The sequence below is a fragment of the Siphateles boraxobius genome, unplaced genomic scaffold (genome assembly GCF_051911475.1).
Source record: "Siphateles boraxobius isolate OS27281-9 unplaced genomic scaffold, OSU_SipBor_1 12, whole genome shotgun sequence".
Lineage (NCBI taxonomy): Eukaryota > Metazoa > Chordata > Actinopteri > Cypriniformes > Leuciscidae > Siphateles > Siphateles boraxobius.
Window position 1 is genome coordinate 23,977,357 of NW_027508722.1, and position 267,787 is coordinate 24,245,143.

General features: G+C 38.2%; 18 protein-coding genes and 2 long non-coding RNA genes across 43 annotated transcripts in view; 13 read left to right on the forward strand and 7 right to left on the reverse strand.

Annotated features, from left to right (window-relative positions):
- Positions 1 to 6,579, forward strand: part of itga8 (integrin, alpha 8) — a 93,830-nt gene extending 87,251 nt beyond the window's left edge. The window contains exons 27-30 of the mRNA XM_077213974.1: positions 265 to 378; positions 1,960 to 2,061; positions 2,672 to 2,794; positions 4,943 to 6,579. Coding sequence (XP_077070089.1) covers positions 265 to 378; positions 1,960 to 2,061; positions 2,672 to 2,794; positions 4,943 to 5,032 — 429 coding nt within the window. The 3' untranslated portion in view covers positions 5,033 to 6,579. The remainder of the gene's footprint in view (positions 1 to 264; positions 379 to 1,959; positions 2,062 to 2,671; positions 2,795 to 4,942) is intronic.
- A 2,680-nt stretch (positions 6,580 to 9,259) lies between these two features.
- On the forward strand, positions 9,260 to 17,811 carry LOC143722484 (zinc-binding protein A33-like). Of its 3 annotated transcripts, XR_013196908.1 has the most exons (8): positions 9,363 to 9,840; positions 9,909 to 10,004; positions 10,096 to 10,326; positions 10,495 to 10,517; positions 10,602 to 10,723; positions 11,336 to 11,897; positions 12,288 to 12,346; positions 17,532 to 17,811. XR_013196908.1 is itself a non-coding variant. In XM_077213871.1 (6 exons), exons 1-6 carry the CDS (start codon positions 9,451 to 9,453, stop codon positions 11,893 to 11,895), a joined length of 1,422 nt encoding a protein of 473 aa, XP_077069986.1. In that variant the 5' UTR covers positions 9,260 to 9,450; the 3' UTR covers positions 11,896 to 12,240. The 3 variants fall into 3 exon arrangements, 2 of the variants coding, with proteins under 2 accessions (XP_077069986.1, XP_077069997.1); XM_077213871.1 differs by lacking the exons at positions 12,288 to 12,346; positions 17,532 to 17,811 and having other exon boundaries at positions 9,260 to 9,840; positions 11,336 to 12,240; XM_077213882.1 differs by lacking the exons at positions 9,909 to 10,004; positions 12,288 to 12,346; positions 17,532 to 17,811 and having other exon boundaries at positions 9,373 to 9,840; positions 11,336 to 12,240.
- Positions 17,812 to 25,798: 7,987 nt separating this feature from the next.
- Positions 25,799 to 65,349, forward strand: fam171a1 (family with sequence similarity 171 member A1). Of its 2 annotated transcripts, XR_013196920.1 has the most exons (9): positions 25,799 to 26,137; positions 46,173 to 46,400; positions 48,246 to 48,338; positions 51,829 to 51,987; positions 53,493 to 53,669; positions 59,450 to 59,566; positions 59,947 to 60,061; positions 60,291 to 62,310; positions 62,937 to 65,349. XR_013196920.1 is itself a non-coding variant. In XM_077213888.1 (8 exons), the coding sequence occupies exons 1-8, from the start codon at positions 26,029 to 26,031 to the stop codon at positions 61,966 to 61,968; spliced, it is 2,676 nt and encodes an 891-aa protein (XP_077070003.1). In that variant the 5' UTR covers positions 25,799 to 26,028; the 3' UTR covers positions 61,969 to 63,786. The 2 variants fall into 2 exon arrangements, 1 of the variants encoding a protein (XP_077070003.1); XM_077213888.1 differs by having other exon boundaries at positions 60,291 to 63,786.
- A 1,535-nt stretch (positions 65,350 to 66,884) lies between these two features.
- Positions 66,885 to 76,550, forward strand: nmt2 (N-myristoyltransferase 2). The gene is made up of 12 exons (XM_077213896.1): positions 66,885 to 67,070; positions 67,832 to 67,949; positions 68,045 to 68,189; positions 70,202 to 70,320; positions 70,454 to 70,545; positions 71,580 to 71,696; positions 71,827 to 71,997; positions 72,117 to 72,225; positions 72,376 to 72,546; positions 72,640 to 72,807; positions 72,968 to 73,105; positions 74,956 to 76,550. The coding sequence occupies exons 1-12, from the start codon at positions 66,958 to 66,960 to the stop codon at positions 74,974 to 74,976; spliced, it is 1,482 nt and encodes a 493-aa protein (XP_077070011.1). The 5' UTR covers positions 66,885 to 66,957; the 3' UTR covers positions 74,977 to 76,550.
- On the reverse strand, positions 75,833 to 77,722 carry rpp38 (ribonuclease P/MRP 38 subunit). 2 transcript variants are annotated; one of them, XM_077213906.1, is made up of 2 exons: positions 77,621 to 77,722; positions 75,833 to 77,496 (listed from the first exon to the last, which is right to left on the reverse strand). In XM_077213906.1, exon 2 carries the CDS (start codon positions 77,476 to 77,478, stop codon positions 76,645 to 76,647), a length of 834 nt encoding a protein of 277 aa, XP_077070021.1. In that variant the 5' UTR covers positions 77,479 to 77,496; positions 77,621 to 77,722; the 3' UTR covers positions 75,833 to 76,644. The 2 variants fall into 2 exon arrangements, with proteins under 2 accessions (XP_077070021.1, XP_077070029.1); XM_077213914.1 differs by having other exon boundaries at positions 75,833 to 77,491; positions 77,621 to 77,707.
- A 1,258-nt stretch (positions 77,723 to 78,980) lies between these two features.
- Positions 78,981 to 81,545, forward strand: acbd7 (acyl-CoA binding domain containing 7). The gene is made up of 4 exons (XM_077214166.1): positions 78,981 to 79,258; positions 79,893 to 80,010; positions 80,118 to 80,180; positions 81,217 to 81,545. The coding sequence occupies exons 1-4, from the start codon at positions 79,247 to 79,249 to the stop codon at positions 81,288 to 81,290; spliced, it is 267 nt and encodes an 88-aa protein (XP_077070281.1). The 5' UTR covers positions 78,981 to 79,246; the 3' UTR covers positions 81,291 to 81,545.
- A 188-nt stretch (positions 81,546 to 81,733) lies between these two features.
- Positions 81,734 to 97,902, forward strand: crot (carnitine O-octanoyltransferase). Of its 3 annotated transcripts, none has more exons than XM_077214101.1 (18): positions 82,356 to 82,420; positions 82,524 to 82,570; positions 82,857 to 82,994; positions 83,903 to 84,027; positions 84,163 to 84,344; positions 84,500 to 84,624; positions 84,713 to 84,821; positions 92,376 to 92,469; positions 92,596 to 92,721; positions 92,812 to 92,913; positions 93,596 to 93,679; positions 93,760 to 93,867; positions 94,022 to 94,152; positions 94,240 to 94,363; positions 95,641 to 95,719; positions 95,810 to 95,903; positions 95,982 to 96,101; positions 96,259 to 97,902. In XM_077214101.1, exons 3-18 carry the CDS (start codon positions 82,880 to 82,882, stop codon positions 96,377 to 96,379), a joined length of 1,839 nt encoding a protein of 612 aa, XP_077070216.1. In that variant the 5' UTR covers positions 82,356 to 82,420; positions 82,524 to 82,570; positions 82,857 to 82,879; the 3' UTR covers positions 96,380 to 97,902. The 3 variants fall into 3 exon arrangements, with proteins under 3 accessions (XP_077070208.1, XP_077070216.1, XP_077070228.1); XM_077214113.1 differs by having other exon boundaries at positions 82,414 to 82,435; XM_077214093.1 differs by having other exon boundaries at positions 81,734 to 82,570.
- On the reverse strand, positions 93,956 to 119,432 carry abcb4 (ATP-binding cassette, sub-family B (MDR/TAP), member 4). 4 transcript variants are annotated; one of them, XM_077213931.1, is made up of 29 exons: positions 119,318 to 119,432; positions 118,574 to 118,709; positions 118,193 to 118,256; positions 117,752 to 117,920; positions 117,597 to 117,648; positions 117,289 to 117,480; positions 117,037 to 117,208; positions 116,303 to 116,427; positions 115,835 to 116,006; positions 115,478 to 115,591; positions 113,730 to 113,840; positions 113,521 to 113,646; positions 113,225 to 113,428; positions 112,953 to 113,123; positions 112,702 to 112,863; positions 112,137 to 112,298; positions 111,638 to 111,781; positions 111,407 to 111,511; positions 109,969 to 110,046; positions 109,777 to 109,860; positions 109,251 to 109,454; positions 109,058 to 109,158; positions 108,813 to 108,953; positions 105,089 to 105,245; positions 104,579 to 104,776; positions 101,347 to 101,553; positions 100,210 to 100,356; positions 99,771 to 99,983; positions 93,956 to 94,372 (listed from the first exon to the last, which is right to left on the reverse strand). In XM_077213931.1, exons 2-28 carry the CDS (start codon positions 118,633 to 118,635, stop codon positions 99,786 to 99,788), a joined length of 3,822 nt encoding a protein of 1,273 aa, XP_077070046.1. In that variant the 5' UTR covers positions 118,636 to 118,709; positions 119,318 to 119,432; the 3' UTR covers positions 93,956 to 94,372; positions 99,771 to 99,785. The 4 variants fall into 4 exon arrangements, with proteins under 4 accessions (XP_077070046.1, XP_077070041.1, XP_077070050.1 ...); XM_077213926.1 differs by lacking the exon at positions 93,956 to 94,372 and having other exon boundaries at positions 98,620 to 99,983; XM_077213935.1 differs by lacking the exon at positions 93,956 to 94,372 and having other exon boundaries at positions 98,620 to 99,983; positions 118,193 to 118,253; positions 119,318 to 119,390.
- Positions 99,886 to 100,398, forward strand: LOC143722691 (uncharacterized). The gene is made up of 2 exons (XR_013196972.1): positions 99,886 to 100,016; positions 100,224 to 100,398. It is a non-coding gene; the product is annotated as an uncharacterized LOC143722691 (long non-coding RNA).
- Positions 119,433 to 120,993: 1,561 nt separating the features above from the next.
- Positions 120,994 to 150,820, reverse strand: adam15 (ADAM metallopeptidase domain 15). Of its 6 annotated transcripts, XM_077213985.1 has the most exons (26): positions 150,173 to 150,819; positions 148,182 to 148,273; positions 143,176 to 143,252; positions 143,024 to 143,102; positions 142,840 to 142,916; positions 141,610 to 141,814; positions 141,449 to 141,514; positions 141,055 to 141,126; positions 138,142 to 138,311; positions 137,961 to 138,045; positions 137,732 to 137,880; positions 137,468 to 137,645; positions 136,675 to 136,767; positions 136,390 to 136,585; positions 136,185 to 136,293; positions 135,755 to 135,950; positions 135,117 to 135,194; positions 134,912 to 135,023; positions 134,684 to 134,831; positions 134,142 to 134,192; positions 133,524 to 133,632; positions 124,888 to 124,953; positions 124,684 to 124,764; positions 122,619 to 122,687; positions 122,296 to 122,450; positions 120,994 to 122,182 (listed from the first exon to the last, which is right to left on the reverse strand). In XM_077213985.1, exons 1-26 carry the CDS (start codon positions 150,345 to 150,347, stop codon positions 122,113 to 122,115), a joined length of 2,958 nt encoding a protein of 985 aa, XP_077070100.1. In that variant the 5' UTR covers positions 150,348 to 150,819; the 3' UTR covers positions 120,994 to 122,112. The 6 variants fall into 6 exon arrangements, with proteins under 6 accessions (XP_077070100.1, XP_077070113.1, XP_077070121.1 ...); XM_077213998.1 differs by lacking the exon at positions 122,619 to 122,687 and having other exon boundaries at positions 150,173 to 150,820; XM_077214006.1 differs by lacking the exon at positions 124,684 to 124,764.
- A 741-nt stretch (positions 150,821 to 151,561) lies between these two features.
- dcst1 (DC-STAMP domain containing 1) lies at positions 151,562 to 166,110 on the reverse strand. 2 transcript variants are annotated; one of them, XM_077214055.1, is made up of 17 exons: positions 165,804 to 166,110; positions 165,359 to 165,438; positions 165,134 to 165,259; positions 160,788 to 160,862; positions 160,489 to 160,617; positions 160,224 to 160,363; positions 159,983 to 160,154; positions 159,747 to 159,890; positions 159,521 to 159,642; positions 158,983 to 159,062; positions 156,722 to 156,821; positions 156,557 to 156,649; positions 156,040 to 156,166; positions 155,779 to 155,895; positions 154,308 to 154,450; positions 152,807 to 152,917; positions 151,562 to 152,061 (listed from the first exon to the last, which is right to left on the reverse strand). In XM_077214055.1, the coding sequence occupies exons 2-17, from the start codon at positions 165,399 to 165,401 to the stop codon at positions 151,822 to 151,824; spliced, it is 1,962 nt and encodes a 653-aa protein (XP_077070170.1). In that variant the 5' UTR covers positions 165,402 to 165,438; positions 165,804 to 166,110; the 3' UTR covers positions 151,562 to 151,821. The 2 variants fall into 2 exon arrangements, with proteins under 2 accessions (XP_077070170.1, XP_077070160.1); XM_077214045.1 differs by having other exon boundaries at positions 158,983 to 159,137.
- Positions 165,514 to 178,999, forward strand: dcst2 (DC-STAMP domain containing 2). Of its 2 annotated transcripts, none has more exons than XR_013196951.1 (16): positions 165,514 to 165,697; positions 165,836 to 166,116; positions 168,210 to 168,380; positions 168,969 to 169,070; positions 169,177 to 169,371; positions 169,970 to 170,035; positions 170,189 to 170,402; positions 172,835 to 172,992; positions 173,948 to 174,112; positions 174,367 to 174,534; positions 176,633 to 176,733; positions 176,992 to 177,122; positions 178,122 to 178,252; positions 178,359 to 178,446; positions 178,631 to 178,760; positions 178,840 to 178,872. XR_013196951.1 is itself a non-coding variant. In XM_077214030.1 (16 exons), the coding sequence occupies exons 2-16, from the start codon at positions 165,837 to 165,839 to the stop codon at positions 178,895 to 178,897; spliced, it is 2,124 nt and encodes a 707-aa protein (XP_077070145.1). In that variant the 5' UTR covers positions 165,514 to 165,697; position 165,836; the 3' UTR covers positions 178,898 to 178,999. The 2 variants fall into 2 exon arrangements, 1 of the variants encoding a protein (XP_077070145.1); XM_077214030.1 differs by having other exon boundaries at positions 178,665 to 178,760; positions 178,840 to 178,999.
- Positions 179,000 to 179,164: 165 nt separating this feature from the next.
- s100v1 (S100 calcium binding protein V1) lies at positions 179,165 to 182,437 on the forward strand. The gene is given in 3 exon segments (XM_077219359.1): positions 179,165 to 179,171; positions 181,082 to 181,248; positions 181,654 to 182,437. Coding segments are annotated over 3 exon segments (348 nt in total). The 3' UTR covers positions 181,828 to 182,437.
- Positions 182,438 to 190,850: 8,413 nt separating this feature from the next.
- On the forward strand, positions 190,851 to 205,803 carry trim33l (tripartite motif containing 33, like). Of its 4 annotated transcripts, none has more exons than XM_077214447.1 (17): positions 190,851 to 191,212; positions 192,242 to 192,333; positions 192,671 to 192,809; positions 193,483 to 193,600; positions 194,948 to 195,064; positions 197,118 to 197,232; positions 198,082 to 198,225; positions 198,497 to 198,608; positions 198,702 to 200,815; positions 200,901 to 200,976; positions 201,058 to 201,091; positions 201,751 to 201,880; positions 201,989 to 202,194; positions 202,355 to 202,451; positions 202,623 to 202,691; positions 205,104 to 205,238; positions 205,397 to 205,803. In XM_077214447.1, the coding sequence occupies exons 1-17, from the start codon at positions 191,026 to 191,028 to the stop codon at positions 205,676 to 205,678; spliced, it is 4,167 nt and encodes a 1,388-aa protein (XP_077070562.1). In that variant the 5' UTR covers positions 190,851 to 191,025; the 3' UTR covers positions 205,679 to 205,803. The 4 variants fall into 4 exon arrangements, 3 of the variants coding, with proteins under 3 accessions (XP_077070562.1, XP_077070585.1, XP_077070571.1); XR_013197003.1 differs by having other exon boundaries at positions 190,877 to 191,212; positions 202,580 to 202,691; XM_077214470.1 differs by having other exon boundaries at positions 190,881 to 191,212; positions 194,958 to 195,064.
- Positions 205,804 to 206,692: 889 nt separating this feature from the next.
- LOC143723125 (ras-related and estrogen-regulated growth inhibitor-like protein) lies at positions 206,693 to 209,708 on the forward strand. Its single transcript, XM_077215112.1, has 4 exons — positions 206,693 to 206,888; positions 207,005 to 207,058; positions 207,159 to 207,235; positions 208,032 to 209,708. The coding sequence occupies exons 1-4, from the start codon at positions 206,774 to 206,776 to the stop codon at positions 208,440 to 208,442; spliced, it is 657 nt and encodes a 218-aa protein (XP_077071227.1). The 5' UTR covers positions 206,693 to 206,773; the 3' UTR covers positions 208,443 to 209,708.
- Positions 209,709 to 209,750: 42 nt separating this feature from the next.
- plin6 (perilipin 6) lies at positions 209,751 to 221,780 on the reverse strand. Of its 2 annotated transcripts, XM_077215028.1 has the most exons (9): positions 221,558 to 221,780; positions 220,850 to 220,900; positions 220,114 to 220,149; positions 219,308 to 219,506; positions 219,030 to 219,112; positions 217,852 to 218,089; positions 216,952 to 217,142; positions 213,011 to 213,277; positions 209,751 to 211,074 (listed from the first exon to the last, which is right to left on the reverse strand). In XM_077215028.1, exons 3-9 carry the CDS (start codon positions 220,135 to 220,137, stop codon positions 210,622 to 210,624), a joined length of 1,455 nt encoding a protein of 484 aa, XP_077071143.1. In that variant the 5' UTR covers positions 220,138 to 220,149; positions 220,850 to 220,900; positions 221,558 to 221,780; the 3' UTR covers positions 209,751 to 210,621. The 2 variants fall into 2 exon arrangements, with proteins under 2 accessions (XP_077071143.1, XP_077071152.1); XM_077215037.1 differs by lacking the exon at positions 221,558 to 221,780 and having other exon boundaries at positions 220,850 to 220,909.
- On the forward strand, positions 210,958 to 215,285 carry LOC143723139 (uncharacterized). The gene is made up of 2 exons (XR_013197050.1): positions 210,958 to 211,099; positions 213,014 to 215,285. It is a non-coding gene; the product is annotated as an uncharacterized LOC143723139 (long non-coding RNA).
- A 1,176-nt stretch (positions 221,781 to 222,956) lies between the features above and the next one.
- On the reverse strand, positions 222,957 to 234,567 carry syt11b (synaptotagmin XIb). Its single transcript, XM_077214204.1, has 4 exons — positions 233,149 to 234,567; positions 227,988 to 228,904; positions 226,493 to 226,613; positions 222,957 to 226,136 (listed from the first exon to the last, which is right to left on the reverse strand). The coding sequence occupies exons 1-4, from the start codon at positions 233,180 to 233,182 to the stop codon at positions 225,826 to 225,828; spliced, it is 1,383 nt and encodes a 460-aa protein (XP_077070319.1). The 5' UTR covers positions 233,183 to 234,567; the 3' UTR covers positions 222,957 to 225,825.
- A 1,064-nt stretch (positions 234,568 to 235,631) lies between these two features.
- smad10b (SMAD family member 10b) lies at positions 235,632 to 257,776 on the reverse strand. 2 transcript variants are annotated; one of them, XR_013196975.1, is made up of 12 exons: positions 257,685 to 257,776; positions 256,297 to 256,543; positions 252,557 to 252,731; positions 252,359 to 252,382; positions 251,899 to 252,090; positions 250,861 to 251,076; positions 243,431 to 243,535; positions 242,699 to 242,752; positions 242,439 to 242,609; positions 242,162 to 242,330; positions 240,217 to 240,355; positions 235,632 to 239,085 (listed from the first exon to the last, which is right to left on the reverse strand). XR_013196975.1 is itself a non-coding variant. In XM_077214185.1 (12 exons), exons 1-12 carry the CDS (start codon positions 257,762 to 257,764, stop codon positions 238,874 to 238,876), a joined length of 1,797 nt encoding a protein of 598 aa, XP_077070300.1. In that variant the 5' UTR covers positions 257,765 to 257,776; the 3' UTR covers positions 235,632 to 238,873. The 2 variants fall into 2 exon arrangements, 1 of the variants encoding a protein (XP_077070300.1); XM_077214185.1 differs by having other exon boundaries at positions 242,426 to 242,609.
- A 1,185-nt stretch (positions 257,777 to 258,961) lies between these two features.
- chtopb (chromatin target of PRMT1b) lies at positions 258,962 to 262,514 on the forward strand. Of its 3 annotated transcripts, none has more exons than XM_077214212.1 (7): positions 258,962 to 259,087; positions 259,298 to 259,413; positions 259,548 to 259,698; positions 259,794 to 259,938; positions 260,009 to 260,143; positions 261,099 to 261,143; positions 261,729 to 262,514. In XM_077214212.1, exons 2-7 carry the CDS (start codon positions 259,349 to 259,351, stop codon positions 261,914 to 261,916), a joined length of 729 nt encoding a protein of 242 aa, XP_077070327.1. In that variant the 5' UTR covers positions 258,962 to 259,087; positions 259,298 to 259,348; the 3' UTR covers positions 261,917 to 262,514. The 3 variants fall into 3 exon arrangements, with proteins under 3 accessions (XP_077070327.1, XP_077070333.1, XP_077070343.1); XM_077214218.1 differs by having other exon boundaries at positions 259,548 to 259,692; XM_077214228.1 differs by lacking the exon at positions 261,099 to 261,143.
- The last annotated feature ends 5,273 nt before the right edge of the window (positions 262,515 to 267,787 follow it).

Genomic DNA, 267,787 nt, shown 5'->3' on the forward strand with positions numbered 1-267,787 from the left:
CATGTATACTACATCATTTTGAGCCGTTACAGTGGTTTCGTGTGTACGCAGATATTTCTTGAGACTACGTTGTGTGTGAGGAATAGTTTTTTAGAACGAGGGGGAAAAAAGTTTGGATAGGAAAAGCTCTGGCTTCGTGTGGATGTGGCCTAAGTGTTTCAAAATTGTTTAGATGTTCTCAAACTTTTGAAGTCACTGTACATACTGCCTCCACAAACAGGAAAAGACTATTAATGTGAAAGACCTTCTCTACTTTTTCTCTAGAACTGCTCTAATATCAACTGCCTAATGGTGGAGTGTGTCGTGGATCGTTTGGATCGAGGGCGAAGCGCTGTGATCAAGTTCAGATCCCGTCTCTGGGCTCACACCTTCTTACAGGTACTTTTATCACACAAATATACTTTCATTTATTCTAGGTTACCATAGTTAAAGAAATAGTTCTCTCAAAAATTAAATTGAAAAACTTGACTTTCTTCTGTATGACATAAAAAAATATTTTGAGAAATATCATTTTTTTATACAGATAATTAGACACTGGGCTCTAATGTTTTTGCTTGCCAACATTCTTCGAAATATCTTCTTTTGTGTTCCGCAGAAGAAATGCATACAGGGTCGAACAATGAAAGTCAGTGGGTCCAAAACAACATTGAGCCCCATTAACTTTCAACGCATATTGACAAAAAAAAAAACCTTCAAAATATGTTATTTTCCGTTCGGAAGAAAAAAAAGGCATACAGCTTGGAATAGCATGAGGGGAAGTAAGTGATGACAGAATTTACATTTTTAGGTGAACTATCCCTTTAAGAAACCTGCTTGGAAAACCAGCATCCGAAAGCACAACATCTGCCGATCTTTTCAGCAGGGACACAGTGTATGTCATCACAGAGAAGGATGCAGCATGGAATCTACTGAAGTGTTTAAACATTCACAAACTGTCACAGTGTTTTTAGATGTTATCTTCACAGTATTCCTGTAAAGTCCAGCTGGTGATTTTCACTTCTTAAATCATTTTATGATCAAAGGCTCCTATTAAACTGTGTTTACACTGACTGTGATTTGCAGCAACAAACTGACCGGCAGTAATTCATTTTCAATGAGCGTTGGCTATTTGAGGTGACATGAGCGACCGTGGCTGATGCAAACGAGTTGAGCAGAGTTCAACTTTCATGCAAATGCACAATAACATAATTCGGCGACTACCAATGGGAGTGCAGACAGTGAAGTGTAAGAACAGTGTAGGGTTTTAACGGTACAGTTCACTCACCCTCATGTCATTCCAAACTTGCATGACTTACTTCTGTGAAATATAACAGACGGCTTTGTTTGTTTGTTTGTTTGTTAATACAATGAAAGTTTTTTCATTCCAAAGAAAGAAACTCATACAGGTTTGCAACCGCATGAGGATGAGTAAATGATGACAGAATGTTCATTTTCGGTGAACTATCCCTTTAACATGATGTTCATGGCCACCCTTCCTCTCTGAATACGACCAAATGTTTAACTCAACCTCAGATGTTCAGCTGGTGACACAGGAGATGACATCACCAGTCTAATTAGACACCTAAGTCATGTGACGCCATAAACCCTGACATCGTCAGAACAAAATGCTTTCATCTCATCTTCAGAGGAACATCCACAGAAACCAGACACGTGTACGAGAGCACGTACGCTGGTGTGTCTGCAGGACAGTAGTGCTCTTTGCATGTGTGTGAGTGATCCTAGTTTGAAGGAAGTGCTTTAAGTTTTGTTTTGCTGCTCTTTTGACCACTGCTTCTCGTAAAGCCTCATCCATGCTGAACCTATTACAACTCAGCGCCCTGTCAGACACCCTCCATGTGCGTTCTGTTAATGTTAATCTGACATTTTCCTCTTCGGCGAGGGGCCAGCCTCTGTCCCGCTCGCTCTGAGATGGTTCAATGTGTGTTGTATTTATGCTAATCCATTGCTTTCCTCTGGCAGAGACGGAATGACCACTACACGCTAAACTCCACAGTGTCCTTTCAAGTGACGGCCATGCCTTATCGGATCAAAGCTGATACACTGCCACACCAGAGCAAATCAGTGAGTAATCTAGAGTGTTTGTGTGGGTGTGGATTAAAGAAAGTAGAAAACAACAGAGGAAAAGGAGAAAGTGGATTAGTGCAAGAGAAGAAAAGGATTCTCACTAAATGCCTACAAGCTCAGTTTGTTTAGCTTTGATAAGGAAGGTGATGTTTGATAAGAAAGGAAGAGTAGCTTGAAGCATGGGAGTCTCTTGACATTTGTATTTTTGCCGTCTGACAGTTTTTCCTATTTCTAAGAATAACATGGGACATGTCAGAACTCTTCTAAGTATTTTTAAGTACCATATAATACTATGGTACTGAAAGTCTGAAACGGCTCTTTGTGTGTATAAACTGCATTAGTGCATCATAGCTGAGTGCTATAATCAAATCATAACACCCCTACTTTCTTCTCTTTGTAATGTATAAAACTGTTATAAAGAAATATAACTAAATATTAAGAATAAACAAAACATTCATAAGGAGCTTCTATTACATTTAGTGTAAAAAGAGAGAAAGAGATGGGAGATTATAAGCTGTCAACCTGATTTATGTGTGCTAATATCAAAGCTACATCAGTAGTAGTAAAATATTAATGACCTCTGTGTTTGTGCGCCTGTGTTTTTAAGATTGGCACATTTGTGGTTTGGGCCATTCCTGACGTTTCCTTTGCCATTCCCCTGTGGGTAATCATTTTGGCTATACTGCTGGGACTGCTGGTGCTGGCTATACTTAGCCTAGCAATGTGGAAGGTAGGTTAGCCATAACAAACACACATACACACACACACACAGAGAGAAAGAGAGAGAGAGAGAGAGAGAGAGAGAGAGAGAGAGAGAGAGAGAGAGAGAGAGAGAGAGAGAGAGAGAGAGAGAGAGAGAGAGAGAGAGAGAGAGAGAGAGACTTATATTCTGCTTCTTTGGCTCTACACATGATGCTGTTATAAATACTGTGATCATCAGTCACAAGATTTTTTGTTGTTGATGTTTTGAAAGAAATTAATACTTTTATTCAGCAAGGATATTAAATTGATCAAAAATGATGATAAAAACATCTATAATGTTAAAGATTTCTAATTCAAATAGAATTTTAAATGCTGTTCTTTTGAATTTTATTTTCATCAAAAATTCATGAAAAAACGCATCACTGTTTCAACAAAAATATTAAGCAGCACAAATGTTTTCAACAAATGTTTTTTGATCGTCAAATCGGCATATTAGAATGATTTCTGAAGGATCATGTGACACTGAAGACTGGAGTATTGATGCTGAAAATTCAGCTTTACAATCAAAGGAATAAATTACATTTAAAAAATATATTCAAATAGAAAACAGTTCTTTTAAATTATAATAACATCTCGCAATATTATTGTTTTTGCTGGGGTTTTTTAATCAAATAAATTCAGCCTTGGTGAGCATAACAGTATGGACATGTGTTCTTTCAAAAACAAAAAAATCTTATCAACCCCAAACTTTTGAATGGTAGTGTGAAACAGGCTTCTTTGTTGTGATTGTTTCATTTAGCTATAGCATTTCAATTAAGAACATATGACTGTATGTAACTGCACTTAGTTTTTTTTTCCTGTTAATCCTGGTTGACAGGAAATACATGCTCATGTTGGCATTAGTCTTCAAGTCTTCATGAACAGCAAAATCCGTCTGTTACTGCGTCTCTGCTTCAGTGAAATAGCAAAACAAAGGAACTACAGGGGGTAGAAAAAGAGATGGCTGTTAGAGATAGAGTGAGAGAAAGAGTGTGGAGGAAGTGGAAAAGGGGGTTAGAGGAAGTGATGTGAAAAGAGGTATGGGGAACATTGAAGAGCTTGATGAAAATTGGCAAATCAGATTAACAGATAAAGGAGAGGGAGGGGGGAATGCTGTTGCAGTTGGGGATTAATGAGCCATTTATGATTTTATCAGTGTTTTGTCTACAGGGCTGTTCTCAGGCACTTGATTGGGTCCCTATGGAGGAGACATGCCCTAATTGGCCAACATGCACAAACACACACACATGCATTAAACACGCTGAAGAGTGACGAGTGTGCGTGGCTGCACAAGAGGAAATGTCAATCGGATGCTGAGAGGTTTTTTTAGAGCAGCAGAGGCCATTTAACAGGCTATTATACATCTTATAATACAGATAGTGTCACTTATAATGGATTTGAAGAAAAATTAGATGCATCCTACTGAGATACAATGTAATTGCCCCCTCTTGTGGTGAAATTTGTTTTTGACAAAGTGTTAATGAAATTGATCAAAATCAACATTTTTAAATTAAAATGTATACGTACACTATATATATAAAATTATATAAATATGTATATATAAATATACATCCTTTAAATTAAATTGTCAGATTAACAGATAAAGGAGAGAAAGGGGGGAATGTTGTTGCAGTTGGGCATTGAGCCATTTGTGATTTTATCTATATATAGAAAATCACATAAAAAATTATATATCATATACTGTATACTGTATATATATAAGTGATAACATATTTTTCAAATTTAATGCAGTTTAATAGTACCGATCCCAAACTGTGGAACGTGTGTGTGTGCGACTGTGCGTGGTCAAAGCTTTGTCTACTTTTGTCTACTTATGATTACTGCCCTGCTGCTTATAACAAATTGTTTCTAATTTTAAAGGAAATGATATCGGTTTAATCAGCATATCCATAAATAGATCTATGTACTTGATCTCCACTGATTGCAGTCCTCTGAGTCTCTGGTCTTAAATGGGTCATTGTCCTTCAGCCTTAAGAGCACATCTGTGCAAGTGTTTTAGCAGACAAAACATTGGAAGAAAGGAATAATGACTGTTATCCCAGGGATCACATTCTCATCCTCTGTTCTTTTTTTTCTTTTCCCCACCCGCCTCATCCCACCTGCTCTGGTTCTTCAGTGTGGCTTTTTCGATCGGGCACGGCCACCCAAAGATGACGACGTGTCAGACCGCGAGCAGCTGACCGCAGAAAAATCCACAGATGCGTGAGAGCAGAGCAGATGAGAAGGATAAAGAGGCCATGGGATGATTCTCCATGAAGACAGTGGAGGAGCTGTGTTCGAAGGTTTCAGTATCTTTGTAGAAGACTACAGATCCAAGCCTCTAAATAAACTACAGCTGCCACACTGGACTGCGATCTGTGAGCTGGGCCACGGTACCACTTGGAAACTCTCATAAAGCTTTATTTAAAATGGCAGAAGATCAAGAACTCTTGATAGAGCTGCAATATCCACAGTATCCAAAGAGCCACATTGCCAGTTCTAGACTAGAGGCTGGCCAATACAATACCAAACATTAAGATCTCACTGTTTGATCAACTCCATCGACTTCCTGTTAGGTTACGATGAAACGCAGTGATTACTTCTGAGAAATCTTTTATTTAACATTATCAATGGAACTTCTCAGCACAAGATCTGGATCATTCCACAATACACTTCACATAGGCCACATACACACTGCAGCTAAATACAGATCCACCCTTCTTTTAAGTCATTTTCTGATATTTATTTTGTTTCATATTTAAATATATGACACCAAACAGTTTAAAGTGTTGGCATCCATGTTTCATGTTTACAGCAGAGAGATGCTAAAACTGTTTATGATTATTACTAGAGCAGTCTTGCAGTGTTTTAAATATGGCCATTTTTTACAGAATGTTTAAAGAAATTAAATGTCACATACAGTACTGTATACAAAGTTTATTGTACAGTATACAAATCATTTGTCACCAACAGTACAGTACATTGTGGATTGTCATTAAAAAGAAACAGGTAAGATAAGAATGCGGCTTATTGATAATGATAAAGGTGTAGTGGTAAAATCTGCGATCTGTGACTGACTAGAATCTTTATTCATATAGAGCTGGTGCATTGCATCGGCCCACAATGTAGATCCACAGCAAAGCCTCATATGTCTACACGCCTTGTCAATGATTGTACTGATTACATATTGAAGCTTGTAAAATAATTGCTCAGTAAGTACAAAGATGGGGAGGGGGAATTAATAGATATAAATTACATGTGCAATAATGGGACATTTTGAGTTGATCATTTGTGTGTACACTGGCTCCAAAATGTTTAAAACCTGAGGTTCAGGTTGTTTTGTATATAAAGTTAAAATACGTATTTGTCAGGCTGACATGAATATTTCTTTTTCAAACTAAAGGTCTCTAAATGCATATAGCTAGATAATGTTAGATGAAGAAGGCATTTATTTTATCTGTTGGAAATGCATGTTTTGTTTTTTTTACTGCTGCTCTAACATGTTGCATTCAGAGCATGTTAATGACAAAGTTTTATATGGATTTTATTATTATTATTTTATTTTTTTTAACCTCAAATCAGTGCCCACAAGTGTATTTCAATTCATATGGACTGATAATACAAGAACTGTATTATTAATCATGACAAAACCACATCTCGTTATGTTCTCTCCTGTGGAAGGATATGATCAATATTTCAGTCCATGAATAATGTATTGTGATGTGCACCTGTCTATTTTACACAGATCTGAAATTAAAATGAAATTTGAAACTATTCTTTATGTATTTAAATTGTTGCATTATTTGTTCTTTGGCAGTCATGGTAACAGAGTTGGACTGGTGACCCAAAGGTTGCTGGTTCGATTCCAGTACCAGCAGGAATATGACTGAGGTGTCCTTGAGCAAGGCACCTAACCCCCAATCGCTCCCCAGGCGCCACTCAAGGCTGCCCACTGCTCCGGGTGTGTGTATCCACGTTTACAGTGTGCAGTGTGTTCACCACTCACTACTCTGCCCCTAGTGTGTGCACTTACTTGGATGGGTCAAATGCAGAGGTCAAATTCCAAGTATGGGTTACCATACTTGGGCATCACCAATTAAACGTAGCACAATGGCCTCCATCATCACAATATACTGATGCCTATCTAGAGCAAGGGATTCATCAGTTTGCTGGTTGACACTCCAGGCACAGTCGTTTACTGACACATCTGTACGATTTGCTTCACAGGGCACAAGTGCTTTCCACTACGTACTATTTATCTACTAGTGTTTATTTTTTTTCCGACAGGGTTTAGCTCCAACCTTGGTCAAACTGCCTGTACCTTTCTAGTAAGCCTGCAAACTTTGATTAGCTCTGTCAGCAGTGTTTTATGGTTGGAGCAAAACTCTGCAGGAAAGTGGATCTCAATGGCCAGAGTTGAGAACCCCTGATGTTGCTTAAACATGCATTGAGGAAGATGTGATAATGTAGCCTACATCTCCCCCTCTTGATCACCACCCATTTACCATATCTTTTGGTTTCCTATCAGCTGGTTTTGGTGTTAGTGTCCCACTCATGTTTATAAAAGGAAAGGTAACTGTTGATCTGGGAAAAGGCTTTGACCCTACCACTCCCGCACACTGGTGCTTTTACAGCCTCGCCTTGTTACAGCTAAGTTTGTAAAAAGTAAAGTTTTAAACACTTAGCTAATTAACTTTGCCTGCTTTAAAGGCTTTGAGAATCTTTCCTTGACCGGCACTGATAAAGGTGAAAGCTAAAGTGTGTATGTAACTTTCATTATCTAGTGGTTTAGAAAGACATTTACCTTTAAAGAGTAAGAGGTCTTAACTCTCCCTGCCAGTGTTTTTTTTAAAGAATTTTCTTTTTTTTAAGAATTTTTTTTTTTATGCCAGAATATTTTTTTTTATGTGTATCTGAACATACAAGAAAGTACGGAGCCCCTAAAGGGAGAATGGATTTTCACATGCTCACGAGAAAATATACAAAATAAGAAAATATATAAAATAAAAATATACAGACTTTCACGTGCTCACTGCTCACGAGAAACTTTCTTGTGTGTATCAGGTTTAATGTTGATGATCACGTTATTTTGTATGCATCTGCTTCTTCATCACGTCTTTTGATCAGGATATTTAGATATTTCAGAAGATAGCGCCCCCTACCGTTGGAAACATGGAAAGACTGAAATGTCCGTCAATGGCGAGGAAAGAGTTAATTATTTTGGAGTCAGATAAATAGCTAAATTAATATGCGAGTCATCCTTAAACTGCTCTTTGTTCTTATAATTGGTTAAAAAAAATAGCAGAGCTTACAACCTTAGAAGGCAGACAATTCAGATGCGAAGTTGGAAATGTAACTAGAAACATTTAACTAGAGAGGAGTAATCTGACTGTTCTCTGTTTGATTCGTGTTCTTATTTTAGTCATTTTTGTTTATGGTCATATATGTTTCGGGTTTCTTCACTTCATATGTAAACATGGATTTCTCGGCGACGTCATCACTGCTTGCGCACGCAGCCAGGGGGCAGTGAAGAACTGTGGTCTTCGTACCGGAGTAAAGGGTTTCTGATGACAGATACATTTTGATAGACGTACTGCCATGCATTTGCAGTTAGCCGTAAGGATGTAAGCAAGGCCCTTATGGACATACACCCAGGCATCAGGCTTTAATGCCTTGCCTTTGACTAGGGAGCACATCTGACCTCAACACGCGAAAATCCGGTGCAGCATCAAAGTATTTGACGAGCTGCACATGACCACATAGCACGTAGTTGTATGCATCAAGGGATTTGTACGCTCTTATCATTTCTCTTGTATACACACTTGGTGTCTGAATTAGACAATTATATATATATATATATATATATATATATATATATATATATATATATATATATATATATATATATATATATATATATATATATATCAGGCCATACAATTGCTGGCCACTTCTTGTCATCCACAATCCAAAGATCGTCAGGTATTGCGTAGGGATCCGGCAAGATCTCACCATTGCTGAGAGTAAGTTTTTTAATATAATCGCCACGGTCGGAGGTAGCTACTACTTCCCACATAATCCATCGTCAAATCTTTGATTTACAGTAAAGTAACGTTATATGTGTGCAGTCATTATATGTTGCAGGTCGTAAAGTAAGTAACGTAAACAGGATTAACTTATATAAAAGCAAATTCGGGCTCTATACATTACTAACTTAGTCTAACATGATAATTCATTCATGCATCACAGTATTTCCGGATTTTGATTCGTAAACAGTTGGACGTTTTACATAATGTTATATTAATATGAAACACAAACAAACAGATCCAACTCTGAAATTGTAGTTTATTATTGAGTCAACAAGAAATTACAAACAATGCGAAATCTACGTTAATTACAATGTTCTTTTACAGAACTCGGCATATAGCGTTTTTTTGCCCCCTGGATGCGCGCGCATCCGGTATTGTTTGTATACAAGAAACCCGTGTATATTCTGTTGTACAATGATTGACATGGCCAACGAAATCTTTATTCGGTTTTGGGGCGGGGCATTTATTGGGGGGGGATAACTCCTTTTGGTTTTGAAGTTTGACGAAACGAAACAAAAACAAATGTTTATTTGCGTATTAGCGCATAGTGGCAGAGATGGCGTCGAAACGTCCCTTTATTGAAGAGGATTTTACGTGCCCTGTTTGTCGTGATATTTTCAAAGATCCCGTGTTGCTTCAGTGCGGCCACAGTCTGTGCAGAGACTGTACCCAACAGTACTGGACGACCAAAGGGTCAAGAGAATGTCCGATGTGCAGAAAAAGAACCACCAACAAGAACCCTCCCGTTAACCTGGCACTGAAAAACTTATGCCAAGCTTTCCTGGTTTACCGGGGCCTTCCAGAGGAGCTGTGCGAGATTCACCGGGAGAGACTGAGTCTGTTCTGTCTGCATGATGAACAGCTCGTGTGCTTGGTTTGCAGAGAGTCACTCGAACACAAAACACACACGTGCCGCCCTGTTAGCGAGCTCGCTGAGGAACGAAAGGTACATGTTTAGTAACCTTAATCCATTTTTGCCATGTAGTTTTCTGATAAACAATCTCTTAATTTTAGAGACCTTTTCGGAGAGAACTTAGTCTCTTGAATAGAAAACTGGAGATGATACAACATGCCAACTTTGAATATGCTCACCAGGCTGAGCACATATGTGTAAGTCTGATTTGTTAGTCTAATTTATTATGATTGTTACTGAGAATTCTATGACATATAACATGTTTTTGTATGTGTGTTTGGTGTTCAGCACCAGGTCTGCCACACAAAGGGTATCATGAGAGAGGACTTTGAGCGTCTTCACCAGCTTCTGTATGATGAAGAAATAGCCATGCTTGCTGCACTGAACGAGGAAAAAAAACAGAAAAAACAGCTCTTGGAAGACAAAATTGAGAAGAGGAATGCCGAAATATTATCTCTGTCCGGACTAATAAAAGATTTTAGAGGTAATTTGGACAGTGGGGACATCCAGTTCCTTCAGGTTTGTTCCTAATTATTTATTCTCTGCTTGTTTTGTATTGTTTACTCTGTTCTCCCACTGCATGATTTTAAAAGGTACAGCAGGACAATAACCTGAGAGAAAAATGGTAAAAACAATTTAGTGTATGCTGTCTTCATTAACTTTTTATATTTCCTACATTTTCAATAGAAATTCAAGGACATGATGAAGAGGTGAGCAGGCCTTCTTCTCCTTCACCTCTCCCAGTATTGTAGTTAAACAGTAGAGCTGAGTCTGACTTCTGAATGTGCTTCCAGAGCCCAGGACATGAACCAGGATCCAGACCCAGTTCAAGGAGGGCTGATTGATACCGCACAATACCTTGGCAATTTGAAGTTCACAGTGTGGTCAAAAATAAGACTTACTGAAATGAGTTACTGTGAGTTGATTTGTAAAACATTGACACTTTTTTCCATGAACAATATAAAGCTTTACTCCGGTGAAACTTGTCAACAAGAATTTATTTGCTACATCTTGGGGTTAATGGAAAAAAATAGTTTAAAACACGTTAGAAATGTACTCTTTGTATTATGTTGGTTTCTTATTTCATATTTCTCTTTTATATCATTTTTGGAAAAATGTAATTTGTCATGTGATGTAACAGTGAAAAATAATATATTTTCCTTACACCTTAAATCTTAATTGTTAAACGTTTTTAATACATTTTTCAAGAACAAAAAAATTGACAAAAATTAGTAGTTCATAAATATCATTAAATTTTGGGGAGTTATACATGACATTTTATAACATGACCTAAACTTGCGTTGTGTAAAAAGTCAAAAAAGAAAGAAAAAAGATTGACATTGACGCACAGTCATGAGGGTCAGTTGTATCATTTCCTGTTTGTTTTTGTTTTTTTCCTGTTGGACCACATGACTATGATTTGGCAGACAAGTTTTTTCAAATATTAATAATCAGTTGTGTTCATTTTTTCTCAAGTATCATTAAGTACATTAATAAAGCAACATCTTTGCAATAATCTATTTTTTAGCTCCTGTGGTGCTTGATCCCAACACCGCTAACTCTCAACTTATACTGTCTAAAGATTTGACAAGCTTGAGGGACGAAGATGAGTTTGAAGAGGAAGACGTGGCTGGTGTGCAGAGGAAGCAGCTTCCCACTAACCCGGAGAGATTTGATAGGTTTCCCTGTGTTCTGGGCTCTGTGGGCTATTCCTCAGGGACACACATTTGGGATGTGGATGTGGGAGACAGCACCTTCTGGATGCTGGGAGTCACTACAGAGTCTGTCCAGAGAAAAGGAGCCACCAGTCTGCCCAGCGAGGTCTGGTGCATCGGCTATGACGGCAACACGCTCAGTCTGAAGGCTCCTCAGAAGTCATGCATCCCTTTGCTTGGGTGTGTGAAAACAGAGCGAGTGAGAGTGAAGCTCGATTTGGATGAAGGATTGCTTTCATTCTCAGATCCTCTCAGCGATACTGTCTTTTACACATTCATGACTGATTTCATGGAGAAGGTCTTTCCATTCTTCTGCAATATGTGCAGCGTCTCTCCTCTGAGGATTGTGCCTGTGGTAAAGACCTGTAATTAAAGGTAATATAAAATTTGTTTGGAAGTTTGTTTTGGTATGGTTATCTTTTGGGATGCTGTCTAGTCAGTTTGCAGTCAGTCTTGTTTACTTTGTATATTGCAGACAGTAGGCAAACTGACTAGTGATTTATCTTAGCAAATGTTGACACTCGGTGTTCTTGTGTGTTCTGTCTTCAAGTAAACTTGAATGACATCCATTTAAATTTAGTTAAACTGTTCTATGCTGATCTGTAATGCTCAATCTTTTGGTAACTTAAGGTACAGTAAGAGTTTGAGAAGTTAATTTGGTTTCCTTTGAAAAAAGTGTCGATTGCTACATACAAATAAAGTATAGAGTTCACCATGAGCTTTATCATTGTTTAATGCATCTTGTCTCTCTTGTTTGCATGCTAGTGAGAGAAAGCAAATGGCTCCCAGAAAGACAACCGTTCTATACAGTTTGATTAAATATCGTACTTTGGCTGTGTTCACACTGCAGGCTGAAACGACCAAATTCCGATTTTTTTGGCCCTATGTGACCTGTATCTGATCTTTTCATGACAGTCTGAACGACACAGATCCGATCTTTTCAAATGCGACCCAGGCCACTTGTATGGCAAGCCGTTTTAGCTTAAATTGTACCCAGCCTTACTAATCGTAATTGCATTTTTACTGGTAAGAATTCAATTAGAGAGCTTTACAATTCAATTCTTACTAGTAGCAATTACAATTAGAGAGCTCTTTAATGAAATTATTACTAGTGAACACTGATTTAGAGAGCTCTCTAATTCAGTTCTTACTAGTAAGAATGCAATTGCAGAGCTCTTTAATTCAATTAGAGAGCTCTTTAATGCAATTCTTACTAGTAGGAATTCAGTTAGAGAGCTCTACAATTCAATTCTTACTAGTAGCAATTACAATTAGAGAGCTCTCTAATTCAATTCTTACTAGTGAAAATACAATTGGAGAGCTCTCTTATTAAATTATTACTAGTGAGAATTACAATTGCAGAGCTCTCTAATTCAATTCTTACTAGTAACAATTCCAATTAGAGAGCTCTACAAATGAATTTTTACTAGTCATATGTCTCCATAGTATGGCAAGCCGTTTTAGCTTAAATTGTACCCAGCATTACTCATCGTAACTATGGCAAGCCGTTTTAGCTTAATTGTACCCAGCCTTACTCATCGTAATTGCATTTTTACTGGTAAGAATTCAAATTAGAGAGCTTTACAATTCAATTCTTACTAGTAGCAATTACAATTAGAGAGCTCTTTAATATGGCAAGCCGTTTTAGCTTAAATTGTACACAGCCTTACTCGTCGTAATTACGTTTTTACTAGTAAGAATTCAATTAGAGAGCTCTACAATTCAATTCTTACTAGTAACAATTACAATTAGAGAACTCTCTAATTCAATTCTTACTAGTAACAATTACGATTAGAGAGCTCTCTAATTCGATTTTTACTAGTAAGAATGTAATTGCAGAGCTCTTTAATTCAATTACAGAGCTCTGCAATTGCATTCTTACTAGTAAGAATTCAATTAGAGAGCTCTCTAATGCAATTGTTACTAGTAAGAATTACAATTAGAGTATGGCAAGCCGTTTTAGCTTAAATTGTACACAGCCTTACTCGTCGTAATTACATTTTTACTAGTAAGAATTCAATTGGAGAGCTCTACAATTCAATTCTTACTAGTAACAATTACAATTAGAGAGCTCTCTAATTCAATTCTTACTAGTAAAAATACAATTGGAGAGCTCTCTAATTCAATTATTACTAGTAAGAATTACAATTGCAGAGCTCTCTAATTCAATTCTTACTAGTAACAATTACAATTAGAGAGCTCTACAAATGAATTTTTACTAGTCATATGTCTCCATTGACTTCCATTCATTTTTAATTACAGAGCTCTATAACTGAATTGTTACTAGTAAGAATTACAATTAGAGAGCTCTGTAATTGTATTCTTACTAGTAACAATTCGATTAGAGAGCTCTGTAATTGCATTCTTACTAGTAACAATTCGATTAGAGAGCTCTCTAATCTAGGGCTGCAACTAACGATTATTTTGATAATCGATTAATCGGACGATTATTTTTTCGATTAATAGATTAATCGGATAGAAATTAAATTCGATTTTTTTTTATTATGACTAAATAAAACCGTAAATCAGGGTATTTATGTGTAAAAGTGTACTTTAAAAAGTGCAAAAGCCACACATTGAGTTTTACTAATATCAATATTTGCATTGTTTTTAATGATAATTGCTGATGGCAAGTTGACAAACATGATTATTGTTAAAAAAATGATATCCAACATATTATGTTTTAACACAATTTTTGTTAAAACAAATTTACACAAACATGTTGTTCAGATGTGAATATCTGAACTAAAAACAAACTAAAAACATCTAAAATATATAATTCATTTAATTTTTATTTAAAATTAATTATATATAAGGAATATGAGGATAAAGAATATAATATATATTATATATAATATATAAAAGAATAATATAAGGATAAACTGATTAAATAAATATAGAAAGACTGAAAACAATTGTGTGAACGTAGAGCCGCAGTAGATCGCGTTTGAAAAACAATTAAAACTTAGTAGACAAATGCTATAAAAAGAGAACGGAATGGAGGTAACGTTACCCAGCAAGCTAACAGGCTTGAGTAAAGGACAGGAGAAATTATGCATTAGTGCACAAGCATTCGCTGAAAACCACTGAGTACAGTGACTAAAAAACAATATTTTACTGCTGCTGTTATTAACTGCCTTTATATTTAGTGCTTCGCTTTGTAAAGACCGTTTTAATTTAACCTATTTCTGCGGTACCGCTATTTTAATCCATCACTTACGTTGCGAGCGAACTGATTGCGCAACCTGATGCTCGAGACAAAATACAGACATCCCAAGATCCCGGAAGTCCGGGAGTCTCCCGCATATTGATTGCTGCTCCCTGATGCCCGCGAATTAGTTCAAACTCCCGAAATCTAGAGCGCGCAAGCAGCTCCAAACCTCCAAACCGTGTAGCGCGCGCGCTCGGCAGAGCGCCTGTTGGAGAGAGACCTTGCGTGTGTGTGCGTACCAGTAAACGCTCCCCGTGACGTAAGCAGACCAACTAATCGATAATGACATTCGTTGACAACGATTTTCATAATCGATTATAATCGATTTTATCGATTAGTTGTTGCAGCCCTACTCTAATCCAATTCTTACTAGTAAGAATTCCAATTAGAGAGCTCTCTAATTCAATTGTTACTAGTAAGAATGCAATTACAGAGCTCTCTAATTCAATTCTTCCTAGTAAAAAAACAAATTAAAGATATGTATAATTGCAGAGCTCTGTAATTAAATTAGAGAGCTCTGCAATTGCATTCTTACTAGTAACAATTCAATTAGAGAGCTCTCTAATTTAATTAAAGAGCTCTGCAATTGAGTTGTTACTAGTAAGAATTGGATTAGAGAGCTCTCTAATTGTAATTCTTACTAGTAACAATTGCATTAGAGAGCTCTCTAATTCAATTCTTACTAGTAAGAATGTGATTGCAGAGCTCTTTAATTCAATTAGAGAGCTCTACAATTGAATTGTTACTAGTAAGAATTACAATTAGAGAGCTCTCTAATTGCATTCTTACTAGTAAAAATTGAACTAGAGAGCTCTCTAATTGTAATTGTTACTAGTAACAATTCAATTGTAGAGCTCTCTAATTGTAATTCTTACTAGTAATAATTGGAAAAGAGAGCTCACTATTCAGTGCCATCTCATTATGATAATCGTGCCTCATGTTTATTCATCTGGCGTATATATTGATCTTGCGTATTTTGATATATTTATTAGGCTAATGGTACCAAAGATGTGTTGTGAATGTTACGTTTTGCTTATAGACATATTTGTGAATGTGATACATGCATGTGTGTAGGCCTACATCAAAGTGAAAATTAAGTGTATTTCCAACTCTGAACACTAATTTTGGTTCCCAAAAAACCTTTTAGTGAATCGTTCTAAAAAGAACCATTTTTTGAACATATTAATAATCTAAAGAACCTTTTTCCACTATAAATAAACTTTTGTTGAACAAAATGGTTCTTTATGGAGTCAATGATGGAGATAAAGAACCATTACATTAAATTTAACAGAATTATTAATTATCTTACACAAACCTTTCTCAAAGTTAATAAAAAATTTACTTTTGAATTTCTGAACTGACACTAGGTGGAATGATCGGCCAAATCATCTCAAAAAATGTTTTTTTTTAGAACGATTCACTAAAAGGTTTTTTGGGAACCAAAATGGTTCTTCTATGACCCCTATTTTGGAACCTTTATTTTTAAGAGTGAACTCAGTCCCCTAGTAAATTCGGTTATTAATTAAATAAACAAATAGCAAAACGAGTTGTGCGGTGTCCCCACCACTTTTCAAAGCAAAGTTACGCCACTGCTTATCCCATATAATTTGCGGGATAATTAGGGCCGGACTGGGCAACAGCATAGATTTCGGGTTTGTCCCGAATTTTTCGTGACGTCTGGTCACCCTAGTTACAGTCTTCATAATGTAACAGTAGCCGAATGCAATATATATATATATTACTATATTACTAGTAAGAATGCAATTGCAGAGCTCTGTAATTGAATTAAAGAGCTCCGCAATTACATTCTTACTAGTAAAAATCGAATTAGAGAGCTCTCTAATCGTAATTGTTACTAGTAAGAATTGAATTAGAGAGCTCTCTAATTGTAATTGTTACTAGTAAGAATTGAATTGTAGAGCTCTCTAATTGAATTCTTACTAGTAAAAACGTAATTACGACGAGTAAGGCTGTGTACAATTTAAGCTAAAACGGCTTGCCATATTTTACTAGTAACAATTCAATTAGAGAGCTCTGTAATTGCATTCTTACTAGTAAGAATTGAATTAGAGAGCTCTCTAATTGTAATTGTTTACTAGACATAATTGGATTAGAGAGCTCTCTAATTAAATTCTTACTAGTAACAATTCAATTAGAGAGCTCTCTAATTGTAATTCTTACTAGTAACAATTCAATTGTAGAGCTCTCTAATTGTAATTCTTACTAGTAGCATTCAATTAGAGAGCTCTGTAATTAAAAATGAATGGAAGTCAATGGAGACATATGACTAGTAAAAATTCATTTGTAGAGCTCTCTAATTGTAATTGTTACTAGTACGAATTGAATTAGAGAGCTGCAATTGTAATTCTTACTAGTAATCAATTAATTAGAGAGCTCTCTAATTGTATTTTACTAGTAAGAATTGAATTAGAGAGCTCTCTAATTGTAATTGCTACTAGTAAGAATTGAATTATAGAGCTCTCTAATTAAATTCTTACTAGTAAAAATGCAATTACGACGAGTAAAGCTGGGTACAATTTAAGCTAAAACGGCTTGCCATACACTTGGGTATGTGGTCCAAATCCGATATGTATCCGATCTTTTGAAATGCGACTTCAATCTGAACGGCCAGGTCACATGTATCCGACCCGCACGGCATTGATTTGCGACAAACGTCATAATTCTGCGTTGAAGTAGGCGAGAATGAGAAGATAAACAACAACTATGGCGGACGATGCTGAGACCAGTCAATGGAAGGGAAGCGGAATTGAGCATTAAGCCCCTGCAGTGTGAACGAGGCCTAAGTGTGGCGAGCAGGACGTGAGAGAATGGCGCGAGGCCGGTGGCGTGAGTGATAATGAACGTCACCTGTGAGACGCACCGGTCTCACATCTCTCACGGAGGAGTGGAAGCATAAAAGGAGGAGCGACGACGCTGAAGATCGAGAGAGGAACAGGCCTGATTTTATGTTGAGTTTTATTTCCCTTTTCCGTAGCCAGCAGTCGTCCATGAGGGGCTTCTGGCGGATCCTTTTGTTTTTGTATTTGTTTTATTTTAGTATTAAATTGTTTAAATGTTCGCCGGTTCCTACCTCCTTCTTCCTATAACATCTGAACCCTGTCACACTAAGATTTAGATGTTACAAGTAACAATTGCAATGCACATTAGTCTCTAATCTAATAAATAGTTCAAGTGTAAAATTGTTACTAACTTACTAGTAACTATTAGAATAGTTAGAGAATAAGTGCCGATATCTAATGAATAGTTTAAATGGTAAACAGGAACAGATAACACAATCCAGATATCATAGTAAAACTGGAACAGTTACCAGCAACAGCTCAAATAGATACTAGTCATATGCCAACAGTTGATATCTGAACCACAAATCGTCTCAGGTTACGACTGTAATCTATGTTCCCTGAGAACAGGGAACGAGACAATACGTCATCGACGTTATGGGGAACGCCTCAGGCGTGACAGGTGTCTGAAATCAAGTATCAACTCACAGCAATCATGTTGACCGGCGACAGCCGTGTTTCATCAGCTCGAATGATGAGCACGCAACCTGGATGTATAAAAAGGGCGCCTTGAGACCGTGACAACATCCTATCGTCGGAAGGGACTGTTGCAGGCAGGCCCCAAGGTATGGCAGGGAGACGTATTGTCTCGTTCCCTGTTCTCAGGGAACATAGGTTACAGTCGTAACCTAAGATGTTCCCTTTCGAAGGGAACTCAACAATACGTCATCGCCGTTATGTGGAACGAAATACCCACGCCGCCATACTGAGGGGAGTGCATGCCCAATGGCAGTGACAACTGTCAGAATCAAAAAGGACACTAAAACCACTCACCCTAGGTCACGTTGGGCTGTCAGTGACAGCACTCCCCACCGGTCATAGCCCAAGCTAATGAACCGAGAAAACTGCCAGAACATAGTTCATGGGAAGTATATCTGGGCCAGCTCAAAGGCTTAGGACCACAACTTCCTAATAGAAGGGGTCCCTTCTAGGGAGTGTGGCTAGGGGACTCAAGGACTCCCAGCCAGTCACTAATCAGGAGAGCATGCCTCCTGACATGCCACCAGGCTGGCCTGGTGATCTATACTAAGACGCACAGTCTGGCATTTGCCTGTCTGTCCAAGACAGAGCCTCTGGAAACTGCCTTGGAAAAGGCATCCAAAACTGAAGGCCTGCAAAGCTGGCAGAAACCATTCACTTCCGGATCACAGAGACGGGACCACCTGGAGAGTGTAACTCAACCTCAAGCAATGACGGAAGTTGTCCACTCAATCCATGGGTCTACCCAGTGCTCGTTCTGAACACTGAGGAAGTAATAGAGGGATCAAAACCAAGAAGGTCTGCTGAGGCCAAGACCTGATTACCCTCTATGTGGGGAGCTCCAGTACATGAGAGGTCATATCAGGAAGGCCGGTGAGGCCTGAAACCTGACGACCACAGCATCAGGAAACTCATACTCAGGAAGGCCTATGAGGCCTGTAACCTGGCGACCACAGTATGTGGGAGATATGACTCATATCAGGAAGGCCGGAAAAACCTGTAACCTGATATCCAGAATATGGGAGCTCATAACCAGGAAGGCCTGATAATGCCTGTAACCTGACAACCACACCACGTGGGGCTACATTAGAAAGTACATGAAACAAAAGTGCATGTACTTAGCCATTCTGAGTCCAGAAAAGGCCTGGATCAAAATGTGGAAGTTAGCTAGAAAGGCGTCGGTCGTAGCATACTTTGACGACAAGACGCATCTGGAGTGGGACCCGAGGTGAAAGACTTGGGTCTGGGCCACATAGAAAGGGACCGAAGCGTACAGCGCATGACCCTTACCATAAAAATTGATTTTAGAAAGTACACAAGATGTTCCATCATGTGACTTACCATAAGTATGGTTTTGACATGACCAGGAAGGCCAGACGAGGCCTGTAACCTGATAGTCAAAATGTGTGGGAGCTCTCATTCAGGAAGGCCTGATGAGGCCTGAAACCTGACATGTGAAAGCTCACAACCACACCCTAGCGACCACAGTGAGTGGGAGTTCACATTCAGGATGGCCTGGTGAGGCCTGAAACCTGACATGTGACAACTCATTACCAGGAATGCCAAGGAGGCCTGAAGCCTGGTGACCACTGAATGTGGGAGCTCACAAACTAGGAAGGCCGGCGAGGCCTGCAACCTGACGACCACAGAAGGAGGGAGCTCATATCAGGAAGGCCTGACAAGGCCTGTAACCTGACAACCACACCATGTGGGGGCTACTTCCAGAAAGGCCATAAATATGGATTTTAGAAAGTACATGAAACAAAAGTGCGTGTACTTAGTCATTCCGAATCCAGGAAGGCCTGGATCAGAAAAGGTGTCTGTCGTAGCAAATTTTGACGACAGGACATATCTAGAGTGGGACCCGAGGTGAAAGACCTGGGTCTGGGTTACATAAGAAGGGACCGAAGCATACAGCGCATGACCCTTACCATGAAAATGGCCACCAGTGGACGAGAAGACGCGAAGAGAACTAGTTACAGATCCATCAGAAAGAGAAAGAACCTCTTCAACATAATAATAATAATACATTTTATTTATAGGCGCCTTTCAGAACACTCAAGGTCACCGCACAAAACAAAATGAAACAGTACAGCATTAAATCGATAAAATTAACAACTATAATTACATCACATAAAATCATGGAACATAACAAGTGGAAATAAAAATTGAAAAAGAATGATCACGTGGGATATGCCAGTTTAAAGAGATGAGTTTTCAAACGGGATTTAAAAATGGAAAGCGTTTCACTGTTGCGGATGTCTGGTGGAAGCGAGTTCCAGAGACGAGGTGCTGAGCGGCTGAAAGCTCTGAACCCCATGGTGGCCAAACGAGCAGGAGGTACAGTGAGATGAATAGATGAAGAAGACCTAAGAGTACGGGTGGGTATGTTAATATAAAGGAGGTCAGCGAGGTACTGAGGAGCAAGATTATGAATGGCCTTAAAGGTAAGGAACAGAACCTTGAATTCTATGCGGTATTGAACTGGGAGCCAATGAAGATCCCGAAGGACAGGAGTAATATGATTAATAGAAGGGGTTCTGGTGATAATACGGGCAGCAGAGTTTTGAACCATTTGAAGTTTATGTACAGATTTAAGCGGAAGACCAACAAGAAGAGAATTACAATAATCAATGCGGGATGTTACCAGTGTGTGAACGAGAATGGCTGTACTAGTGGGTGAGAGAGATGGCCGGAGGCGATTGATGTTACGTAAATGAAAGTATGCAGATCGGGTGACGTTATTAATGTGAGCTTGAAATGAAAGTGTGCTATCGAGGATCACACCCAAACTCTTAACCTGAGGGGAGGGGGAAACTGTGGAGTTGTCGATGGTAAGAGAAAAACTATCAGATTTAGTCAAAGTGGATTTGGTTCCAATGAGAAGAACCTCGGTTTTATCACTGTTAAGTTTGAGAAAGTTGCAAGAAAACCATGATTTGATTTCCATTAGACAATCAGAGAGGGAAGTGGGTGGGAGAGATCCAGTAGGTTTGGTGGACAGGTAGAGCTGGGTGTCATCCGCATAGCAGTGGAAACAGATGTTAAATTTACGGAAGATATGACCAAGAGGAAGCAGATAAATGATGAACAGAATGAGCCCCAGGACAGAGCCCTGGGGTACACCTGTAGTGACAGGGGTTAGCTCGGATTTAAAATGTTTGAGCTGGATGAACTGAGTGCGGCCAGCGAGATATGATTTAAACCAGTCCAAGGATGAGCCAGTGAAACCAATAGAGACTAATCTGTCAATGAGGATGTTATGAGAAATGGTGTCAAAGGCTGCGCTTAGATCAAGGAGAATAAGAATAGTTAGCAGTCCCGAATCAGCTGCCACGAGAAGATCATTGGTTATTTTTACCAGAGCTGTTTCTGTACTATGGCAGGGACGGAAACCAGATTGAAATTGTTCATAGAGGTTATTGTCAGAGATGTGTGCATGGACCTGAGATGCAACTATCTTTTCAAGGATTTTAGAAAGAAAACGTAAGTTAGAGATAGGGCGGAGGTTATTCAAATTGTTGGGGTCTGCACCAGGCTTCTTAAGTATAGGAGTTATTGCAGCTGATTTTAGAGATGAGGGAACAATACCAGAGGTGAGAGAGGAATGGACAATGGCAGTTATTTGTGAAGAGAGAGAGAGTGAGCAGGCTTTTACTAAAATGGAAGGAAGAGGGTCTAGCTGACAAGTAGTTGGTTTCAAGTTTCTGATAATGTCCAATATTTCAGCAACAGAGGGAAGTGAGAAACTTGAAAATGAACGAGAAAAAGGTGTCAGAAGAACTGAGAGAGACAAACTGTGACAGGTATTAGTAGTCAATTGCTGGTGAATCTTGTGTACTTTGGAATTAAAAAATGACATTAAGGAGTTACAATAAGCAGAGGAATACAGATGAGGCGCAAGAGAGTCCGGTGGACGTGATATATTGTTGACCAAGGAGAACAGGGTTCTGGTGTTACCTTCACCTGCACTAATTATATCTGCATAATACGTGGATTTGGCTATAGAAAGAGTGTCCTTGTAGTGAAGTATGTGATTATTGAACATTTCTTGGTGCACAATGAGTCCAGTTTTTTTGTAAAGTCGTTCCAGGCGACGACCTTTTATTTTGAGCTGCCGCAGTTCTGATGTAAACCATGGGGCAGAATGGGTGAAAGAAACAGTCCGAGTTTTTAAAGGAGCCAGAGAATTTAAAATGTTTTGTAGGCCATCGTTGTAGTTAAAAACCAGTTCATCAGGGTTGGAGAAACAGTTTATACTGGGGAGGCAGTCAATTTCAGTAGAGAGAGAGTTTAGATTAATGTCCTTAATATTTCTGAATGAAATGATACGTGATGGTTTTATTTTGGACAATGTTAACTTGACATAAAAAGAGATTAACATGTGATCAGAAATGGGAAGGTCAGTCGCAATACAACCATGAGGAGTAACGCCAGAGCAGCAAACCAAGTCCAAAACATGACCTTTGGAGTGAGTGGGAAAGTGAATATATTGTGCCAATCCAAAACTGTCCAGGCAAGATGTAAATTCCCTTGTGTATGCAATAGTGGTATTGTCCATATGTATATTAAAATCCCCTAGTAGTATTACATTCGGGGATTGTGAGCTAATCAATGTAAGAAAAGCAGCAAATTCATTTATAAAGTCAGAGTTAAATTTGGGTGGACGATAAACAGTTGCCACTATAGTTGGATTAGGGCCGTTCAGTTGTAAGGCAATGGATTCAAATGAACCATAAGAAGGTACAGCGACAGGCGCGATTTTCAACTTCTCGCGGTATATTATGGCGAGACCCCCCCCTCTGCCTGAGTCACGGGGTTGACAGATGTAAACAAACCCAGGGGGGGTAGATTCATTAAGCTGCGAAAAGTCGTTATGCTGTTGCCATGTTTCAGTCAAACACAGAAAATCAAACTTACGATCAATTAAAAGATCCTGGAGGAAAGGACCCTTGTCCGTTAAAGAGCGGGTGTTGAATAGTCCAAAGCTGACGTTGCTGCAGTCCTGCTGGATGTTGACGTTAGCCGACCTGGCTAGTCTGGTAATGACACTGTGGTCAACTTTTCGTGTAGAGATCTTGGGGGGATGACGAGTAGAAGACCAGATGGATTGTATTGGTGTGGAGTCGTCGATGTAGAAACTCCGTCGGGATCCACGGTGGATATACTTCCGACGGGCATGACGAGCAGGATCCAGACAGCGATGCAGCACCGAGGGTGGATCAGACAGGTGGTAACAGAGCTGTAAGAGCTCATCTGCGGTGTACTGGAGTATCTCCGTCGTTGGAACCAGGATGAAAGACAGGGCAGTCCAAAAGAGCACAGACCACACAAACATCCTGTTGATCCGCATAGTTGTCAGTGCTGGTGTTAAGCCAAAACAGGTAAGCTAGTCCACGGAACTATACCAGATAGTCCAAGCTTTAACTTGATAGTAAGCTTTTCAACAGTCAGGTAAAGCAGCATGAGATCAGGCCAAAATACATCGGTTAAAATTCAAGAACATCAGTAAAAAAGTAACTAAAAACATTAAAAAGGGGGCCGGAGAGTAGCGGCAGCTAACCGCGCCAGCGTGCACTCAACCGGAAATTCTGTATCAACCTGTAACATCCGTAATATCCGTAATAACAACCTGTAACATCTGTAACACCTGTAATCAACCGATCAACATCGACCTGTAACTCACCCTTGTCAGCTGGCAGATCATCCGCAAGGTTAACGCCCCTCTCCAGACGACCTGCCAGCTCCATCTGAGAGCCCCACGAGCTCACGCGCCGCTGAGCCTCAGCCCGAGCGGGACCAACACCGCGGGGTTCAGATGCCGCGCCCACTTCTCTCGAGAAGTGGGACAGACGAGAACGGAGCGTTTTCAGAGAAAAACTCTCACAGTTTGCGCAGGAAGCTCCCTTGAGAACTTCCCGCGCGTGCTCTTCTCCCAGGCAGAAAACACACAGATTGTGTGAATCCTCCGGTGTCAAATATCTGGGAAACGGGTCGGCACACTTGCGGAAAGTATTCCGCACGCTTCATTTTTGTTGTTTCTTTTTCTCTTTTTACTACTCAAAAACAGACAAACAGTCCCTGAAGACGAAAAGGATGATGTCACGGTCTCAAGGCGCCCTTTTTATACATCCAGGTTGCGTGCTCATCATTCGAGCTGATGAAACACGGGCTGTCGCCGGTCAACATGATTGCTGTGAGTTGATACTTGATTTCAGACACCTGTCACGCCTGAAGCCCCGTTCACACTACAAGCGACTTTGTCGCTGCATGTCGCCAGTGGCTGGCGATGAGGTCGCTAGTGGGCTTTCCCACTACTGGTTGCCTTTATGAAGGACATCCAATGATGTGGAGAAGGATCATGCACCCTCCACTCCTATTGGTTGTCGCTCCCGAAAGTCGCTCTTCATTTGCATAAAGTTAAACAGATCTCAACTTTGTCGCGTCGCCAGACACGCCCCATCTGGTCGCCAACGGTCGCTGTCGCGCGTGTCTTCGGAAGTCGCCCGCTCACCATTGAAATGAATGGTATCGCGTCGCTTGGTCGCGTGTAGTGTGAACTGTGTTTGAGGCGTTCCCCATAACGTCGATGACGTATTGTTGAGTTCCCTTCGAAAGGGAACCCCATAGAAATCAAAAGCAAAAAACTAAAAATGGAATAGTTACTAGTAAACTTTCAGATACTGAATAGTAGCAAAGGATTCACCACTATTATGTATTATGGTCTATCCATCCATTCTACAAAATGTTTCCTTTATATAGTATTATAGTAAAAAGAAATGTATATTCTGTTTTTGTTTTAATTATTTAACTGAACTGTCACTATGCATATATTTATCGAATATTTGATATAGTATAATTAAAATCATTTAAAAAATAATATCAGATGTATTATATTATATTCAGAGGTATAATTCAATTATCATTTATATTACGCATAGTTTACATACTCTGCAAAAAATCATGACAGTTGGAATGTTAACCCAATATTATATTAAAATTAATTTAAAATATACTATTATAAAAAAAATATTTATAATAGAATATATAATATGAAATAAAATATATTATTATCTCCGCCTTTTTAAATGCTTTTTCCCCAGCAAATGTGTTGTCTAAATATTTGTGTGAACTTAAAAAGATTCAACAACTGAGACAAATTTCAAAGACATGTAGAAATGGAATAATGAGTCCCTGAACAGAGCGGGGGTTACTATCAAAAGTATCAGTCAGTATGTGGTGTGTCCACCAGCTGCTTTAAGTGCTTCAGTGCATCTCATTCTCATGGACTGAGACAGATTTGACAGTTCTTGCTGTGAGATGATACTCCACTATTCCACCAAGAATGGTGTGTAGGACAATGGGCCCCTGAGTTTGAGAACCGCTGTTGTGAGGTGATTGACCGTATAAGACAGCAGATGGCGGTCTAATCCTTCTTTCTGTAGGACAAGCGCAGCAGCACCACCTGGTCGTGGCGTGGAAAGGGTTAAACTGGCGGAGTTGAGTCCAGGGCAGGCTTTCTGTCTTCTCGAGTTGAGATGGGGGGAAAACAGCGGCAACACGGAGATGCTGAGCGGATGGTTGTTCTAATCGCCCGTCGGTGTTCAATGACATGATCAGATTTGCTAAAACACCAGATTATGTCTGGGAATCTCAGCTGCTACGAGTCTCTAGATACTCCTGTCGCATAGAAAAGCCACATTGTTGAGCAAAAGCCTTGTAACCGTGAGCAGCAATAATGCGAGGGGCGGACAGCAGCAGGTCTGCCGTGATTGTGCTCTTCCTGCTGGGATGCGATTTATGGACGGCGGCCGCTAAAACACTGCAGGAGAACAGAGATGCCAAAGGTAAGAGACACACCGTTAACGCCTCCGAATACATCACTTCTGTTTATGTTTATAACGATCTTGATGAGAATTTGGGAGCTTTGTTTTGACTTTCTGGATGGCATTCCCAGTGCTAACTGTTAGCAACCGTAGCATATTATAACGCAGAGTGTGTAACGGCTATAAAGCGAATACATATGTCTTATGAATTCAATACTTGTATTGTTTTAACGACGCAAATTGTGTTAAATGTTCGTAGTTCGATTGCTCTGGTGTTTTGTAAATCTCAAGCCATCTGTTTGAAATCGGATCTCATTTTTGTGATGTCTGTCGTTGCAACAAGCGATACTGCAGTTTCCAACGCACATGAACCGAGTACGGGCGAGTAGTTCTCATACCATATGTGTCATTTTCTTTAAGTCTTACATTTTTCATGCAATATTCACCTGCTACAACTAATAGTAGATTAGAAATCTACAACTTATCTATCGACTGTATAAATTTGGTATATCCCACTATTGTAAACTGTAAACATTGGCGTTTTACATTTTGTGCATGAATTTATTTAATACAAATTTGATTTATATATATGTAATAACATAGCAGACACGTATCAAACGTGTAATGTTTAGTCACCTTGGACAGTAAGTAGGCCACAATTGACACATTTTGTGCAGTATTGTCCAATAGAAGTTCATTGGAAAGTAGCTACAACTCTTTAAGTCAGTCATGATATTTCTTTTATTATTTTTAAATGTTGATCAAAAGCTTGTGTTGAAGTTACATGTCTGTTTGGCAGTGTAAACAGGAGAACCTGCTGCTTCAGATGAGACGAGATCTGTAATTTAACATTCATTATTAGCCACAAATAGCCAGTTATTAAGTACCTTTCTTGCCTAAACATTTTTGTTGTTGTTGTTGTTGTTGTTGTTGTTGTTGTTTTGTCCTGTAAATCCTTTATATTTGTGCACAGGGACCTACGACTCTCTATGGTGTCATTTAGTTCAGTACTAAAAGCTCACTGAAACCTAAATGGACCTGGTTTATTTATGCCGTGATGGTTTTATTATGAGATTATTTCTGGCTTCTGACTATTTCAGAATGATCTCGCTAATGTATGAAGTAATGCAATGTTAAGTGTCTGTGCATTAAGATATAAGTGTGCCGGCAAGGAAGGAAATTGAAAAAGCTGTTTTCATATCACAAGTTAATATTTGACATTTACATAGTCCAGATATCATCTCATACAGTGTTAAATACTTTTATGTGAGGCATGGATGTCAGATTGCAAAATCCTGTTTAAATGAAATGGTTGGCAAAGCTCACCTTTTGACAGCTGATTGATTTATCAGCTTATAGACTGGCAGTTTGGTTAAATCCTTCATCTCTGACCGTATAATATGAGGAATCCCCTTAAACCCCCTCCTCTCCCCTGATGGAGACTCGTCCTCCCCCCTCCGTCTCCTGTAGATGAGCAGCGGCAGCACAGATGGGTCTTTGCTGCTCTCTCTTCTTTAGAACAGTACACTGGCACAGTGTCAGCTTTGACTATGCAAAATAGGGCTTTCCTGCCTTTTGTCCAGTCTGTGCCACTTCCTCATCACTAGAATCTGAAAAGGGAATGCTGTGTGTGCGACCTTGACGCAGTTTAGTCAGGCTTGGAATTAGTTTTGCAATGCAGCTTTGAATCTCATTGACTGAATTTATTTTTTAATCTTCAGTCCTTAGTTGAAATTTAGTTTACGCAAAGCTTTGGATTTAGTTACTATAACTGTTATATTTGTATGCTTCACACTGTGTTTAAATGAGTTATAAGTTTGTCAAATGATTGTAGTTTATACTAATTATGCTACGTAATATTGTAAATCTCTGATAACAGACTTGAGGTGTGATGTGCACTTGGCTTTTTCTAATAGAAACAAATTGAATAGGTTCTTCATCTGCTTTTCACATGCAAATCTTTACTTTTATCAGCCTATATTTTATTCTGTGTTCTATAAGTGTTTCTGCTATCATTCAACAGGTTATTTCTTGAATGACGAACTGCTATCTTTATGAACAAGTATAGAGGCGTTATGAGTACCATTTATGTATTGTTTAAAATTTGTATTTATTTTACAGATATATTTGACAGTAATTTTTACTTAGTAAATGTTACTTGAATTAATTTAAAAGTGCATTTTTTAAAGGATAAAAAAATAGTAGTAGTGCACACTATTGTTCCAAACTTCATTCAGTAAGACTTCCATTCAGCAAGGATGCAATAAATTGATCAAAAGTGACAGTAAAGACATTTATATTGTTACAAAACATTTCCGTTTTAAATAGTGTTCTTTAACCTTTATTCATTCAATTAGAATTTTGAAAAAATGTATCAATTTCTACAAAAAATTAAGCATGATGACTGTTCAACACTGATAATAATAGTAAATTCTCTGATCTGAAGGATCATGTGACACCGAAACCTGATGTAAGGGCTGCTGAAAAATTCAGAATATATAAACGGATAAAAGGCACGCTGATAACAATATAGCCTGCTTATAGCCTGCTTGTACAACCAAGAAATGCATGCTGCAAACATGTTTTTTTGGTTTATTTGTGTATGTTTTAAAATGGCCCCTGTACTGCCAGTATTGCTCATGCCAACAGTCAGATATTTACTGTAAGCAGTTGCTTATCACACACACACAAAAACAGAGACTAAATGGACTCCTTAATAGTTTCCTACTATAATGCGTAAGGGCTTAGAACAATGGGGCTTAGGAAACCAGCTATGTTTTAGAGCTTGAGAGACTCATAAAAGCTGATAAAGAGAATAAGGCTGGTGTTTTCCACTCATTAATTATCAGTAATGGGGATTTCTGTGGTATATTCTCTGGATTTTGGACATTGCTGTAGTGCAGAAAAGGAAAGGTCTGTTTGCTTGCCCCCTAGCATTTCAAAACATTTTAAGCACACAGGAGACCCCTGTTGTGCTTAATTTTTTATGGGGTCATGTTTTCAACGAACACTCAGACATTTTCTCATCTCTGATTACCCAAACCAGACTATCTCCCTTGGGCAAGCCTGTCAGGCATCTCTCTCTTCTCTCTCTCTCTCTCTCTCTCTCTCTCTCTCTCTCTCTCTCTCTCTCTCTCTCTCTCTCTCTCTCTCTCTCTCTCTCTCTCTCTCTCTCTCTCTCTCTCTCTCTCTCTCTCTCTCTCTCTCTCTCTCTCTCTCTCTCTCTTTCTCTTTAGTTTAGAGTGTTATAGTGAACATCAGCTGCGCGCAACCCCAGTCTCAAGTTTCTCACGGAGAAGCTTTGGGAACGGTGTGGCACCACCAGCCTCCCTCCTTTTTCACAGCTCTTGGCCTCGTCCTGCTTGCCACACTAGTCAACAAATTGATTTGTAATTATATGAAAACATGTACTGTAACCGTACCTTTTCGTTGTCTGTTTTAAATCCGCATCTAAAGTATCCCGCTCTGTGCAGCATACTGTGCAGCGTCTTGCGTGTCAGAACAAACTCCATGAGGCATCAATGATTTCGCCTCTAGAGGCTGCTCTCGTACTTTATAATGACAGCGGACCCTTCTCAGTGAATACAATGGACGCAACCCAGGAAAAAAACCCAGAAAAAAAAAATCCATCGGTATGGATTTTTGCCGATATCTGATTGTTTCTGTGATTGATTATCTTGCATATTAATTGGCAAAACCGATCAATCAGTTGACCTCTACTGGTATTTAGATGCGTTTTGATCCATCGGGTCACAAGTGGACGATTCTAAATACAGGTATAAACTGCATCTAAAACATTGAGCTGTCCAATTTCTACCACTTCCAGAGGTAGTTGAAAACGCATTCAACCGAATTGCTTTCATAATGTAAACTCTCCTAGACGAATGCTTTCGACCAGCCACAAAAGTCCAGCCACTCTCCAACTGATCTAATGCGTAAACATCATGGGAAGCGCACTAGACAGACAGGATTTAAACTTTGTGGGCTCGGCTAAAAACCCAAGTTTGGTTTGAAGATGAAAAACGTAGCAAGCACAGTGTTTCTCTCACCATTCCTGATTTCTAACACGCACTCACTGCGTTTGATGTGGTCTCATAAGCTATCAGAGCAGAAACGAAAGCTGCTGCTCTCCGTATGTTTTTCCGTCATCACTGGTCGCATTTTCATATGGAAATTCTGTGAGCTTATTTTGTCCATTAGAAAGATCTGAAAAGGCTCATACATTTACCCACACATAAAAAAAGGAAAGAAGTGATAGAAAGTGGACAAAAGAAATGGATTAAAACACCAGGTGTAAACGGATATGTCTCCCTTGTTGTCTTGTGATCCGAATGACCAAAACGCATCTTACTACCAGGTGTGAACATGGACAAAATGTGCGTAGTTATTCTGAATCTTAAATTAGCTTGAGTTTTACATCTTAAATCTGTCATGAATATAGATACTACAGTACTTAAAGAGCAGTTTTTGTCTTAATAGCTCTAGGCCCACAAATGTATAGGGTTGTGTTTGATTGGTAACACTTGATAAGACCCCACATTAAAGACCCCTTGAAATCACCTGAAAATCACAATTTCTTGTCCTGTGTTGACATTCATTCTTTTGAAACAGGAAGTTTGGTTTTATAAGAGTTTTTAAAAGCATGTTTTTAGTTGTGAAGGTGTTTTGAGAGGAAAGGTAACCCCCCCCCCCCCCCCCCATCCAAATACTTTTGGATCTGATTAGAATTTTATGGGTAGAATTGTCTGTTTTCATGCCAGTGAAACATGATAAGCCTCCAACACAACAGCAGTCTTTTAACTTTAATCAAAGCCTGGACGTACTGAATGAGCGTGGAGCTCTCTCTCATTCACACACACAGTCTCTCACAGTGTGTCCTTTTATAGAGGGAGGGGGAGAGAGACAGCCTGTCTGCTGCACATCTGGATAAGTCATTTTCCCACAAAACGGAAAGACAAGCTTGTTTTATGTTTAGAAATATGTAAAAAAAAAATGTCTTGGATAATTTTACTTTTAGAAATAAAATAATCATTTAGGCTAGTAACATTTAAGAACTGTTTTATTTAATAGTCAAATAACTTTTGATCTAATAATAATGAGTCCATTATTTTGCTGATGGTCTTAAAGAACTAAAATGTTTGGAGAAGAGACACTTTGAGGAAGTCCTGGTTGTTTTTTTTTAATGTATTTATGTATTACTCTTATGTGTATGGCCAAAAATGACGGATTATTTTAAGTTGAAAAATGCAAGTGATCGCGCCGGTGCATGTCCTACAGTAACCGTACGTTCAGCGGCTTGAGCGGCAAAGAAGCTATGTACGCCCTGTCAAGGACGCTTGTCAAAAAGTAGGGGGAAGCTTGATGACGCTTTAGTCGCTCAGACGTAGCAGGGAGAAGAGAAGTGTCACAACATGAAATGACACATGAGATTGGTGTTTTTGCATTCCATTTCACTGCTTTTCTATTTAACTATGTAAACACGCGCTAGACTGTGTGCTCAAGCTTTGTGTCTTTTGCCGCGTCTCGCGCATGTCATAGCATTTTAAAAAACGCGTCATTCAAGTTAAAATAAGTTCAACTTTAAGAACAAAAATGTAAACTATCCCAGCTATTTTATCCCATTCCTCGTTCTTTTGTAACTGGTCCCTATAAGCAAACAGCGTATTATCATAAATGATAGGAAACCCAGCAACGGCGATTATTACCTTCTCCTCCATTTTATCTGAACTAATGTTTTGGTAGGAACGAAAGTTTACATTGTGTGTTTCTCCGGAATCAATCAGCGCGGAGGACGTCTATATTCCGATTGGTTGCTGGTAAGGCTGCAGCTATCAATTCTTTTTATAATCGATTAATCTAGCACTTAATCGATCGAGTAATCGGATTTTTTTTTTTGTGTGTGTTTTATGAACAGAATAGTTGTATTAAACTTGTGTCTATTTCAGTTAAAGCTGTTATATACTATAAGTTATATAGTATGCAAGTTATAAAGCTATCTCATATGTGAATTTCCCTTTAAGATGTTATAATATAACCACTCTAAGCATCTAAGCATATTTGTGTATTCTGGTAGTTTAACGCTGAAGAAGAGCTGTAACGTGACGTTGTTGAACACGCAGTAAAAGCTGACGCACTTTTTGTTCTGTGCGTTTTAACTGAAAAATGAGTACTCCGAATCTTTATTAAAAACCAACAGGCTGGGGACTTTAATTTTTTGTTGTTGTCTGTATTTGGCAGACATGAAATACAAACAAGGTCTCGCAAAGACTGCAATGCAATATTTGTTCCTCCATCACGTCCCGGTGTGCACAGTGAATGCATGCTGAAATGATTGTTGCGTGGCTACATAAAAGTTTAAGCATATGTGATGCATTGCTGCAATTGGTCTGACTGGCGCGTGTGTGAGTGAAGGGGTTCTTTTTTTAGGCTATACTCTTGCAATTGAACGTGATAGTTACGTTTACTACTTAATGTCATCAGAGCTAAAAATCATATCTAGTCAAACTGCATCACGACATCGCTACAAATACAGTATGGGATTAAAATCAGCGCCATCGCGCCAACTATTTCTTCCTGAACAGGTCCGTGTGAATAAACGGTCAGTGTGAAACCATCAAATCCCTGCGCCGCGCGTATACTGTAGTGCGCGTCATAGGAATTTAACGAGGCTTTGAGGCAGAGTTTTTGCCTCGAGAAATTTTTGTAATCGAGTAACTCGAGGAATCGTTTCAGCCCTAGTTGCTGGCTTTTGCCGCTGCTTGCCGCTGAACCGCGTCATAGCTCATTACCATAAAGTTGAGCTACTTTCAACTTTCTGATTGACGCTCAAAATGCCCAAAACGCGACGCCTATGGATTTGACGCTCCTTGCAGCTGAGAGAAGCCAGCTTCCATTGAAAATGAATGACTTCCGGTAGCTTTGGAAGCTCAAGTCGGCAGCGGTGTGAACGTAGAGTAAGGTTGCTAATACTTTAGCTTCCACACTCCGCACAAACACTTGGATATGCGCCTAATAATAGCGCACATTTATGAAGGTTGACGTTATATCGAGCGGCCGTGTAAAGTTTCTACTACTTGCATGTTTCACATGATAAGCCATATTTGAGGTCGATGGATGGATCATCCATTTCCAAATGTTGTTTTTTCTGTTTAAAAGTTGTGATACTCCACTCGTACAAGTCCTTCTCAAAAAATTTGCATATTGTGATAGTTCATTATTTTCCATAATGTAATGATAAAAATTAAACTTTCATATATTTTAGATTCATTGTAGAGCCCGAACGATATGGATTTTGGGGGGCCGATACCGATTAAAAAAAGCCTGATACCGATATATCGGCCGATATTATTTATGTGTACAGTAGCAATATTATTTGTGTGTACTATAGTACAGTACCAGTCAAAAGTTTGGAAACACTTTCCTATTGGTGTGTAGAAACGTTTGATGGCTACTGTATATAGAATACACAGTATTTAAACAGGATAAATATATAAACGTTTTGCAATGATCACTCAAATGTGGTGATCAAACACTTGTGTGACAAAGATATGTAATGGAGGCAGGGGGAATGATAGAAGGAGAATGATACATTTGAGCTGTAACCACTAGTTTGCATTGCATGTTATATTATATTCTAAATACTGTTGCATAATCTTCACTAACGACTTTGTCTTTTAATTTAGTCACGTTATATAAAACAACTTGTATCAATAAATATATCAAAAGTGTCACTGACATTATCTTCTATTTTTAGTCTTAATTCCTCTAATCTCTACCAGTGGAGGAAGAACTCAGATCTTTTTACTAAAGTAAAATTTATAATATCATAATGAAAACGTTTTTAATTACATAATGTACAGACTTTTATACTATTTTAAATAAGTAGTAAGCAAAATGCACCAACTAAACGTGAAACTAGGCTACTCTTAATGCAAAATGGCCCTATATAAAGTGTTATAATTATATAAATTATTGGAATATTGCTTGATGTTGTAACGTAGCGTTATAGGCAGAATAAGCTTTAACACTGTGTCTACACCGGCCGCGGCCGTTATTGCTCGCGTGAGTCGCAACAGCTGTTTACCCGAGACGCGTAAAAGCACCCGTTACAGAGCAGAATGGGCCCTCTGTTTACTGTTGGAGATTTGTCGCTCGCGCCACACATTTTAATCAATGTTTAATCAATCAATTGCCTGGATTTAATAAAATGGACTGCATTTATATAGCAGACAATATAATCAGGACTTCTCAGCTGCGCGCTTGCAATAGTCACAAGCTCACACAATACGTGAAAGAGGCTGGCATATGGCGTTATTTTTTAGTCAAAAGTTATGAGCGTGTAAGACATGCTCACGAGCACATTATGTTATTTCACACGCGCAAAAATGAACCTTCAGCTGGCATGATAAAAGTACTCGCGCACAAATTCAACAACCTAGAGGTGTACAGGTAGCTGCGAGCGAGCGCCTGGCATACTCTCATAGGTTAACTCTGCTTGTACAGTGGAATCCTGGTCGCGCGCAGCGGGCTTCTGCTCGCGGAGTGCTGTTTTGCTCGCGCAGTGGATTCCTGCTCGCTCAGCTGATTTCTGCTCCCTCGAGTCTACATGACTTTTGACAATTTGGGGGCGGAACCAAGGAGGGCACTGACCCTCTTATGATTGGTCACTTTAATCGTAATCACAACCTCAGGGACATCTTTGTACTTTGATTGACAGCTCTCATTACAGGAAGCACGGAGTCAAAGTATCTGACGGAGTTTTTTTATTTTTATTGAAATATCAAGATTTACAGACAAACATGGCTGCATAACTTCCTTTTCTTTAGAATAGGATACAAGGACAATATAGTCAGAGGGAGCAGCTCTTAATACAACAAGAATATAAATGTAGTCTTAGTACAAAAATAAGGATATTTGTAAGCAAAATAAACATTTTAATAAATAAACGGTAAGGAATTATAATATAACATGACATAAGGGGAGAATTCAGTCTTTGTTCATCCATTTATCTTAGTTGGGAAGTGTTTTAGGGTATCATATATTTTTTGTGCTTTAGGACCTTTCAAAGTTTTTAAGGATTTTATATACAGTTTAAATTCATTTAAAACAAAAAACAAAAAAAAAAACTCCGTCAGATCCTTTGACTCTGACTTCCTGTAATGAGAGCTGTCCATCAAGGTACAAAGATGTCCCTGTGGTGGCGATTACGATGAAAGTGACCAATCATAAGAGGGTCAGTGCCCTCCTTGGTTTCCGCCCCCAAATTGTCAAAAGTCATGTAGACTCAAGGGAGCAGAAATCAGCTGAGCGAGCAGGAATCCACTGCGCGAGCAAAACAGCACTCCGCGAGCAGAAGCCCGCTGCGCGCGAGCAGGATTCCACTGTACAAGCAGAGTTAACCTATGAGAGTATGCCAGGCGCTTGCTCGCAGCTACCTGTACACCTCTTGGTTGTTGAATTTGTGCGCGAGTACCTTTATCATGCCAGCTGAAGGTTCATTTTTGCGCGTGTGAAATAACATAAGTGCTCGTGAGCATGTCTTACACGCTCATAACTTTTGACTAAAAAATAACGCCATACTGGCAGCAGAGAAATCAATTCAGTGAATTACACAGCGCAAATCAAAAGTAATAGTCTACTCCCCAGTGGATGAAGAAGGGTTGGCTCTCAACAGAACATATAATATTTATGTTATTTTATTTTTCGTGTTCGCATTTATGAGGAAAAAACGGACGTGGCAAGCTCCGAAAGGGGCACTAAAGTGCTTTAAAACTTTCTCAGAGACCTCGAACAGAAAGCACAAAGCCTTTCATTAAAGTCAATTTCGTTTTGTATTAATTATATCTTAATTTTAATCAATGTTTCATCAACCAAATGCCTAGATTTAATAAATAAGAAGTAAATATAACAGAAAATAGATAGGCCTAATCTCGAAACGGAGGCGCTGGCAAGTGAACTGAAACTCGTCTCATAAATGAACCCAAACTCAGCGTATAGACCTGAGAAATATATCTATTGAAATGTCTACTTTTAAACAGAACAAATCAAACATTGCTCTCTGGCGCATTCAAAGATCGCGAGTCCGCATCCTCAACTTCATCTTTGCAGCCCACAATGACTGAATACACTTGTTATTAATAAACAATTAAAATGTCTCCTTGCTATATTTGATGTATTCATAATATCGTTGCTTTTGCCAGTTCATTCTGACAGCTTTTAGGTGCTTTATTGGCAGCGCCACCCTTACATGAATCACCGCACGCCGCATTTTTTTAATATTAATTTATCGGCCATTATAAATGCCGATACCGATAGTTATGAAAATACCTAATATCGGCATCGCCAATATATCGGTCGGGCTCTGTATCTTTCAACATACTTTCTGATGTTCATTCGTGTTTATTTGCCGCTGTAACTAGTAGTAAAGAAAAAGAGATGATCAATTAACGTGCTGATTATGTCACGCCTAGAGCATTGTCCTCCAGAGAGATCGCCTTTCTTTCGCTCGCTCACACAGCGCCACTCACTCAGAACGCACGCAGTGACGCGCTGGTTAGGAAATATGTGAAATAAATTGGGCTGCCCGTGCACGACTAAAGTTTTTTTCTAGTTGACAAGTAGTAGTTCATTTAAGCATTAGTCTAATCGCATATTTATATTAATTTAATTACTTAAATATATATGGGAGAAAATACTAAACCATAATGAGCGTTATCGTAATATTGCATATTCTGCATATCAAGCGCGTGCATAAAGCTTGCCACAAAGAACCGGCAAAAGTAATGTTTAAGCAGCATGGTACATTTGAATTGTTTATTAATAAACTAGTGATTTCTGGCTGCAAAGATTCAGTTGGCGATGTTGACGCCATCTTCGCAGTAGTGAACGTGCCTATAGAGAAAAATGCACACCTCATACGGATTAGCCTATATAAGCAGAGAGTAGCCCATTTCTTATCGATTTGATTTTTTTTTTAAAGCATTTCAAGCTTTCTATTAGGGCTGAACGATTAATTGCATTTGCGATAATATAGCGATATGATGAAATGCGATTTTGTAACCGCAAAAGCTGCGATTACAGTGGTCACGTGACACGCGAGAGAAAAGCAGTCTGCAGATCAAGCATCAACTTGGCACACTATGCCTAGGTCTGGCATACAGGAAAGAACAGTTTATTTTTTATGTATGTGATATTGTGTTATTTATATATATATATTTATATTATATATATATATTTAAAGTATGTATATTTACACATCTAATTAAATACATATTTTAAGTGTTATTAAGATTAATTAATAAGAAAAAAATTAGATCGGATCATGAGCTGTCTAAAGATTCCCATCCCTACAATACAATGATTTATTGCTTGTCTTTGTCGACTTATACAGAAGGTAAAGAACTTAAAGTAATTGCATATTAAATCGCAATCGCAATATTGGTTAAAAAAATCGCAATTAGATTATTTTCCATAATCGTTCAGCCCTACTTTCTATATGTTACCAGGTCTGTGAGGCAAGTCATTTATACGCTGAGCTGATCGGTTCATTTATGAGACGCGCTCCAGTTCACGCGCTGGCGCCTTCGTATCCTGTATTGTCTGCTATATTTCGCTTCTTATTTATTAAATCCAGCCAATTGGTTGATGAAACATTGATTGAAATTAAGATACAATTTTTACAAAACGAAATTCACTTTCTACAGGCTTTCTACAAAACAAAACTTAATTAAGTGGTCAAAATCATGGCTGACCCACTCCAAATGTCTCATGATATATTGGGCATCTTATGATCCTATATTACTCATCTCATGCGGTTCCTTTTTCATATAATCAACATAAATGAAATTAAAAATGAACATTATTATATAAAACAAATATGAAATATTTACGTTTTTTAAGTTATATTTAAACGTCAGACCACTCCGCTTTTCTCGTGTGTGGCCTACATGCATGTGTGCGTACATAACGGGGAGGGGTGCGATTTTCGAATAATACCCAGCCATCTTCGAATATTATTTTTGTTTGAAATGCCCATCCCTTCTAATGAGTAGCATCAAACTACTCCAATTTGTTCTTTTAGGAGTTTAAATCATTTATTTATTTAATTTTTGTCCTGCTCAGACTTGTATTGGACAAGGTTTAAGTTACATCAGACTTCTCTATTTTAGGTGATTACATGTTTATGTTGTCTTCCAAAGTTTACTATTGGACAATGTTTAATTTAACCTTGTGTAGAGATGCTCCGATCAGCATTTTTGGGGCCGATCACCGATTACCAATCACCAAAATCATGATCTGCCGATCACTGCCGATCACAGAATGGCAGGGGAATGGGAATCTTTTATCTATAATCTAGCAGAGTTTGCACCATTTGTAGAAATGTGTTTATTTAATTGTATTTAGAAAATGAGATGTGTTAAGGCTACTGTAGGCCAGCTTTCCCAAATAAGAGTAACATTAAATTATTCCAAACAAAGAGGGGTCAGGCAGACCAACACACATCAGATCAGCCTAATGGGAGGGGATCAAGTTACACTTAGGCATATTTGGAAATTGTAGCCTCTTAATACACCGACTACATTTACTAATTGGCAACAAAATGAACAACTTGTTACACCAAAACTGGCTACTGATAAAAGGACAAAACTATGGCAAGTTTTTTTCTGTTATTATTATGAACGTCTGATGTAGTTGAGCAGAATGCTCTTTTATGAAGTTACTTCATTAAAGGACATATGATTAAAAAATCCAAAACCTTTTCAGGCATAATCTCATTAAATATGTTCATTTAAAAATATACATTGTATAAAATGAATTCTTGTTTATATTTGTTTTTTTTATTGTATTTATATGATATTTGTATTTTTATAATTGAATTTTTGCCATGAAAATAGCTTTGAATGCTGACATGGCATTAAATAAAATAATCTGAATCTGATGTAGTTGAGGAACCAACTACGTCAGATCAAAAAAAAAAAAATACCATCACCACTTTTGAAAAATCTCGCGGCACGAATGTACCAATACAAATTAATAAAAACATCTCCAGTTAACTCAGAGCATTCATTTTGTTCATTTGTTAAATAAGAGGCGATCTAGCGCTGAAATGTTTTTTTTTTTATTAAGTGATCAAAGTGCTCGTTGCCGCAGCGATCAGTGGCGCAGATACCGCGTTCTGTTGTGGCTCGCGCGGTGCACGGTCTTCACTCGGACGCGCGCTTCAATCTGTTGGGAAGACTCCCTATTCGTTCTGGTGAAGGAGAACTCATGTTGCCACTGCCAAGCTCCACTCTGCTGTTGTGTGCCCGTGCGCCACGCATGCAGGTGGGAAAAAGTCGCGCGAGTAATTTACGTCACGTGATCGGCTTTTTTGATCGGCGCTTTTGGGGTTCGCCGATCAATCTATTTTTAGCCAATATCGGCCGATCATGATCGGCGTCCGATCAATCGGAGCATCCCTAACCTTGTGGGCTGCATCAGACTGCTCCATTTTGTTTTTATTTATCTTTGTCTTATATTAAGTATATTAAGCATTGGGATCGGTATCGGCCGATCACCATGACAAGAAATCGGCTATCGGTATCGGCTGCAAAAATCCTGATCGGAGCATCCCTAGCTTGAGCATTTTTGAATCCATTCGCACGTCCAGAGCAAAAGTTTGAAGCTGGATGATGGCCGCTTTCAGCGGTACTTCCGCCTGTCCCGCGTCTAGTTTGATGACCTGTTGTCTCTTGCAAGTTACTGCAATTTCCACACCCTATTCATTACTGCACACATGTCTTTGTGATGTCATGTTTCATGGTTCTGACATTTTTGTTTGTTGAGTAAATTAGAGCCCTGGCTAATTTGTTTTTTAAACTGTAACATGAAAGTCTGAAAACAAAATACATACACAGACATGCATTTAGAAATGGAATAAAATATAAAACCTAAACTTCCTTAGAATATACGAGTAAATGTTATATGTCTGCATTCCCTCTCTTTCCGTTTGCCTCTTTCTATCCTCCACTGCAATGCAGCATCCTTAAAGGTTTCTATGCGCACACACCCTTCGAAATAGATCTCATTTATGATCCGATTGTAACCTGCCAACCAGCCGCTGTCAGTGTGAACTGTACCAAAGAGCTGACTGCGCGTGACCTGCCTTGTAGAGAAGCGGTGATGTCGTAGAGAGGCGGTGATGTCATAGATTCAGAGAGGGAGTCAGCAGTTCACAGCATGTGTGTATCATTCTGAGTGGAGGAGGGAGAGGGGAATTCCCAGAGAGAGCGGAAAGAAAGGAGCTGAGCTACAGAGAGTCCTGCAATCAAACAGTGGATAACCCTTTGAAAAAAACTCACAAATAAGATTGATCCTGTTAGGTCAAAAGTTAAATAGAGGTTTCCTGAGACCAAAAGGGTCTTTTTTTTTTTTTTGCTGTAATTATCTTATGCAGAGAATTCTCACGTGGCGTCTTAATCACGCTCTTTGAATCAAGCTTCATGATGATGAGGCCTTCTTACAGTGTGCCATTTATTCATGCAATTATGCTTTGGTTTGCTTGTTTAAGTTAAAACAGCTGGACTCGATTTGGTTCAAGTCGTCGTCAACCCCCCCCCCCCAAAATCTATTAACTCCTGAACTTCTTCAGATTTTAACTAATTAAAATGTTAATTGTAATTTAAAACAAAGTAAATGTTATATTTTAGTTAGTTTATTATTTTTATATTATATTTTATTATATTTGGTCAATTCAGTAAATTATATAATAGTATATAATGTAGTAATAATAATATACTGTATTATCTAATAATATAATATCTGAAGCTATCCATATTTGAGAAAATATATTTAATGCAAAGGCTAAACTGATTCTGTAGTTGTAGTAAAAAAAAAAAGACTAGAGATGCGTGTGAGAAAAAAGATGCGTGTGTGTGCTTGTTTGAGGAAAGGGCATTGCAATAGGAGCATGCGAGGTGAAAGGCTTGGAGAAGATATGGACATTAGAGTGTGTTGTGGAGCTTACTAGGGCTGCACTGCACAATATATCGAAATTATCGAAATATCGCAAATGTATATATCGCGGTATGCATATCGCCATAGCTTGCAATAACTGGGGTCATGAATAAAAGACGAAAAGAAAATCACTCACTGCTCTTGGCTGAATAACTTTTGTAGCTTTGATGGGAATCAGTATATAATTCATTCATACAGTGAAAACTAAGCAGTACTTTATTTTTACATTTGATTTATTCAGTTTCTGTTGTTAAATAAACCTAATGTACGATAACCTGAAACCCTAAACCCCGTGATTTACACTGATGTTAAAATAATACTTCTTATGCTACTGTAAAATACTGATTTTCACTTTCAGAAGTTGCAGGGATGTTTTCTTGTCAAAAAAAGAATGTGAAAGTTATATAATTTAACTATATTTTAAAGATAATTTTAAGTTTATTTTACACACTTTAAGCATTATCGTATCGCATATTGAATATCGCATTATTTAATGGGTTATCGCATATCGCACTTTTCTTCAATATCGTGCAGCGCTAGAGCTTACGGTGTTTGAAGAGATGGAGAGAAAATAAAGCATGCAGGATAACTGAAGACGTTGGACAGCTTTAAAGGGTTAGTTCACCCAAAAATGAAAATTCTGTCAGTTTTTACTCACCCTCATGTTGTTCCAACCCCGTAAGACCTTCGTTCATCTTCGGAACACGAATTAAGATATTTTTGATGAAATATGAGCGCTGGATCACTCCTCCATACTAGTCCATAGGCTTCTTGAGGGATTGAAACTTGCCGGCCTCGAAAAGTTATTAAAGACATCGTTAAAATAGTCCAAGTGACTACAGTGGCTCAATCTTAAGTTTATCAAGCGACGAGAATACTTTTTGTGCGCAAAAACAAACAAAAATAACGACTTTATTTCAACTATTCATTTCCTTCTCTGTTGGCCTCTAGTCAGTTAAACTAGTGTAATTGCGTAGAGCTACATCACACGTGGGCTCACTATTGGCCGACGCTGGTCATGTGTGTCGAGGCCCAGAGATAAGGAAATGAATAGTTGAAATAAAGTCGTTATTTTTGTTTTTTTTGCGCACAAAGTATTCTCGTCGTTTGATAAACTTAGGATTGGGCCACTGTAGTCACTTGGACTATTTTAATGATGTCTTTAATAACTTTTCGAGGCCGGCAAGTTCAATCCCTGAAGAAGCCTGTGGACTAGTATGGAGGACTGATCCAGCTCTCAGATTTCATCAAAAATATCTTAATTCGTGTTCCGAAGATGAACGAAGGTCTTATGGTGTTGGAACAACATGAGGGTGAGTAAATACTAACAGAATTTTCATTTTTGGGTGAACTAACCCTTTAATTGTCTCTGTGTATTTCAGCAATTCCCAGTAGAGCTTGAGGGCAAATGAAAGTTCTTACTATTCATCACAGTGCTATTTTTCAAGTCAAATATTTACCTAGTGTTGGATGACTGCGTTCCCTTCAGAGTGCCGGGTAACATTTCAAAAGCTGCTTACAGTACACACAGCAAAGAGTTCTGCGTTGACACTGACTGCACCTGTGCTTTGAAAAAAGACCACAGGTGGCTGCTTATTGTACGTGATTTTTTTGTGTTATAATATTTAATTAAATAATTTCTGTATTTTCCCCCATATGCCTAAAGTACTTTTCACATACATGGTAAACTCGCATCAAAATGGAAACTCTGCCGCCATATTGATATCACATGACCAGCTGAATACTGCACATTTATCGTGTTAAGCATTGGTCCCTTTTGTTTGCAGGATAAATTAAGTAGTGACCATGTGAAAATATTTGTAAAGCATAATGAAAAATACACATTTAAGTACCTGTTTGTGAAATCTGTTACATCAGTAAATAAATAAACATGCAGTGGCTCGCCCTGAAGAAACTAGTTTCAGAAAGGCTTACAAGGCACTTTAACGTCATGGCTATAGAGATAGCCAAGCAAATATTTGGTCTCTATTCTGCTTATTTCTTCGTAGAAATTGATTCATAGGTTGAAAAAATGAAAACAAAGAACATTTTGAGAATACATTTACTCCTTCCAGCTGCTTTTCAGAGAATTTTTTATTATTTCCACTAATGTGGATGAGAGTTAAATGCAAATAAAGCAGTCTGTGGTCACTGTTTGACTCACCCAATGTGTTTGTATTATTGCATCAATTATGTAAAGTGTTCTTTATGACTGACGTCCTGATTGGTCCATGGTTGTGTGACCTTCCAAATCGCTCATTGCTGCCTGGATTATACTGTAACCTCCTCACCCCTCTCTCTGTGAAATCAATACATCCCTCCCCCAGTCCATATATGTTTCCCTGTTTTAATCAAACATTTTACCTCAAATATTTGTTAATGACCGCTATTTGACTGTTGTTCCTGACACTGCTAGTTTAATGTCCATGCTCTTTTCCATCTCACGTAAGACACTTGTCTCAAATCAGTATTTCACATTTGTTTGTTTAATTGTTTGGAAAGCAGCTGTGTGATAAGCAGGATAACATGCAATCAGCCTATCATTATCACAAAATAAATTCCTTCAGGATGATTTAAGGCCTGATCGCCTTGTCAGGTGACTCTACATGATCCTTTGTTTAGCGTGTATTCATCTGAGCTCTGTAGGTTCTCAGGGTTTGCATACAGTATGTGCTCTTGAGGTGGGGTAAGTGACTGTACACGCAGCTGTCAGCCTTTCACTGATAAATCACTGGGGAGGGAAGTGATGTGACGTGACTAACAGCATTTTAACTTGTGTGTGCATTGTGCGTCAGTGTTTTGGTCTGTTTTCCTTTTGACTTTATGCTGGATTTCAAACGTTCAAGCTGTGTAGGAAATAATAGGTAGGTTGTTTTTACTCTTAATCCTTAAACTAAACTAAAGCAGGCTATAATCTGTGTTGATTGTATTAAATACACATTAATTAAGGACTCTTAAAGTTCATTATAAGTCATTCTGACACAAAATAGTTTTTTTTATTTAAATGTCTAGGTGCTCTTGACAGTTCAGAAGTAGGGATTTGTTAGGCTTGTGTGTGTGGTGTTCGTTTTTCTTATACATTACATTTTTCCTCATTGTTTCTGTGCCTTGGTAGATAAGTGATTACTGCAGGAAAGTAACATTGAATAAATTCGTTTTTTAAGTTTTCCTTTTGTTGTCTTCCCTTTATAATGGTTAGCCTTTGCATGTCTCTTACAAAGTCAAAGCAAACCAACTTCTTTGTTTGAATCCAAACGAAATCCAACTGAAAAATAGAAATAAATATCAGACTTGCAAAACAAACATGTTAATTAGGAGCACAGAAACTTTTCCCCATTTTTTTGTTTTCCACTATAGCAGTATTTACTTAAATTTGTCTGTCTCTGCCCAAGAACATTTTCCTCTCTTTGATTTGTTCATGTGGATCAGGTCAGTGGAATGTATCACTATAAAAAAGAAGTGTGTTTTTGCAGTGGCTTCCTTAAAAGAAGCCAAAGGATTTTAGAGGAAGGAAAAGCAGCCCATTGTTTGGGCACAGTTGTTTCCATTGGTCGATGTAAAGGATGTGGAGGGGGGTATTCTCTGTGTAATGATTGGTTCTTTTCCTTAAGTGCCCTTTGAGGATTTCTATGAAAACGAACAAGGAAACCTAAAGAAGAACATTTCTCAACGTCAACATTAGGGTGCACTTTATGTAATTAAAGCGGGTCACACGTAATACAATTACTCATTTTTATTGGCTGTTGCTTGTGGTCAATTCTGCCTATAATTCTGTGCTCTAATTTCTTATTGTCTTGCATAAAACGTAACCTCAATAAATTGTAAGCATAAAGGTTAATAATTTGATGCTTCGCAATTGCTTCTCTCCTTAGAGTGGTAAGTCATGATCCTTTATTTATGTTTGGTGCTCAACTCTTATGATTGAGTTAGTAAAAATTTACAAGAAGGTCTCATTCGTTAACATTAGTTAATGTATTAACAAACATATACCAACAATGAGCAATACATGTTACAGTATTTGTAAATGTTTAATAAAAATCCAGCTGTTCATTGTTTGAGCATGTTAGTTCATAGTGCATTAACTAATGCTAACAAATACAACTTTGATTTTGATACTGTATTAGCAAATGCTGAAATTAACATTTAACTAAGATTAATAAATGCTTTAAAAGTATTGTTCATTGTTAGTTCATGTTAACTAAAGTAGTTAACTAATGGTAACTAATTAAACCTTATTGTAAAATGTTACCATTGATTTTGTGTGTTTGCAGAAAGTGTTTTAATTGAGTTATAAAGAAATCTATGAAAAATGTCAATTACTAATCTAAAAAGAGCAGTACAGAATGGATAAACTACAGAAATTAAATGGTTTTTCCATACCAATTTCAAATATAAGCTGCTGGGACACGCGTATATATTTTTTAAATCATGGTAACACAAACCATTTATTATTTAGGGCATATCTCAAGATATATTATTTTCATACTACTTATACACTATTTTATGCTATTATTTTTTTAGTGCAAGTAGTGTGTTCACATTGAAAAAAATTCAAAAAGAGAAAGTGCACTTCAAATACCCATATGCTGCACTTAATTAACCGAAAAAACAAAGTGTGGAATGTTGGATACTTCATAAACTCAGTGGTTGCAGTTTTCCTTGCGTAGCCACCACCATAATATATTAAAAAATATATATGATACCATTATATTCATTCGTGTAAGTTGAACACTGGTTTGTTCATTCAAGTGGTCACAAAAGATGTATTTGAAACGTGTGATTATACCAATAATGTAACGGTAATGCGTCTTGGCTGGACACTTGTGATCGGTTCACGTTGGAAAGGAAAAAGGCTTTCTCTCCCGCTTGCTTGATTTCCGAGATATTGTATATAATTTTGAGACGCCAGGGAGCTGCTATCAATATGCAGGAGACTCCCAGACCTTCCAGCGAGAGGTGGGATGTTTGAGATTAGATGGTTAAGTGCACAGTGTAGAGTATGTCATTTGGGACACAACTAATGTGACCCAGTAATGCTGACAATTTTTTTTTTTTTTTTCAGAAGTGGCGCTGAAGGTTCATCTGAGTGACGCTAGCACTCACCAGCCTCTCTCTGGTGTCACTGTGGAGATCTTCACGAACCACACCCCTGTTGCCTCGGATATCTCTGGTGCCGATGGCAACGCCTTCATCAGGTTCACTTATCGCCTTGGCGACCTTCTTGTAGTCACTGCAAATAAGCGTGGCTACGTACCCAACTCCATTCCATGGCGACCAAGCAGGCTACCTGGTAATGACCTCATATTGGATAATTAGCCCATATTTGTTTGCTCATTTAAACTGTTTTTACATTTAGAAGACACTTTGCATCATCTAACATCCATTTGAACAAAGCCATATTTCTTTTCTTTGAAGATTGTGTTAATGGGATGGATTAACTCTAGGTTAGAGCCGGGACAGTTGAAACACTTTTCACTTCTAAGATAAGGTTACAGATAAGTTTTGTTTTGTGATCAACAACTCACATATGTGTTCTCTTAGTATCATGTGTTATTCGGTACAAATATAGAGTGATTTAAGTAAAAATTTACTTTGAACGGTAGTTGTGCAGTGCTTTGTTGTAATCGTCCCGCATGAGCAGGACGATTGAAACACAGGGGTGGGACGGATGAAACATAACAGTTTAAACAGTAACTTATTGATCTAATGCTTGTTTTTATGAACAATACCTGACAAGTAACTTATGTACATATTGTTAAAAACATATTTTATTTTTTATTTAACGGTTCATATTAACATTTATGTTCTGTTGCCCAATAAACAATAGGCGATCGGCCTATGCGCATTTTGTGTAATCTTTCTAATAGGCTATTTTGAGAATTAATTTTCTTACATTTCTTCTTTGAGTCATATTGAGTGTTTGCTAGTTGAATAGCCTGTTATTATAAAGAAAATTAGGTCAACCGGACGATAAAATGAAATTTATTGAAGATTGAACAATTGATGATTATTAAAGAGATAACATGGAACAGTAGGCCTATATGAATCTATGAAAAGTATAGGCTAAATAAACATTTATGAACAGTAGCCTATAGGCTAAATAACAAATATATAATATAATATATAAACTATATATATATATTATATATATATATATGCTATATATTGTTTATATATTTGTTATCATATATATTATATATAGGTATATATAATATAAACAAGTATATAAATAACAGGTTTAATACATGTCACAATGGTCACAGATATAATGCTCTGCACCATCGCTGACCAATTTACCTGGCAGGAGGGTTGCCGGTGTTTCAACCGTCCCGACAGCGCCTTCTGCCAGTTATACCTGTTTTGCTCTTAAACTAAAAAACTCTGATATTACACACTTAAGTGTGTGTTTTAGTACTAATACACCTTGTGTGTTTTAGTACTAATACACCTTCCGTATTATCATTACAATGGCACATGAAAACATGAATACAACTTGTCAGTCAAAAAAAAGTACCGCACGAAAGAATTCACTAACTGCACTCAAAAACAGTTTTCCGGCTCTAACTTTAAAACAGCATTACGTAAAGAAGAAATGTTTTCGCGGTTCTGTTCGGCATTGCGTGTTGTACGTGCTGACGAAATTTGACGTATCTTTTGTTATCTTTTCTTTTATCTTTTGTAAAAGGAAATCTCAATGTTTCATCCGCCCCGCGTTTCAATCGTCCCGGCTCTCCCCTATTGTAACTCTTGGTGACTGACACATCCTGTGGGTCACCCTATAAAGAGTCTTTGAACAGGAAATGAAAACTAGAGTGGAGCAGGAATGCAGAAAGCTGTAAGAAATAAATAGAATGTTATATTACAGCTAATGAGATTAACCTACTAACTAGCAGCAGACAAAAGAAAATACGCCTTCATGCCTAAGCACAGCTCAATCGTGCCGATGTTTCAGGGTGCTAAGTTTGTTTAGCAACATTTTGTGGAGCAGGAGGTAATACTCTTTCTCCCTGTGCAGATCAATAATAACAAGTGAAAGACCTTCGGAAGAGAGATGTTTAGATGTTGTGGACATGATTCTGAGCTTGCAGGCCTAATTGGGATCATCTTCCTAATTATGACTTTTTTTGTTTTCAAGTCTTCTCATCTCTTAGTCTGGACCTGCTTCCTGAGAGAGCTGCTACTCTGATGGTGTATGATGACGTGGTGCAGATTGTCTCTGGATATCAAGGTAACTGTCACTTGTGTTTAATGACGTAGCTACATCAGTAAGACATTTTAAACCTAACTCAGTTATGGTTTTTGTTAATTGTTACAAGTTGTGCAATTCTCATCTTGCTCCTTTAGTGCCAAATGTCCATTTATTTACGGTATAGAACAGATGCTGTGAGAAATCGTGTGTGTGTAAAAATGCAGCAGTGACTGTTTTTAAACTAGAACAGTGCGAAGATATCAGATAAATTAGCCCAGCAAGGACAAAGATTTTAACCTTTAATGGTGATGTACTTTTGTTGTTCACACATGACAACACGCATGCACACACTGATTCACTAGGGATTGAAAACGGTGTGCTAATGAACTGTCTCTAATGTGAAGGAGAGAGTGAGTGTATTTGGAGTCCGTCATTAAAATGGGCCGACAGATCCCTAGTGTCGTGTGTGTGTGTGTGTTTGTGTGTGTGTGTGTGTGTGTGTGTGTGTGTGTGTGTGTGTGTGTGTGTGTGTGTGTGTGTGTATACAGATCAGCATGTTTGTAATCATAACATTTTAGACATTTCATTTATCATTATGTTCATATATTATCACTTTATTGTGCTATGTAAACGCTACATAAACATTTACATTTTTAGTATTTGGTTATCTTTTCCAGATTAAAGAAAAAAAGTTGTACCTAAACTTTGTGGAGTTTATATTTAAAACCAGACAAAATATTGTGAATGGGTTTTAAAAAAAACATTTAAGATGCATTACTATTAAAAATTTGGGGGTCAGTTTTTTTTATTTTTATAAATTAATCAAATGTGATGGTAAAGCCATTTACATTGTTAAAAAATGCTGTTCTTTTAAACTTTCTCCTCAAAAAAAATGTATCATGGTTTCCAGACTTTCCACCATAATATTAAGTGGTCATTTCTTTCATTGAATGAACGAAATGACTCGAAAAAAGATTTGTTCATTTTGATAAACGAATTCGAACAGGAGAGTCATGAACGTGCATCACAGAACAGAGCAAGGCAAGCATTTGTGCTTATAAAACTTAAACTTTTTTTTTTTTTTTTTAAATGACCGATCGTTTCGCAAAATAAGACCCTTATGCATCGTCTGGTGTCGTTTAAAGCCATTTGAAGCTGCACTGAAACTGTCATTTGGACCTTGGACCGTTTGGTACCCAATGAAGTCCATTATATGGAGAAAAATCCTAGAATGTTTTCATCAAAAACCTTAATTTCTTTTCGACTGAAGAAAGAAAGACATGGACATCTTGGATGACTTGGGGGTGAGTAAATTATCAACAAAAGTTTTTTAAAAAGTGAACTACTCCTTTAATGGTCGAACTTCTTCGGGGCCGTCATCTTGTTCCGGGTCCGACTCAGTTTCAAATTGTTATGGCAACACTACAGATGTGTTCTCAGAGACTCCCGCTGCAATTCTTTCGCCAAAATATACCATCAACTGTTGTCAAGGCAACACTCCACCTGCCTTGTGTCAAAGACGCCCCAAAGAACAGAGGGGCGGAGTCAGCAAGCTCATTATCATTTAAAGGCATATACACTGAAACGGCGTGTTGAAAACAGAGCTGTTTTTGACCATGTAAAATTAGTGTTTTCTAAAATACTAATAAGAATTTTTAATAAAAGTATATTACAAAGTTTTCATTTAGACCCTAAAGATTCATATTAACTTGTACAAAAATGGCATTATATGACCCCTTTAAGGATATTTAGACTTTGTTTTCTAGAACACAAGACAAAATACTTTAAAAATAAATTTTAACATTGAATTGTCTTGGTAATTGTGTCATGTGGCAAGTATATTGAGAATCATTCTGTACTGTTGTCCACGTGGCTCATAGGGCTTCATGCTAATTGAAGCTCTCTGAGTGAGTGTGAAGCCACATTTAAATGAGAGGCTGTATACACACACACGCAAGAATGAGAGGAATTCACTTTTTAAACCAATCTTTCACTATCCTCCTTTTTTTGTCTCCCTGTTATCCACATGTCCCTGTTTCCCCTCTATCTTACACTGTTTTCCTTTACTCTTCCCCCTAGCAACCTCTTTTCTTTTGGTAACCTGTCCCTCGGTGTGTGATTTTTTGGGAGAGAGACATGTTTATTGGTCTCAGGGGAGTACTAACGCTGCACTCTCATTCAGAGCATCGCCCCAATCCAGTCCCCTTAAAACACTCAATCACCACACGCTCATAACAAAAGCAGAGGACACTGACAGACATACAAAGCCTCAGACTCACTGCTCAAACAAAGGCTTTTCTCCCACACTCGCTCCACAGATCTGCTATTATAATCCTCTACTTGGAGACTATTATCACACACTCTCACCTATCGCTCAAACTCTGCAACGTTTTCAGACAAAACACCGTTCGTATTTCACTACGTGCGTGTGTGTGTGTGTGATGTGCATGAAATCAGCTCTTCTGACGTGTAGCAAAGAAATAATGAAAAGGCCTAATTGAGAGCCAAGCACTTGACTTAAAAAAGAACGGAATAATTATTTTTCTGTCCAACAATCGATAAATAGCTCACATAAAACCTATATAGTGTTTTGCAAAATAAATTAAAACTAAAATCATATGTAAAGGCTACAAGTTCATTCAGTCATCACAACATTATAATGTACAGTATGACAAATGGATATTCGAATGGCTAAAGATTACAATTAACAGCATTATTGAATTGTTTATAAATATTGATTGATAATTGAACTATTTTTTTGTTTCTTTTAAAGAAATTGCTACTTTTATTCAGGAAGGATTCATTAAATTAATTAATAATGACAGTAAAGGCAATTATATTATAACAAAATATTTCTATTTCAAATAAATGCTGTTCTTTCTATAACTTTCTATCAATTAAAGATTTTTTTTTTAATTATCGTGGTTTTCACAATATAAGCAGCACAACTGTTTTCAATAAGTGTAACAAGAATAATAAGAAATGTATCCTGAGACCCAAATTATCATATTAGAATGATTTCTGAAGGATCATGTGATGCTGAAGACTGGACTAATGCCTGCTGAAAATTCAACTTTTCCATAAATGAAATGTTAAAATATATTAAAATAGAATAGAATAGAAGTTACCTTAAATTGCAGTCTTATTTCAAAATATATATTTTTTACTCTACCTTTAATCAAGTAAATGCAGACTTAGTGTGTATGAGAGACGACTTTTACAAACATCTTGACACCCTAAACTTTTGAACGGTATGAATTGCACACCCCTAGTCATTTGGGAGTTCTGTTTTTGTAGTTGGGTACTATGGTCCATTTGGGCTATAGCTTAGTCTCATGTCTATGGTATGTAAGATTTGCCAAAATGGAAACACAATGACATCACTCTCAAGAGACATGCGTCGCAGTACCAGCGCTCCATCAGCTACTGATCCACTTAATTTAGATAATGGCAGGGGTGTTCGATCATTAACCTAATGTATGCTCATTTCTGCCATCTTATTTTGGTGTGTGTGTGTTTGCATCTGTAGGTTCAAAGCTGCAGCCTTCAGTGCAGTTCCAGAGAAGAGCATTGAGTCTTCCTCCTAATGCAACCTACACCAACCTAACCGCCTTCCTCACTGTGAGCAGTTCAACACAAAACACGCAGTACTTCCCCTACCTACAGGGGCTTCATCCCAACTATACAGGTAACACATGAGAGAGCGGAGGACTACGGTTGACATGACACCAGATTTCAACAGTTAAAAATGTCATGACATGCTATTGATTGAAATATTGGTAAATGTCAGTAAAAAAAAAGATTTTCATACTAACAACATAAATAGACAGTGGCAGCTTTATTAAAAGATAAGTTCACTTTAAAATGAAAATTAGCCCATGATTTACTCACCCTCAAGCCATCCTAAGTGTATATGACTTTATGGTTTAACAATTTACAAAGTAAAATTCTAGCTTCCGGCAAAACGGCCATACGCCGTTTACTTATGCCTAAAGTTCAACTTATGACGTCGGAAGTAGCGTAGTGTGTAATGGCGTAGCGTAAATATCAGCAGTGCGTTGCATTACTCGCATAAGTTGCACTTCAGCCTTAAGTGGAATCCCATATGTTTGTTTGGCCAGAAGCTAATTATTTTACTTTATAAAGTTTTAAATATTACAATTTTTCTTACACAAACTCATCATTTGAGATATCAGATATGCATATACAATGCAAAGCCAAATGCACAGATCCTGTATTTTGACACAAATCAGATGTTTATTAAGTGATTGTGAGTTTGAGGCCAATATTTAATTTGCATTAGAAAGTGTTGTCAAGAGAAAAATTGCTTCAGTTTGTATTGTAATCTTGAAAAGTTATTTGAACTCTGAATTGATCAGTACTGTTTCAGAATAACCGCTCTCCAACACTGAATAATTAATTGTTAAGCCATTACAGAACAAGTTTCACCATCCATGATGATATATGCTTAATGAAACTTCATTTTTGCTGTGGGTGTAATAATAATGGATGGCTTATGTCTGTCTGATACCGTTTTAGATGACTCTCATTATTAATATATAATATAGGTCATCAAGAAACATTAAGTGTGGTTGCAACTAAGTATCAAAATGGTTACTCATACAGAAGTCCTTAAAATCAAACACTGAAATGTCTTAACATTACCATGAAATACATAAGCCAAATTAATACTTTCAATAAGGATGCACTAAATTGCTCAAGAGACAGTAAAGACATTTATATTGTTACAAAGTAATTCTATTTTAAATAATCTCTGTTCTTTTAAACTTTCTATTAATTTGATTTCTATTCAAATCTGATAATAATAGGAAATGTTTCTTTTGCAGAAAATTTGCATATTAGAACGATTTCTGAAAGATCCTGTAACACTGAAGACTGAACTAGTGGCAGCTAAAAATACAGCTTTGCATCACAGGAATAAATTACATTTTAAAATGTATTTAAAAAGAAGATAATTTTAAATTGTAATATTTCATAATATCACTGTTTTATACTGTAATCTTAATCGAATAACTGCAGTCTTGGTGAGCATAAGAGACTCAATAAAAAAATCTTACTGACCCCAAATCTTTGAACAATAGTGTCTATAATTTATTCTTTGATCTCTCTTTTTTCACATCTTTTTTTTATCACCTTTTGTTCATGCTCAGTGTACTTTTCTTTCTCTGACAGGCAGTGATCTAAAGTTAGAGTTGACTCCTATAGCTGCTATCAGTGTCCATCTTTTGGGCAGCGATGGGGCAGAGCTTCACGTCAGTGAGCCAATCAGTGTAAGCATTCCTCTTCCTGCAAACACTGGATTGAAAGAGAATGATCACATCCCCGCCTGGAGGTTTGACCCTAAACTGGGTGAGTTTATACACACATTCATTTCAGAGTAGATAATATCTCTGTAAATCACATGAACTGTTACTAACATATCACAACTAAAGGGTTATGCAATCATTTTTTACACCAAAGGTGCTGAAGGTGTTTCCTGCCTGAGGCGGGTTTACTTTATGTTTGTATGTGAGGTTGTGATCTCTTCAAAGCCTCCAGATTTCCTGTTTTCCTGGTTTCTGAGGCGAGTAAGTCCAAGGGAAGTGTTAAAACCTGAGCTGGGTCGGACTGTTTTTGAACCTTTAAGGAATTTTGATGGAGAGGTGTTCCTCGGGTCAAGAGCTGAATGGACCCATTTCCTAGTTTCACATTTCCAACTCTTGCACACATCTTTTTTTCATGACCAGATTTTTAAAACAAAAATAAGCACAATTAGTATTGTAAATGAGAGTAGGGAGAACATGACAAGGAAATCGCTGAAACATTTTTTTTCTTCACATTTACAGTAGGGTCACTATGAAAATATTTATAATTTAAATATAAGTGAAAAGACTTCCCAATAGCCTGTTAAAGTTGCTGTTTTTTGCTGTGATTTTTGTGAGATTATACAGATTTCAGTAGGCAAATCTCATAATCAAATAATACACAGACAGAATAATTCTGTTCCAAATCAAATCCAAGTCACAAGGGTTTTCACTCTGTGGCTTTTATTTCTTACCCCAGACTGAGGTGTAATTCACAGGATCTTGTGCCAACATGCTTTGAAATTTGTATGTATTGTAATGTATCATAAATGTATTGCTTTAAAATGTACAATAAATAACATCTATGGAGTTCCCCTGTGGTGAAAATCAAGTTTTTAATGTTGTTGTTTATATGTTTTACATTTAGTCATTTAGCAGACGCTTTTATCCAAAGCGACTTACATCTGAGGATTAAAGCAAGCGAGTCATCGTGAAGAGGGAAGAACGACGCAAGAAGTGCTCCAAATACAAAGTTCAGGCATTGCTCAGAGTAGCAAAAGCCAGACAGGGGAAGATTTAAAAGGGAAGGAAATATTTAAAAGAGAAGAATTATTATTTTTATGTCAAGTACTCACGGAAGAGATGAGTTTTCAGTTGTCTTTTGAATGCTGTCAGGGATTCAGCATTACGGACGAGGGTGGGGAGATCATTCCACCAGCATGGAACCGTGAATGAGAATGTTCTGGAGAGTGATTTAGTGCCTCGCTGTGATGGCACTACGAGCCGTCGCTCCTTGGCCGATCGTAAGTTTCTGGTAGGGACGTAGACTTTAGTAGGGAGTGAAAGTAGGACGGAGCTGAGTCTGTGGTAGATCTGTAAGCAAGCATCAAAGCTTTGAATTTGATGCGAGCAGTGAGTGGTAGCCAATGCAGTGAGATGAACAGAGGAGTGATGTGAGCCCTTTTGGGCTCGTTGAAGACAAGGCGGGCTGCAGCATTCTGGATCATTTGTAGAGGTAGTAACACATGATGGAAGTCCAGCTAGAAGAGCATTGCAGTAATCAAGCCTAGAAATAACCAGGGCCTGGACAAGAAGTTGTGTTGCATGCTCAATTAGGAAAGGCCTGATCTTCCTGATGTTATACATTACAAACCTGCATGATCGAGCTGTCTTTGTCATGTGGTCTGTGAAGGTCAGCTGGTCATCAAATATTACTTCAAGATTTCTGACCGACCTTGATGGGGTGATTGAGGATGACTCTGTTTTAATATGCTTTAAGACTAACCATGTGCAAATGCATAAGTTAACCCCATTGCTATTTATATACATATAGTATTTTATCCTTAAAACTGCAGTGAAAAAAAGACTGTCAAAATCGCGCTTTGAAATCACTGGTGTTTCTGACATTGGTTACCCTTGTAACCAATCACGTCAACGTGCGGTCACACTTTAGCATATCGTCTCAAGAGAAGCCAGGTTATCTCTGTATATTTTTTCTGCTGATATGAAAAATCGGGTATACATTTAGCTATATAGCGGGTGAATTGTATATATGATGTATATTATGGTGCTATGATGAACTATATGCCTTTCTCCACTGACGTCCAAAGTTGTTCGTAGCGTTTTTAAGGATGTTGATTTTTAGAAGGCAGCTGTCTGACTCAGAGATGAAGAACGGGAACATGGTTTGTGTAACGTTAGCAACACATTATTAGCTGTTTGATAATGTAGTCACGCCAAAGGCTAATCATATTAATTACTGTTATGTGTCCAACATTGTAAAGAGCAATACATAAAACGCATTACCAATCTGATACACCGACTTGAAGACGAACCTGTGTGAGTGAGTGGAGGCGGGGCTCATTTGCATTTTCTTGAATCCGTATATACTAAAATAAAATAGCTTGAATGTAACTACACCCTTGCTTTAAGGCATGAAAAAAATATTTTCATTCATAATTATTGACTAGAGGGGGACTCAAGGTGCTTGGAATTGATTGTGGCAGCCAGTTATAATAAACACTGTAAGAGGAGTGTGATGACGGGAGCTAAGCTGTTGTCATCACTGCCGTAGTCATTGCAAATTGTTTGTGGGCTTATGTTTCTTTACATTTGTTATTTAGGGTTTTGTGTTTCTGTTGACTATGGTGCAGTCCCTTAGCTTCATTATTTTATAATACTCATTTATAATAAGTTTAAGATATGCTGTTGGAGTTGATTGCAGATAGGTGCACATATCAGTGGTCTTCACAACATGTTATGTATACTATAGTTTCTTTTTGATTTTCTCATTAACCACACAGACAAGTTTTTAGTTATGCATTTTTGTTATTTATTATTTCAAATTTGTATTTATTCCCACATTGTAAACAGTTACCCCACATGCTGTCTACTCACCATTTCCTGTTCCTGTGACTCCTCAAAGGAGGGGGCGGGTCCACAGCTTTCCTTTTTCTTGGGTCGGGTTAAACCATTTCTACTAATAAGGAACTTAACCATTGGTAATGTAGGCATGGAGAAATGTCTTATGGTGTTTGCATTTAGTTTAAGTTGCTGAATGAGTTTATTTTATTTATTTTAGATTTTTGAAAGTTAATTGGATAATGGTCATATATTTAAGCTACAAAGGTTTTGTATTGATACCCCGGTAGTTGGTATGGTCTTGAGTGTAATGAGCCTGTTCTGGGCTATATAAGACAGTCTAAACTGAACCTTGGGAGGAAAGGAGGGGGTTATATTGCTGAATGTATCATGAAGATGTTTGCTGCCCGTAGCAATTTGTTTTTCTTTGGTTATTGTCATATCAAAGTTTGCACTGAGTCCAGTGTATGTTTATTTTTGTAAATATTTTTTTTTTGGTTTAATTTTGGAATTGTTTCCGTGACACTTCACTGAGAGTTTGTATACCCCTACTACTCCACTGGCCTTTAATAAATCCTCTTTGGGATGATATCTGAGTCCTGAGCCTATCTACCAACTCCCCTTGATCTCTACGGGACACGTTATGACAAGGAGGTCTGGACAATACTTTTTTTGGAATAGTTGTAAATTTCGATCTGAGTAGCGGTACTTCTTTGTAAATGAAAAGAAAAATCCTAATATTGATTTTGAGATTTTCTAAAGATAACATTTGACGGTGTATTAAATGATTATTGTTCTTAAAGATTAACTTTAAGCTAGCATTAAATGACAGCAAAGGATTTCTAAATGTAAAAATAGGGGTAATGAGCATGGAGTAAGGGAATATATGTCTGAAACTAAATCAGATCATGCAGAAGAACATAAGAAACACAGAAAGAAGGACATTGTGGTAAGTATTGAGGGAGAATCCTTTCCGAATTCATAAGTTCAGGCCCCGTCTCTGGGCTGCTCTGTTATCACTGGTGTCTCCTAGCAGCTGCTCATAAACAGAGCAGAGAACAAGGTGGAAAACTGCAGCTGCCGCTAACTTGATTTCCTTTCTTAGGGCAGAGATGTAAGCTACTTTGTTGTCTGAAGTGCACTGGGAGACGGGGATAAAGACTAGACTGAAAAGCCCCTGGCATCACACGGCATATAAATGACACTATTCCTCCCAGTGTTTTCTAATAGGAGCACTGCAATGAAAAATGGTCCCTGCAGCATAGTAAACAAAGTCACATGGTTTCATATTTGTGTGTTGAATGCATGTGTGTGGGTATGTGTACAAATTATAATCGCGGTCCTCACTTTTTGACACCCTTTTAAAGGGTGTTTATGGTTAGAATTAGGTTAAGTTTAGGGTCATCACTGGAATTAATTACATTTTAAAATATATTAAAATAAAAAACAGTTCATTTTAAATTGTAAAAGTAATAATTCACAATATTACTGTGTTTTAACCTTGGTGAGCATAAGACATTAAAAAACTGACCCCAAACTTTTGAATAATAAACACTATATTGATCTTCATGATCTGTTACTTTTTTTGCGGTTAACTCAACTGGATCAAAGCCGATGCATTAGTGTAAATGCATTGTAAAATGGCAAAGACACCATACCTAATGCCTAGCACAAGGCAGTTCAAACAAAGCTTTCTTTGCTTGGCAGATTGATATATTGCAGAGTTCTGCATGTGACTGTTTTGTGAGAGTGTGGGAAGATGTTCAGCGATATTCCTGTCCACAAAAAGTCACGTGTGGATGAAGGTAATTGTGTAAACAATGCTGAATCATTCTCCAGCCTCCCTCTTCTCTGTGTGCACATCAGCATTTCACTCCATACACTGTGTTTATGTGGCCTGTATAGTCACCAGTTCGGTGTGTGTGATAGCTTATATAGCACAGATCAATTCAATATGGTGCTCATGGAGAAAAAACAATGACACTTCTTATAACCTTACAACCACAAAATATGTATCCCCTCTCATTACGGTTGTCTACACCAGACAAACATAATGTTGTTCCTCTTTACCTAAATTAGTGGGGGTTTTTTTTTTTACCCACTCTTCCCTTCTTCGTTATTCGGTCTTCCATAATCATTCCATCAACAAACACTGCCGCCAAGTGGCCATTAAACAAATCACCCCATCCTCTGATTCAGGGCCATCAAACTCTGATAAATCGAAACTTCCAGGCAGGTGTTTTGGAGCTAAGCTCTGCAGGACAGTGGCCCTCCAGGAGTGGAGTTTGACACATGCTCGAATGTGTACCCTTTTATATTTCAACTTGATAAGTTCAACACGCACATTTATTTCAGAGTGTAAATTTAGTTTATACTCTTAATGGAAATACTTGAATTTGAATTATGAATCCTGTTCGAAATGTTCACCTTCATTGGGAATGCATGACAACCCAGATTCAGATCCTAATAGAGGCACTTACTGTGGTTTGTGTGGTTGTGCTTTGGCATGGCTTTAATCCCCGTCTGACCCCGTAAACCGTTGGCAAAGTATCCAGACAGAATAATGCTGTAGAAAGTATAATGAATCCACTGTATGTGATCAGTAGCGAAACCTGATAGGATGACAGAACAATGTGAGTGTTTTGAGTGTTATCTGCACTGCCTGGTCTCAACACTCAGCTCAAATCACTCGCTAACCGCAGACTTCCTCAAGATGGAGCGTTATATTTTCTTTGTGATTGATTAAATGATTGTATTTTAGTTGTGATAACAGCCAAAATGTAAACTTAAAAAGCCACACTCTACATTTACAGGTTAAGTAACAAAATATAATGTAAATATTATATAATTTCATTACATTTTATTTTTATTGTATTTTTTTAAAATGTTTTATTTTTTTATATACGGTAATCAAAAAAAAAATATTTGAATCACATTACATATATTTATTTTTTTATATATGTGTGTTTTGTGTGTCTGTGTTAGGGGCCTGGTTGAAGAGCAGTCTGGGATATATCCAGAGAGAGGGGAAACAGTTAACTCTCACATATATTGCCCCTCAGCTTGGCTATTGGGTCGCAGCCATGTCTCCTATAAACACAGGTATCAATTCCTGGACATTTTTCCAGATTTCTCATCTTTGTTCAGTTGACTCTGCATTCTTTGATCCTTTTGAATGGCCATTAATGCAGAGAGCAGCCTAACGGGCAGACGTACAAGTGCTTTGTGGCAGACAGAGTTATTGACTTCTGTAGTTGTTTGCGCATTCACTGTGCTATTCATATCCACCAGCTGAGAGAATCATGTCATTACGTTGGGTGGTCAGTTTATTGAACATTCAGCATGAAAATAATGGTTATAGGAAATCTCTACTGTTGAAAAGTGTTGTTGATGGATAGTAAACAGTAAAGTGGACAACAGTGAAAATGTGAGTAGGATGGATGGATTCCTCTATGCTGAACACCATGTATGTTCTGTTGTAGGTCCAGTGGTGGCAAAGGACATTAGTACTTATCACACAGTCTTCCTGCTGGCCATATTAGGAGGCATGGCCCTTATACTGCTCTTCCTGCTATGCCTGCTCCTCTACTATTGCAGGTGTGTCTTCTTTTGACTGAGTAAAAAATTAGAAACTTATCAGATAGAACAAATCTCAAAAAGTTGATGTATAGATGAAAAGTCAAGATTGTTTACAATGTATGAGTGTACAATGAGTGTGATTTGTTTAATAAGTGTGTTGATGTTTAGTGACCTCAGTAGTCAAGAGGAAAATTAAGATCCTAAGTTTTCGTATTTATGATTGTTCAACAAGTTTCTGTACTTTCAGGAGGAAGTGTGCGCGCTTACGGCCAGTCCACAGGAAGTTTACTCTGTCCTCAGCTTTGGATGGCTCTAAACGAGACCAGGCTACTTCCATGTCCCACCTGAACCTCATCAGTGAGACTCACCTAGACCAAAGTGGGGCAGAGCCGGACATGCACACGCCTATGCTTAAACCCACCCCCTATGACTCCTCCACCAATGAGCTTGTAGCTTCGCAAGGCGAGCTCCGTAGCCGGGGATCCAACCACTACAAACACTCAGTGGAGATATTTCCCCTCAAATCAGCTTGTTCAAACAATCCCTCCGAGGGTTACGATTCCTCAGCGGGACGCGGGGAGTATCGGCGAAGCTATACATCCATCACGACTTCATCTGTCCATCCCCTCCACATGTCCGTCTCGTCTTCATCCCCCCATCCGTTGCATCACACCACCTCTGCGGGACGTCTCTCTTCGGAGAGTAAATCAAGCCTGCGAGATCCTCGTCTCTCTCCTGTTTCAGCCACATCCACAAGTCCCGCCGGATCCCCAGAGCGGGAACAAGGAATCGAGCGGCGGGCTGCAGACTACATGCTGTCCCGGTCTGTAGACCACCTGGAGCGTCCCACCCCGCTTCCCCGACATGGAGCCCTGCTCTGCTGCACCTCCGAATTGCAAGTCAACCAAGGGGAAGAGATGTATCGCAAGGCTCGCCCCACTCTCGTTATTCCCGCCCACTACATGCGACTTCCTGGGATACACCCTCTGTCGGGCCAGGCGCTGCTTTTGCAGTCGGACGAACAGAGTGAATTGGAAAGCATTCAGGCGGAGCTCAGTGCGAGTCATCAGCCCCAGGGCCAAGTCCCGCACACATGGGTTAAAGGAGAGCAAGAAGGAGGGCCACAAAAGAAGGGGGACAACCTTGGCGGAGGACCGGAGGAGTGGACACTGCAGACGGCTGCTGTTCCCGGTGATCTCTCCATCCCCAACTCTCTCAGTCAAGCGGGCCTGGATGTAGTGCAGATGAATGGAGAAGATCAGCTTCTGGCTGAAAAGACTTTAATGGCGCTCAGGGGAGGAAAGCCACTCCCACACCCCAGAGCTTGGTTCGTGTCACTGGACGGCCGCTCCAACGCGCACATCCGCCATTCCTACATCGACTTGCAGAGGGCAGGATGCAACAGCAGTTGTGTCGGAAGCAATGATGCCAGTCTGGACTCTGGGGTTGATATGAGCGATGTCACACCGGGGCGGCGTGTTCGTGATAAAGTCAGGGTTAAAACTAAAGCTGCGCCTCAGCCCACGGTGCCTGTTGAATATACGCCACTTGTATTTGTAGAGGATTCAAATGTTAATGCAGAGAGCAGCGGAAGCCCCACACCAGTCTGCAGCCCAGAAGAACACTCTCTAGGGGGTTTATTGCAGGAAAAAGAGAGGGTGGAGGAAGACAAAGGGACTTTGTCACCCCCCACGCCTCCACCTGAGCTTCCTTCACCACCTCCTTTCCCTGATCCTGTGGTTGAGACCGCAGAGGAGACGGGTACAGATAGCGAGGTTTTTAGGACTGAGGAGACTCAAATGCACATGAGCAGCAGCCGCCCAGACAACCTGATGGTACCCGACGAAGGCGGTGAAGACGAGAACAAGAAAAGTCCGTGGCAAAAAAGAGAGGAGCGACCACTACTGGCCTTAAACCTAAAATGACACGTCTTTTAAAGGAACACGCCGACTTTTTGGGACTTTAGCTTATTCACCGTATCCCCCAGAGTTAGATAAGTCCATACATACCTTTTTCATCTCCGTGCGTGCTGTAACTCTGATTGACGTACCCACCGCTAGCCTAGCTTAGCACAAAGACTAGATGTAAATGGCTACAACTAGCATAATAATCCCAATAAGTGACAAAATAACGCAAACATTTTCCTATTTACATGTTGTGATATGTATAGTCACAGAGTGTACAAATAACAAGGTCATATGAGACACAGAAATCTTTTAACCGTATAACTGGGAACTATATTCTCAGAAGGCGAAGCACTGCTACTTGTGCGGAGTGATAACCGCAGCACCTGAGACGCACCATTGTTTCTTCCGTCAACAAAACCAACGTGACTAAGTTTACCTCTAGCTCCGCTCATTTATTACTGGGTCGATAGAGAGCGTTCGTGACAACACAATACTACCATTAGAGGGGATACATGGAGCCCGGACTAATGTTATATTAGCTCTAGCTAATGGCACTGTTACAGTAGGCTAGTCATCCAAAAACAAAACGGTACACTTACCGAAGCCACAGGTGATTCACTTTGTCCCATCTGTGCTATCGATGGGATGGCTGTATCCTTTAGCACACGTTTCATGGTCCGTGTGGCAAATTCCATTTTCTCAAAATAGTCATCCTCAGTGAAATGTACTGAGCAAACACGATGGTCCTTGATGATCTCTTTAGGTGTGTTTGGATCGATATCCAGAGCAAGTAGTTAGCCAGCGTTTTTGATTGGAATTCTATGAAACATCATGGTATTACCTGGTCTCCCTTGTTAATTGTCGCAGCTCTTTACAATACAGTGAACACCCATGATTGTAAACTATGTTTTTACTATCTAGTAATTGCTGACTCTATTACTCCAACTCTGAGCGAACTCTCGGCTCCTCACCACGATGCGTCTCAGGTGCTGCGGTTATCACTCCGCCCAAGTAGCAGTGCTTCGCCTTCTGAGAATATAGTTCCCAATATTTATACGGTTAAAAGATGTCTGTGTCTCATATCACCTTGTTATTTGTACAATCTGTGACTATACAAATCACAACATGTAAATAGGAAAATGTTTGTTATTTTGTCACTTATTGGGATTAGTATGCTAGCTGTAGCCATTTACATCCAGTCTTTGTGCTAAACTAGGTTAGCGGTGGGTGCGTCAAACAGAGTTACAGCATGCACGAAGATGAAAAAGGTATGTATGGACTTATCTAACTCTGGGGGATACGGTGAATAAGCTAAAGTCCCAAAAAGTCGGCGTGTTCCTTTAAAGGGATAGTTCACCCAAAAAAGAAAAGAATCATCATTTACTCAGGTTGTTCCAAACCCGTATGACTTTCTTTCTTCACAAACTTAAAGTCTGTTTGTCCGCAGAGTGAAAGTCAGTGAAAACAGTTGAAACATTATTCAAAATAGTGTATTTTCTCCTGCGGAATATAAAAAGTTAAATAGGTTCAAAATGATGAGGGTGAGTAAATGACAGAAGTTTCTTTTTTTTCTTCTTTTTTTCGTGAACTGTCCCTTAAAGTGCTTCCCCTGTGGTCCTTTGCTGGACTGTTGAATGGAGTTGCCTTATGAGTGCAGGTCTGTGTGTGGCTATTTGCCTGTGGCAATGAAGTTGGAGTTGCCTTATGAGTGCAGGTCTGTGTGTGGCTATTTGCCTGTGGCAATGAAAGCCAAAAAGCCATAGCACAAATAATTATTGGAGCTGCTCTGCCTCATGACTGAATGAGGAAGAACAAACTGAAGTTCCCAAGCAAAAACACCATTAAATATCACTAATCTAATGCAGAAATGCAATGGCTTCCCAGACATACGCGTTCAGCAAAAAATATTTCAAGCCATTGTATTGATGGGTTAAATGTTGTTTAAGCTTTATGAGATGCTGCTGTTTTTGAGCAATATGACATCTAGTGGCAACATATGTACACTGCAACTATACCACTAAGTGTTTCCCAGCACTTATTTTTGAACATTTTATGGGATGACCGGTGGAATGTCTACCACATTTTAATGGGTTAACACATAAAACCACTATAATGGGATCTACAATCTAAATCTCACCCGCTTTTATTTTTATTGGTATCATGCATTCATGAGTAGAATACAGCTGAAGATTTGCGAAACCAAATAAGTTTACATAATGCACCATTTGTTCCTGTTAATCAGTCATTTTGGCTTCGGTGTTGAGCACAGATTTTCAAATGTGTGTTTCTTTCGATTTTAGGATTACAGTAGAACTTTTGCCAACATTGCTAGTTGACTTCAGAGAAGCAGACCCACCTGTAAAAGAAAAAGAAACACTATGCATTGCTTTAAACTGAAGGATCGTGTAGCTTTAGATTCCTCTTTTTTTTATTTTAACCACTGTTTTAATTCCAATGTATGTTGTTTTGTTATAATTATTTTGGTTTTGACTTGCCTTATTGTGTGAGTGAAGTGGATGGCACATTCAGACGAGGGCTGGATTCAAACACACTCACTCACATAAACAGCCACCAGCTTTTCTTTCCTAAACTGTCTGTTTTCTCTAAGTGCCTTTTTAGTTTTCATCTATATCCATCATTGAGTTTCCTTTTCCTCTCAACCATTATCAGTTTGTCATATATATAATTTGATGTTTTTCACAATATATTGACCGTCCTTTCTCATTGTATGCGTGTAACATTAAAGTGTTTTAATGTTGTATCTGGATGTACAGTGGGGTCCAAAAGTCTGAAACCAAACTGAAGATTTTGTATTTAAAATTTAATATGTTGCTAATCAAATATGCAAATGCATTTTTGCAACTCGAATGCTGCTGTCATTGAAGCAAAAAGTGGAGACTCCAAAAAAAAAATTCAATACAACTTTACTCACCTTGTTATACTGACAGTATTTGTCATGAAAAAAATACTATACATTATTGCAATACCAATTTTTTTAATTATTATTATTTTTAATTAAAATTGTTTAATCATTTTCACTAGTAGTCTTGAACTGTTGGATCACACTGTGTTCAGTGCATTTTATGAATCTGCTCTCTCCTTTTTTTCTTGCCATGTATGTATGTACATATTCATTCACCCAGTTGATTATGCTCATATGAGTGTGTTGCTCTATTTCTGTGTGTTGTAGACATACTATGCGGTGTGTGTATGTACTGATAGGACTGAAAGCAATGTATCATTATTTGAAAGCTGTTGAAGGTCTGATATGTTGCCAAGGTAACCACTTGGTAAGAACCCTTGTGTCACTTGGCTCTTCAGCAATCTTCTTTGAATGTCTGGACTGGTTGCTTGTATTATAATTCAGGCCTATTATCCCAATAAAGCCAAAAAAACAAATACACACTAATTGAACATTATTTTTCAACATATCTAATTCTGATGGAATACAACAAAACGCTAGAACCATTTAGGTCACGTTATGATGAATCAAGTGGCCCAACAACACCTGTGGCAGATCCCAGACTGACTACACTGGATGATGTTAAAGATATATATATATATATATATATATATATGGGACTTTATATACATACACACACACACGCACAGAGTACCGGTCAAACGTTTGGAAACATTACAATTTCTCTTACACTCACCAAAGCTGCTATTTAATCATAAATATAGTAAAAACGGTAATAGTGTGAAACATTATTACAATTTAAAATAACTGTTTTCTATGTTGATATATTTAAACATAATTTATTCCTGTGATGGCAAAGCTGAACTTTCATCAGCCATTACTCCAGTCTTAAGTGTCACATGATCCTTTAGAAAGAATTTCAATAGGCTGATTTGCAGCTTTTTGTAGAAATGGTTATACTTTTTTGCAGGATTCTTTCATGAATAGAACGTTCAATGAACAGCATTTATTTACATAAATTAAATTTATTAAAGCATTATTTAAATGGAAATCTTTTGTAACATACATTTCCCTCACAACATTATACATTTCTTCAATGTTTTTATTTTTCCACAAATGTTTGTATGGTATGAGCAGCAATGTTTTCAACATTGATCATAACACGAAATGTTTCTTGAGCAGCAAATCTTCATCATATAATGATTTCTGAAAGATCATGTGACACTGAAGACTGGAGTGATGATGCTGAAAATTCAGCTTTTCCATGACAGGTACAAATTACATTTTGTAATTTATAAAAATATATAATTTATCACAAGATTACTGTTTTTACTGAATTTTAATTAAATAAATGCAGCATTTGTGCGCATAAGAGATTTCTTTCAAAAACATTTTTGAAGTTTCCAAACTTTTGACATGTACTGTGATATATGTATATATCGAGCCTGTATAGCTTCTAAGTTGTTAAATAAGTTACAGCATTGCAAAGAACCACAAACAAAATGTATATTTAACTCACATTGAGTTAAATGTATTTCTTTTTTCATTTATGGCACACACCATTTTTTTAAATGGCATATTTTATAAATTTTAATTACAAGCTGTTGTTTTACTTAGCATTTACTTATTTTTAATGATTACTTGCAAAAAAATTCCATGGAGAGCAAATACCGTTGTTTTTATATTATACATTTTGTCACATAAAGTTGATTTTGGGTTAGGATAAGCAATATTGTTAGCCTATCGTGTTACAATAAAATATACAATTTCGCAATAATGATGATGACATTCACGTTTTAATTGCACTATAATTCACTTGTCACGTTCTTTACAACTTCCTTTAGTCCAAGCAGTATTAATTTAAAAAATCATTCGTATGATTTATGAAATGAATATGATAATACAGTTTTAATACAATTAATGGACCCTAAACCGTGCATTTTAAAATGCATATTATCACGTTAGCTGTCCTTGTCTCCATTTCCACTCTCACGAGCTGTTAATGGCAGTAATCGGTAGACGGTGCTGTTTTCCGTGGTTTTTATTAAGTAGTTCTGTCGTGAGGATTTGCAGCAGATTCATCCATGATGGCGGAGGACAGCGAGTCCGCGGCCAGCCAGCAGAGCCTGGAGCTGGACGACCAGGACACCTGCGGCATCGACGGAGACAACGAGGAGGAAAATGAGCACATGCAGGGGTGAGCACGCGCTGGAGAGCTGCGAGGATTAGCCTCGGCAAGCCGTTACCGTTTAACTGCTACAGAGATGTAAACAAACGGCTAGCTTAGCAACCAGGTATCCAGGAGGAGAATTACTGTATTTCAAACCAGTCTGCTAGTAACATAATATCTCGTTAGTTGTGTAATGGATAGAGCTATATATAAACATTTAAAATAGCATAGATAAATGTCGATATTTACTTTATATAGAGTTTGAATCAAAGTAGTTAGCTCTAGCTAGCTAGATATTAATGTCAAGACAAGTCCTCCAGTATCTTCTTCAATATATTTCTGAACACATTTGTTAATATGTGTGGTTTTTAAGTCACCACTGTTGTTTATATTTACACAATGACAGTGGAAATCATGCGCCTGGTTTCATTGGTGTGTCTTCATCTCTGAACAATACGAACACGCTTGATCCTCTTTATGAGCTGAGCAGCAGCATTGCAGTCGAGCATCTTTGTCAGCTCAAGGACCGAGGGTGATGATAACGGTCTATTGTTGTCAGGCAGACTAACATCCTTCAGGAAGCCCCATAAAGTTTGACTTGCTTTCACGAACACACACTTGTGTTTAGGTGTTTTTTTTTCTCTCTCTCTCTCTGACAGTCACCCTCCAGGCTATTGTTATAGCACACGTGACACTTTCATCTGTCATGCTCATCTTTGAATCCTAGAAACGGTCGTATGCATGTTAGGAAGGTATATCTGGCATTTGAAAGGTGTTATTTTGTTAAGGAGTCCTGGGGGTGATCTTGGTGCAAAGAAGAAAAAGAAGAAACAGAAGAGAAAGAAGGAGAAGCCAAGCTCAGGAGGAACCAAGTCTGACTCTGCCTCTGATTCTCAGGAGATCAAGGTTTCTGCTTTGTATAATGCACTGACTTTGTAATGTTGTCAAAAGGTTGTTTTTATTAAAAATAAAAAGCTGATTTCACTCTATTCCGGTCATAGAACCCTGCCATTCCCATGCAAAAACTGCAGGACATTCAGAGAGCTATGGAGCTCCTGTCTACCTGTCAAGGTCCAGCCAAAAACATAGACGAGGCCACAAAGCACAAGTACCAGTTCTGGGACACTCAACCCGTGCCCAAACTCAGTGAGTCATACGTCACCTTTGCACGTGTTTGATTGCAACTGTAAGCAACTTTGCAAACTCAAAACAGAACAGAATCTTACATTTAGCCTTAAACAGTGTTGTATTCAATAAACAAATCAACTTGAACCTCAGCATCTTGAAAATGAAAGCACAAGATGTCTAGTTACACAGTTATTCAAAAGTTTGGGGTCGATAAGTTTGTTCTTCTTTTTTTTATAAGTCTCTTATGCTCACCGAGGCTGCTTTTATTTGATCAAAAATACAGGTTGTATTGTGAAATATTACAATTTAAAATAACTGTTTTCTATTTAAATATATTGTAAAAATGTATTTTTTTTCAGCATGATTACTCTAGTCTTCATTGTTACGTGATCTTTCAAAAATCATTATAATATGCTAATTTTCTACTCAAGAAACATGTTTTATTATCAATGTTGAAAACAGTTTTTGCTGCATAGTGTTTTTGTAGAAACGGTGATTTTAAGGATTTTTTTGTGAATAGAAGGTTTATTAATTTATTTGAAATAGAAATGTTTTATAATATTATATCGGATTAATATTTCCTTATTTAGGTGGTTGTGTTAAACCCCTGGTGTAATGATTCATTTAAAATTAAAATAATCAAACAAAAAACTTACTAATAAAAGATGAAATAATTTATTTGTTTACCTGCATGTCAGGTGACCATTAACCAACTTCACAGAACCATAAACGTGTGAATGTGTTTTTGAATTATTGAAATATTAACTTAAAAATCCCAGGGGGTACTTCAAGAAAATATTTTAGGTCAAAGGGTATTGCTGACAAAAAATTTGTGAATCCCTGCTTTATGTCATATATTATTTCTACATGGATAAACAACACTGAAAGACTTGGGCTGGATTTAAATTTGCACAAAAATCAGATTTTTTACTGTCATCTGAAACAGATTGGCATTTGATGCACACGTGTAAACAGGAAAATCTGGTACATATGCGATATCTGGACATCTGACCTACGTCTAAACACATATGTGACCCTGGACCACAAAACCAGGGTAAATTTTTTTTAAATTGAGATGTATACATCACACGGAAGCTGAAAAAATAAGCTTTCCATTGATGTATGATTTATTAGGATGGGACACTATTTGGCCGAGATACAACTATTTGAAAATCTAGAATCTGAGGGTGCAAAAAAATCGAAACCTTGAGAAAATCACCTTTAAAGTTGTCCATTTATGTTTGCGATTGTGCTGTATTTACTTAATAAAATAAATGTTTTATATATTTACGGTAAGTGTAAATGTACAAAATATCTTCATGGAACATGATCTTTACTTAATATTCTAATGATTTTTGGCATTAAAGAAAAATCGATAATTTTCACCCATACAATGTATTGTTGGCTATTGCCACAAATATGCCCGTGCTACTTATGACTGGTTTTGTGATCCAGGGTCACATATATCCGATTCCCCTTGGAAACCCCTTGACACCACAAGGCGAGGGCAACACATTGGGCCACAAAGATAGCTTTTTAATGCCGTATTACGAAGCAGGCGTGCCTGTATGCGCACACACTAAAACTCTCAGCTTTAAAGTTATTCAAATAAATAAATAAAAATCGTACAGCACTACTAAAATAACAAAATTACCCTTATTTTCTTGTCTATATCCATTCGGTCAGATTTCGCACTGCAAACATCCATGACAGCTTTTAGCTTATCCAGTCTGGCCAATAATCATGGCCTGAATTATAAAATTGTCCTGAACTATCAAAATTAATTATTTAAAATCTGAATTAAAAAATAATTTTAGGATTGCCATTTAACCATGTTGCATAGGAAGGCGATCACCAACAGAATAATTTTGGGCGGGTATTAATGTAAACACAGATATCGGATACCAGTGAGGTCTAAAGTGAATGTAAACAGGTGGGACAAAAAATCGGATATGGTCAAAAGATCAGATCTGTTCATTAAGACGTGCAGTGTAAACACAACCTTAAAGAGCTCCCTCTGTTTTTTGCAGATGAGGTGGTGACTACTCATGGACCAATCGAGCCAGATAAAGAAAATATCAGACAAGAGCCATATTCCCTCCCACAGGGCTTTATGTGGGACACACTGGACCTTAGCAATGCTGAAGTGGTACGTACATATGTGAAATGACTGACTGAATGTCAGTGTATAAAGTGTTTATACTGTGATTTTGCTCTTCACTGAGATATAAAATAGTCCTATGCATACACCATCATGATAATTTCTCTTTTCTGCCTTGTAGCTGAAGGAATTATACACTTTGCTGAATGAAAATTACGTTGAGGATGATGACAACATGTTTAGATTTGACTATTCTCCTAACTTCCTGAAATGGTAAGTGATTGTTTGATGGTTTGCATTAGGGCTGCACGATTTGGGGAAAATGTCATATTGCTATTATTGAGGTCAATATTGCGATTGCAATACAATAAACAAATGGTTACATGAGTCAACTTGCTTGGTTCTAAAGCAAAATGCACACACAGATTATTGATAATTCTGAAATGTGTAGCAATAACAACTAAATGATTGATAACACCTATAATGATCAATAAGCCATTGATGTCTGGATAAAAATGACTAGCCCCATTCCCCCCCCCCCCTTTTTTTTTTTTTTTTTTTTACCTGTGCCCTTCCTGTCTAACAGGTAGGACGTATACAGAAATTGAATAAAGTTATCAAACAGTCTGCGCTGCATAAATTATATATAGAATAATCCTTATTAAAGCTACAAGAGTTCTTTAATCAAGAGCAGTGAGTGCTTTTCTCTGTTCCCTTTGTTCATTGATTAACTTTACTGACAGAAAGCTTTATTGGCTGCTGGCCCTTTAAGAGCAGCCGCTGCTGACAGAGACGCGGATCTCACTCGCGCCTCATTCTCTCACAACTCTTTACGTCCCTCATAAGACTGCTCTTATGTTATGACGATACTCGACAAAATGACATTTTGGCATAATTGTGTGTGTTATTGTTGGTTCAAGCGCGAAAGAGAACTGTATTCTGGCGCGCGGTCTGTGCATGCGCATGATACTGGCGCGCATCTTTCTGTGAGGCACAGTCAGGACATTCACAGGCAGCGTGCTCTCTTTTGACTTGTCACGCATGAATGGTTTAAAAGCATTTGCACGAATTAGAGCGGGATCATGTAACACTAGCCAAAGGATGACAAAAAATAACAGATGCTGCGTTAACAGCCCTAATTTGTTTATTTCATATAAAATCGCAGCATTTTGCATCATATAATTGCATAGACTTCACATCGCAATTGCGATATGATTAATCCTGCAGCGCTAGTTTGCATTATATTCTGCCCATCTGAGATAATGCCTTTACAACATTACATTAATGTTGGTCTCTTTCACTGTAAGGGCGTTACGTCCGCCAGGTTGGCTGCCTCAGTGGCACTGTGGTGTCAGGGTCTCATCCAATAAGAAGCTGGTTGGGTTCATCAGTGCCATTCCTGCAGACATCCACATCTATGACACGTGAGTATGTTACCACATGACATCAATGCCAGCGCCATAAGCAACTTTTAAACCATTTCTGTTTGGAAATTCTGAGAGTTGTTCATTGTTCCAAACCTCACTAGAGCACTAATTCTCTTTGCATCCAAAGGTTGAAGAGGATGGTGGAGATTAACTTCCTGTGTGTGCATAAAAAATTGCGCTCAAAGCGTGTCGCTCCTGTACTAATCCGAGAGATCACGCGGCGGGTGAATTTAGAGGATATTTTCCAAGCTGTGTACACTGCTGGTGTTGTTCTGCCCAAACCTGTTTCTACATGCAGGTACCAAATCCAGCTGGATTGCTACAACACTAAATAATCCATTAATGTGAATTACTCTCATTTGAGTTACTAGAAGCACTTCTGTGAAATTGAACTTGTTTATATCTGTATCTTTACAGATACTGGCATCGCTCTCTAAACCCCAGGAAGCTTGTGGAGGTTAAGTTTTCCCACCTCAGCAGAAACATGACACTACAACGGACAATGAAGCTCTACAGATTACCTGATGTAAACCTTTTTGTCATTTCAAAATAAAAATCCTGGCCCTTATTCAAGAAGAACACTAATGGAAAGTGCATCTAGAAAGGAAAGTTGTCCCAAACCCATATGATTTTTTTAAAATGTTATTCTCTGATTTCGTTCTGTATTTTTTTTAAGAGCACTCGTACCCCTGGTTTGAGGTCGATGGGAGAGGGGGATTTGAAGCAGGTGACAGCGTTGCTGCAGAAATACCTGAGCCGGTTCCACTTGGGCCCTGTCATGGGGGAAGAGGAGGTGAAGCACTGGTTCCTACCGCAGGAGAACATCATTGACACTTATGTAGTTGAGGTACCAGCTTGAACATTCATCTCTACGTGCTGTTCACAATTTAGTACTCTGCTTTAACTTCATATTCTTGTAATAACTCTGCTTCCTTCAAAGGGTTCTGATGGGATGCTAACAGACTTCATCAGTTTCTACACCCTGCCATCTACAGTGATGCATCATCCACTGCACAAAAGTCTGAAGGCCGCTTATTCCTTTTACAATGTCCATACAGAGACGCCGCTCATAGACCTGATGAATGATGCTCTTATCCTAGCCAAACTGGTATGATCACAACACGACAAAACATCAGAACACAAATGAGTTTGTGAAGTTATTTGATTGTGTTCTTAATGGATGATTACTAATGATTTGTTGTTAAATTGTGTCTTCATATATTCTAATTGTTATTCCCTTTGTTTTCCGGGATGTTTCGGGGCGACAGAAAGGTTTTGATGTTTTTAATGCGCTGGATCTAATGGACAATAAGACTTTCTTGGAAAAGCTCAAATTTGGGATTGGTGATGGTAACCTGCAGTATTACCTGTACAACTGGAAATGCCCTCCCATGGACCCAGAGAAAGTAAGATTGATATAAATTGTTTTTTTGTTTTGTTATTATTATCTTTTAAAGTGGTCATGACTTTGTTTTTTTATTATTTTAATATGTTCCTTGAGGTTTTCTTGTAATAAAATATATATTACAAGATCATACCAGTTTATATATATATATATTTAATTAAATTTGATATATTAATTTTAAAAAAATTAAAAAAACATGCGGGAAAATTATTTTCTAACCTTAGTTCTGGCCCTCTGTCTGAAATGATCCGTTTTTAAGGGGCGGCTCTTTTGAGGCTTGCCAGTAAATGGCCACTGTTATGATTGGCTAACGCCATTGCATAGGAAACAGTCCACTCACTATTGCATGTGAGTAAGTGTTTTGAAAACATTATCTATATAAAACTGACATTTACTTTAGGGCTGCACGATCTTGAAGAAAAGTGCTATAACTCATTAAATAATGCGATATTCGATATGTGATATGACAATGCTTAAAGTGTGTAAAATAAACTTAAATTATCTTTAAAATATAGTTAAATTATATAACTTTCACATTCTTTTTTTGACAAGAAAACATCCCTGCAACTTCTGAAAGTGAAAATCAGTGTTCTACAGTAGCATAAGAAGTATTATTTTAACATCAGTGTAAACCACTGGGTTTAGGGTTTCAAGTTATCGTACATTAGGTTTATTTAACAACAGAAACGGAATAATCAAATGTAAAAATAAAACAATGCTTAGTTTTCTCTGGATGAATGAAATATATACTGATTCTTATCAAAGCCACAAAAGTTATTCAGCCAAGAGCAGTGAGTGATTTTCTCTTTGTCTTTTGTTCATGACCCCAGTTATTCTAAGCTGTTGCGATATGCATATCGTGATATATACATTTGCGATATTTCGATAATTTCGATATATTGTGCAGCCCTAATTTACTTGCAGTTTGTATTGCAGCTGCTGTCAGATCCAATACAGCTGGCTGCTTTATCTTTCAACAAAAGTTTCTTTGTGAACTACATTACACTGTGCCTTACAAAACAAAATACTCAGAACAAATCTATAATCCTCCGACGTGATCCAGGGCGCCTTTTAAATAAACTATCCACTTGTTTCCGACGCTGGGATCCTTCTGAAGTCTGTACAGAGGCGCAACGAGCTGTTTAAACTGGACGCATCAAAGCGAACGTTCATTCATTCTTCCATTTGTCCTGTTGTCGACAGACTCAAGCATGTCAGAAACTGAACGCACATCTGTTTATTGTATCCAGTGTAGATGACGTCAGTAATTATAATAGGTTCTGTTTGCTTTTGAAGTGACGCAGTGCTCACATCCAGTGTAGGGAAGTGTCAGCCGCTAAGTGATTTAATGCCAGTGGGCGGGGCCTATGGTGCGAGATGATGTATAACTATTCGTCAATGTCTTGCTCTGGAGGCAGTTTGTATGCAAATTTGTGTGCCCGTGTGACGCCAGATCCCGTAATATCAAAACAAGATGTTTTTGGAGCTTTAATTGCTTTGTTTATAAGAGGACATTTTAAGTTAAGAAACTTGCATCATGTTTTAATAAAGTAGAGACCTCATATGTCAAAAGATCGAGGCAAATTTGATTTAGTATATCATGAACCATTTAAATCCCAGCCTTGATGCTGCTTAACTCTTTCTCCCACTAAATAAAACTATATATATAATTATAATATACACAAACTACCTTGTAGATAAATTTAAAAAAAAAAAATTCATTGTTTTAGTGCTCCATCAGCATTTTACTGAGATTAAAATAGCCATATAAATGTTGAGAATACATGATGGTAATTAGTTCTCAGAAACATTATTGGAGTGTGTTTTAATTGACTTCTCCATCCTCCCCAGGTTGGCCTTGTTTTACAGTAACTGGCTGCTTCGCATTGGATGCCGACTGATTCACAGGTCCATCTCAAATTCTCAGACTTGGACGTAGTCTATATAAAGAGGAAAAACTGACATCCATTCAAAGTGAATGAGTTATGTTGTGCAGCTCTCTTAGGTCTTGTTCCAGTTATTGAGGGGTCTCCCCTCCTTTCTCTTTGTCTTTGACTCTCTTTCTGAGAATGTGAGAAACATTTATCAAGGTCAAACACATCCGCAAGCTGTATACACACACACACATACATGGAGTGTTTGTTTCTTTTCCTTAACATACAATCTGTATCCTCTCGCAGAACATGTTTAATCCCATGGTTTTTGTCTTTTTGTTAATTTGTTTTGTATTATGAAGGAGTGTTGATACATTTGTGTGAATTAGCAAGCTGTACATTTAATGCCAGATATTTATTATGTGTTGTGAAGTTTACAACGGAACAGTAACGGGGGTCGAAATCCAAAGTCTTTTCTATGGAGCTGCCTTTGAAGTCATATACCGTTCGTATATGTTCCTGCTGTCTGTGGGAGGGGGGAGCGTAAATGGTTACACATGTGGAAGAATGTATTGCAATTCGAAGCACAACATTAATTTGTTTATAAAACGGCCAGTTTGCTCTGAGGTGCATTTTTTTATTTAGGTTTTGTGTGTCCAAAAGAAACATTTAGAATTATCAATGTGAATTTATTTACATTTTGTTTTATGAAGCCATGATTGTCACATATTTAGTAGCTTTTCCCACCCGTTTCTGTTCTTTACCATCTAAGTGTTTTTAAATTATAATTTGAGTAAAACAATTCTGATATTTAGAATTGTATTTAAGCTACATATAACATTTTATTGTTGTTGTTTTATGCCGTCAGTATTCTTTGCAATGAAACATAACCTCGTTCAAGTTGTCCATTTGCGATCAGGCCCTGGTAATTTTGCTATACTTAAGCACAAGGAGTTTTTGCTCGCTGTTCAGTTACAATCACTGGTGGGACGTAATGAAATGTGAACAACGTTATTATATAGCAGGAGTTCTTTTGTGTTACTACAGCTTATCTTGTCATGGTTTGCTATAATGTATCTGAATCTACAATATGCTTTTAAATAAGCGCACGTTCAGACATGCTTAAAAAGAAAGGTACTTCTCTCAAAGTCCCAGATTTTAACCGGTGGTTTCGTTCAATAACATTCAGGGCACTTTTGTGTATGTTTTTTTTCTAAGGCTTGCTGTGTATGTTTTTTTTCTAAGGCTTGCTGTATGAAATGAGCATGAAACTTTCCCCCCCCCCCCCAATCTGTATGGTTTAAAACTTTTGGGTTAAGGCGAGAACACCCAAAGTACTTGCCTTATTTCAGAGAGGTTGTTTTTTAAATGTCAAATTGTGTAGTTTTAAATGATCGGCTTTCTCTTTCTGAAGACAGTATTTTTATTGAACTCCATTGCAGGTTGGAACTATGGGAATACCTACCAGCACCATGTCAAACATGACGGTCCACCCAAATAACTAATTGTCAAAAATATACATCAAGGTATACCAGCATGGATATTTGACTGAATAAAAGCATCCAAAAACAATCCACTTGGGTCTTTTCCCTCTCCATAACCATCACGTAAATTTTTGTAAATAACTAAACACTTAATGTGTCCAAACACCTAAATAGTAATTATGCTAAACACTTGATGAGAACTTTTGGTTTCCCTTCTTTTTCGGTTTTCTAATTTTTGTGGGATTCGGGATGGTTTTCCTCACTTTCAGAGGCTGGAGGATTAAAGGACAGGCGTCACTGGCTTCATCCGATATATCTTCTAATTTCCTCTTCAGTCCCTTTTCTGTATCGGTGTGCCTTTCTTCGTCTGTCGGTGTTGATTCCGTCGGAATCCAATCAACGTTGAACGGCGGAACCACGGGCGTGATCGCGCGGACCACATCCTCGAACGCCTCGGTAGCGCGTTTGAATCCCAGCGCCAGAACGCACTTGAGACCCAGCAGCCCCGAGAGACTGTCGCTCAGACCGGGCACCTGACAGGCGGGCACCGACCTCGTATTACTCAGCGGGATTAAATGCCACGTCATGTGTGCTGGCCTGACCGAATCACACACGAGCACCAAACTCAGCTCATTCCTCTCCAAACCCTTGGTGACCTCGTTGATGCCAATGGCCAGTTGTTTCCTCACGGCTGGGTTGGTCCAGCACGGTTCGATGGGCTTAGATAGGGGTTGTACATTCCCTGCGGGTTCGGGAGCTAGTTTTGCATCCACCGTGGGATTTGGTGCCTTTTTTCTTGCCCTCCTTCTGCTTCCCCACTCGCGAAACCTATTGACACGTTGTTTCTGAAGCCCAATAGCGGATATTTTGTCTTTCAGCGTGTTCAGTATGAAACTCTTGTCTCTCTTTTCCCCCTGTGGTCTCCAGCTTGGTCTGTATGGGCTAATCAGAGATGTTTTCACTGGAATGGGCTTCTTTTTTTCTTTCTTCATTGCCCCTTTCGCTGGGGTAGACATTCTTTCTGGAAACCTGAGCTTTTAAGCAAAATTCAGCATCAATAATCATTAAACTCAGAGGCCTACAAAATTACAGCAACAAAACTCTTTTTATATAGTATTGCAAATGGACCAATACATATAATTATCATGTCATACAAACCTAATAAAACAGCCTGAAATCAAGATTCCACAGGTTGAAAAGGGGGTTCACTTCCACAGCGTGTGCACATTGCTCTGCGCGCAGACATGTTGTTTTTAAAGGTCTTTTTCTGTGGTGTCACACAATAAATAGTTCAACGTTCACACTGCCATCTAGCGACGGACTTTCTGTAAGGGCAGAGCTGTTCAGTCATAAACCGGTTAGATATCACAGTCAGCAGGTCTTTTTTCATGTATTACAATTTACTAATATAACTTCTCAGGTCATAGATATTTTATATGAAACACAATAAATAGCCCTACGTTAAATTGTTATTTATTAATTATTGATAATAATAATAATATAAACAGAACTATTGTAACCGGTTGGCCATTTATGTCATTAAAAAATATATATAATGTCATTTTAATGTAATCTGATTAGAAAAAAATTTAAGGGAATACTATTTAAACAATTCTTCATAGAATTTACTACACAATAGAATAGAAACTATGTAAGGAATGATCAGGTTTTTTAGCAAGACAATGTTCCTGCCCAACCTTCAAAGACAACCAAGAAGTGGCTTAAGAACAAGTCCATCAGGCTCATCAGCCGTGGTAACTTGTCAGAGTTCAGATTTGAACCCAGTGAATATTTTGTCTCACATTAAACTCAAACAAACTGGGAGACATTTTTCAACAACTGTTTGAAGACATTAACATTGAGTGGAACAACACTGACTTCTTCCTGTTAACCTGTCTGCAAGTCGGGGAAGGCTATTCAATGCTAAGCTACTTTATCTACAGTATTTGTGAAATTCTTGCTAATTTCCTGACCATTGATTTGTGATTAGAATGGTTAAGACCATTAAAATAGTTTCTTTAATCTAAAGTATACTGAACCTGTGACCTGCCAGTCTCTCTAAGATGTCTGGTAAAAGGGCATCATCGTGAAAGCATCATTTAAAAGATGTTTGTACACAGCATGGTTGTGTACAAACATCTGATAAATATCAGTAAGTTTTCATAAACATCTTTTAAATGTCTATTTAACATCTGACAGTAAATGTCTTAGAAACTTATTGCAGATGCGCAAACACTCGATAAAATACATCTTGCAGATGAAAACACGACGGCATCAAATAGACGTCTCCGAGATGTAGGCCTACGTGTTCTATATGGTTCTTTTGGTGGGGTAAATTAATTAATTAATTAATTAATTAATAACGCGCTGTTTGATTTGTGACCCTGCTGTGCTTATTCCACTCATTCAAGTAGCCTATAGTACAAGGCTTAAATCATTTAAATATACATACAATAATATACGATATCATAGCCTAGTAGAACATGTAGTAGCCTATTTGAGTTTATATTACTCTTGCCAAGCTCTGATTTCTGAGAGATGCACACATAGACGGATTTGCGCTCGTTTCATTTTTACTCTCACTCATTCACTTCACTCTTGCATAGAGATTTAAAAAAGGTATTTGTCTTCGGGAACACCCCTAATCTACTCAAGTAAAAAAATCTGGAGGATGACCCACCCACATTTTTTTTGCTTTTGACGCCCATGCTGTCATCTTAAACTATTCATCTTCAGATTCTGTATTAGCTGACGCGCCCAGCCGCACGATACTCGTCTAAGAAAATGACTTTGAAGGTATTTAATTGTACTGTTTTCATTTAATTTCACGTTCCTTGCGTTTGTTGCGATGTAACGCGCGTGAATTCAAGCCCTTTGGATATTCCTTTAAGTCAGCACCTGGTATAGGTAGGAAGTTAAAGATCAAAAACACTGTATTGCTATACTGCTGTATACACACAAGCTAATGCTATTTTCTTCGTGTTCTCATCTGCAGCGTATTGATGTGCGCTAGGTAATGCATTACGTCGTTCTAGTGTATTAAAAGATGTAACAGATGTATTAAAAAAGTTGCGCGGTAAAGCCTAGACTATCCACAAACAATTAGTTTTCCATTTGAAAGTCTTGTAATTTATATACAGGCTATCGGTTGCCACTTAAAATTGTATGTGTTTATATGGGCACAAAGATCATTCATGTTGGAAAGCACAACTGTTAGTTCGTTGTAATACTAAACATTGGCTGCATAACTACAGTCTGGGAGTAATGTATGATGCATAGGGATTATTAAGATAGTGCTTATGGGTTATAATGGGTCAGACTATGACGCTTTTTTCAGGTGTAAGCAGATGCACACATTAGAGCTTGATTATATTATTATAGGACTGCAGGGAAAATATATAAATATAAGTCATGATGTCTGTGGCTATAGGCTGAATTTGAGCAATATGCAGAGGATATAAAGAGAGTGAAGACGAGACCTACAGACAAGGAGATGGGAGATTTGTACGGCCTCTACAAGCAAGCTACCTTTGGGGACATTAATTTTGGTATGGCAATTGTACGAATATGTAGTTTTTTTTTTAAATTAAACTATACTCCTGAGCTTGACAGTTATATCTAATAATTGCAAATGTGTATGATCTGTGTTGTGCAGGTAGACCTGGATTTATCGAACTAACAGGGAAAGCCAAATGGGATGCATGGAATTTAAGGAAAGGTAAGTAAAATATAGATAATGCTTTTTTCCAGTCAACATTTTCGTTATTTCCAAGCAGTAAAAGGTATAGTTCACCTAAAAATTAAAATTAGCCCATGATTTACTCACCCTCAAGTCATCCTAGGTGTATATATGACATTCTTCTTTCAGACGAATACAATCGGAGTTATATAAAAAAAATTGCTGGCTCTTCCAAGCTTTATAATGGCAGTGAATTGTTGTTTCTGTTTTGTAATCCATAAAAGTGCATCTATCCATCATAAAAGTGCTCCACATGGCTCTGGGGGGTTAATAACGGCCTCCTGAAGAGAAGCGATGAGTTTGTGTAAGAAAAATCTTAATATTTAACAGGTTACAAAGTAAAATTCTAGCTTCCAGCCAAACGGCCAAATGCGGTCTACTTACGCCTAAAGTGCAACTTATAATGTCTGAAGTAGCGTAGTGCGTCATGGCGTACCGTAAATATCAGCTGTATGTCGCATTACTCAAATAAGTTGCGCTTTAGACTTAAGTGGAATCCGTATGTTCGTTTGGTCGGAAGCTGGTTATTTTACTTTATTAAGTTTCAAATATGGATATTTTTCCTACACAAGCTCATCGCTTCGCTTCAGAAAGCCTTTATTAACCCCCCGGAGCTATGTGGAGCACTTTCATGATGGATATAGATGCACTTTTATGGACTTCAAAACAGAAACGACCATTCACTGCCATTATAAAGCTTGGAAGAGCCAGAACATTTTTTAATATAACTATGATTGTATTTGTCTGAAAGAAGAATGTCATATACACCAAGGATGACTTGAGGGTGAGTAAATCATGGGCTAATTTTAATTTTTGGGTGAACTATCCCTTTAAGGTTGTTTTGCAATAGACAGAATGTCATACTTTGCTCAGTTTGCTCAGTAATCAAATACACTCTACTTGTTTGTATGTAAATTGTATTCAGATTTGTACTCGGCTAAGGTTATATCTGAGACCCTTCAAATGTTTCTGATGACAGCTTGATTCATTTTGTCTTCACTCTTTTCTCCAACAGGAATGTCACCAGAAGATGCCATGAATGCCTATATTTCTGTGGCCAAGAAAGTCATTGAAAAGTATGGAATGTGATGGAGAAAATCATCTTCTTAGTTTTACGTAGATATAAAATTTTAACTATTAAAAAGCTGCAAGATTGAAACAATAAGCTAGTTTTTTTATTTAATCTATTTTTCTTGTGTGATAAAGATTAACAGATAATTCAACTGGTATTATAGTGATACCACCTGATAATATCTCATTACCAATCAGAGTGACCTAAAGATGTAGGCATATAATCTTGGGTCATCTGGCCAAAATAGTCATTGAATAAAGCTGTCAAATATCTTGGTAATGTTGTCCTCTTTATTTTCAATATCCTTACAAAATCTTTTTATGTATTGCTTCATTAGTATTAAGCTAGAGGACCAGTAGTTGTGCCCTTACACAAAGACCTTCTTTGTCCTCTCAGTGCTCATTGAAGCACAGACATCACAAAACCCCATTTGGATTGAATGCATGCTGAATGCAAGGCCAGGCCTTTTGTACAGTGTTGCCAAATCGGAAAATAAGCAGGATTGCCAGAAAAGATGCCAGAAAACTCTTGAGTGAATCGAACCGGAGGGTTTTCAACAAACCAATACTTATAAGTATCTGTCATTTGAATTACCTAATCCGTCTTTTTTTTCTCAAGTAAAAGGTTTTTATTTGTTTTTGTTTTTTTACTCAAAATATACAAACCGTTGTTTATATATCTCAATCAGTGATGTAAAATGACATTTTTGTCTGGATCATTTAAGTTTTTCATGTACAAAAATATGATGAACAATTTTAATATTAAATTTGGTACCTAAATTTAAAAATTTCTTGGTGGTGCATGTCCAGAGATTATAACTTTATTTTAAAAACAAAGCATTTTAATTTTACATTTTATTATGATTTTTTTAGGTCAAATTAGCGATATTTTATTTGAATAACGTTAAATGGAATGAATGACTTGAAAAAACTTTTTGAAATAATGATTAATGTGCACTCACTCGCGTTTATTGTTCGTAGAAAATGTTTAAAAAACGTCTGAAAACATTTTTATTTAGCTAAATATGTACACAACCTGTCATTCATTCCTTCGCCATCACGTTCCTGCAGAACCTGTATTTTGAAATATGTTCAGGCGGTTGGGCATGTTGGTTGAGTCATTGATATTGTTTTTGACTTCACGTCTGGTAAGTAGGGCAAAGGTAACGGGAACGATCCTTGGTCTAATATTAAATGAACACATCGAGCTTCTTCAGAAAAGTATCTAGCCTCTCTGTTTTATCCGTGCAGATTCACATCCGTTTCTGGATTAATAAAGTATTTACTTACTTACTGAGGTAAGTCACTTCGATAATGTTTCCGTTTGCATTAAGTTATGCGTATTCATCATGACCCACATATGTATTTAAGATTTTATTTATTTATATGCCTGCTTAAGTGATTTCAATGATTTAAGCATCAAGCATTACTGCTTTGTATCATACATTAAAAGTCACTGCGTCAAGTGCACGTCCCCATTGGGGGAGTAAACAAACAGAGTTTGCAGAAGCGTGTTTGTAATATGACATGATTGGGCATGCTGCCAATGAGCATTTCTGACTATTGCTCTGATTTGATTCGCAGTTGTAATAATCAGTCCAGTAATAATGGATAATCAGATGTTCGAGTCCACTGCAGAGAGGACATTTCAGTTTCAGAGCAGCCTCCCTCCTCTACCTGTGCCCGCTCTACAGGACACACTCAACAAATACCTGCATGCAGGTTAGAGCTCGTTCAACACCTGCATTCTCATCTGATGGATATTAATAGATGTAATTACGTTTGTGACCAAATGTACTTTTGAGTTTGAGGGGTCTAAAAGAGTTGTATTTTAAGGTGCATACTGCACTGATTTCATGACGTTAACATATTAAATAGTTAATGGAGACATGACCAGAGCTGTTTAAATTCTGTTTAAATAAATTATGTCTGTGTTAATGTTGTTGGTTTTAAACTATTAAATTTAGTTTTATTTAAATAAAGCTAGTGTAAAATCAAATATAAATATTAGATGAAAAGCACTAAAATTACTAAAAACTAAATATAGAATGTATTATAGAAATATAGAAACCAAGGCTTTGAACTAAAAACGTATAAACATTAAACCGTATTAAATTAAATTACTAAACACTTAAATGATTAACCGAAAACATAACATTTAAAGACAATTTAAATAATAGTATATAAATAATACTAAATTAACACTGGTTTGTGTCAAAATTCCGTTAAAAAGGAAACAAAAATGACATATAATTTTTATATAAACTACCATAATGTGTATGTGTAATATTTAAAGAATGTGTTATTATGATTATTTTGTCTTATACATGAACACATTGTTGGTCAGATGTGTGACCAGAGAAAACACAGAGCCCTGTTTTGAACTAAAATAAATTGATTCCCATTATAAAACTGTAGATTTCAAAGTATTGTTTCATTAGATGAAACATTAACATTAAATATACATATTTAAAATTAATTGACATAAATAATAAATTGTTTATGTTATGCACTTTTCTTTTAAGTTTTATCAAAAAAAAATCATTTTTTACTTTTTTGGTCATTTCCTTTGGAAAATACATCCTTGGAAAAATGCAGAATTAAATTAGATATTATTATTTTTTCTCCAGTAAAACCTTTTGCGTCTGAGGAGGAGTTTGGAGCCACAGAGGCCATTGTGAAACACTTTGAGGAGGGTATCGGACAACAGCTGCACCACAAGCTTCTGCAGAGAGCCAAGAGCAGGCGCAACTGGGTACACACATTTTTTGTATTGCTCTGTTTGAGCCACATTAATGAATCACTTACATAACTAATACATGACGATGACGTGTATTTTCATGTGTTTAGCTTATAGATTTATTTTAACCTGGTGTTTTTTCTTCTTCAGCTCGAGGACTGGTGGCTGGACACAGCATATCTAGAGGTACGCATCCCCTCTCAGCTGAATGTGAATTTTGGGGGACCTACAGCCTACCTGGAGCACTGCTGGCCTCTATGTGAGGGCACTCAGCTGGAGAGGTCCAGCCTAAATTTGTGGTTCATCCTCCAGTACTGGGACCTTATCCGGACGTATGTGATCACTTATGTAACAAAGAAACAGCTGATGGAGAAATTGATTTTCAAAAGTGTCTAATCTCTGTATATTTCTGATTGGAAATGGCTTGTTTTTGTCTGCATCATGTAAGTAATATGGATATTTGTTTGTATTTGCTGATATTGATCAGAGAGAGGCTGGCTGTTCATAAAGCAGGAACGATACCCTTTGACATGGATCAGTTCCGTATGCTCTTCTGCACCTGCAAAGTGCCTGGCATCACCAAAGACACCATCCTTAACTTCTTCAAAACAGGTCAGGCTTATGCATGCTTGTTTGTATGCATACATGTGTCCATCCATATGTTACATGATGCTGCATGTGTGATCTCTGCATGTTGTAGAGAGCGAAGGACCCTGCCCTTCTCACATGATAGTGATGTGTTGTGGGAGGGTGTTCACATTTGATGCTCTTTGTGATGGCCGTATCCTCACCCCTCCAGAGCTGTTGAGGTATGGAGCCAAGCATCCTAGTCATCATTGATTACACAGAAAAACAACCCACTGAATCTGTCTTAATATATGTCTTCAAACATTTTATACATTTTAATTAGTTAATAAAACAATCTGCAATATTCTACGATAAATGTTTCACATAGTAGTACACTACGTTATTTTCACGTGACCACGTGTTAGATTCTGCCAGTTCTGTTTATTTAACATTTTGGAAATTAAAATGGTGAATTTTGCATTTTCAACCGAATTTGCATTTTCAATATAACATTGGGCGGTCTGATGAAATAATGATATTAAAAACTAGTATCATGCAGTAGCCTCTGTTTGTCAAATTCTATTCAAATATCTATTTAAAATAAATGCTGTTCTTTTGAACTTTTTATTCTTAAAAGAATCCTTGTAAAAATGTATCATGGCTTGCACAAAAATGTTAAGCAGTTTTCAATAGATAATGTAAGGCCCCCCCAATCGGTCCAATGACAGCTTCCGATAAGCGGGTGAAGGTTTCGTGCACGTTCTGTCTTTTCAGTGTGGCATGATTTCCATTACACGAGAGTAGATGTTAAAACTTCATGCTGATTTGTACTCGGCTTTCGCCAAGATAATCACCAACTAAGACGTAGCTTTACAGTAAACTATGCTTCTCCATCCATTTACGCTTCTTTCAGTCTGGTGACGTGAATCTTCTGTCTGGTGTTAATACAGTGTATTGCGCGTCAGCACACAAAACGGCTGCAACCACAGTGCGGTCCCCCCATAACAACCCTCTGGATTGAGCGGAGTAGGGAACATCTCTAGGGTCTTCAAGTGGGCACCTTCCGTCCTCAGTGTTTCGTCGACTAGCCCACGACACCTCAAGAGGGCTCGACAGTGACTCTGGCGTCCCAGAGTCACCCCCCTCCGTCCCCCACTCAACTCAGCCCAGCTTACTGACCTCTACTTCCCTCTTGCTGCTGAGACCTAACCACAATCTCACAATCTCTCCGCAACCCAACCATACGCGCCAACCCGTTTGACTAAGGCTGTCGAGCCCCACTGGTGCGTTAATGTGCAGTTTCAGTGGCAACGGTTCCGTATGGCATACCACCTACCACAAAACACAATATCTGCCCAACCACCCGTCATTCACGCAATATACACAGGAAAGTAATGACTGTAAATACTATACAACCTATACAAATAAACCAACAGTTGCTGCTGAGACCTAACCACAATCTCACAATCTCTCCGCAACCCAACCATACACGCCAACCGGTTTGACTAAGGCTGTCGAGCCCCACTGGTGCGTTAATATGCAGTTTCAGTGGCAATGGTTCCGTATGGCATACCACCTACCGCAAAACACAATATCTGCCCAATCACCCGTCATTCACGCAATATACACAGGAACGTAATGACTGTAAATACTATACAACCTATACAAATAAACCAACAGACCTTTCAAGTTTTCAAGAATTCTACGAAACCGTAGCATGGCGCCCTGTACACAGCCAGCTAGAATCTTTCCGTCTCAACCACAGCCAGTTGCTGCTCCTTTCTGCTGCTTCAGATAAGTTCTTTACTGAACGACGCAACTCTTGGCCACTGAAACCAACGTCTCTGAGGAACCGGGTTGTAGAGTGTGCCACAAAACCTCGACAACCCACTTCCACTGGATAAACCTGGACTCTCCATCCTCGCTGTTCTGCTTCAGTGGCCAGGTGAGCATACCGCAGTTTCTTCCTCTCATATGCCTCATCTACCGCATCCTCCCATGGCACTGTTAACTCTATCAGTTGAACAATGCGTGCTGATCCAGACCACAAAACAATATCTGGTCGTAGGTTACTGGTGGCAATCTCAGGTGGAAAAATAAGCCGTTGATCAAGATCAACCATCTTCCAGTCCCTAGCAGCTTCCAGTTGTCCTGGGCGAGAATTGGTGTTAGCACCTTTTCTTGGTGGTGGTCGCCTGGGCGGAGGAATATTGTCTTCTGCGTGTAATGTTTTGCTAGAACAGGCGGCAATTTATTGGTCATACTACGCTTGCCTTCCAATGCTAAAGCCAAACATCGCAATACTTGGTCATGGCGCCAAGTAAACCGACCCTGGCTAAGAGCCACCCTACATCCTGTCAAAATGTGCCTTAATGTGGCAGGTGATGAACACAAAGGACAAGAGGGATCCTCTCCTACCCAGAGGTTTAGGTTCTGCGGTGATGGGAGAACATCATATGTTGACCTAATAAGGAAACTGATCCTACTCTCTTCCATTGACCAAAGGTCTTGCCAGCCCATTTTGCATTGTTCCACACTCTCCCATCTCATCCACTCTCCCTGCTTGGCTTGGGAAATGGCCTTTATACATCTCATCCTCTCCTCCTGCTTTCGCACCTCGTTGACTACCAGCTTCCTCCTTTGGGCTGGGCCTGCCTTGTGCCATTTAGGAGGAGCTAAACTGAGCCCAAAACCCCCTCTTCCATGCTGTACCTGTCCCACGATATCCCCAATTTGAAGGTCAGCCTTTGCCTCTACTACAGATTTCTTTGCTGACCACTTTCTACCAGTTTTTACCACAGGGGCTGCCTCCCTTACACATTTGTCGCGTGACTCTGCTAAAGTCATTTCCAGTCTGACCTCGGCACACTTAAACTCCTCGGTTAAAGCAGAGACTGGCAGCTGCAATACTCCTTTACTATAAAGTCCCACTCTGCTGAGGCAGCGTTGAACTCCCAACCATTTCCTGATGTATGAACTTATTAACGCTTCCAGCTTATCCACTGTTGTCAAAGAAACCTTGTACACAGTCAGTGGCCACAGCAACCTTGGCAGTAGACCAAACTGAAAGCACCAGAGTTTCAGTTTGCCTGGTAGAGCACAGCTGTTTATGCTCTTCAACCCTTCCACTGCTTGTCGTCTAACTTCTCCCACTCGAACTGTGTCCTTTAGTTCCCCATCGTACCATCTCCCTAGACTCTTCACTGGCTTCTGAGAAACTGTTGGTATTGCCTCACCATTAATGAAGAATGTTTTATCTACTACCTTGCCTTTAATTATTGAGATGCTCCTTGATTTAGAGGGCTTAAATTGCATTCGTGCCCACTCAATATTATCTGTTAACTTCCCCAATAACCGGTTAGTGCAGGCTACCGTTGTAGTCATGGTTGTCATGTCATCCATGTATGCTCTGATTGGTGGTAGTCGCATCCCAGAAGCCAAGCGCTCTCCTCCTACTACCCATTTTGATGCCCTAATGATTACTTCCATTGCCATGGTAAAAGCAGTGGAGAAATGGTGCATCCTGCCATTATTCCAACCTCTAAGCATTGCCATGTAGTGCTGAATTCTGGAGTTGAGAAACTAAATTTCAAATCTCCAAAATAGGCTTTCACTAAATTTGTTATCGACATCGGTACCCTGAAAAAATCAAATGATGCCCAAAGAAGCTCATGTGGCACTGAACCATATGCATTAGCCAAATCCAGGAATGTCACGTGGAGCTCCTTCCTCTCTTTTTTAGCTGATTGAATTCGTTGCCAGATAACACTGATGTGTTCTAAGCATCCTGAGAATCCTGGAATGCCCGCTTTTTGAACTGAAGTGTCAATGAAGCCATTCTTTAATAGGTAGGTTGACAATCTCTTAGCAATAATGCTGAAGAAAATCTTGCCTTCGACGTTTAATAGTGAAATAGGGCGAAACTGACTGATGCTTGTAGCATCTTTTTCTTTGGGTATAAAGACTCCCCCTGCTCTGCGCCATGCTCTAGGTACAACCTGCTTTTCCCAAGCCACTTTTATCAATTTCCACAGAATTCGTAGAACTCCTGAAGCACTCTTGTACACTCTGTACGGAACTCCATTAGGCCCTGGAGATGATGAAGCCCTTGCCTTTCTCACAACCTGCTCTATCTCTTTCCACTTAGTTGCACAGACCTCCATTTGGTATTCTGGTGGATTGACAGGTGGGATGTCTGACGGAATAGACATAGGCTTATGCCTTTTTGCATCTGTATGTGTTTCCTCCAAATATCTCTCTAGCTCAACCCTAGATGCTTTTAAAGTGCCATTCTTCTCACTGGTGAATAACTTCTTTGCGAATTTGAATGGATCTTTATAGAAATTAGCCCTCGCACGCTCCTTCTTTTTGTAGCGTTTCTGTAGGCGCTCAGCTCTGCGTAATGTTGCAAGCTTATCTTTTATGGCCCTTTGTAAGAGATTGAGTCCCTCCTTCTGACTTTGTTCCGCTCTTTTCCATTGCTTCCTCAGCTGTGTCCTTTCTCTAACTAACCCCTTCAATTTTCTGCTGCCGTCTAGACAATCCAGGAGTAGTTTGTACTTTTTCCTTCCTTTTTTCCACACCAAACCTCTCACTTCCATATGCGTAAATGATCTCCCCAAATTTATCCAGCTTCTTTTCAACTGTACCAGTTAATCTTTCTAATGCAAAGCATAGATCTGTGTTTACCGTGTCCCATGCAGTTTTCTCACAAGCTCTTGGCCATCTAACTCCAGGCCTATGCCCATTGAGGTTCTTTTCTCTCTTATGCTGGTTAGTCTGACCGGGTTCACGAGAATCAATGTGTTCATCACTAACTGTGCAAACCCTCCTCTCCTCTATGACAGGGGTGCTGATATCCTGCGAACCGTGGTTTGCTTCCTGTCGCTGGATTTCATTCGACTGACTTGACTGACTTCTTAAGAAGTACTGATCAATGCGAGGCCCTTGTCCCTTCTCCCTCAAGCATTTCATTTTCCCTTGATGAATCTTCAAACCCCTGACCGTTGTCGCCTTGCTCCAGCCACAGACGCAAGCTTGGAGTTCAATGGCTTTGCTAACTGCAGAACCTGAATTACTCTTTTGTGAAGTACTCTCTATACTCATATCCGTTTCCATTCCAAAGTCGTTAACCATGTTGTCCACCATTGAGTCATCTTCCGCCCCTGCTCTCGCAGACTCTAGGGGTATTTTCCTCAAATTTTTCTGAAGCCATGGGCGGGTGTCTCCAGCATCCTGTAAACACAGAGCTGGATACTGCCGACAAGGGTAGCTAACCCTTACCAGCCCCACTGGGGTCTCTTTCCTCCTGTCAGCTGTCTCTCCAGGCTGTCACAAGGTCTTTCCCTTGTTGCCAGCAGCACTATTCACCGCAGTCACTGGACGTATCCAGATCTTCATGATTTCCATTACACGAGAGTAGATGTTAAAACTTCATGCTGATTTGTACTCGGCTTTCGCCAAGTTAATCACCAAATAAGACGTAGCTTTACAGTAACCTATGCTTCTCCATCCATTTACGCTTCTTTCCATCTGGTGACGTGAATCTTCTGTCTGGTGTTAATACAGTGTATTGCGCGTCAGCACACACAACGGCTGCAACCACAGTGCGGTCCCCCCATAACAACCCTCTGGATTGAGCTGAGTAGGGAACATCTCTAGGGTCTTCAAGTGGGCACCTTCCGTCCTCAGTGTTGTGTCGACTAGCCCACGACACCTCAAGAGGGCTCGACAGTGACCGAGGGCTCGACAGTGACAGGCGTCCCAGAGTCACCCCCCTCCGTCCCCCACTCAACTCAGCCTAGCTTACTGACCTCTACTTTCCTCTTGCTTCTGAGACCTAACCACAATCTCACAATCTCTCCGCAACCCAACCATACGCGCCAACCCGTTTGACTAAGGCTGTCGAGCCCCACTGGTGCATTAATATGCAGTTTCAGTGGCAACGGTTCCGTGTGGCATACCAACTACCACAAAACACAATATCTGCCCAACCACCCGTCATTCACGCAATATACACAGGAACGTAATGACTGTAAATACTATACAACCTATACAAATAAACCAACAGTTGCTGCTGAGACCTAACCACAATCTCCAAATATCTCCGCAACCCAACCATATGTGCCAACCCGTTTGACTATGGCTGTCAAGCCCCACTGGTGCGTTAATATGCAGACCTTTCAAGTTTTCAAGAAAAGTAGTTTAATTCCAATTTACGTTTATCTGACTCTATTTTATCATGGCCTCGAATTTAGGTTGGAATGCCACGTGATTATTAGTCATTTATATGATACTTTGTATAGACATTTGATTATTCTATTTAACTCTACTTTATATTTTACCAGTTCATTAGGAATCTATGTTGCACAGAGAGCCTCGCGCCGACTGTTTAATGCGGGACTCTCAATCACAAACTCGTCAGTTTTGGTCACTAGACAGAAGTTGTTGACTCATACCTTAGATGGTCACATTTACGCTTACTCTACTATATTTAGTCCCCATAGATCTGTATACACTTGAATTAAAGCAACACCATCTCTAGTCAGAGGTCTTGACCACTACTACAGATATTAACTGATCAATATTACTTCTCTGATAGTAGCTTTGCTTTGGACATGCCATGGTCTCCCACGTACACTTAGCTAGAGTATCATTACATTAAACAGAGGTAAGACTAAGTACACTTGAAATAGTGCCAAGTATTAGCCGGAGCTCTGAAATCAGAGTTGGTGTGCCCTATGCTCCATTCAGAACTGGACTTTAGTCCATTGCTAAACTGACGCAGATTTGCGGTAACATTAGCCTTCACTTAATCTACTTGAGAAAATAATTTCAGAGTAAGTCAGAATAAATTCAAATGTAACAATTTATTATTAGTCAGGTAAATGTATCATGCCAATTAAATAATCAATTCAAAGATAATCAATACAAAACATCAAATGCTCTGGAATGAAGAGTAAAAGATGCATACCTGAAATTAGAAAAAATACATGATGCTGAGTTTCTGAGGACATTCAGCATTACGGGCTGATCTGACTACAAATCACCTGAGCCTCCTGCAACATCTCCTTAAATACCAGACCAAGACAGAAATCTTCTTCAGATTGAGACGTCAGCTAACAATGGGAATTTGCAATAATCAAATCTCCAGAGTTTACACCTTTTGAGGACAGAAAGTCATTTGCATGAAAGACCCAGCCTCCTCTGTAAGCAAGATATCTCTAAAATCTTAAAAACTTTACTGCCTTTTTAGTAGATCTTTGTACCAGTCTCACTGAGACATTTCAAATGATACCACACAATGTATAGTTACCTATTGTAACATTGCATTGACTTTGAGTGAGTTTTAGGTGAGGGAGAGAAGAAGGGGAACAGAGGGTGATGAGGAGACTGTAAAGGTGATGATACAAAGGGCAACTTTTTGGGCAGTGTTGCCGTCAACGGACAACCAGATGAGACACAGGGCCCACGACCGATCTAAATTATCCAGATAGAAATGTATTGCCCATTTTCAATGGGAAAGTGCCCAAGCAACAATCGCTCTGCAAGATTGCCCAGCAACATTGCTCAAAAAGTTGCATTGTGTATCATCACCTTTAGAGTGTGGTGCGTCTGGCATGGTGTTGCTACTTATGCAAGAGACTGTTCTGTTCTGTTGGTGAGCAAAAACATTATACAACCTTACCGTTCCCAAACTTTTGAACGACAGTTTAGTAGGTTGCCCTTCGTATTTTACACAGTAAGCATACTTGAAACTGCTGAAATAGTAAAGTAGTGTTCTATGCCACATGTAGGCACCTCACTTACATTAAAGAATGCTGTGATGGAGAGCCTGAGGGGGACGGAGTGAGCGCTCTCACCACTGAGGAACGGACGCGCTGGGCAAAGGTAAAGCCACCAGAACCAATCACAGTACAGTAGACAAATGAACTACACCTGACAGTTTCTAAATCTCTGCTGAAATCTACAAGTATATTCCAGGCTTATCATTATTTCCCTCGTCTGTCTCTTCAGGCTCGGGAGTATCTGATCTCCATTGATCCTGTGAATAAGACCATACTAGAAACCATTCAGAGTTCTTTATTTGTGCTGGCACTAGATGATACCAAGCCCTATGGCACCCCTGAAAACTACACACAGGTTGAGCACAATACATACATAAATGTCACTCAGATTTTGTATTTGTTCCAGGTATGGAATTATGAGTTCTCTCTCTCTCTTTTATGATAGTTGACCCGGCTGGCATTAACTGGTGACCCGACGATCCGCTGGGGTGATAAATCTTACAATCTGATCTGCTTCTCTAATGGGACCTTTGCTTCTAACTGTGATGTAAATACAATCATTGATTATGGCAGCATTTTTATAGTTTATGTATATTTTTACATACACTATTGTTCAAAAGTTTTGGATCAGTAAGATTATTTTTTTTTTAGAGAAAATAATTATTTTATTTAGCAAGGATGCATTAAATTGAGGGAAAGTGTCTATTTAAAATAAATGCTGTTCTTTTGATCAAAGAATACTGACTCGGATATATAAAGCAGCTAATTATATAATAATAATAATAATAATAATGTTTCTTGAGCACCATCAGCATATTAGAATGATTTCTGCAGGATCATGTGAAACTGAAGACTGGAGTAATGATCCTGAAAAATCAGCTTTACCATTAAATGAATAAATTCCATTTTAAAATATATTAAAATAGAAAACTTTTATTTTAAATTGAAATAATATTCATTATATTACTGTTTTTTTTTAATCAAATTAAGGCAGTCTTGCTGAGCATAAGAGAAAATCATATAAAAAATCTTGCTGACTCTAAAAAGTGGTGTTTTTTTATTAATATGATCAGAAAACGCATACTTTTCTAATATTTTTTTGTCGGAATAAAACCTTAATGTTACAAGTAATCAGATTATTGCAGTCTATGTTTATCACATGTCAATGATATAAATACATAATTTGAATACTAATCAAATATTTTTGTCATCATTTTGTTTGTATAAAGCATGCGCCATATGATGCCATGGTTTTGGTGTCTAATGGATACTACGTAGATCAAAAACTGAGGGCCTGTGGTGGAGTATGGAAGGTAGGATCACTTTTAGGTATATTTGTGTATATCATTTTATGTGCATGACTGTCATGTTGAAGTCATCAAATGACTCCCAGGGTTCAGATGTTGTGCGTGAGATGCCTGTGCCAGAGGAACTCATTTTCACCGTGGATGAACGGGTGAGGAGAGACATCGCCTTGGCTAAAGAACAGTACAGCAAAAGTGTAAGGAACACACACACACACGGTACACTCATTGACTTCTACACACTATTAACCAATCATTGTTATACAATCACATAATGCATTGATGCAAACAAAATGTACAGTTTTTATTAAACATCATGAAACGCTCATTTCAATGTGCCTGTATCAACAGTGTGAAGACCTTCAGCTTGTCAGTTACGCTTTTACCTCCTTTGGAAAAGCAGCCATTAAGAAGAGGAAGCTTCACCCTGACACATTTGTACAGTTGGCTCTTCAGTTAGCATATTACAGGCTACACGGAAAGTAAGTGTGTTAGATTACTACGTGACCGAATAATCGAGACGGTCCAGTCCTTGCTAAGTTTGGCATCTTTCTCTCTGTAACTCTCAGGCCTGGTAGTTGTTATGAGACGGCAACCACACGCCGTTTCTTCCATGGCCGCACGGAAACCATGAGGCCCTGCACTGTGGAGGCCCAGCACTGGTGCAGAACCATGTTGAACCCTACAGCCACTGTGAGTGCTCTGTGTGAAAGAAATACAGTGTTAGTTCAGCCCAAAATGAAAATTCGGCCATCGTTTACTCATCCTCATGTTGTTCCAAACCTGTATGACCCATCTTTTTCCTTACAGCGAAAGTAAAGAGACGCTATAAAAATATCAGAAAAACAAATACGTTTTTTTTAAGCTTGACAGCCCTCATCATCTTTCAATTTAATTGTTTGGAAATGAGCAGCTCAGACATTTTGCTAAATTTCTCCTTTTATGTTTCACAGAGGAAAGAAAGTCATATAGGTTTGGGATAACATTAGAAATGTCATTTTAGGGGTTAACTGTGTATATAGGTTTCCTCTAGTATATTTGCTGTATTTTTTTTTTCATTTACAGAAACTATGATGTAATTCATAGATTAAAAACATAATAATTAAAATAAAAAGTTTCAGAATTCGAGAAGTTTTAAAACCTGAATATTCTTCAGGAACCACACTCTTCTCCAATAAATTACCTGTAACCAATAAAACTCTTTCAGTCATTCATGATGGGTAACACTTTATTTCGATAATCCACTTTAGAAATTCTATTAACTATAAGTAACTTCACAACTACATGTCAACTAACTGTCATTAGAGTATTAGTAGACTGTTTGCTTAATATCTGCTACCACTTTATTTTGATGCTCGGCCAACAGACATTCTACTGACTATAAGTGACTTTGCAAATACGTCAACTTGTTGTACAAAAATGAACCCTAACCTAACAGTCTACTTCTGTCTACTGATACTCTAATGAGAGTTAGTTGACATGTCGTAGTAGAGTAATGTATATTTAGTAGAATGTCTAAAGTGGACCATCGAAATAAAGTTTCACCTCATGATTTATTGGATAAGGATTTTTTAAAATGAAAAAAAAAATATCAAAATTTCTACCCGATTTTTTCCTACATAAATTTTAATACTTTGCTTAAGTAGAAAAATTTATATTTTTAAAAAATTCCAATGTCGTTTTGAGATTTGATCAATTTACATGACTTTTTCAGGTCTAGAAATCATACTTTTAGAATAAGGATACCTCATATATCCTGGTTTTCAGAGACTGGGAACATTGGCCCTTGTGTAAAATGTATTTGTTGAGGGGGTGAACACATTTTCAGCTTATTTAAAATCATTTACCCCCTTGGAAGTTTGCTGAGGCTCCCTAGTGGGCCCCGGCCCCTTGAATGAGAACCACTGAATTCTAGACATCTTAAATCCTTTCAATTTGTTTTGATGAATTTTTGTGGTCTTTTAACGCAGACTGAAGAGAAAAGACAAGCTTTAAATGCAGCCTTCAGCAAACACAACAAACTGATGGGAGAGGCACAGGATGGAAAAGGTTTGTGTGTGTCAGTGTGATAATATTTACATTGGGTCATAGATAATATATATGTGGGATAAATGTTTGAATAATCTTTGCACATTTCAGGCTTTGACAGACACCTCCTGGGCTTGTACCTGATTGCTAAAGAGGAGGGTCTTCCTGTGCCTGAACTCTACTCAGATCCACTCTATTCTAAAAGGTCTGGCCCAACACTCTTCATTTTCAGTGTATTGATTTATTTCTATTGCAGTATAATGTAAAATTCTCTGTTTTACAGTGGAGGAGGGGGGAGTTTTGTGCTTTCTACTAGTCTAGTGGGCTATACTACTGTACTGGGAGCGGTTGCACCCATGGTTCCCCACGGTTATGGGTTTTTCTACCGCATCCGTGATGACAGGTCGGTTCATATCAGTTATTGTAATTTTATTTATTTATTATTTAATATATTATCATTTCTATTAAGAAATTGTATTATTATTATATTGTATAAATGTTTTTTTTTGGATCATATTATAGTTTTAATTAAATTCCTTATGCTTCTCATCCTATTGTAGAATTGTTGCATCCTGCACCGCTTGGAAGTCTAGTCCAGAGACAGATGCTGAAACCCTGTTTCAGAACCTCTGCACCTCTTTCCATGACATCATGCACATCACTACTTTGTCCCAACTGTAAAGTAGGGCATTCTGGGAAGTGTAGTCTAACCTCACGTTCTTTAGTTATGCCACTGGACAGGAAGCAAAGCTCTGCAGGACTGAGATGATCTCAGGCATAACTTTCCCTTGAGAGTAATCTAAATGTAAAGGGTTTTCAAATGCTTCCTTTTTTCGGTCATATTCAGAATTTATACTGTACAGACTCGAAAACAAATGTGATCTTTATTCCAGGAAGTTACTAGACATTAAGATGTTGATTTTCAGAAATAACCTGGAATAGTTTAAGTACAGCAGGTGCTTTAAACTCTGACGTGCCTTTGGTTAGTCATCTCTGAATTACTTAAATCAGGAAATCCTCCTCTGAGGTGCTGCATGATTTCGAACTACGTTTATGCTACATTAGCAGTATTACTTCCTGTTAATTTTCGACCTGTGAAACTGTAGAATGTCACAGGATGCTAATGCATCTTAAAGGGATAGTTCACCCAAAAATGAATATCCTGTCATAATTTACTCACCCTCAAGTTGTTCCCTTCCATTTGTTGAACACAAAAAAAATATATATTGAAGAATGCTGTTAATCAAATAGCTGACATGTAGCCATAGTATTTTTCCCATACTATGGAAGTCAAGAAACTCATACAGGTTTGAAACAACTTGAGGGTAAATTAAGAGTAAACAATGACAGAATTAAAATTTTTGGGTGAACTATCCCTTTAAGTCCACTATTTAGAGACTTTAACACAACGCAGTTTGATTTTTAAGCTGATATTTATTCTCTAGTGACTCATAGGCAATAAACAGCCCTCAGGTGTGGAACTTGATCCTGACCTCGCATTCACCTCGTACATGCACAATAGATATACAGGTTGATTTCATATTTTTAGTGCACAATCAATGCAACAGCACAAATATAATGCAGACATATAATTCCTCTTTACATTTCTTAATTTTAAGATTTTCTTAACTATCGTGTGGCTTTTCAAATTTCAAGGCTAATTAGATATATATGAAAGTTTTCATATTGAAGATATACATGCTGATGTAAAAATGTTTCATCATTTCTTAAAAATTGTAGATTTGATTAGGAACATTGAATAAATGTTCCTGAAAGTTGTCATTTCAGTTGGTTCAGATATTACAGGCTTTTTCCTTTCCACCTAAACCTTTTCCACTTGTTATTTGAATTACAAATTTTGTCATGCATGCATGTAAATTTGAATGTGAATTGTCCACAAGTTTTCCAAGAACACAGCGTTGGCTTGTCACTCCTTGCATACTCAATTACATACAAAGATTTTGCATACATTACCACTGATTAAGTATTCACAATGTTTGAAAATCTGTATTTGTGTATGAATTTTAGTTGACCAAACTATCTATCACTCATGGCTTTAATAAATGCCTGGTTGTTTTCAATTCTCGCATTCTTGAGACTGACGTCTCTGATATGTGCATTGATTGGTTGTAAATATTTTACAGTTTCAATTGTAGTGATTACAGCCCTCTAATTGCTTGCATAAAGTTATTTTGTGTAAATAATTATGATAGTCTTTTAGTCCTCATTTCCTAAGAGTCTCGGTGTGAAAGCACATTGTTTTCTGGCGGGTTATTGACTCCAGCTGTGAACTTTGCTTCATATTTGTATGCAGCAAATCTTTAAACCAGTGTCTTGGTGAAGAATTTTAATTTTATGGAAAGACATTGAATTATTAAACCCTAAATTATAAAAATCTAGCTTGGCATACGGAATCCTTTCACTATGGCATTAAACCAGTGGTGAATGTGATTTATCTTTGTAAACATTTATACAACTTAGCATGACGTGATTATTCACTGTAACTGTTTCTAAAAGCATGTTTTGTTCTTATTGTGTGAACAATTCATACATGTGTTCCATATTTTAAACTTTTTTTACCTTGTAATAAAGGTCCTTGTAACCTTGTAATCAAACAGTAACAGTGATCTAGTGAAGCGACATTTGATGTATTCTCTCGTGATGTATAAAAGATACAGAAGAAACACAGAAATGTGCAGAAGAAAAGATCTGTCACTACTTGTTTCATTGTCATTTACAACAACATAAAAATATATATATAAAACTTTTTTTTATCCTATAAGAAGACATACACAAACTACGATGGAAACACATTTACCGAATAAATCCCTCGATGCGCAATAAAAAAAACTAACTGAAATTTAGAATTAAAGTCTACGTCAATTTTTATGAGTCTCAACGTAGAATATGAACTAATGAGATTAATGAAAAATGACAACTTTATTCACATTTTTTTTACATATGCGCAAGGAAAACAATGCCATAACAGGACAAAATAAAACAGTCTTATGTTAGTCTGATAAATATTACGGCACAACACAGAAATCTATAAGGCAATCAATGTTCAAAACAGAAACTCTTTGGTCATCCTGTCACACGAAGAACAACAGCTGTCTTCACTAATGAGAAATCAAGGCATTGTTTTTGAAAATACATTTGACTTATGTTATGTACTGTATATAAGTTACTGTACATCATTATGTAAAAACAATCAAGTTTTAAATGTTCTGCCCTCAACAGGTTTTTGTGCATAAACTGCATACAGTGTGTGTGACTAGTAAATGAGAGGATGGTAGTGCTTGCTAGGGTTAATACATTTTTTTTGTTTAATACAATTAAATCAGCAACAAGAAAGTGCTGAGCTGGATAAATGTTATGGCCTAAAACCGAAAAAGTTCAACATGACAAGGCACTGACAGTTACACAAAACCACATCCTTATTTTTTTCCCTGGCTTCCTGTAGTGTATTGAAATGCCACTTAAATTAACCTAACAAATCAAATACAGGCCTGCAACCACAGGAGAGTGATTATAAGGAATGTTTTCTTGAATCTGCCTTTTCGGCTCCAGCAGAGTTGCATGTACTGACCCTACATGTTTTCATGTACTGAATGACCCGTGTGTGTTCATGGTTCGCACGTTGTGTGTGTATGTGTGGCTTTTTTTGTATGTGCTGTATTGTTTGATGTAAAAACGTAGCCTGTGCGCCTGAGTGCCGACTGATGTGAGAAGCGAAATGAATGTTTTAAGGAGTTGGAGTGACGCCTCCACTGCAGAGATTTGCAGGCAAGGAAGAAAAAGGAAAAGTCCTGAATTCTTCTTCTCTCTAAATCTGTAGTTCTGAATCTGTTCACATTCATCTTGTACATTTTATTTTCTTATGTACTCCCTCTTATTTTGTCTACCCCTCTCAATTTGATACCAACCTCTTTCTTTCTTTCGTTCTCAATTTATTTTCTGTCCCTCTCATTCTTTAACTTGCGCTTCTGAATCAATTTAATTGGCCTTTTGAATATTAAAAATTGTGAATAGTGACTTTTTTTTTTAATCTGTGAAGTTTTGTGTGTTAAACCTCTGCTCTTGCCCATCAGTGACCCATCTGAGAGGTGACGAGGCTGTAGTACGCCCCCTGCTGGTGGAGGAGCTGCTGGTGTGTCCCCTGCTCCACCACAACCCCATTTTGAAGGACAGCTATACGGTCTGCGTTCTGGATGGTGGACAGCCGGTGGGCTACAATGATGCATGTACGACCCTCACGCGCCTTATCCAGAGCATCCTGCACTATCTACTCACAGGACAGAGAGGGACACAAAGGGAAGTAAGCAAGAACATTATCTTCACTATTTTCAAGCAGGTGTGAATCTCAATTTTCCTGTAAATACAGGAACCGATTGCATACTGTCTGTATGAACAGGTGACCAAAGTCCATTAAATTCTCAAACTCATGATAGTTATTTATGGTTATAACCATAGCGATATATAACACTCTAAAGAATGAACTGTGAACGTACCATCTCACTCTCAGTGTCCAGAGCAGATGTGGCTTCATCCAGCAGCAAGAGTTTGGGGTTGCAGAGGATGGCCCTCGCTATAGCAATACGCTGCTTCTGCCCTCCCGACAACTGTGCACCCTTGTCACCTGCCTGCGTCTGGTATTTCTGCAACCAAAAACAAATAAATACAAAATTCACGCAATAAGATCTAGTTTATGACTGTAGACAGTCATTTAAATGTTTAAATTAAAAGTTTGTTGGTTGTAAGATTAGAACATTTAGAGAGTTTATTGCATTTCCAATATCTGATATCTGCATCGAGGGATTTATTCGGTAAATGTGTTTCCATTGAGTCTTATAGGATAAAAAAAGTTTTTTTTGTGGATTTAAAAATGCACATCTTGCCGTTTTAATCCAGCGGTTTTTATATCCCATAATTTGCATAAAAATAGGTGGATGGAAACAGCTAATTGTTCAAAAGTTTGGGATCTGCATCATTTTTAAATATTTTATTCATTTATTTTATCAAAAATACAGAAAAAATTATATTGTGAAATATTACTACAATAAATAACTTTTTCTATTTTAATATATTTCAAAACCTAATTCCTGCGATGGCAAAGCTGAATTTTCAGTATTATCAGATAGCATACATATCCGGGCCTCATCTGGGCCAACTATGGCACATATGGTTCAGTTCTGGCAGCTGCAAAGTTCATTTGAACAAACAGCAAGCCACAACTCCGAAAAAAACGGCTTGACGTGTGTGGGCCAAATATGGCCCTAATGAACTTTGCTGCTGCCAGAACTGAGACATATGTGCCAAAGATGGCCCAGATGAGGCCCGGATATGTATGCTATTGCCATACACACTCAGGTTGAGTCATCGCCGTCATTCCATGTGGTATGTGGGCCAGAAGAATGTGGGAGATGTAGGCCTCAACTGGGCCAGATTTCATTTGCTAAAATTTGCTACTTTTGTGGAATCCATCCATCCATATATATATATATATATATATATATTACTTTTTATCAATTTTATGCATCCTTGCTGAATAAAAATATAAATTTATTTTAAAAGAAAAAAAAAGTGTACTAACCCCAAATGTTTGAAGGGAAGTGTATATGAGAGTGACTTCTGTGTGTTTTTTGTACCTGTGGCAGCCCCTCTATGAAGGAGTGTATGTTAGCAGCTTTAGCGGCCTGTACGATCTCCTCGTGGCTGACTTTTCTGTTGTTGTCTCCGTATGCAATGTTCTCTGCCAGGCTGCAGTCAAACAGCACAGGCTCCTGGGAAACAATGCCAATTTGAGAGCGCAGCCAGTGGATGTTCAGCTGCTTAGTGTCATTTTCATCCAGCATCTGTTAACAAAGGGTAACCGTAATTAGTTTGGGCAAATAAATATGTTTTATTACTGGTATAATACATCTCAACACTAGTTATATATTTTTTTAGACTAGATTATATCATTGGATTTGGTACAATTCATCATGCTTTTTGACTTAATGGTCAAATGTTCACATTTATGATAAAAATGCAGTGTGGTCAGTGGCGGCGTTTCACAACAGCCTAGAGAATGGCATTCCCCTCTGGGCATGTAGAACAACAACATTACCAAACGATAGTCTATACCTCACATTTTACCAAACAAAATGCACGATGCACTATTATGTACAGAATTACACTATTATGTAGTACACTTTTACACTAATAATTAAAGGGGACCTATTATGCCCTTTTTCACAAGATGTAAAATAAGTCTCTGATGTCCCCAGAGTGTGTATGTGAAGTTTTAGCTCAAAATACCCAACAGATATTTTTGCGACGCGCTCGTTTTTTCCAAGCGCATCCGCGCCAAATCGATAAAAAAAAACTCAACTTTTCAGAATGCCGCAAGCGTTTTCTATGCTGTAACAGAGAGCGCAGCTGATGGTTGCTAAGCAACGACAGACGCCTCCGCAGCATTACCGCCGTATAGCGCTTTGGAAAACGGAGAACGCGGCGCGCCTAGCGTTTTCTACGCGTTTTTAGGCGCTATATGTGAGCGCAGCCTCATCCATAAACTCTCTCCGATAAAACTCTTTTTATTGCATAAGTGGTATAACGTTTTGCTGACAGCTACACTACAGTGCTCATCTTTTTTATTGCTTCTACCTTTCTCCTGATTGCTATTATTTAATTTCTAAGCTAAAAAAACATCCAGGGAGGATTGAATAGGCCTGTTTCTTCTCATTTTCACTCAGTTTCTGACAGCTAGGCTAATCAAAAAGACGCGCGATTAACTCAATTATTGATTAATGCAATAAACTGCGGCTGCGCACAACTAACTCCACACAATTTAAAAAAAATAATAATACTTTTGCATACATGTAATGTATACATGTATAATGTATAGGCTACATTTATGTGTTCATTTAAAATCTGCAATTGTGTTTTCGAAATTGTTAAAATAATAATAAAAACATGTTGAAGTTTTTTTTCTGAAGTGGGATCCAATCAGAGAAGTCGACGTTAAGATCATCAACGCTCATCGTGAAGTCATTATCGCGTATTTTGCCTTTGGATTTATTATCAAATTAATATTAATGCAATTATTTTAGCAATTTTATTGCACTGAAGTATGAAGTATAGCAAGAGTAGGAAAAATCACGAAGTATCATGCCATTTGGATGAGAGGGATTTCATAAATAAATAAATAAACCCAGATTTTACAGTGGAAACCGTGTTGAATTGCTCCAGCATCATATTATATAAACTGCATTTATGACAAACAAGAACTACACAGATGCATATACACTCACCTAAAGGATTATTAGGAACACCATACTAATACTGTGTTTGACCGCCTTTCGCCTTTCGCCTTCAGAACTGCCTTAATTCTACGTGGCATTGATTCAACAAGGTGCTGAAAGCATTCTTTAGAAATATAGACTTTTTTGATAGGATAGCATCTTGCAGTTGATGGAGATTTGTGGGATGCACAGAGGTAACAAGGCATGATGGATCCATGTTCTCATTCTGTTTACGCCAAATTCTGACTCTACCATTTAAATGTCTCAACAGAAATCGAGACTCATCAGACCAGGCAACATTTTTCCAGTCTTCAACTGCCCAATTTTAGTGAGCTCTTGCAAATTGTAGCCTCTTTTTACTATTTGTAGTGGAGTTGAGTGGTACCCGGTGGGGTCTTCTGCTGTTGTAGCCCATCAGCCTCAAGGTTGTATGTGTTGTGGCTTCACAAATGCTTTGAAATAACCACTCTTTACAACCGAGGTATGCAGCAGTCAAAGTTACTCTTCTATCAGCTTGAATCAGTCGGCCCATTCTCTTCTGACCTCTAGCATCAACAAGGCATTTTCACCCACAGGACTGCCGCATACTGGAAGTTTTTCCCTTTTCACACCATTCTTTGTAAACCCTAGAAATGGTTGTGCGTGAAAATCCCAGTAACTGAGCAGATTCTGAAACACTCCGGCCCGTCTGGCACCAACAACCATGCCACGCTCAAAATTGCTTAAATCACCTTTCTTTCCCATTCTGACATTCAGTTTGGAGTTCAGGAGATTGTCTTGACCAGGACCACACCCCTAAATGCATTGAGGCAACTGCCATGTGATTGGTTGATTAGATAATTGCATTAATGAGAAATTGAACAGGTGTTCCTAATAATCCTTCAGGTGAGAGTATATCATAACGATCTATCAATAAATATACACACGTTGTCTTCTGCTTTTGTTTTGACGCTGCGCAGATAATACTGGGAAGAGCCGGTTTCATATTTAAAGGTGATGTTTTATCTGAACTCTGACTGCTAGGGTCTGGCAACTGCCATACTCTGCCATACGCAAACGCCGCCCCTGAGTGTGGTCACATTTTTTTTTTTGACTGCCTTGGAATGTGGTTTGATCGATTGGATCACAAAAAATAAGGACCCGTTTACACTTTTAAGCACTGTCCACTTTTGATTGAATCACCTGAAACATTGTTAATGGCATTTAAACAGGTCTGTGTTATATGACAGTCATAAGGACATATGGACCTGAAGTATGCAGGTGAAAGAGAACCATCCTTTGATGCACATGTCTGGGTTTCCTTTTTCTGGCCTGCCGTATTGGTAATAAGTTACCTTATCATTGACCTTGAGCGAGGTAATAAAATGTTGACGTTTGGGTATTTAGTGTGCGTGTATTGTATAACAGTGTATGTGCATGAGTGACATTTCGCCGAGCAGGATCAGTGATTAGAGACCGTAAAGCTACATATCAATTGAGGTACCTGAGAAAAGAGCTTAGCAAATCAATAAATGTCATTATATAAAATGTGGGGAAAAAAAGAGGCTATAAAATGTGGCCTCTGAGCTACTTGTCCATCTGTGTTTTCACCTACCACTTTGCCTTGCTGAGGGTCATAAAATCTCTCCAGTAGCTGGATGGTGGTGCTCTTGCCACAGCCACTGCTGCCCACCAGGGCGAGAGTTTGTCCCTTCTTCACCCGGAGCCTGAGCCCCTGTAGCACTGGTACATCCGGCCGGGCCGGGTAGTTAAAACGCACATCTTCAAAACCCACATTCCCTTCAAATTTATCCTGCAGAAATCACAGGATACAGCCACATTAGTGCACACGTGTATATACTAGTCTTGACATGACACAGGATATTTACGGTGAGCCGAGTCCAGCTCTGTCTGAGTGCTTATTACATCCTAGGTTAGTATGGAGCTGCAGAACCGATAAATGATTAATTTCCAGGACTGATGCCTGGGACAGTTAATCATGACAGGCTTCTAGGAACTCTGAGATCTTGCCTAGAGGTAAGACTCACTATAGTTTAAAACATTTTTATCTCTTGTTGGTAATACTGTATACCCTGGAGTTCAAATGTATGTAAGAAAGAAATACCGGCTTGTCTCCATTCTCTGAGGCGTTGTCAATGGCTGGGACTCTGTTGATGAGCATCAGTACATGAGAAGCAGACATCTTGGCCTTGGCGTAGTTTGGAGTGAAGGAGTTTGCCTCTCCAACAGCCATTGCTCCATACACAATAGCTGAGATCACACTGAGAGACAGAAAGAGATATATTACCCATGGTTATTATCGTTAACTAAAACAATAAAAAAAAAAAAATTCGTTACTTGAAACTAAATAAACGTTAACTGAAATAAAATAAAATATATATTTAAAAAAATATTTGCCAAGACAACATTTTCTTTTAGTTTTCACTTGAAGTACTAAAATAACTAAAACTAATAAATAAAAACTATATAGACATATTTAAAACAACAACAAAAACAAAATGACTAAAACATCCAGGATTTGGACAATGAAGCTGAAACACTGGCCAATATAGTGTTGGAGGTTTCACGCCTATATGTGCGGCCTGGTGGCCAAACTTCACTGATTTTACATTACATCAGTAATGTACTCAGAGCAGAGAATGAAAATTGAATTAGCAGAGTGTGTCTGTACATAAAATATAAAATACTGAAATCCACACAACATAATGGGAGACATATCAGAGTTCAAAAGAGGACAAAATGTTTGTGAGTGTCTCGCTGGCTCATCTGTGACCAGGACAGCAAGTCTTTCTGGTGTATCGAGAGCTACGGTATCCAAGGTAGTAACTGTCGACGCAAGAGGAAAATGTCTGAAAAGGATGTCCAGGTACTAACCAGGGCTGTGTTTCCCGATAACGATGGATCTTAGCACTTACGAGCATTTTCTACGAGCGACTTTACGAACGTCCGTGTTCATTTCACGTGCGTTCCACAAAAACGCACTTAGCACGATCGTGCGCAGCTGTGCTTTAAGTGCTACTTAGAGTCGCTGTCCGTTTGTCAAGTGCTGAAATGTCACGCTCGTAATTGTAGCACTTTTACGAGATGTATTTTGAAATGTAAAGCCTAATTGTTTTCATCTGATGTGCATTTTCTACGAGGCCAATAATCTCTAAAAGCACAAACATATGGTTGGAGACACCAGCAAACTGGCTGAACCAAAAAAAACAAAGAAAATATTTTTTTTTAAAAGAGGAGATTAATGTCATTTTAGAGGAGGTGGAGCTATACAACATATTTTATTCAGCAGGTTTAAGGGCAGTCATACAAATAAAATAAAAACAAAAAATCTGGGAGATTATTGCTACAAAACCGACTGCAACTAGGGGCATTAAAAGTTCAGGGAAGGAGGTCAGGAAGAAGTGGCAGGACTTTGCCAGCCTTGCTAGAAGGAAAAGGGCACTGCAGAGGACAACATTTAATAAAACAGGTGGTGGGACCAATGCTTCCCCCTTCTCACAGCAGAGGAAGAAAAGGCCTTGTCAATACTTGGCACAAGTGCTTCAGATGGCATTTGTGGTGGTATTGACATCCATGGAGGAGTAGGGGTAACTCAACCTGAGCCTGGTCAGGTCCTTCATGCTCAGAGGAACCATCAGTTTCATCTGCCATCTCCCAGCATCTACTATCTCCCAGTCCTCCAAACAACCCTCCGAGGCCTCAGCCTCCATCTTCTGTTGTCCAGACTGCAGCCACAACATCTCAGCAGTTTGAGAATGTTGAGAACATGATAATTTGAGAATGTTTGTTGTTGTAGTCAGGACATATGAGAGTGTCCTTACTTAACAGGGAGGAGGATGAAGAGGTAGAGAAGGACAAAGATGGCATGGGACCACATGGCATGGGGCAAACCAAGAAACAGACTACATGGCAGGTTTTCGTGCATGTCAGCAAGTCATTGACATATTTTTTTAGTTCATCCTATTTCCCCAGTCTTTGAAGCATATTACACCTTTTATAATTTTTTTGTTCATTCATTTAATTTAGATTAAATTATTTCTTTTTTTGTTGTTGTTTTCTGCCCTTTTTAATTATTTTATTTATAAATTCATTCAAACAAAAAACGAGTAATAAAGTGTACAATAAAGTACAATCAAAACCTCATATTATAATCACATTGCACTTGAAAAAAGTTAAATGTGTAATGTGCCGGTTGTCCTGCAGGTGACCTCATAACTCTGTCTTCGTACGATGCACTTGGGGATTTACGATTACTCCAGAGCACTCGTAGATCTACGATAATTTTTCAAGTGCTACTTAAGTTACGATGCTTTTGGGAAACAGACCGTAATATTAAGAACATTCTTACGATCGTTTTCACAATCTTCTTAGGCGTACAATGCTTTTGGGAAACGCAGCCCTGGATTGTATCCAAAAAATACATAAAACCACTGCTGCCCAACTCACTGAAGGATTAAATTTGCACCTTGACTCTCCTGTTTTCACCAAAACTGTGTGTTGGGAACTGCACATGGTCAATATTCATGGTCGGGCTGCTATAGCCAAACCTTTGGTTACTCGTGCCAATGCCAAATGTCGGTTTCATTAGTGCCAACAGTGCAAATCTTGGGCTGTGGACAATGTGAGACATGTATTGTTCTCTGATAAGTCCATCTTCACTGTATTTTTCACATCAATATCATGGCACTCACTATACTGTGCTTGTTGCGCACGTCACTGCCAAGGACAATTGAACCGTTCTGGAGGACAATGTGCACCTAATGGCTCAGACATTGTACCTTAAAGGGGGTGACATGTATCAGCACGACAGGCATTGAGTGTGAGACTCACGCAATTGACCCAATTCTCACGCCACCCCCCCGATTTCTCACGCTGAAGTGTCAACCCGGTCGGTCAAATGCCTTAAAGATGAGTTTATCTATATATCTACCTGTTGAGCCACTTGTGATCGACTAGTTATACCGCAAATTAGTTAAAATAACCCGTAATCTATCTAGAGCGAGCGTGCATGCGAGACAGATATTGTGCTTCAAACCGCGCGCGCGCACAGCAGAGACGTGAGCGAGCGAGAGACCTTGCGTGTGCAGACAGTCGTCTCTCCCCCAGTTGGAGAAGTCTCACGCCAAGCTAAACTCAAAAGTTGGCAGCTCTGGCACAAAAAGGCACCAATACACACAGCAAAACTTGTGACTGCAATTAAGCTTACTAAACTAAAGAAAAATACAAATTACAGTATTGAGTGAATGAAAATACTGATGTTTTCCCAGCTCATTATTCCAGTTATTATCAGTCAGATTACATTGCATATATGATGTATATGTAGCCCCATTTCATCATCTTTTTTAGTTCTCTTAATAACTGATTGATTAAATAGCAGTGTCTACCCATAGCCTCCAATTCTAAGTTTTAACTATCTCTCTGTTTGAAAGTCCTCTTTTTAGATACCATGAATCCTTTATCTGCAAATGTAATGGATCACCAGCCTCATCCGTATGTTTTCTTTGAGACCATCTACATTCATGGCACATCTGTTTTTTTTTTGTTGGACTTTTCTTTCTATAATCATTAACTGATACTGTAGAAAACAGCAGCCTTTGGACCTTCCAGTCCACTCCCACCAGACACCTGTACTTCAGCGTGTTTTAGCTTGAGTGTGGACATATTCCACATGTGTCTCTACTACCTGATCTCACTCACATTTGAACTACCTGTGACAGACACGCAAAACTACTCTGGATCATTTTAATACGACTGTGGAGTCTTTTCTTCACATACTCCTCAGTCTGCTGTGAGTGGGTCTCATAACAGTCATGTATCGAGCTACTTACAGGAAGACGCCCTCGAAGGTCATTAGCTTCTGTTCAATGAGCCAAGAGCCGAACTTGAAACAGCCAGCATAAGCAAAATAGATCATCGCTTGAGAGAAAGAGAACGTCAGGCCGAAAACATGTGCTTTTTTCTTAGCGTTTCTAGGGAAATCAGACAAACATCAATTATCTCACAAGCTCATTTTTAATCCTAACAGATATATAACAGACATTTACAGAATTATTATTAGTCAATTAAAACATACTTGTAGGGCACAACTAAGTTCTCCTCATACAGACTCTCAAACTTGCTTTCCCTGGTCAATGAAACCACAGTGCGTATATTCTCAATGGCTTCTGTTGCAATCTAAATGGGAAAAATACATTGTTGACAACATAGTGAAATAAAACAGTTGATTTAAGTTGAGCCACATTAAAGTATACGCATTAAATGTTCACCTTCCCAGCATGCTCAAGCTCTTTCTTGTCTTTTAGAGCATGTCCTGCCAGTAACTTCATCTGGATGGCTCCAGCCACAGCCATGATTGGCACAATGGAGAGAATGAGGAGGGTCAACTGCCAGCCGTACACAAATGAGATAATAATGGCGGTGCCCAGGTTGGCCACGTTCTGTGCCAGTGTTGCCATTCTCACTCCAGTTGCCTGTCGGATATTAAGTCATGGTGCCGTTTGTGATGAGCTACTGTGTTAAATAGGTACCAATTTGAATTTATAGGAAACAAAACATTTCATTTAAATTTAAACAATTATACAATTACATTTTTTTATTTAATGACGAATATTTTACTTAGTGTACACCATAAAAATTTACACTTTCACAAAAATAAAGTAAAAGAGTAAGTAAACAGAATATCACCAATAGTTATGAACTTCTTTGTTACTGACATGGGTATCAATTTAGGAGATAGGCACAAAGTTCTATGTAGGACTATGTGTTACTCTCTGTAGATAGAGTGAGACTTACGCCCTGTACTTGAGCTGTATCTGCAGCCAGCCTGGTGGTCAGCGCACCCACACTGTTCTTAGTGTCATCATACCAGCTCAGGTCCTAAAATACACAGACAGGTGTTGTACTACTCTCCATCAACAGACAATCATGAATAGGTTTTTTGGGGTTGACCTTCAGATGACTGGTCTATGCCAATTATTATCTCACCTGTCTCATCATGGCATTGAAAGCTTTAAACCTCAGTCGCATGGTCAGTATCTCACCAGCTTTCCCAAAAGTGTAACCCTAAAATATTGAAATATTGAAAAGAAAAAAGTGAAAATTACACCAGAATGAGACCATTTAGACTAGTGGTTCTCAACGGGGCGTTCAGAGAACAACAGGGGGGCATTGGAAGCAAGATTTTTCAAAGAGGGGCGTTCGGGTGTTCATGGCGTTCAAGAGTTCACACCAAAGATCCAGCCAAGACAAGATTAAACATGTAATTACTTGCAAAATAATTGCCTACAACAATCTGCCAGTTTAATGCGACATATAAGCTATGTATCGTTTCTTTTGCATCGACTATTATTTTCCCAGTCATAGACCAGCGCTCAAGCAATGACTAGAATCAAGCACTGACCAGAATCAGCATTCATGTGCTCAAAAATGTGTTTCGCGCTGACAACAATCCGGTGGTGGCTAGAATCACGCAGCGGAGGAATGGAAAGTTGATAAACCATTAAAAAAGTATTGACTAAAGTGTTTGGTATTTTCTGTCATTTATCATAGTATTTTTATTTGCTGATCCACACTTTCATCTAAAAAAAATGTAAAGGTAAATAACTGATGTCAGGATCATTTTTATTACATTACAGTTCAAAAGTTTTTGAAATAAGTGTCTTATTTGATCAAATATACAGTAAAACTAATATTGTGAAATACATTTGCAAATTAAAATAGCAGTTTTGTTTTTAATACATTTTAAAAATGTAATTTATTTCTGTGGTGGCATAGCTGAATTTTCAGCATCATTACTCTAGTCTCCAGTGTCACATGATCCTTCAGAAATCACTCCAATATGCTGATTTGGTGCATAAAAAGCATTTCTTAATATTATCAATGTTGAAAACAGTTGTGCTGCTTAATATTTTTGTTGAAACTGATCCTTTTTTTCAGGACTCTTTATTGTTGAGGAATAAAAGAACAATAAATATTTTTTAAATATGAAGCTTTTGCAACATATACTGTATATTATAAATATTATAATACACTTAAAATTAAAAACCTATTTTTAGTACATTTAAATTGACTTTTTCTGATAATTTCTGTTTCTTTTTACTTTTTTATTTCTACAAAAGTTAAATGTAATCATTCAGCATTTCAAATCTTTAGCATTGGTAGTTTGAAGAAGCAAATAATTGACAGCCATGTCTGCTATTCATTGGTGTAGACAAAGTGGTATTTCACAACAGTCATCAGCTTTTAGATAAGAAAGATCACAAGAAATGTTTACCTTCTTCATCTCTGGCCTTTGAATTGAATATGTATTAAGATGGCACCCAAGAAATGTATTATATAGGTTGTCTTAGGCAAATTCTACAATCTTCATTTAGTGTGAAAGTTGGTTAAAGGGCATTGTGTGTATTCAAATGTAAAAACAAACCTGTAAGAACAGAGTGAAAAAGGACACAACTCCAATGCCAGCAAACAGCAGTGAGTAGAGTTCAGACCTCTGCCTAACAACAGTCTGATCTAACTCAGCAAACACCTACAGAGGAAAGAAAGGAAAGTATGAGTGTGTGTGAGGAGTATAAATGTATGAGGAGTAATGTCTCAATATTGTAGACTGTCAAAAATGGTAATTATTAAGAAATAATTTTCTTGTACAACATACAGCAATGATTTTAGAGAAAATGACAGCAAATGCGGGCTGCATGCCTCCGTTGATGGTGGCACATAAAACTCCAACCACCATATACGGCCATTCCGGTTTATTCAGTTTCAGGATTTTAAGGAAGGAGATGTTTGGAACCTTTTCCTACAGAGAAGTACGAAAATAAAATATGAAAAGAAGTATGTAAAATTATTACAAGCAAATCAATGGAATGATTTCAATTTAATCTAATTTATGAAGATGACACTCACAGAGAAATATATATATATATATATATATATATATATATATATATATATATATATATATATATATATATATATATAAATAAATATATACACATAATGTCACCAGACAGATAGATTTATGGAACTTTTTTAAACTATCCCATTTTGGTTTGATTTGAATTGGATGTATAAAAATAAAGCTATTAAAAGGAATTAAATTGATGAATTAATTGATAAATTTAGGCAATTATAGTATAGCCTCAGTTTCTTACTTCCTCTATCTGTTTCTTTTCATCCTGCTGATCTTTTTCTGAGACACTTCTGGATTTCTGTCTGAAGAGTGTGTGATCATTTAGAGAGGTGACTGAAGGACTCTTCTCATCCATAGTCATCTCCTCTTTGTCCTCCTCTGTGTCCTCTGAGCTCTTAAACATCTGTGATGTAAAAACAGGAACTCAAATTTGACCCCATTTACATTCTGAACACATTTTGCCAGTGTTGTCATGCATCAGTATGTTATCGGAACAGAAGATCAAGTTGTGACATTTTGATTAAAAATTACAGACTCAATGTGGTTAATGCTGTTTCATGTTTAAAATTGTATTTTTTAACCTTTAATGAAAGTACAGTAGGAGGAGAAACAGGAAACATTGGGAGAAGAGAGAGGGAACAGGACCCGGAAAGGCTCTCAAGCCAGAACTTGAACTGGTCCTGGGTTGCAGCTCCACCATATGTAAGAGTGCTGCCACAAAGCTCCAGTGTTTCAATGGTAACGGGCTTCAGTTGCATATGGAGCTCAAGTGTGTACATGTGTGGTTTCTAACCTGGGTTTCTAACCTGCATATTAACAAGACTATGGTAGATTCCCTTTCTCTCCATCAGTTCGTCATGTGTGCCCAGTTCTGCTATTTCACCATTCTGGAATCCAGCGATGACATCAGCGTTCCGAATAGTGGACAGCCGGTGAGCCACTATAATGGTGGTTCTGCCCAGCCTCACCTTTTCAGATGTAAAAAAATTGATATAAATATACACAAACAATTTTCAGTATTTCCAGACTTTTCTGGACTGCTATATTGTTATATTACCTTATCTAACGCTGCTTGCACAATGGTCTCACTCTCGGCATCCAGAGCAGACGTAGCCTCATCAAGGAGGAGGATTTTTGGATTGCGCACAAGTGCTCGTGCAATAGCAATACGCTGCTTTTGTCCACCACTCATCTGGGTGCCCCTGTCTCCAACCGGCGTCTCAAATTTCTGAAAATGGCCAGAGATATTGGTCAGAGCATACCTGATCAATCTTTGTTATCAGATCAAATTATCACCTTATACATAAGAATTATTTTGCAGGGTCCTACATTAGGGAGCTTCATGATGAAGTCGTAGGCATTGGCTTCGCGTGCAGCCTGCTCAATCTCCTCTTGGGTGACATCTTGGCGACCATAGCGGATGTTTTCTGAGATGGTGGTGGCAAACAGCACTGGCTCCTGACTGACTACCCCAATCAGTTCTCTCAGACTTCGAACGTTCAGAGACCGAATATCATGACCGTCAATAGTAACCTGATGAGTTAGAGGAAAAGAGAAAAAAAAAGGTTGGATGAAGGACAGAAAGTTCTAATAGTTCATACCTCTCTGCCTCTCTTTCTACTTACTGTTCCTTCTTGTGGGTCATAGAAGCGTTGTAGCAGCTGGACTGTTGTGCTTTTCCCACACCCACTGCTGCCAACTAAAGCAATGGTCTGTCCACTCATGACTTTAAGATTCATTCCATTCAGGACCTACACAGCCAAAAGAGAGCCATAGCTAGAGTCATTTCATTCTGTCAAAGTTTTTTTTTTTCTAAATCAGTTGATGTTCCTACTTTAACATCCTGTCGTGACGGATATCTGAAGTGAATGTTTTTGAACTCTATGTTTCCTTTTACAACATCGAGTTTGTAACCTTCCTCGGAGAAACTGTTGATGTTGGGTTCCTGTTGGTGAAAAAAAAGATTGTGAGATTTAAAATACAAATTCCAGTAAAGGATAGAGGTAAATTCACAATCAAACCTCATTCAGACTAATAGACGTCAATAACACACTAATTGCTCTACACAAGTGAAAAATGATTCCCCATGGTCTTCTATTCATTGCATCTCAGCAGGGAACCACCTCTGATCCTGAGACCTGACCATATTTCATGCTGCTAAAACAATGAGGGGAAGTTATGCAACTTGGCTCTGGATTATTTGTGCGCACATTTTTGTCTCTGGATTTTATCTCAAAGCGGTTGTCTGCTTACCGTGTGTGTGGTGTTTGTTTAAACTTGACCATCTTAGTCTAAATAAAAGACGAGTTTAGTGCTATGCGTATGTGTTTTGATTGTCCAGGCTTTTCCTTCTTGGAAAAATGGACAGAAGTTAAATATAAAACAGTTCTGACGTTCTGTCATGTTCAAATGTTCAGAACACTAAAGTGAGCTAAATGAGCTGCACTTTCTGAAGGAGAAAGGAGATGTAGATGTACTGTACTTTCACTTGGGTGGGATTGGCTAAATGATCTGTACTGTAAAAGACAGGACAGGACAGCTGAAAGGATATAACAATGGCCAGAATACATCTGGAGCTATCGAACAACAAAGTCAGGAAACAATACAATAAGCTTTAAAAGCCAGGTTTCCCAACATTTCAACAAATGGATTTTCTACAACTTGTCCAGGGATTCATGATTGCATGAGTATCTTCAAATTCATTGGCTGAAAAGAAATGGCTGCAAATTTGTATGGCAGGTATCAATTCTTGAAATTCATAAATGTAAACATTTGTACTTATTTACACTACCCTTCAGGAAGTTTTTTTTTCTGTAGAATTGAAAGTAAAGACATTTATAATATTAAAAAATATTTCTATTTCAAATAAATGATGGTCTTTTAAATGTTCTGTTCATCAAAGAACCCAGAATGTTTCTTGAGCATCAAATCAACATATTAGAATGATTTATCATACGACAGGATCATAGGATCATACGACAGTACTGGCCATTGAAAATTCAGCTTTGCCATCTAAGGAATAAATTACATTTTAAAATAGAAAAGAGTTATTTTTACTTGTGATAATATTTTACAGTATTACTGTTTTCACTGTATTTTTAGGAGAGACTTATTTCAAAAACATTAGAAAGAAAATCTTACCGACCAAAAACTTTTTAACAGTAACATGTACAAAAGTGGTAAAGTATTTGTGTACAAAATGGCCTCAGATTTGAATGAGGCTCATGAACATGGGAGCTCCGTTTATACTTATACCATCTTATTAATTAGTTAAATTCTTGGCCTCAAGCCTTTTAAAAGACATGGATGGATATATTGTGTTATGACAATTATTGTAGGAGTATTCAATCTGAAAAAGACATGAAACGTCAATAAAAGTTTATATGGTTGAACGGTCAGAGTTCAGGTTTAAAGTTTTTTTTTACTCCTTAATGCAGAGAATAAAATATTAATATCCTGTCTAACAACCCAGATAGAAATTATATTATGAAACTGCATTGAGGACAATTGTTTTTTCTTCCAACATTATGAATTATAATATCCTGGAAGAATTTCTGATTAGCTAACAATGAGTTCACTCACATGATCAATGATCTGGAAAACTTTGTGGGCAGCCCCTCTTGCACTAGAGAAGGACTGGATGTTAGGAGACGTTTGACCGATGCCGAAAGCTCCAATCAGGACGGAGAAGAAAACCTGAAATAGAGGAACAGAGAATGCACTCGTGTTAAAGCAGATTGTTAAATATGCATGGGTCTGTAAGTTCCCATAAAGAAAACATAACCACTTGCTATTTATGATGTAATCTGGGATTTTTTCTTTTTTATCCTACAATATTTGACATATGACCAAATTCTGAACCAATGTGACTGTGGGCTTTAAATAGAAGACCAAAGAGTTTCTGAAGTAATGTGTTTGACATAACCTGCTGTGGCTCACCGTTAAAAGTATACCGACATCATACTCTCCAGCCAGGATAAGAGTGCTGCCATACCAAAAGGCCAATGCATAGGACATATAGATCATGAAGAATGTGAAGCCCATAGCAATGTTCACAGTGATGGCCTTCCTTATACCAACGTTCTTGGCATCCTCTAAGTTTTTGTGATACCTTTGAAAAACAGATAAAAAGGCACATACTTATTATACGGATTCAAAAAAAACTATAATGATCACACTGAATAGAAAATCCCCCACCATCTACCCCATAATTTTTCCTATTCACATTTTGCGACAACAACAGACTGAAACTTTTAGGACCAAACCATAAAGTGCTAAAACTGATTTGGCAGGTGAGCTGGTTTGGTTAAATTTAAATTGTTTTAGGATACATTAGAGTTCATGTTTGTCATCACTGAGACAAATTGACATTCTAACATTCTAAACAGGATGATTTAAAAAAAACACCTCAATATCTCTTTCTTCTGTCCACCAAAGGCAAAGACAGTTCTGATGGCTGACAGCACTTCCTCAGCGACTGCTCCAGCCTTGGCATAGGCCGTCTGCTCCATCGACGTGAATGATGTCATCACCTAATGAGACAGGGATAAATTGTTGTTTTTTCATTGATTTAAAATAATATTATTAACCATTTAATTTTTGTCCCTCATTAGCCTATCTCTCTTTGTGACAATTACGTACTTCCATGACATAATTTTTAAGCCATACATTTTGTTTTGTATATATATTATATACACACCACAAACATACAATTCTTTTAATGTTTTTGAAAGATGTTTGGTGCTCTTTCAGATCTTTTGAAAACAGATCTTTTGCTCCCCAAGGCTGCATTTATTGGATCAAAATTACAGTAAAAACAGTAAGATTGTGAAATAATATTAACATTTTAAATAACTATTTTAACATATTTAAAATGTTATTTATTCCTGTGATGGCAGGAATTTTTAATTTAAAATCGGTATTTGAAATAGAAATCAAATAAATGCTGTTTATAATTCCTCTTTTTCTCTCTCCTTCTCCCTTCCCTCTCTCTCTATATATTTATCCTTGATTGAACAAAATGAATTGTATTCTCTTTTCTAGCTAGTTAGAAGAGTACTATAATAAATGTACTTCAACATGAGTCATTGTGATTGTGTTATGGGGCACCATGTGGGTCTCTACATTCCTTATCATCCCACCTTTGCGATGATAGCGGCTGAGATCCCGAGTAAAGGGCTAACAGCGAGGATGACGAGGGTCAGTTTCCAGCCTTTGACAAAGCCAATGATGATGCCAACGAAAAAGGTGGTGAGATTCTGAAGCAGCATGCCAAGCTTATCTCCAATGCCTTCATTTATTTTGTAAACATCACTGGAGAGGAAAAAAGAAGAGTGGTATATATATGCAATTGTGTGTAAAACCTAGATAATGACTTTTATTGCATGTCATACTCTGCGAGGCGTGTGTTGAGCTGTCCTGTCTCATTGACATCAAACCAGCCAATCTCTTGTTTCATGATTGAGTGGAAGAACGTCTTTCTAAGTCTCTTCACCTGACGTCCAGCAGCAAGAGTCCAAAAGGCCACCTGCATATATGCCGCCACCAAGACTACAAATCCCATGATGCTGTAGTATATAGCATGCCTGAGAAGGAGAAACACGACTATCAGACACTCAGAAAGACTTTTAAATTAATTCAATTAAAACATGAAATATGAAGGAAAATGGCAGTGTTCCAATACAAAAAACAGTGGTCTAACCTTGTCATCTGCTCCCCCAAAGTCTCATTACTGGTCTGTGGGAGGGTGAAGTCTAGAGATTAAAAGACCGCATGTTATTGTTAGTTTTTTAAAAACCTTACAGATTCCCTGTGTAACAACAGTACAGTGATGAGGCATACAGATTATACACTCACTGGGTGGAAGGGTGGCATTCTTTAAATTCTCTAATATTGTATCGTCCACAAAGCTGTTTGTCATGTCTCCAAATACAATAACCATGAGAGGAAGTACTGCCCCATTGGCCATGGACATGATTGTGCCAAGCAGCATCAGAAAAATATCGACACTATCTGCATAACGAAACTGACAAAAGGACACACTTCTTTGAGAAAAAGTTATTCTTTGAGTAAAAATTTAATTAAATAACAAAAATTAAACAATTACATAATCAAACAAAATTAATTATCCACCACATGCATTTTTAAGGCTTATTCAGTTTAATTGTATTATTTGGTTGTGGTTACAGACTCAGTCTTTAGAGTATTTAAAATGTATTTAAAATGTTTTAATGTATGATAGTTACATTATTATTGATTTCACAAATAATAATAATAATAATAATATATTCCACTCACTATCTGTAATGGTCCCACCATCTCCATCTTTTCTTTCTCCTCTTTCTTTCCATTTTTCTCACTGCTGAAAGAAAAAAACACAATTAAGTTTTAAGGTTTAAAAAAGTACATTTGAAATTATCTGCATGTAACTAGTTACCGTTTTTTTGTGTGGGTTTTTTTTTTTTTTTGCAATTACATAGTTAACCTCTTTGACTACATACATTTTCTAGCCTACCTCTTCCGTGAGAAGATATACTATGCTAGGACATAGGGCATGAGCCATAATCCATGATTACAGCTCAAACAAATGTAATTGAACAAATGGCTGTTGAAACATCAACAGAACATCAATGTAACCTTTAATATCACCAACAAGAAAACAAACAAAAAAACATTTACCTTACATCTCCATTTTCCTCCTCCTTGCCATTTGACAGTTTCAGTTTGGATTTCTTGCCCATTTTATCTCCGATGCTGATAGGCCGGGTAAGTGTTAATCTTAAGTGAATGTCTGGATGGGGCAGGTGGTTTTGTGCTGTTAAATAAAAACACACTATAACACACTGCGCAATTACAGACAACATAAACTCTGTAGCCTTTTGATTTGGCAGATTGAATAGCCTACATATTAAACCTGATAGCATACACAGATGATTACCCATCAAAAGCATTACACAAACATTTCGCTTACATTTTAACTTCAAGGCGTTATAATTGCCTAAGCGGCCAGAGAACTGAAATTCTAAATTTCGCCGGTCCCAGAATGAAATATCGTGCGCTTTTAAACATCCAAGGTTGGGGAGCATTGCTAGAAATTAGGCTTTAAACCATGTTGCTTTAAATACTGTCGTTTTAAATAACGTTTACGACCCTTAAAACGTGGTTATCAGAATGTCTCAAATACCATAGGTAAAATCACAAAATTGATTTGAAATCTTATTGCGATAGTATACTTTATCCACATTGGAAGCCTTCAAACTGTTTGTCATTTTTGTTGAATCCTTTTTATGACAGTGGTGGCTAAACCCAAGTCAACACAGGTAGTAGTTTAAAATAAAGGTAGTCGTGACTACTATTTTGTCCGAAAACGACAGTTACTATGGTAAATTCGAGGATATGAGGAGCTTAATGAAAGATACATACCGCTCAGACGCTGTCGTCCCACCCTACTCTCCCACCACACACTGGTGCTCTGCTGAGGCGCGAGAGCGCAGAGAGGACCTAGCTTCTGCCAGAGCGCAGTCGCGCGCGCGTTTATACATCCTTGAGTTTATGATGTTACTGCGTATTACATCATTTACAACCTGCATGTGTCATGGATGTCCTCCCTAAGATGCTTTAATGATTGAAAGGTCATTAAGATGGATATCTGAGATTATCTTCAGAATTTGGCACGTTACTGTCTCCAATTACGTTTTTATTATTTTTTTATTAACATTTTTGTTGTTGTGAGATATATTTGTTTTGTAAACTCAAATATAATATAAAATTACGCTAGCATCAACAGTAGTTTTAAACACATTTCATGTCTGTATAACCCACTCCCCATGGTGATTTTGGCCTGTCCCACGTCAGAGGTCTGACCTTCTCTTTTATCCAATCCAAAAAAAGACGTGTCGTGATACAGCCTCATTGATATCTAATGTATAATAAATATATCATTTAGGGAAAAAAAGCATTTTATTAACAACTTATTAGAATGACAAAACCAAAAACATTTGTGTCCCAAAATCTTGTTACCAAATGGTTTTCCTCATTACACAAAATTCTTTTAATTTTATAAATTTGATCTAAAATTTAGTAATTAAAGACTTTCACCTCCCTCCCCTGTCCATTTATTGAAAAAGAAGGAAAAATGTATTATTTACATTTTCAAGCCACTGATTGTACTGTTTTTGAAATAAATGATATGAAGATTGCTTTCTAAAGGTTATTTCTGAGATGGGTCATGGGTTCACTTTGGTCAGTAAAAAAAAAAAGGAAAAATACAAACTATATCTATTTTGTGTGGTTAGAAACTGGACTGAAAACGTCTGAGTGGTAATTTCATATCCCTCTCTTGGTCAGATACAAGGAACAATGTAACAAGCTGTACTGGATTATTGGCTGTAAATGGGGTGTGTGTGTGTGTGTGGGGGGGGGTATATATGGTTCTGTCAGGCGAGACAAAAAGATTTTACTAGCATCTGACCAGTTATAGTTTATGCGAGTTGCAGGTGTGAATATAGTACCACGTGTCCCAGTTAGCTACATAACATACAATAAAACTCAATAGTGGCAAAGGTGACATTACTAAGCATATTTTGTCATGATTATTGTCCGGGTTTGATGCTTTTTACCATATAAGGTTGTCGTCACAACACAAAACTTGTGTTACTACCAAATGGCATATTGATATAGACATATTGATTTATCATAAATTGATTTAAACATTTTACACTTATTTAATTTAGTTTTTCTGCCTATAGCTGATGTAATCATATTTTTAACCCCACACTACATATTGTTTAAAAGTGTTTTTTTTTTTTTTACAAAATTGTATTATTTCTTAAAAATGTTCTTTTCAAAATTAAATTCACAATGACCCTAAACACACTTAGGAGCATCAATACATTATCATCACAATAATTAACTTTATATGGCCCACACTTACCACCATAAAAGGATGTGCTGTCACATCCCTCTGAGATGTTATTTTACATCTTAATGTTGGTAGTTAGCAAATGTTTACTTTATACGGTCATAACCTGTGATGAAGCTGGATAAACAAAGGATGACAGTTCTGGATAAATACGGGAATTAAGACAATCAAATCTGCATTCAACTGTAAAAATAGATCCCATGTTTATTGCATTAAAAATACTGCATATTTCAAAATACACTTAAATATCTTCAAATACCTTCTTCAGTGCTTTGATCGAAAAGGCGATCTTCATCTTCCAATCAGCCAGCTTTTTCCCTGTAGCAGCATTTACGGTCAAAATTTGCAATCTGAGTTGTCTTGATATCGATATATAAGACATTATATTTATATATATGAAGACTTTACAGAGACCATATGTGTGTTTGTGTCCAATGTACTGAGACCAGACAGCTGACGGAATGTACACCAGAGTTTTCAGCTCTAAATGAAAATGAAGAGTTCTGAATTTCAGTTTTGGTGTGAGAGTATTAGAACCATCCTTGATGAAATGTGTGGCAAATTAATTAGGCACCGAAGAGATTCTGTAGGAAAAGATCAGATCTTCTATAGGCAGGCAAATCGAGCATGCATAAAGCATCTCAGAGAAAGAAATCAGGATTCCTTCCTCAAGGCATCATCTCGTCATATCCTATTTCCATGCATTGAACTGAGCATCACAAAAGGAATGTACAGTATATCCACTTTTTTTTTGTCTTCAGAGTTATAATATCCTTTCACCTTCATTGGAGTCTGTAATTCCTCTGATTGCCCAATGAGCCTCGTAATGAGTTTCGAAGATGAAGTTCTGATCCAGATGCAGAGCAACAGAGGTCTGTACAGATGTTAATGTTCACCCTGCAGAAGCAACTCCTCACTCATGGTCAGTGCAAATAGAATTGTGCAAATCTACATCACGTAGTCTCCCAAATCTTTTTATTAATCAGTGTTTTTGTCTTGTTTCCCAGTAAAAGTCCTTCGAATAAATGTACTTAAATTGTATGAGATATTAAGAGAATAAATTTAATTTTCTTAACCCTATTGCCGTTTTTATTACCCTATGAATTAAATCTAACAAATTTATTTATATTTAAATGTATATATTATCTTAATATTTTATGTCATTTTTATTCTCAAATATATCTCGTTTTATAGAAACTCAGATATTGTTTTTGGAAAACAAGACAAAATACTGAGGAAAAAAAAGGTCAGAATTGCAGTCCAGAAATTTGCAGCCAGGACAGTGTTTCCTTCCTGACTATACTGGGTGAGGAGCATGGGGTTTCCCACGGTACTGCTGTCTCCGTAAAGGTGGATGAGGAGCAGGTCTGTACATATAAATAAGACTATTATCAGATTACACTTTTTCCCAAAGAAAATATTTTACTCCATTGCCTGTTGAATATAAAAAAAAAAGTATGAAGGCTGAGGGTCCTCTCACCTGGCAGGAGCAGCAGCTGACACAGGGTTACGCAAGTAAAATGATGAAGATGCAGCAGATCTAGAATGTCCCAGCAGTGGGGATGGAGGAGGGTGGGGTGAAGGATCCACAGGCAGTGGTTTCTTGGGAACCGGAGGTTTGGGAGGAACAGGGTTCTGAAACAGGATGAGGTGATACAGAGTCAGTATGGACTTTGTTTTTTGTCTTATAGGTTCAATTTGCAATTTATTATAGTTCAAAATAGCACTGCTCTGAGAAAATTAGATACAAGAGCAATTAGTGTTGTTAATAGAGGGCTACACTTTACACGCCTGTGGTGATACCTGTCGGGTAGAGAGGACAGGGTCAGGAGGGAGGGGCTTGCTTGGTGCAGCCGGTCGAGTTCCTGTGGGCTAGACGTACAGTCGCAGATGCAGCCAAGTGACAGAGAAAAGCAGGTGCTCAGTGAGACTAACTTGTTGTACAATTTTTCAAATCATTGCGAATCAAACTATTCCTTCATGATGTCCCCTTGATCGCAATAATAATTTATGTGAGACCGGACAGAATCACAGGCCATGCACTGCACAACTGATTCCTCTGATTCATTAAAGCGAGATGCTGCTCAAATATGTCTGTTTTCACCTTGCAGAGAGACTGGGAGAGATAAAACATATACAAACTCATAAATTTTGATGGGGGAGGGGGGCAAAGACCTCTTCACAGCACTATGATGTTTTGCCACCATCACCTATTCTTACATAATGCTAGTACACAATGCTTGGTAAGTATTTCTGCATAATCAACAGGGACTACTAGCCACTCAATTCACTCAAAAAGTCACACACAATTTTCACTGGCCACAATTTTGACATCGATACAATCTGGAAAAAATTATAGATATTAACTATAGAGAAAAACATTTTTTTATATTATCATCTCATAATTTGGCAGCAGGTTTATTAGGCTGCTGTCACTTTAAGACCTGATGCAAAGATGTTCACTTAAAACATAACTTACTGTGTTTAAGTGAATACTCGCCAAGACAGGCATTTTAAAAAAGGCATTTTTACATTATTTTGTGTGTATTTGACTGTTTAAGTGCAATAAGCAGCGCAAAAGGACTATATTTAGTACTGAGAGGCAGGTTTATGTGTGCGCACATTGGGTGTGAGCACAAAATCTGTCAGAATGAGCAAAATTATGCGTAATACGCGCAACAATGCTGGACACCAACAATATTCACCCGGAACAAAAGAAACGAGTGAGTGAAGGAATGCGGTTTTGTGTGTCAACTCGCTGTCGGAGAGATGAGAGAGCGAGAACGTGTAGCTGGTATCGTGTATCTATTCTGCGGAAAATGAGTATTAGAAGCGATTCAGTGCTATATTTATCGGAAAAATCTTTATTTTTGACAACTCTAAATTGCTCTAAAAGACTACAATTGAAAATTGTATATGCGTTACACACCACAGCTGAAATCCACCCCCATTGGGAGGGGATGTTAATGTGAAGACCTGATAATGTATCACCAAATATTTTTATACTCCAGTTATTATTAATAGTGATGTTATTCGACTCCTCGCGGAGAGGAGAAGGAGAGGGTAAATCTCCTTGATCAGATTTCATTGTGGAGGGTGGTAATATCTATATATATTATCTCTTTTATATTCAAAGTTTCAATTAATCTATCTTCAGGTGTGAAAAAGTGCTTGGAACACTCATAAATAACTACAAGAAGTCATTGCTCCTAGTGTTGGTGGATTATTAACTAGTATTGGCGAGATAACTCTACAGGAGCAGATCATTTTTCCACATAAGGGCACTAAGATTGGTTAAAGATTTGATGAAATTCACTGAATGTGATATATTAATATTAATTTGTTGGGGATGAATATTATATAGGATGAATTACAAATGAATATTAATGTATCACTATTGTGATACTGTCTATTGTGGTTGTGTGAAAAATGTGAGAATAATAATAATATTTGTTTACAAACCTAATTATTCTAAAGATATTAAGCATTAGCATTCAGGTCAACTGAACTCAATTTTATTACTAGAAATAGTGTAGGATTGCATGTTATGATGAATTAGATGTTGATGAAACTTTTTCTTTATGGTGATATTTGAAAATATTCCAGATTACATGCTCTCCCTCAGTCTGATCTCTACACACTCCATTCACTCCAGAGGAACCATCAGGCCATCCACATGCACAAAACACCAAAATCTCACTGTTAAACCCAAATGACAGGGACACAAGCACAACTCCACATGCAAAACCACACAAAGACTTGGACCACTACTAGGAACACAAAGTGAGTTTGTAAAGGTAGACACTGGGTCAAGACAAAATAACAGACAGTTAAACATGGCAGCTACAGCAGCAAGTGCTCCCTCTACCTTGCACTGCATCTTGCTTTCTGAGGGGGCAGGGTCAGGAGGGAGGGGTTTGGTGGGAGGGGCGGGCCAATGCCCTGCCAACTGAAGAACCAGAAAGAGCAATAAAACAGTAATGGTTTGCATTTATAACACACCGCTACATCCACCAGATCAGCTCTATACGTCTCTATTCCTCACAAGCTTGGTGAGCATGATGAGATTTACCTGAGCAGGTTTAGAGACAGGATCGGGTGGAAGAGGTTTAGTTGGAGGAGCAGGCCTGTGCTGGACCTAACAAGACAAAAGTGTTGTGGAGGGGGTAGTAGAGAAGGAGTGAACTTTTACAGCACATGCACGTATAATAAGAAAAGTTGGTTAGATGTTTTAAGCACAACAGTAAGCCAAGACAAATTGTCTGGTATTGTTACGATGGCAGCAGAAGCAAAGGAGACTGGAGCTTCAGTTAACTAGATACTGTAAGATATTTTTGCAGTTTGTGTAAGAACAAAAATTCATGCAGGGAAGGTTCGACGGAGGAGCAACATATGTGTTAAAAACAGTCACCAAAAGCATTTGGCATTTGGTTCTCTTACGAGAGTATCTCTAAATACTGCGTAATATCTTACGCTATGGGAAAACCTCTTTTCCACGAGATATTGAAGCCAAAAATTATCCTTTAATTTTGATTAATGTAAAACGCTGTGCGGCAGCGTGCAGACATAGGCAAGACGGCTCGCGCGCCTATTGGCTGCCCTGCGGCAACAGCAGCAAGCCTATCGAGAGAGGCCCTGCGTGACGTGACATCCAATAGGGTGCTTCGCGCCCATTTCGTCGCGTCCCGCCAGAATAGGCGTGGCCTTGGCCTATAAATACGCTCGACAGGCTGATACAAACTGATTTTCAACTCTTCAGCGAAGCACTACTGCATCGCTGGATCCGGAGTGAGAAGCCGCGCCGTCTGATTGTAAGCCTTCTGCGGGACGAGCCTTCGAGCCTGAAGTCGCTGGCCTTCACCTCGCCGCCTTCAGCCGCCGTACCTGCTACGCTTTCCGGCGTTCATATCCTTTTCACTGCTGAGTGTGTGTTCGCCGCTGCGACTCACACTCTATCTCTGTTTTGTATCTGTTCTAAAAGAGCAAGCGTTTTTTAGAAGACGCTTCGTTCCTGTGGAACTATTGCCATGGTGACTCTGAGGACTTGCCTGGCATTTTCTCTCCGAGTCTGCACTCCCGCCCGCTGTAGTGCCGCGCCGCAAAGCGCCGTATTCAGCGGGTCCTCGAGCCTTCTCCAGCCCGTGAAAGCTCGCCGGTTCGCCTGCCAACTTCACCAGCTTCAATCGAGTCGCTCACTGACGGACAACGGCCGCCGCGCGCCGCCGCTTCCGCCATTAGTGACGACAAGATAGCTGCATCGGTAGAGGAGGCCAGCTATTGCCATGGTGAGTGAGACTCCCGCCCGCTGTAGTGCCGCGCCGCAAAGCGCCGTACTCAGCGGGTCCCCGATCCTTCTCCAGCCGTGAAAGCTCGCCGGTTCGCCCGCCAGCTTCACCAGCTTCAATCGAGTCGCTCACTGACGGACAACGGCCGCCGCGCGCCGCCGCTTCCGCCATTAATGACGACGAGATAGCTGCATCTGTAGAGGAGGCCAGCTGCTATATCCCCGCGTCGGACACTGAGGATTGGGCGAGCTCTGTGGATCTCCCCCTTCTGCCCGCGAGTCGTCAGGGAAACGGGCCAGCATTAAACCGCGGCTAGCTTTCTTTACGTTATAAGAAAGCTACCCCGCCCCCCGTGGGCATGCGTCATCGGCGAAATGAGGATAGGGTGTATTTTTAGTCCCGCCGAGGCCGGACCAATCTCCATTTCTCAAACATTTCTCAGTTCCTCTTAGTTTGAGCGGCTGAAAATGTCAATATTGCAGCAATGAGCCTGTTGTATAACACGCACGCATGCAAACAAACGCCAACACACACAAAACTGTGATGACGCTCTATTATGTGCTCGAGCTATTTTAAGCTTTTGTCGTTTCCCCCTGTGGTTCAGTGGCGAAACCTACAGCCATCGCACGGGAGACCCGTGTTCGATCCCAGCTCTCGCAGCAGATAAAATTTAGTCTCGCCGCGGCCAGACTTGCACTGATACTTTTCGCTCGTTCAGTTCCAAGAAAATGTGACTGTTCCAGTGTATTTTGCAGTAAACAAGCCGGTACCATGGCCCGCTTGCCTGCACACAAATGCTGTTTCCACGGCGACCCAGAAAAATCATATAAGCAATGTATTGTCTGGTATTCCGGCCACAGCCGATGGGGTTTTGAGTGTAATAAAAATGCCCACAGCCCAGTGTTCATTTCTACACACAAACACAGCCCGCCACAGTGCAGGGCTCGCACATATGAAATCGACTCATGTCAATTGTGCATTAAATGTAGTGAATGTGCCCACAACCCAGTGCCCACAAACACTACACACTGCATGTGCCACGTTTTCTGTAAAACGAAACCAACACACATACAGTCAGCTAAGACCCACGGTGTTTAAGTCTCGCCGCGGCCAGACTCCACCGAAACCTCTCGCTCGTTCAGTTCCAAACAATGTGACTGTTCCATTGTATTTCGCAGTAAACAAGCCGGTACCACAGCCCGCTTGCCTGCACATTAACGCCATTTTTACGGCGACCCAGATAAATCCAATAAAGAGTGTATTTTCTGGTGTCCCGGCCATAGCCGATGGTGTTATGAGTGTTGTAAGAATGCCCACGTCACAGTGCCCATTCCCACACACAGACACAGCCCGCCACAGTTCAGGGCTAGCACAAATAAAATCGACTCATGTCGATTGTGCAAACGTAGTGAATGTGCCCACGACACAGTGCCCACAAACACTACACAGTGCGTGTCCCACGGTTTCTGTAAAAACGAAACCAACACATATTCAGTCAGCGCAAGCCGACGGTGTTTTCAGTGCAGTAAATGTGCCAGCTGTCCCGCGCCCACATTCACTCACAGACACGCTGAACCCTACGGGGTTTGTCCCGCTCGTTCTCTCTCCACAATTTGTCATAGAGAAAGCAAGTGCGAACAGGCTGCCCGCCGTGATCGGCGCGCCCCCCGCCTCGCGCACTTTAAACACAGTGTTCATGTCTCAGCACACCGAAGCTCTGCAGCCGCCGCTGTGCCGCGGCCAGAGCCCGGATATCATTCTGCCTCTAGCTATCCACGCGAATGCATGGGCAATGCTTCCCGGGGTATCAGAATGGGTGTTGAACACTATAAAGAGAGGCTATTCGCTACAGTTCGCTCGACGTCCCCGCCGTTGCACGGCGCGTGTCGAAACCACGGTGGACAATGAAGTATCTCATCTACTTCGAACCGAAATAGCGAAACTACTGAGCAAAGCGGCCATAGAACCTTTATCTCAGGCTCAGAGCGAAGGGGGTGTATACAGCAGATATTTTCTGGTACCGAAAAAAGACGGGGGTCTCAGACCCATTCTAGATCTGCGACAATTGAACAAAGCACTTCTGAAACGCAAGTTCAAAATGCTGACAACCAGCAAAATCCTCGCACACGTGCGCCAGGGAGACTGGTTCATGTCAATAGATCTGAAAGACGCCTATTTCCAAATACAGATTGCGTCACGTCACAGGCGATTCTTGAGATTCGCCTTCGAGGGCCAGGCATATCAATACACAGTCCTACCGTTCGGCCTGTCTCCAGCACCCCGTATATTCACGAAGTGCATGGACGCGGCTCTCGCACCCCTGAGACTTCAGGGCATGCGAATTTTGAACTACTTGGACGACTGGTTGATTCTAGCTCGATCACGATCAGAGCTCATAGAACACAAGACCGCATTACTTGAGCATCTCGAGAATTTGGGTCTCACAGTCAATTGGGCGAAGAGTTCGCTGTCTCCCAGCCAGAAAATCTCCTTTCTGGGAACAGTGATGGACTCGCTGTCTATGACAGCACGTCTGTCGCCGGAGCGAGGACTGAACATTCAGCGCGCCGTGAAATCCTTCCGCCGCGGCTCTATAGTCCAGCTCAAACGGTTTCAGAAAATGCTGGGCCTCATGGCCTCAGCATCTTCAGTACTTCAGCTGGGCCTGCTTCGCATGCGCCCACTGCAGTTATGGCCGAAAGCACGAGTTCCGCCCGGGGCTTGGGCCGCTGGTCTGTTTCGCCTCAGGGTCGACAGGAAATGCGTCTCGGCTCTGAAACCTTGAAAAAAGCCGACTGGTACCAGTCAGGCGTGAGTCTGGGGACTCCCTCGAGTGTGAGGGTGGTGTCCACGGACGCCTCCACCTCGGGGTGGGGAGCGCTGCTCGAGGGCAGACCGTTCTTTGGCCAGTGGTCAGAACGGGAGAAGCTCCTACACATAAACTGTCTAGAAATGCTGGCAGTAGACAACGCGCTAAGAGTTTTTGTCCCCAGATAAAAGGCCGCCACGTCTTAGTCCGGTCGGACAACATGTCAGTCGTGGCGTACATAAATCACCAGGGCGGCGTCAGGTCCCGAAGCCTTTACAGGCTGACGAAACGCTTCCCTGGGCTGGGCTCAGCACAACCTGCTTTCACTGAAAGCAGCGCATGTGCCTGGTCACCTGAATCTGGGACCAGACAGACTGTCCAGAAACAATGTCCCAGCAGGGGAATGGTCGCTGCACCCGCAGATGATCCAACTGCTGTGGGAGACATTCGGCAGAGCGCAGGTGGACCTGTTCGCGTCCCAGGAAAACGCTCACTGTCCGAACTTTTTCTCCAAGAGCAGGGACGCGCTGGCCCACGTATGGCCCCGACGCCCCCTCTATACTTTTTCCCCCGTCTCGCTCCTGCCTCAAGTGCTGGAACGAATCAGGGAAAATGGATGCCCAGTGCTGCTCGTGGCTCCGCTATGGACAAACCAAACCTGGTTCCCAGTCCTGATGCAGCTGGCCAGCACTGCCCCGTGGCCGATACCGGTGAGGAGAGACCTCCTCTCTCAGGCAAAGGGCTCGATTTGGCATCCTCGCCCGGAGTTATGGTCCCTACATGTGTGGGCCATCAACGGGTACCCGCTAACCTCCCGGAGGGAGTGTTAAACACGATCACGCAGGCTAGGGCCCCGTCTACTAGACGGCTCTACTCCTCGAAATGGTCAGTGTTCTCTACCTGGTGTCAAGCTCAGGGCTTTTCACCCGTAGACTGCGGGGTTACGGAAGTGCTCTCCTTCCTTCAGGAGCTGCTGGATAAGGGTAGAACCCCGTCCACGCTCAAAGTATACGTGGCGGCCATAGCGGCGTTTGCAAAACCGACGTCTGGCCAGTCACTGGGGAAGAACGACCTCGTCGTGCGATTCCTCAGGGGAGCTCGGAGGCTGAATCCTTCCAGACCTCCCTCAGTCCCTATGTGGGACCTTTCTACGGTTCTGGAAGCCCTGAAAGGTGCCCCATTCGAGCCAATCCATTTGTCAGACATGAAGCACCTGTCTTTCAAAACGGTATTTCTTGTGGCTCTTGCTTCAATGAAGCGCGTGGGGGACTTGCAAGCGCTTTCAGTAAGCGCGTCCTGTATTGAGTTTGGGCCTAATGATTCAAAAGTCATACTCAAACCAAGGCACGGGTACGTGCCAAAATCCCTCAACACACCGTTCAGGGCCCAGGTTATTTCCCTGTGCGCCCTCCCGGTGAACAATGAGGAAGCGGATGCTAATCTCCTTTGCCCCGTCAGGCCGCTGAGGGCTTATGTGTCCCGCTCGTCTGTCTTCAGGCAGACCGAGCAGCTCTTTGTTTTGTTTGGCGGACGCTCCAAGGGACTGGCCGCATCAAAACAGAGCCTATCCAGATGGATAGTCGATGCCATAGCGCTGGCTTACACTTCTAAGGGCCTGCAGTGTCCTTTGGGTGTCAGAGCGCACTCCACGAGAGGCGTGGCCTCTTCGTGGGCGTGGTCTAGTGGGATTTCCTTGCATGATATCTGTATGGCGGCGGGCTGGGCCTCGCCGTCTACATTTATAAGGTTCTATAACCTAGAAGTTCCCGCCTTACAGGCCAAGCTGCTGTCGGTCTAGAACTCAGTACTATCTGTCCCGCTGCGCCGGCGCAGAATGCTGAGTTTTGATTGAGTATCGCTCACTGATCGATGGAATAGCTCCATGGGTGTTGAATAGCCCGTATTTTTGCCCAGTTCAGGCTGAACGCGTTCACCCTGTCTGCGGGATATACTGTTGACATAACTAGCTTCTATGGGATGCTATTTCGTGGGGAATGATGCTGGTAGCCTCTCTTCTCCGACTCTCTGTGAGTCTACGGTGATTATGCACTATATGAGCCCCGGGCTACTGCCCTTGGGACTTTGGTGTCGGATCCCAGTACGCACGGCGTCTTACATTGTGTTCCCCATAGCGTAAGATATTACGCAGTACGAGAGATACTCTCGTAAGAGAACGTGCTCGGTTACTAACGTAACCTCGGTTCTCTCTAGAGAGGGAACGAGTACTGCGTATCTTGCCGTGCATACAACAGCGCTGGTTCGCTTCAGCGTTGAAAACCAGTTTGTATCAGCCTGTCGAGCGTATTTATAGGCCAAGGCCACGCCTATTCTGGCGGGACGCGACGAAATGGGCGCGAAGCACCCCCATTGGATGTCACGTCACGCAGGGCCTCTCTCGATAGGCTTGCTGCTGTTGCCGCAGGGCAGCCAATAGGCGCGCGAGCCGTCTTGCCTATGTCTGCACGCTGCCGCACAGCGTTTTACATTAATCAAAATTAAAGGATAATTTTTGGCTTCAATATCTCGTGGAAAAGAGGTTTTCCCATAGCGTAAGATATTACGCAGTACTCGTTCCCTCTCTAGAGAGAACCGAGGTTACGTTAGTAACCGAGTACGTTTTACTGCATCAAGCACGTTTTTTTTTGTCATTCATCAGATCTTTTTCAGCGGATCGATGAAAGAGTCAACCAGACCCCTTTTGGTACCCTCAGTAGGTTTGCTTGACCTTTCAATGGTTCTCCTTAAAGACACAATATTACATTTGTAAATCCAGAGAAATTCCAGTTTTAAATAATGGCTCGTCCCTTGTCATTGTCACCTATCAATGACGTAATATCTGCACTATCCTCGGTTTCCGCTTGTATAAACTATAGTATATCTACATAGATTCCGCTAATGAGACATCCATGACACAGAATCTAACACGCCGCGGTTGTGTCATTCAGTCATCATACATCACGACTTGACAGAGACTCAGCTCTCGCGTATGTTTTAATAAACAGGTAAGCAAATATATGTTAATTATTGTACACATACAGTTATATAGCACTTTCTTTGAACTTCAGTAACGCTTTTTATCAAGTCTGGTGACCAAGTCTATGGCAGTGAAATTAAAAACAGTATGTGTTGCACAAAAATATTTAGCCATTACTTACAAGTATATACAATGTACTTTTAGTATGATTGTTTTAAACACATAAAAGTGCGCAGCATAACCCACCAATCATTTGACAAATAGTTACATATCAGTAACAGGCTAATAGAGCATTACATTTGACGTTCCTTGCAGCTAATTCATTATGACGGCATAAAATAGTGTGATCAAACGTACAGGTAATACAACAACTAATTAATTACCTAATCCGTGAACATGATTCGTGAATTCCATACATCTCTAGATGGTAAAAACTTTGCCTTTGTTATTGTTTTGAAAATGTGAAAACTTACATATTGTGCCTTTAACTAGGAATTTGCCTAATCTTTGCATACTATAGCTGGAACAAATCCAGAATTTTGGCTTTAATATAATTCTAGCTTTGTTATCTCGGCATTGATACTATATCTGTACCTGAGATGACAATTAAACAGGCTTGGGCAACTGATGAAATGAGACTAGGTCTGTAAATTTATTCATGAAATAGATTTAATAATGACAAATATTATTAATTTATATGAATATATTATATTATATTAACTTATATCCACTTATTTTACTAGTTCATTAGTTAAACATTTTGAGGTTTAAATATTTTTGTTTTTATGTGTTGGGTTCAACGATTCATTTATTTGCTATTATTTCATTTGATTTATAGATACATTACAGAATTTACACTACCATAGAAAAGTTTGGCCAGTACGATTTAAAACAAATAAATAAATACTTTTATTCAGCAATGACACATTCAACTGATTTCAGATTTCAATTTCAAAGTGTGTTCTTTTGAACTTTTTATTCAGAAAAAGTTTTAGTTTTACGCAGAAGAACTGTTTTCAACATTGATATTAACAAGAAATATTTCTTGAGCACCAAATCATCATATTAGAATGATTTTTCACTGATCATGTGACACTGAAGACTGGAGTAATGGCTACTGAAAATTCAGCTTTGCCATTACATCCATAAATTATATTTTAAAATGTATTCAAATACAAAACAGTTATTTTAAATTGTAATAATATTTCATAATATTACTTTTTATTTACTGTATTTTTGATCATATAAATACAGTCGTTGTGAGCATAAGATCCTACTTTCAAAAAGATTTTAAAAATTACTGACCACAAACTTACAGTGGTAGTGTTTATCAAAATATTCATCACACGGTACTAAATTATGATTTACCACTGTATGTTTTTTGGTACCAGTATACATACATACCGTACAACTATAATACATTTCATTGCGCATGATCACCGGCTACCAGCAGCTTGCTCAGATATTATTTCCTCTCTGGACATAGTGACCTTCACTGGCGGCTAATTTCTCAACTTCTGACTCTCAGTAACCCTACACCATATTATAGGAGACCAAACTCCTATAATTGTTTTTGTTTCATCAAATGGACCAGATGCTAGGGGGCAGAACTGTTTTTCTGTAGAGCACATTTACTGTACCTTGCTGATAGCCTGGGTGAGAGGGATGTCGCTCTGGAGGGGCCACTGGTACCTGAGCGGTTGCACCTGATCTCCATTTCGAGCATTTGCTAGCTCCATGGCAGGAGTTCTGTGAGGAAAATACAAGATATTCACAATATTACACACATTCATAAATTTTTTTAGACAGTCGATGAGAACATTGTTGGTGATCAATTTTACATACATTTTATACCGATAATAACTGAATCACAAAGATAAAAAAGTATCTCACTATATAAATCTACTTCACATTCACCAGTACTGTTGTGTAATAGGGAACTGGAGAACTGTGTGGGAAAGACAGCTAGAAGGGAGACACTTAACATTTGAGATTAAACAAACATTTTTTCTTCCAGCAACACAGACCTCTGGTGTGTTAAAGAAATTTAAGAAACTCTTCATTGTGACGGTTTTGCTGGAAGTCCCACAACACACAACCAGAGAGGAGCTTGTCAATGACAGCCAATGTTAAGCCCAATTTTATATTCAGTTTTTCATTGCCATTCAAAGCCCCTGCTGGTGAGAGACAAATGTTCAACTAATGTTTAACCAAGTATAGCTACGGCAAACAAACTGAAGCTCCACATTCACAGATACCTCCGGTTTTCCTCCTTCACACAGTATTCAATATAGGCCACCGAGACCCCACTGCATCATGGGTAAAACACAGTAAAACATTATCATTAATGATTTATCATATGATCTATGACTCTTATGAAGGATCTTCTCTTTTATCTCATATTCTAGTTTAAAACACCCAAATTGTTAGAAATGGACTCTTTGTATGTATGTTGGTTTTTATATGTTTTAAATAAAACCTTTATACAGTTTTTAAGAAAAGTTTTAATATAGTGACTTTTATGTTGTAACCATCAAGTAATATTAAAGGGGTCATGACATGGATTTTTTTTGTATACAGTATGTTTCTTGAGGTTCACTTATAATGTTAATAAAGTTTTTAGCAAATTTGAATTTGAAAATGAATTGTATTGTTAATGTATTATTTAATAAATTATTATTATTATATCTCATGATATTGACCCTCAATTAATCATTTCGGGCATACACAGTAAAGTGAGATAAAATGCATCACTAATGTATGTCATCTCTCTGTCCCTGTGTCTTTTGATCAGTCTCACCGGCTCTGTCGGGTCTTGCTGAGGGGGGTGTGGCCGAGGTAAACAAGGCCTCGTCGACAGCGGGGGAACCGGAGTGCAACAAACAGCAGTGAGACCGGCAACACAAACAGGAAAATGACCAGAAGAGCCACCCGCGCAGGATCTGAATCTGTATACAGACAAACATGAGGGTAAACATTAGCACGGCAATTTAATCAATGTAATGACGTGTTTGTGTGTATGTAGTACCTCTGGGTTCTCGAACAGGGCCGCTGTCCACACTGCCTCCGGTTCCAGAGTATCTGCAGTCAGGAGGAGCCCAGCCCTCAGCACAGTGACAATTCTTATTACTGTTACACACCTACATATACAAAGACAAAATAGAGAAGGGAAAAGTGAAACTGCAAGTTTAAGTGACTCATCCCTCTTTTTCTGCTCCTGCCCTCCCCCTTACCCCGTGGCCATTGCACTTCCTTCGACATTCTTCAACACCAAACATGGACACGTCCCTGCATCGTTGGTCCACACATGCCTGAGAATACAATGTTACAATAAATCAAACATAGAATATATGTAATTTTTTTATAAATTTCAAATAAATAATATTTTTACTAGGACATAAATAGATCTCTATATATTATTTAATACTATGAAATATTATAACAATTTCAAATAATATTTTGAATTTGAATATATTTTTAAATGTAATTTATTTCTGTGATGGCAAAGGGGATTTTCCAGCAGCCATTACTTCAGTGTCACATAATCATCAGAAATCATTCTATCAGCATCCTGTTGATTTGATGCTCAAGAAAGAGTTGTACTGATTAATATTTTTATAGATTTTTTTTAGGATTTTTTGAAATAAAAAGTTCAAAAGAACAGCATTTATGTGAAACAGAATTTGTTGGCAACAATGTAAAATTCTTTACTGCTACTTTTACATCCTTAATAAAAAAAAAATGATATACATATATTGCTTGAGTGTATAAAATCTCTTACCCTATTTAAAACATTTTTAAACATACTAAATCTGTATTAAATGTACTAAATTAACAATCCTAAAAAAGAACACATTTTATGGAGGCTCACCTTGTTGGGCCCACAGGCCGTCCCCTGAGAGACCATGGCTGGGTCAGAAACATCATCACCCAGATTAAAATAGGTCCCCCGGCAGCTAAATTCACTCTGGTTCAGTATGACCGTTGTGGTCAGAATCTCAGCGTTGGAGCCAAGCAGGGGACGTTCACTTCCACCCTGACACTGGATCTTACCACAGTGCACATCCCTTAGCAAAAGAGAGCAGATTTTAAAACAAAGATTACAGCCATATTTTCATAAAATGCAATGTAATTAAACAACATTCCTGCAGGGTTTTTTTTTGTTGCTGAATTTATTGGTAATTATGCTTATAAAAAGAATGCAAAAATAATTTTCACAAACGGATACTAAACATTTTAGGAAACAATCATATTCATGTCTGCTTAAATAAAAAATCTCATTCCAGTCTACAAGTCCTCACCCTTTCAAACAAGGGATATAGGATCCGTTGGGCATCTGGCCACAGTTTCCGTACTTATTGCCCTGCTTATTCACAGACGAGAAGCAGATAGGTGGAGCGTGGGTGGAGTCTTAGAGGGGCGGAGAGAACAGAGAACGAACCACAATAAATTTAGACACTTTTTGAGAATCATCAGAATCATCATTGTGGAGTGTGTGACACTCACTCGGTCCCCAGAGCATTTGGCACTGCTCGTCCAGACTGGCACACACGCCGCTGTAGCAGTAGGAGGAACCGTCCTTGCATGACTCTCCATTCTGCAGAAACACATTGGGAGGACAGTAGGGTGAAGTGCCGGTGCAGTACTCTGGCAAATCACACTCTCCCAACGGCTCCCGACACACCGACCCGGCCACACGCAACTAAGGGGAAAGAGATGATTAGGATGCAGTGAGAGAGAATTAGCGAAACATGTCTAAGTGAGTAATTATTTATAAGCAAAGTTACAAACCTTGCAGTTCTCACAGCAGATGCCATCAGAAGAGCACTGGGCCTCGGGAACCAGTTTACACGTGCTGGCATTGCAGCAAGGATCGTTGCATTCCTGAACAGACACAAATAGGAAGCAGATTACAGAGGTGAAGAGCATAATACAACATTTTATTGCTTTACAATCCTATAAATTATAATTAGGGGTGGGAATCATTTGAAATCTAATGATTTGATTTAATTCAAATCTTGGGGTCACCATTCTTGATTTTGAATCGAATTTTGACTTGATATAATGTAGTAAAACTTCGCTGTTTTTTCCGCGTCTTTCATTTCTGGATGATAACGTGCGCTGGGAGTCTCAATATTTTTCTTAACTTATTAAATGAATTATTATCATCTTTTATGTAAAACTCATACTGTACAATACATTCGTACACTTCTGCCATTTTGGAGATTTGTGAATCGGTAGAAGATAGAATCGCGATTATTTAAATCCATCTGATGATTTATTATTTGTGCCTGTATTGTTTGCTGTCAGCTTAAAGGGATAGTACACCCTTTTTTCTTTTTTTACAATTATTTACTCAAACCTGTATGACTTTCTTTCTGCTATGAAACAATAATGTAAATATTTTTGTTCCAGAGAAGAAAAAAAGGCATGCAGGTTTGGAAAAACATAAAGGTAAGCAAATTATGACAGAATTGTTCATTTTTAGATTAAATATTCCTTTAAGTTGTCACATGCACTTTGTCGTAAGTCACCGGTAAATGAAAGAGAACCAGGAACCAGTAGGCAGGAAGCGGTTTCTTACATCCAGCAGGCCGCAGTCACACTCCTCTCCTTTCTCCACATACAGGTTCCCACAGCGCGGACCTCCCAGAAGGCTCTCTGGCTGAGGCACATTAAACAGACACATACCGCCACCGTGCAGTAGACTGAGAGAGAGATCCCGTTCGCTGCAGCTGCTAAAGAGCTGACCGGGCATAAACCTGCACATGGGAGAAATTACTTCGTACTGCATGATTTATCACTAACGATATAATATCAAATCACAGACACACATTTTTTCACTCACCCAGTGGAGGGCTCCATGATGCACCCCCCAAGTCGAGGCTCGTTCTGACACTGGCAGCGCCTGTCGGCCGTATCGTGACTCATTCCCAGATTGTGACCCAACTCATGAGCCACCGTTGATGCCACACCTAACACACTCACAAGGTGATCCTACAGTACAAGAAACACAGGAGAATACTAGAACAAAATCTAACTTATTGCACCAAGATTAAATGAACGATTTCTCTCACCACATTTACTCCTCCTGACCGATCCTTTGAGCACATGGAGGACTGAGACGCCATGCCGACTGTCGTCCCATCAAATGGCTCACCCCTAACATATATAAGCACATATTGCAATTCTGAATTATTTCCTTGTCTATTAATACCCGTTCATACTGTGCACATATTTCTGGGAATCTCGACTTACATGATCAGCTGTGCATTGTCATGCCGCAGTCGTGGTAATAGCTCCCTGGTCCTCCAATCCAGGAAACGGTTTAGAGTTTCAGTGGGACTTTTATCCACTTGAATCTTGTCCTGGTCACTCCAGATCTCCAAACCCAGCAGAGCCACACGTACATTCAGCGGCCTGTAGAACTGAGACAGAGGGCCAGGCAGAGATTTAGACAGAGGTAAGGGCCATATTTTAACGATCTAAGCGCATGGTCAAAAGCGCAGGACGCAAAGGCACTTAAGGCGTGTCTGAATCTCTTTAATAACAAAAAAATACTGCGCCATTGACTTTAGACCAGGTTTCAGTTGGTCAATGGCGCAGTCTATTTCAGTTGGCTCAAAATAGCAACGCGCCGGAACACACCTCTTTTTCAGAGCAGCAACCCATAGGCGCACAAATGGGCGCAAATGCATTTGCTATTTAAACAACGTGGCGCAGGACGTGAAAATGATAACTGCATCGGGCTAAAACTAGCAAAAAACACTTGTGTTGCGCCTGACGCCACATTGCACCAGGTATATGACAGGGCCCTAAGACTCACTAGTGCCTTCTGAATATGTATGTTGACTAGCAGTATTGTTAATATTAACCAAAAATATTTAAAATGTTTTCCCCCATTCAAATCAGTAACTGACGCAATGCAAAGTGAACCTTATCTAAAGGGAATTGTTTTCTTCAATTGAAATAATGCTGAAATAAAATAAAATATAAATATTAGATACTTTTTTATTAGATTAGATTACAAAACTTAGAAATGATGCTTTGGCAACTAAAAAAAATTAAGTGTAAGTACTAAAATGACTAAAACTTAATCATTACATTAAAGCTAAAATAAAGCTAAAACAATAAATTAAAGGGAAATATAACAAAACTAAAAATAACAAAAATGACAAAAGCACAATGAAATAGAAAAAAATTGAAATAGAAAAAAAACTGAAAACTCAAAATATAAAATTGAAGGCTAATTCAAAATATGAAAAACTTCCACAATAGTTAACCCCTTAAGCCCTGAAGCCCCAGACAAAATTAAAGACTCATAACTCCAAAACTCTAGCAAGGTGAGTCAAAAAGTAGGTCTCGTTTGATAGAACACTTTTACATATTTTATAAAATAGAAGTTACATTACATGTGGACATACATTCTTATGCTGATAAACTGCTGAGAAAAGACTATATATTTTTTTTATTATTATTATTTTGATTTTGCAAATCTCTCTTATTTGACATGCAATAACTCAGCAAGGAAATAAGGTAAGAAGAATTTTTTTTGGTGAAGTCCCATTTTTTTGGTGAAGTACATGTGAGCTGCATCTGAATAAAATTTTGTGGTTATAGCATAAAGTAATCAAAAGTTACAGAACTTGGAACCAAGATAGCCTTTTTGTTTAGCCCTTGACGCTCCCTAATAGGCGTTTTTTAAATTTTTAATTGTTTCTCCATGAGGAATATCTTGTGATCAACGCAATGGATTATGTTGATTTTGGGCTCATTTTAATTGTAAGAATCTGCTGTAAATAATGCTGTGCCATTTTCTACGATCTGTGCATGTTTCATGAGCTGTATGATGTTTTTGACGCATTGCAGTAAATAGTACAAAAAAATTATTTCATACATTGATAATGTATTAGTATTTCTATTTAGCAGCAAATAACTCAGCAACACTTAGGAGTTAATCAAATTGGCTACATTCATTGTAAAGTTCAGACTCTAAGATTTCAAATGACACCTATTTTGTGTTGATCAAGGTAGGAGCTTTGAAAAATATGATTATTAATTTTTTTGTAGCTAGGTGGCGACCGTGGGCGGTACACTCCATTTTAGAGGGACTACTCATCACCCGTTAAGAGTTGATCAAAAATGGTTAGAATCATTGAAAATCTTAATTTTCTAAACCTGGGTAAGGTTTAAGAGGTTAATAAATAATACTAAAGTAACACTGTTATAGTGAAATTCAAAAAGACCACTAGTGGGAATCCTTCTATTTAGCATTTTTCTAATAAAAACTTTTTCCACTATAAATACTTTATGAGCAGCACTCAAGCTGGACTCCACAAGCTTGTGTAAAAGCTGAGGATCATATTCTCCAGCATCATTTGAGAATTGAAGTGCTATAATGGAAGCACGCACATTTAACCGTCTGTACAAAGAGTCGCATGATCAATGTCGACAAATTTGCTTACTCAATTAGTGATCTAAGAAGTAGAGTAGAATCTGAAACATTTCTTATTCACTTTATATCAAAACATTTAATTGCAATTAACAATTTTACATTGTTTTTAAAATTCTAGAACTTTTCCAGGTTTACAATGCAGTGCACTGCTCTGGACGCATGCTTTGATATTTACACTACTGTTCAAAAGTTTGGGGTCAGTATGATTCTTTTTAGCAAAATTAATACTTTTATTCAACAAAGGCATATTAAATTGATCAAAAGTGAAAGTAAAAAATTAATATTCTTATAATGTTACAAAAGATTTCTATTTCAAATAAATGCGGTTCCTTTCAACTTTCTATTCATTAACGAATCCTGAAAAAATGTATTAGTTCCTTATTCCTACAAAATATTAAGCAGCACAACTGTTTTCATCATTTAATAAGACATCATTTAATAAGACATTTAATGAGCACTAAATCAGCATATTATAATGATTTCTGATGGATCATGTGACACTGAAGACTACAGTAATGGCTGATGAAAATTCAGCTTTTAATTTCTTTTTATTCAGCAAAATTACCGTTTTAGCTGTATTTTTTTTAAAATCAAATAATGTAGCCTTGGTGAGCATTAGAGACTTCTTTCAAAAACATAAACATAAAAAGATCTTACCCAAAACAAACTTCTGAATGCCAGAGTACATGTACATTTAGATTAGATATAAAACTTACCCAGTCTACTTGGTTTGCCACATCCAACATGCGGTAAATCATGGTTTTATTATTCTTCTGATAATTCATATACTGTAAGGAAGAAGCAGAAAAAAATAGAAACAGATTCAAAACTGAAGTCTTCAATATTCAGATATATGAAAGGTAAACCAATTAAGAGTAGATGTGATGCAATATATTCACCAGTAGAGGTCTCAAATGTCTTATGACTGTGTGTGTGTGTGTGTGTGTGTGTGTGTGTGTGTGTGTGTGTGTGTGTGTGTGTGTGTGTGTGTGTGTGTGTGTGTGTGTGTGTGTGTGTGTGTGTGTGTGTGTGTGTGTGTGTGTGTGTGTGTGTGTGTGTGTGTGTGTGTGTGTGTGTGTGCACGTGAAAGAGATTCCTCTACTCTCTTACCTCCTTATGATCCGCCACCAACACCAGCTCAATATATTTGGTCTCTGAAAGAATGTCTCTCTTACTCTGTCACGCAACAGCAGAAAAGGATCATGAGAACAATCAGATAAATATGCATACCTATAAATCCATAATTATATGCACACAGCTCACATGCTCACCCTGTGTGTGTGTGGGATGATCTGAATGGGAGGAATAAAGGTGTGTGACACTCCACAGTCTCTAAACTCAGATGTTTGCGAGTTCGTCGGGTAGATCACGTGTAGCCCTCCTTCCATTTCTCCACTCCCTTCCTCATCTTTTCCATGCTCTTCTTCCTCAGGAAGTAGCTCAAAGCTCAGTGTGGCGTTAATGACTATCAATCCCCTGTGGAGAGAAAAAGAAGTGTCATGACTGACTATAACAGACTGAACATGATGTTCACACACACACATCTGATACAAACATATGATAAATGTATACTCAAATTAGATGTATGGGCTATAAATACATTGCAGTTCAATAGTGGCGGTCAGTGGGATTTTTATTGAAATAAATAAAAATAAATAAATTATGCATTAAATTGACCAAAAGTCACAGTAAAACTTAAAATTGCCACAAAAGATTTCTATTTAAAATAAATGCATTTTGGAGTGTAATTTACTCCTGTGATGGCAAAGCTCAGCATTATTCAGCATTATTACTCCAGTCTTCAGTGTCACATGATCATTTAGAAATCATTCATATATGCTGATTTGCTTCTCAAGAAACATTTCTAATTATTATCAATGTTGAAAACAGTTGTGTTGCTTAATATTTTTTTTAAAACGGTTTTTAAAAGGATCCTTTGACACTGAAGACTGGAGTAATAATGCTGAAAATGCAGCTTTGCCATCACAGGAATAAATTACACTCCAAAATGTACTAAAATAGAAAACATTTAATTGAAATTGTATTAATATTTCCCAATATTACTATTTTACTGTATATCAAAGTAATGCAGCCCTATAAAAAAAATCTTACCGACCACAAAATTTTGAACAGTAGTGTCGGTGGTCAATTTGGTCATTAATATGATACGGTAATATGATATGATATGACAAACCCATAAACAACCTGTACTAATTATTCTGGTGAAGGTCAACTGTCATTGATAATCTGTTAAAATATACAGACTCCCTTCTTTTATTTCCTCCATTGCTTTCACACTCTCTTTCATGTTCCTTCTGGCAAACTAACAACCCTATGACCTCTGAAATATAAGCTGGTCTTACAGTTTACTAATAAATTAAGCCACAACATTGTTTAAAGTTTAGCAATGACCATAATTTAGTAGAATCTATCAAAGGAAATGGTCAGTGAGGTATATGACTGCAAGAAAGTATATTTAAAAAAAGTAAAGCAAATATTACCGTAACCCAGAGCAGGAGCTGAGAGCCACGTGGGACTGAGGGAAACCTTGCACTGAACCGTGATAGTAGCAATGTGTCTGACAAAGGAGCAGATAAAATGTACATTAAGTTGCTTTAATAAGAGTAACATTGCAGAAGGCGCAATGAAATAAACATGCGCTTGTGTATGAAGGACTCCACTCACCACTAGGCTCTCCTTCATGGATACCCCAGTTCCATTTGGCAGATAGTAGAACACATTAGGCGGCTTTGGCAAAAGATCTCTGCAAACAAATGTCCATATATTATGATTTTATCTTCATTAGCTGCTGATTAGACTCGCAGGAAATTACTTACTGGTTTTTTTCCAGGTCTAGGATATACAAGCTGCTTCCCACTTGTAAACCACACTGCAATCTGTCAGGGTGACCATTCTGGAGAGAATGAGAGAGAGAGATTTTATAAAGAGATTATCTGAATAGTGTATTTGTAAGATATAACAAACTCCGCCTATTTATGAGTCCTACTGCTCCACCTCAGCAAATGTTACAAACAAATGTCTTTATTCAGATCAATCCAGATGAGATCATGTTTTCTTTGTGAAGGAAAACACATTTTATGTTAAACCTGCAGAACATCAGTATATTTCTTTATTTCTATTAATGTTTTGGCACCTAAATCAGTAAGGCAAGTATCCCTTCTTTGAAAAAAATATGATTAATTAATATAATACATATTAATAGTTAAAAATCATCATACTTAATTATTTAATTGCATTATTTATTCTTACAATAAAAAATAACTGAGTATTGTTAGTGCACAAATGGACATACAATTAGCACATACATTCTACTATGAAAGTTTTTATCTAAAATTATATAATCTGTTTAACGTCTTTCCAAGTATCCATACACAGGGTGGTTTGGAATCACTGCATCAGCACATGACCAGAAGAAAAGATGGGTTCTCTGAGAGGATAAAATAGCTTCATTTTAGAGGGTGAACTGGGCTATAAACAGACTTCCCCTCCTCCAGACTTTTTCTGTGCCTTTCTCTCATCTCACTTCCTATTCTAAGCACCTTTTCCTGCCATTCTATCACACCCCCTTGGCTCGCACACACATTCAGCAGCCTGATGAAAAAGTGAAACACCACTGAGCTTCCTGTTATACCACTGCTACCGTTTCCTGCATTTCTCCAATGTGCTAATGGGAACAGCTCACTTTATTGACCACTCCTTCTCTCAGCCAATAAGATCAGGTCTATCTGACTTCTCTCTGCGTCAGCCATTCAGAACAGGTCTAACTGGCTGCTCTCTTTCCCTGCCAGTCAAAGCAAGTCGGGCATCTCTCATAGCAAACTCACTTTAAAAGGAAAGGATATCTCTTCGCTCTATTTTTCTGGAAGTCCAAGTGAGTCTTAATTCTCATAAGCATGCAGAGCAACCATGCAGTCCAATTTAAGAAACAATTAACTCCCTTTTAATAAATCATTCAAAAAGACTCACAAAATTATCTGTTTAAAAAAATAGCAATTGAACTGGACTCTAAAATCTGTTTATGCAATGTACCAAGTTAGAAGGCTTTCTATAATAATTATAGTAATAGCTGATAATTTCTTTCATATATAAAATAAATATGGACATTATAGGCTTAAATACTCAAATGAATCAGAATCGAAATGGTAATTGAATAGAGAGCTTGTGATGTTTTTTTTTTTTAAATCTATATTTTTATATATTATACCGACTTGAAGCGGCGCTGCACAGAACGATCAGTGTATGACATCAAAGAACAGCGAGAGCGATGTTCGGTTACTAGTTAACATTAATTTCCTTGTCTACATATGATGTCAGCTGGAAAAAACGCTGCAGAGGTGGAGCAAGTTATTATATTTTGATGAAAAGTTAAGACTACATACCTTTTCTTATATAAGGAGCAGGAATGTGTATTAAGAAAGTAAATTGTGATAGTTTTGATTTCCTGTCTCAAGTACGGGACAGTTCTGTCAAATCCTGCATAATCATCATAAGACAAAATGTGAAACCTCTTAAAGAGCTCTCAGATCTCACCTCTTGAAAAAAGAGGTATAAAGATTCCCTATAAAGATAGGGGTGAATTCAGGTTGATTGGGATACTTTTTGCCATTGAGCTTTACCCCTAATGTGGAGTTTGGTTCATCAAAAGGTCTTGAGACTGACATCACAAGAGCATCACTCCTTCCCACATCTACAGTCATTTACAAAGGTGCACAACATACCCACACACACTTTCTACCAGAATTGAACCTCTGGGCTATTCACAAAAACTGAAGCCCACATTCAACCATCAGATACTGTTCCAGCATTGTTCAAGTTTCCTACATAACCATAGGCTTCTATTTGTGGGCAATATGTTTATTACTATCAGATGGTTCTGGTGAGCGCTTTGACTACGAACTCCTGGGAACAGACTGCAGTTCACTGGGAATGGGTGGCTCGCTTTTCCTGAACAACCATGGGCAAGTCAAACTAGTGTCTGAGGCAAAGATGAAAAGAGTGTATGCGTGCATGGTCGCTGACAGGACCCACAAAACTAGTAGGCATTTAGATTTTTTCAGTGGGACATTGTTTATTTACATACAAATTATTTATGTAAAGACATAATACATAGCAATGTAAATTATGAAAAGCCTACTTTTATAATGCTAAAGGATTCAAGTAGTATTACCGAATATTTGACTCGGAATTAAAATTTCTGTTATTATTATTGTTATGATCTCCTTTATGTCATTCCTATATCTGTGACCTTTCTTTACTAAAACAAATTAGATATTTAGACTGTAGAGACTTTTCCAGTCTTTTGAATATCTAGACCAGTAACCAGATATTTCATACTGGTTTAAAATATTTGACTCAAAAGAATAATTTGTTCACAAATTAGTCTTTCCTCATAAACATATCAGAAAGCTAGGGCAGATATCAAGATTTTCAGTAACAAGTTTTTCATGTTCCTCACACGACTTCAAAAGACTGAATACGGTGGTTAAAATGTCTTTTTTTGAAGCTTGAAAACCTGACTTCTCATTCATTGTAATTGTATGGAAAAGTACAATTTCAGGACCACTTTTTTGATACTGTTATGGTGCTTTTATGTGCTTTTTTGAAGCTTTAAACCATCCGCCCTCTACAAGACTAATTGCATTAAATGAGCCATTTGTGTTCTCCAAAAGAAACAAAATCACAGTAAATCATTGCAGAATTTCATTTTTGTTGAACTATCCCTTTAACCACTCCATCCCTGATTACTCATATCTGCTTCTCTCTTTCCTTTCTCTCTCTGCCTCAGCCAATCTGTTTTCCCGTTTCCTCTTTCTCCCTCTATTCTGTTATTACTTTCTGCTCTGGCCTCTCCTATAAGCGTTTCTTTCTTTCTGAGGTAATGTCCCTGAGCACATGCAGTATGCAGCGTGATGACCTCAGCAGCAGATGAATGCTGGGTGGGGTACTTTTACTGAGGCTAGCTGAGGGTGGAGGAAAAAAAGAGCGAGTAAGGAAAGTGGAGGATGAGGATTGTGCTAGATATCACTGTTTGCATGTGCCTTAACTGCTCATATGGTTACTATTATTAATTTCTAAATGTTTCTAGAATTAATCTAATGATATAAGTGCGTTAATTGAATTGATTTATCCTTTATTTTTTGCACAATTCCACCGACAAAATGTTTAATGTATATCTTAACTACAGCATTAGTTCTTGGTTCATGGAGTCGTTTTATCGCCTACGTGATAAAATGAAAGATTGCAGTTGAGTAAGTGAGTCAGATTAATTATGAAACTGATACAGCTGATTCATAAGTGTTGGTGAGTGTTTTTGACTCTCTGAAATGTAACGGCTCACAGAGGCGGACTTACCATTAGGCAATGGTGGGCACCACCTTGGGCCCCCAAAAGCCAAGGGACCCCCTAAAAATGCTTTTATGGATATGAGATGAGAGTTCAGCACGGACGCTTAAGCGGTTTGTTATCACAACAACTGTCTGCTTGTCGTAAATTAAAATATCATGCATCTGAAGCAATAACTAAATATTGAGCAACTGCACTGGTGTGAAAAGTCTAAACCACACCCCACCGCTCAGACAGTTCCATGTGTGATTTCACCATCGCCCAGGGTCTACAAAAAGAATAAAAGCAATAAAAACATGTACATGAAAAACATAGAAAAATTGAATACAACTATGGGACACTGTTGTGCAGCAGGAAGCATCACAACAGAGAAAGGAACCTCAAGGATGACCCAGGTAATTGTGTGCATGTGCAATTGTATTGGGACCCATTTCTATATTTTGCCTGGGGCCCCAAAATCACTAAATTCACCCCTGCTAAATTATAAGGGTTATTCAAACAGGAATCACTTATCACACCAGTATGTTTTTGACTCACTTAAAGAAAGGGTTCATAAAAGTTATTTGCTCGAAAATCAGTCTTCACTGGTAGCAATGTATGTTTCACACTACAAAGTGGTGCAGAGAATACTTTCAGAGTCACTTTCAATCATTTTGTATCAGTAGGCTAAATGTTTAACTGAATCTGGTTCCTCACCTTATAACTACCATTTTTCATTGTGTGTGAATGTAAATAAAGCTGTGCGGCATAAGACTACATGTTAAACTGCATTAAAATGTGAGTAGAATGTATTAGAGATAGAATAGCATTCAAACAATATATTGCTGTATAAAAACTCTTTCTAATTGCTGTACTGATATAGATGAGCTCCAGTTAGTGGGTGGTGGATGGTTTGAGGACACCGATTATAATCAACAGAGTGTATTCATAAAAATGCACACATACCCGCCTTTCCTCTTAATGGGAAAACATGCTAAAAACAGACCATCGTTGCCTCGGTTTCTGTGATTCAGCCAGCCACAGAGGAGCTGCTTTACTGTGCATGACAAAATAAAGGAATCAGCTTGAAACCCAGAGATCATTTCTTGAAGTGACAAAGAGAATAAAAACTAAAGGCAATTAAAGGTTTGGGGGGGGGGGGGGGGGGGGGGGGGGGGGGGGTCCATATCTGTCCTGTCCTGGAGGAAGAATGTAGGTGTGTTGACATTCAGTTGGAAACTTCCTGACATAAAGTATGATCTGAGAGGAGAGGAACTGGAGGCAACATTATGGGGACGGACATTTCCTGTGCAGCTGAGAGCAACTGAAGTCATGTCCTGCTGAATTCCCCCACTCCTCAGTCCACACACACACACACGTTTTATTACCAGTTCCAGTAACAAGGAATGTTGTCCACACAGGCATGAATTATGATGTGATGTTAGTCAATTTAACATGCTATTTTAGTGTGATTAATTATGTATTAGACGGTTTTACCTACCTGTAAAACTTCACTCAGACTTCTCCTAACTCCATCCACCACAGCAAATGGCCTCGTCTTCACTAGAGGCTTTAGCTCTCTCTGACTTGTGACTGTAGAAAGAGATAAACTTTAGTTCATATATTTTCTATAAAAAAATTGTTCTGAAAGTGATTCCAACCATATTGTTTGTTTGTCATTACCATTTCCATTATAACTGTGGACTTTTCTATTCTCACAACATTAGAATGATTATTAAAACATAGTTATAGTCCATAAATAAAGCCATCCTTTACAAAAGAAATCTGATTTTATATACATTTATTTTGATTGATTAAAAATTATATGATCAATAAGTTATAACAAAAGCAAATGTTTTACATTGCTTTAACACACCAAAATAATTTAAGCAATTTTCAACTTTATGTTATACAAGATTCAACTTATTTCAGTTGAATATTATTTAAGTTGAAATTACATCTACGATGATTGTACTTAAAAATACAGTGTTTTTTTTTACAGTGTGACCATTTCAAAAGCTTGTTTCCCCTGCAAATTAATTTAATAGTTTACTGAAAATTAGTCAAAATGACAGGTGGTTTAATTTGTTAAACTGAGAAAAGTGTTTTTTTGTGTGTGTGTTTTTTTGTCAATGCTACCCAAATACTTGGGTAATCACTTATTCATTTGGTTGACATTGCAAAAAAAAAAAAAAAAAAAAAAAAAAAAAAGGTGAAACAGGGGCCTAAAGTTATTTTCCTTTCCTTTTTCCAGACCAGTTATATCTTTCAGTTGTGTAACAATCCACTTTTTTGTTTTTATTCTTTTGCAAAGAATTAAAGTTGTGTTAATGAGATTTTTGTGGGGTTTTTTGTATAAAAATAATGCTTGGCAAATCAGAACGGTTTTCCTCAAATGCACAATCATATACAGGTTTCCTAAAAGGAACACACTGTGAGCGAGCAACAGAGTGAGCTGTGTTGTGAGGGCAGCTGTTGTTTAGTCTGTGACTGACAGCTTTGCTGGAACACACATTTACAGCACTGGTTTGCATGGCCTCTAAACTCCATCAGAAGCATACGGTCAATCTGCCTCGGAAAACTCCGAGCCAAAAATGACCAAACTTGCTGAGACAACATAGTTCTAGGATGCTCAACAAACTGTTCAAATTATTTGGAAACGAGTCAGAATTGAAAATCCTGACGAGAATGAGCAAGTATTTTGGATGTGAATGGCTTTTATAGAATGAGCTTCCTCTCCAGCAGCCCAGATTGAAGTTTGCAATTATTTTCAAGAATCAATAGTCCTACATTATATTCAGAGCAGTTTACAAACATTGAGCCTATGATTAGGTGGGTAAATGATAGACTGCTGAGCAGGCTCTTAAGGAACAGAGCTTCTGACTTATCTAGACTAACTAAAATAGCTGAGCTGTCCGCTGTGTTTCTCTAAGTAGACTGTGATGGGTCAAACACTAGAGCATGGCACTAACAACAGAAAATCCATGCACTGAATCCCATGAAATGGAATGCAAGTCACATAATAAAAGCGTATATATAGGATGCATAAATGTAGGCCTAAATCTTTCTTTCTTCATGTATCTTCACCCTCTGTACTTTTTAACAATAGTGAATAAACTGAAAGACGTTCGAATAGGATCTACTAAGATCGGTGTGAAGAATAGGAATAATTTAAAGATCCTTTTGTGTGGATATGTTTGATCAATTATACATTTAAACTAGCATAAACGCATCAGATCCGCAACACCTTTTAAAATGAGGATTTAAAAAAAATTGCCCTGAACATCATGAGATTGTTAATGTTAGTGACATGTTTACAAATTACTGGACTGATAGTAATGCACTCTGTGTGCAGTACAAACATAAAATAGAGCGCAATCTGTGCATCACAAAAACCTCTAAATGAACTATTAATTGCTTTGAAGCAATTTTTAATCCAACAGATTTCTTCAATGAAATATTTAAAGCGGGGTAACGTTAGTTATTCCATACCACTGTGAGAGGAGTGAGTTATCCGCGCGTCCTGCTGCAGTGTGAAACTGCTGTCATCACTGTTTAGGGTCAGAGTGAGGGACCTCCTAAACATCATGAGAGGGGTGCCTTCAAACAGAAGAAGAGTGACGAGAGTTCGCCAAAAACATCTAAACAACTGATGGTGGTGCTTCATGGTCCAGTGACGCACTGATGGGTCTCTTTGAATTTAAGAGGAGCAGCGGATCGGCACAGTTCTTACAAACAGCACGCTAATCAAGTTAAGATGGCCAGCAGACAGAGGATCCGTCACACGTGAACGAGCACCTGGCCATTCACCTGCTGGACGCCGAACTGTAGTCCGTTCTCAAATGTTCCCGGCCCAGTGTGGGTTCTGTCAGGGACAGCCGAAATCCTGCTGAAAACATCAGTTCTGTCCTAGCAATAATAATGGCTTCTCTATTTTGCTCGTATCGTTTTGAGATAAGCGGAATCGTCTGTAACCGTGTAGAATAAGCTTTCTCTATGAGAAGGATCGTATAGTGCGCAGTCCGTCCGCTTGCCCGCCCGTGTTAAACTGAGGCAGTATAATCGCATTTCTCAGTGTGACCAACCAGATAGGATTTCCTCAGCCACGTTAACTATTTGCTGTCCGGGCAGGGTGCTTATACGCACATGTTCTTCAACAGCTGGTATAATAAGGGGCGTAGCCTACTATTATTTAACCATAACATTTAAAACAGGGGGTGGGGGATGTAATCAAATCAAAGCAGGATTGGGAGTGATTTAAAAATATGTAAGAATATATATTAATTTGACAATTTGAGTTTTAAAAAAAATGAACAGCAAAAGTTTAATTGCAAGTTGTCAGAGCGCTCAATGATGCTCGTGTACTACAACGTGAAATCGCCTGAAGTAACCATAGCAACAGTATGCCGCTAGAGCGTTTCTGTTAAGACCATAAAATAAAAATAGTTAAAGACTAGTCGAGAACAGTAGGCTCTATGAACAAAACAAAACACAGGAACTCTACTATACTTATTCAAAACTTTAAAAGCTCTCCAAAATGACGTTGGGCCTATTTGGTGCGCCGGAAAACCAATTGGGCCAGAAGAATAGATTATGAAAATTACAACAACAGCAAAAAAAGAAAAAATGAAAACGTTGACAGATGCGTCCAAAATCACATACTGTCTGAGCACATTTGATAAACTGCTTACTTCACGACCGTTAAACAGTATATTCGTTATGAAAAAGTTTCTATGGGTATATAGGCATCTATTGGATGTGCATTCAAAAATCTAGGTAGAATTACCATCCAGGTATTTCCCACATAGCCTACTATTTGATGAATAAAATTCGTATATCATCAGGTGTGCTGCTTCTTTATGGTTTCCACTAACCCACTAATCTATATAAGTGACCAGTGTATATATAGTGTTTCAGACATAGCATGGCAGGGGACACCATGAAAATCCTTTCTGGGTAAAAACCTTGCTTCATAAACTTGATTTAACCAATTCCAGTTGTTTCAACTTTAGCAAAGCCACTTTAATTGTCCAAAGAAGATATGTTGAAATAAAAAAAAAAGTTTTATCAGCCATTAATGCAGTTTGGGACTATTAAAACTTTACATGTTAGTAAAGTGGTGGAAGGTGGAGTGAAGTTCATCAGCAGCCGTAGTACACATCCGAATCAGATCCGTTATCTTGTGGTCCACACCGGTTATGAGAGAAGCAGGCGTAGCAGATGTTGCCCAGGTCTGTCCAGCATTGCTGGCAATAGATCACTGTGCAGCCTACAGAACTGCACTGCACAGCCTGCTTCTGCTTCACAAACCTATCACACACCCAGCACCAGTGCAACCTACAGCCCACACGCCTCAGAAGAGCCAACAGAACCGACAGCACCTGGCAGAGAAGAGAGGGAGGGTTCGAAGATGAGATCATAAATATATATTTTGACACTCATTTATCAAAAGTATTAAATCTGTTGACCATTTTGGAATGTAACCCTAAGAAAGACCATTGTTGTGCATTTACTGCTACAGCTGGAGAGGTGCGGCTATTGAAGAATGATGTGATTGTTTTAGTTTTCTTGTCAGATAGATGATCTTCCACAAAATATTTGGCAGTTTTTATAAGAAGGGAAGTACTTCCAAATTAATCTAACCAAGTTTTCAACTTATGCTGCATCTGGAATCACATACTCTTGAGTAGATACTTATTTTAAGTGGTAATTACTTTGCAACCTTTAAAAATAATTTCTATATAGTATGAATGTAATCTGAACGTACATTTGTCATGTCAGTTGCATCACTTCACTGCCATTCACAAATCCTCCCCTGTGGCCTCATAGGATAGTATCTTGTTGGAATTTGTAGGTCATCCGGGAACATTACATTGTGAACTTGGACATATTACTCTGTTCACATGCTGTTTTTGGAAATATGCGATTTTATTGGTCTCATGTTTTTTCTCAGATTTTACTAAATATATGACCTATGGAGTGCTGAATTCTGCATTTTTAAAATGCATGTGCACCAAAATCAAAGATTTGAGATGTGAAAATGCTAAAGTTGTAAGCTGAAAATCTACAACAACAGAAAAAGTTCAATTTTCTCTGTAGGGTTCTATACCAATGTATCATACACACCGTTTTAAATGTCTGTTTTTGATTTTTCAGCCGATGACGCTGTCTGTTGATAAAGGAGATGCGTTTCTGGATTTGTAGGTTGTAGAGGAAGAGGATCCGTTTCTTTTCTCTCTGAAAAAGCAGGACGGATCAAATGGGTTTCATCCAGCGAAATGCTGTAGATAGATTTCAGATTATAGGAATAAAGACTCTACAGTGTTCTCCAGCAGGAATATAGGGATAAAAAAATATAACAGTGTGCACCTCTTCATGAATGAGGTAACACTTGTGGCACTATCTGAATCAGGGTTCACAGGGGGCCTGTAATCCTCCTCATGCCGACACGGGCCCACAAAATGCTGCAAATCTAATGCTATTACTTTAATACCCTCTTATCTTATTAGTGCTTTACCCGCGCACACACACTAGAGAACACATATTTCACAGTATGTGTGAGAAAGTATCCTCCCTGCACACTGTGTCTTAGGCGCCTTGAACTTGCTGAAACAGGATATCGGTTACAATCGTGACCAAACCGATTAAATCGCAGAAGGGTTTTACTTCACTCCACGGACTAGTCACACATGTTCAGAACTGAGCCAAGAACCCAAAGATGCATTATGCAAATCATCAAAGTTTCTATTATTTTGTTAGAAATTGTATTATACTACGCTTATTGCTTTAAAACATGAGAAATCTGAATTTCTTTCCTTTTTGCAATCTGGACCCCATTTCATATAAACTGATTTAATATGATAAAATGTTTATTTTAATTGGAGAACTGACATCAGAGGACGTCATTTTGCCTGTTATGGTGCTTTTTGTGCTAGGAGACCTTTAGCATTTGTTCAAGCCTTCCTGTGCCAAGAGTACAGTGCCAAACAACAGCCTGCGAAATAATAATTGTTCTGCTGCAGAGAGAATTCTTTTGTGAAATGTCTTTGTGAAATGCACTGACAATAAAGGTGGCAATTAATTTTTACTTTTAATAAAAAATTATTAATTGTTGAACATATTGTTGAACACATAAAATGTCCTTTAATTAAGGAAATTAAATCTTTTTTGTTAAAATATTATTAAAAAACTAAACATTTAATCACACAAAATCTTATGTTTGAAAGCCTTTAGACTGTAAAAAAAAAATTGAAACCCTTAGACTGTATGAGGAGTTTAGCAACAGAGCATTAGATTGATAATTGCCACATATTACCCTCAGTCCAACAGCTATTATTCCTAAATCTGTCGCAATATTAGAAAGCAGCAGCACATGAGGAACAGTGACTCTTAAGCTCCTTAGCCAAAGAAAGCATAAGGAGCTTCTGATGTTTATGATTGACCAATATTGTTAATGATAAACACGCAGAAGTACTAGCTTCTGACTCTCGATCCAAACAAACACAATCAGTTATTCATTGAGTACTGGTCACTGAAGGGTTGCTGAACTGAATGGGACTGTTTGACCAAAAGACAGGAGTGAGTCAGTGGAAATGCGTTACCTGGGCTCACGGGGCAGGTAAGTTACCTTTGGGAAGTAGAAGGTGGTGATGACCCGGCGCAGACGATTGGTGTATACTTGCAGGCAGCACATAAGGCACATCAGTAAAAGGGGGAGGAAGATCCACAAGTAGTTTGACTGGCTCAGAGCATGTGGTTGGGGCAAACAATCTATACACACATAAACACACACGAAAGAACAAAAATGCAAAGACATAAGACTTATATCCTCTATTAGATAGTCTCTAATAAACACAAAGGCATTTATTTGACCAAAACTACAGTAAAATCTTCAGAAAAAAAGGCAACATTGTGAATATTATTACAATTTAAAATAACGGTTATTCATTTGAATATATTTTAAAATGTAATTTATTCCTATGATGGCAAAGCTGAATTTTCAGCATCATTACTCCAGTCTTCAGTGTCACATGATCCTTTAGAAACCATTCTAATATGCTGATTTGGAACATTTACTATTATGATCATGTTGAAAACAATTCTGCTGCTTAATATTTTTGTGGAAACAGTGACATTTTTTCAAGATTCTTTGATGAATAGAAAGAACAGCATTTACAGTATTTGAAATATATAATAATCCTATAAAACATAAATGTCTTTACAGTCACTTATAAATAAATAAAGGAATTCATTTATTACAAAAAAATAATCTTAATGACCCCAAACTTTTGATCATATAACCTATTTTTACCTATTACTGGATCAGGTTACATAGCAAGCAAACAGAATACAATGGCTGCCGTCTAACTGATGTATCGACATTATGTTGTCTAGCATGCATGCTGTCATGTTAGTGTTATAAATAGTCCTCTCATCAGCTGTCTGCATGTGTACCGCCGTGTGGCGACCGGTCTAGTTTAGACCTATCTGGATGAGACAAACAGGCACAATCAGAGCTTTGAGTTTAACTCTGATCAGATTAAATAGACAGCCAGACCGCAGACGTCACTTGGCCTCAGAAAAGGCCGACTGTAACATTGAGCTACACACAAGTACATTCACAATCTCTCTAATACTAAAGCTGGTGCATTTCTCTGCCACTAATGTTTAAGGATACTATGATAAAACCAGATATTTTTTAAATTGTATTTTGAAACAAAAACCAACAGAATAGAGAATTAATTAAATAGATTTTTCTTCTCATGAAATGAGCAAGCAGTTTATTAATTAAAACCCACATTAGCTGAGACCAATGCTGTGGTACATGGGCAGCTGCAACAAATAGAGACCTTGAGTGATCTTGAAACATCAGGGATTTGGCATTACAATATTATATCAATATCTAGGCCATGATCCGATTACATAGGAGAAGTATAGTTATTCCAAACTGTGGTGTATTAAGAATCTTTTTTTCTCTTTCATCTGCACTGGCCTATTCTTAGCTTGGTCTGAGATTGCCCTGAATTATGGTCATCTCTTTTTTCCTAAATTTCTCACTTGCAGAGAGAATATTCACACTCAAATAGTAGATAACCTACGCAAGTTACTTGATTGCACATCAAGATTGGAGGAGGTGTTGAAGGCCCCAATGGTTTTCCGCAGAAGTCTGGCTAACATGGAATCTCCACCAATTACAATGTCTGCATGTTGAACACCTTCAGAAGCAGAGATAAAGAGAGAAAAACATACTATTTATATCAAATGAATGAGAGGCATTAAAGTAGAGGCACATGTTAATTCCTTTAATATTGAAGGAAAACACTGCTCATGCATATGTACAAGTCTGTATTTGTGCTCACTAGTAACGGAGTAAGTGGTGAAAGTGTGTCTTCGGATGAGGTCAAAGATGCTGTACAGGATTCCATCAACAGCCAGCAAAACACACACAAACAGAGCCAGAGATGCAACTTGCAGGAAGCCCACAATCTGCACGAGAGACTTTGTTTCAGAACAAACAAAAAAACTTATAAAATACACAAATGCTTTCCTGTTTGCAAAGTAATTAATAAGCCAGCCATTTTTCCCTTAAAAGCACCAACACTTTGGCTCTGTGGCACCACCAAAAGATTGTTGTTTCTTTAAGGGTCCTCACCAACCCAACACTGCAGTGCTGAATCAGACAATGGCATTAATTATCTGTTTGAGTGTTTGAAAAGCCTGTTTGAAAACATTACATTAGCAATTCTGTTTGGTGCCATTAGAAGAACAGAAATGACACACTTCACCTTTAGCTCTGCTCCATTTTTAATACACAATCTGACTATCAGAACATGAATTAAATGCTGAACACAGGGACCATAATATCTAAAAAAGTACCACAGGCATAAGCTCGCTTGGGTGGATAAATAAGCTCCATGGGTTGATCAAACTCTGCTCTGCTTTCTTCAGTGGCAGCAAATGCCTCTTCCCCTGAAACAGAAGCTCAAATTAGTGCAAACACGAATATGAATGTGCAAGTGTACGTTTAAGATTTTAACTTACAGCTCTTATTCTGCGAGCATCAATCTGTCTGAAGTAAGTAGTTATGTAGACATTGTCAAAATGAATGTCTCTGCAAAATTGACGAACATATCCAAATGCTCTGCAAAAACATAAAAATAAAAATAAATTGATAAAAAAAAGAAGGAGTTCACCTGCGGGAACATGCTATAGTCCTGCTTCAGGGAGACATGAGACTGCAGATGTGGCCAGAGAAATAATTGCAATGTTCATAATGTAAGATGTCTACGACAGTGCTACAGAGAGAAAGGAAGGACAGCTGATTGCCCTTGCAGTGCCAAACCATGTGTAACCATACATGACGTGTTTGAGAACTTGTAAGTCCCTTGGTGGAATAGTGGAGTAACATCTCACAGCAAGAACTGGGAAATCTGGCTCAGTCCATGAGGACGAGATAAACTGAAGCACTTAAAGCAGCTGGTGGACACCAGGCCTGTGACAGTATGGGATTTTTTCTTACCACGGTAAAGAAGCAACAAATCACGCGGTTTGGCGGTTAAAGGCTCCAAGTTTCGGTTCATTTATGAGACCAGCTCCAGTTCACGTGCAATGCAAGTGATCGCGCCGGCGCCTCCATGTCCTGATTATATTGTCTGCTATATTTACTTTTTATTTATTAAAACCAGGCAATTGCTTGATGAAACATTGATTTAAAATTAAAATACAATTTATACAAAACAAAATTCACTTTAAAGAAAGGCTTTCTACAAAACAAAACTTGTGGTCAAAATCATGTCTAACCCACTCCTTAAGTCTCCCGATTGCGCATCTTCCTATCTTACTCATGCTGTTCACTTTTTATATAATCAACAGATTAAATAAAAAAATAACTTTATATTATTTAAACTTAAATGTGAAACTAAATGCGTTTTCTTTAATGGCTACAACATGTATAGTACAGAGAAATATAATGTCGGAGCGGGGTTTGACCGAACGCCGTTTAAGCGGTAATAATTGATATCAAACAATAATTGAATAATTCTCAGCGATCATCGAATATATATTTTGCTATATGATGCAATAGGCTATTTCGTTTAGTTTTTGCTTGAAAAAATTATAATTATTAACATAGGCTAATAAACATTAACACTAATAACATTAATTAATATTTATTTCTATAACTTTGTTTTTTTATGATATCTTTTGAGTTTAATAGGAATTATGGAACAGTTTTTGTCATCGTTGTAACCCATTTTTTGTACAATAAATTATTCAAAATTTCAACAGGTTGTGTAAAATCTGTAAAAAAATAAAGAAAAAAAATAAAATAAAATAAAAATTCCAAAAAAGGTGATGGCCTCAATACCGCAGTAGGCTTCTCATTACTACGGTATTGCAGTTATCGTCACAGGCTAACAGTGAACACACCACATACAGACTGCTACTTTTGATATTAACCCCGCTCTGTTCAGGGACACATTATTCCATTTCTATTCATCAAATGTCTCTGTATATATATATATATATATATATATATATATATATATATATATATATATATATATATATATATATATATATATATATATACACACACAAACAAATCTTTTTTTATGTTTTTGAAAGAAGTCTCTTATGTTCACCAATCTGATAAAAAATCCAGTGAAACAGTAATATCATGATTACTATTACAATTTAAAATAAATGTTTTAAATTGTAAAACTTAATAATTAATCATCCTATTACGCTGATTTGGAGCACAAGAAACATTTCTTATGAATGTTGAATTAACAATTATCAACGTTGAAAACAGTTGTGCTGCTTAATTTTTTTTCAGGATTCTTTGACGAATAGAAAGTTCAAAAGAACAGAATTTAATCTAAAACAGAATTCTTTACTATCAATGTGAAAGTCTTTACTCTCACTTGATTAATTTAATTCATCCATGGTTTGAAGAAAAGTGGAACAAAAGTCTTAAGTTTGTGTAATGAATTCTATAACTAACTAATAACTTGTAAAACTAACATATATATATATATATATATATATATATATATATATATATATATATATATATACACACACAATATACTATAAAATACAAAAATAAATGTTTTCTTGGCAGATACTTTCTAGTAAAAATAATATACATAAATATTAGGCTATTTATATAACTACCTGTTGTTTTATTTGAACAATTCAGTAGATACACTGTACATGTATTTTGTTTTGACAGAGTTTGACAAAGTACCAAAGTAGGTCACATGTAGCACAACAGAGCTTAAGGAGGAGTGAGAACTTACGAGGTGAACACCGTGATGAAGGTGAATGATAGAAGGAAGTTAATCACCCCAGCTATCTTCTCAGCAATTACCGTTTTCTCCTGAAACACACGGTTTAGCTCCTTTGAGAAATTCTGAAGGACGTTCACTCCAAACACTGACTGCTGCTCCAAATTCTTAAAGACAAATCATAAGAAGAAATGTTTTTTTTTTTTATTTAAAGATAGGGTAGGTAATGTTTTTCAAGAACACTCTTGTTATACTGGTTGAAAATCTCTTCACATCCTGATAGCAATCAATAACAGAAGTGTTCTAAATATAAAAAAATTGACATACTGCTGAAATGAATATGCAGAAGTCAGGTGGTATGAGTCAGAGCTCTGTAAATTGTTGTAATGTTATGTGCTTTAAAACATGAGGTAATTTAACGCCATCTCTCTCTCGCACGTGACGCTTTGCAGACACTGCTCTGGCTGTGTGCGATCATGTGTTTTGGAGGAGGTGTGGCAATCTTAAGATTTTTACCTTTTCATATTAAAACTCAGAGGGTTTGCTATACCTTAAGCACTACATTGGTGGTGAAATGTTCTGCAAGCCTGTTGATGGAGTCATTTAGTTTGTCGAAGGTCTGACCAAAGTTTCCCTCAACTGGGATTTTCTCTGTGCACCATGATGTCATCACTGAGAGAGAGAGAGAGAGAGAGAGAGAGAGAGTAAAAAAACCTCAATAGACCTGGGATCCTGATTTCTAAATGTAAAGATCAGATACAACATGCAAATATTACCTCTCATGATATCACACAGAAAGTGGAATTGCATAGGTATGCAGAGAAAGTTGTTTATAAGAGGGGCTTGAATGGTATTCATACACTCTTTCCACTTAGTACTGAACCAATCCTGACATCGGCTAATTCCCTGCTGCACCACATCTGTTACACACAACATAATTTAGACAAAGCTAATCTTCAAACCTCTATCATACTTGTCTATAATAGCTTGTTTTCTAGTAATTTACACTCACAGTCACAACGTGCTCTAGTCTTCGCTACATACTCCTCCTGAGTGCTGTTGGCCGTATGGTCGGACTCCTTACCAAGAGAGTCATATCCGTACCGACCCATTACCTCATCCCGGATCTTCTGGAACTTTTTGCTCACATTTTGAGACACTTTTTGAAATTCCTCACTGTCATTCTAAGAATAAAGATGTTTGTGGAACGGATTTCCATGACTCAGATCACCAAATTGTACATTCACACTCACCACTATCTCCTGCACTACTTGCACGTAAGGCTCTGTCAGCATTCTCCACATCACCTTGCTGTGTGTGATCTGCAGGTCTATGTTACAGCCCATGGAGGAAGCCACATCCTGCACGTTATGCTGGATGTTTGCAATGGGGCCTGATGGGATAAGCACAGGAGATGGGTCAAAAACTAAAGAAAGCTCATGAGAGTCTACGTTTGAGATCTGTGCTTTGTAGTGTCATTGTCACAAAGTTGAATATTCCCGTCCTTAAGATTTTTACCGTGGTAAAGTCCATGCAGCACAAAAACCATTAGGAATGTCCGACCTTGAGATCCAATCATAGTAGGAAACATCAGGAGAACGGAGCAGCGGAACAGTGAGGAAAACATGCCTCCAAGACTACACAGACCTACACAAACACACCATACAGGACACATAACGCAAAGACACCTGTAAGTTAAAAAAAGCATATGCCACCTGAAGCAGAATATTATATTTTTTTATATGACTGAATAAAACTGCTTATTTTAAATTATACCATTTCGAGGGTCAAATATTTACTTTCTGCAGTGTACTTGCCTACGAACACACATCCAACAACAACATGTTGTACCGCTGTCATGGCAATATTGTGCATGAGTCCGAAAAATAACCCTTAAAAACAGGTTAAGCAAGATTAGCATCACATGTTAATTATATAATTCATTAAACAATAATTTATAGACTACCATTTAAAAGTTTGGGGTCAGATAGACTTAAGAAATTAAATTCAGGAAGGATACATTCAATTAATCAAAAGTAAGAGTAAAGACATTTATAATTTTACAAAATATTTCAATTTCAAATAAATGCTGTACTTTTTTGGGACAAATTCTTTGTGCTTTCCTTAAGAAACAAAGTTACCAGCATTAACAATGAGAAATGTTCACTGTCCATTCAGTGTGGAGGACATAAGTGATCAATATAAAACAGATATATACAAGAGAAACAGATAAACATACATACAGAAGAATAAATGCAATAAAATTACTATACACATAATATAAGAGATAAATGATTTACAGGAAGAAAGTGTCTGTTGAAATAAAGTTTTCTATCAAAATAAAAGGAGGAGAAAAAAAACAGATCAAACAAACAAAAGGACCTACATCTCTATTTGCCTTAATTTACATCTTAGTATACTCTCTCCTATCCTTTACCTTTAGATCACGTAAGTTTTAAGAATGGAAATCAAGCTGTCATGAGTTCGGTTCTGGTGCAGAATAGTTCTTATCTTTATAAATGCTGTTCTTTTGAACTTTCAGTTCATCAAATTTTAAAACATTTAAAATAGAACACAGTAAATTAGAACACAGACTGTTTTAGCTGTAACAATATTTCAAAATATTAGTTTTATTGTATTTTCAGTTAAAGGGGTGGTTGATTGTGATTTCACTTTTTAAACTTTAGTTAGTGTGTAATGTTGCTGTTTGAGTATAAACAACATCTGCAAAGTTACAATGCTCAAAGTTCAAAGCAAAGGAAAATATTTGCTTTTAAAGAAATCTTTTTTTAAGGACTACAACAAACTGTTAGGGACTACACGACATTCCTCCAGGGTAAGTGACATCACAAACCCTAAAATTTACATAAACCCCACCCCCAGGAACACGATTTATAGATTATCATGAAAGAATATGCTAATGAATGACTAAGATAACTAGCTACACATATAAATTAATCAACTAACCATTCAGAAATGTCCTGTTGCATTCTACATGTTGTCACTTCTTCTAGAGCAGCGGTTCTCACTTCTAGAGCAGCATTCACTAGATGGCGCTAGGGGGCCGCAAAGAAATTCTAGAATATGAAATTATTTTTTTCAATTATTTTACCTGTATGCAAGTTAGGATTGTCCTATGTGAACTATGATGTATTTAAAAAATATATATATATATTTTAAAAATATTATCAATTATACATATCATATTACGCTGAAACGTCACCAAACCGTTGAGGTAACGTTAGCCTAGCGAACACAACGACATGAACACGCGGATAAATGCCAAGACTATTTAAATTGGACAAGTTTTTAGATAGAGGATGCAGTGTCTCGGCTGAGAAGGTCACAACAGAAGAGACCAGCGTGAAAAAAATGAAACTGCGTAAATTTGACGACTCGTACATAAAATATGGCTTTATGGAATATAGTGACGGCAGACCACAGTGCGCACTGTGCTTGAAGATTTTATCCGTTGAAGCACTGAAACCATATAAAATCAACCGACATCTCACAACAATTCATCCGGAGCATGCAAATAAAAGTAAGGATTTTTTTCAGAGAAAGAAAGAAGAATACGTCAAGCAAAAGGTACGACTGACTAACATCACGACAATACCTGAGAAAGCACAGCATGCATCATATCTTGCCGCCCTGCGAATAGCCAAATGTAAAAAGCCTCGCACAGTCGGAGAGGAATTAATACTTCCAGCAGCAGTGGATATGTGCCGAGTGATGATCGGGGAGGAGGCCGCGAATAAGATTAAATCCATACCGCTGTCAAACGATACAGTAAGCAGGCGGATCAAAGACATTTCTTCTGATGTAAAATCTCAATTGACCGAAAGATTACGATCGTGTGAGCAGTTCGCGCTTCAGCTTGATGAATGCACTGACGTTAGTAGTGCAGCGCAGGTATTAGTGTACGTTCGATATTTATGGGACAGTAAAATTATGGAAGATTTTTTATTTTCAAAATAACTCGAGGGGAGAGCTACAGGTGAGGAAATTTTCAAAATGTTGGACACTTTTATGGTAGAAGAAAATCTGAGCTGGGAAAAATGCGTGTCTGTTTGCACTGATGGTGCGGCAGCAATGACTGGGCGCAAGAGTGGAGTTGTCACCCGAATTCAAGCCATAAATCCAAAGATCACAGCCACTCACTGTATGCTTCATCGTCAAGCACTTGCATCGAAGTTAATGGCACCCGACCTGCATGATGTGTTGGAAGTAGTAGTAGCGGCTGTCAACTTCGTGAAGTCAAGACCGTTAAAGTCACGTCTCTTCGCAAAACTATGCACAGAGATGGGAGCAGCTCATGATCGGCTACTGTTCCATTCAGAGGTGCGGTGGCTCTCGCGTGGAAAAGTTTTACAGCGAGTTTTTGAACTCAGACGTGAGCTTCATGATTTTTTGAAAGAACATAAACCTGATCTAGAACTCTTTTTTTCTGACCAACAGTGGATGGCAAAATTAGCCTACCTTGCAGACATTTTCAGTAGTCTCAATGGACTGAATCTGTCCATTCAGGGATTTTATTCCACAATACTGGAGGCAAGTGACAAAATAAATGCTTTCAGGAGAAAAATTGACCTGTGGGTACACAAACTACAAAGAGGCATCACTGACATGTTTCCAAATCTATCAGAATTTTTGGATACAAACTGCATGGCAGTGGACTTCATGCTCAACACCATTACCAGTCACCTCACCTCACTGAATGAACATTTCAGTCGCTACTTCACAGACATTGACATGGAGAAATATGACTGGGTTCGAGATCCCTTTTCTTGTGATGTGATGGCCAGTGGCCTCAGTGGAAAGGCTGAAGATTAACTTTTGGAACTGTCCAGTGATCGTACTCTCAGGATGAGATTTAATCAGCAGGGCCCAGCAGAATTTTGGCCCACAGTTGAAAAGGAGTACAAGGAGGTTGCTCTTCAGGCCATGAGAATATTGCTGCCTTTCCCAACAACATACCTTTGTGAGGCATCTTTCTCAGCCATGATGGCAATAAAGACAAAATACAGGGCACGGCTTAATGTGGAAGATGACTTGAGAGTTTGCCTGTCCCCAATAACACCCAGAATTGATAAGCTCTGCAAAGAAAGACAGTCTCACCCTTCCCACTGAGGTTGTGTGTACTTGAACAGTGGTTACTAAATTGATGTGTCTGCATTGCATGATTTCTTTTATATTGTAAAACTTGTATAATATTGTATGTCTTCTATATTGAAAAACTATTTCTTTAAGTAGAGTATTTCTTTAAGTAGTTTCTTGCAGAAAAAAAGATTGCTGTTCAAATTGCAAACCAAACTTGAGCCACTGTCATTTACTACATTAAAATGTAAGAAGTTTAATGCACTTTTTTACAATCAGTAAATTAATTTTTCAGTGTTCATCTTTTACTATGAACATCATATAAATTACTGTTCAGTATTCAATACTTTTGTTGCACTTTTCAGACAATATTATTGTTAACTGTCAAAACTGTTTTTTTATAAAAAAAATGTTATATTTTATGAAATGTAGAATTTAACTAATTTTGTATATTCAACATCAGAGACATGAAGCTACAAACAGAACTGTTGGTCCAGCATTGTACAAATTCATTTGTTTTTGGTACAATCTAAAATTTGTAAGTAAAATTGTACGTTTGAGGATGTTTTCGTCATGAGTTTTCTTTTGGGGGGGGGGGGGGGGGCACAAAAGGATTCACCCTACACAAGGGGTCTTCTCCTGAAAAAGTTTGAGAACCACTGTTCTAGAGTCTCTCCATCAGTGTCTGACTCCGGTTTGAACATAAAAGGCTAACAGTTTTAAAGGAGGTAAAAGGACACAAGCTGTTGTAGCTTTGCCCTCTGTGCCGGGAGCAGGAGCTCATTTGCATTTAAAGGGACAAACACAAAAATGGTGCGTTTTGCTCACCCTCAAAAAGTGACAATTTTAACATGCTATATAAAAATATCTGTGTGGTATTTTGAGCTAAAACGTCACATACACACTCTGAGGACATCAAAGACTTATTTTACCTCTTGTGAAAAGGGCGTTATACCACCCCTTTAAATAAATGCAGCCTTGGAGAGCCATCAGATGTTCAAAAAATCTTACAGACCCCAAACTTTTGATTGGTAGTGTGTATACCAGATTTTGCAGAGTTACTTACCCACACCACTCAAAGCTCCAAACACAGCGCCCGTGAGACGTCGAATCACAGGAAACTCTGACTGGGGGCCGAACAGGAACCTATGAACTCCAGATGGCAGAATGCGCTTACACACCTGCTCCAAAACTGCAAATTCACACAAAAAAAGTAAAATCTATGCTGGACAGCTAACGTTACTAATACATTTTAATTGTTATCTAAAAACAAAATGTAAGATAAACACACTTGAGTGGGGTGTTTTACATCTGGTTTCACCGAGACACTCCATTGCTGATTTCTTCTTCACTGCTACTGCAACAAGAACACTAACTGCAAAAGAAAGCCGTTTTAAAAGATGCAACAATAGTCAGTTAGAGCCCTCATGGATTTGGTGTAAAAAAAATCAGCAGTCTTGACATTTTTTTAAAGGACAAAGTACTAGTATGAGTATTTGAATGGGTCGTAGACCACCCCTTTACCTGTCAACGTATATAAAAGTAAAACTTTGATCAAAAATTGAGTAAGTTAAGTTAGCTATATTTTGCATTGAAAAGCAGTTATTACCGCAAGCTCTACAGTGGACAGGTAACGTTAAGTTAGGCCCAACTCTAAAGCAGCGATGTTTTGGGGTTAACCTTAGTTCATATTTCTCTCTTTTTAAAATCGCAAAACATCTAATAAAGTTGCTTACTTTTTTAATCTTTTTACTTCCTTTCTCTTTAGGATGACTCCAAAGCGGCCTTTTTTAAAGTCTCTCGGAAGGAAAATATCGCGTTTGCGCCGTAGCTCGGCGATGCGTCAGGTGAAGCGCAGTCTTGCTGGGTTTACTCTGGGTCTGTTCCTCGCTTCAGTGTACGGTATGACAGCGCTGTTCATCCAGAACAACGATCTCTGGTTCTGCGTCAGCACTACCGGCATCCTCGCCGCTTTGGCGGGGTTTGGAACGGGTCTCTCCGACCGCGTGCGTACCAACGTCATGCTGATGATCCCCATGCTCTGCTCGAGTAACTAAACACCTGTCAATCTCTTTCATTAATTCTGTGTTGGTAGCAACAATTTGCTGAATATAATTAAAAATGTAAGCCTATAGGGGCAGATATAGGGTAACGTTAGACCTGGGCTATTTTTCACGCTTTCTCTCGGTTCTTAAACTGGGTAGGTAATGTTAAACTTAAACTTCTTAAACTTAAAATTGTATAGGTATTATGTACAAATATATCAAAGCATGAACATGAGAAATATGTACAATTATAAAATATTCCTTTGCACAGACAACACAAATTTGAGTTAAAATTCACCTTTTGTCTGAATATATGCCAGTGTAGTTTTAATTGTAACTATAGCAAATTATGATGAGTGGAGGACAAACAAAAAACTGTGTGTTTAAAAACCAACTTACAAAACCACTACTAGAGATTATAGCCTAGTTTATCTTTTAATGTATTGGGTCTATTGACTCAAAACCCTATAGGCCTACTGGGATACAGCCCATTCTTACATAACAAGTCCTTTATATAGTATGAATGAAATTTGGACGTACAGTGTTGAGAGATGGTGTACAGTTGAGACATGTGTAAAGTTGAGACACCTTAATTAACCTGCGTGTGCAGCAAGCACAAGTTGTGATTTTTGCTGTGCACATGCGCATTAGTGTCCTCTTTGATCGTGGTAAATTTGAACAATGGACGCATCTCCGATCCGAAGATATCGGCAAAAGTTTTTTTTCTAAGATAAGACTTTCACTTCAACATACACACTCCACAATGAATAGCGTATTATCCTTATGTGACTGTTAAACGTAACTGGTGTCATCACAAACGTTATTCTGTGTCACAATATCATATTTCATGATATTGTGTCATGCAAGGTCATTGCAAAATCTAGAGAAATGTGCGAGGTGGCCAGCGGGGGACAGTTGAGACACACGTGTATCAACTGTACCCGCGATAGAGTTCTATTACGAAACACGCTGTTTAATTGTTCAGTGTTATGAAAACAGAGTAAACGTCGTAATTAGCCAGCATAGGACGCAAATGAAGATAAAATTTGATATTTGTGATATTTAAACTGTGTATTATTTATGAATATATTAAATATATTGTTCCTGTTTTATACATTTTAATCAGTGCTAATTTAGATAAAATTAATGAATTTTAATGGATGAATAAACAAACATGGTGCCCAATTGTTATTTTCTTTATTTGTCTTTATTTATTATATTTGCAATGAATGGTTAGTTACCTTTACATCATTAAAAATGGGTGTCTCAACTGTACCACATATGGGTACAGTTGAGACAAAGTTGAGACAAAAAGCACCCTATTTTTATGAGCTAATTGTGGAAAATATGAACTACTTATGGGTATTATTGATTGATAATATCTTAGTCTAAGCTAATGAAATGTCATGTGGAAATTCACTTCTTTTCAGTATCTATTTTTGTGTGAAAAATCAAAACGCAAAAAGTGTCTCAACTGTACTCAGTCTACCCTAGGACACCCATCATGTTGTCACTGCCATGTGACCGTCGGTGTCAGTGTATCATGCACTGCCATTCACAAATACTCTCCTGTGGCCTCATGGGAACGTAAAGTGTCCAGTCGATGCGCAACTGTTTTTCGAATTCTATTGGTGCATCTTAATTTGAATACTTATGCACCGTCCTATGATGTTTTGTAGTAGAGCAAGTATTGTGTTCACAGTTAAAATTTACACACTTTAAATACCCGGATGATGCACTTAATTAACTTAAAAATTTATTGTGGAATGGTGGACACTTCATGCACTCAATGGTCGCAGCTTTAATTATGTAGAGCGTCTATCAGTACATAGTGCATTGTACAATGTTTATAGTGTGTCATTTGAGAAACAATTTGTGTTTTTTGGACATATTACTCTGTTGGCGTTGTTTTTCGTGTACTATATAGAGGGGAAGAATTAGATTTTCACAGCGCTAGTCTTCTCTAAATCTCCTTTGAATTAACTTTAAAACTACTGTTAAATCATCTGTTTTATCAATAATTTGTCTCTTCTCAGTTTTCCCAATTGTATTGCTCATCATAACACCTCTCTCACACATTTTGTTTTTGCCTTTAAGTCAGGGGTAAAAATTTCCTTCTTTTCCTCATCTGTACCTTGGTTATCCATGGCCCCGTGAGCAACACGATGGAGAATGTTGAACGGGCCGCAGACAGTGTGATCTGTGGTGCAGAACTTGCCATGAATCAGACCCAACAACTCCTGCAGCGTGCCGCCAACCCACTGCTACGTGAGTCCATCTGCAAGATCATCATGTCAACAATGCTCCTTTTTCAAAAACACCAACATCTGCTCAAAACTAAATAGTGAGAATATTTAGAAATTCATACCTTATTCACTTGAAAAGATAGTGTACAAGTGTAAATTCTCATAATTTATTCACCCTCACCTTTTTTTCTGCAAAACACAGTAGATGTCTCAATGTCTCAGTATTTGTTTATTTTTTGTCCATACAATTAAACTGACATTCACTGTGTAGACAAAATCAGTTCTTCAAAATGTCTTCTGGTTTGCAGAAAAAGATTGTTTGATAAAAGACTGATATTTTACAATATACTAATAAAATATTATATATTTATTTAATATATTGGATAAAATATTTCTTCAACAAACCCTAACCCTGTATGTATGTTGTTGTTTTTTTTCAAAGGTTTAAGTCTACTCAAATAGGCCTTTAAATAAAACACCACCAACCCCACCCCCGTGCAAAGTTATTGTTAATATATATATTCTCATAGTCTTCTGGTTTACTTAAAGATACAGTTGTATGTTGTACATAATTCTGTTTTAATATTCTGAAAATGTCTCTTTTTTTTAGCGGCCCTGGGTAAGATTAAGGAGATGGCGAGGAATGCTTACTCAATGGCAGGCCGAGCACAAAACCTCATCAGAGCTCTGACGGAATCTGTGCGGCATGTTGGTGAGTGAATCAGTCGACCAACCATCCGGTAACGCCATCATGTGGGCCTAGGCTCTTTCATGCTTACTGAGCTTTGAGTCTCTCTGTCTCTCTATTTCCTTTTTAGCTCGTGTTCTAAGAAAGGTACTGCACTTCTTGGCCGATATTGGTGATGTGTGTAATGACAAGCTGGGTCTGCCGTATCAGAAGTGCACTAGGCTGTTCGATGAAGGCCGTGAGAACTGCATGGAGCTGCTCTCTGTGTTCTCTTTTCTCTGCCACATCCTAGATGGATTCCAGTTTCTCTGCGGGCTCGCACGCGGTGCGTCTCTGGCATATGATTAGTCCCTTAAAAGCCCTGTCATTACACTCTTTACAGGAAGCCATATATCCACAGCACACTGATTCCTTACTGCATTATTTTCTGCATCACAGTGATTTGGTTTTATTATATTTCGGTATATTTTATCTATTCTGCCGTTGTAGAAACTGTGAAAAATGGTTCCTGTGACAGAGCCTCTTAAGTACTGTTCATCTCACATTCTCAATATATACAAAAGTTTATTTACTGTCTGTTCTTGTGGGAGCAGTTTGTCACATTTAAGTACCCTAAATGTTACAGTATGAGTGGGGCGGGTTGTGTTCCCATGTGTATGCATCTCTCACATTTCTCAACAGGCTGACTGCAAATCTGCAAATCATATCCGACAGGAAATCCAAACATAACCTCTCAGCGCTAAAATGAATCCTATACAGTCTTATCGAGCAAAGTTCTGCTGTGTAGTGCAATTCTTTAGTGGATAATTAACTTATGAAAACTGCATTTTATTACTAAAATTATTTTAAAAATAAGTTATTTTCACAGAGGTTTTTTTTTTAAATTAATGCCTATTTTTTATTTTAATGGACTTTTCGCTCAGTGGGACAGCTATTCTGCATCTTACCATCATATATTGCTGACCACATGAAGACTGCCTTGGCTTATCGTAAGTAAAATTCACTTTCTGGAATTCACCTAAGTTAAACAGTACTGGGTGATTTACTGGCATGCATGGAGTGATTCTTCAAAAAACTCTTAAACTTCAGTTCAGAAAAATACTTTATTCAGTTATTGCCATCTTTGTTGTTGTCACCTCTAGCAACCATTGTGGCATTCGATCGTATTAAAAAAGAATTTGAATTCAACATTTCAACCTCCATCAACTTTGATCTGCTTCTGAACAACAGTCAGTCCATGCAGGATGCTGCTCAGGAGATCATGGAGGAGGTGTCTGAGCAGATGGGCCTCCTCCTGGAGCTCAAGGTCCTACTTGCATACATGGGCTTCTTCCTGCTTCTCTACATGTATCTCCAGTATGTACTTCCTGTTAAATACAACTTGCCATAGTCAATAAATCACACACATTTAGATATCTTCACATGTCGGTACTGTCATGGAATTATTTTATTAACAAAATCTGTTTGTTAACATTTTGTTTAGTCAGAACTGAATAAAGCTGTTAAGATTGCTGTCCTAAAATAAGAGAATAAGGATTTTTGAGCCATGAGTTGACGCCTTCTGTTAACAAAAAATTAACATAATAATAATTATATCAACAACAGTAATAATTAGCCTATAGCAATAAACATTTAGTATTATTATAAATACTAATCGTTCATTATTGTTGTTAATAGTATAACCAATAACTATCACAGTACTTTGATACATTATGAATATATATAATAACTATAATAATAATAATTATTCTCCTGTTACCCTCAAATCTACCTTGGTACCCTCCTGTTACCCTCAAATCTACCAACATTTTTACCCACTGGGGTCAATTTGACCCCAGCAACTTAACCCCCCAGAATGTGATTTTTTTTCAAAGGTTTAAGTCAGGTACTTTGTTTCATTGTTGACTACTTAAATAGGCCTTTAAATAAAACACCACCAACCCCACCACCGCCCCTCATACATCCAGAATACCTATTGCACGACTATGGACAAATTAGCAAATCACTATAAAATGTCACTGACTGACATAAAATTCAAAAATTATATATATTTTTGGTGTTTTAACAGCTTTATATTATTATATTATAGAATTTCTTTTATCAAGGATAGGTTTGGGGTCAATTTGACACTCCGATTGAGAGTCTCAGGATGCCTCACTGTTGGCACGACACAGGACTCATGGTAGCGTTCACCTTTTCTTCTCTGGACAATCGATTTTCCAGATATTCTAAACAGTCCAGAGGATGCTTCATCAGATACAATAACTGCACCAGTCTTCTTCTGTCCAATTGTTGCACTTCCTGCAGTATTTCAGTCAATCTTTGATGTTTTTATTGGAGAGAAGTGGCTTCTTTGCTGCCCTTCTTGACACCAGGTCGTTGTCCAAAAGTCTTGGCCTCGCTGTGTGTGCAGATGCACTTACACCCACCTCCTGCTGCCAATATTGAGCAGTTCTGCACTGGTGGTGACACGATTCCCTTGCTGATTCCTCAGGAGAAGTTCCTGGCACTTGCTGGACTTGGGGCGTCCTAAAGCCTTCTTCACTGCAGCCGAACCTCTGTTCTTTAAGCTCTTGATGATCTGGTGCAAAATTCTTTGTAGCTATTCTTACATGTGAGGTCATGTTGATGCAAAGATGATGGCTGCACATCTTTCTTTGGAGGAAACCATTGCTAACAGGGTCAACACTAGGAGTCTCATGCTCATCTGAGGAGGATGCTTTATAATCAGGGTCTTCCTCGACATTATCGTCTATCTCAGACACATTCTTTTCTGTCACTGTCACTTTCAAAGAACTATGACAAAATCTATGACAGAAAACCTTTGCTTAGATGTAATTTTCAATTGAGAAAGAGCATAAAGAGAGATCTCACAGAGCACAAAGAGAAATGTTTTATAAGGCTTCTGTGGAAGCTTCCATATATTTGCTCCTCCCTTATATTATGTTTTCCCTTCCCCCACGGCTATATCTAAAATATCAAAATATCAAAATATCTAAGTTCTTGCTAGAATTATGTTTTCCCTTCCCTGGAAATACATAATTGGCACTGGAAATATCTAATTTCTTGTGAGAATTATGATTTCCCCCCACCACTATATCGTGTGAACTATCAGTGGTACTCGCAATACTTCAGGTCTATATGGTAATGTTAGGTTAGGGCCCTAAAGCAGAGGGAAGTTTTTTGAAGATAATAAAATCTCAAGTTATAATGCCCTCAATATCATCCAAAAAAAATGTACCATTTGTATAAAATCATAAAACCAAATTTTTTATATTTCTTATGTTTAATACAGCAAAATGAGCATGGGGTCAAAATGACCGCAAAGAACACAGATGATACAAAATGTGTACAGAACATTGAAAACATATCCTCATGTTAATTTTATGTTTACCCAGTTGTCCCCATTAAATTAGGAAAAGTCTTTAAATATGAAGCACTTTTTTTTTGTTAATTATGTATTTAGAGACGTTAAACACTGAATGGTTTCAAATCGACCCTAAATGTAATAGGATTATTATTTGTTCATATTCATATAAAAATATTAATTATTGTTTCTGCTGTTAAGGTCATAAATATAATGCAATACAATTTACAATAAATTATAAAAAGGATTATGCATGTTAACATTTACCAAATTTGACACTGAATTGATGTTTTTATAATAACACGCTCAGATGGTCCCTCACAATGGGATCATCATATTTTGGGGTCAATCCAAAATTTGGAAGAGCACATCCATAAGTATTTGTGTAATGCTCATTGTCCTTTTATGTGTTTGTGAACAGGGCTGTTCTGTACAAAAATCGATACCTTCATAATGATAAATTTGAGAACATCTACATAACTGACCAGTTCATTGAGCTGGACAGGAAGCTCTCCAGACAGGGCAAAGCAGCAGTACTTCCCCTCAGCCACAGAGAAACTCTCACCTACATCAGGCCCTGTGAGTGTATACTTGTTTAAATAAGTGTGTGCATGTGTCCGTTAGCAGATAGATGGTGTAGGGTGAAGGGTCAAGAGGAAGGAAGAAAGCAAAGAATGTTCATAGACATTTAGATAAGAGAAATAGAGCTGGAAGAGGCTGAGGGGTTTAAAAATGTGGAGGAGGACCCTGAGCTGAGAGAGATGAAGAAGGAAAGATGAGAAAAAGCTCACAAGGGAAAGGTCATCAACAAGTACCGGAAAACAGGGAATGTTTCACACTCAGAAAGCAGGACGTGTCAAAAAGTCAAACTGCTGTAGTATAGCAAACTGCTCTAGGACACTTCTGGTGACCCCAAAAAATGTGTTGCATGTCTGTTGTGGTAAAAACAACTAACTTTTTCTGTCAAAGGTACAGACGTACATCCAATCAAACTCTACAGTTTTTTGGCATATTGACCTATAAAACATCACAACTGGTCAAATAGATACAGTAAAAACTATAATATTGTGAAATAGCCTACACATTTGCCATTTTAATACATTTTCAAATTTAATTTATTCCTGTGATGGCAAAGCTAAATTTTCAGTAGTTATTACTCCATTCTTTAGTGACACATGATCCTTCACAAACTCATTCTAATATGCTGATTTGGTGCTCAAGAAACATTTTAACATTTACTTATTATTATCAGTTTTGATTTGGTTATTATCATTTGTGCTGCTTAATATTTTAGTGGAAACTTTTTCAAGATTCTTTGATGAATAGAAACCTAAAAATACTTCTTTTTTTAAAAGTTTAAAAACGTACTGACCCCAAACTTTTGATTGATAGTAGTGTACACAATGTATAAAAAGACTACATTGAAAACAAGTACACTTTCATTGAGGATGTGGGCTCTGAAGCGAAACCAGAGATACACACATCTGGCTAAGACCTAGAATGACTCTAATAATGGCTCTAATGTCTTCCTCAGGCTCTCTGTATCTGACTGTGAGAGAGAGACGGGCTATGGCAGGTCAGATGTTGTCTTTGTTCAGGTATATGGTCATGTCAGTCATACTGATAGCTGTTGACCTCATGGTGTTCTGGGTGTTTGAGCTGGTACACCACCAGGCCCAGGGTGAAATCGTGACCCAAGGTACACACGACGAAAACCATAGCATGGTTTCGATGCATGTTTTTGTTGAATTGCACAATTTATTTCACTAATATGCCACTATATTGGGACTTATTTTCATCATTTTCACATTACAATACATATTTACGCATATTTTTACATTTAAACATGTAATAAGTCAATGGTTCACTTACTTTCTATATATCCTTCTAGCATATTCTGTTATATCTTTTCAGTGTTATATTATTTTAATCACAATTTTTGTTCACCTCCAGCTCCTGTAGTGGTTGCAGTACAAGTGAATGGATCTGGTTACGCCTCAGATATCTTTAGGGACATTGCAGCCTCATTTGACATCCTGCAGAAAGGAAACATCACTGTGCTTAGCAAGAAATGTCTCATGAATCCTTTGGAGCCAGACTACATGAGATACCTGCTCATTGGTACAACTACAAGCACAATTAGACATTTGTTTAAATAACATACTGTACATGCAGTCTATTGTTTTAGAGTGACTCCTAGTGGTTGACACTGGAACAGCAAACATAACATTTGACCAATCAAAACAGTTTAATCTGTTTACTCACAAATGTGCTTTTGATACGTCAATTCAAAATGTTTTAGGATAATTTGCCTGAAACTTGAGCTAGAAAGCAACTACAGTTGATTTTCTTAATCTTTAAATCTGAGTAAACTAATTTTTTAACCAGACTTATTTTACAACTCAACTAACTCACAGCTTTAAGATAGCAAAAACAATTGACATATCCCATTAATTGGTGTGTCTTTTTATCTTATCACTTTAACCCTATGATTCTTCAAGTAGCCATAGTACTCACCCGTCCACAGGTTGAAGTTATTTAGGAATGAATGACGTAGAAGATTAACTTGTGGTTGTTCTTGTTTGAGGCTTAGTTTGTAGTAATAAGTAAAGTCTCACTGGAGGAAGTTGTAACAAAACAAAACAAAATTATGGGTTACAATATAAAGCAGTTAATGCAAAACTAAAACTTTAATTTTAAAGCTAAAATCTATAATCAAGCTCTAAACCAGGGGTTCTCAACTATGGCACTGGAGGTCCATTTTCCTTCAGCAATTAGCTCCAACTTTGATCAAACTCACTTGCCTGTAACTTTCTAGTAATCCTAAAGATCTTGATTAGCTTGTTCAGGTGTGTTTGATGAGGGTACGAACAAAAATGTGCAGGAAAGGGGACCTCAAGGGCCACTGCTGGTTTAGAGCTTAATTATAGAGGGTGCTTGTCAATACTGAAGTTGATGCTTCCTCGTTTCCTTGCTCCTCCGTCCTCCAGCTCGTGGCCCGGAAACCGATGGAACTCAGCCATCTTGAAGGGCATCTCAATTCTCTAATGCGCACTGCACGGAGGCGAGGAACGAGGAGCGAGCAAGCTTCCTGAGGAGTCATGAGTATGGATACACAGGTGTATCCTTCCCTCGCATCCTAAGGGTGTGGAGCTAAGATGTGAGGAAAGGAAATGAGGATGCACAAATAAGAGATGAGAAGAACCCAAAGCTTTTATATTAGCTGAATACCCCCCTGTCAGTTTCAGAGACAGGGCTTAAGCTAGTCCCAGACTAAATGCCAGTTTGAGCTGATTCAACTGAAAGCAACTTGCACTGACATATCTTAAAATATGTCATAGCCATAGTTTTTAATCTAAGCCCTGTCTGTGAAATTGGGTCTTTAGTTTTATTTTTGCATCAACTGCTTTGTATTGTAACCAATAAACCAATTGGAGATGGTGTCAAGCATCACTTTAGGGTATCAGGTCTCCTTCAAGCTTAATCCAGGCATCATCTGTGGAGTGCTTTACTCATTATACCAGAGGTGCATTTCTGTTCCTGTATATCCACCTACCTGCAGATTCAACCCTGATCAAACATACCTGAATAAATATAAATATAATAAACACACTCCAAAATATCTTAATTAGCTGGTTTAGTTGTATTTGATCAGGGTTGGAGCTGAACTTTGCAGGAAGATAGGTCTCTAGGAAGTGGATTAGGCACCCCTGCTCTACTTTTTGTGGAATTCCAATTCCATTTAATTCATCAAATCCTCTGTCATCTATGACCCAGTCTTTCTTTTATAGGAGTATCAGTCTCTGTACCTCATGATGTCAAATATGACGGATGTCCTTCCTCTATTGTCCTTCCTCTATTGCACACAAAAACGTTGTTTTCTTGCACTCTTCCCCTTGTTCACTCACTGTAGTCTTATCTCTGCTTGTGGTTTATCATCTTCTCTTCACCCCAGTGTGTCCTCTTGTTAACCTTTGTGGGGAAGTTTCCGAATTTTTCGATTTCCGGAGGGATTTTTTTGTTTATACTCTACATCAAGATCATTTTAAGTATTGCAGGCACTTTCCAAGCAAATGGCATTCATGCCTCTTTATATGGCATTAATGTAAAGATAAGTACATAACATTTCTTTAAAACCGCGAAATGGAATTTCTTACAATGCAAACATTTAACTTTTAATTGGTTATATGCCTGACTTTTGTCTTCCCTCCAAACAAAGGTCTTCTTTATGGCTTCACGCTGTTTATTGTGATTGCTGGCGGCTACGTCAAACGTTTACAGAGGTTTGTGTGTGCCAGGTACCATCCTGAAAGGGAGAAAGTAAGAAAGTTTCCAAGCACAATTACCATCAAAATGACCTTTACTAGTCACAGATATAAAGTATTTGTCAAATATTTACTAAGATGGTCACCTTTCTAATGCTTTTAAAACTGCTTTTTATCTATAAAGAGAATTATGTCTCATGGAGGAGAAACAGTACTGTGCAGACGTGGCTTGTAGAAGGACAATGACTTAACTATTTTACTTTCAGTTTGCTTTTAATATGAATAGTTTATACTAAATGTGTGCATGTTGCAGAAGAGGATCCAGTACCTCCACAGGCATATTCTCACTCATCGTCGGTCTTTAGGAAAAGCCCTACTGAGGGCAGTACAACGAAACAAGCTGGACCAGCAAAATAATGGCTTTATACAAACACTGGCCAAACAGTGAGTATAAACTGCCATGAAAACCACAATAACACACGCACTAGATACATTATTAGTATGGGATCAGTAATCATTTATATATATATATATATATAAAAAAAATTTTTTTTGAGCAAATTTAAAAGACAATATCTGCATGACATATATGAAAATCATCACAACCTGCTTTTTTTTATATAAATAGAAATGAATAAAGAAAAATTATACAAATATAGAGAACACTCTTTATTCTACCCAACCCAAAATAAATAATCCCATTGAACATCCCATAGAAATAAAAACAAATAAATAAAATAAAATCTCCAATGAAGGTACAGTCTCAACAAAGGAAAGGATAGGATTCCACATTTTATAAAATGAGTTAACAGAGTCGCTGATGGAGTTTTTAATTTTTTCCAGCTGTAGAAAGGACATTAAGTCCTTCAGCCAAGAAAAAATAGAAGGGGGGCATGAGGATTTCCAATGCAACAATAATTTATTTTTAATTAAAACTTTTACTCAGCAAGGACACATTAAATGAAAGTGACAGTAAAACCTTTTAATGTTACAAAAAATATATTTTAAATAAATGCTGTTCTTTTGAACTTTCTACTAATCAAAGAATCCAGAAAAAAAAATCACACTTTCCACGAAAATATTAAGCAGCACAAATGTTTTCAACATTGAACTGGAGTAATGATGCTGAAAATACAGCTTTGCCATCACAGGAATAAATTATATTTTAAGTTGTAATATTTTACAATATGTATTTTTAATCAAATAAATGCAACTTTGGTGAGCATAAGAGACTACTTTCGAAAGCACAAATCTTACAGACCACAAGTTTTTGAATTGTAGTTATCTATCAGGTATTATCTGAAGGTTAATGTTTTAAAGTTATCTATCAGGTATTATCTGAAGGTTAATGTTTTAAAGGACTTCCTCAGAATCTTCCATTTATCCTGCAGAAATATGGTTTCAAATCAAAATAAATTCACACACTCCTCACCTTTTTTGCAGCCTGCCGGGGGGTGTCATCATAGCCAGGCTCCTGGATATCAATAAAGAATCATGCATGGCCTGTGGGAAAATGTTGGAGACGAGAGGTCATGAGGATGAAGTGCATATATGCCCTACCACTCACTGCACAGGTTGGTTTTCTCACTCTTGAGAAAATATTGATTTAAGATAATTTACCTACCAAGAGGAAATAGACGGTTAGATCAACCTGCTGGGCAAAATTATTTCCTTTCACAGGCCGTTACTGCTCGCTGTGCTTCAGACTGATGGGGAACCTCTGTGCTATCTGCATGAGACCGCTTACGTTCCAGGAGGAGCAAGAGCTGTACGTCACATGATAGAACAATGATAGACACCTTGATATGATAGCGCAATGATAGCACAATTGTGTGTGTTTCTAACAAATTGAAATGATATAGTTTGAGGTAATGGACAGCTTAACTTTTATTTAACCAAAAGACATCATTGTTCAGATTAGCTTATACTTTTTCCAGTTTGAAAATGGATAGGAAAGTTCTATACATATAGGCTTCTGAGTTTCAGAGACTCCAGCGATGAGGAGCAAGCTGATTTATTGGAGGCCGCTGTAACATCACAGGAGACTAGTCAGGGCATAGAGATGAAAAAAGTTATGATAAGGTGTGTGTGCAGAGTATTTAAGCAACATTGTCACACATTAGCAGTGCAGTAGTAACTTATGTCTTTTTTTCTGTTTCAGTTTTTCCAGTCAGGATCATTCTGTATGGCTCAATGGACAATCTAGCCATCAAATATAGTTGTCAAAACAGAGTTTGAGGCCAAAGCTTCTTTGTTTTAGCGAAGTTAGATGTGCAGAGCACCGTTTTCTGTGGTGTTGAATAAATGTAGGCTATGTTAAACCAGGTGTTTTATGTGTTTTTATTTAATTATTATCCACCTTGATCAAACTATAACTTAGGTATACGTGATGAAACTACAAATATTTTACAAATGTTACCTCGTGTAATCTCATCACATCTGTTACAATCCGGTTGGTCTGGTTACATTGTGGCTCATACTAAGGAATGTCCAGTATGAGCCACTTTTAACTGTAAAACAAATACTCAAGCCATTGATATCGTCTTTTTATTTAATTTTTCTTACATAAAACTGAAAAATAGGCTAGTCTCAGTCTGTATCGAAAATTAGCACACATTCCGTACAAGGCATATTCCAATATAAACTCCCGATACATTAAAACGAGGACATTAAGTTACCCTGTTGTGCACGTGAAGAGTGGGCGGGACACGGATGCTGGTCAGGTGATGAAATTCCGTCACTTCACTTCACCTGCTCTAGTTTCCGCACAATCAGGTGGCTCGATGGATTCACAGGTAAGTTTTTGTTATTGTTGTGTGTGTGTATATATATATATTTATTTATGTGTGTGTGTGTGTGTGTATGTTTACTTATAGGCTATGGTCCACCAATAGTGACATTTCACCTAGGCTACCTTTTCACAGTTTGCTTCAATATGTAATAAAGGAAATTAGTTAAAGCGTGCTTTTCTATCCGTCTAACTGAATTAAATTTGATAATACAAATATATAACTGATGTGTACTTTAATTTATAATTTGTTCAATTTGAAGTTGTGAACTAATTATCACTGCCGTTCAAATACATTTAGGCTACAAGTTAGGCTTAAAATATTTTTAACAATATTAGTAATATATAAATATTTTGATGATTGTCGTTTAAAAACGCTAAGACTAAAATAACTGATTTTACCTTGTGTTTTGTTTCTTGTCTTTTTTTGTGGCCAACGCCCAGTGAGTAAGTAGATGTCAGTCATACTGAACCATAGATGTGTAAACATTGATGCCTCATTAGTGGCTGATTCTAGGGGCCGCTATACGTAAGCCGTCCGCCATATTGCAACGGTCAAAACACCGGTCCATGAACACTCGAGAGCAAGTTGAATGCGTCTGCAACCGTAGTCAGACGCATGTATTAATATATTTTTCTATCTATTCTGTAATATTGAATGAATGCATATGAAAACACATCCTCACCTGTGAAAGGTTATCCAATTTCTTCGGGAATTTAAATCTCGGCGGTTTCACAACCAGAAGCTACTCGATGTAATAGTATTACTGTGAGTGACGACGCGCTGACCGTTCCAAGATGGCAGGCGCGCCAACGTGTCTGCTGCTATGTGAAATCTATCTATACAATCGATGTGCTGAACTGTCGAGCACAGGAATGTACTGTGCGAATAGTGGTAGTAACAGGTCTCTGCAGCTCCTGTTCAACAGCAAACAGACGGATCCTTGCAAATTCTTGCAACAAAATCTTGATATTATGTGATATATTACATAAAAACTGCACTTTTCAACCACTTTGAAATTCATGACTGATGACAAAAACTTATACCTCATAAAATCAAGTTGCACAAAATGATTGTGACTTGTGAATATTATTACCATGATAGCACACGTACATCACAGAGATGTCTATTTGATTTTTGTTCATCTGCTATAGGCCAACGTCTAGGATGTTTCCTGTCAGATGTCAAATAGACGTTTAGAAAATGTTTTTAGGATGTTTATGATTTAGAATGTATAAAATACGTCTATCAGATGCTTTCCATATGAAGTGATCTTCAACAGACATCTTGCAGACATGCTTACGTGTGCTATCTGGGAAACATGATGGTAAAAACAAGATATGATTACAATGGGTTAAAGCATTTCCCCCCAGTCCCAGACTAAAATGGCCGTTTGAGCTGTTTTAACTGAAAGCAACTTGCACCGACATATCTTAAAATATGTCAGAGCCATTCTTTTGGCTTTAGATGCACACCTGTAATGGATTTTTTCTAAGGCACGTTTATAAAATCTATAAATGCCCTGATTGAACTAAGGCTTAATCCTGGCTTAATCTAAGCCCTTTCTGTGAAAACATTTTACTCCTTTATGGCTCTGGAGACATTACTTTTTAGCTGTACTTGAGTCTGAAACTGCTCTCTCTCTGTAGCACACAGATCTAGAATTGGCCATCAACACCCTGGTGGAAAACTTCCACTCAGCATCATCAACTAATGCCAACACGCTCACAGCCCAGGAGTTCCAGAGCATGCTCTCCAAAGAGCTGCCCACCATGGCGAAGGTATGTCTGGATCCACAATCCAATCATCACACCACTTCACTACATATAAGTCTCTCAAAATAACTTATATCATCCATATTACATTACCAAAAGCCACATTTGCATAAGTTACAACACCAATGTGATACTATTTTGTCATAGGACAGACCAAAATAAGACTGAAAATAGATATGAGCCAAGAAGTACATATACTGAACTATATTTAGATTATTAATTGGATATTAGATTATTATTTTTCAAAATACAGACTCACTATACGTAAAACTTTAAGGTGAGACATTTATATTCATTATAAAGCCAGTATATATTTATTCAGACTAGTGAAAGAGTGAAAGCATTTGGTCACCTAAATACACAATCATGATAACATTTGATAAGTTTCCCACATCCTCCATTCTCTTCCAGACAGCAGGGGACCAGGAAGGACTCAACAAACTCCTGACAGAAATGAGCGTGGAAGAGGGGAAGGGCGTCACGTTCAAGGATTTCTGGAAGTTGGTTAATTCTCTGGCCAATGCTCAGTTTGGATTGCTGAGCAATGAGAAGCAGGTGAAATGTGCGAAATGTAGTCTTATGTGAAACCGGCCCTGAGCAAACAAGTCCGATCAACAATACGTAGGTGTCCACCACAGCCCTGAGAAAACACGCTCAATCAGTCACTTCTATTTCCCATCACTTTCTGCAATATTGTACATGTCACTCTGCTGGTCTTTGGCATATGCGCTGAGGTCTTATCATAATTAAGTGTTGTTATAGAGCTTCCTGAATAAATATCTCTCAAGCCATTACAACACAAACCTCAAGTAATCTCTAACATCAGTGTAACCTGAGCCACACCTGCCTGGCCAGATAATGTAAGATCTAGTCGCTAATTTTTTTCCTCTGGTGCTGCAGGTTTTTATATTATTGTGACATTTTTAACCTGTCCAATAATTTTTACTTTCTTTTTACAAAAAAAATATTGGAAATATTTATGTGTTTGATGTGACAACTGTGATTATATTTGAAATAATGTGGGCCTCCTGTCTGTTTGTGCTGACTGAGATAAATTGGAAAATATATAATGTGAGTAAAATATATTGTAGAAGGAAACAAAAGATGTGACACCAAACATTCTGTACTGTATTTGGCTTTATGGTAACACAATGTGATTGTCTGTGTTGATGCTATTAAATGTGTGCTGAAGGTTTCTCTGTCTGAATGATCGGTTAAGTGTAATGAAAATATTCTTGAGTTTGATGGGTGGTTTTTATTGCTCTAGTTACAATTGAACCCTTTTGTTGTATCCATCTGTCCACGACCATTTTAATAGCTCAAAAATATATTAAAAAGGCATCAAGGTGAAATGTAATGATTATCCTAATCTTATGATTTAATAACTAAAACTCTTAATAACAAACCATTCTACATCACATATGTTTCTCGAGTTTTGCTGGAGTGAACTCTGACAGTATGGAAGAGAGGATCCAAATGCAGATATATTTTTAATAATAATTTGCTTAAGTTATGAAGTAATTAATACTTTTTCTGGGTCCAACCAAGACTACTAGTTTCAAATGAGAATACCATTTTTATAAAAACTATTTATATTTATTTATAGTGCACATTTAAAGTCACCATGAAATCAAAATGGACCATTTTTTAAATGTAATATTGCAATGTTTATTATAAATTATTTATCCATGCACATTATTATTTAATTTTTTTAATTAATGTGCCCTTGTAAATTTTAATCAAATTAACTTCCTCTCCCACTGGCATCTCTTCTCTGATGCGTTTACTGGCACAAGGGCAGGACAACCAGTCACTCACATGAGATCAGAGCAATTGCAAACCACAACAATCCAATCAATTCCCAATGGACAAAATCAAGTCTTTGTCTACATTTTTTTCTCATTTGTATACACGTCACAATTGGGAAGAAAAAACGATCAACTTCCATTTCACAACAACTTTAAACTAAGCTTGTAAAAAACATTCATGGTGTGCACTACAGTCTCTGGGCTCACAATGTCCCAGACACCAATATTTAAGAGATGAATCAAGCAAAAGATACAAAACACAGGATGTGGGGCCTGTTTCAGACAGGAGGTTATGTGAAAAAACTGAGTATGTTAACCCTGAAATGAGGCAAACTCTGGGTTTCCGTTTCAGAATGGGAGGTATGTCAAACCTGAGAAAGCAGAGTTAGTCAAGCCCGTTTCTGAAAGAGAGGTAACTTATACTCAGATTCAGTTACCATGGTAACTTACTCTGTGAACCTAACCTGGTCGGGAACAGGTTTTCTTATATAAACCCAGAGCCTTTTAGTAAATGCATTTTGATTTAATAATCTTTAGATATTTTGACTGGAAACAACAAGACAAAAATGCTAAGTAAGAAAATCATTTTTTGCAGTGCAGTACATCCATTCATTGCACATTTTTCTATATAACATCAGAGAGAGCACATTAGTAAAGCTGCTGTATCAGAGCGGGAAGTAAAATGTGCCTCGCTCTCACGCTCTTTCTGAGAGTTTTTGTGTTGTTTCCGTCACACAAACTCATGAGATCCATCAAAGAGAAGTTTCACAGGATTGCAGGACAGTCGTGGAGAATTCGGTTTAAATGAGGCTAATCTGATAAGTGACGTTCATTTGATAACTTCTTGCTGTGACCTCTGAAAGTAAACTAATAATTAGATTTTCCTTTAGGATTCCCAATGTGGTTGGATGCATTGATGACATGTATATTCCTATCATCGCAGCTTCCAAAAATGAAACATTACTGAATGGAATGGAAGGATAGTCTGAGATATATGCCGTAGCCACAACCACAGCTGTTAAATACACACAAATTATTCACAATTTAATTGGTCATCTTTATTTCCTACAAATACAAAAGCAACAGTTATTCTTTTTCCTGTTGGATTTTAATATTCTTCCAATATTGTGTATCTCCTCTTCATCTATCAGTGATGGTGCAGGTCCAGCCTATGCCTTCTTGCTGTTGGCCCAGTAGAAGTCAAATGTTAATTTCATTAGCCTAATTAAAAAAATGTAACAGGTTGGATTAGAGAACATTTAATTATGTGAAAAGAGCATTATACTATGTGGAAACAGCTGTTGCACATTGAAATAGACACTGAATTATATTTATTTAATATGTCAAATGTTTGTAAAATCATGTAGCCTACAGCCATGAACCCTTTATGCTTAAAGAATTAACTGATTGAATTATGAATTTATTGTTCATTTTTAGTTGCTGCCACATTTTTTTTGTTTTGTTTTTTGCCTATGGGATACCATGGAAATGAGTATTAGTTCAATAACTTACCTTTCTGACAGTTTTCATCTGCTAATATAACAGTGAATAAGAATAATACTTGTGTATTGACTTGGAACATGTGGACGTCTTTTTTTCGGGTGCTGTTGCCATGGTGAATCGTAATTTGGGAGCTCCATTGATCATGGCTTTTCATAGTCGTGGGGCACGTGCTTAACTCAGTCAACCTACTCAGAGTTGATTGAACTAGCTCAATTCAACTGTTCTGAAACCGAAATCTCGAGTTTCCCATCTCAGGGTAAGTCAACTCAGAGTTCAAGTTTTAACTCAGAGTTGGTTGAACCTCCTTATTGAAACAGGCCCCTGGACATGGAACATGGAAAACCAAACCCAATAAACTACCACAGAAGACCCGACAAATAGCCCTGCATCAAATTATCCCTGCATCCATTCTATAAAGAAGGTGAAAACAGTATGTGATTAAGTAGTATGCCTATTTCATAGTATTCATAAAACAGTAGGTGATACCCGGATGACTTCCAACAAGATTCTGAAGAGCACATCCACAGGACACTTTACTATCCCATGAGGCGATGAGAGAGGATGTGAATAGCAGTGAAGCGACACAACTGACACCGTAGGTTATATGACAATGACAATATAGTGGATGTAGTCCATCCGAATTTACACAAATTCATACTACACAGAATATACTTTTTTAAACGGTCAGGAAGCAGGTTTCAAACCAAAAGTAGTACCTACTATATAAATATATATAGGCGCTCTGGAGAAAACTGTGATGTCATTGTCCAGCTCAGTTTAGTTCTCATATAATGCAGGCAGATAAATAGTATTGTTGAATATTAAATTAAATGTTAAATTTAAGCTCCCCAAGTTCCCAACTAAACAAGCCAAAAGCCAATGGCAACAAAGGTGAAAAAAGGCGACAGTGGCAAGGAACCAAAACTCCATCAGGTGACAGAATGGAGAAAAAAAAACATTGGGAGAAACCAGGCTGCCCTGTTGTTACTGCATGATATAGAATGAGAACTGAGAGAGACAATTGAAGATTAGTTCCTTAAAATAATACTGATATGAAAAACAGTTCCGCTTTCACTTTTGTTTTTAACTTTTCACTTCAAATTTATTTTTATAGTGATTTTTACAATACATATTGTTTCAAAGCAACTTTACAGAAAAATGCATGTTTTTACATCACAATGCTATCATACAGTAGGTGACTGTGTCAAAGTAATATCCATATATCAAAAATGTACAGCTCTAAGATACAAATCATGCAGTTAGCTAATATCATGTATTCATTTAGGCAGAAACAATTATCTTGTTAAAGCTGTTATTACAAGTTGTGATTACAATATATAAAGAATCTTTGATGAATGGAAAGACAAGGCCGCAGCCTGGCACAAATTTGGAGGTCCTTTGAAGACTTCTCTGCATTCTCAGAATCCGCAGTGATCTTGAGATAAGTGATCTTTTAAAGTGTGTAGATGTCATAACCTCAGGGTGTGAGTAACTCCAACAAGGAAACTTAGGATCCTTTGTCTTCTAGCAGGGTGCTGCATAAGTAATGTCATCGGGTGTTAATGGAGAAACTATTAAAGATTCTTATAATACTAATATGTTGCTTAAGCCCCTTTCACACAGAGATTCCGGAAAATACACGGATAAAGTGACCCGGGATTTGACCCGAGTTTGTTTGATTTTGCTTCATTCACACTGCCAGTGATTTGCCGGAATCAGAGAGCGCGTTCACACACAACCATAGCACACAACCCGTGTATGTTCCGGAAAGACGCGTGACGTTGGATGTGACGTGTAAGGTACGCGTCGAAAAGCGGAAGTGATTGCATTGCTTAGAATAACATGGCAGCTGATCAGGCATTAGATGTTGCTGTTCAAACTTTGTTGTTTATGTACAAAATGTTTCGCCTTAAGTTTACTTATGCTCTGCGCTTTCGATCTCGAGAAACCACGCTCGATCGTTTGTTTTCGGATTCGGTCGCACACTAACGCATCACGTAGCTACTGTTCCACAAAGCTGGTGAACGATCTCAGCTTCGGCGCGGATTGCAAGGAGCTCTCGGGTCTCTACTTCAGTCCAGTTTGCAGACATTTTTTCGTTCTTTCTTGTATCGATGACAAACACAAACTTTCTTCAAGAGTAACTGAGTCGCACGATAACTACTTCATTGCAAAGGCTCGTGCATCATCACTACGACACACCCCTTATACGGCATTGGTTCTGACTTTTGTTCACACAGCGCGCGTTCCGGGTCTGAACACGGCAATGTTACTAGGTCCCCAACCCGGCATCGATCCCGGCATCAATCCCGGGTCGTGTTTGCGTTAACACAGAAGGCACTCTGGCAATTTGCCGGGTTCAAAGCGCTGTGTGAAAGGGGCTATAGGTATCGACGTATAATGTAAATGATCATTAAAACAGAAACTCATACCAAACATGGTACACATGTGATCTTGATTAAGTAAGGCTACATTCATTCAAAGAGTTTAGATTAATACATAGTCAAAACACTATAGGCCTAGAGGAACATATGATTGCATAGGAAAAGTGGATACATGATTTTAAGTGATTATATATTGAGGGTATAGGATTAGAATGGACTGTATAAAAAATGGTACATTTCTCCGTTTCATAGTGAATTTAGATTGAAACTCTATATTCCTTTGAGTTGTAGCGACAATGACTTGTTCTAGGGGATTTATTAACTCAAAGAGGGAATACTATTCATTAGATAATGAATATGCATTATCGCATACACAAATTAGATTATCCCAAATAGGGAATAGGCTAAACCTCACCATATAGGAATCATTAACACGATTGCTCGTATTAATTATTGATATAGGTCGGTAAAATCAGATCTATTATCAGGGTGAATTTTCATGTGATTCCAATTTAGCTTATCGCGCAATCTATCTGACTGGAGGCGAAACTTCCTTATCACAATTTACCGGCCTGTAAACAGCGACAATACCCTTCCTATGGCCACTAGGAATTATATTTTCGTGTAAGGCACGAGACTTCAAATTTAGGGAACAATGAGACAGATTCAATTCAAAGGATTATGGAATTTAATAAAACAAGACTAAGGATTACAGAAACTACTTAAATCACGCAGGAGTAAATATGCATAGCAAAAACAAACAATTACAAAGAAAAAGAAAATGATTGCAATATGAGAGAGAGGGAGAAAGAGAGAGAGAGAGAGAGAGAGAGAGAGAGAGAGAGAGAGAGAGAGAGAAATCTTCTCAGGACAGAACAGTTCAAACAGTTACTTCAAAATGAGACCCCAAAGGCTTTCTAGGAAATTAATCTAGACAACCTTAAAACAGCATTTCTTTTAGATTGTACTTGCTTTGATATGGCCCCTGTTTGTGCGGCTGGTTTGAAAAGAAACGTTGGCTGAGTGTCCGAAGTTTCTTCCGGGCGGAGGTAACTTAGATCGTGAAACACACAAGAGAAACATTTCATACATTTAGAAAGGTACTTTGACCACAGTGGTCACAAATGAGTGTTCCTGTGTGTGTGTATTCTTTGAATTGATGAGTTTAACATCGGAATAGTGGTTGAACATCTGGTTACACAATGTTCGTCTTGTTTGTGAGGTGTCATCTCAGAGGAGACCCTTGGGAGTTCCCTGCGTGATCTCCAGCCAGAGCGGCGCCTTTTGGTCACATGTCAGTAAAACAGGGCATTCCTTTGTTTACTCATTAGAGAAAAGCGCCGCCTGTGCGAATCAGAATCAGTAACTTAATCAAGTCCAAACACCATTTGCGTTGTGTCACAGACCACGAAGAGTGGAGCTGTGTTTGCAAATCAGAAACCAGTAAAATGGCAGAACTGTCCATCTCCTTGCTGTTACAGAGTTGTAAACCTTATCTTTTGTTACTACAGTAACCAGGAGCCTGGTGTTAGCTGCAATTGGGCTGTTAATTACTCTTCGGGGGAAGTATTCATTTGTATTCATAAATTTAATCATATTTAAAAATAAATGAATACGAAAATTTATGAATACGAATATGAAATAGTCCATTCCATTGTTCCATCAAGAATTATACAAAATGTTTTTTAAGCTTTAGTATTTTCTTTACTCATTTAATATGCAAAGATTATTGTATTCAATTTGATGGAATATTACTATACAATCAGAATTCTTAAATCTTAAAATGGGCTTAAAATTGTTGTCACCTTTCCATATCTTCTCTATATTAAACATGTATTTAAGAATCAGTTAGGTCTGTCATAGTTCCACAATCCATACAATCCTCCCCTGAAACCCTCCATGGAAATCCACTCCTCCCAGCACATATATCAACTAATGGCTCGTTTCCACTGAGCAGTACGGTACGGTACAGTACGGTTCGGGTCAGTAAACCATGATCCAGCTAGCGTTTCCACCGCCAACAGTAGGCCTACTTGATAGGCGTGGTGTTTGCCGGAAAGAAGCGATCAACGTGATTTTCGCCCGAAGAAGAAAGCGACAAAGTAAACACCAATGGATGGCATACAGCAGATCTTGTCCTTGCTTCTCGTCATGTTTGTCACAAGAAGACAAGCGCCGACATTAGGCATTTCTCAATACCAAGTATGTAAAGTTCTCAGCAGAAGGACTCCTGAGGACGCGAGTCCGGTAATTCACCAAATGGAACAGCGCGTTCTGCATGTACATTTTAGGCAACAATAAAACGAAATATGTTATAAAACACCACTCTGCCTCTTTTCGTTTTCATTTAAATAAATTTTAAACATTATAGGCACACAATTGTGGTTCAGGCAATGTATAGACCTGATTATATACATGTTTAACGTTAGCCTATTTATAACGAAACGAAATATAAAACACAACCCTGCATCTTTTCGTTTAAATTTTAAAAAATATTAAACATATTCCAGGCAATATGTGCATTTGTACAAATGTTGCAATAAACAACATTACAGTGATAATCTTGTAATAAAAAATGACAAAACTCAACCCTATCTCTTTTTGTTAAATTTCAGTTCTATCAATAATAGCCATTATAAAAGTAAAAGGTAACGTTACAAGAAGCTATACAATAAGAAATAAAGCAAACAATTCAGTCAAATATACAAATTCAGCGCTAGTCTAACGTTAACTTTACAACGGAAAAGTTATAGCCTAAATATATGAAACTTCACTTAGCCCGGCCCCGCAGCCAAAACGATTGGCCAGGGAACGAATTATCGATTCACGAGACCAAAGATCACCCGTTAGATATACACAAGACGAATTACCACTAGCTGCTACAGAGTCAGCGGCAAACGTCAGAACGACTAGCCGAGGAAAGGCTGTTCCAGGTGGGGAACATGAGCGCCGAGCGCCCGGTGATCGCCTAGAATGGATAAAATTATCATAAATCATTATAAATAAACCGCAGATTTGAGCTTTAAACAACTACATTCTCGCCTCAAAAACTCTTAAAACTACATTTCGTGAAAGAATAACCGTAGTATTATATTCCAACTGTAAATTAAAAAATGGCGCTTCTTATGTTGCCATTCCCCTCGCGCAAGTGACGATCTCTGTCAACCAATCAGCGTTTTGCAGTGAGTCTAGCTCCACCCTTTAGTACCGTACCACTGTGCTAGGTACCCCAACGGAAGGGTACCCAAAAAGTGGTACGGTACGGTTCGGCTTTTTGGTACCATTCACAACTTTTGACAGTGGAAACGCAAATAATTGCGTACCGAACTGTACCGTACCGTACCGCTCAGTGAAAACGAGCCATAAGTTCCACTCTGTGTGCTACAAGGTTACAAAAAAGTAGCTATGAGATTCCTAAGGTATTCTGTTGCACTGGGTGGAGCCTGCTGGAATATTCATTAATAATCAGTCTCTCCTATTGTGGGTGTGTTCTTCTGACAAATTAAAAGCTGTGGAGCTTAAAATGTCGTGCCAGCTACCCAGATCCTAATTATAATGAGTTGGAATAACCATTGTATATCAAAAACATTGTTGGTTGGTTTAAGACAAATGTAAAAACCTTTAAAGTAACTTTTTCATGCATGTGCAATGATACACCATCAATACACTGGTAGGAACTAATATAGGCTACGGAGGACTGCTTCATTTCAGTGAACTGACCACTACTTTCCACAGTCATTAAGAAATTACAACAGTTTATGCTTCACTAAGATTAAAGTGGTTAATTTTAAAATGGTTACTGTACTGAAATAAGAGATACTTTACGGAGTTCGACACATGAGACCTCCGGAGGACGCAGGCTTCGAAATGAGACTTTTGTTTTGTTAAAATGACACTACGCCCACTATAGGCTATAGGGGAACTGATGAATATTCCACTAGGCCCCGCCTCACGCAACAGAAAAGTGTTAGGAACGGCATAGATGTACTTGTGCAATAACAGGGTCAACGCGTCGAGTTTCCCGTTAGGCGATATATTTCGTATGGTGTTACACGTCTTTTTTTACATTAATAATTCTCAAGCAACAAATGTTTACCCCTGACCAAACAGGGCGTCTAGCGTCGCCCATTCTGGATTTAGAAAAAAAGGTTTGCGGATCCTGCGCTGTTTGCAAACTACACCTAAACTCTTCTGCAGACTCCAGACTTCTACCCTGCCTGCATACAGTTTGTAATACTTGCCTTACGAAGATCTGCGCAGATGGAGCCGCACAAGGTAAGAACTAGCTGTAGCGGTCGCAGTTTGATTCATTTTATTGGGGCGCTCCCGAAGGTCCAACTGGGCACGTGACGTTTTTAAAATCGCGTTGAAGGCTCAAACGGTCGCTGTAGTCATGTATATAAAGTGTCTCAAAGTTAAAAGCCAGGGTTTTGTCCAGGTCATGTTCCTCATGGGGGGCCAGATGACAAATTCCCCCTATATAAGGTTTGTTATTGACATACCAGCCTAAACAAACATTTCATATAATCAGTTTTTAAATAACAGTATATTGGTGAAAATTGCAACATTAAATTACATTTTATTAACAGTAATTATAATGATCTTAAAATCTCCTAAAATCGCTTGCTTCGTCACTGACGTATTTCCAATACAGGAAGTTTAAGACAAACACGTTAACGTTACACGCTAGGGTATGCTGTTAAGTTTGATTTATAGAGGCTATTTGGACATCCGTTTGACATTCAGGAAAATTAATTATATTCAATGATTCTATTCCTAATGCATGAAGGTTCTCTTTGCTTAGAAAGAAGTGGACTATTTTTTTCCATTTCAATTTGGCTACAAATGCATATATTTTTTTAACCCTTTCTCATTATTACATCACACAAAATGTAAAAGAAAATGTTGCTAAAAGTGCTTTCATGACACAAAGCTCCGTTTATTGAATTTACATTATATTTCTTTTAAATTAAATATAGTAGTGCAGAGAATATAATTGGCATTTTCGTGAATGTCAAACGACTGTGAAATTTAAAACTACCTTAACTGCAGTTCAAAAGGCTCCAACGTTTACTTTTTTTGTAAAAAAAAAAAAAAAAAGAATAAATAAAAAAATACTTAAATGTCTTGACATAGTGTCGTCACTACATGTGGAATATTACTTGCAAGCACTTTTCATTTGGAGTTCATCTTATTAATAGTATTCTACTCTAATAAAAAATTTTTGTGTGGTTTTGTCGTGGCTTGCTAAACAGCAGTAACATGGGTTTATTGTTTCTGAGACTTTTGTGTCTTTCTGTCTAGATTGTCCATTATGTGCTCAGGCCTTTTGTTTGTCTGAGGTCACAGAATGTTCCATTTTTGAAGACACATCTAATATTAACAAGGCCCCCAAGGTAAGAGTGCATAGATTATGGAAAACACTACGATTATGGGTAAAATGGTACATTCATCAGCTGGGAAAAAAATAATTCTGAAAGAATATTCTTTGAAAATATTCTGAAAGAAAATTCCAAGAATATCTTTCCTGTGTCATTATAGTTATATTTGTGGTGTAGAGTGGACTTTCCTATTCTCTTAGAAATAGAACAATTAATACAAGTTTATAGAGAATATCCTTGTTGTGAAGGGCCTTAATTGGCACAAAATAATTCCAGCACTGACATAATGGAGGCATTTCCTCTCTGTCTTCCATTGTAAACCTTCATTCAAAATTTGAATCAATATTTACAGTGTGCCGGTTGCGAAGAGAGTGAGGTTAGTGGATGGTGTGTCCAGTGTGAGGAGGCCCTGTGTTTGGACTGTATGTCTGCCCATCGTAGGGTAAAAGTGACCCGTGACCATGAAGTCACACCCAAAAAACCACCCACAGGTTAGATTTGCTTTCTATGCATGCTTTATTTATTAATCTTTATTCTTTGCTTGCTTTATTTATTATTCTTTATTCGGATCCCCATTAGCTTACACAAAGTGTTTGCTAATCTTCCTGGGGTACACACAGCCATACAAGACAAAAACATAAAGATAAAATAAAATAAAAATTTCATGAAATTTGTGTGTGGACAAGCTAAAAAGAGTTGAGACTTACTCACTTGACGTGTTCTCCATAGTCATGTCTAAAACCCACATATACAAGTTTTTCAGAGAAGAAACCGGGTGTATGATACTTGATTACCTTATATACCAGCAGTCATAAATGTAGTTTATCCTGCACTAACAGCCATGATCATTTTCTATGCATATCAATAACATTGGCCTTTAATTGGATAATGAAGCACTGACCTAGCTGCTCTGTTCTGAGCCACCTGAAGTTTTCTTTAAAGTTGCACTTGACCATATCATTGGGCAGTAATCAAGATGTGATAAAACTATCAATTCCACCACATCTTTTGAAACCAAAGTGGAAGAAACACAGAACATTTCCTGGCCACAGCTATAACTTTTCCCATATTGCTTGCTATATAATCTATATGTTCAGAGCAAGACTAACACTGCTATAAACTTCTGTGCATTTTCAGATCTGTTCTTTTGTTTCTTTTGTTCAGGTTGGGTACAGAGAAGACGTTGTCCCTTACACACTCAGGAGAGTTTGAGGTTCTTCTGTCTTGTTTGTGAAGAGCTCACCTGTAAAGACTGTCAGCTGATCACTCATAGAGGCCACAGGTATAATTCAAATCAACCCTCTCAGATCAGTGCATGTGAAGATTAAAAAATCACTATATAGATGTTTTTAGCTTATTTATTTACTTGGCTTTAATATTTGATTTTATTCCTGTTCCATGTTTTTACATGTTGTGGTAGACTTTTTTCTAAAACGTACCTGGAACCTAATTACCTTGGGCATCACCAATCGACACCCGAGCATCTATACTCGACACTTTATAAATACATCTTTATACTCTAGCTCCTGCGTCTACAGTCGACAACTGGCTTCGAGTTCCTTAACCTAATGGCGCGTTTCCACTGCATGGTACGGCTCAGTACGGTTCGGCTCAGCGCCACACGGTTTGGCTCGTTTCGCTTTTCCACTGCGTGGTACGACTCTGCACGGCACGGCTCGGTTCGCTTTAGCTCGTTTGCTTTTCCACTGGAGTTAGTACCGCTTCAAAATGGGTGGGTTATCCGCTCCTCGGCAACCAACAAGAGGAATGTCTGCACTTCGCGTCCACTGACCACGATTCAGCCATTTTTTTTTTTTTTTTTTCCAAGCAAGTAGTTTTAAAACGGGTGCTACAGCGGTGGCTGTTACTGGCTATTTAGATCTAGCGGGTTTGATGTCTTGCAAATACAATGACGCTGGTAGTGACGATTCTGTCTGTCTGACCAATCAGTGAACTGCAGTGTTTTCACGTCACATTATAGTATAGGTACGGTACGCTTGGAACCTCAACAGAGGTGGTACCATTTAAAGCGAGCCGTACCGTACCGTACCATGCAGTGGAAAAGCGCCACAAGTGAGCCTTGCCGAGCCGTACCGTACCATGCAGTGGAAAAGCGTCAAACCGTACCGAACCGAACCGTACCGTATCATGCACTGGAAAAGTGCCATTACTTGCTGCGCAGCAATAATAAACAGACAGACTTCAGCAAATGTCCGTTTCAATGCTTAAATCACGGCCGAGAGAGTTCTCGAGCAATTCTCAGAGAATCTCACAAGCAAAAGGAATACAATAGTTTTTATACAATAGGACCATAGCAAAAATGACATGAATCATTACATAATTTCCCTACAATTTGTTCTTCATATGCAAACCCTCCTGTTACTAGGTAGAAGCAAACTCTGTTTTTTGTGATTACTTCATAATCACACGTTTGGAAACCTAGACATCTGTTTAGTTTCATTTCCCCTATTTGTTATTTATACTCTCACACACTCAAAGTAAGTTTTGGACCAAAGGGTTTGGAAACATTTAAGATTCAAAAGCATATGAATTTTGTTCCTGCAAGAAAAATTAATTTTAATTATGACTAACTAAAAAAAATCCATCACAATGTCCATCTATATGTCAGTTTTGTGCAGCAGGAGGAAGCTGTGGGATCTCAGAGACAGCAACTGCAGAGTTTGTTGGACTCCATCAGACATCAGAAAGTGACAGTCGGCAGCAGCCTGCTGCTCCTAGAGGCAAGGTAAGTGAATAGGGCCATGCGAGCTGACATCTTATAACGGAAAAACTTGTACACCAATTGAAGGAACAAACTGGACTTACTTTGTCTTATTCAATTGTCGTATCTTGTCTCGGCCATATTTCTTAAAGGGATTGCTCACCCAAAAATGCAAAGGCATACAGTTTTTAAACGACATACTGACAGAATTTTAATTTTAGGATGAACTATCACATTATAAGCTGGAGTACACTACATGTATTACACAGGCATTAGACACTTGCAGACTTTGTAAATGGTTATATAAATAGCTGGGCATCATATACTTTACAACTAATGCCAATTCACACTGCACCGACAGACGCAGAACAACACACTGATCCATTAAAAATTACCGAGTGTGTCTGTCTGTTGTCTGTATCTGTTCCCGAACACAATAAACTCTTGCAGAAACATGCTCATTGCAAGGAGATGCAAGACAAATTAAAACAACATGCATTCTAAAACCGGCTCAAAATACACAATTTTTTATATCCACCAACTGATTGATTCAGAGTCTGAAGCAAAAGAAGTCTGTGCCAGCCTGTCATAAACTAAAGGCTTTTTTGTGAAAACTCTGACTGCCCAAAATCTGCAGACTGCCTCTGACTTTCGGCAACTAGTGGCGACGACTCCAGAGTGTAAATCTTTGCACTAATTTTGGCAAATGTTATATAGTGTATTCCAACCTTAAGGTGCTTGCATCAAACCATCTTCTATAACAAATATACTATAGTGACTTCTTATCTCCAATATAAGATAATTCCAATAAAGTAAATTTTATAGTAAATTTATAATGCGTTAAAATCATTTACATTAACTTTAATTTTCTTCAAATCTTTAATGTGAACTTCCTTAAAAGTAAAAAAGACTCCGCTTACACCTGGTATCAGTATACATTTTCAAAAATTGACAATACTAAATACAGATTTAAACAGACCCTGCCCTTGAAATGCAATAAGTGGTCACAGGAGACACATTTGAGTTGTTAGTACCAGATGTAAATTTCGATCTGTCTAGCCTGACAGTGTTTAACTGGTACTCTTGAGATACTAGGTGTAAATGGGGCGTGTTATTCAAAAGGACAGTGGTAAGGAGAAACAGAAAAAAGAGAGTGTGAGCACCGGGAGAGGTGTTAATGGCAGATCAAAGCGAACCCAACAGTGAATGGAATAAATCACTTTACATCCTGCTAACGTATAGTCACTAGAAACATTACTGAAATGGTTGTATTCCACAAAAACTATAGTATGTGTTTACTCAAGAACTCATCAAAGCTGTTTTTGAGAGACGTTTATGGTGAAAATTCACTTGTAATATGCAGTCAGGCCACTCAGTGGTAAAAAGCAAGTAACATTTATTTACCTCTGATTGCAAGCTTCTACAGTTGAATGGAAATCACATGCATGTATATGTTAAAACGATCAGTAATCAAAGAACTTTGTGTGATTATGATTGGTGAATTAATATATTTTCCACAAATTTATAAAGTAAAGAAAAACATCTGCTCTGCCAAGGTCAAAGAGCCATAACTGGCTAATCCAGAGAGAAAACACAGAACTCTTATCTCCTCTAAAGGAATGCAAGCCTTGAAGAGTGGGTAAAGAAACACACAGCATATGCTTGTAAATTGGTAAAAGCCTGATTTTCAGTCACTTTTCAGATAAACACACATACCAGTTGCTGTTATGAGCCAGTTTTCGCATCACTAAAGGAAAGCATCCACAAAGAAGGGAAATATGTTATGAAGTTTATAAACATCTATTAATAATAGCACTTCTGAAATCCAGACATTCAGTTGTGTTTTACATTTCACAGTGCAATATTAAAGGAGTATGGATGTGAAAGAGGTCACACAGCACTCTTTTTAGACTTTGTCAGCTTCCTGACTACAGCAGGACAATAGCAGTTAGTTTGTAGCACATGTGCTCACATCCAAAGTTGTATTATAATGGGTTTGCTTTACAGACATTTCCTGTTTTATTATCTTATTTTCTGTGTATAATTGTTCTATTGAGCATCTTTTATTCTTTATTAGATTACAGGACATTGAGGATCTAAAAGTTGCTGCAAAGAAGATGTTGAGACAGGTGGTCCACTCTCTTTATCAGGCTCTGGTAATGAAAGCTACGCAGGTCTTGAAGGAGATCGAGGTAAGAATTTATTGCGCAATTTCCTAAAACATGCTGTTCATGATTTTAATTTTTCCCTAAAAAGATAAATGATGAATATTTAGCATACTTCACATATTTCAAAATGCCTTTTCTATCTATATGATTACAGCATTATAATGCTGTAATTATAATAACTAATAACTGGCCATCTATTCAGATTATTAATTTGTTTAGAATCAATCAGTTTTTTAATTATCGAAGCCCATGCATCAAACAAAAAATGCACACTCATTTATATTTTGCAGAAAATATGAAAATAACATGAACTACATGGTTTTCTCTGATTTGATTGATTACACTAGGCAGATATTTTCCCATTGCATTGTAATGCATTTCCAAAAGTCTAGACTAATAATCGAGACAGTTTTAGATTTAGATATAGCATTCATTTGTTCCATCTATGGCTGTTTTTAGATGAACTTTTAACCTTCTTAGAACTTGCACAGTACATTTCAGCATTTCACATTTCAATTATACTCTCAATGAAAAATGAATTTCCATCACATGAACACTAATCGTCTTTTACATCATTTCACTTTTTCTGTCTAAAAGATTCTGAGCTACAATAAAGGCTGTATGTTGGTATTAAAATAGTACCTGATATTTCTGTGTTTTTGAAAGGGCGCATTTATCTGAGAATGGCAAGAAAAGTTCTTACTCTCCCTGAGAAACACCCACATACCTTATTATTAACAGAAAGCACTCAGCAAAAAGAGCCGGACTTTCCCAACAGAACAATGTCCCTTTTCCTTTGTGTGACTTGCGTCTTATCAGCCCCCAATCCTTAAATCTGTAACCCTTACTACTTTGTGCATGTTTAATTTTAAGGCCTTGTATTCAGAGGAGGGGAAGTTTTTATTGGAGCGGAAGACATCTCTGAAAAGGCTGGAAGGCTGTCAGGACTACATAGTAGCTTTTATTGACAAGATCCTAAGCACAGAGGGCCATTGCTTCCTAGTCCACAAAAAAAGAGTAAGCCTTTTTGTTTCATGCTTATTCCTTAAATATCGTAAGATATCTAAAACTTCATACTGATTATGTTCAAGACTTTCCACCTTAGATTTATTTACATTGTTTAGGATACTATTAGCTCCATGTTTTGAGTTGAGGAACTTACATTTGTATAGTCATCTGATTTATGTGATAACTTTATGACCATGTGTCATGCTTGTGACCAAAACTGGGTCACATTCAGATCCTGAGTGCAGATCCCCTTGCTATATTTTGTGTGTCTCTACCTCAGATTGAGACCCAGGTGAAAAAGCTTCTGTCCCAGGAGACATGCACCCCTGAGACCATGATTAAACTGCATGTTCAGCTTCAAAATGATATCTGTCAGCACATCATCAAACTTGGTGCATAAAACCTTCCACTTTTTTAGTAATTAAAAGTATTTAGATTTTATAAAAATCTGTTAATTTAATATCTTTTCCTTTTTTTCTACCCAGGATTTATGAAGATTAGAAAGATTCCTGTTCCTTTTACCTCTCTGAGAACTGGTTCCACTCAGTCAAAGTCTGTGGAAAGCTTAAATCCAAATTCTGTAGTAACTACCATGGATGTTCATCCTATCCAGGCCTCATCAAGTGTTGATGCACAGGTTCAGGGTGAATGTGTTGTTAACGGTCCTGCACTGCGTTCTTGTGCTTCCTCACAGATGGAACAAATGAACCAGACTCTTATAAGTTTGCCTCATCCATCACAGCCCAGCCTGCCATCTCAGTCTAACCAGTCCACAACCCGCTCTGCATATATTAATGTTGCCTCATCCCAACTAAATCAATCTCAACTTCCCTCTTCAGAACTTCAGAGATCATTTTCTTCCTCACCACAGTTGGTCCAACTCCTGTCCCAGGATCTCAATACTGGGCAATCCATGCATGATTACAGTCCCTCATCACACGGTGTCCCATATTTTATTCTGTCTGCTCACAAAACTCAAACGAATCCTCAGCCATCTTCTAATTTTCAGACTCGTCTTCCACTCACAAACTACACCGCGTCTCAAATAAACAATATTTCCAAGTTAGCCAAGAGTAGGAAGACCTCGACCTTGCACTATTACCCTTCCATCGCCCACCCAATGCCAGTTAACAACCAAACACCACCACAAACTCCTCCAATTCCACTCAACGTACCAACTCATCCAACACCAGTCAACATCCAAAATCCCATCCTAACTCATCCAATACCAGCCAACAATCAGACAACATTACCAACTCATCCAATACCAGTCAACAACCAAACAACCCTACTGACTCATCAAATACCAGGCAACAACCAAACAACTCTACTGACTCATCAAATACCAGGCAACAACCAAACACCCCTACTGACTCATACAATACCAGACAACAACCAAACAACCCTACTGACTCATCAAATACCAGGCAACAACCAAACAACTCTACTGACTCATCAAATACCAGGCAACAACCAAACAACTCTACTGACTCATCAAATACCAGGCAACAACCAAACAACCCTACTGACTCATCAAATACCAGGCAACAACCAAACAACTCTACTGACTCATCAAATACCAGGCAACAATCAAACAACTCTACTGACTCATCAAATACCAGGCAACAACCAAAAACCCCTACTAACTCATCCAATACCAGACAACAACCAAACAACCCTACTGACTCATCAAATACCAGGCAACAACCAAACATTTGTACTAACTCATCCAATACCAGCCAACAGCCAAACACCTGTACGAACTCATCCAATACCAGCCAACAGCCAAACACCTGTACGAACTCATCCAATACCAGCTAACAACCAAACACCCATACTAACCCACCCAGTTTCAAACATGCCAACTGGCACCCAAACCCTTATACTGACCTATCCAATACAAACCAGTTTTCTGGGACCCGTGCATTCTTTTGCAGCACAACCAAATATTCCTTTAGCTGTTCTTTCTACCATAAACACTCATTCTTTAAATGATGTTACTGCAATCTCTGATGTCCACTCTGCTGAAACCTCCAATTGTGGGATAAATCATTGTTCCCATAACCCTTGTGCACAGAATACCCCCTGTCCAACCTTTAAAGCCATCCAAAGCCCAACTAGTTTGTCTTCACTACCTGTAAACCCAATAAGTTCTGCTCCCATTAGTGGCAACGACACCTACAATTATGCTAAACTCCCAGTCAAAGCTTTGGCTGACTCCGTCTGTGATCAGGACGCAGGTGTGAGCAGCACAAATTTCACTTATACGGATCATTCGGAGAGCAACTTGCCCACTTCCACGGTGTCAGAGACCGATCCCAAAGAATCTTCACCAGATCCTACCCATTCCTCTGGCCCACCCAAACTTCACCAGGACTCTCTCTCCACCACCACAGGGAAATATTCAAGACAAGCTCAAGCCAGTCAGTCATTCACAGAGAGCGACTCTAGACTAAAACACTGGAGCGTTGGCATGCCAACAACTTTTCGTCAGCTTGTAGAAACAACATGCACACCTGTCAGCTCAATAGACAATCAGAACACCACACCTCCAGCGAATTCAACTCCATGTGGCACATCTGAGAACCTTGCATTGGAGGTTGGTAAATGTTGTTTTTTTTACAAAGAGGAGTATTGAATGTTAGAGATCTGTGTTTCATTCAAAAGTTTTCTTTTCATACCAGAGGGTGACATGTGACAAGACTGTCCAAAGGGATTTTGACCACACAAAGGAAAAAGAGGAAGAAAAAGAATCTGCAGGTGATTTTCTTCAGCTTTTGTTCACAAAAGTATAGTGATTGTTTGTTTTCCTCACTCACTCATTTGTTTTTTTTCTTTTAGTGCTGTTGGAACAATTCAAGAAACAATTCAAGAGGTGAACTATAAATCCATATGCCATTGGTCCATATAATATAAACCTGCTTCAAAGTGGGATCTAAAGTGTTTATTTGCATCCTGTCTGCATCGCAGGAGTTATTAACCTTATTTAGGTTACATTTACTAATATGCCAAACCATTTATTCTGCAAAAGACACAACAAACATTACTTTGGTTGTAATAACTATTAATAATATTATTATTTATACTACCAATCAAATGTTTGGGATCTACAAGATTTCTTTTTTATTTATTTGATTAAATATGTGAAATACTATTACAGTTTAATTAAAATGTAATTTGTTCCTGTAATGGCAAAGCTGATTTTTTTTAGCAGCCATTACTCCAATCTTTAGTGTCACATGATCTTTGAAAAATCATGTTGCTAAATTATTTTTTTTTTTTGGAAACTGAGATAGTTTTTAAAAATAACTAAATTTATTTGAATAAAAAGTTTTAAAAAATAGAACAGCATTTATTTGAAATATATTGTTTTGTAACATTTTAAATGTCTTTACTTTTATTTTTTAAAAATGTAATGTGACCATGCTGAATATTTTTTTTAATTTTTTAAAAAAAAATATTACTGAGCTGAAACATTGGTAGTGTATACATTTATTTATTTGACCGGTCACCGCTGGTTTCTATCTGTAATAGGTTTCCATGCGTATCTCTGGTGCGCCTGCCCATTTCTTTGCTTCCATGTGGGCAGCCACTCCCAGAGTTCCACCTTACTACAGATATCTCTAGAGACCACATCATAGTGCAGGAATCCCAGGGAGGACAGGTAAGGACTCTGTAAAGCTGGAAAGACTACATGTGTGACTAATGTTAGCCTACAACCATGATAGTTCCAGTCCACAGCTATTCTCAATTGTGCCCTGTTCTTCCCCAGATTAAGCAGGTGTGGAGATGGCATGAAGATCCAATACCATCTAGAGCCTCTTCCTGCTCTATATTGCAAAGCAGCAACAGCTCCCCGGCATCTGACGTACAATTCTGTGCAGTGTGTCAGTCTGCAGGAGCTGCTCTTCTGTGTGCGAAATGTGGATGTGCTTTTCACTCTGATTGTCACATCCCACCAATCCTCACAAAATCTTGGTGAGAGCAGGAACTAACAGGAATTGTATAAAACTGAATTTAATTAATTTTTGAGTAGCTAGGATTTATAAGACTTTGGAGTTTGATAAGCGTGCGCATTTAAGAACAACAACAGTGTTTTCTCTGTCCACTATTGAGTCTTGAATCTTCTCTCTTGCAGTGAGGATTGGGTGTGTTTGCTGTGCGAGGATGTAAATGAGACGGAGTATGGTAGTGAGGAGATGAGGACGGCCAGTCTGAGTCTACAAGATCAAAGAGTGAGACACCACCAGCCTGAAAGGATCTACACTCATAGTTACACTTGCAACAGTTTTAAGGATATTTAGGAGAGGATTGTTGTTTAGCATAAAGTGTCATGCCACAACTCTCATCTCTTGTCCTGCAGTGATATAAAGTCACACTGATGTAATGTCATCCATTCTGTTCAGAAGTGTGAGAAGCTTCTCCTTAGTCTCCTGTGTGATGAGAACAGATGCCTGCTCTACAGCGCCACCAAGGTAAATACACGGTGCATGCAGTATTTAGCAAAACCGTCTTTTAATATTAAAGGGGCATTCGGCAACCCTTGCTATTTCTTCGTGATTTTCACTTTTGTTGTCGCATGTTTTCTCAACGAGCTCCCCCTACAGCTGTGAGGCGTATATTTCACAACAATGTTGTAAAAAAAACTATTTTGCGGCCCCTCCTCCCCTTTCTACCGCTGCTCATGTGCATTTGTTATTATCGGAGACAGCCTATTTTATCGTGTGGAGCTATGTCTACCGAGGTGGGTAATACATCATACAAATTGAGGGCGGCGTGTGTCGAATGTCGAATTGCCGTAAAGCAGTCTGTGTGTCTCGCTCGTTCTCGCTTCTCACGAGACTTCCTATTTCCATCTTACCGGGACGTTAGGCCTCATGTTGCAAGGTTGGTTTTCCGCCTTGAAACGCTGGGGGGAGCGGGGAAAGTCACCATTCTCTCCAGAACAGGTTATTAAACCATCCAAATGATTTCTAAACGGTTTTATTAAGTTGAAATAGTTGCCGAATGCCCCTTTAACATGTGAAGTCACAAATACTAATGGTGTTCCAGACAATATTACAATGATATTATTATAAGGATATTCTAGACCGTTTAGTGAATGACAAATTAGAATGTACATGATAAAGGCAAGGAAAAATTGCTCAAAATAGATAGGCCAAATATGTAGACATGTACTCTTTGTATTCATATTGGTTTTGAAAACTTTTATAATTTCAACAAAAGTTTAAATTTAAAGTAAGTTTAAATGTACTGTTAATTTACTCACCCTCAGGCCATCCAAGATGTAAGTGTCTTTTTTTTTTTCTTCAGTAGAAATATAAAGAAGATTTTTAGCTGAAACCGTGGACCTTGGTGATTCACATAATGCAAGCCAATGGCTACAGTCACTTTGAGATAAAAAAAAAAACAGACAGGCAAAACAAAATCAATTCCCTTGGCTCCTGGCGATACATTGAGGTCTTATGAAGTGAAATGGTCAGTCTGCAAGAAACTGAGCATTATTTACAGCATTATTGCCTGTAATCCACAGCCTCGGCAAACGGTTGCTTATGCCAGTAAGAGAGGGTAAAAAGGTGGAGGGCTGGCTTTAACAATTGAACCAATCATATTGATAGAAGGTGAAATGTTAGTCACAATGATCTTATTTGTTGTGTCTGTCTTTATCCTATTAAACCTGATGCATTCTTCTTTTTGGGGGAGATTCTCTGAGAATTGCTCGAACTCTCCTGGCCGTGATTAAAGCATTTAAAGTACATTTGCTGAAGTCTGTCTGATTATTATTGCTGTGCAGCAAGTTAGTTAGTGGAACAAGATGCAGGTTAGACACTAAAGACCATATTTTCCAAGTGATGGTGTCAATAGGGGGCGAGACGCCGTTTGACTCTTTGTTAGACTCTTAGGCGGGGTTAGATTGTGGTCAGGTAACTTTAATTCTTAGGCATTTTTATTAATGCAGTAAGAATAGCTATGCTTAGGCGTCAACCCGCGCATTCAGAGGTAACTCTACTGAGTATAATATTTTCAGGTGTCAAGGACACCCGGTTCAACCTAAGTTAGGTGGGTAGGGAAAAATCTACCACAAGAGCCACGTATTAATTTTGTTTACGTTTAATTTGTTTTTGTTGTTTTTTTACTCTCAAAGGATGGTATCCATTGACTTGCATTACATGAATCACGAAGGACCATGGTTTCAACTAACATAATATGAAAATGAGATATTTATAGACTTACTGACCACAGTCATGTCAGTCTTTATTATTTCATTATTCATAAAAAAAATCCTTATTTTTCCTGCATGTTTCAGCATTTGTCACACCACATGATTTTGTTTGCACCACATTCAAAAAAATCTATGTATAAAAAGTTAAAAATAACATTTATTCAAAATAGTAATAAATAGTTATTTATATTGTTAGAAAACATTTATTTCACTTTTTATCAATTTAACACATCCTTGCTGAACAAAAGCATTAATTTCTTCCAAAAAAAGAAATAAAAAATTACTGACCAGTAGTGTATATTGTTACAAAAGATTTCTATTTAAAATAATTGCTGTTCTTTTTAAACTTTTTAGTCATCAAAGAATCCTGAAAAAAGTATTACAGGTTATAAAAAAATATTAAGCAGCACAATTGTTTCCAACATTGATAATAAATCAGCATATTAGAATGATTTCTGAAGGATCATGTGACACTTATGACTGGAGTAATTGCTGATGATAATGTAATATTTATTTAATATGTATTACACCTTTACTATGATGAGCATGAAGAAAGAATATATACAAAGTCATTGTATGTACGAATTGTATTTGGATGTATTTTTTAATAATTTTTCACCCGGTTCTATTAATTTATCTTATGAGCTGTACTTTGTTTTTAAAGAATCACTCAAAAACCGCCGAATTCGATATAATACTCAGCCGAATTCTGGGGACAAGGAAGCCGCCTTATCGGACTGCTGCTGAACTGGTGTCAGATGTTTGGACTCTTTTTGACATCTTGATGATGAACTCTGAGGTAAACCGCTACCATTCACATTCATGTGTAATTTAACTGGCAAGCTTCTTCTTTGTAGTTCAAAACTTAAGGTGCCTGAAATACTACAGATGTATACCTTTCAATCATTGAATTGATTGTTAAATAATAGTGATGTGCTATTTTGGTCATTTATACAGAGGAAAAACATGATTGTCAGACTTCAAGAATCTTTCCAGCAAAAGCTGAATGAAACTTTTGGAAAGAGCCTCCATGCTTCTCTCCTGAAATACTCCAGCAGTGAGGATCCAAGAAGTACTTCAGAGACAGAGACAGAGACTCTAAGAGAGAAGCACAGAAACACTTTGAAACGCATGAGAGAGTTTTTCATGGAAAACTGTGGTACAACAGCAAAGAAATCCTGCACTGATAAAGGCAAGGAGAGAGATGGCTGTGGGAACACTACAGCTGGTGAACATTGAAGTGTCTACGTCATTACTTTTGAAACCACACATTTATATCACTCTCTATTTATTTTTAGAACCGTAGTTTGTTTATTTACTTTTGCCTTGAAGTAAAATGTCTATTAAACAGATTGTTTATTTAATTTAATGTCACATTCTTTCACTGCTCATGGGGCTTGCTATTATAAACATATTTCTATGTTGTTACGCAGCTGTGATGCCAGCAGAGGGCGCGAGGACCCTTTGTTTGCTCGATTAATGTGGCTTTTTCACAAATTATTATTTGATTTATTTGGTTTTATGGACCACTTTTGCTACGGACATTAATGATCAGTCTGTTCGTAAAACTGGCAGAGGGAAGACATTACTGGGATTTTTGAAAATCAGAAATAAAACACAGGTATAATTAGGAAGCATGCCATTATCATTGATAGACACTCAAAACAACCCTCTATTAAACACCGCAGAACACTTCAACAGCTGCAATAATGTGAAATATCAGAGAACATATTGAGTTATTACATTGAGGTTGTTGATGTTTAATTCTGTTCAAATTATATTTTAATATGCAATATTTGTATAATGCAATTTCATATTTTAAGATTGAAAGTGTAGATATGGGACATGAGTAAGCAAAGGTTTTTAATTTTGTTCAAAATAAATAAAATATATTTTTACCTTCTGTAGGTATAACAAAAGTCTAAAACTGTTAGTTTTAATAATAATAAAAAGTCTCTGGGATAGTAAACACAATTTTATCCTAGGCTAAAGGGTTTGTCATAAAATGATTTAAAAATCTCGTGTTTTGTTCTGTGCGAATGCGAACAAAAAAAGCAGATGGCTCTCTTTAGTGAAATTTTCGAGGGTAGTATTTGAGTTGGGTGAAAGAAAACCCTTGGTGTAAAATATCGGATCCTGGCGCTACTTAAGACAAATTTTGGTGGTTTGCTAATGCGAACAGATGCACTGTTCTCGGATTGGTTTAAAATCGACTCAACTTCCATAAGCCCCACCCACTGCTATATATATAGTTGAAGTGGCATACAGACTACAGAGCTCAACACTCAAGACGATAACACTCAAAGCTCAACACTGAAGACGTTCATAGGTGAAATGGTTGTTCTGGTCAAACCGAGTCCTCAGTTGGGCAGTAAAGCGACGGATGGAAATCACCACAAAGTAGAGGCGAATGTTCTGCTACTTGGAGCAGAAAATGTTGGGAAGTCAGGTGAGCACAAAACTGAATTTGGCTGTTTGCATACAGAAATTTCTGTCATGTTTATATGGTCTGTTTTGTGTTGTTAATCCTTCGAATAATCATTTATTACAACTACTCGTTTGCAGCCCTCACCGTGCGATTTCTCACCAGAAGATTCATCGGAGAATATGGGGATATTGGTACGTCAAATAAGATTCATTATAAAACCATTGCCAATGAACAAATAAACTATGCTGTTTATAAAATAGCAGTCTTTAATTTCACTATGCTCTCTTTCAGAATCAATATACAGTCATATTGACAAAACAGATGGGCGAGAGATATCCTTAAATATTTGGGACTCTTTGTATCCACAGGTATGATGTATATTTTGTTTTTTATATGTAGATTTTTGCGTTTGAATGCATAAAAAATGCAGTGTTGGGAATACATCAAGGGGTCAAATATTGTGTTTTTAATATATTATCAAAGGATAAGTCAATAATGATATTTAAATCCTTATCTCACTCTAGGTTTGTCAAAAATATGGCAAAACCTTTTATTCAAGATTTTAAAAGATTTTTTAAAAAGTTCAAATTTAAGAAGTTAGCCCAAATTTAATTTTAGAATTTAAGAATAATAGGTCTTTAGTTTCTATATCTTGTTTCTATAGTTTCTAAGTATGTTTATCTACTTAGTTTACTTGTGTGGTGGGCCCTTTTATTATCATAATTATCATATTCAAAATATAATATATTAATATCATAAAAATGAAAATATGAAATGATGCATTCTGTACAAATGTAAAGTTTAAAAATACCTGACTAAATTAATATTTTTCCAAAATACTGGTGCTTAAGGAGCTCAAATGCTTGAAATTCATTTGATCAACTTTTAAAATTGTACCTGTGAATTGGAGAATGTTGGAAAAGTATAATAATCATATGGAATTTTATTTTTTACTGTATATGTATGTGGGAAGTAGACATGATTATACATTTTTATCATATTTAATTGTGCTGTAAATACAATAAAAAAAATCCATGATGAAAGACCTTGAATCCAATCTGGGGCATATTGACAACTTTTGTGCATTCATGGATTCATGGTTTTTAGGTTCATGTTTTCTAGGTGAGGTTAAGTGATTTCATTTTTGAATTCTGTCTCCTCCAGAGCTGCGAAACAACTGAATCCATCAGTGACAAGCAGCTTCAGTGGGCAGACGGCATGATCCTGGTCTACAGCATCTGTGACCGCTCCAGCTTTGAGGTGGTCCGGCAACAGGTGCAGCTCATCCGCCAGACTAGGAAGCTGTCCGCATCTGCACCGATCATCATTGTAGGGAACAAGCGAGACCTGCTGCACCAGAGAGCCGTGTCGAGCGAGGAGGGCAGACTGTTTGCCCTCTCTGCAGACTGTGGCTTCTTCGAGATCTCGGCAGCTGAAACCTACCACGGCGTGCTTCTGGTCTTTCATGAAATACTGGATCTCATCAAGGAGTCCAGAGCACTGAAAAAGGGGATGGCCGGAATCAAGGGCATAGTCAGAAGTGTGTCTGCAGTGTTTGGAAAGAAATGGGAGTAAAGAACTGAGTTGGGGATGTGAAAGATGATGAAGATATGAGGAGCCCCTGGCAACCTAGCGTCTAAACGGCTAAGAAGACCCCTCGGCCAATGGGTTTTTGGAACCGAGGGGGGCCACTTTCACCTTATTAACCTACATGGACGGTGGAAAGATAAAGAATGAGATGATAGCATGTTAAAAGTTTAGAGCCCAGCTTTATGGTGAAGAAAGGTAGATTAAGTTTGTTACAGCAAGGTGATAAAAGAAGTTGTGAAGATAAGTGATCCTGGGCTTTGATTTAAGTTTTGATCACAGCAGGGTATTAAAATGAACCGTGAGACCGTCCGGATCGATTGTAGTCCTTGTCATTTTCAAAGAATGATCCTTCAGCTCTGAAAAGATGATGTAGATGAATTCAAGTGAGCTTCTGCTCTGGATCTCATATGCCTGAAATATAGAGTTGGACTTCGTCTTCTCTGTTTTTTCCTCTTCAGAATCTCCACTGACATTTAGATATGAATGATTAAATGTGGTAACTGGGAGGAGACTATATATAGTAAAATGTGTGTGTATATATATAGACAATTTATGTATATATTGTACATTTCAGAACATTGTTTTCTGTCACTGTGTAGTTTCTTTGAGGTTGGTTGGTTGGTGGTACTATAAATGTTACTCGATTTTAAGGCATGTTCACATCAACTATACAGTTTTAATAATCATTATAATTCCATGAAAATAGCAAAGACTAAAACGCAAATATAACCACATGAACGATATAGTCTTTTTCTTTTTTCTTGCTGATAAACGCTAAAAAAATGGACAGCCTATCAAAATCCATCCGTAGAGCTTGAGCATTTAAAATGGCAGAACTTTACCATGCCTTGGTGTGTACGCCGATATAGTTATAATTATATTTCATGTTGTTAACGATCTAAGAACTGAAGATATGAAGAGTGTCTATACATGCACTGTAAACAATGTTGCTGTAATTAGTTATAGCAACTTAAAATTTGTTGAGAACTTAAATATTCAACTAAAGTTAACTAAACTTTAGTAACACGAACACATCATTTAAGTTGAAACGACACTATTTCTTATTTTGATGTTGAATGTTAAGTTGTGATAAATAATCGCAGCAATAATTTTTACAGTGTCTTATTGCCCTGTATTTACTTGAATCTTTCATTTTTGTATAAAAAGTATATGCTGTTTTTAGTTAAAGACATTGCTTGTATTTCAATGTTTGATTTCAATAAAATAAAAACATTTACCTTTGTTGCACAATAAGCCTTTCATTCTCTGCTCAAATAGTACTTAAAACATCAATAACATTTTATAAAATGTTTTATTACATTCAGAGTCAATATTATTATTGTTACAGGAAAAAAGCATTAAAGGCTGTTAGGATTTTAGCAATAAACGTCCACTTAGTCATTTAACACCATTCCATGCCTGTCTGTATAACACAGTTCACTTTATTCTACCTTTGTAACAACACATCCTTAATGTTAAAACAACCCATGAAGAATCAAAGTAACATTAACCATGTCATTTTATCCTCTCCTCTCCATTGAACACGCATGACCTTGGGCTTTTGAGTCAAATACATTTTCAAACGGTTCATTTCCAACTAGACTAGAATCCTTGTGCCGTCGTCTCAGTCATTTCAATAAGACAGTCTATACATTAAACATTGCTTATAGTGTATAAGAACTAAAAAAGCTAAGGAATAAAAGTACATTTATTTAGTCTAAACAAAATGTGTTATATGCTAACAATTGTAATATATAGAAAAATGATCATTTCAACTGTTCTTTTGAGTTGTTTCTTTGTCTTAACTACTACCAGGCATTCAAAGCTAAGCACCACGTAGCCAAACGGCACAGCATAGAGCAAATCCATATGGTTTTGATTACATTCTAAGTAATACGCATAGCTAAAACAATGCTTTATTTAGCTTTTAAACCCTCTACACATACTGAATGCTGGACTAATTATTTTATTTAAAAGTTAGTTTTTAACTGCACAGTCTCCACCAACAAGATTTGTTTTTGTAGGCATACTAGAGAGGTCAATGTATAGATTGTTGTTTGAAGGTATGTTTGCTGTACTATCCATAACAGCCTGTTAGCTGCAGCAATCTCTGTTCGAATGATCTGTGTTTGCATTTTGGTTTAATGTATGAGAAAAGTGGAGCCTAATATTCTGTGGTTTCCACCACAGGTATGACCTGATCTTCAGATGAAGGGGCAGAGCTCAGAAACTCAAACGCTCGTTGGCTCTGTGATACTATCTGAATAATGGGAGCCAGCAGGACCTCGGTGACCGAGGAACGGCGGCGGATCATATCTGTAGTGGGCACAGCCAGTGTGTCAAGTTCTGGAGGGCCCGAGTGCTGGGAATCTAGCTTTAAACTGCCTTTTCTGCCATTTGCTGGGATTGGGGTAGGAGTCGGAGAGGGAGCTGGGCTTGTTGGAAGCCCGCTGTTGGACCCACGACGGGAACGGGCATAAAGGCTTCTGCGGCGACGTGGACGACCGTCCATGGCCTTGAGGAAGAGGCTGTTTGCAAAGGCACGGCTGGAGGAACTCTCAGGAAGTTCATCTAGAGTTGGGTTGTTTGCTGCGTCGAGATCAGAAACTTGTTTCATCTCAGAGAAAAGACAGGGCAGAGTCGTAAGCTAAGACTATGATACTTTTGATTCTTTTGAAATCTTTATTCAACAATTTAATTCAGCCAAGGCTTATTGGAAAAAGACACTTTTAGCGCCTCTCACTGAAAATAACATCCCACCTCTAAACCCTTACTTAAACCTGACCGATAGTGTTAACAAAAGTGCATTTGCTGAAGAACCATGCCGTTTAACCTTTTGAGTTGCATTATCGTGACTTGTTTCACAGACCAAATGTTTTGACATAGGAACTGCTCAAAAATAAGTCTTTGTTATTCAATAATCTGCCCCTGAAATCATAATCTGTGTAAAAAGGAATAATAAGAGATTATTCTGATGCCAACATAGCCCCAAAAATATTTTTGTGAAATTCTTGTTTTAAACAAAATGTTTATGCTGTTTTTGTTTAAGATTAACATGCCATTTTGCTTGCCTTAGAAGATTCAAGGGTTTATAGACCAAAAAATCCAGATAATGCCAATTTGGTATGACCATTTAAATTAACTCTGCAACTGAATAGAAGTGATTTTAGACCATAACAGTTCTTATTTGTGATTGAAGTAGGCTGTATAATGGCCTGAAAACATTATGTACCTGATCTTCAATTGGATACTGTGCTAAAAAACAAAAACAAATGAAAAGAAGCACAGAAAAGAGAGAAAATAAACCAGGCCACGGACTGTTTCATGGGCCAGCACGGACTATAAAAGTCAAGTCATCCTCATTTATATAGCGCTTTTAACAATGTAGATTGTTTCAAAGCAGCTTTACAGAGATAAACATATAATTTAAGGTAACAGAGATTGGTTTAGTTTTATAGTGGTTCTTGAAAAATGTTTTTTCCAGATAAAGTTAGTTTTGATTGATTCACTTCCGTCTAAATGATCATTTGTTATTAAATTAGGGGCCGCTAAGACGACACCACTCTCTCTAAACAGACTTTAAACGTGAACCTGTGATAGACGCTGATCGCGTTCACATGCGCATTAAGAATTGAACACAGATTTACTCATTTAGTTTTTATGGGAACATAGAGTGACATATTTAGCATTGTTCATCCTATCAATACCCTCGTGAAAAAAACCTATACCAAAATGTATTTAAAATAGGCCTACCTTTATTTCATACTATGCTACAAATCCATTAATATGTTTACTGACATATCCCTTGAGACTTACTGTATAAATATATAATAAAAATTTATTTGGAGTACTTCTTTATTGCACAATGCACATTTCTTAATATTAAGCTTAAAATGTGTTTAATATCACAATTAGTAAGGATAATATTATCACTGTATAAGATCAGCCTTTAAATGTAAGATATTTAAAGTACACTTGCAATAGTTCCACTTTAGCACAATCAAATATACTTAAGTACATCTTTAGTTGACCTATTTCCTAGCACTATTTCCAGAGAACTAAAGTGCATTTAGTACAAAATCAGTTCTTCCAATTTAGCAGACTTTAAGTATATCAGTTTAGTATACTAAAACTGAAATTGTAGGGTATTTATCAGTGCATAAATAGGTAAATGTATTTGTAGTATACTTAACAAAATAAATGTATTTCAGATACATTTTGGTATATTTATTTTTCACTAGGGTAAACAGATGTGTTTGGGCAAGAAAAATAATAAGAATTTGATGTTCAGACTGATTATTCTGCCTTCGAATTAGCTTCATAACTTGATTATAGTGTTCTTTATCACTAAAACATCTACTTGTATGTTTTATTAACAGAATTTGTCCATTAGAACTGGTTCCAGAATGTTGCACTTGTTTGTTTGTTTGTGTGTGTGTGTGTGTGTGCGTGCGTGCGTGCGTGCGTGCGTGCGTGCGTGCGTGTGTGTGTGTGTGTGTGTGTGTGTGTGTGTGTGTGTGTGTGTGTGTGTGTGTGTGTGTGTGTGTTCTCACCAGGTCATAGAGCGGGGTGGTGTTGATGAGCAGCTGTATGAGAATCTGTCCCAGTTCCAGTAGGTCGTTCATGATAGTGCGTACCTGAGTAGGTAAAGCCAGTATCTGTTGTACAGGGGGCAAAACCTTCAGTGCCTGTATACCTGATGTGAGCTGAGCTACAAGCAGAAAACGCAGCTCCTCCCCACGATGCACCTGAGACGTGTAAAAAGACAGAAGCAGCTGCAGCAGGGACTCCACCATCTGCATCAACTGCGTTAGACCCACCTAAGCGTGACAAATTACAGACAATACCTAATTAAGAAACCAGTGACAATGATAGACCTGAAACTGACACCATTAAGCATTAAAAAGTGAATGTGGCAGAACAACTGGCCACATGGACTGAGGAATACGCAGAACTTTAATTCAGTCACGTTTTTATTGCTGAACCTAGTGGCCTGGAAACGGGGCCTAACAGTTTGATCAAGTGGCAGTAATGACTCTATTCACATACCAAAATAATGCCTGCAGGAACGTGAATGGGCTTTTGCGGGATACACTCCCTGCTCTGTGCAAATAAATGAACAAACAACAGAAACTGCAATTGCTGTGAAAACTGGTATTGTCAGTCACAGTTGGGGTTAATTAAACTTTATCAGACTAACAAAAGAAACAGTCCAACATTCTTTTAGACCTGTTATCCTAAATAATTTCATTTCATCATGTCCTATTTCTAAATGTCCATTTTTTTGCTTTTATTCTTCTTGTCTCATTTCATTTGACATTGTTTAACTGTTCCCATGGCCAATCAATCCTATATCCACTACAGTTTAGTGCTTTAGTATAGAATTGCAATTTAGTTTGTGAACGAATCTTTTAAGTGAATTCATCTTTTAAGGGAACAAATCATATTTGTTGTGCAGAAAGAATTATGAATATGTAAAAATAATTGATGAATATATACTGAAATTGATGTAAGGATGTTTTTGAAACAAGTTTCCCTTGTTTTTTTCTTCTATAGTTTGAAAATAAATCATGACCAACAGTTGGCATCATGGATTAAAAATAAACAATTTCTGTAATCTAGTAGAATTGTAGATATGCCAATCTTAATAAGGATGATACCACTTGTCATGAATGACTCAGTTAAGTAAATGATTCAGTGGCTCACTTGTTGCTACCTACTGGTGTAACACAGTAACTTACAGAAAGGGTCACTGAATGAACCAGTGAACAAATCTTTTGGCGAAAGGATTCAAAGGATTTGAATCACTAATATTAAAACCACTAGAGTATATTTTAGTTTGTCTGGCAGCCTTTGTGCTGCTAAACGCATTTAAAACTTGGTAAAAACTAAATGCATTTGAACCAGTTGTGACAAATAAACTCAACATAAACTCTGGTTTATTAACACAGACCACCATGTCACAAGCAGCCAAACTCTCACGTGGAGCTTCATCTGACGCCAGCCAACGTGAGCGTGAGTACACAGTGCAAAAGAACAGGCCCATACTAGCAGACACAGTCACAAACAGTACTGATTTGGCAGCGGGACCCTCCAACTATTGGTGGTTAATTTAGGTGAAGGATAAAGTGGGTCAGCCAAATTTAAAAGTCCTCTCTGTGTTCTCAATTCCCATTGTCTTCGTGCCACCACCTCACCGCCGGTCCACTGCACAGCCCGTGACCAACACATGAATTACTGTAGGAGATTATGCTGCCAAGTCTCACTGTTGTATGTGTCTCTGACAGCTCAGCATCACTACCGGTAGAACACAGTCTGTCACTCACATTTCTGCAGCCCAGGCTCTCTGGGGGATCTTTTAAACTTAGTTAATGAAGACTCTTTTGAGAGCTTTCGTGCTCTCAGGTCCAATTACCCCCCACCCTACTGCTGGAGAAGCACAGGAAGACCCTGTACAGACAATACTCCATCTTGGCCCTTTGATACTCAGCACACAAACTTGTCAACTCATACAAAACATATCTGAGATAGGCCATGTGTCTCTAACAGGTTAGTCGAGGTAGGGTGTATCTTGTGTCTCTATCGACCTGAGAACAAATACAATTTTGCAGAACTGTGGTGCACTCTATGCTTCAGAAATGGCAATGTTTAGATACAGGAAGAAACAGTAATGTAATGTAAACAAAAATGTAATTTAATCCTGTGATGGCAAAGCTGAATTTTCAGCAGCCATAATTGTAATCCAGTGTCACGTGATCCTTCAGAAATTATTCTAATATGCTGGTTTTCTGCTTAATAAATACTTCTTATTCTTATTAATGTTGAAAACAGCGGTGCTGCTTAATATTTTTTGTGCAACTGTGATCAATTTATTTCAGAATTCTTTGATGAATAGAAAGTTTAAAAATATAGCATTTATTTTAAATTAAAATTTTGTAACAATGTAAAATTCTTTTGACCAATTTAATGCATATATAAACTAGAAGCATATTTGTTCTCTAATGCAATCTCCAAATCTCCAGTGGGTTCACATCACATGCAGTGACCGCCAGACGGCACGTAGCATTAGATCCCACTGGGTTTTCAGCTCAATCATAACCCTCCTCTTTCTAAACAAGCACTCCCATCAAAAGCACTGCTGCTTGACTTCTTGATTTCAGCCTTGATTTCTATGGAACAAAAAAACTGCCTTCCTTTTACGCAAACAGAAATGTTCAATAATTTATTTTTATAGCCATTACGACTGACTAAAAGACTCACTAATATGCTGGACTAAAATGAAGAAGTCTGACGATAAAGTCTCTATCTAGCCTAAACAATAAACAATAACTTTATTATGAAGAAGTGTACAAATGAGTGACTATGACAAAATCTGAGGTAATGAATCTACTCCACTACTAAGTGACTAGAAGCATAAAAATAAAATAATACATTGTAAATAAATTTGGTACAGTGTTGTACAGTGTGAAAAAGCTCACATATAATGTTTTCAGCTCATGTTGTAATGCAGCTTCTCTCGCCTTCCCCATGTCCTTTCCTGCTTGAGTGTGTCTCAGGGGTCATAATTTAGAACAAGTAATTGCAGTGATTTTATTCTATGCGAGTGAGGGTGAGTCTGCAGACTAGACAGGAAGCCCTGAGGGTGGCAGGGCAGCGTGAATGACTGCAGCATGGTGAAGCGGCACGTAGAGTGTCTATTTTAACTTCATACTCAAAAAAGAGGGGATAGGCTATAGTTTGAGGACATTTTGATGAGGCACTCCCTGTCGATATCATCCTGTCAGTGTATATTGTTGAGTCTCCCACCAAGACATGTCTGCATCTATACTTATTTTGTGATTTAATCTTAGTCGTGACTCACATCTTGGGTCTTATTTTAGTATCATTGAGGAGTTATTATAGTTTTTTTTATTAATGATTTAAATTAGTTTTTCTTTTCTGTTTTCATTTTAATTTTAGTTAAAAGTTTTAGCATTTAAAAAAAGTCTAAATTTCTATTTTTTATAAATCTATTTATTAATTTTTATTTCAGTTTAGTTTTAGTTATTTCAGTACGTCTTGTTAAATTAAATGTTTTCTTGGCAACTGGCTGAAATAAAATACATGTCTGTACATTTTATTTTATTTCAGTAAATGTTTATTTTATTTCAAGAAACGAACATGGTTTTATGGTTTTAGTTTTAGTTAACTATAATAAACCTGGTCTCTTTTGAAGGGCCAAAGTCTTTTGTATTCTTCTGTGTTGGATAGCCAACTGAAAACATTTAGATTAAAGTACAAAAATTGTTAAATTGGAATATGAATTTAACGAGCTTGGTTCCCCATTATCAGTGTGACATATTTGAGAAACTGATATGAATGCTGACGGAGCCACTGAGAAGCAGTTAGTTTGGCGAGAGAGTATTTGTCCCATTCTCAAGAGTCACTGAACAGAACTTTTAGTTAAGATAAGGTCAAAGATTAAGTGATTAATTATTTCTGTACATGGGCCTACCGTTTCAGCAGCTGCCCCCAGCATCTGCAAAACCCTGTCCACTCTTTCTCTCAGCTTCATCAGTCTGTGGTACAGCTGAAGGTACAGGCACAACAACAGGCTACGGATCCGCGTCCACATCCGAGGCTCTTCTTCTTCATCATCCTCATCCTCATCTTCATAGCTTTGCACTCTTCTCTCCCACTCATGACCTGCAAGATGAGACAAAGTGCTTGTGATTTCAATATAACCACCAATATTCAGATTTCAACTGAAAGAGGCTCTGCTTAATCTAAAACTGAACTTTGAGCTTAATAAAAAAAGCTGATTTGATGAAATATTATGCAATACATTTATCTGTATCCCTCTGAAAGTGAGATGGTGCTAAAGCAGGGGTTTCAAAATTGTGGTCCAGGGACCGCCAGGGTGCCTAAAGGGGGTCTATTAAAAAGTTCAGGGAAAAATGTTGTAATTTAAAAAAAAAAAAAAAAAAAAAAAAAAATATATATATATATATATATATATATATATATATATATATATATATATATTTGTGTATGTATATTTGTGTGTGTATATATATATATATATATATATATATATATATATATATATATATATATATATATATATATATATAAACACATATATACATAAACAATATAAAGAAGTTAAAAAATTTGACATTTTTGCAGTTTTATTCTGATTTCTTACGACTGGTCTTTAATGATGAGGTCAATACGTTTTAGTTGTGCTAAAGTACTTGCAAAACAGAAGACCAGTTGCGCCCCCTTGTGGTTACGTTTTGTGTACGCATGAAATAAATGGTAAACCTTCTCTAAAGTGTTATTTCATGGTTATTTCAGATAAAAATGTGTCTCGTTGTCTCAATTCAGATGACTCCGTGTCACACTTTCTTACGCAGCGTGGGTGGCAGAGGTAGATAGTACGCCACTGCCGCCTCTGACTGAGTGATGAGCTCATCCAGCCCAGCGGTGATCACGCGCCCTGGTGCTGAATCCTGAGCTTCCGCCAGGAGGCGCCAGCTGAGCTCCATCACTTCATCCCACCTGTTCACGGCCCTGTCCAGCTCATCGTTTACTCGAGACTGTGCACCATCCAGCCTCGAGAAGAAAGCGTCCTTTAGATTAGCAACCACCTGAGAGGAGAGAAGACAGGCAGGAGAGCACCAAGAGAGGAATGGGGTAGAAAAAAACATCGAGATAACAGGTTCGGTTAGATAAGTGACAACACAGAAGTCAAACAAAAACGTATTAAACAGAAATACCCACAAATACATACTTAAAGTTACTTTGTTCCTACTTTAAGTTAGTTCAAAAGTTTATATATATATATATATATATATATATATATATATATATATATATATATATATATTTAAACCGTTTTCTTTTTACATATTATGCCGTTTCAAATGGTCTCAGTAACTTTAACCTAAAAAAAGTGCGCGAAAAGTCATCTTAACTCGTGACAGCAGAACAGCAGAACATTGACGAAACAAGTAGGCATACTGTCATTATTTATCCATATTGTTTTACATGTCAAATTTATTAAAAAAGTATTTTGTTTAAAAAAATCTTATGACTTTTGACCCAAAGCTGCTGTCATGTGATGTGTCATAATACCACGTGACGTTATCAAATCAAGTTCTGCATAATGTAACCCTTTCTTTCAATATCAGTAGACATATTCTGACAGCTCCTAATCGATTATAACCTTCTGTTCAAGACCTTTAATCACTTTATTTGAAGGTGTACTCGATTTGTCTAATTCAGTATCAGCAAGCCCAGATGTTTTGTAGAAAAAAAGCACAAATCTGCAGTAAAACATAAACCATCAGCATCAGCCCTTAAAAACTACTAAAAATTTAATAATAATTTATTATTATAATTAAGTTAAAAAAACTACAAATTATTACAATAATGGAATAATTATAATAATTATAATTTAAATAATTTAAAACTCAGTTCATTTTGTTATTTAAAATAAATTAGTTGGCTTTTACCAGACGGTCAAGATATGATAACTGCCACACGGAAATGTGTTCACTCTTCTTTCTTGCACTCTCATGCACTCACCTCATCGGTGGGCTGTTGGAGGATAGGGAGATACTTCTCAAGTTGCTCCAAACCCACCAGTGCAAAACTGTTCACCGCCTCAACTGCAAAGGCCCACATACAATGAATTCACTTTATTATTCTTAAAGACTTGCATGTTAAATTATGTTTTAGCAGTATATCTGTTTCTTTTTTCCAATTATGTCTTTACTATGAGCATTTGATTTCCAAAAAAAAAAAAAGAAGTATTTATGCCATTTCAGTGTTAGAGATACCAAATCTAAACATGTGGGACTCACTTTCTGGTCCTAGGTTCTGTAGCAGAGGTGCTGCTTGTTGCAGGGCTGCTGTGGATGCACTGCGGACACCCAGCTCTGCTACTCCTCCCACAAACCCGAGCAGCGGATAACGACCTTTCACGCCCATGTAGACGGAAGAGGCCTGCTGCAGCGCTGAGCTGATGAGAGGCAGTTTTGCCACACGCTTCAGCACATTCCCCTGCAGAGGCAAGTCAGTGTTTAATTGAACATGGTAGTGATGAATTACTAATTACTAACGTCACCCGAATCTGCTGCTAAAAATAAATCATCCACCACCCGCACCTATGATTTTCTCTGATTTAGATATCCACACCCGACCTGCACCCAATCGACACATTTATTCAAATACTCAGTGTTAAGAGTGATGATATGGTAATATCTTGATAATAATAGATATTATCATATTATGGTAATGTCATCATATCATATTAGCATCATATTATACTGAAGTAGGCTGCTTTTAAATTAATATTTATTTAAAGTAAAAGTTTTCCTTTTGCAAAATTGCATTTCCTTAATAGCTGTCCTAAACACAGACTTTACTCTCTTCAAACTTACATTTATTTAATGTCACTGTTTCCGTCACTGCAACTTCCCGATCGCACAAATTAAAAACATTCAGCCCAAATAAAGGCTGGATATAGGCTGTATTAGTTTGTCATATACACCGCTTCACAGCCCGTTACATATAACATACTTAACACTTGAGTCGTCCTGTTTAACTATTTAAGTAAAACGCTATTTAATGCATCACTAGTGTAGAGTGACAATGCAAGAAAGCTCACCTCACTGTTTCTTGTTCTGGACATGTCAGCTTTGCACTGTTGAGGCAGATCAGAGAACATAAAACATTCAATTGTCTTATTAGAATTTCTATTATTTTTATTTCTTCATTTTTACTTGTGGAAGAGTAGAGTAGATGGGTGAATATAGATTCAAATATCAGCGTATTTATACCAAACAATAGGCACATTCTTCTGACATCTGACAACATCATTCAATTTCAACTTCGTCAATACTGATCTGTATTTATTCATTTGACCTGTTCATCATGACAATACTAGCCTATGTTTGACACAACCTCGCTGTGGATATTTTAAGCGTTCTAACCACAGGCCAAAAATTACCTAGCATTCAAACAGTGAAACAATGTCATGCAACATCAGTAATTATTGTGGTAAAATACTGTTAAATAATGTCCAAAAGACTATTATATTTAGATGTATATTTGAGAAACATTCCTGTAGTGAATAATGTTGTGAGATGAAACAGTTTTAGTGGTTTAGAAGCTGTCATTTGATCACCGGTGCCCCTGAAATGTCATTCCAGGACCAAAACCAATGGAATCATCCAAAAATTGGCTTTATAAAAATGTTTTTGAAGTCTCTCGAACATATCTTTAGATCAAATGAAATCTACAGATCAAAGGGTTTTTCAGAATGTTATCATGGAATAAAATCCAACTGTGTCAAATCTGATCAAAGCATTCTCACAGGCCTGTTTATAATCAGATTCACTTACTGCACAGAGGGACCACTCTTAAAGATTCCAGTGGAGTCAGCACTGCTCCTGCTGCAAAAAACCCAGAAAATAATCTGAATTAAAAATTACATTAATGACAATAATCACAACAAAGAACATGTTTATAATCTGCCTTAATAAAATGGGTCTTTTGTGCTGGATTAAATTGTTTAGTGAGTGAAATAGGTAGAAAAATAATTTTAAGATCAAATCCAGACTTGTAAAGCTTGTGTGAATTTGAAACAGACCAGTGATAATTCTGGTAAAGTCTCCTGTGCTCCAGGTCATGTTTGCCTTTCATTATCTAATAAATATGATGCATGGGTAGCTGATCCCTGGTTAGACACCTGTCTTTGCTGACAATTTAAGTAAACCAAAATAATCAACTTCTCTCAGATACTTTTTGGACATCAGCAATAGTTATAACACAATACATTTAAAATGTTCCATAAATTATGTTATAAAAATAATAAATATATTATTTTGGGCCATTATGAATAGATGATATACAATAGACACATTTACGTTTATTAAACGTTTATTAAGATTACATTTTAAAATACACAGTACCATCTGCTATATTTAAACTGTTATATTTAAACAAATGAACCCATTTCTGGGAGTTGTGTGACTAGAAATTGTGCGTTTCTCATGCTTTTAGTTTATTTTCAAGCAGACAGCAAAAAAAAAATCAGAAACAGTTCTTACCTTTAAGATGATTGAGTGTTGAGTCCTTTGAGAAGGTAAAATGTAGAAATGATCAAATGTAGAAATAAAAAATACCTTTTATAGATATTTGTCATAAACCGACTACAATTGCCCTTTCTATATAGGTTTCAGTCCTTGTCTGCAGTGTCTGAAATCAGGGTTTTGTTGGTTGGTTTTGTCATTTTTCATGGTTGGTGCATGTGATGCCCCTCATTTAGGGTGCGGCCAGTCCACGCATGTCGAGATGTTTCTATGGTGTTGTTTGCCAGTTTATTGGTTTACCTAACAGTGACAAAGTCAGCCTTGTGTCACAGAGTGTGTGATTTTACACACAGAGTATGTTTCTCTGAAATTCCTCGCATCAGCTCTTTGATTTACTTACATTAATGCAGATGAAAAATAGTCTAGGACTTGTGTGGGGTATCACGTTTATAGCATAATTAACTTTGTTCCCTAAAACATGAGGAAGGACAACGTATATCAGTGCAAATCATTATTGTAATCAACAGACAAGTAGAGTTGTATAAATGTATTAAATTAGGTTACCTAAACTAGGTTGTGAGGTATGAATATGTCTGCTGTGTACAGAGAGTCTACTCAGATATGTCTAGTCAGTTATGATTTTAATGTCACAGTTGAAAAGTTTAATGGGTGTTCAGCCCCCTTTATATCAGCATTCCTGTTCTAATTCAGAAATTGAACGATGAGGAATGGACTACCAGAAGCTTGAGGTTTCTTCTGAGAAAATCAATCTTTCATTGGAGATGAGGTACATTAAGGTCATCTCACATTGCCATGTCATAATTGAAATCCTTCACAAAGGCTCTCTTTAGAGAGTGATGTATTCTCATATCCGTTTGTCTCATTTCCTAACTAAAAATTACTCAGTAAACTGGAAGATTAAACAACCGTTTAACAATTTGAGCCTGGGAATTTCTTAGACTTTCCTTGAAGGCACTTTTATTTCATTTCCAAGAGGAAATACACTTTTATTTCATTACATTTTAATTGACGTCACTGCTCACACCGCAGATATTTGCTTTGGTTTAGCTTTAATGCCATTAATTTTCTTCAAGATTCTTTAAAAGTAAAATCTGTATGAGTGTCCTTTTTTTGAACTAAAAGTTGATAACCAGACAATTGATGGACCCCATTGACTTCCATAATAGGGTCAATTGACTTCCAATGCGGCGCATCAACTGTTTGGTTCAACAGAAGAAAGAAACTCTTAAGGTTTGGAACAACTTGAGAGTGATGACTGAACTATCTCTTTAATATTGACATATTTTGATTTTCAAAAGGTCCTGGTTTAATTTTAAATCACCCATCTCAAGCAGATGTCTTATGAAAATATCCAAACACTTTAAAAATTAGAGTGAAAATATACTAGAGAGAGATATTCACTTATCATGTTTATTTTGCACATTCAGTGGGTGTTAAGAACACTAACATACAGGTGTGTGTGTAACATTAGGAGAGATCTCACAGCATTTTGTAGTACATTATACGTCAAATATTCACAATATATATTTTTTTAGTTTGCACTAATACAACATTTTTCAGTTTCCTGCCAATTTATTTTTGAACACCAAAGCGATTGTGTTTAGGTTACAAATGACTTTGTCGTTTTGTTTTTTCCCCCTTTAAAAAAAAGTTTTTTTCTTTCTCCTGTGTGTTGTTTCTCACATGGTTTGATATTTTTAATATCTTTCCATTTTGCCATACCAGTGATCTGACACAAAGAAGTGTCTTCTACATGAAAGACGTTACTGAGTGGATAGAGTGCACTTTTATACAGGGAGTGTGAATTTAGCATGTTAGAAGCTTGAATGGAAAGAAACATTTTTTCCTTCTAGAATTACAGTTTAGAATCTAAACACCTCTATGATAGAGAAACCATGTGCCATAGGACCAGCTGACTGCTAGTGGTTAATTTGTGGGGAATTGAGTGTATTTTTGAGAAATGACATTGTGTTTTGAGCTTCCCAGATCAGTGATGGTCCCTGCTCTGCTGGGTCTGTTGAATCCTGGGCAGATTTCCTTCTTGGCATGGGTATCAAGAATTTAAAGGATCTTGTTCCTGTTCTGATTGCTGAACAGTCAATTAACAATTCTTTTTTAGTATTTTTAAAGAATAAATATTTTAGGAAAAAATGCAATTGCATTTCCAAATTATCAAATAATTTAAGTAATAAATACATTTAAAACAATTCTTGCCGTCTTTTTTAGAGGCAGCATAAATGCAGTCCAATAATTGTTCTCAGGTATATATACTAAAAACAAACTATTTAACTATTTATTTATTTATTAATCTTTATAAAATACAAATGAGAAAATGCATAATATGTATTTTAATTACACATTGTTATATGAGCAACCAGTCAGTTACTACTCTGATCAGTATACTGTAGTTGTGTTGTTGGTTCGACACATTAAATAGACCTGACTCATTAGAGTCCTTTTGTTTTTTAGAGATTGTGTTTTTAGAGATTGCATTGTAAATTTTTCATTCATTAAAAAGAACCGACTCATTAGAGTCGTTCGTTAGGAATCATACTACACTGGTTGCGGTGTATGGTTTCAGTTCACTAAAAATAAATTGATTGTAAGTAAATTGTTCTGTAATTGGACTACACTGGGCTTGCTATCTGTTTAAAGCTGTAGATTCAATTGTGTTTTTATGGCACTGCTGAATAAATTGTGCAGGAAACAGAGAAAACAGGAAACAGTTTTTTAATACAATGTTTTGTCTGCATTAGCGGAAAAAATGCATGTGCGAGAATTGTTAATGGAGTCGAACGTCATTTGGTTCCACTACTTCTTTCTAATGGAATCATTTCTGATTCTTGGTTCCCAACCTTAACTCTGCCTCCATATGAAACACAGACAGATTTAGACATCAGGCTTGTTAATTTAACAGTGAGGAGCACCAATCGGAGATAAAGGCCCAGGCTATCAGCAGGCACACATGCAAACCATCAAAAGATCTTGACGGTAAGCCCACTCTAAATCAAATAAATGACTATACCAATTCTCATCATAAATGAGAGATGTGGAAAAGTGGTATGAGACAGTAAAAGGGGAACTGAGGTGAACGAGGTATGCTAGAAGAATAGACTAAGACGTGTTGTGACTGAAAGAATTACATGAATACATTCCCTCTTGACTTTATGAACTACAAATGATTTACTGCTACATATCTTTCCATTTCCCAAACATAACACCAGAGGGCTCAGAATGCCCCCTTAATATGCCAGAGCTTTCCAGCTCTGAACTACGAACACACCTCTTTGTCTATCTCTATATCACACAGTATTTAAAATGACAGCGGATCCAATCCACCTTAAAAAGAGCATCTGATGACATGGGCAAGTAAAGTCTACGAAACAGTGAACCTCTGTTTTATGGTGAATTGAAGCACTGTATGAAATTCATACAGACAGTGACATTCAGAGTTTGTTTGTAGCATAGCAGTGCAGATTAACGTTTTCAGGGCCAGATTTATCCAAAGTGCGCGTTGAAATTGTTGCACTGGCAATAAATCAGGCCCAGAGTGCTGCCAAAAGGGTTATTGTTGTACAATCACATGACTCAACTTGTAGCTGTGGAGAATGTGAAACAGCAGGAATCTCTGAAACATCTCCAGCCAAAGCGGAACAGAACAAATCATTCTTAAGCGTAGATCATACAACCTATGCGTCACTTCGGTGCATTGCTCATACAGTGGAGAAGCAGTGAATATCAGAAGCCACTTATCACAAGATCCCCTTGATGTAAGTTCCAAAAATCAGATGCCTAAAAAAAAGAGCTTGTTTAATGTGTGTCGGCATCACAAATGCACACAATGTCCCCTTCTGGAGTGAAACATGGAGTGTTAAGACATGCGATAAGTTTCATAATGACAATTACAGAATCCTAAACCTCATAAACTCCTAACAGTCTTTCAAAATTTTGGTCTCGTTTATTATTTATCATGTTTGGTTATGTTCTGGACATGTGTTTTTGTGTGTGTGTGAGCAACTGAGAGAGAAAGTAAGAGTGAACTTGTTTTTTTTTTTTTTTAAGATTAATTTCCGAGGCCCATAATCACATCAGCAATGACGTAAACGTTGGCTTAAGTCTTTTTTTTAAAGTCCTCCTGAAGATCAGTTACCTTCAAAGTGACGGTAACAAAGGCATATTTTCCCAAACTCTCTCTGTCTCTTGTTATTAAACGCTTCCTGTGTGCCTGTGTTTGAATGTGTGCAAGGAGAGATTGTGGTGAAGCTCTAATATTCATTGAGTGTGTGCCACTTTGAGATTTGGCGCCGTGGGTTTTGGCAGACCTCCTGCCAGTGGGCGGCACCCGAGGGGCAGGGGCTGTTTGCGCCGAGCACCAGCCGCCCCAAGGCCTGGTTTTTAGTAGTACGGTCGAAGTCCATGACCAGGAACTCGATAGAAATTTCTGGCAGCAACTCAGCCGGTACATCATAGATGAAGGACTCATTAAAGACGGGGTTGAGTGTGCTCTTCTTCACATGCGTTTTCTTTTTGGCGATACGTTTGTGGCCATAGAACACATTTAACTTCACATATGGATCTGGGACACAAGATAAGACAGGCCATTTGATTAGATATTTTGAAAAAAAATACTTACAATTAATATTTTAAAAAATGTCATTTAATGTGACACTGAAGACTGGAGTAATGATCCTGAAAATTCAGCTTTACCATCACAGGAATAAATTACATTGTAAAATATATTTAAATTGAAAATTGTAATAATATTTCACAATATCGCTGACTTTTGATCAAATAAATGCAGCCTTGGTGGTCATTTAAGACTTAATGATAAAATCTTACTGACCCCAAAACATTTACACAAGAATAATTAAAATAAAATAATATATATATATATATATATATATATATATATATATATACATATATACTTACTTCCAGATTGCCCAGTGATGTCCAGTTTTGGAAGATGTTTTGCTTTTAACACCACCACGCTAAGTCTGTGAGAAACAGGTTGATAGGACAGAGAGACCAGCAGCTCTCCACGGCTTACACACTGGAGAAAAGCAAATACACAGACACAAAGGTCAAATAAACTGCTTCTCTCATGCATGCATACATTCATAATTGCAAGTCAACAGGTTTTTTTTAAACCAGGTTTTAATATTGAGGTCTTAAATCAGCTGTACATTTAAGAATAAGACCCTGGGTTCTCTATACACCTCCACAGCACTGGAAGAACTCCAGCATAAGCAGGTAAGTGATTATGTCGTAGCAGCTCTTCTACGCATGGTGTATTAGCAAAGTAACAGATGCGTTTATGATAAGTACAAAATTAATGGGCTGATAACTCATTAATAACTTGTTTTTCGTTTATCTTCACAGCTCAACGTCTTGAGTTTCGGTTCTGTGCGGAGGCACGAGGAGGCTTTCATGTATGTGCCAACAGGATTGTCTACGCATCATCTAAACCCACTCAGTGAGCAGGAGGATAAGCACATTTATCAATGACTACAAAGTAGGAGGATGGGAGTGATGATTCAGTGCTGAGCTCATACAACTATTAGACTTATAAAAAGAACCCAGATGAATCAGTCACACAGCGGGAGCATGAATAAAATGCATAAAATAATTGTACAAATTAAACTGAAACATGTGCTTAAGTAAATGTATTTAGCCTAAAATCTTCTGAAGAATTTGACTTTAGTCAGATTAGTTATTGTTATTGATGGGTGTAAACTTACAGCAATGTTCTACTGTGTGGTTGTTTTGATATTAGCTTGAAATATAATATATTATACATAATGTAAAAATATTATACATATACATAAAATTGTTAAATATTTTCTTTACTTAAATTTCACTTCATGTGGTTCTTTTTTCATGTAGTACAAATTAAATTCAGGAACAACGGTTGAATTAAATGAAAACTGTTCTGAAATGGGCTCTAAATAAAAACTTGCCTGTAGCTCAAACAGTAGAGCATGGCACTAGCAATGCCAAGGTCATGGTTTGATTCCCAGGGAAAGTAAGAACTGATCAAATGTGTACCGTGAATGCAATGTCAGTCATTTTGGATAAAAACATCTACAAAATGTACCAATATTTCAAATAATATTAATTATAATAATGCAAACAATTTAACTCATAAACCTTAAAAGGAATTGGACTTAAGTCAGCATAGATATTGTTACTTTTTAACATTTTTATATTAGCTTGAAATATTATGCGATATTTAGGGTCACTCATATACTATATATACGTATATATATATATATATATATATATATATATATATATATATATATATATATATATATATATATATATATGACTATTCAATTATTTACATTATGGAAAAAATGTTATAAATATTCATATTAAATAAAAATATAAACATATGTATTGTTTGTGTTATACTCGCTCTCACCTGCATACTTCTCTTCGTGATCTGTTGCGTAATATGGACCCGGCCTGTACTCGGGTCCACACCTGCCAGTGGAACCATCGCCTCCCCAATCACATCGTCTCGTGAGAACCGGTCAAAGCTCAGCACCAGGAAGTGCAAAGTGAGATCCGACAGGGAGCTGTACGGCACACCATAAAATGTGAAGGTCTCATCGAAAGCAGGCTCCAGAGTCTTCCTCAGAACACGAGTCTTAACACGATGTTTCTTCTCTGGGAGAATGGTCATCTTTACATAGGGGTCTGCGCTCCCCACCTGGCCTTCCACTGCCGGTAGCCCCCGAGCTTCCAGGATGGTGACCACCAAGGCCTTCTTGGGGAAATTATAGTCGATTGCAATGCTGAGGTCGCCCCTGCTGGGCTCATCGGCAGGGGTGAAGGGTGTAGCCGTGCTGGAAACTGTAGTACTGGAGGTCTGACTGCTGCTTGCAGAGCTACTGTCCAGACAGCAGTAATCCGCACGCACGGGAAGCTCCCTCTCCAGCCTGGGAACCTCGTGGCCACTTTCCCCGAGCCTCATCTGCATTTGTTTCTCTTCCAGCAGGCCGCTTTCTGCTGCCGAATCCATATCTACAAGCACCACTGGGCGGCCCTTGCTGCCTTGAGCCCCATCAGTGGTCTGGGACCTTGCCTGGCGTGCCACCCTAATGATCCTCTTGCTGTTGGTCAGCGTGTCAGGGTATATGCTCATTCCTTTCAGCATGTGAATAAACTTGTACGGCGGGTCTGTGAGAGGGTCACTGTGTTCCGATTGGATGCCATGCAGCTTGTAGTTCCTCCTGTTGTAATGTTTCTGACAGCAAGTCCACACAAATATTAACGCAAAGACTGCAACAACCAACACACCAGCACCGATAAACCCCGCCAGCACTGGGGACATATCTAAAAGAGAAAAAACAGAGACGGAAAAGTAAACAGACTGATAAACAACTTGATCACATACATTTTTCTACATTCACCAACAGTCACACTAACATACCTGAAGATGTTCACAGGCTTAAATCGTAGAAAATAAAACAACAGTCTTTCTCGTTCTAGAATCTAGATGGTTAAAGCACAACAGCTCTGAAAATGCAGAGACTGACAAACCCACGGAGGATTTACTCTAATATCTACTTCATGCCTACTCCACCCACCAAATGATGCAGAGGAACACCATAGTCCCACGCAGAGACAAACCACTAACAAATTACTGCATCCGGTCTCCCTCTGCAACATAGCTATGAAATATCATGAAATCCTATCATATCATTCTGTCTGGATGTCTTTACGCTTCTGTTCTGTATAAATGTAGTGCCGCATCAGAGCGTTCGTCAGTCACTGCCCTGTAAATGCATTTAATGTTGTTCTATGTTAAAATGTTGTTTAAAAGCACCTCATATGCTGTAAAGTTGACCTTTTGAATAGGATAGAATAGAATGTCAGTTGAGAGAATGTGTATATTATAGAGTAGTGTGTTAAGAGTAGTGAGTGATTTCCTTGTCTTTTGTTGTTTGATTGACATTAAAAACAGACAGCAGCAGGAATATTAGGTTTCTGATCTGACGATTGATTTGATTGATTTGCTTTTTGACAGTTGACCGGAATTGACTGAGCTGGCTTATCTAAACCCAGAAAGTGGCCGTGCATATAGTCCATTGCGATTAATCGTGCAGCCCTAATTTTTGTGTGAATTTGTCCGTTCAAGCGCAAGACTTGAAAGAGAAACATACATTAGCGGAACTTGTTCTGTCTGATTTACACGTTATTTTCAACAAACCATGCGTTTTCAGATTAGAGAAGGTAGGCTACAGTTAGATTTTGTGAACCGTTACACCCCCGAATGTGTATGTATGTATATATAGGCTTGTGAGACTTTTTTAAAAGAAAATCATTTTTATCATAAAAAAAAATTCTGATCAAAAGTCAGTAAAAAAATATTTTAAAGAAGATTTGCTGTTCTGTTTATCTTTCTATTCATCAAAAGAAAAAAGATCATGGATTCAACAAAAAATATTAAGAAGCTTAACTGTTTTCAACATTAATAAAAAATCTGAAGGACAGTTTATTTACTAGAGCTTTCTGTCCTTGTGTTGTCAGGACACAGTGACATAAATTAAGACAAAGATTGATGACAGCAGAACAGAAACACTCCCTGCGGGAGAGTGTGTTGTGTATGTTGCTGATATATGGCGATTGTAAGATGAGTTGCTCAAACATAGTTTGATTAACAATGAATCTATATGCTGAAATTCACGCTCTATCCACCCCACAATGCCATTTTATAAGGTCACAGTGACCAAACTTGTGAGATCAGCATGTTTACTGGAAGCCTTTTTTTGTGATGGAGGAACTGAAGACAAAGATTCAGAAGAGAATGTGAAGGCAACAAAAAATCAAATAAGAAGAGTATAGTCATTACAGCCAAAAAAATAATAGCATGATGGAGCTACAGCCAAAATGAACAGCACAAGGAAAGAGATAGTTGCCAGTGCTCCACCCAGTATGTTGTTTGCTCTATTACTCTCACCCAACCTCAGACAAAGGCCCTCACCCCACTTGCTAGATGATGCAAGACTTGGGTAGGCTCCAGAAAAACAGCTGCTCCAATTACCTGGAAAAATCCCATGGGCCATAGATGCGCATGAACCAAAAACACACGCAAACAAAGAGGATAGATAAACGAATTAATGAGATATTTATACAGCGCATAACCTACTACTGTACACCCAAATTGCTTTACAATCAATGACAGGTTTCTCTTCTCAGCCACCACCAGTGTGCAGCATCCACTTGGATGATGTGACGGCAGCCACAGTACAACGGCGCAGTGCGCTCTCCACACACCAGCTATAGGTGGAGAGGAGAGAGTGATCGAACCAATTCAGTTGATGGGGATTATTAAGAGGGCTTGATTGCCAAGGGCCAATAGAGGGAATTTGAACACCCCCACTCTTTACGAGAATCTCTATTATTAAACTCTTGGTGTATTTCTCTGTAGTTCTAAGGATATAAATCAAAATAACATCCCTTTAGAGCCCTGACAGATGTGTCTAGATGGGACACGGTAGAGTGATCAAATATCAAACATCAGAGATGATTTGTCATGGGTGATGGTAGCTTAAAGATTAACTCATTGCTAGATAAAAAATTACAGATTGGATTGAAGGATGGGGAGACCTGAGAAGATTGCGAAAAGAGCCCTATCAATGTTACAGCAATCAGTGAACTGTAAGATCCTTCATATAAAAAGCATTCACTAAATGACAAACAAGCTGTCTGTGGGTGAAAATGACGGGTTCAATGTTACAGTATGTGCACTAACTTTCCCATACCAGGTAATGGCCATACACATCTACAAAAGCAATACAGTCAATTTACCAACCCTGACTAAAATTAGTACTGCCAGTTATTCCAGCACTATGCTCTCATTGTGGGTGTCAAATCAGAATGATGCAGCAAAACAGAAAAAACTCAATCTTGCCCCATTTCAAGTCACAATGTAACAAGTAGCAACAGCTCCTTTTTTCTGTATTGTGGCGTGTAATGGATTATCATAAAAGAAAAATTTGTAGGGTGGGAACTTGGTTCAATCCATTGGTTGTTTATTGGATGGAGGAAGATGTGAATGCGAGCTTGAAGTCGTTTTTAAGAAAGAGATGGTGTTTAAGCAGACTAAATGATTGGATAAGTCACCAGAGAGAAGTTTGGTTTTATTAGAAGATCAAGTGATAACCGTCTAAATAAAATTACGATGTTAAAAAAATAAAACATGCATGGATAATTGTTCACAATAAAAATCATTAAGATCCATTTAGAAAATAGGGTGAAATTTGAATTTTTCATGCCGATTTTAATTAAATATTAACAACAGCTTAACCGGTTGTATTCCATATAAGATAATATCTATTATTGAAAACATGGCAAAAAAAATTATTTTATATGCACAATACTGTCTTACAAGATTCTAAAAGAAGTCCTTGTGTAAATCGTGCTTAGCCCACAGTGAGAGTGGGTGAAGAAACAGTGTCTGGAGCATAACTGTCTCTCGGAGACTGATGCCAGATGGAGGTGGGCACTGTGGTGCCAGCTGGTGCTGGCATCAGATCCGAGGACACTCCTTCCGTCATGCTATTTCACACCCTCAGACATGACAGAATTATATATAAAAAAAAAAATATATATATATATATATATATATATATATATATATATATATATATCTTAAAAGATAATACTTTATAAATGGTTTTGTAATTCAAGTGAAAACATAAAATATAACTATGGTTCCCATTCTCTGTATGAATCAGGTTCATTTTAAAAGTGTAATTTCTAGACCTGGAATATCATATTAGTAAAATCGTATAACTCCATGAGCATTTTTATAAAGAGTGTACATTTTCCAAGTTATGTCAAGCTCTAAAATATTTTATTGGGTAGAAATTTTAAGTAAAAAAATATGTATACAGTAAATCATGACCGACAGGAAAAGTCATTGTGGCTTTGAATTTTGCGGATATTGGGGGGCCTTGGAGTAAAAAAATTATACCAGGCGGTCATAGAGCAAAAATCTGTCTTTTTTTTGTCCATACACATGAAAGTCTGGGACATGAGGGTGTGTAAATGACGACAGAATTTAGGGAATTAGGAATTGTTCTATAAGAGGGTTTTGAACATTTGTATAATTGTACTTTTGACTCAAAAAAAAATTCAGTTACTGATATAGAACCCGTATGCTCAATTCCAGCCCATATAGCAGTGATTTTGAGGACACATGGGTGGAGACTGTAATCTCAGCGGTGCGCGTTATTAACAAACAAAGAGACCTCGGGTCCAGTCCGGAATAGACATCACGTCATTCTTGCTTCAATCTCACTGCGCAATGTGCCCATCACTCCATTAAAACACTTTAGCTTCATGCATTCAACGTTCACAAACGCTCGCTAAATAACAAATCACTACCTGTACAACAGATATCCTACTGATGTCGGGTAACAGTTAAATAGTCTGACTTCCCTTTCTAGAAGCACTCTCCAAAATAAAACCCGAAATTAATGATATCTTAACCAGGTCAGGTGTATCGATAATACGTAGTATTCATATCTCAGGCGTGTTGGTGTGGCTCAGGCCTGCGCTAGGCTACTCACCGTACACTGCGCTTATTTCAGTGATCTCAGCCATTTTGAGGGTTGGGCGCGCTGCGATCCGGATAACAGCTGTGGAATAAACAATAGATTTCGACGGTCCTTCGTTTAGCTGATATAATGTTGATGTCTACATCTCTACAGTACGAGGGGTCCTCTTGTCTGGTCCGGTCCAGGCCGTTGTGGGATGCTGCGCCCTGAAGGATGCTGAGCGTCAGGATGCACTGCGTCAGATTGCGAGTCTGACCGTAAGTACCGCCCACCAGCAGCGAGCATCCAAGGATCGCACCGTCCCGTTTTTTCCAGCGTTTTCATATCCGTAGAGGTACATAAAAAATGGGGTCCTTAAGATCTCTAACCACTTACCAGTTTTTCTTTTTTTTTACTTTAAGACCAGCAGCTTGGTTTAATGTGGTAGGTATGGTTATGTACTTAAAGATAATGTATTTTTTATATGACATGAAATTAGAATACTAAAAAGCCATGTTCGAATATCCATAGGGCCTACTTCCTTCCAGTATGTTAAATGAGTAGGATGTGCAAAAATGGAGTTGACAGTAGGCAGTTCCCAGATGACCTGTGGAAGGGTTTCCCAAACGGGTTCACCAATAAGGGAACTTCAGGGGGGTTGTGATTGATAAAACAAAACGTAAAATTAAATAAAAGCAATCTAAATAAAATGCTAACTGAAAAATATTGCATATTTGTTGTTTATCTGCAGGTCATGAGATCATTAACTGACATTAGAGAACCAAAACATGCAAATGTGTTGAAATATTCGCTTAAAATCATCAAGGTACATCAAGTAAATATTTCAGATAGATTCAGATCAAGCGGTTTGGCTGACAAAAAAAAAGTTTGGTAATCCGTGACCTTCTGCATCTGCTGAAATTGTGTACTTTGCAACACAGACCATAGGTTTCCTATCCCATCAGGCTAGAAGGGAGCTATAAGTACCAAGAAAGTTGTTCTTTATGATTGTTGTTATTATGCCAAGTGTCATATATCGTCTAGAGGACAGATATTACCAGAGTTTACTTTTCTTAATATTTTTTATTATGTAGGGACCATTGGGCGCTGTATCCTGAATATAGTCACGGCTGAAGTAGGGCTGAACCATGGTCCCGGAACACATGTTTGAAGGCCCCCCTCAGTGGCAGACCCCTTACATATTATCCTACATTAAGCAAGTGGAATTTGATAAAAAATAATTTAGCAACCACTTATTTTGAACGTTTTTGCCATGAATATATTCACAATATAGCACAGCCTCTAGCAAAATCTTTGAATTAAATACAATTCGTAATATACAGTATAAAGCTCAAACAAGAGTCATGTAAGTTAACTCAAGTCTAATGCAGGGCTGTGCATGAAGGAATGTAATACTTTAAAAAATAACCACTAGGTTTCCTCACTCCTGTCACAGTGTCATGGCTTATAAAGGCTTGAACGTGTCAGACTGTTATGGCACATTGTTATGGCATCACTCATGTTTAGCCTAGCAGACGAAAATCCTACTGTTAACAAAACTTTTATCTCTGTATCACTGAATTATAAACTATTATGGTATTCATAACAAGTTGATTGTCTTTAAAACTGCAGATCAGTGGCGTCATGCCCATTCAAAGTGAGGGGCCCCCAAATGTTCACGTGCCCCCTCAGATTTTTCCTCCCTGATAATTTTTTTTGTCACAACTTTATTACTATTATGCTCCATAATTAACAGAGCCTATAACGACTCAAATGTATTCTTTTGGATGTGTAATAAATCGGTCAGCATCAGCCCGCCCCTTTTCCCAATATGGTGTCTGTGTACCATACGCGCGTAGCGCTCTAGAATCTTTGCTTTGTATGTTCAAGCAACTCACTCGTCTCGCACTTTGAGCTGGCAATGTTTTACAGATGGTCTTGAAGTGGTAAGTGGGCAAAGCAACAAATCGGCATTGAATTAGTAATCGGATGATATTAAAAGGTAGTGGGATTATTTGTGGCTGACCTGGAAATTTTAACTTGATCAAAAAGTTGTGGATTTGATATTAGCTGCGAATTCAGAGCATTAACTTAAGTTGTGTCAGTGTAACGTTATGGATAGCTAGCCTAGTCTAACCGTAAACTAGTTGGCTAACGTTACTGCCTGCCATACAAAGCCAATAAGCCATAGTAGGTTAAATGTACAAGTTACAAGTTACTAGCTTTTCTGTTATCTCATAAATTACTATAAGTTATATAAGTTCCTTATTTAAAATATATTAATGAGCAGTGTAACTACAGTATTTAAATGATTTTACTAAAGTAATGTTACATATTAGGCTACATTTGATTTGATTACTTTTTTACATTTCTGACAAATATTAACCATTTTCAAATAAACGGGGTAGTGTTAACCTTATTCAGCACTGAAATCTGTCAAACTTCTTTCAAAGTCCTTCATCACATATTAATATTAAAATAACTTAATTTCAGAGCACCACAAATTCAGACCTCAGCACCTTTATGTACCTTTAATGTAAGATCGTTCTTAGGTCACATTCCAATTTAAAATCATAACATAAAAACTGCAATGGTACTGTTTTTAAAATCATGTGTAGTAGGCCTAAGTGTACAGTAAGTGTGTGTGTAAACATGCTTTAATGAACTAGACTTCAAAAGCTTTTGAATTTGAGCTTAGAGTTCATTTATCAACCTGTCTTTTACTTAAACTTACAAAATAGATACTTTAACTTAGTCTTCAGATAGAGGAGGGTTGCTGCTAGCTCCGTTAAGGTATTTCTGTCCCTCCCAAACTGCATTGAAATGGTATGTTTAGCAGCCAGAATTTAAACATTTTCAGGGGGAGAAACCCCCTGACCCCTCCTAACATGATCCATATCACCCGTCAGAAAAAAATTGCAACATTTCAAGATTTGTCAGATTAAATAAACTAGTTTGTAAACTACAGCAATTTCCCCCTCTTTCTATTATCTGGTTTTAAATGCATTTGTTCATGGATGTCCTGCCTGCACTCAGCATTGAGGTCAGCTGCCACTTAAAGAACTATGATAAATCAGATCGAGTCAGAGCTTTAACCCTTTAGAGACCTAGTGTAGCAGAATTGCAACATTTGTATAAAGTAATTAATTACCTAATTTTCACTAAATGTGGATAAAAACTACACGTTACGTAGCAGTAGAATAGATGACACTCGGATATTGATAAAAGAATGCAACAATGGGCATTATGGGTCAAACATTTTTCTATTGTTCTCACACAATGGAGGCTAATGAACGTAAAAAAAATATTTACATTTTTTGAGCCGTTTCATAATTAAATTCTATATATACAATTTTTAATGAAGTGGTATTAAAATGACCGGTAATACATTTAAAATATTTACATTATTAAAATGATCAAATATTGACATTTCTTGTATATTTTAACGACTATCCTTACTGGTTGTATATATTATATTTTGAAATACATTTGTGTTATGAATTCCAAACTTTTATTTAGTGTTCTGAAATTTTGCAACAATAAATGCCCAGCCCTGCAATTTTTCAAATTATATACCAATGTAATTTTGCCAAAATAGATGTTTTATAACTAATGGCTTCCTAAAGACATTTTAAAAGGGTCCTTTTATGCTTTTTCACTTTTTCAACTTAAGTTAGTGTGTAATGTTTCTGTTTGAGCATAAAAAAGATCTGTAAGGTTACAAAGCTCAAAGTTTACTCCAAAAAGAGATATTTCACTTAAAAGAATCCCCTTTTCAAGAACTACAACGAATGGCTCGTTTGGACTACAATGCGATTTTTCAGGATCTTATGAAGTCATAATGATGCTCATTTAAATAATCCCCACCCACGGAAGACAGAAAAAAGGGACGAGGCCTAGCTGAGCTGCATTAGAGAAGACAGTGTTTTCGCAATGTCAAAGAGACACTGTTTTTTCAACAACATTTGTTCCAAAACTCATTTGTTTGACCTTCCTAAGGCTCACGAAATTAGAGTACTTAAAATTTATTTAAATATTTTATTTATTTTAATTTTATGATCCTGAACATTAAAACCCAAACATTTATCTGTGCGCAGCACATTTGTTTTCTGAAGCTTTTTTAAGCTCTCGCTTTTGTAAGGTGGTTCACCGCCCCTTTGTAAAATTAGCCATGATTTTGTGATCGATTACTGTTTGTATTCCCTTAGTTTTCCGACAAATATCATGATTAAATGGTGGATAACATGTATAATGCATAAGAAAATTACAAACATACCACTCTGAAATGTCCTGTGAATTTCATGCTGGCAAAATCTGTGCATGAAATCCATTCTGCACTGTCCTCTTGTTCGTTAACAATGTCAGGGTCTGAATCGGCTCGAAATTGGTTTGAAATTGATGCCATCCCTATTCATATTTACACTAGAGAAGAACTCGCAGTTATGGAGGGGTGTGACATTTGCAACATATGGGCCAGCTAACCAATCACAGGACATTTGGTATTTCGGAAGGAGGGGCTTCATAGAAATTGGTGTGTTCTAGCCAGACTGGGGAGAAAGGAGCTGTAATAATGTAAAAAATGTGAAAGATAATGTGTTTTTTGAAAAATCAAGCATGAAAACATATTTTAGTACACCCTAAAAACAAAATCCAGACTTTGTAAAAGGGCAAAATAGGACCCCTTTAAAGGGTAAAATATAAATATGCATTCCAAGGGTTAGTTTACCCAAAAATTTAAAAATTGTCATCAGTGACTCAATCTCATGTCGTTAATCTTTGTGTCACAAATTAATATTTTAATTAAATCAGAGAGATTTTTGTCCATTCATTGACAGTCTACGCAACTACCACTTTGACACTTATCAAAAAGTTCATAAAGAGATTGTAATTAATCCATATGAACTAAGCGGTTTAATGCAAATTTTCTGAAGAGAAACAATTGCTTTATATGATGAACAGATTTGTACTACTACTTGCTTGACGCGCAGAACAAACCTGATTTGTTCTTGAAGTTCAAACGTGCTACGTAACACACAAGAATGAATCTCATTGGTTCTCGCACGTCAAGTAAGCAGGCTTGAGCTTCTCTTTACCATATCTGATGTGTGCGTTGATTAATGTTTATGTGAATAAAAGCCTAAATTCGATCTGTTCATCATATAAAGCGATCAAGTCTATTCAAAAAATTTGAACTAAATTCATATGTATTAGTTACAATTTCTTTATAAACTTTTTGAAGCGTCAAAGTGGTAGTTGAGTAGCTGTCAATGAAGGGACAGAAATCTCTCAGATTTCGATAAAATATCTTCATTTGTGTTTTGAAGATGAATGAAAGTCTTACGGGTTCGGAACAACATAAGAGAAAATTATGACAGAATTTTAATTTTTAGGTGAACTATCCCTTTAAGTATATTAACTGTGTCGTTCAGCTATATGGATTTTTCTCTCCCTCTTTACCTCATCTACAGTACTTCCACTTCTTTTTGTGTACTCATCAGTGGGGCCTTTGGTCTGTGTTACTATGACAACCGAGTCAACAGCACCCAAGAGTGGACTAAACACTGGTCAGTTCAGAGGCACTTTGCTGGCCAAGGCTGTGGAAAAACTGTGTGTGTGTGTGTGTGTGTGTGAAGGCATTATGGCTTATGCGTGTACGTGGTGCTATGAGTCACTGTTTGCCTGTGCAGGTGTGTGTGCCTCTCTGTCAGTCATCTTCCCTGTTTTTGTGACAGGACTTGTATATTTTGCAGTCTGTGGGTCAGTTGGCAGGTCCAGGGTCAGCGAGGGGCATGGTGTGCAGGACCTCGTCCAGCAGCTGCAGGGCACGGTGTAGATGAACTTCCACCCAGCATGGAGTCTGTTTGATGGTGTGTCGAGGGTAGTCAGGTCCCCAACCCTTTACAAAACTCAAACGCAGGATACACAAACGACGCAGGTCATCAACACCTATTCCAGCTGCCGCTGACAGACCTACAAAAATGTATAAGGGAGAGTGTGTATTACAGAAAGTAGATAGTTTTTTGAAAGGCATAATTTCAAAACTACGTGTCTTGATTTGATTCTGATTTGCTAGCTCATGGTTCGATTCTGATTCATTTGGGAATATTACAGTTATAGGGCCCATTTTGCTGACATCTAAAGGAAATTCTCTCTCAACTATAAGTTGTAACATTCTAGCTTGGTAGATTACAAAAATAATAATTTTAAGAATTAACAACTGGGTCCAAACTAAGCATTTCTATTGCTCTTTATTTAATAGAGGATAATAGGATAATAGAGTCTTTTTTAAGATTTATTAATAGAACTAGCTCAAAAGAGTAATTTGTTCTTGAACTGGACTACACTGGTCATGCTTTTTAAACCAGTTTATTAGAGTCAATTGCTCGTGAATCAGACTACATTGGTTGCACTGTTTGTTTTTGATTTACTAAAAAAAATGAGTTCATTAGAGCTATTTACTTGTGAATCAGACTACACTGGTCACTTGGTCACGCTGTATATTTTTGATTCACTAAAAACAACCAGTTCATAGAAGTCATTTGTTTGCGAATCGGGCTAAACTTGTCATCCTGTAAGATATTGCATGCAGCTTGTGATAACAACTCAATAGAAAGTATTTTCTTGGCATAATTTTGCTGTACACATGCTTTTCGTCTCATGGCGTTCAATTCAGGCCGCAAACTTGGGTAAAATATGACTTCTTTTGCTGTGGGGCTGTAGATTCAACACACTACACTACGGTTCAGGCATTTGGGGTTTTAAGAATCGTTACCAAGTGTGGTGAGCAGGACGAGGCAGAGGGCCGCGAGAGAGCGGCACGAGGCCGGTGGCGTGATTACTGATGAGTGCCACCTGCGCGACAGTGGAGACCGAAAGAGGAACAGGCCTGGACTTATGTTGTGTTTTGTTTTATTATATGTGACTGCAGTCGTCTGTGAGGGGCTGCTGTCTTTTACTTTCGTTTTGTATTTGTTTTATTTTTGGTATTAAAATGTGTGAACGTTCGCCAGTTCCCGCCTCCTCCTTCCCACAACATCTAACCTCGTTACACCGAGATTGTTCAGAATTGGAAAATCGATATTTGTGGGACCAGTGACTCACTGATGGCAGGAGCAATTCCTCCAACACTGCCAGGCCCAGGGATGTTTCCAGCTACCGCTGCAGCCTGTGCTGCTGCAGCTGCCTGTGCAGTCGCCGCTTGCTGCTGCATCTGCCTGTGACACTGACGAAGATCAAACACCTGGAGGAATAAAAAGGAATTAGGCCACGTCCACACGAAGCCAGAGCTGTCCCTATCCGATCTTTTTTTCCTCGTTCTAAAAAAAAATTCCGTAAACACGTATCTGCGTACACACGAAACCACTGAAACCGACTCAAACCGATGTAGTATACATGCCAGACCAGTATGAGGCGCTGTATTTCTGACACAGATACACTAAAAACAGAGAAGAAGACTTGCGCATAAACCTTTCGCGCTGTATACAATAACATACAGTATGTAATATTAGGCACAGTAGCTTCTTTTCTTTTTTACCAAGAACTTTATTGAACAATATGAAAAACCATAAATGGCCTGGTACAAAATAGGGATGAGTCACGATATTCGATTAGTTAGCTAAAACATTAAGCTTGCCACAAAGAACCGGCAAAAAGCCTAATCATTATGAATGTGTCAAATATAGCAAGGAGACATTTTGTTGAGATGTGTTTTCTGTGACGATGCTCACTCGCCACCTTCGCAGTATTGTGAAGGTGCCTATAAAGAGAAATGCGCACTTCATATGGATTATTAGAGTTGTCTGTTTCTTTTCTTTTCGTTTTGAATTGTTTTGTTTAAAAGTAGACATTTCAAGCTTAGATATGTTTCTGAGTTTCTGTTCATTTATGAGACAAGCTCCAGTTCACGTGCGATGCAAGTTATATCGCGTCGGCGCCTCCGTGTCCTATTGTCTGCTATATTTGCTTCTTATTTATTAAATCCAGGAATTTGGTTGATGAAACATTGATTAAAATTAAGATACAATTTATACAAAACGAAATTCACTTTAAAGAAAGGCTTTATACAAAACAAAACTTAATGAAGTGGTCAAAATGATGCGTCTCGATATTGCGCATCTTATGATTAGGCTACTCACGCTGTTAACTTTTCATATAATCAACATATATGAAATGGAAAAAAATAACATAATATTTAAACATAAATATGAAACTAACTTTTCTTTAATGGCTACAACATGTAGGCCTACAGTACAGAGAAATTTAATGTCGGAGCGAACGCCGTGTTACCGGTGAGCATGAGGGGGCAGAGGTGCGTTTTTTGAATAATAATCAAATAATTCCCAACGATCGTCGAATATTATTTTTGCTTGAAATGCCCATCCCTACAAAATACGAAATGTCTTAATCAGACAAAATACAAGCATCATAGCATAAGAAAGAAATATAAATAAATAAAGAAGTAAAATAAATAAATAAAAATACATTAAAGTAGGCCTAAATAATAAATAAAGAAATAAGAGGCTCAGTAGCTTCTGCAGCATGAACTCAAGCAAGTAGTAGCAGTTGTTGTTGCGGTTATCCTACTGATTTAGCGCGTCTGACTAGTCGACACGTGGGGTGATGACATCATCGTTTCACAAAATATACGGATTGGCCGTACACACGAAGACGCAAGGGTGTCGTTTTCAGATTTATCCACCTTGGGACCCGGTTTAAAAAAATAGCGGTTTCAGTCTCCCAAAACGCCGAATCCGTCTGGACGAAACGCCGATCCGATAAAACATTTGTACGTATACAGCTAAACGTGTCTCCGTGTGGACAGGGCCTTAGTTCACCAGCACTTGGGACAATTGATCTAAATATTTCAGTCCTTGTTCACATTTTTACGTTTAATTTGACTGATTTATGCTTGTTTCATGGAAAAGAAAACGATTTACAATGCCAAAAACATCTATAATATTCGTCTATGTTGCTCTGAGTCTGACACAAGGCTGTTTAATTGCAAAGAATAAAGAATTGCAAAGGTGTGATGTCATTAAAGGTGAACCTTAATGAGGGCTCCTGGGTAGATCTTGTGAACAGCATCCCCTGGGGCTCTCCCTGCCTCCCTGTCCAGGTAGTAACTTTGCACGAAGACAGCATGGTCACTAAGGCAACGCATCCACACGTCCCCCTCCCCACGGCACTCCAGCTGAACACCTTTACCAATGTGAAGCCTGTTGGGTGGATGTCAGGTGTTCATAAGTTTGCATCTTTGTCGGTTGCATATATGAATGACTGTATATATCTATTATGTTGAACGATCGCTGACCGTGCCCTCTCACTGGTATCAGTTCGGTGAACATTGCTAAGCTGACCCAGACAAAAGCGGTCCCCACCCGAAGGGTCCACATATCCATCCACCGTCACCACAGGACAGTTAGCTAGAACCTTAAACATCTCCCCGACCTGCACGTCCATCTCGAAATAAGAGATTGAGCACCAGAACTCTGGGCCTGTAGTGTACACACAGGCTCATTTCAGTGTTAATTACATTTTGTTACAGTGTTAATTACAGTATAAATTACACAATGGGGGGTTCTACCTGGATGATTAGAGACCGGTTGAGGGTATGAGGCTGGTGTGTGATGCTGAGACCCTGGTAACAGTATAATATTTTTTTTTTAAAGGAAACACAATGAAGAATACAATGATGATAAGATGATAGAGAGAAGTATATACTGTAATAGAAGTATATCATTAAATAGCAAGGTATCATTATATATAAACATTATGATTGAAACATTGATGATTTATAATGTTACAAAAAAAATGATATTTCAAATAAATGCGGTATTTTTGAGTTTTCTATTCATCAAAAAATCCTGAAAAAAATGTATCACTGTTTCCACAAAAATATTAAACAGCACCACCGTTTTCAACAGTAATAATTCTTGAGCAGCAAATCAGCATATTAGAATGATTTCAGAAGGATCATGTGACACTGAAGACTGGAGTAATGATGCTGAAAATACAGCTTGGCCGTCCCAGGAATACATGACATTTTATAATATATTCAAATATAAAACAGCTATTATAAATTGTAATAATATTTCAAATTATTACAGTTTTTATTGTATCTTAATCAAATAAATGCAGCCTTGGTAAACATATTTCTTTCAAAAACATCTTACCGCCTCCAGACTTTTGAACAACAGTGTATGTATGTATTATATATATATATATATATATATATATAATTTATCAATTATCAATTTAGACAGTTATCATTATTTATTTTTTACAAAAACTGTTGACATGATCAGTATTTACATACAGAAGTGGCTCGTATGAGGGGGAGGGGCTTGGTGATGACTCCGCCCATTCTGCTGTGCTCCAGTAGGAGTATAAGAGGCTGTGCTGGTCCCTGTCCAGGTTGTTGCTGAGACATAATAAACAGATTTAACATGACTTGAATCGATACTATGAGTCTTTCACTGATAATATCATACAAATAAACTGCCTTACAAACATATACAACTTCTCAAGTCTCAATGATAAAATTCAACACAGTCAATGGCGAATAGGAGTGTAAATATTAATCGATTCGTATCGATGCATCGATTATACAGCCGACGATTCGATGCATCGACCCGTCCGCAAGAGTATCGATTAATGTGTTTGTTTTGCCGCCTGTCTATTTTCAGCATCCGCTCATATGCGTACAAACGATTGTTGTTATGCACTGGGCTAACGTAACTAAACTGCCAGTGTGAATGCACCTTCAGTCACTTAGTCGGCGAATTCCAAGCTAGCAGTTATTAGCGTAAACAAACAGGCGCTAACGTGTACAAAAGGCTACTTCAACAGCTTACTTGAAAAGTCTAGGGTGCTTTCACACCAACTCGGAACGGGCACGGTTCGCATGAAAAATCGCTAATTATGTAAACGCTGTCTGTCACGCTGACCCTGGTGCGCACTGGGATACCAAACCCGAGACTGCCTGGAGGAGGTGCACTGAGTTCGGTTGCACTCGAACCGTGCCGCGGCTCGCGTGAATGTGAAAGCATCACGGACTCGGGTGCGTACTTGTTCAGGAAGTAAGTGACCAGCGCATTCTTTTTAGCTGATTATGATGTATTTAGTTAAATAAAACACATGTAAGGGCTGATAGTGTTGATAATTTACCTTGGATAAGAGCGAGAGAGAGTCTGCAGTGTATTCGCACACACATAGCGCGTGGACTCAGGGCAACACATTAATGGAAATCCACTGTCTCCTGCGTTTGCAATCAGCAAAAAGCCAAATGCGGCACACAGTAAACCGGTGTTGTTCACTCAGCTGTGCATAATAGCACCAAATAAAATAAAAAACACAATATATTGACCCGCGTTTTGTTTTCTATCATGCGTCGTGCACGTTTGCGATGACGTAAGATGCACGGAAACACACCAGGATTCGATAGAATCAAGTTCTCTTTCATCATCTCGTGTTCGAGATCCACCTATGGGAAGGGCATCCGTACCTGACCTCTGCAGAAGCATCCAATTGCACCAAGTCTGGCTAGACAGACAGAAGCGCGCAGCCAATGCCAGGTGAGGCCACACCCCCTCACCTAAGGGCATATAACATCTGGGCGCGCTGCTATTCCTCAGTTGACATTCGCTTCTCGCGATCTCTGCATCTCACAGCTCGGTTGGATTTTTACACTGCTCACCTCGTGTCTTCAGGAGGACATATCGACCAGATCAGCCTCCGCCGGACGTGACAGTTGTTTATTTTTCAACTACTGCTGCTTTGCATTCGGAGCCGCCCACGCTCTCGCTATTTTCACCGTTTCTCCTCACGGCTGCCCGCCACGGATTTCTCCGTTTTCTTCGCTGGTATGTCACTGTCTAAGCCTGCAGCCTCTCCAGGGGATAGCATGTCACGGGCCTGCCCGGCCGCGTGTGGTGCCCTCATCGCAGCTAAGGATCTTCATCAGCTTTGCGTGGTCTGTTTGGGTCTTAAGCACGCTCGGGAAGCCCTTGAAAACCCGGAGAATTGCAGTTTCTGCCTCTTGCTGCCTAGGAAGCTGCTAAAACGCCGTCTTAAGGTGGCAGTGACACAGTGCACCGGGCTCAGCCCTTCTGACTCGGACGGGGGACACGGTGATGACGACGCGCTACCGGGGGCCTCCCGGGGCGCAACGTCTCTCGTCTGGGCTGACCAGCCCAATCCCGCCTTCCCCGAGGAGGACATCTTCGGGGACAACCTCACTCTCGTCCACGACCTGCCCGGTTCTGGCGAAGAGGAGGATGCGGCCATTCTTGGGGTTTCAGAGGACGAGGAGGCCATCCCGCCCTCTGGTGTTCCCCAGGCTACGGCCCACGCGGTTCTGCCTCAAGCCATCCTCCTGGAAGTGTGTGAGCGAGCGGCCGCTCGTCTCAACATCGAATGGCCGGCACCGCAGAGCGCCACCGACCAGGAGAGGGATATTTATGATGGGAAAGTGCTGGGACCCCCTCCCGGCCCGAGGAAACAACTCTTCCCCATCCTCCCGGCGTGCGCGAAGCACATGAGAAATTATTGGAGCGACCCGCTCGACTTCAAACACGGTCTCACGGGACTCGAGGTTAAGGACATGGCGGCGCACGGTATGGGCGAACCTCCCACCGTCGAACCTTCCATCGCCAGGCACCTTAACCCCGCTCAGGGCGGGCTGCTCGCTCCCCCCAAGCCGGTCTTGCCCAACAAGATGGACCGTTTTGCTGCCTCCGTTCACCAGGCAGCTTATAAGTCCTCGGCCGTGGCTGTCAGGGCCCTTAACGTTTCTTCGCTCCTCTCCGCCTACCAGGCGGAGATCCTTGAAGAGTTAGGGCAACAATTGGAAAAGGGAAATCCTTCTGAAACCCTGTGGAAGGAGATCCTAACGGTGAACGACCTCGTCCTCCGTAACGCTCGGCAGGCCGTCCAAGCTTGCGGGCGCTCCATGGCGCTTTCCGTGGTCGGAGAGCGCGCGCTCTGGCTGAACCTGTCGGGACTCCCTGACAGTGAGAAACGGCGCATCGCGGGCGCGCCGGTGGAGCCCGGCCGGGCTCTCTTCGGCCCCGCCGTCGCACTGATGCAACAACGGTGTGACGATAAGAAAAAGGAGGATGAGGCCTTCAAACTTTGCCTTCCTAGGAAGTCAGTCCCACGCCAGGCGCCCCCTGTGCGTTTGCCTAACCCACCGGCCACGGGACGACAGTTTCATCAGGGCAGAGAAAAGCCCCGCAACAAACCACCCCCTCGGCAACATAACCCAGCACCTACACACAAGCACTGGGGTAAGCCCGCTCCCGCCGCGGCCGCGGCCGGGAGACCTGCGAATTCCAACCCCACCGACTCGAAACGCAAGCGGCCTGCCTGATGTTCAGCCGATGGGGGCTTCGAGTCCATGTTCACGGGCCGCAAGCCCTTCGGACTCCCCTCCTCTTCTAGGACCCCCGTCCAAAAAACCCAGGGGGTCCCGCGGATGGGTCAGCTCTCCGTGTGTAAACGAGACTGCCCAGCTCGTGTGTTCGAGAGATGTGTGTTTTCCCCCCACGTTCAGGGGGCCCTTTGTAAGGGAAAGTTTAAGCTCAGTGACACCACACTGCCCACACTCTGTTCCCCTCACTCTCTCAATAAAGGCTTCGGCCCCAGTGTTTGCCCAACACAAAACACACAAAACACAAAAAAATACGAATCAAATGAATTCGTTTCGGCGGGAAAACCTCTCTCCGCAGAGAGAATTCATCTCACTGCAGAGAGAGGAAATCCCTCCGAACCCCTGCATGTCGCCTCTAGTGTACCCACTAGATGGCGCCATTGCATCACAAATAAACCTGTCGGTCTCACACAGCTCCGCTCTGGCCCGAGCGGGAGCTCTCGCGAGTCACGAAGCGGCTTGGCGAACCGTTTCAGCTCCCGAGTGGGTGATGCGTACAGTAATGCAGGGTTACAGATTGCAATTCGCAGTAAAACCCCCGCATTTCAACGGCATTCTCTTTTCTCACACGGAAGAGAACGCCTCTCACATTCTGAAAGAGGAAATTTCATCTCTCTTAAACAAGGGAGCGATTCAGGTGGTACCTCCCAATCTGATGAACCAGGGTTTTTATTCCCGTTATTTTCTGGTCCCGAAAAAAGGCGGCTCTCTCCGCCCTATCTTGGACCTTCGAGTGTTGAACAAACATTTGAGGAAATACAATTTCAGAATGCTGACACAAGGCGCACTCGCCCGTGCCATAAAACAGAACGACTGGTTCACATCAGTCGATCTGAAAGATGCTTTCTTTCACATAAGCATCTATCCTCCGCACAGGAAGTTTCTTCGTTTCGCCTACCAGGGCATATGTTACGAATTCACAGTTCTTCCGTTTGGACTCAGTTTGAGTCCCCGGTCTTTCTGTCTGTGCGCGGAGGCGGGCTTAGCACCTCTGAGAATATCAGGTCTGAGAATCCTGACTTATATAGACGATTGGCTCATCATAGCCGAATCAAAGGAGAAGGTGTTGCAGGACACCGACCGTGTGCTCGCGCACATCACATCGCTCGGGTTTCAAGTGAATGTGAGCAAGAGCAATTTCACGCCCAGTCAGAATGTCATTTTCTTGGGCTTGGAGTTGAATTCGGTCTCCATGCGAGCGCGCCTCTCTCAAGAGCGCGTTCGCTCTCTGATGAACTGTCTGACGCAGTTCAGAGAAGGGGCGAAAGTGCAATATCGCACATGTCTCAGGCTACAGGGTCTCATGGCTTCATCCACCCAAGTTGTGCCATTGGGACTTCTGAGGATGAGGGCGTTCATGAAATGGGTCTTGTCACTACATTTCAGCCCGATTCGCGACCTTTGCCGCTCGGTAACAGTGACACGCGCCTGCTCGGCGACCTTGCGCCACTGGGAGAGCGAGAACTTTTACGCACGGGGAACCCCTCTGGGGGCGGTTACGATGCGGAAAGTTGTGACGACAGATGCGTCCTTGACAGGCTGGGGTGCCACCCAGGAGGGCAGAACGGTGAACGGTCTGTGGCCAAACAGACTACGTTCAGCGCACATAAACTATTTAGAGCTTTTAACCATTTGGAAAGCTCTGAATCATTTTCTGCCTCGCCTGCAGGGACATCACGTTCTAGTACGGTGCGACAATACCACGGCTGTGGCTTATATCAACCGTCAGGGCGGCATGCGCTCGTCGAAACTCCACGCTCTAGCTTACAAGCTTTTGGTGTGGAGCAGACGGGTTTTCCTGTCGTTACGCGCAACTCACGTTCCGGGCATTCTGAACAGAGGTGCGGATCTGCTATCAAGGGGAAACCCAATCTACGGAGATTGGCGTCTTCACCCTCAGATAGTGGAAATGCTATGGATGAGATTCGGACGGGCGAGCGTAGATCTATTCGCCTCGCGCGAAAACTACCATTGTCCTATGTTCTTCTCTCTAAGGGACATGGACGCGCCCCTCGGGGTAGACGCACTGGCCCACCCATGGCCCAGAGTGCTCCTGTATGCTTTTCCTCCCCTGTGCCTGATAATTCCCTCATTGGCCAGGGTGAGAGAGCAGGGCCTGTCTCTCATTCTGATAGCACCCAGGTGGCCCAAGGCACCATGGCTGGCGGAGATAATTCCTCTGTTATACGCCGAGCCGTGGCGCCTTCCCGTTCGCACGGATCTATTGTCCCAAGCCAACGGGGAGATTTACCACCCCCACCCGGACAGGGTGGCTCTCTGGGCCTGGCCCGTGAGAGGACGAACCTGAACGCACTTGGGCTTTCGCCGCGTGTGGTCGCCACTATTCAGAATGCCAGGGCCGTCTCTACACGGTCCTTATATGGCTGTAAGTGGCACGTGTTCGAAGGGTGGTGCGATGGGCGCGGTCTCACATCTTATCAGTGCTCAGTTCCTGATATTTTGTGTTTCCTTCAGGACCTCATGGAAAAAGGGAGGTCTTTTTCCACCATTAAGGTCTATTTGGCTGCGATTTCAGCCTGTCATGTGGGTTTTGAGGGCTCTACTGTCGGGCAGCACCCTCTAATCCGCAGATTCATGAAGGGTGCACGCCGCTCGTTGCCAGTCATCAGGAGAACTGTTCCGGAATGGGACCTCTCCATGGTGCTGGAAGCACTGTCTCAACATCCTTTTGAGCCCCTGGGGAGTATTTCCCTTAAGCTGCTGTCCTTCAAGACAGCTTTGCTCTTGGCCTTGGCATCTGCCAAACGTGTCAGTGAGCTACATGCACTCTCGGTTCACCCCTCGTGCACTAAGTTCTCCCTCAGTGGAGATAAGGTTTCCCTTAAGCCTAACCCGGCCTTCATGCCGAAGTGCTTCCCTGCGTTCACTTCGGAGGTGTTGGAGCTGTCCGCTTTTCACCCTCCACCTTTTACCTCTCTGGAGGATCAGAGGCTGAATGCTCTGTGTCCAGTCCGTGCTTTACAGGCTTATATGACCAGGACCAGCGCTTTCCGGAAGAGCGACCAGCTCTTTGTTTCATGGGCCCCTCCGCACAGAGGGAGTCCCATATCGAAGCAACGCCTCTCACATTGGGTTGTGGGCGCTATAACTATGGCTTATGAAGCAAAGGGAGTGCAGCCCCCAAGGGGCATCAGAGCTCATTCCACAAGGGGCTTAGCCGCCTCTTGGGCTTTGTTTAGGGGAGTGTCACTGCAGGACATCTGCTCCGCTGCCAGTTGGGCTTCTCCTCATACCTTTGTGCGTTACTACCGGCTGGATGTCACCAGAACCTCGGTAGCACATTCGGTTTTAGGGGTTGGGTCTTCTTAGCTCTTCCCTGTACCCTGTTGAAACCAATAAGAGTGAATGGCCCGGCTGGTCATGTTCATTCTTGCCACCAAACATTTACTTCCCGTTATGGGTTTAGTTTATGTGCCTTGGTGGGTTGGGGGTACTTTCATGTATGTGTCTCATGCATGCTTCATGTCCTGCGTGTCCACAGCAGTCGGTGTGGCGTCACCTTTGCAGGTTCATGATTAATGGACGTGTCAGGCACCGCCTCCCCGGGGTGACCGTCTTTCTCTGGCTTTCAGAACCTCACTGTGAGTGTATTGGGCAATCGGGGAGCTGTCCATGTCTCTCCCATAGGTGGATCTCGAACACGAGATGATGAAAGAGAACAATAGGTTACTATCGTAACCCCGGTTCTCTGAAACATCGAGTGGAGAGATCCACCAGCTTTGCCCCGCTTGCTGCACGAGAAGCGAATATACTTACTGAGGAATAGCAGCGCGCCCAGATGTTATATGCCCTTAGGTGAGGGGGTGTGGCCTCACCTGGCATTGGCTGCGCGCTTCTGTCTGTCTAGCCAGACTTGGTGCAATTGGATGCTTCTGCAGAGGTCAGGTACGGATGCCCTTCCCATAGGTGGATCTCTCCACTCGATGTTTCAGAGAACCGGGGTTACGATAGTAACCTATTGTTTTGAACTGAATGCAGTAACTGTTATATTTGCTGTTCTATTTGCAGTGCATTGAGCACAACATACACATTATGTGAATAGAATACTGTTCCTGTATTCTCAATAAAAGGCAAATTATAAACATTTTTGTTGATTTATTTGAAACTTAATAGATATAATGTAAAAATATCGATTATTGAATCGTATCGAATCGTATCGCGGGGAATTCTGAAGTATCGAAAATAATCGAATCGTTGGCTTAAGAAATCGGTATCGTATCGAATCGTCATGAAGGCTCCGATTTACACCCCTAATGGCGAACACAAGACTGTACATGATTTCTGCATGCACTTACTGTGGTAAGAGCCCTGTGTCTGTGTGTGTTTGGAGGTGCTGTATTCACTCTGACTGATAGAGGGCTGCTGGGACGAGGGCTGGCTGTGTGTGGGTACGTGACTATGTGTTGGGGTGGAAGGTGGAGAGCTGGAGGTCAATCCCCTTCCCGCTGGGGAGGTGATCTGCAACAGTCCCTCAGGTCGTTCTATCTGCATGGACAACCTGGAAGCACTCGCTTTAAAAAGAGTTAGACAGAGAGAATGAGATCAATTGTTTTAATACAACAAAGAGGCCATGATTCCACTTGTTTGGTAGCCACAGCTAGTAAGGTGCAATCACCAATGTGACAGCTAAAGCATGAACTGTCACACAAAACAAAAAAATTCATTTTAATTTTGATTTTCAACTGTTCCAAAACCACATTTTACGTATTTTTTAATTATATACACTAGCAGTCAAAAGTTTGGAATAATTACGATTTTCCAAAAATGTTTTAGAAAGAAGTCTCTTATACCAGTGTATAAAATATTATTCATATTATACGGTAACACTTTACAATAAGGTTTAATTTGTTGACATGAGAATGTCTACAGCATTTATTAATCTCAAAGTTAATGTTCAAAATGTACTAGTAAATATTTAAAAACAAAACTTATTTGTTAACATTAGTTATTGCACTGTGCACAACTAACATAGTTTTATTAACTAATGTTAACAAAGATTAATAAATTCTGTAATAAAATGTATTGCTCATTGTTGGTTCATGTTAATTAATACATGAATTAATGTTAAGTGTTGCCTAATATATTTATAGAGTCAAGTTAAAAATAGTCTTGTTTGGTCATATGCAAATACCTTCTAAAACCAATCAGGGTCAGGTGAACCTAAAATCACCCACACATCCCTATTATAATCAATCTATCAATAGATAAAATAAATTTAAATTAAGCTAAATAACTTCATAAATAATAAAACAAAAAAGTAAAATAAACATATTAAATATGTCTCATAATGCAATATGACGATTTCTGCCTTGATCAAGCTTCGCTATACTTACAGGGTGGAGAGAGGGGCAGGCTGGGGTAGAGAGTGACAGAGGAAGTGGTTCGCTGGGGCGGCTCTGGGGACATCAGTCTCATTTGCTGTGGGCTGTAGTGATCTGGAGGATGATGGTCTTGATGTAAGGTCATACTCGACGGACCCTCCATCTGGATGCAGTCATGTATGTGCTCTTCTTTTATCAGCCTACCTGAGGGATGAGAACGGGTGTCAAAACATCTTTGAGCTCCTTTCTATACTCCTGTTCATTTGTCTATCTCACTGCAAGGCGAGTCCTTGCATGTCTTGATCTGACACATTTTATGGCAGTCTCTGTCTGATTAAAGGCTGGCTGCCAGCAGCATAGCGATCAGGGCCGTCAGCGATTAGCCCAAATGATTGTTTGAGGCATTCTTTCACATGTGGAGAAGAAATACAAGCTCTAATAGCCACCACTATTCAGTCAGAGCTCCGCTTACCTGTGTTTGGCAAACTGAATCCCACTGCAAGATGAGAAGAAAGAAAAAGTGAAGAACACTGCGTTATATAATAAAATCACTAAAAATATCAACCCTGAATCACGTTCAAGTATACTGAATGTTCCATAACAAAATATTTCCCTGCTAAAAACTTTTTGTTAGTTTCATAGCAGTTTGTGTTTTGAGAAACATACGCACCGATCCCAGGGGACACCACTCGCTCATAGTGGTAAGGGTTCACACACACGTTATCGTACTTCAGATCGAATGCATACTGACAGAACTTGACATGCTTGAGTTCATTCTTGTGGAGGTCTGGCCATCGCCACAGACGAGCGTATATGACGTGAGGGAAACCCTTCCGCCCAGCCACCTGAGGAGCAATGACAATCAACAGTACAGTATTATAACAGGGTTTAATTCACACTCTCACAGCAATGACTTTTTTTTACTTTTAGTGCGATATTAATAAAACATTTTGAATAATTATGTATTTAAATTGCCTAATATTAAAGGTTAAAAGTTACATAGAATTGAGTTACGAACATTTAGCAAAGATAATGATTCTGTTCTACCTTTTTGTTGATCATTTTGTTTTTCTTATATCTATTTAGTATTATTTATTATGCGCTGACTGAAAAATTCCCTGGACTGCATGCACTGGTAATCGGAGTGTCCTCAGTATCATATTCATTCTCCACCCTGTCCCGAGTTTTAACACCATTCTAAAGAACTATTCAGCTCTCAGAGAAAAATGAATTTGATGATTTTGGCTCACGTGAAAGACATAACTAATGGCTTAGACATAGAGTTTGTTACACTTTTTTGCCAAATGAAATAGAAGACTATAGCTGTAATGTGATGTAAAACATGACTGGAAAATTTGACTATCATGGTCTCTCATCTTTGTTTAACAGACCTTAATTATGAGATTTTACGTGAATATTAGGGCTCAAAAATAATGAATTGCTTTTAATCTCATGATTTATTTTCAGAATGTCAGGCTTTTAATTTGGTCAAATTTGCTTTATATTCACTACCATTCAAAAGTTTGGGGATGGTAAGATATATTTTTTTATGTTTTTGAAAGAAGTATCTTAAGTTTGCCAAGGCTGCATTTATTTGATCAAAAATACAGAGAAATTAAGAAATTTTATTACAATTAAATAATACATATATTTTACCATGTAATATATTTCTGGTATGGAAAAGCTTAATTTTCAGCATCATTCCTCCAGTCTTCAGTGTCACATGATCCTTAAGAAATCATTCTAATATGCTGATTTGCTGCTCAAGAAACATTTCTTCTCATCAATGTTGAAAACAGTTGTATTTCCTAAAAAAAAATTTAAACTGATTTAAAAAAATCACGATTTTTTTTATAAATAGAAAGTTCTAAAATGTAAAAAAAATCTTTACTGCCACTTTTGATCAATTTAATGCATAGCCTAATTACTGAATAAAAGTATATTTTTTTTACTGTAATGACCCCTAAATTTCATATTGCAGTGTATATTTATATAATATTTTTTCTATCAAAATGTAGTGTATTTGGTTTTAAAGAAAACTAAATGTTTTAGTGCTATATTAATTTTACATTAAAATAATACTATACATATATTTATATAATATTACACCAAAGTTTGGGGATGGTAAGATGTATTTGTTTAAGTTTTTGAAAGAAATATCTTAAGTTTGCCAAGGCAATATTACACATATACAATATAATATATAATACTATCATCTGACAGCTCATCGTTCAATCACGGTCATTCCAAAGTTTCAGGAGCATGACATCACACAGAAAGATGTTACAAATGGACAGAAGTCAGAGAAAGAGAAGGAGCAGAATATAAAAGGTACAGAGAAACATTTGACTCTGCTGTCAGACCATCTTCTCTAAATCATGTGTGAGTGGCAACACACTGTGACCTCATTTGCTATTGGAATGACTTTCAATACTCCACCCAGGAGACTGACCTTCCTGAGCGAGTCAAAGCAGAGACAGTCGGCGCACAGACAGAGAGAGCTGGTTCACTGCCAAACCCATTACGTTTTACAAACTCACACACAGAAAGAGCACCATATTAAACTCAGAACCCTTTCATTTTCATAAACATAACATTTCTCCACTAACAAACCCTAATAACTGTGCGTGACATGAAACAGAGTTCAGCTCACATGATACACATACGGATATTACCGATGCAGGCATACATTCAGAACTTGTTGCATAAATGTCCTACTTGAATGCATGGCACTCATGCTTCAAATACTGACACATACACAGACTACGAGACAGACAGGCTTAAGCTTGGCCATGCCCCTTTCCTGTGTTTCAGACAAAACAACCCTTCCTCGCCCTCCACCCGCCTCTCTCCCCGTCTACAGCTGGGGGAAGGGAAAACTTTCTGTCTCATTCTCCACGGGCCTCTCCTCTCTCTCTAAAATCATGAGCTGACTATTTTGGGAGAAAAGATTTCTTCCATGTTGACATCACTCATACCTCGATTCTCCTCCTCTGATGGTTATAAATGCCGCAGAGGTGAAAGTCTGCCAGACGTTTGGTCTTAAACATGAAAAGTGATCACGTTACAAAATGTCATACTGTATTAACATCCATTATGATATGATGGGACTGTTTATTTTTCAGTTAAAGTGTTTATGCATGCTTTTTGGATTAACTGGCTCTTTAAGTGAATCTTTTTCAGTTAACTATGTTCGTGAGAATTCATTATAACGTAGATGACACGAGTGCAGTCACTTCTGTTGTGGAAGTTGCATGGAACCTCTAGGAAAAATGTGGTGTATGTCTTTTCCTGTATTTTGACATGTAATTAACGCTGACATGCGGGAGCTTTATTTTATATTGTTTATGTTCAGATTTCATTTGAAGTGGAGAACTGGCCACATACCCTGTTTACACTGTGTCAGTAGCATGAGGAAAAATAATTAACACTGAAAAATGATTGGACTTTTCCATAATAACAGCCAATTTATGTGTAAGATGATACCAACAGCCTGGTATAGAATATATTACCCTGCTGAAAAGACCAACATTGCTTAGCATGCTAATATTTATGTTATTTTAGTATAAATACACACATATATATTGAAAGATTATGTGTATTTCAGTTAACTTTAGTCAGATGCATTGACATTGTGACTGTGCCTCAGATGCAATCAACTCTATCTGTGTCTGTAAAGGTGTGAACCAAATGGCCCATACAGACGTATGGCCCGTAGAAACTGATGGGTGTGAATGACAAAAGAAACAACATTGCTCAGAGTAGATTGCAATGTTGATCAATCTCCTGTGGGAGGTCCTAACAGTTTCCCTTTTGTCTTCATACACAAATTTTGGGTTAAGATTATTGAAGGACGACACGCTAACATCATTGCTGAAGAACTGCTACACTACAAACCTCCAATAAATTCTTCTCCCCACACAAACTCTGGTCAAAAAATATTTTATGTATTAGAAAAATCGAAAACATTGGCGAGCCACCCAAATGACCGCTTATTTTAATTTTAGTTTAAGTAATTTTGTTACGCGTTTTTGTCATTTTTATTTTATTTTATATATTTTTTTCAGTTTTAGTACTTTAACTTCAGTTCAATTTCAGTTAGTAGTTTACAAGTTTCATATACATTTTTTTTAAAGGTTAAGTTGTTCATTTAATATTTACATTTCATTTTATTTTAATTTCAATTACCAAAAACGTACTAGTATATGTTGCGTTTTGGATGCTGGTGCCTATTTTGGTATTCTTGTTTCCCCACCAGAATTCTTAAATAGAATTTGCTTCCTTGGTCAACCAGCTTCATCAGAAATCACTGACCAGTTGTAGTTTCACCAGATCATGCATTTGTCTGATTGTCACACGTGTGATTAATTTGTGTTAAAAACCAATGATGTTGGCTGTTAATGCACTGACCTGCAAACGTCCGTCCAGCGTTCTTTGTATGGTGACACACTTGCTTGGATGGACTCCATTTGTTGTGATAGCAGTGATGAGGGAGTCAAGCTCATCTCTTTTCTCTTTGAGTTTCTTTACCAGACTTTCAATGGCACGCTTGGCAAAGCTCTCATTCTCTCCTCCCTGGCGGTGGCACATCAGGCTGTGAACGATGCTTAAACACGCATCACTGCTGCTGGGGGCATTCACAGACATTCTGCTCCCACTATTTTAGAAGAGAAAAAGAAATGGTATATGTGTATGGCCTGGTTACTTTACCAACACTTAAAAATGTATGAATGTCATTGCAGTGGATATTAAAACATAAAATCACATAGCCCTAGTACCTATATGAAGAAAGAAAGAAATACAGCACAAGCACACTTTTCACTCAAAACATTTCACAAAAATTGGTTTGTCAATCTTGCCTTGAACTTAGTTCTGAGAAATGTTTGTTATCTAATGCAATGGTTCCCATCTGTTGAGTTGCAACCCTGGTCTGTGGACAGCAGGGAAAAAACAATGCAAATACAAATAATACAATTATTTAAATGCTATGCTAATTGTATCTATTTAGTATAATAGTATATAGGTTGATAGTCAGAATACATATAGGCTTATGAACTTTCAAAATGAAACCTTCTATTTTTGACTTCCATGGCTACGTGTCCAGTCAACCTAGATACTGTATTTTGTCATATTGTACTATATTTGTGTGTAAAATTCTAAATATTGTTGGGCTTATGCAGTTCAATGTTATAATAATATTTAGTATTAAAGACATTTTTTTAACTTTTGTAACTATTTTCGTGTCACCAGCCCACTTGATGTCAAATACGATTCTGAAGCAAAACCAGTGAGTGTGGAACCACTGATCTAAGGCAATACAATACAAACATTTCAAATGTGGTTAAAATGTCTAAATACTTTTGGGGCCACTGTATAGTTTTCAAAGCAATAATGGAAAATCATACAAATACAAGAATGTAACCACAGGTCTCAGAACTGGGCATTTAGACTGACAGTGCTAGTACTACACAGGTGATGTGAGACTCTGGGTTTAACGCAATTTAAAGTAGGCAGTAGGACAAAAAACACTATGTTTTAGCATAAAGGTATATAGAAAAGTACAGTTCAATCTAACTTTATTTATTAACTAAACAAATAAATGTATATCATATTCCATGATATATGTGTCTCATTCTGAAGTTCAGTAACGTTAAGGGAAACGCCGAAGAGTTACTTCCTGAATCAGACAAAATTTGTTCGGTTTCACTCTTTCTGAGACGGTATAGTTACTCCCACCACAACTATTAATTACTAAATACATAAAACATAAACGTCAAGTTAATATAAAGACTACTTACATGTTATGTGTCACATGTGCTTTACTCTTCTGTGTATGTCTGCGGCTGCGCCCGTCTGAATCTGACTCGCTCGCGCGCATATCCAGTGAGTGATTGAGTGAGAGAGAGAGAGAGAGAGAGAGAGAGAGAGAGAGAGAGAGAGAGAGAGAGAGAGAGAGAGAGAGGTAACTCCCCTGGCGATACAAACGTAAGAGTTATTTGTCAAACAAATAAAGCGCAATAAAACTAAAATCTGAAATATGAAACAGACATGGTGGTGGTGTGTGTGTGTTCAGCAATAAGTAGGCTAACATAAATAGATTAATCATGTTAACAAACAAAAACTTTAAATCTGCTTAAGATGGTATGCTGGTCTTAATGATCCCCCTAGACTGGTCAGGCTGGAGCTCAGCTGATTTACCTGGGCTGCGTTTCTCAAAAGCATCGTGAGCTAGGTTGATCGTAGATACTATTAGTCTCCATTAGTTTTAAGAAAGTATGGAATAATACTACATATTTTCAGAAAAGGACTCCTAAAACTTTATAAAATGTAGTCAGATTATATAGGACTGCTGAAATAAGCTATTCATTAATTAACAAGAATAAAAAAAAAGTCAATTATGATTGTTAAATATTGATATAGACCATGTTTCGTTTTTCATTCTGCTTTATGCTTGGAAATCACGACATAGATGCGGTTTATTTTATTAAATCGTACTGTTAGTAACACAACCAAAGAAACAAATTCATGTTTTATTTTATAATATCGTTTGGAATATCAAAATTAATTATTTATTGTAAAATACAAATAGATGTGAATTAAATATGTTTATACATCTAATATTATTCTAATGGTGGAAAGAAAAATAGAAAACGGATAGCTTTTTACAAGGTATAAAAAATATTATCCAGATCATATTTAAAAAAAAAAAGTAATTAAAAAAAAGTTTAAGGGATAATTCACCCAAAAATGAAAAATCTGTCATCATTTACTCGGCCTAAAGTTGTTCTAAATCGATATGAGTTTCTTTCTTCTGTTGAACACAAAAGAAGATATTTTTGGAGAATGTTGGTAACCAGACAGTTGATGATCCCCATTGACTTCCACAGTAAGAAAACAAAATACTATGGGGACCAGAAACCATTTTATTTGTATATCTTCTTTTGTGTTCAACAGAACAAAGAAACTCATACAGTTTTGAAACAACACGAGGGTGAGAACATTTTAATTTGAACTCTCTGGTACAGAGATTGTGGTGTCTATGTGCTGATATGTCCGGTAGAGGGCGGTAGAATATTCAGAATCAGCCGGACCTAACAGCGTGTTTGAATCACTGTACCAAACTCCGCACACCTGGCAGAAAACACCCGACTAAAGCTATTCGAACAACATAACAGCGCATGTGTCGATGATAACTTCAATGGTGGTAAATCAATAAACCTCGATGATTATTATATATAGCTTAAATATTAAAGCGCGACATTTCTGTTTAGCACATTCAAATGTTTGCTAAGTTTAGTTTCCTGCAAAACAAGCACAGGCAATTTTCGGAAGTACCTACACTTAGAATTAGGCCTGTGTGGGTTAAAGTTAGATGTCAACACTATTTTGGCTTCTCGTTCTACTGTTTTAGCGTATAATTTGACTGAAAGTCTGACGTTTACACTGCAATCTGGATGTGAAAATGAATCCTAGAGATCCCCAAAAGATCATTCTGGACAGCACATGCACCGTCTCTCTGCATGACCGGTGAGATTTAGTTTGGCAAAAATCCTTTTGTCGAAATGTTGTCAAAAAATACATTAGCTTTCAGCGCAGCTTGAGTGTCACTATAATATTATGGTGTGCTTTAATTCTCGGTCTTGTTTTGCTCCTCCCTGTAGTTTCACTAGTTTGCTGAAGCTTCAGCCAGCAGATGTGATGGACATCACCTCCGCTGTGAAACAGCAGACTGCAGCCTCGCTTAAGAACCAGCAGCTGGCTCTGGAGATGGCCAACAGACCTTCTGTGCTGGCCGCCCTGCATAATGTATCTGTCAGACACTTTCTGTTTGGTAAAATACAAAGATATCGGAGGTGGTGATCTCTGATGGTAGACTAAATAGTTTCTGTTATTCTTCCTCTCTGCAGAATATAAATAATCAACTCTGCAAAGTGAGTGCGAAGGCAAGGCTCGGCCATCCCTTGGGGAGAGGGTGCATGGTGGGATTGCGGGGGCAAATGAGAGGAGGAGGAGGTGGCAGAAGAGGACTGGTCAAAGGATTTTACACAAGGAGTGAGTGACACCGTAAGTGAGAGAGACATCAGCATAACGTTATATCTCATGTACATGCATGTGTGTGCAGGCATGAGTAGATCGCAAGGTGTAGTCAACACTCTAGGTGTTCAGAGGGGTTGTAGCCAGCAGCAGCAGCGTGGAGGCATAATTCATTTGAGTGGAGCAATGAGAACCAGAGGAGGAGGAGCCATTAGAAGGACAGGTGAGAACAAGGGCTGCATCCGAAAGCTTAGGCTGCTGACTTGTTGCCTCGCTTCCCTCTCAGTCAGTGACTTTGCAGGCAGCATTTGCACACGAAGGTACCACAGGCTTCTGAGGCATTGTAAAGGTTTAATTATGTACAACAAAATAGAGAGAGATGATAATTAAGCAAATATTGAATTACAACAATAGTAATTTCTAGCTAGAAATGACATCGAAAGTGGAAAAAGTAAAATATACATTTACACATAAACTGACCCCCAACCGCAACTTGCCAGATTTATTTTTTGCTCAAGTGTCAATGAATCAAACACACAGGATGGTGGGATATCATAGGCAGCGAAAGATACACCTTTTCTGCCTTCAATAATCAAGGTATCTCAATAGACAGGATGTAACATGAGCATTAAAATCAGACATACTTTGTCTTATTACCTGCTGTATGCTGAATTTTCAGCTTTCGGATGCAGCCAGTGATATCTATCCACTTTATTTTGCGAGACTTCTGATTCATTAGCTGCCATAGGTAAATAACAACAAGAATAACAAAGTGCAGTAAATTGTAAAACTGTTTGCGCTACAAACTTGTGTGATTTATAATGATAAAATATATTCAAACAATATAACAAATAAAAGTTTCAAATTCAAGTTAGAAATGGCCATGCCTGCTTTTACATTGAAAATAAGGTGGATAATAATACCTGTATCTATTAGCATTCCTATTCATGTCAATGCTTGGCTCTGAAAGTACTGAATTGCAACCTGCATGCTATCACCTTTTTTTCTTTTGTGTCTGTTATGTGATTAATTACTTTCATGCCGCAGGAAAATAACATCCTGAAAATGCCATTACTCCATTTTGCGCTGGAATTGTTAATATCAGACTGAAACTATTATTAGGGAATTTGTTAAAGAATGAACTTCAGCAACTCTTTCCTAATGTTTGGATTCTTCAGAAGGAAATGCAGAGCAGCAGGTGCCACATCCAGGAACACCACAAGGTTTGGCAAACTTACTAGTTCTTCGGTTGTTTAGATAATATCTATCCAGCATAACCTCTCTGTAATTGGTTAGGTCACGTTTCTGATCAGCTAATCGAGTGTTGTGGATGTGTATTGAAAATATAAAGCAAATTCTTCTGATTTCCATAAAGATGTCAGAATCAATTTCCTGCAGTTGCAAGCCGACAACATTCACTGTTCATTAATATTGCCTGCATGTTTTATTGAATATATGCCTGTAATTCCATCTGCTTTTTGCTTTGTTTTACATGTTCAGTGCATTCAGTTAGCAACAAACATCAGATAAACAGAAAATATTGCAGCAATTTACCTGGTTATGGAACACTTAGGACAAATGGGCTCTGTTCCATTTCTTTTCAACTGTTGCAGATAATTAATTTCTTGATTAATAATGTTTGCTCTGCTCAATAGCTCGAAGTACTAAAAAGCTGCCAGATGGCTGATGTTACTCTGAATAAGTCATTCTTCTTCACCTCACTGAAGTGGTGCAGTTAGATTCAGTACAAGCAAATGCTGTCATTCATAACCTTCCCTCGGTTATAAACTCTCATCCTGTGTGCACAGGTGTTGTCAGTTTGACATCTATCAGAGGGCATTCAGGGTGCAGCCGGGCCAGATTCAACATCCATCAGGTTCCTTCTCTGGAACTGTTGGATGAACAACTGGATGAGTACATGTCTATGTCCAAGAGCCGTCTGGACGCCGAGCTGGATGCATATATGGCTCAGGTTGATTTGGAGGACATGGCTTGATGACCTGAGACCAAAGTTAAGCTCCAGCGCTTATTTTTTAGTTTAACCCTAACTAATGGAGCATGTCATCTAACTTGCAGATGGACTGCTCTGTTACAGGGTTATTTGTCCTTATTGATTGATTCCAGTAGACCTGAACTTGCATTCCTCTGAGCTCTGCTGCTTAGAAACCCCTGACTTCAAGTTTGTTACTCTAATTCAACAATCATTCTATTTCCTGTTGTCCTACTGAGCAAGAAAAAATTGAAAGCTTTCCAAAGGCTTGTGCTGCTTTCTAGAAAATCTTGTTTCTGAGAAAATCGTTTCAATAGCACTTTATTTGGTAAACAGTTACATTGAATACTTGTATTGGATGGACATGAATCACCTCTCAGTTAAAACTTTGCTAGTTAATGTTTTAGAAGCGGTTTGTTATGAGAAAGAAATTTGTTTAATAGCCGACATCCGTTTTTCCATTTTGGTTGTAAACTGTATCAAGATTCATATGAGACAATTAATTGGTTAAAAAGAGGAAAGTTAAGGTGGAACTGTTTAAACCTTCACCCTGTGGTGATGGTTTGATTTTCCTGTTCTTTAATAAAAGATGTTTGGAAATTGCTGTCTTTGTCTCGGGCTTCGTTTTTCTTTGATTAATTTGTTTATTTTAATTATTATAATTGCTAGTGTACAAAAATCTCTAAAAAGGAAAATAGCAACCCTCCACTAGCATGTCCATGTTTATAACAATTTGCTTTGTGATTTTTCTTGTTCTTTCGCAGTTATATATATGAGCCAAAGCTGATTATTTAGAAAATCCCAGACCAAGGGTAAGTCATTCATTAAAACACATCTGCTGCTATCACTAATATAAAACAATTTCAGCTCTGCTTTCTGCAATATTCTGTAGTTCTTTCCTGCCATATGCTGTTGAGTAGTGATGGACCAATGTCCAAAGATTTGTTTGTGCAGTCTCCTGTTGCTGTGGAAACAAATGAGTTGGCCCCTCTTTATAAATCCATTTTTGCCAAACTGTCCTTTCATGCTGTCATTTCGTAGATCAGTGCTTTTATATAAGAGAACCCAGAGAAAGATGTTTTGAGAATGCTTCAGTTGGATTATGTTTATCCTTTCCTCATAGTGTGTGGTACCCTAGATTATAGAAGCATCAGGTGACTCAACCTCTGAATCCCACTGCACTCGAACAAGTATCCAGAGTTTCTGCCTGTGTCACAGGAGGATAAGGGTGTTCTTTAGCACTCTTACGACTTCAGCCCATATATTTAGACTCTAGTGAAAATATACTGGTGAGGGGAAAAAACACTCCTATGTTACATGTGCTAAAATTCTAACTTAAGTATGAAGTTTTGTTATGGCCAGGAAATGTAAAAAAAAAATAAAAATACATAAATGACATTTAATGACTGATCAGTTCTGTTTCACATTCTTAAAAAAATTAATGATATATAGATGTTTGCCCAGCAGAGGGTGCTAGGTGTATGTAGTCTTCTGTAGTTTAAAGTCCAGAAAGTTTGATTTAAGAAGAAACATCCCACAGAAGTTTAATTTGTCTTTCAGTAGCCATTACATGTTACCATGCTCCACATTGGTGTCGCCGGCAACATGATATATCAAAATCACATGTGTAACTGCAATTTATGAGATACTTGAGCAAAAAGAATGTTATGTATTACAGTTATCCTTTGTAGAAATCGATTAGTGAAGGATCTGCTTCTACTCGCATCACTGTCAAGAGTCAGGCTCTGAATGTTCGCAGGTGGCCAGACCTTCACTTTCCTTCAAAATTAGGACAACACTTTTATTTTCCTGTTTCAATAGGAATTTAAACCAACCTGTATTTTTGAGCCATCAACCCCATACCTCTGCTTCTCTCTTTGCCCCCCTCACACCTCCCAAATGATTTTAATGCTTCAAGCTGTTGGCTAAAACATTGACTATTTGAAGTGCATGTTGGATCACACTGCTTTCTATATCTTTCCTTATCTGTTAGGCATTGTTTAAACATCCAGACACACTGTGGTCCAAATCCATTTTCTTTATCAAGCCAGATGATCTTTTTCAAGCCCAAGCTCACCCTGGGGAGGCTGTCGGTGTTCATTCATGGATTAAGAGTACATGTACTTTTGTGTGATTTATGCTGCAATTGGGCAGAGTTGAAGGTTTCAAAGCTTCATTTGTTGTTTGTTTACAGACTCATGGTTCTACAATATTAATTGGTTTCTTGAATTATTAAGCACACATGTTTTACATTGCCACTCTGTTATAGAAGAAAATGGATCATGAAAAGTCAACCGTTTCAGATGTGCATAAATCCCACTTGCTGCATTTAAGACCCTGTTTACCAATTCAGCCAGTTCTCAGTTGGAAACAGGTAAAAGCTATCATGTCAAACCTGTATTGTGTGCTGTGACATGCTTTTTTTTGGCACCATCATGCGTTGGCTCTTAGCTGGAGTCGGTTTGGCTGGTGAACTGCCACCCATATCCCTTCTTCCCTGATCTCTTGTGTCCAGACACTTCAACTGTAATATGCCACTCTGAAGACCGGAGGAGGGTTGCCATGGCATTCCTGCCAACAGTGCTACATTCAGCAGGAGATGATGTCAGAGATGAAAGTGGCTTGGTAGAATGACGCTAGTTATATCACCTTTGGCCCCTGTGCTGTGTAAGGTGAGTGAAGACAAAGAATCAGGATTAAGATTACATGATCAGGGCTGTCACTTTAGCTTGATTGCCATCATCATCTCCATGGTGGGTAGGTCATTTATAACCCCTTGTTCCATGCTGATTTTAATATAACAGCTCCTGTAATATTTATGTGCTGCTCACTGAGCACAGATTTCATTGTTTGGTTAAGTGTTTTATGAAGTTTGAGACAGCGATCTCATCAGAGTCTCATTATGGTCACTGTGATTTTGCCAAGTAAGGCATGTTCTTGGATCAACATATTTTGTTGATCCTGGAATAAATTTCCTGTCCCAAAATTTAATTCTTACCCTATCCCTACCCCTAAACCTACCCATAACTTTTCCCTAAAATCAGAGGGAAATGATAGGTGAACTGATGTTGAAGCACCTCACCCTGGTTCTAAGCCTAAACTTGACATAAACTGTAAATTTTTTCCTCGAACCTGATTGTTGATCCTGGAACAACTTTCCAATAAACCAAAGATGTTGATCCAGGAACATGTGGTACTTGGTGAAAACACTATCACTGTCTCGGTCTAATGTACTGACACACAAAGAGGAGAGGGCTGAGGTTCATCTACAACCACATTATTTTTTACAGACTTTCTGGATTAGAATAAAAAATTAATGATGTGGGACTTGTGTAATTGTCCAAACACATACAGATGAGCACATATCAAGATGATGATGTCATGTCATTGCTTGGCTTATTCTCTCCAGTTTGCAAAAGCTAAATGTTTTCATATGGGGTCTGAAAGTCTGATTTGCCCACTTAACATGACTGCAAGTTTAAGCTGTGCTTATAAAACAAAATGCACCTCTTTCTCAGTGTAACCCTTACTGTCAGGACACACCACAATCCTACCTCAAAATCTAACCAATAAGATGACAAATTGGCTATATTGTGTAGCAATGATAACAATAATTTATGCAACAGTAATCATGTTTTTTTAAAAAAAACATTTTACAATATTACATTTTTAGAAATGCCATGCACAAGGTATGTCGACTTATGTCAGTGGCTTCAGAAACAGTGTTTGCGAGGCAAAAAACACAATATATGTGCAAATGGTGTGGACAGCACATCTTAAGAAGTAGGCTAGTTTTTCAAAACTCTGTGCTGACCACATCAGTGCTGCTGGGAGCAAGATGTGAGAGCTTGCAATCAACTATAAACTCAACCTTTTTGGGAACACCTACAGGTAAAATTTCCCATTTTCTCCTCCTCAGAAAGGTTGCCAATGCTTCTTGGCTTTTAACTTTACTGGGGCTGAATTCTAAATGGCATGCTACACTTACAATTTTTTTTTTTTTAATGTTTCTTTATATGGCAGAAATAGTGAGTGGAGTATGCTAGAATGCCAAGAAGGCATGATTCATCAATAAGTTCACACTACAGATCAGTGGTTGGCATAATAATTAGAACCAACTGAAATCACATGTACACCAAAAAAATTACATGGTCCTGGTGGCCCTAGGAGCAAGTAATTGGTCAAAATGAGAGGTTCGAAACATGATTTTATTGTGTAGTTATGTTATATATAAAAAGATATTTGCAAATTAGTATCTGCAGGCAAGTGACACACTCATTTTAAAAAATAAATAAATCAGACTTTAGAAACACCAATAGAACTGGGGTTAGAACAAAAGTTCATCTTTTGAATCCAGCTGACATTTTGCGCAAGACATTTTTCTGCATGCATAAATACCGTACAAAGAAACTGTACAGAATTATAAGTGAATGAGGCACATGTCCATAGCCTAAATTGGAATAGTGCTTGCAGTGTCAACTGATGATTATTATAATGGTTGTTTGACCTTTTTTCTTTTTTTTCTAAAACAAAGAGTAAGTGGATATAAGATGTGCATAATGTGCTGAATAAACTCTGGCAAATATGTGAAACATTGTCTTGTTCTCTACGTACCTGAATCTCCTCCTCCATCATGCTCTAATTGTAATACCAGAAATGACTCTTTAGTTTTTCCTGTGCATAAGTCTAAACACACAGTACTCTGATAACAGTTGATAACAAAGCCCCCTCTAGCACAGACCTGGGAGTGTAATTCCATGGTAACAGAATAGACTATAATTAAATGGTACTGTACTTCTTGATAACTGACATGCTGTAGAGCCTTTTATATGTTTGTGCTAAAAGCCGTTTTTACTAATTAAATTAGCACACACAAGTCATGCTGTGTGGAAAAAGGAATATCATTCATTGGATTTTTTTTGTGTGGCGGGTCTGATTAGAGTTCAGACTTTGTGCTGATGAAAAAAACAAACATACAAAAATAAAACTCTAAATTATATTAGATCTATTAGGTTTATACCACTGCATATAAAACTCACGTGTGTGTTTATGCACAGTGTTTATACTTTATATTTTTTCCTACATGCAGCTCTGCTCCAAAGAGAGAGAGAGAGAAAGAGTGCCGAGAGCCAGTGTCCTGCTTTAGAACCAGCAATTGGTTGCATTTTAAGGTTAGTTTACACAATGGCAATAAGCACAAGAACAGATCTCTGGTAAATGTGACAGTCCTGTCTGCTGTGTGCTAGACTGAACAATCTCACTTTCCCTGCCTTTTTCTGTCCCTCTTTCTGCTTTTCTTAAATACGGGTTGGAGATAAATATGGAGATAGAGGTTGTAAATGGGAATGTTGGGAGAGAGAAAGAGATGGAGATGGATATTGTGTTGCATCCTGTTTTGGTAATTCTATCCATCTGACCGTCCCGGGGCTCTCTGAGGGGGTGCAAAGGACAAATCTAGAACTGACTGAATACTGATCTGAGTTCAGTTTGTATCTTTCTTTTTAAACATCTCCTGAATCTAACCTTTTTCATTTTATGTAGCCCAGTCTGTAATGCTTACGTACCTCTTCATTGACTTTAACCAGATTTTTTTCTTTTTAACTCATATTATAATTGATGTCAATTAGCAATATCATTAATTTAAAGTCACTTTTAAACATAAAACAAATGATATTGTAAGTGAAACTCAAGTAGCACATGTATTGTAGAATGAGTGTCACCCAATATATAAAACTGTAACCCTCTATTGTTTTCTTTAAAATGTTGTAAATATTATTTACAATAAATTATTGGATAATTGTGCACGCTCATTTCTCCTATTTTTTTCATTTGGAAAAAATAAAGATTAAATTAATCTTTAAGAACACTAATAATTTA

Coding starts and splice junctions, on each gene's coding strand:
- LOC143722484 (XM_077213871.1), top strand. CDS start 9,451: ATGGCGTCGAAACGTCCCTTTATTGAAGAGGATTTTACGTGCCCTGTT. Junction 10,518..10,601: donor TTCAAGGACATGATGAAGAG/GTGAGCAGGCCT, acceptor ATGTGCTTCCAG/AGCCCAGGACATGAACCAGG. Junction 10,724..11,335: donor ACTTACTGAAATGAGTTACT/GTGAGTTGATTT, acceptor TCTATTTTTTAG/CTCCTGTGGTGCTTGATCCC.
- fam171a1 (XM_077213888.1), top strand. CDS start 26,029: ATGCGAGGGGCGGACAGCAGCAGGTCTGCCGTGATTGTGCTCTTCCTG. Junction 48,339..51,828: donor GATTGTCTCTGGATATCAAG/GTAACTGTCACT, acceptor TTGCATCTGTAG/GTTCAAAGCTGCAGCCTTCA. Junction 51,988..53,492: donor GCTTCATCCCAACTATACAG/GTAACACATGAG, acceptor TTTCTCTGACAG/GCAGTGATCTAAAGTTAGAG.
- nmt2 (XM_077213896.1), top strand. CDS start 66,958: ATGATGGCGGAGGACAGCGAGTCCGCGGCCAGCCAGCAGAGCCTGGAG. Junction 70,321..70,453: donor ACCTTAGCAATGCTGAAGTG/GTACGTACATAT, acceptor TCTGCCTTGTAG/CTGAAGGAATTATACACTTT. Junction 71,697..71,826: donor GACATCCACATCTATGACAC/GTGAGTATGTTA, acceptor TTGCATCCAAAG/GTTGAAGAGGATGGTGGAGA.
- rpp38 (XM_077213906.1), bottom strand. CDS start 77,478: ATGTCTACCCCAGCGAAAGGGGCAATGAAGAAAGAAAAAAAGAAGCCC.
- acbd7 (XM_077214166.1), top strand. Junction 80,011..80,117: donor CTTTGGGGACATTAATTTTG/GTATGGCAATTG, acceptor TGTGTTGTGCAG/GTAGACCTGGATTTATCGAA. Junction 80,181..81,216: donor TGCATGGAATTTAAGGAAAG/GTAAGTAAAATA, acceptor TTTCTCCAACAG/GAATGTCACCAGAAGATGCC.
- crot (XM_077214093.1), top strand. CDS start 82,880: ATGGATAATCAGATGTTCGAGTCCACTGCAGAGAGGACATTTCAGTTT. Junction 84,625..84,712: donor CCTTAACTTCTTCAAAACAG/GTCAGGCTTATG, acceptor TGCATGTTGTAG/AGAGCGAAGGACCCTGCCCT. Junction 93,680..93,759: donor CCTGTGGTGGAGTATGGAAG/GTAGGATCACTT, acceptor AATGACTCCCAG/GGTTCAGATGTTGTGCGTGA.
- abcb4 (XM_077213931.1), bottom strand. CDS start 118,635: ATGGGCAAGAAATCCAAACTGAAACTGTCAAATGGCAAGGAGGAGGAA. Junction 116,428..117,036: donor CAGCCGCTATCATCGCAAAG/GTGGGATGATAA, acceptor CTGTCTCATTAG/GTGATGACATCATTCACGTC. Junction 111,782..112,136: donor AAAAGAAACAGATAGAGGAA/GTAAGAAACTGA, acceptor ACTTCTCTGTAG/GAAAAGGTTCCAAACATCTC.
- adam15 (XM_077213985.1), bottom strand. CDS start 150,347: ATGAAGCACCACCATCAGTTGTTTAGATGTTTTTGGCGAACTCTCGTC. Junction 138,046..138,141: donor GACAATGCACAGCTGATCAT/GTAAGTCGAGAT, acceptor TATATATGTTAG/GGGTGAGCCATTTGATGGGA. Junction 122,183..122,295: donor TCAGCTGCTGCTCCTGCCAG/GTGAGAGGACCC, acceptor TTATATGTACAG/ACCTGCTCCTCATCCACCTT.
- dcst1 (XM_077214045.1), bottom strand. CDS start 165,401: ATGGAGTGTCTCGGTGAAACCAGATGTAAAACACCCCACTCAA. Junction 165,260..165,358: donor ATGTAAAACACCCCACTCAA/GTGTGTTTATCT, acceptor GTGAATTTGCAG/TTTTGGAGCAGGTGTGTAAG. Junction 159,643..159,746: donor TCTGTGTGATATCATGAGAG/GTAATATTTGCA, acceptor TCTCTCTCTCAG/TGATGACATCATGGTGCACA.
- dcst2 (XM_077214030.1), top strand. CDS start 165,837: ATGACTCCAAAGCGGCCTTTTTTAAAGTCTCTCGGAAGGAAAATATCG. Junction 166,117..168,209: donor GATCCCCATGCTCTGCTCGA/GTAACTAAACAC, acceptor TTTGCCTTTAAG/TCAGGGGTAAAAATTTCCTT. Junction 170,036..170,188: donor GAAGACTGCCTTGGCTTATC/GTAAGTAAAATT, acceptor TGTCACCTCTAG/CAACCATTGTGGCATTCGAT.
- trim33l (XM_077214447.1), top strand. CDS start 191,026: ATGTTTACCCCTGACCAAACAGGGCGTCTAGCGTCGCCCATTCTGGAT. Junction 192,810..193,482: donor ACCCAAAAAACCACCCACAG/GTTAGATTTGCT, acceptor TCTTTTGTTCAG/GTTGGGTACAGAGAAGACGT. Junction 198,226..198,496: donor TCCTAGTCCACAAAAAAAGA/GTAAGCCTTTTT, acceptor TCTCTACCTCAG/ATTGAGACCCAGGTGAAAAA.
- LOC143723125 (XM_077215112.1), top strand. CDS start 206,774: ATGGTTGTTCTGGTCAAACCGAGTCCTCAGTTGGGCAGTAAAGCGACG. Junction 207,059..207,158: donor CGGAGAATATGGGGATATTG/GTACGTCAAATA, acceptor GCTCTCTTTCAG/AATCAATATACAGTCATATT. Junction 207,236..208,031: donor GGGACTCTTTGTATCCACAG/GTATGATGTATA, acceptor TGTCTCCTCCAG/AGCTGCGAAACAACTGAATC.
- plin6 (XM_077215028.1), bottom strand. CDS start 220,137: ATGTCCAGAACAAGAAACAGTGAG. Junction 219,507..220,113: donor CCAGAACAAGAAACAGTGAG/GTGAGCTTTCTT, acceptor TTGCCTCTGCAG/GGGAATGTGCTGAAGCGTGT. Junction 213,278..216,951: donor TGGGGGCAGCTGCTGAAACG/GTAGGCCCATGT, acceptor TGTCACGCTTAG/GTGGGTCTAACGCAGTTGAT.
- syt11b (XM_077214204.1), bottom strand. CDS start 233,182: ATGGCTGAGATCACTGAAATAAGCGCAGTGTACG. Junction 226,614..227,987: donor TCACGAAGAGAAGTATGCAG/GTGAGAGCGAGT, acceptor GCTTTTCTCCAG/TGTGTAAGCCGTGGAGAGCT. Junction 226,137..226,492: donor CATCACTGGGCAATCTGGAA/GTAAGTATATAT, acceptor CTTGTGTCCCAG/ATCCATATGTGAAGTTAAAT.
- smad10b (XM_077214185.1), bottom strand. CDS start 257,764: ATGCGCGCGAGCGAGTCAGATTCAGACGGGCGCAGCCGCAGACATACA. Junction 252,091..252,358: donor ATTCAGTTTGCCAAACACAG/GTAAGCGGAGCT, acceptor CTCATCCCTCAG/GTAGGCTGATAAAAGAAGAG. Junction 242,753..243,430: donor CCCTCATACGAGCCACTTCT/GTATGTAAATAC, acceptor TACTGTTACCAG/GGTCTCAGCATCACACACCA.
- chtopb (XM_077214212.1), top strand. CDS start 259,349: ATGAATCCTAGAGATCCCCAAAAGATCATTCTGGACAGCACATGCACC. Junction 259,699..259,793: donor CCGCCCTGCATAATGTATCT/GTCAGACACTTT, acceptor TCCTCTCTGCAG/AATATAAATAATCAACTCTG. Junction 260,144..261,098: donor AGGAGCCATTAGAAGGACAG/GTGAGAACAAGG, acceptor TGGATTCTTCAG/AAGGAAATGCAGAGCAGCAG.